Source organism: Cyrtonyx montezumae, unplaced genomic scaffold (assembly GCF_038088225.1).
Source record: "Cyrtonyx montezumae isolate F1298 unplaced genomic scaffold, pur_monq_1.0 scaffold_17, whole genome shotgun sequence".
In the NCBI taxonomy this organism is placed as follows: domain Eukaryota; kingdom Metazoa; phylum Chordata; class Aves; order Galliformes; family Odontophoridae; genus Cyrtonyx; species Cyrtonyx montezumae.
The window spans coordinates 1,664,480-1,949,180 of record NW_027071903.1 but is presented as its reverse complement, the minus strand read 5'-3'; the positions used below and the strand labels follow the sequence as shown (position 1 = coordinate 1,949,180).

Below are 284,701 nucleotides of genomic sequence, written 5' to 3'. Positions count from 1 at the left end.
TGCTTTGAGGCATAAGAAATCAAGGTTGCTTGAAGTACATGTGAAGATCATGTCACATATAGCACAGGAATTCAACATCTTGGATGATGCACCAATTTTCTCTTGTTTTTTTGTGGTTTTGGTTTTTTTTTCTAATGAATAGATGTATTGGGAATTCTGTGAGATCTGTAATGGTTTACTACGTAATTGAACTGGCTGCTTCTTCCACCAGAGAACTGCTTACCACATGGTGGCACCCTCTGATTTTATTAACAAAATATTCCTCCAACTAGAATCATGTTAAGGAATAAATAGTGATTCTTCTCCTAGCTATGGTTAGCCTGTTCTGAGTTAACTGGTCATTTCAGAGATAACAGTAGATCCAAAAATACCTATTTATGCTGAAACTTGGAGAACCAATTTTTATCACCAGGTTGGCTTCAATTCACTTTTGTACTTGAACAGTTTGAAGAAGGAATTGAAGTTAAATCATGGTTGTTTGAAAATACTTCAATGCTCAAAGCAATAGCTAGTTCCATTTTCAACTTCTATCAGCTAGAACATTTTTAGCTTAAACGTAAGTTAGTCATTGGGAAGTTTTTGTAAGTAAAATAGTATCTGTATTTATATGTGTGTATCTATACGTGCATGTATGAATGTCCACGTGTATGTATGTGTCTGTATTTCAGTGTACAGGGAGAAGCTGCACTTCTGGGTCTGCACTGTAATTTTGAAATGAAGTATTTAAATTCAAAGAATTTCAGTGATTGTAGCTGAAATGTCTTTATTTCTAATGTTAGGAAATGTGTTTCTAAAATTCACAGTATACTCACTAGTTGAGTTTTCCAGAATAATTTTCAATTGAAAGTGTATTTAGAGAGAATGTTGAGGACAATAACTCACTATGGAAATTAAATACAACTATTGCAACCCAACTGAAACATGACTTACAGTTCTGTAACTGTTGTCATCTCTCTAGAATCTATTTGGCATTTGACTGTCCAGTTTTTCTAGGTTGTATTTTGTCAGAGAGAAAATGCAATTTCTTTTCCAACCTAAATGATTCTATGGTTCTAAATATTAACGTGAATAATGAATACATCAAGTGCATGTATTGCTTATACTGCCTGCTTGTGTCTTAACAGCTTGAGACAATGTTTAAAAGTGATCCTAAATGGGACGTTTTGGAGAAGAAAGAGCCATTCAGATGTCTGGTCAAGTTTTCTAGTCCACATCTTTTAGAATCGCTGAAATCCTTGGCACCAGCAGGTAAGTGTTCCAACTCTGTAAAGAGAGAGCAAAAATCCACAGTGAAACATTTTAATCATTTTCCATTCTGCTGGATGTTGCATAAAGGAACCTGCATAGTTGAGAAGTATATAGAAATTAAATAGAATGAAAACGTTACCTCTAAAATGTCCAAGTGTGTACCTGTTTATTTTCAATGGTAGATACTCCAACTCTGTTTTCAGTTACATGGCAGTGTGAAAGATGAATACTGCCCAAGTTAAGCTGTGATTCCCTCTTTGTCCCTACAGGTTTGTCTGATGCACCGCTTTCACCACTGCTGACATGCATCCCACAGAAAGCTAGGAATTACTTCAAAATTAGAGAGAAGAAGTCTTTACTTCCAGGAAGCTTTGTGAGCCCTTAGTTTAAATAGAAATGTTTTCCTATCAAAATACGTGATTCGTTTATTACTGCTATTAATCCAATCCATAATCACCTTTAAAACAGATATAAAAGAAAAAGGCTGCTTTTAATAAACCCTTTTTCAGTTCTGGCTTTGGGTTAGCCCTTGGAAAAGAAAAAGTCATTGTTGGTGAATTTTAAACAGAAATCATGACTATTTCAAGTTTAAACAGGATGGCTGTTTCTGCCTGTATTTGCTACTGGATGCTAAAGCCTGGTACAGATGCAGGAACACATCTGTTCAGTTTACTGTCATAACTCCAGGAGGCCTCATTTCAGCTGAAGGACAGGAGTGAAACACAGCACGTGCCCATTCTGAACATGTGAATGGTGCCATTCAGATGAGTGGAACTGCTATTCTGCTTCAGCTTGGGTGTGTTTCTGTCTTTGTAGATGAAGATTATGTTCCAAGACTGTTTCAGGGTGTAGAGGAGAAGAGATTCTGACAGACATCAGTAAGAAACTTCCATGCAGCATTACTGGCTGTTCAGCCCCAGAGCTTTTATTCACCAATGGTGAAAGCCAGTAATAAATCTTTTAACTTTTAAAAATTCTATCTCCTGATAGTAATAACTTAGGAAATACTAACTCACAGGGATACAGTGAAACTGGCAATAATTTCCTTTGGAGGTAGTCCATGTTTTTGAATGTCTGTCATTCCACATGTGACCTCTGCAATCTTTGTACATTATCACTTATTTGTGCAGAAGCAAAACAGCAACGTGCACTTGTGCAAACAGCAGCTTTTAGTGGGGTTCTCTAGAGCTGCAGTTATGTAGATGCTTCCATGTAACTGGCTGTATTACTCCTATTTAAGAGATGAATTTGCACTGAGGAATCAAACAAATGCTTGTTCCTTAGTTCTGTTACCTGGAAGCACATTGTGAGTGTGTTCTGTGTATGATATGTTGGTAGGCAGAGAGTCTTTCCAAATAGCTTATGGCGAAGTATAACTCTTGGAGAGGTTGTATGGGTTTATGTTGTATGTTACAATCTTAATTGTTCTCAAACTGTAAATAAATGTGTAAATTAAGACCTCTTCTATAAGTTTGTTTGGCCTGATTTTCTGAAGCATGACTTAGCACGTAGATACCGTTTTTCCCAGCATCTCTATATAGCCACTACTAAGTAAGAAGTTACTGCTAATGGATTTTTCTTCAGTGCTTCCACCAGTTCAGCCGAGCACACAGCTTCATGCCAGCACGTTACTGGGAAGGCCATCTACATCCTCCCCGGTGACGAGTGACCAGCTTCCCCGCTGTTTCCTCCCTCATGTCAGCACTCGGTTCCCGTGCCCGCGGCACTGGGACGCGCTCCCTCCTTACTCCAAGCAGAACGAAGGCAGCGCGCTGAGCGCGCGGCCCCAGCACCACCTGCACGGCGGCGCAGACATGCGCAGTAACGCGCAATTGCACTGCGCCCGTGACGTCGCTGCCGCGGCCCCGCCCCCTCGCCCCGCCCCCGGAAGTGGGGCACGAGCACCTGACAGCGACATGGCGGCGGCGGCTGCGGGGCGGTGCGGCGGGGGCCTGGGGCGGCCACCCGCGGGGGACCCTCCGCCCGCCCGCGAGCTGGTGCGGCCCTCGGTGACGGAGCTGTCCCAAGTGAGGACCAACATCCTGTGCACCGTGCCCGGCTGCGGGAAGGTCCTGCCCAACAGCCCGGCACTCAACATGCACCTCAGCAAGGCCCACCGGCTCCAGGTACCGCCCGGCCCCGGTGATGGCGTCGTTCCTCGCTGGGACCCGCGGGGCTCCCGGCCTCGCTCCGCCGCCGGCCTGGGGTGGGCTGGGGGCCGCCTGGAGGAGCGGATGTCACGGGGCGTTCCGTTAAATCCCCCGAAGAAGCGTGCGCGGGTTCGCGTGTAAATGCATCGGCGTGTGCGCGGGGCGGGCGTGCTGCGTGGGATTGTTATGTTCCGCTGTAGCACGGTGTTTGGGACTCGGTTTCTATTATCCCTGAGCGTATCGCTTGTCTTTCTGTCACCGGCGAGGTGGGGCGGCACCCGCGGCATGGGCAGCAGCTGGCAGCACGCACAGGCTGAGCGCTCGGTGCCCGGCCTCTGCTGCTTCAATTCCTGCTAACACCGGTGAGCAGCGACAACAAAAAGCTGTGGGTGCCATTTTGGAGAGAGGCTCTCGTTATCACGACACTACAGAGAAAATGCAGTGTATGTGGGGAGGAGGGCGGGTGGAGCTGCAGCTGAGCAGTGTTGTGGTTGAGGGTGGCCTGTCAGCAGGTTGCCCTTACTTTTTCCCTAAGTCACCATGCAGGAGGTGTGAGGATACATGCCATTCCCAGAGAGCTCTGAGCGCAGCATTCCCGGCTGCATTTGGAAGAAGTGGCCATGGTGGGCAAACAATTAACTGTTGTTTATGAAAATGGACAAGGAAAGAATCAACAGCATGTTTCAGTTTGTGAGGAGGAAGAAATGGTCTCGAGGATACTTGCAATCTCTAGTTGTTTTATTTCCATATTCACATTAGTTGCACTCATTGGTGTTTGCTGAGAATTTCAGCATTTCAATTCCCATTTGAAAACAACAAAAAGTACAAAAACTGAATGAAAATGTAACTTTTGTCTTAGGTATGTATTACACTTTGCATGTATGTATGGGTAGAGGCATGAAAAGTTTGAAGTGGTAACTCAGGCTCAGCAGACAGTTTTGAACTTGCCCTGAGTATTTGCAGCAGCCCCCTGGTGCTAGGAGGACAGCAGCAGTGTGTTATACTGTTATGGTGAGTGAGGAAGTGCTTCTCTCTGGGCAGTGCTAACCTAGCTTCGTAGTGCCTTGCATGACTGCAATGGCTTTCGTGTACCTTTCTGCTAAATCTAGCTTGGGGAGGTACTGAAACGTGGTTGCATACAGCTTCTCAGAAACAGCTGGCTTATTCCAGTGTTGTAATTGAGAGTGAATATTACCAAGATTTAAGGGAGATCAAGTTTTCCACATTGTCTTGTAGGTAACGTATTCAATGTTAAGCATGTCTTCAGTATGCATCTTGTATGAGAGGATAGAGGTACTAAAGTGATGTTATTAATATGTAATTGTTACTCTGTGTCTCCAGAGGGGGATAGAGTTGAATAATAACAGGTATTTTTCCCTTTAAGAGAGATTTGATCCCCAAGACAAAAATAGTTCAGTAGACTGCATTTGTCAGCAAAACATGAAGAGTTAGTGAAAGTAAGGCTTAGCAAGTGAGAAAGTAAGGAGGTACTGGGAAATGTAGTAGTTCTGAAGAGGAGAGAGGCTGATTTGCTTAATTTGCATTAATAAAAGTAGTACCAGCAGGATCTTTTGATGACAAAAATGATGAGGTATTGTCACTGCAGAAAGTATTTACATTGAAAGCAAGATGAGCCCATAAGAACAGTTATGTGAAGTAGTGCCATTATTCTTTTGTGAACCTGTAGCTGAAAGTTGGTCAGTCTTGGTTTGTAACAGAAGTAGTTGAGATGGGGAACACTTGCAAAAGTTATTTGTGGACTTGTGAGAATGCCTGAAAAGTGTGATGAACCATTTAGAGCCAGGAGGGCTTTGAAGTCAAAACAAAGATAGTGTCTGGTGAGGATTGCTTGTATGCATACAGAATGTCTCAACTTGTCACAGCAGATCTGTTGTGGTCTGCGCCTGGAAAATCTGCTTTCCAGCTGTTACATCTTACTGATGTTTATATATTTTGATAATGTCTGGCGTTATTCCACACCTTAGTACTGAAGTCATTTCTGAAATCTGGCTGCAGTGTACCTGCTGGGTGCCTGAACACATTTCCTGTATTTCCATGTCATTTATTGAATTGTAATGTTAAACGTAGCACACTTTGAATAAATTCTCACGTATTCCTAAATAACTCAAAGTGCTGCTTGCTAAGCCTAGTGATTTCATCTGAGAGTACAAATGAAGCATTGATTAAAGGGATAAATCTTTTATTCCCCCTGAAGGCTTGAGGACTTGCATCTGGTGAAATTATTTCTTGGAAAATGTGGAGTTAAAGAGCATCATTGTGGGCAGTGGGGCTGAAGCAACCAGATTTCATGCTGGTTATTCAGCAGAGAGAAAACATGCCTGTTATTGAATAGCTTGTCCATGAGAAAGCCTGCTGCACACACAGGAAGATGCTTCAAGTGCTACTCAAGAAAACTACCTCTTCAGAGAATTATTCTCGTAGTGTGGGTTTTGTGAGAGAAATGACAGCTGTTTGCTTCACCTGAGTCTGTTGCACTTTGTGAGTCTTTGCATATGCTCTAACCTGTGCAAACATGACATGGCTGGAAGTCTGCCCAGAGGGAGTCACTGCGCAGCATTCACATCTCACCACTTCCCCTGCTTCCTCCCACTCTTATCATACTGAGGAAAAACAGGTACAGATCTCAAATGGGATCTGTGCTGGCAGTTCTCACCTGAGCAGTGAATATCAAGAGGCCATCGCAGACTGCTGGAATTGGCTCTGGGCTGGCATCCTGCTCATTCTCATGGTGTAAGGAGATGGTAAGGCAACCTGAGCATCAGATTTTGCTTGTAGTTTGCTTTATACAGTCGTTTGGTATTTCCACAGAGACCTTTGGTTAGATTATATCTAGAGGGACGTGTCTTGACTGGTTTCTATGGCTGTGTTTTCAGTAGCAGTAGGTTCTCTGTTGTTGAATGATTTGGATGTTCCCATCAGTGTGTCCTTTTTATAGATATTTTAAAGGTTGTCTTTGGGACTGTTAGTATTTCTTCCTTCTGTTGTGTGTGTGTAATAATACTAGTGAGGTAGAAATTATATATTTTTATGTATTTGTCACATTACTGGAACGCACAGTTAACTTCATGTTTGGAGTTTCAGAATTGGCATTCCAGTTGTTAGTTTCATAGACTAGCTGAATTTTGGTTTATGACCTAATTTCCTGTGGGAAAAGATTTTTGGCTCAAATAACGCAATAGGTACATACCTGGCAGCCTCAAGCAAGTATCTTGGAGGAGGTAAACAGCACACTCAGTAATTCTGATCAATTTGCAAGATAGCATCCAGAGAGATGGAAAATTCAGTTAGAACTTCCCTTAGCAAAGCGCTTTCAACTCACTGAGGTGTGTAAAATAACTCAGCCAAAGTTGAGGGGTATTCTGAATTGCAAACCTGTACAGCTGTTGTCAGCTTCTCAATTTATTGTTTTTTAGGATGGAAAATGTAATGCACCGATAAGGAAGGGTTTGAAAACTCCACAGAAGTTCTACTGCTGTCCTATTGAAGGCTGCCCCAGAGGACCAAACAGACCATTTTCCCAATTTTCTCTTGTAAAACAGGTATTCCTTTTTCCTACAGCATTTTTCTTATACCAGTTTGTTCCTGATTGCCTTTACTCTCAAGAGTGTGTGGTTTCTCATTCAGATAGGAGCAAGTCCTCAACGGGTACACAGGGCTGGGAGATGCATGTGCAGGAGCTCCATGTGGGCATATGGTTGGTGAATTTGCGTTTTGACATCAGAGGACTTGAAGCTTTTGATCAGGCAGATGGTGATATGTTCTGCTAAAATAGACAGCCGTGCTCCACAAATTAGTAAGACTGACACAGATCAGAGAGGGAAAAAATGGAGCAGCAACCAGTGCAAGTTAGAAATGCAGCTTTTAAATGCCTTTTTCACTGGTCAAGGTTTAACAGTTTTTCTGTTTTACTGTCAAAGTACATTTGCTTACAAGATATCTGATTGAGAAGACATGTAAGATGTGTTTCTTTGTGAAAGATCAATGAAACGTACTTCTGTTGGTCACTGTGGAAGCCTGGACCATTGGAGATGAATGCTACCTGGTGCCATAAATAAAAAGCAAAAGTTCTGCTGATTGCTCTGCAGTTGGCTTTGTTAGACTTGAAACTATTTGCTCAGTAGTTGCAACATAGACTTAGTACACTATCAGGCAAGATTCATCTCTAGCCAATATGACAAGGGCAGTAAGAAAATTCATATGGTATCAGGACACAAACTTGTATCTGCATTTCGAAGTGGTGGAAGCTGCTGATGTAGAGCTAACGTGATCAGGAGCCTCCCACTAGTTCGTTCTCTTAGCTTGAAGTGCTGAACGTGGCATGAATGTTGTGTACACACAAAGTATATGCAAACAAAAGCTCATTGTTACATTCCATGTCCTGCCTGCACTCCAACTTGGGCAGCTCTTCCTACTGAGACATTTCAAAAGATTCTTATCCTACCTTTCAGTGCTATTTTACAACAAAAAAATACACAGTTATTGTTTCCCTAAAAATAACTTATCTGAAGCCTGATGTTTGCTTTCCATTGTGTATTCTAGCACTTTATGAAGATGCATGCTGAGAAGAAGCACAAATGTGATAAATGTAGTAACTCGTATGGTACAGAATGGTATTTGAAACGGCATATAGAGGACTGTGGCAAGACTTTCCGGTGTACTTGTGGGTGCCCCTATGCCAGCAGACCAGCATTACTGTCTCATATTTATAGAACTGGACATGAAATTCCTGCAGAACACAGGTAAAATTGAAGCAATTAAGTACTGCTACTTGTATGCTTCCCCAAGTCCTCTGCCCCCATATATTGGCTTTGTGTTGATGACATTTGAGATTAGCTGACATTGTTTTAACTCTAAAGCAATTTGCCATTTCCTTGTTCTGTTGCTTTTAGCAGTTTCTGTTTCGTTTCAGGCAAAGACAGTTGTCTAATCAATAACATCAGTTTTCCCTGTATGTAAACCAAAAAGTTCCATCAGCAAGTTACTGGTGACACTTTGCTGCATGGCATAAATGTTTGTGGTTCTTGCTGGAACTGCTTTTACAGTTCTGTGAAGTAGAGATGGTTTGGAAACGCTTACAGCTGGTAATGGTGGTGTGGAATGCAGTTGAGTTTTTCTTGTGTAGCCTAGTCAACTTTGTGAGTATTAGTGGACTTTTTTAATATTATTTTTGAAATGCATGTCTTGATTAATAGTTGCCTTAAGGTGTACCTGTGTTTCATAAAGGGCAGTCTGTTTCCTGAGGCATAGCCTGTCTTCCTTGGAGGTTCAACTGCTGCAAAATTAGCACTCGTTCACACAAAACTTAATTGTGTCCTCAGTTTCTGTGAGACCTTAACCTGTCAGTAATTTTATAAACCTGTCTTGTCAGTGCTCAGTCTGAGCAAGAGTCAAAATCACAAAGTAAACAGCTTCAAATCATTGTTTAACATCCAAAGGGGAGAAAGCCTCTAGGCTTTAACCTCCATTTGGAACATAGATCTTCATAAAAGATGAAACCTTTTTATCTTTAAATGGGAGCAAGGAATGAAATTTTACAAAACCAAAGTTCATTGAGATTCTTATTTTAATCAGAATTAGTCCTATACAGCCTCATCTGGGACTTGAGTTTATATTTGCAATGCAGTGACTCAAAAAATGGAAGGCAGATGTATTGTGCTTGAAGGGAGCATAAATTATTGATCTCATATTCACAGGGATCCTCCTAGTAAGAAAAGGAAAATGGAAACCTCTGCACATAATCAGCAGTTGGCAGAGAAAGCAAATAAAGCATTCATCGATCCACACAATAATAACCCTGGGACTCGGGAGCTGGAGTCATCTGAAGTGAAACTAGTGGCATCTTTTGAAGGTTCCTGCAATTCTAACTTCACAAAGCAAGTGCACCCTAAGTGTACGCCGAAGATGCTTTTGCCAAAGCCCAAGGTGGCTTTGGTTAAGCTTCCGGTGATGCAGCTTGCTCACTTGCCTGTGTATGTATCTGCTACAGATTCTTCTGTCAAGCCTGTTGTAGTGGCTGTTGATAATCAAGGTTCAGTTGTAAGTACTGTTCATTTATTGCCTCAATCTGTGGGCATTCTGATTCCAGCACTGGAGGCGGAAACACTTGTATTTAAAGATACTATGCCAGTTTCAAAAGTGACAAATTCTGGTGATAACGAAGCAGTAAGTACTGGTGTACAAGTTGACCTGGATAAGGCTGCATCAAATAGCCCAGGACAAGAGCTGGGCAATGTTTGTCACAAGAATAAAATTTCTTCAATAAATGTACAGACTGACTTATCTTACATTTCTCAAAACTTCGTACCAGCTGCAGCCTGGACTCCTGATTCTTCTGTATCTTCCTGTTCTCAGACTGATCTGTCATTTAGCTCACAGGTTTCATTACCCATCAGTGTACAAACACAGACGTTCCTGCCTGCTTCCAAGCTGACTTCATCCATAGCTGCTCAGACTGATGACTTTAGTCAGGCTTGTTTTCCAACGAGTGGCATTTCTAGGGAGACTCAAACCAGTCGGACACAGGATTCAATCGATGGAAGAGTGCAAATGGACCAGGCTGTAATGTGCAGCGACATCTTTGAAAATGTTCATTCATCGTATAATGTTTCTACTCAAATTGAACTTCCTGAAAATAGCTTAATGACTACAAATATAGATCAATCCTTGCTGCAGAGGACTAATTGCAAAAGCCTCAATCAAGATACTGTGAAGTCTGAATCTCTGATTGGCTTCAGTACCCAGGCTAATATACTTCCACCTCAAAATACGATGGATAATCAAACCCAGACAATGGACTTGCTAAGTGATCTGGAAAATATCTTTTCAGGAAACATGTCTGGCCAGGCACTTGATAATCGTGGCCTTTTGTCTGAGACCAGTTCCAATGCTGACACGCATCTGCCATCTGGTCCATCACAAAGCACAGGAATAGACTTTGACATTGAAGAGTTCTTTTCAGCGTCCAATATCCAAACTCAGACTGAAGAGAGTGAGCTTGGTACCCTACATACCGAGCCAGTTTTGGAGTCCTTGGACATTGAAACTCAAACTGATTTCTTATTTTCAGATAGTGCCACTCAATCATATAACTGCAGAGGAAATTCTAACTTCTTAGGTTTGGAGATGTTTGATACGCAGACGCAGACAGACTTGAATTTCTTTTTGGACAGCAATACCCATCTGCCTTTAGGAAGTATTCTGAAGCAGTCTAGTTTCTCCATGAGCACTGATTCATCAGATACAGAAACCCAGACAGAAGTATATCCTGCCATTAAAAGTGTACCTAACCAGAGCATGGAGAGCAAAGTCCAGCTCAATAGTGCTGAAACACAGACTATGGATAGCTGCTTTGAGAATCTTGGCAATTTGTTCCTTACCAGCAATGAAACACAGACAGCAATGGATGACTTCCTTCTGGCTGACTTAGCCTGGAATACAATGGAGTCCCAGTTCAGTTCAGTAGAAACACAGACCTGTGAAGAGCTGTGCTCCTTGTTTCAGAGCTCTGACAAGCCCAGCCATTGAATACTGTGTAACAGAACTGTTTCCTGTGGTTTGAAACTAAGTTATTGGGGTGGGAGAGATGCATCGACCAAGATACCCATTTCACATTGTTGAATGTAGTTATTGTGTGCAGTTGGCCTAAAGACTTTTCATACTGAAGGTACTTCATTGAAAATGTAACTTTAACATAAGTTATACATGCGTTAAGGGGAGGGGGGCGTAACATGTTAATGTACATTTGAACCTTAAACAAACAGTTTGTGGTGCCTATGTTTTTTGTTCAATCTTCTTTACAAACTGCTTCATTTAAACCGAAGAACCTTTTGGAAGTGTCTCATATATAAGTATTTCTGGCTTATGTATATGGTTCCATTGTGCTAGACCAAAACCTAACCTGTCCAATTCAGATGCTTCCCTGAATTACAGGGGAGGATTCTCTTAGTGACAGCTACTTCTGTTTCCTTTTTTTAGTAGCTTGTATTTTAAATCTGGCATTAATATAATAAGCCGTATTGTCTTTTCCTTTATGCCTTCACAGCTCTTTCTCCTGTTTAAGTTGAAATTTTCCAAACACCTGTCCAACAACCATAGATACATGTAGACTTGAAATATGGAACACTATTCTTAAAAAAAAAAAAGTAGAAAGCCGTAGTTGTTCTTCCCAGGTGCCCTTTGAAAGGTAGGAAAAGAGCTTCAAATTCATAATCACTTGGAAAATTGTTGATTTTTAGCTCATGTAATAAATGGGACTGAAATAATCTAGAGTCCTTGGAAGGGATTTGTTTGAATTATTTCTGACTGTAAGACACAAATGTTATGGTGTTTGTGCCTCAGAAACTTTAGTTCTGAGTTCTACTCTATAGTTTGTTTTTGCTGAAATTCCCCTAGTTTCCACCAAGATGTAAGTTGGGAAATGCCACAGTGGTTTATTTTTCCACTACCTTAACAAAAATCATCAAAGGTGAGAAACTGAATTCTGTGAAATATTTCTTTACCTGCATTTGCATTTCTACTTGCAGAACTAAAGCAAACTCAGCTGCATACAACAGAGCTGGGAGGTTGTGCTCACAAACACCCTTTGTGAAAAGATGTATTTTGCTTTTGCACACTGATCTGTAGCAGGTGGTTCCTGCAGCTTTTGGAAAGTTTTCTGAGTGTAATCAGAAATTCGGACTGATCTGTCAGAGAGAAACATGTGACCTCTTGGATTTTTGTATGTTTATTTTACCCTTCATCCTGTGCTTGGAGCAGATGCATTTACATGGAAAAAAAAAAAACAAAGCAGGTTGTGAATGTATGCTGGAATTGGGCCTTAACCGATCTTATCTTGTTGTAATGCCTGCAAAAACGTAGGGCTCTGGTTTTGTCCTGGGCAGGTTTTAGTTTCTATTACACTAGTTGAAGAATGAAACATGTTTATGTCATGTTCCTGGGCTTTACCCCTCTGTTGTTAGAGGTACTGGCTGCATGTTTACTGGGCATCCCACCACTAATGTACACCCAAGCTGTAGTTTTGGAAGACTCACTATGCATTGTGCACAGCTTCATCTCTTCAGCTCAAGGATGTGGGAGTACTGTTACTCACCCAAAACAGCTAGCTTGTTTTCTTGAAAATGAGCAGTACATTTTGATTTCATTATCTCATGCTACTGCTCTTTAAATTGCCATACTTAAGTCAACACAGTAATCTGATAAGTATCTCAGCTTGTGCTGGAAATCGTCTGTATAGATTAACCTTGAAACACTCATTTTCCTCTTGAAAAATGAAAGGCCTGAACCTGCAGCCCTGTTGCCTTTCTAAATTTTCTAGGTGAATGTTCACACACTTCAGTCTTTGGCAGAAGAAACTGCTGAAAGAAATCCTGCAGTCCCCCCCAGGAGTACTGTCATTTTCCTTTTGGAGCGTCCCACCAGAATGCATGATATCTAGAGTAATAATCTCGAAGGCAGGGTGTATTTAAAAAAGACATGGCTTGTAATTATCTTTGGTTATGTTTTTTCCTTAAGGTATGACTATCCTACTTTGGAATTTAGAACATAAATAACAAAGTTCACAGAATCAGAATTGTAGGGGTTGGAAGGGGCCCCTAGAGATCATCTAATCCAACGCCCCTGCCAAAGCAGCTCCCTAGACCAGGTTGCCAGTTAATGTATTACAGTGCTTTTTAGTAAAGCTTCAGATTTTAAAAGCAGTTTTTCTCCTTTTTTCCTCATGGCTGGGATACTGAGGAACACTTCTGTGTGGATGTGCTTCAGTGTTTTCAGTATACAAGTTGTCTGTAGTGACACATTAAGAGAAATGGTTCCTTCAAATCCAATTCCTAGGGTAGGGTAGTATGGTTAGGTCATGGTTGGATTCGATGATCTTTAAGGTCTTTTCTAACATGAGTGATTCTGTGATTCCTATGTTATTATGCTGAAGAAAACTGACAGTTGGGGAAAACTATTTTCCACAGCTGTAAAAGGCAAAAGAGAGAAACTCTTTGTTGCTGCTGACTGCAGAATGTAGGACTTCTTCTGCAACTGACAGAAGTTAAGTGATGGGAACAGAATTGGAAAGGCTTTGAAGTTCTTCCTTCTGAGAGATCAGCTAGCATTTTGAGAAATTTGAAGCTAATTTACAAATCCAGATGAGAATCACCTTGATAAAGTGTAAGCCAAACCTCTTAACATCAGTGACTATCAGAAAAAAACAAGTCAGGAAGGTTTGTGTGGATGCAGTCTCACAGTATGACTGTTACTCGTGCATTGTACTTTATAACTAAAATTATTGATTAGTTCCTGTGTTGTTAGAATATGCAAATACCATTTGTTTCCCTCATCCTCCGGGTTTTAAATAGTTTGGACTTTAATTAATGGACACAGTACTACAACACGAAGTTATTTATTGTAAGTGCTGTATTATGATATCGTTAAAATACCTGCGTTGTCCTTTGTCAGAGCAAAATACTTACTTAAATTAATGTATTTTGTTCACAAATTTTGTTCTCCATGAAGAAACAAGTTTGGATCCTACATTGTGGCATATGTCCTTCATTTTGGATATATTAAATATTTTTGTGAAAATGCAAAGGCTGCAATCAGACTGCTGGTAGTTGCTCAGTCCCACAGTAAAACCCTTGAAACTTGGTCTGAAATACTGTTGGTCAATACTGCTTTTTCTTAAAAAGGAAACAATTTCTTTTAAATGGGTAATTGACAATTTTGACCATTGTTATCAAAATAAACTTCACTCCAAGCTGTTTCTTAGTAGTACTGAAATGATACTTATCTCCCTTTTTCTGCAGTTTGTCTCTGATTTGATTTTCAAGGCACTGACTCTATTGTAAGTATTGGTCAGTAGTGACTTACTATTCTGCTAATTCTCTTTTGTGTCTTCTGCTGCCATTTGAGCCACTCTATGAAAAGTAACATCAGATTGTCCACAGCCTCTTAGTGCAAGCTCTTATTTGGAAGTGATACTAATGCTACTTGTGCTTACTCTTTGCATTTCCTGCTCAATTAAGTTATGCTGCAATTGCATCTTGGTCTGGATGTCTGTGTAAATACTATTCTAAAACTGAATTAGTCATTTAATTAGTCTGATTAGTGGTAGACTCACACGTTTCTTTAGTACTTAAGGACAAAGTTAGTCTGAGATATGCCACTGTCTATTAACTGCTGCTTCAGCAAGTTCGGTCTCTGGGAAAGATAGTGCTCCAGCAAACAAGTCAAATGCCTGCAGAGCCTGAGGAGTTGCCACAGTTGTTTCCAAATACTTCATGGGACTTCTGGTTCATCGTGATGTCAGGAAAAAAACCCTTCCTCCTGCATTTAGTCTACTGCAGTTTCAACCTTGTTGAGACTACAGTGTTCTGAGAATTGGTCAGGAAGGGTGAATTTGTTTTGCTGTGCTATCCAATTTCTTCTACACAATCACAAAATGTTGGTGTCTTACTTTTCTCCAGGTAGCTGAAGATAATCATAAGTCACAGATATCTTAGCAGAACTTAGTTTTGTGCTGTGTAAGAGTAATGCCGTTGTGTATACATTAATTTCCATGCTTAAATTCTTCACTGCAGCTCCTGTGAAAAGAAAAAAAAAGATAAATTTTACACCTGTGTGTGGTCAGTTAGTACACTGATGGATGTAATCCTGCACTGGCTGTTAGCACACAAGGGTGGGCAAAATGGAGTAGATGTACTTGGAACTTTTGGCTGCTGAGAGAACACTGTTAGAAAAGTTAACTACGTTCCACTTGCCAGGTGTATGAAAACTTACACAAGCAAAACAAGCAAATTTAGGACACACGTTCTGTGAGAAGCACAAAAGGAGAGTTCTGTCTTACGTCATGTCTTGTTGCCTTACGCGTTTGTCACTTGATGCTAAAAGTTTGTATGAGACTAGGTAGAGTTTGTTCTATTTTTGGAGTTACGTTTGTGTATGTTCCCACTGCCGTGGCTGTAAATGCTTGTTTCTGCTTTGGGAAAGGAGGGAATCCTCCCTCTGGCTCTTCATGGCAGCCTGAGAGATGTTGCTAGTTTAAAGTCAATTTATTAATGCTTCAGAATCTTAGCTATGCAAAGCTGTTTGTATCTAGAAACTTCTCACTTCCAAAAGATGTGAAATCTTAAGGAGAAAGATATGTGCAGCTGTTAAACTTTAAAAGCTGTAAAAAAGCCTTGTGAGACCTAGTCCAGTTTTAAACAATTCAGTGTCTGTAACTTAATACATGTAACTAACACTCCTTTCAATATTTTATTCCAATACTCACTCTCACACGTTTTCTTTTGAAAACAAAAGGTTAAATTTCCCTGTGAGCCATATATCTTGAGAGTGTAGAGGCAACAGAACAAAGACAGGTGACTGCCTTCACTATTTTAAGTCTTCATCCTGGTAATACACGCTTGCATGCTGAGTCAGATGCAAACTGATCTTACTGTGTGGCTGGGTAAGAGATGTAAGCATGGGCAGGATTGGGATCTTAGGGTCCTCGGGGCTTTTGGGTTGTTTAATTTTGACTTTTTTTTGTTGGTTTTTTTTGTAATCTTTCCAATACAGGACAAGTAAATCAGTAGAAACATACTGAATCAACATAAGGTGCAGAACGTTACTGAAATGACAGTTCAGAGGTGAACTGAATTTACTTTTATTAGGTTGTACAGCTTCCTTTTGGCTCTTTTTGATTTCTTTTTTTTTTAACATCCATCATCTTAATGTACAATTTACAGTTCCAAATACATTCATACCAAAATGTTTTTAACGTTGCGAGCTTTTTCATTCCTGTTTGGTTGAAGCTGCTGCTATGCTTGTGTTTGCAGTACATGTACTGTAAACAGACCTCTGGAAGGACTTCACTATGAGGATCGGGTTGTCGTAGCTCACTGCTTCAGTGCGTGGTGCAAACCTGCATCTTCTGTTCCTTTTTGTTGGGGTGGGCTTTTGTTTTCTTCTGTTGTTTCTTTTTATGGTTCATGTGAATCAAAATGGGTGCTAAAAGATTTGCTGGTTAGAGCATGACTGCATTTTCTTGTTTGAAGTGCCATTGCTATGCAGCAAACAGCATCAGGGGACTGCACTGTTCAGTTCTGCATTGCCATCCACTCAGGTTGATGTTTTTCTTCACACGTGGGACTCTTCCACCAACTGAGCCCGAAACAATGGAAATTCCTGACAGAGCTGCAGATCTCTAGTTAAATAACAGAAGTCCTTCACTTCTTATATTGTTTTTTCAGGAGTATCTTCAACATAACTAGAAATGGGCTACGATAGATGGCTTGTGACAAAATAAGCCATGCTGCATCATTTCACAAGTCATGCTTTACATGCATGCTTCAGGTACTCAAATGCAGAACTAGATTGACAATACTCTATTTTACAGATGTTTGCAAGTGCGTCTATGGTAAAAACAAAGCTAGCTATGAAAGTAGCCATATTTTTTCAGCTTACAGAATTCAAAACTTGTTAATGATCTAGTTTAAACTCATAACTATTTAGAATGGTTGAGTAATACATCTCACGGGTGAGCCTTTCCCAAAGCATGTGTGAGTTAATAAAGCTGAGAAATGTCCTTAAAATATTCTTCTCATCGCTTGTGGGATTTTGATCTAGCAGACAAATCTAGTTTTCAAAGGATGTTCATGTTTGATTCTTGCTATTTAAGCCAGTAAACTTGCAATAACCAGAGAAAAGCAAGTATTTGTTTCTTGTACCTGTTTTACGAGTGACAATCCCAAAGAAGGAATGTTGTCCTAACAGATGTGAAACGTTGGAGTATATTAATGCATGCAGGAAAAAACAAAAACAAAAAAAAAACCTGTGCCAAAATACTGATTCCTATTTCCTTATGTTGGAAACTGAACTGTTACACAAAGCTACTAGTAAGTTATTCACACAAGTATTGAAACCTTGTGTTCACAAACGAAGCACTTATTTAGGCCTGTAAATTATACATATTTTGGAATAAAGTTAATTTCAATCATTTTTTGCCTTCTGTTTTCTGCTGTTATCTTTTATAGAGGCACGAGTGGGGCATGCAGTGCCTGTTAGTGGGTACCGCCCATTGCTCCGTGACATCTTCTTTTTTGGAAGGCTGGATATCTTTTGAGTTGGTGGAGTTTTTTGTCTCTTACAGCAATCTTAGTGTCAGTCCCTGATCTGCAGAGGCAGGAAGAACTTAAGTTTTCCTGTCCTTGCTGGAGTAATGGGCCATTCCTGTTGTAGGAATGAGATGCTGATGAGTTTAGCTGTGTTACTGCAGGGTTATTATTCAGACGGAGAAGATCTGGCCTACAGACAGCAGTTAGACACTTGAAACAGACAGATGACAAGATAGTTTTGGATAGTTTAGAAGACAGGACAGGTTCTTAAGCTTGAGAGGAAGATCATGGCTGTTGAGAAATGAGAGAAGTTCCACCCATTTCTAAAATGCTTTCTTGTTTGGCGTTGATGAGAATTTACTGTTATTGCTTCCGTTGGCAGTGAAAGCATCCCTGACCATTTTCCATTTAGATTCCGAATTTCCTTCACCTAAAGAAATTGTATCTTGGCAAGCTGACTGCATTCCATCAAAACAATTGATTTGAAGGGAGAGGCCAATTTTCGTTCTGGCTCCAGGATTTGATATGTCCTGTGGAATCAGTCCTTGAGAGGTTTGGACATGAAAATAAAGCGTTGATTTAACTTTCAGGTGTTGTCTCATTGTATTTTTACAGTTTTATCAACAGTTCCTTTTTGCTTGTTGGTTTGTTTTGGGGTGTTTTTTTGGCACCTTGAATACAGGAAACCCTTCCAGCTGATTTCACACTTAAGTTTGTTTCCTTTCCCTGCACAGGAATGGCTTTATTCCTAAGAGAATCTGATTGTAAACAAGAAGCTGCTGTCTTGTGGCAGAAGAGCTCTATGTCTTCAAGGTCACATAACTTAATTAGGCCTTATCACATGCTGTGAATTTATATTCTGGACCTTTACTTGGCGGCCTTCTGGGTGTCTTCTAGTACTCTCCTCCCTCCTTGGCAAATTCTTACATTTATTTTGTCCAGTATCCCTTTCTTTCAAGCCTTTCATGAAGGAAGCACAGAGGAAGGTTTGCTTTAGTGAGCTAGAAACGTTCCCCTCCTGGAAACAGTGTTTTTTGCAGACTTGCTGGAAATTCAATTGTAATTCATTTTCAACTGTTTTCCTGTAAACTTGGTTGAGTGGGCCGAGTCTCCATGAGCTACTACTGCCATGCTTACAGAAGGCATGTAAGCAACCAGTTTGCTCATCGGTGGTTCTTAGAAATATGAATCAAATTGTACTAAAAACACCCTCTAATTTGTCAGATAAATTTCAGCAAAATAATCTTATTTGGCAAGACACTGAAAAACAAGGAAATATATGTTTTAATTTCAATGTCAAAGTTTTTTTCCATTGTCTTGAATAATTTTTTGCCCATCTGCAGCCCTGCAAATTAAAATCACTGTAATGAACGTGATTGGCTTTACTAACCATTAACACCATTTATTTTCCATTTTTCTCACTGAAACAGTAATATTTTCTGCTCTCCAAATGGGAGACTGTTATTTTTCTTCTAGGCTATGTTATTAATGTTATTCCCTTTACAGATTTTGAATTTTCTATGTAGTGACAAAGAGAGGACACAAGTATAAATGGAGTGCAGGACTAGAAAAGGTACTACTGCCATGAGGGAAGTGAGAGGGAAGGGGACAAAGAAAGGAATAGTTTGTTGGAGGATGTCTCTGTTCTGTCAGAGTGAGTAATTGTACCACTTTAATTGAATATTGGGGAGAACAAGAGTTACTGCTAAGAAATTCCTTCTATTTTTCCTGGAAATTAACAGCTAAAGTAGCACTGGGCTGCAGATAATCATTGGCTGAGATTTTTGGATACAGAGAGTATTGAAAGAGATGAAAGATGCAGACAGATCGTAGAATCAGCTATAGTGAGCTGTTTCTTCTACACGAAAATACGAGTGGAAATTCCCACTTACCCTATTCTAAAACCAAATTGCTCCATTTCTTTAATATAATAAAAGCATTACATGGAAACAAAACCCTACTGATGCATTATTTTTTTCCTGAAATGATGCCTCCAGAAAGGGATTATTCTTCCGCTGTGCTGTTCAGATACCTGAACACAATTTGATGCCAGAAAACTGCTAAAGACATTTACATTTACACATTTTATTAGTAAAGATATGAATCTACAAAGATGTGGAATTCCTCATTCTAAAGCTCTGCTTTAAAGTTAAAACCATGTGCTGTTGGGAGTCTTGCACTCATGCCATCTTTCCCAATTCCAAATTTCCATCAGGAGAAGGGAAGGGAATCTCTGCCCTGGATGCTGGGAAACATGCTCTTTGTTCTGCAGGTGAAGAAGCTGGAATGATCAAATTGCAGTGACTGACATGTCTATGAAAAGACTGCTAAATTAATTTGCTTTTTGTTTAACACAGAACAGAACTTGATCTGAAAGTTTCTCTATTCAGTATGTTGAAAAAAAAATAACTACTTAAAACAAGGAAGAATTGTAAGTTGCTGTCAGGTCTCACCACTGTCTGCTTTCCAGATCATTTTCCCTTTCTTCTAGGAGCCAAATTAGCAAGGAATGTATGCAGATGTTTGTGAGGCTCACTAGGATCAAGCACCATTAAGGTAAGAGTATTTTTAAATGCCCCACAGAGTAGAATGTTCTTTCAGTTCAGCACTGATTCAGCGATCAGCAGGATCAAATACCTCATCCCCACAGTAGGTGACAGCAGTCATTTGATGTGGATCTGAATGAGGAGGCTGCACTTCATCCCCAGAATAAACTGTTTAAGGTTCTCTTAGATCTGTCTTATGATCAGGAAGAAACTAAACCTATGTGTAAGCAACACATTCAGCAGCTTATAATGCTATTAATAGTATTAAAAAAAACCAACAAGTATCCCAGTGACTGGCAAGAAACTTTTGTTCTTTTTTTCTTTTTCCCTCTACAGGTTAACAAGGAGAAAAAACAGACATGAAATTGCAATATAGAAATGTCCATTCAACCTGGATTGTAGTGCAGCTCTTGCAGTGCAGTGGACCTTTGAAGAAGGTAATATAGCCCAGGAGGCAGTGGAGCCACCAGAATTCTGATGTGTTTCCTTCCTTGACCTCAACACACCTGTTCCTGACATTGTAAACTAAAGAGCCTTGGATACCATGTTTTGTATGTGGAATCTGCATGCAGGCGTGGTGATGGCTTCTTTTTGAAGCAACGAGATTAGAAATGGCTACAATAATTCTGTGTGATGTAAGAGCACAGTCCCAGGATAGCTGCTCGGTATCTCTTTGCAGGAGTGCAACCTCTGTATGACTTGAGAAAAATTGTGATGGTTCATGAATTTCTGCATTTCCCCTCATTTATCATTCATGATGTCAGCTCCCTTTTTATCCTTCTGCTCTGTTCATTTAGCATCATGACTGCAGGAAGCCATCTCAACCAAAGTACCACTGAGAGCTAATGGCTTTTTTCTTCTTCCAAGAAGGTTCTGAAGTGTCCTTGGGAGTGGCATCTTTCACAGGTGGAAGTATTTGCGAAGATTTTCAAGTCAAGGATTCAAAGTCACGTGGATCAAGCACATCAAGTGCCTGGGGTCTTATTGCTGTATGCCTTGTGGCTTCTGGATTGTTCACAGCTCCTCAGTTCCACATACAGTTGGCTTTTTTTTTTTTTGTCAGGCTCTTCTTTTCACCTTGGTGTGTTTGAGCAGTGGTTTTGTTACACGTTTCTGATGTAACACCTTATGTTGTAGAACAGCAGTTAGACTTACTAGAATGGATCAGCATCACTTCCCTGATCAACATTACTCCCCTTCCTGAAGCGGTATCAGCGATGGGGGCATTACACTTAACTTGTTTTCTGGTTTCAGCTGATGCCTTGTGGTCTTGGCTTCTTGACCTGCACTTCTGTCAACAGCTGGCAACATGTCTAAGCAGAACAGGCACTTGGAAGATTTGTTTGCCTTAAAGTGCTTGACTTGTTTTTGCAGCTGAAAGCAGGCGAGTGGATCGGTTCTACCCCAGCCATGCACCTGCTCACAGACAAACGTTCAATCTAAGGCAGCCCAGAGCACTGCCAGGAGAAAAATGTAGAGGAGATAGTCTTTGCTGATGCAAATAAGCACTCCTGCTATTTGAGTTTTCTTGTGAGTACAAAATAGCAAGCAGATGTAATTCCTATCCAGTTACCTCGTGTTCTGAAAGAGCTCTGAACTGAAAAAGAGAGCAGAGAGTTATCACAAGCCTTCCATGTGTGTGTACAGCTGAGAGGGAACAGACTCATCTGATCTCTGATGTGTTTATTTGAGACAGGTCAACACTGCTGCCTGAGGGGTCACACAGCTTTTCTTCACTATGTGTAAAAGTGATCCACAAAATAAATGCCCACACCTCCACGAAATCGTTTCAAAGCAGATTTTCAAGGAGAAAAAAAAATGTTATCTCCTCTCCAGCCCTCTGAAAGGAGGGAACCTCCCCGAGCGATGAGGGGAGCACCGGTGCTGCTGTGGCAGAGCTTCCCCTTCCCTGTGTTCCCTGGTGCCAGGGGCTGGTGGTGGGGAGTGATCCCGAGGAGTGCTGCTCTGACAGTTCACAGAACCCACACCTCTGTGTGAGGAAACGAGGCGGTGCTGGCCTAGAACAGGGGGGATGGGAGGTGGGGGAGAAGATGCTGACAGCACCCAAAGGAAATGGAGAGCGTGGAGAGCATTAAGAATTGAATAAGAAGAGAATTGCCTATAAGAAAATAAATGGATGTGAAATGACCAGATAGGAAATGAAAGAAAAACTGTGAGGGGGATGAAGAAACGAATGCAGTGAGTGGATCTTGCAGTATAAGGAACCAACCTAATCTCGTACAACAGATAGCTGCCCAACCAACAGATATTTAAATAGAAGAAATATAAAAAACGAAAACCAAAATGAATGTATTCTAATTTCTAAAACCAAGAGCAAGCACTACCTGGTCCTCTGCTCCTTCACAGCACAGCACTAGGACAGAGCTGTGAGCACTCCTGCCAAAACATGGCACTTGCAGGCATCCCAAAGTGCCTTCACTCCCCCGTGTCCAGGACAAGCAGTTACAGGTTTCAGGGCTGCAGGAGTCCCACCCCCACCAGCTGCCACTTTGTCCGTGCTGGAAACAAGCAACCAGGTTGGATGTGAGGAAAAATTCTTCTCCAAATGAACAAGGTAGGTCTCCATTTATTTATTTCTTTATTGCTTTTCCACTGTGGTCTTAACTGGGGCTTTTTTTAGCTTCCCCACTTTCCCAAAACCTTAAGCCAATCATGGAGTCTGGAGAGGTGGTTAATGCTTACCTAATGAAATTGCGTTGAGCTCCATCAAGGCACACAGAAGGCAGACTCACAAGGTCATGAACTGAGGTAAACTCTTACAACTCCATTTTCTTGTTATGATCATAGGTCTTTTTGGATCCTGATTTTTAATATATATATATATTAAATCCAGACCCCTAACCACACAGTAACCCTTCAGGCTGTCACCTCTGTGTTCATCAGAACATGCAGTCCTATGGAAATCATTCACTAGCCCCTGAGATCAGACATCCTCAGTAAAAATCCCATGAATCATACAGCTTATGTCTTAGTAGGTAAAGACCACACATCCTGGTTAGGTGAGGATAAAAACTGATGTAAAGGATTGAGATTGTTGTTCTTCAACACAATACTTAACACTCTTTGTATACAGCATTGGCATACACCCTAACTCTGGTCTGGCATTTCTCTGATATTTCAGGTATTTTCTCAGGGAAAATGCATAATGCCTGAGTTAATCAGTAACATGAAGCAGTGTAGGGAGGTATTTTTAAATATCTGCTTACAGAACAAACATATCACGCGAGGCTTGCACACTGTCAATGCAGATATCAGTGTCAGATTCATGTAGTCATGTGAGATTACTGAACTCTTGGGTGATGCTGTAGCATAACATCTACACAGCTCATCGGCACCAGGAGAGCTGCATGGATGTGAATGAGAGCAGAAGCTGACCTTTTGAATGGACGTACTGAGTCACTGCTTCATCTCAAAAGCTGATGTAATCGTAATGCACTTTGTCTATACATCCAATTTATCTCACCACAGTCCTCTTCCCTAAAAATAAACCCGTTTTGGAAAGTTGAAGTGGGACATGTGACAGCGGCCACTTTGGATAAGCCCCAGCACACAGACGCTCCTCTCCCTGTTAATGGTCCCATCACAGTTCTGCTTAATGCTGCCCAGCACCAGCATCTGCTTTCTCCTAGATTACCTGGAGCCAAGACAACAAACAGATAAATGCAACAGAAGAGAGCTCCCAGTTCATTGCCCTCAGTGATTTGGATCAGTTCTGCCTTTTTTTTTTTCCCTCTGAATTGTTTAAATGATAACAAAAGAGAGGATGGGATGCAGCTAGGCTGGCTGGAAGCTCTCGGGCTTCAGGCTGACCTGAAATGCAGCTTGGCACTGCAGAAGTGTCAGGGTTGAGCAGGTCGTGCAGAACAGAGGCTGTCTTCAGCTGTTTGTGTCAGCTGGAAGGTCTGCACAGGACAGCGTTATTAGGAGGACATTTCAGTGCCCAGCAGAGGCGATGCTGAGCTGCTCATGAGAAACTGCAGGTGAAAATCTGAGCACCTGTAGGATCAGCTGCTGCATCCAAGTTTTCATCATTTAAGCTCCATTTAATTCCTGGTTTTTAAAAGCCTCCCTTCAGCTTTACTCCACAGGGATCATCTGTGACATTATTTACAGTGGCCGTGCATCTCCATACTCTCATTCTGCTCTTTCTTTTTGCAAAATAAAAAAAGAGATGGCAAAAAAACGGAGTAGGTTTCACGTGATGATGACACGAGCTAAACTGAACTGCAGTTTGTGATCAGAGTTGTCACGACACAACTCAGTTCATAGGAATGCCCCTCTGCAGCTTAATCTTACCACGTTGGGTTTTGGGTTTTTTTTTCTTCCTTTTCACAGGATTTCTTATTTTTTAAAATGTCTTCTCTTTACTAACTTTGAGGAACAGACATTTTCCAGCTCTATTACATAAGCTGTGTAGCTTACAGTCACCAGTGAAGAGAGGGGTTGGTGTTTCTTTTTTTTTTTTCCTTTCCTCGTGAAATATTATTAAATTGGGGAAGCAAACGAGGTTTGAACACGCCAAAAAAAGCAAGACTGTTTGGCTTCACTGGAATTGAGAACGGCCCAACAGCTCGCAGCGGGGCACAGCGGTGCGAGGCACGATTCCTCCTTGCCAACGCGTCATTGAAGACCTTCGGCACGTAACCTGGGAAGGAGTTGAAGCCGACGGTTGTAGCGTGAGACAGCCGGGAGCTTTCCCCGTGTTGCGGCGGCTTTCGGTGCCCATCATTAACCCCTTCGCTGCGCGCCCACCGCGCAGAGCGGCAGCGGCACACAGCGCAGCGGGATGGCGGAGGTGGAAGAGCTCGGGGCTTAAGCGGGAATTACACGTCGGCACAGTTCAGGCTCAGCCTCTGGCGGGATCACTGTTTTTAATGCAATTTACTCATTAAAAACGAGCACCAGATTACGGAAAGACGGTGCTTCGGCTCCCGGCGGCTCCCGCGCCAGCTCCGGTTCTCATGGGCTATCGGAGCAGCGCTCGGCCGTCATTAAATCAAACCGCGGCAGTGCCGGCCACGTCCGTTTTCCTCAGCAGATGCACCGTAACCGCATTAGCGCGGATTAGCTGGATTTCTTCCTTTAAACGTACACTGCGAGAAGCGAGCTGCCAGCCAGCCGTCCCCCATCGGCCCCTTTAATCTGCCCGAGCCCGGCTTTGCTCCTTCCTTTCGCAGCTATTTCTGTCCGCGCTCGGCGGGGCGCAGCGCCGCGCGATGCATCTCCGCGCTTCCACCGGGGAATCCCTGCTTGTGCCGCCTCCTCCTCCCCCTCCTCCTCCTCCTCCTCCTCCCGACCCAGCTCCTCGAGGAAAGACCCAGAAGGCGGCAGCGCGGGGCTGGCAGTGGGGCGGCGGCGGGGCGCGCGCCGTGCCCGCGGGGCGGAGGCGGGATGAGTCGGGGCGCGCCCCATCCCGGCCCCGCAGCGTCGCCGCACGGCCCGCGGGGCTGAGCGGCCGCGGCCGCAGGAGGACGGCCCCGCGCCGAGCATCGCAGCCGCCCGCATGGATAAGGCGGCCTCGCTGCACAGCGCGGTGCCCGCGCCGCCGCCCCGGCTCTACCTGCCGCGGAACTTCAGCTGCAGCGCCTGCCTCTATGGCAGCCTGGCCGAGCGCTGCAGGGGCGGCTGCAGCCCCGACGGCGACCCCGCTCCGCCGCCGCCGTCCGCCCCCGAGAAGCCGCCTCCGCCCCGCGGCCGGGAGCCGTCGCTGCCCTCCGTGCCGCCCAGCCCCGCTCAGCGCCGCCGCGCCAAGTCGCTCCCCACGCCCGGGGAGCGCGGCCTCCGCCCGGCCCCGCGACACAGCCCCTCCCGCCGCAAAACCGTGCGCTTCGCCGACTCGCTCGGCCTGGAGCTCATCTCCGTGCGGCACTTCTGCGAGGCCGACCTGCCGCAGGTGCCGCCGCCGCGCCACGCAGACCTCTTCAAGACCAGAAAGCCGCCGGCGCTGGGAGAGCTGGAGCCGCTGCGCTTCGGACCGCCGCCTCTGGAGCCGCTGTTCCCGCCGCAGCCCGGCGCCGGGCCCGGCTTCGCGGAGCGCGTGCGGCAGCACAAGGTGAGCTTGGAGTGGGTGCGCTCGGAGCCCGCGGGGCTGCGCGGCGCGGTGCGCGTCCTCAACGTGGCTTACGAGAAAGCCGTGTCCGTGCGCTACACGCTCGACCGCTGGGCCAGCTGCTCCGAGGTGCCCGCCGCTTACCAGCCCGCCGGGCCGGCCGACGGCATCACCGACCGCTTCGCCTTCCACCTGCCGCTGGGCCCCGCCGCCGCCGGCCCCGACGCCGCGCTGGAGTTCGCCGTCCGCTACCGCGTGGCCGGGGCCGAGTACTGGGACAACAACGGCGGAGCCAACTACCGCCTGCGGGGCCGGGCGCGCTCCCCCTCCTCGGGACCGCCGCAGGACCCCGACAGCACCGCCTGGATCCACTTCATCTGACGGACGGAGCGGGCCCGGCCTCGCCCCGCGCCGTAAGTCGGCTGAGGATGCTCGGATTGGCGTTGCCGGATAACCGAGGTGCGGCGGGGACGGCGGTCCGGCTGCAGGCGGAGGGAGCGGGCGGGGCGACGGCTGCGGCCGTCGGCGCTCCTGCGTCCGGAGCCGGCTTGGGATGAAGCGCTGGGAGAAGTGGTGCGTAGTGGCGGAAGGACGGAGCACCGAGGGGTGCCGCGAGGGAAGAGTTCTGCTTTGAAGTCCACGCGCGGCGCGGCTGCAGCACGGCGGATGGAGGTGGCAGGAGCTCGGCCGTGGCCGTGGCTCTCCCCTCCGCAGGTTGGTTTCCATTTCCCTTCTGAGCGAAGTTCCTGGGCTCAGGTGTCGGTGCAGGAGCGCGCTGCTTGGAAAACACGTTTTTCTCCCTAATTCTGGAGAAAAAAAAAAAGGCAGATTTCACAAAGCTGGATGAGATGTGACCGGTTGAAGAAAAGCCATATATATAAAAATAAGTGTATCAATAAAAGCGTTGGGGTGACGGAGTATGTCGACTTCTGCCTTCAAAGCTGTGCTTTAGATTGATATGAGCAGTGGAGGGTTTTGCTTTCCTAGCTTGCTTTTTGAGGCTGTGCTGCTGCCTGGTGCTGGCAGCCGGGAGCTCAGAGTGGCAAAACTCATATTGGTATCGTAGAGTCGTTTGGGTTGGAAAAGACTCTTAGAGGCCATCTGGTCCAGCTCCCCTGCAACCAGCAGGGACACACACAGCTCCACCAGTGCACAGAGCCCGTCCAGCCTGACCTTGGCTGTATCCAGGGATGGGGCATCCACCACCTCTCCAGGCACCCTGTGCCAGTGCCTCACTGCCCTTATCAAGGAAATTTCCTCCTTAGTCCAATCTGTATTTCCCCTCTTTTAGTTCGGACCCATTTCCCCTTGTCCTGTCATAGCTGACCTTACTACAGAGTCTGTCTCTTTCCTTCTTTCAGCTCCTTTAGGTACTGAAGGGCCGCTCTCAGGTCTCCCCAGAGCCTTTTCTTCCCCAGGCTGTCCCATCCTTTGGTGTGTTTTTCTGGCCCTTCTCTGGATCTGCTGCCATGATCTCCAGGAGGGCTGCAAGATGGAGTCTTGAACGTTTTGGATTTTCTTTGGGTTTTTCAGGAATGACATTAATTCTATTAATTCAATGTGATGTTCTTTTGGGTTTCTCGTGAGTATCTTGGACAGCTTACGTGGCATCAAGTTCTCATGGAACCTTTTGACTTGGATGGGAACTGGGAGCACTTTTGTGTCCTGAGGGTCTGGTTCTGTCAGAGTAATTGAACTGATGGATTCTGAAGAAAAAGTTTTGTCAATTTGATGGGAAAAGAGCATTTCCTTTAATTCTTCTGGACCTCTTTCTGGTCTCGTAGGAAATCACAATGACAGTAGCTGTTCTATAGCTTGGTTTTAGTTCCTCACCAAGTTTTCTCATCCCTGTGACCTTAACAGAAACAGAAACAGAATACAAAAGAAACGTATTGCCAGCACCTACTGAGTGTCTCACGTGTTAGAATATTACGGCCCTGATCTTGTACTGAAGTAACACTGCATATTTCGTACACCTCTATTAAGATAGACTGGCAGAACTAGGTCTTAGTTCATGATGGAAGCATATTGAGTGGTGTGTTTGCTAACGGAAGCCCAAGTGTCTTTCAGTTAAACCTAGCTTTTTGTAAGAGCCTTAATGCTGGAGAGAAGGAGAAGGTCTTATCTCCATTTGGAAGCACTTTGAGATACAGTGGGAACGCAGCCAAACATCTCTTTAGTTACGCTGTAGCTTTCCAAACCATTTTTTTCTTGACCTTCTTTACCCACCTACTAAACCAACAACTTACTCTGGAGCATCCCAGTGCTGTTGTGCTTGTAAAAAAACTTGGAAAAAGCAATTTCTGTGCACAGTGGGTCAGCCAGAGCTATAACTTTGTTTATGAAGCTTTAACCCCTTTGTCAAATGAACATCTGAATATTAAAGCTTTGTAGGATGCAGAGCACCAGAAGAGTGTTTTGCAAAGCAGACTCCTGAGCTTCAAAGCAGCTCAGCCTGTCTTCAGCTCCAAGTTTTGTGGGGTAGCATTATGGGCTTGAGCTCGAGCACAGATTGTCAGTGACACATGTGTGACCCCAGTAAAAGCCCAAGGCTCCTGGAGGCACTTAGGGACTTCTGAAGGCCTCGAAGGTGAGCTTGGCCCACTTGGCCCAGAGGATGCTACTGGCAAAGTCTGTGGAAGAGGGTTGAGCTGTTTTAATAGAAACTCCTCAGTGATATATGCCAAAGCTGCACTGCTTTGCTCACGCAAGTTCACTGCTATCGTATTAGTTTATTCTCAAGACAGACTTAAAAAAAATAAAATGACTTCAGGTGCACTGAGTGCGAGCACTTTTCCCACTGGCAGCGTCCATGTATGGCTCCCACCCCTCAGCCTTCAGTCTGGTGCTGTCTCTGCGTGGTTAGCCAGAAGCACTGTGATCAATGGAGGGGAAACAAATCCCAAAGAGACATTAGAACCTACATACATGGTAACTCTGAGGAGGAAAACCTGTGCTGAACAGGATGCTTCTCTACGATGTCAGTCATTTCAATGGGAGCAGGAGCAAGAGAACTAATTAAAACACATTTCTAAAGATCTAAGTTTCACAAAAGGAACTTTTGGAGGCAAAGTTAAATATTTTGAATTATTTTTCAGGAGAGTAAATTGTCTTCAAGCCAATCTTCTGGAACAAAAATATCAGCTCAGCTATTCTTATTTGCACGACTAAAGCCCGTGCCACTTTCCCCTCCAAGTGATGTAGAATGTTGCTGTTTTGGCAGAGCAATAATCCTTGGGTCGTGTGCTTCACTTGTAAGTGACTCATTCATTGCTTGTGTCTTGGGAGGTACAGAGATGTCTGTCATTTAATCATGGCTTTATGGGACGTGCCATCTTATTTTCTGTGCACTGCAGTAAGTCACGTTGTACTGTATGTCTATAGACATGAATGTCTGCAGTTGTGCAGTTAAGCTGCTTGATTCCTTGCATGCCTCTTACAGCAATGCTTCTGAAATGCTTTACCCAGTCAGTAGGAATCCTAACAAGAATCAAACCAATTAAGTGACTGTAGGCTGGATTTCAGCTCACTGGCCGTACTACTCTTCGATAGCCTAAAAACAAGAGTTGAAATGTCATCCTCACTGTCAATACATGTGTGTTTCTTCAGGTTAATTAACATTTCCTCCATTTACCATTTGCAGATAACTTCTTGATGCATGTGTGTGTGCCTCAGTGTGTCATTAAATAGCAGAGTAAGTGCACACTGTTATTCCTGTGTGTGGGGGGGGGGAAGATGGATCCCCTCTGTGAGCAGATGTCTGTTCATGCAGAAGCACGATCCCATTACACATACACGAAATGTTTCTGGGTAATGCCAGCAGGCAAACATCTGCTAATTCTGTGTTTTAACATCATCTACAGAAATGCTCCAAATCTGCTTTTTGAAGTATTATTTAATGTGTATATTGGAATCTTTATGTGCCTTTCAGTGTTTCCTAGGAAGAAATCTGATTTGTTCCTTAGCTCTCCCACCGAATGTCCAGCAATGGCTTCCTTATTGAAATGAGTGCTAAAAATATAGTAATCAATTCTAATTCCTGAAGCGTTTTCAGCTGTTCCAGAAATCCTGTTTCTGTGGCAGCCAGAAGAATTTGATGGTATTTTCCTATATTACCATGCAAGAAATTACTGTCAGAACCACATCTTCCTGGTATACCTCTAAAATTGTGTCATTGGGTAAAAAAAGCTGTGACTGTAGTTAGTGTAACAAAATATATTTATTGTATATATTCACCACTTGCACAGATATTCTAAATATATACTCTATGTGAGAGCAGAAGTTCTAGTTTTTTATGAAATGTTGTGGTGTAGATGTGATCATCCTTAGGGCTTTTCCTGTGATTCCTCTGATGCTGCGTAGTGCTTACAGCTGCAACTTGTAATGAAGTGAGGGTGACGGAGCACTGGAGCTGCACAGAGAGGTGGTGGGGTCTCCTTCTCTGGAGACATTCAGGACTCTCCTGGACTCCTATCTGTGCAACCTGGGCTGGGAGCTGCTTTTAGCACGGAGTTGGACTGGATGATCTCCAGAGGTCCCTTCCAACCCCTGCAGTTCTGTGATTCTGTGATTCTTTCTTTACCCAATTCTTGAATACCACTTTTAACTTTATTTTCCAGGTTTTTGGGTTTTTTTTTTGACCCAGGATTTTCCCATCTGGTATGAATGCCCTCATAGTTCAGCTGTTCAGAGCTGTGTTTGAGTTCTCTTTTTTTGAGAAAGATTGGATTTAATTTTATGCAACATGAAAAATTATTTTACATTCCATTCCGGGGGGAGGCAGGAAAAGAGCTTTCCTTCCAGTTTTACTCTTTTAATATACTCTTTTAATATTAAATAATAGCACGCAGAATCAAACAAGCTTGAAATAACATACACACTAGCAATTCCAAAGAGTATAGCCAAGAAAAATGTCAAACATGAGATACGCTTTTTCAAGTGTATGTGCTTTTGTTTAGCAGGGCAGGAGAAAACCCCTAGTCCCAATGCAAGTGTATTTCTACCAAGGAGATCTTTCTATGCAATATTACGGTGCACCTGTTTTATCAGGGGTCAACTTGGTTGGTATTGTTGCTGTGTCAGTGTGTTGTGTGTAGAATATTCTGTTAAAAGTGTCAGTAAGGAAAACTGGGTCTTAAGTAGTGCAAGCTTTTATTGTTCCCTTGATTTACACGGGCTTTGTCGACGAAGGAATTTGTTCCTGACTGTGAACGTTACTGCTCTGATCCCTTTGTTGCAGTTTCTTCTGCACCGTGGATACTTCACTGAGTAATGTTTGTTTCTGAGGTTTGTAAAAACAACGTCATATCACTGGAAGTTCAGAGCCACCTTTTCTAACAATGCCTTGTAACGTAGCCTTACACTATTTCCGATTATTTTCCACCGAAATGGCATCTAATCACTGGCTGTCACATATATTTATAAACCTGTAGCTTCTCGATGTCATTAAAGATGAACAAAACAAATGGTGAGCATGTGGTGAATAAACCTCAGGTTTTTTTACGGAGACTCGGACTTCCTTTGGCTGAGGGCCTGAGGCAGTTGTGTCCCATCCATGGTGCGTGTGGGAGAGCAGAGGTTCACACTGCCCACGCAGGGACAAGCAGCCATCTCTGAGGTCTCTGTTCAGAACACTGTGTGTGTGCAGTTGAGTTGGCATTGTGCTCTCCTGAAGTATAACTGCTTCTCAAGAAGATAAGATGAGATTATCAGTTGGCATAAGCGCGTGTAGCTATCTTTATAGTCTTGTATCTTTAGCACAGTTGCAGATAAAGACTGTATACCATTCTGTAGTCCAGAAAGGGATGCCTTTATTTTAACTGCTCTTGGCTTTAATCCTTCCAAGCTCAGCATTCTGCACTGCACAGAATGGTCACCAGCGCCGAACCATTCTGTGCAGTGGAGCATTTGGCTGCCAGAAGGCTGTGCTAGGTACCAGCAGGTATGGAAACAGCTGGCTTCCTTTCAGGAGAGCAGAGAGGGGCTTTTATAGCAGGAAAGTATGAGATACGTGAAGAGTGATTTTTTTATTTTATAAAAAATAATAGTTTTGGCTTTCTAGTGCTGAAGGGCCACTTGGTCTTGGAGGAGGGTTTCTAAGCCTTGTATTTACTGAGCACTAACTGTGGCAGAGCTGTTTCTGTAGTGAGCACACACTTTCCTCCAGTGGTGATGCAGAGTTGAGGCTTTCTAGGTATTAGTGAGGTGAAACTAAAGGAGGACCCTTCCTAATATGTTTTTTCTGACATCAGAACGACTGCCTGTTCTTCCTTACGGCCCTTTGCTTGTACAGGTATAGGTAAGAAGGAGGAACTGGCTGTGCCAACTGTGAAGTCTCTTTTCAAGACTGCATTCGATCTCTATCAGAAATATGACTTTAGATCACACAGGATCGCGTAGGGATGACATGCTACCAGAATATGGAGAGCAGGCAGATTCCTTCCAAGGCATTAAACATCCACATTCTCTTCCACATTGGCTAACACATTTACCAAGCAGCTTGATTTAAGAAATGCCCCTTAGCTTAATGGAAGGGTGACAACAGCGCTTTGGTTGTAGCTGAGCTGGCTTTGCCTTGGTAGGTGTGGCACAAGTGGGGCAGTTGGAACAGGCAGGAATGGCCAAGAATAACAAGTGAGTTCTCTGTCATCTTTGATCCAGCCCCCTGCAGCGAAGAAGGGAGGCTGAAAAGCAGAAGTTCTCATGGGTTCTAAGTGCAAACTCATCCTCCTAACTTGTGGATTGATTTTCAGGGCTAGAGAAAGGTAGAAGTGCTTCTCCATTTGTACCTCCATTAAAACACATTTCTGAGGGAAAGGCACTCCATAACATGAATAATTGAACACTATAAACAAATGACAAATAAAACAGCCTAATAGCTGGGGATGTAGGACATGTGTACTGCATTAAAATAGATCAGGTCTGAAGCGATTGCATTATGCTTTGTCAGGAAGAGAGGGATGTCAGTGTTGTAAGGGAAACCATGCAGTGCAGACAGCACAGGCTGCGTCCCCTGCCACGGAGCACTTCCCCAGGACTGCGTCCCACTCAGCCTAGGGAAAGTGGAGCAGAATCACACTGAGGGCACTCCTTGGCTGCTCTTGCAGCTCATCTCTGGTTTGTGCCACCTAGAGCACTTCCTGCCAGCTTATCAACGAGGCTCCCACTGGCCTAGCAGGTGCCATCACACTTGGAACTTGGTGTGAAGTTGCAGACTGCCCACACTCATCCCTCTCCCCAGCAGCCTGACAAAGGTGCCAGGATGATGGGTACGATAAAATGAGTGGTACGGTCCTGCGAGGAGTGATTGTAAACATTTTCAACGACCATTTTCAATATGCTTAGCATCTTTTTCAGATCTTGCAGCTGAGCTAGGGAACTCGCGGTCACTGCAGCTGAGTCACTGCGGTCCCTGTGTGACCTCACTTCCTTGCGTTGCCCCATCGCTATAACCTTCTGAGCGCCACCGTGTGGGTCAATTACACAATGACTTCTTTCAAAACGAAAAGATCCCACGTAACCATCCGACAACCTGGAACGCTTTCCTTCTCTCCTCCCGGGTTAGCCATGCAGGTGCTGACACTGCCATTGGCTCTCGCATCCCGACAGAAAAGCCTCACATTTTGGGTTGAAGAGCAGAGGGTGGTTCCGTGTCAGCTTGCTGGTGCAGTTCTGAAGATAGAGGTGATGTCATTTCCATGTCCATCCAACAAAGTAAAATTCTGTGATGGAGCCATTGCTACAGAAAGACCCCAATTCCTCCTCAATCAGTACAAGCAGCAGCAGAGACTCCTGACCCACAGGACATCATCTCTGGAGACCCCACTTGAGGGGAGCATTAGAAACAGATCTGCCACACTCCTAATCTAATCATGAGAGGCTTAGGTAATTGTCTTACTGCTAATTTAATGACAGTGAAGTTCACATTGTCCTTAATTTATATTCACAACAGGCTCCTGACAAATTAGAATGATATTTTCATCCAAACGTTTCCAATGCCTAGGTTAGATTAAACAGTATGCTAGGTATAACACTATTGTCTTTATTGCTAAAATCAGATGATGGCTCACAAGCACTGCATAATGGTACTTTGCTACACTGGTTTAACATTGCAAGATGAAAAGTCATGATTAACAGTCTACACAGACAGCAGTACCAGAATGTCACCACCCCAAAACACCAATTATTATTTATGTGGTTTTGTTCTCCTAGCTTGATACCACTGACTTGGCTTCTTCCCCTCCATTCAGAGTAGTGCTTCAGTAATTTGCACCTGTATGCACGATGGGTCACGATTCACAGGGAGAGGCAGCAGTTCACTGGTTGGAAAAAGGCAAGCTTTGGGATACACAGTCCTCTCAGATAAAAAAAAAACTTCAAAAGTAAATATGGATTGGAAAAAAAAGATCTAAGTTTAACTTACGTGATGTATTTAGATAACCTGAGACAAAGTGGTTGGTATTTGGGAAACAAAGTAAATGTGATGATGTAATTAACTGCTATTAGATAAAGAGACATAATTAGTGGTTGTGGGAGAAATGTGGAAATGATGATTTCCCATTTAAGTGAACTCTTCACTGGTCTGTAATGTTTAGTATCCAGTAATTATGAATGTTAAGTTCCCAAGCTGAGGATCAGGACATAAAAAGCCACAGATGAAGTGGTTATTTTGTAAAAGAATCCTCCCCTTTATTCATTTTCTGTAGGAATGCTGGTAAGCATGTTTAATTTTTTCCCTCAATTTACACAGCATTTAGAATCGTGTCATAGTCCAAGTATCTAAAATGCACTCACCCCATTTTATTTTGATGAAAGGCATTCATTACAGATTGATTCTGTCAAACTCCAAATTGATGCTGCTGCAGTCTGGCCCCAGCCAACACATGCTGGTACAGCTGAAGCTTCTTCCTGATGATGAACACAGCGAGGTCGTGGGATGACTTGAAAGCTTGGAGCTTTGCTTGAGTAGCACACATTGAACTTACAACAGAATTCACCTTGTATGGATTAACGTCCCCCTGCTTCCCATTAGAGCAGCTGGGGGGCACCTGCTTTTCTCTCCTGATTTGTGCTTGGCTTCTGATCGCTGTTATAAAATGTTATTTAAAGAAAGCTTCACTCCAAACCTCTGCCACGCTATTATGTCGTTGTAAGATATAGTCTGTGCCACTCACTTACCTTTAGATGTCACATCAACTTTGACTACACGTTTTTGGGTTCATTAGATGTTGAGTCTCATATAATTAGCTGCTTCAGTTCACTGGTTTGCAAAATGAAAGCTTTAGTCTCATGCAGTGTACATCCTCATTTAGAGCAGCGTGCCCACCTGATCTTAAAGGCACGCATGACTACATTATATGCTATAGGATTACTGACCACATGATTTTCAAAGAGAATCAACTCTTCTGCAGTCACCACAACTGCTAGGCACATGATGTAGAATTCCTTAATTACCTGTGCCACATGCAGCTTTTACTTAGCCCAGGCAAAAAGTAATACAGCCTCAACAATCCATTCAAGAACCTTGCTAAATGATCAGTGAATGAGTTCTGCATAGTAAGCAAGCAGTTGATCAGAAAACAAGGAGCATACCTCTGTAAAGGCAGAATTATTTGAGTTTATTAATTCTTTATGTCTTCCTTCTTCATTTTACTATGTAAAGAAGTAAAAAACCAACGTAATCACGCAAAGAGGTAGTTGATGTAGTTTCTCTTTTTTTGGTATCATCTTTGCAACTATTAACTAGGACAAAATATTAGGAGGTTAGGAAGGCACTGGTTGCTTTTATTCTAGACTGCCTGATTTATATAACTTTGGGGTTCAAAAAGTCCCTTGCAAGTATGCACATGTTAAACATATTATCACTGCAATTATTAATGGCCTGTGTATGTGAACATAAGTGTTATTTTTCAGCTTGCCAAAACTGGATTTCTCTACTTCAGAGATCGATGACAAACTACATTGAAATATTTTATATGGGTTTATTTTGCTATTCCAGCTCAGTCCTCGATGGATTTTATGTATTTCTCATAAGCATCTTCACTCATCAGTTCATCAAGCTCAGCAGGCTTTTCCACAGTCATCTTGATAAGCCAACCTGTAGTTTGGAAATTAAAAGGAAAAACAAACAGTTGTGAATGGCCTGCAACAAAGGCTCATTCATGTTACCTCCTCAGAACAGCACTCCCACTGCTCATACAGAGCACACTTAGCATCAAGGGCATTTCCTCTGCAGCAAAACAGCATTACAAATCTTCAAAAGCAAACACACAAGTAACAACAAAACCAAATGAATAACCTGAAGGGACCTTTTGTGTCAGATCAGTTAGTTTGTTTTAATCAGTTAGTTTCAAACAGTCTCTGACAGCTTTAGGAAAGGACTGTCTAGGAAAAGAGCCTGACCACCAGGATCATGAGTTGTTACAGAATCAAGAACCAAAAATATAATCAAGGGAAAGAGATTTTAACTCAACCTCAGTACATTTGAAAAGAACAGACTCCAATGAAGTTGTCAGCAAAGACAAGGCTACAACAGTATTTTTATGCTTTAAATGTTATTGGGCTTTAAGCGTACTCAATTTTAAGCCTCCATACCATGACATTGGAAGAACTAGGAATCACAGACCTATCTGTGATCACTAGCAACACTGCCAGCATCCAAGTGGTATTCTTTCTTGAAAGATAAAAACAACATCTTACCATCTTGATAACATGATTTATTGACGAGCCCAGGGTTGTCTGCAAGGGCAGCATTAATGTCAGTCACTTCTCCTGTGAGAGGAGAGTAGAGTTCACTAGCAGCTTTCACGCTTTCCAGAGCCCCAAACTCATCTGAAATACAGGACGTGATTTCACACTTAAAAGAGGAATCCACAAAGCACTCGAGTTGCAATTAGACATTCTGGTGATGACCTATCCATAAAGCAGTGCCTTTATGTTGACGGAGGAAAGCTATCACAGAGTGGAAGTCACCAACTCTGTCCCACAGTACTGAGTTACTGCAGGGAAGTGGTGTAGCACTGGCTGCTATTACAGGAGGAAGGGAAATGTCTTATGCTTGGCTAAGCCCTACAGCGTGATCTGACACAGGGTTAGAAGGAATCTCATTCAACTACTGCTGCAAGACTTCTAACTAAGCCTTCTATTTACAGTGTGCAACTTTTTAATGCCAATTTTGGTTACAAAATAGACAGAACTTGAGGAGCTCACTGGTTCAGAAACACTATCAGCTGTTACATTTGCACTGGCTAGAAAACACTCATTAGTATTCGGAAGCACCACACCGGAACCACCCAGCTGCTCTGCTCTCCTTTCTATTTCATATGCAGTTATGGAAACAGGGCCTGGAGCAACATTAGACAAGAGCAGCTCTAAACCATAAACAAGAAAGAGGCTGGGGAACGTGGAGCAGTCAGAAAAGCAGACAGGAGACAGAGAACAGCACGTTCTGGGAAAGCTTGGGATTAGAGTAATGCTGGAAGCGCTTTAAAAGAGAAGAAGAAAGTGAAAATGAAATTCCTTCAGATAAATCAAAACTACAAGGTTGGTTAATTAAAACCCTCAGCAGAAAACTTCTGTAAAGCATTCAGTGTGATGTAACAGCTGTGGCCTGAACAGTCTGATGCAGAAGAAGGATGGGAAAAGAAACTCCTGTTCCTCGACCTCGGTGCATTTACACTCTCATTCTACAGCATCTGAAGCTAATGACAATCTTTTCACACACTAGTGAGCAGAGCTCTGCACATATACATGGGCAGGTTTTTCCTTTCTACCTGTTGATTTCACACCTCTTTAACACAGAAAATTACTTACCTGAGTGATTAAGAAGGCAATAATAAATAAGTGCTGGCGGTACAGCTGATACACAGAAATTAGAGTGTATATTAGTGGATAAATTAGAGCTTGATATCAGTTAAATCTTAGTGTTCACAATATGTTGTTCATGAAATACATAACTGCAAGATCACAAGCTGGCCTTGACATTCACAGATCCAGTCCAAGCATAAGTGTGTTTTAGAGCAAAGTACAGATAGAAGGATTTTAAAAAAACATAACTGTTTGATTTTATATAAAGGTCTTGACAAGTAGATACTTTCTGCCACCATGCATGGTGTACCACACGTGCATTCAGAGACTCTGAAATGAAAGCTGTCATCTCTATCCATAGAAACACCTGCATTTGTTTTGCATCCAGGAGCTGTGTAATGGTGTTAACAAACAAAGATTACTTAATTAAATTCAACTTTACAAAGAAGCTAGAACTGAAGCTGAAACTTACCATTTTTATTCAATTTTGTCCCAATTTCTGGAAGGCTACAATAAACAACGTCTCCTAATGCTTCCTTGAAAGAAAAAACAAATGCATCAAAGCTTACACTAAATAAACTGTAGGTAGGAGATATCTGACACAGTAACTCTACAACCAACGTAACCAAGTCACCTCCCTCTGTAAATGCAGATGTTATTTAAAGATTGTGCATTTTTCACTTTTTAAACACTTAACTTGAAAAAGCATTAGGTTATCATGACCTAAATGCCACATTATTTGTTATCTATTACAATATTAAAAACCCTCAGGCTGAGCTGCAAGGCATACATCTATAGATTTATTCAGGCAGTATGAGAAAGAGCATCTTCTCAACACCAGCCAGCACAGCACCTGTTCTGATGGACAAAGTTCCCAAAAATGTTAGGGAATTACCCCTCTGGTACGAGGCACAGAAGTGTCACTGGAAATCAAATGCAGTGACTCCTCTCCAGTGACAGGGACAGCTCGAGAGCTGTAAGCATACAGCCTGACCTTACCACCAGAAGGATCAGCTCAACTGGAACAGGCTCGTGCCTCCTCACTGACAACATCCCCTTTCTCACAAGCACTCAGGATCAGATAGAGAGGTGGTATTTACAGAAAGCAGATTACAGGAAACACTTCACTGATGACTTCCCATAGTATTAGTTTTGTGTGTAGTAAATCTCTGTCCTGAATTTGACTGTGACCGCTCCAAATCACACGCTTGCACCCGACAAAAAAATCCACAGCGATCCCCTTACCTCCACTACTTAAAAATGAGAAATATATGCTGTGATGTTCACAGTCATTTTTTAGCCAGAGGAATTGCACCACATTCATGTTCAAGTGGAATCTGCCCTGCAAAGTGCCCCTTACCACAGCCACACGCTCCCGAGGCGTACAGAACTGCAGTACTAAATGCAGCTTCAAATTCAGCTGAACCATTAAGTTTCCATCACACTCAGCTCCCCATAGGCTTGATCTAAACCCATTAAGAATTGATCAGAATCCTGAAACAGCACACACTTTCCAAATAATGTGACGGTGCCAAGTCCAAAAACCTCATTCTGTGTGGGTAGCATATACAATATAAATAAACCCAGTGGTTATCCAAAGAGAAAGGACGAGCAGGTATGTAAATATTGCACACTTGGGTAGGAAAGGAGAAGGGTGATCAGTACCTGTGCAAAATTGCTGATTCCTACTGTTCCAATGCCATTTTCAACTGATATCCATTCATGCTTGTCTGTGAATTTGCGGGCTACAATGAAACAAACTTGATACTTCAGAAATAAGTGGCAAGTTGCTTGCTTAAATACAATACACTGAAGTTACCAACCCTGCTGGTTTGCTTTGCTTTCCCCTGAGGTTAGGTGCTTTGGTTCCCTGCACATCACCCCCCCCCCCCCCCAGAAAATATTCCAAACAGCAAATCCAATTTACAGAAGCGTTTTGATCTGACACAGCAGCAGCTCGCTGCAGGGTTCTGCCTGACAGCATTCCTGGCTCCTATGCAATCATCAGACACTGATCAACTACAGGGGTTAAAGGAATAGTTCTCATTCAGACATAACACATAAATCCAAAGCATCCACGTTTCCTTTGCTCACAGCAATAAGCTTTTCTGTGGTGCCTTAGGGACTTTTCAAGCATATTTAGTGCTTCTTTCCAAGGAATAATAAAACTACTGGCAGAAGAGCAGCACTAATAACACGTTAGGTAGTGTCAGCATTGCAGCCTCTCATTCAAAACATGAAACAGAGACACCAGGTGAAGCTGCAGCCTGCCTGCTCTGGACAATGAGTCCCTTCTCTCTCCTGATGCCTCCTCTACAGTTAACTTCTCCCATTTAACGTTGTCACAGATGTATGTAAAATCAGGCACAATAAGTACGGGTGAAATTAATAAGGCCATTCAACAGGCAACTGCTGTTAAGAGAATTTGCTGTTAATACTATTAGAACAACACAGTACTCATTCTGAATAGTTTTACAACGTGCATATGTAAGACCATTAAATCTTTTCCACAGCAATCTTACAATTCTGCATATAATGTAGGTCTGTAAGACTCAGGGCTGCTCATATTGTCTTTTCCTAGAAGCAGTTATTTTTATATTCAAAAGAAGAAACCAACAGAAAAGTTTTCTTCCTGACTTCTCACACCGAGAGCTTTCAGCCTGCTTCATTCTTCTCTGCAGGTGTGGATTCTCCCCAGCAATTCTTCGGGTTTTCTTCAGTTTTTAAATCTCTTTTCCACATTCCCTTCTCACACCCATCCAATCGCACATGGGATGTTTCATAGGCAGAGGAAGAACTTAAACGGAGGACATGAGTGGGACAAACCTGGGACATGAGTGCCAAAGCAGTGCATCTGGACCCTCTTTTTGGGTCCCAAATTCTCATCTTGTGCTCTCTGAACCCCCTAAATAAATCCAACTTCCACAGAGCCTTATTTTCTAGGTTTGCGTGTAACAGAAAGCAGAAATCCTCACTTCAGATCTGCTAAAATCCTTGCATTGTGTCAGTTGTAGTGATCCATACATGAGGTCTGAATGCACAGAAGAGGTAAAATGGTTTGTCTTTTATGGCAGCTCAAGTTTTATGTTTATGTTCACTGTGGCAGTATAACATACAGGAGTAGAGCATACAAAACAGACTGGGCAAAACGCAAATAAGGCAATTTTCCATGTGGCATCACTCAAATAATAATTAAAAGACCACAGAATTTCATCTAGCATTACAAACATCTACGTGAATCTCTCAGGACATGTTCTAATGAACAGAAGAAACCAAATCACTTTAGGTCAATGCATTAACCCCCCAGATAATAGGAATTTCATTGGAAATGAGTAATGAACCATGAACAGAGAGCAACGCAGGACCTCAAGCCCCAGCTGAACAGCACATCACAGAGGAGCCAGCCAATACCTTCCCATGTTGGGCAATAATACTGTTATGAGATTTGTTTAAAAGGCAACATTACAGGAAGAAGAAAAAGACAACTGAGAAACAGAAACGTCTATTTCAAACAAGGCAGTGAAGTGTTCTTAACAGTCACAGATGCACACATGCTTCTCATAGGATATATAGATACGTATATATATTTTTGTTAACAAAGAAAAAGGTTAAAATGAGAAATCCTAACCATGTAGCAAAACCCACAGTAAATAAAGTCCAGGTCAAATGAGAAAGAGTTAATAAGTAATCCCAAAATTTGAACTTTGAGCTTACATGATTGGCACATGAAAGAGATCAAAATAAATGAATATGAGATGTCACAGCCAATCTCTGCAAGTGTTCTTTGTCAAAGAGCAGCTACATTTACTCCAGCTTCATTCATTTCAGCACGGCTTTGGTATCAGCTTCACGAGCACATTCTAAATTCAGACCTTCGTTTAGTTCATCCTGCCTCCATTAAATATTTCATAAATATATACCTGAAGAGTGAAGGAAAACTCACACCTCCACAAACAGGCATACAAAACTTTTCCTCTCTGCCTAAAACAAAAGCACAATTCATGTTATTTCTTCAAGTTACATCTAGAGAAAGCAAAGGGTGTGTTAAACAATTAGAATAGCGGTGGAAGCTTAGCCCCTGCCTCGTCTGATATGTGAATAGTGACAGATGTTATCTCTAAGTCACAGCAGGCAGCGAACAGAACAGCTCGGTTATGGGGCTGGATGGGAGAAGGTGCTGTCAGCGGTGCCCATGACTCGCCCAGCATCTCCGGCTCGCTCTGCATTTCTGTTGCACCACGGAGGCCATCAGCTGTGACAGCAGCAGACACGCACCCGCGAGACATCGCCTGCTGCTCAGACCACGAGCACACAGCACACACCTTCACACCTCCGTGGCCGGACACGACCGGTCACACCGACCCCGGACGAGCACAAGCCCAGGGCCCCGGCACCTCGCACAGAACCCCAAGCGACGCCACCACGAGGCCCCCGCCGCCACTCCCGCACTCACCGGACAGCAGCAGCGAGCCGGTTCCCAGCCTCCGCAACGCGGGGACCTGCGGCGACAAGCGCGGGCAGCGCGGCGCCAGGGCCGGCCCGAGCCGCCTCAGCGCCAACCACGCCATCTTTGCCGGGGGGGCGGCGCCGCGCGGAGCTCCCGCCTCGCGGCAGAGGCGGCCATTGGAGCGCCGCGGGGCGGGGACGCTGTGTGGGGCCGCCCGCCTCGCCTCGCCGCCCGCCCGCCCGCCGTACTGCGGGGTCCCCGCGTGAGGAGGAACCGCGGCCCCGCCATCTTCCAGGGTTGAACGGCTGGCGCAAAGCGATCGTGTTTGCAGGCAGCGCGCGTCGGAGGCTTTATTTCATGTTTCGTGCGTGTTTCTAGCTACAATCAGCTACATACAGCATGCTACTCAGAAGCACAATAGCCCAAGCATGGCCGGTGCGGGTGGTGGTTAAAAAGTACAATATTTTGCTTGCAAACAACACAGCTTTTCGTTGTGGTTATCCATTAATCGCTGACAGGTTGCTTCGGCTGATCGTTACAGCCCATCTTTTCTTCCTTCTTGCATTTAATCCCAAAGAAACCGAAAAGTTTCATGAGCATTAAGTCCACTATTTCCTCCTCTTCCGAAGCCTGAAATAATGACACGAGATCAGTTAACAAGCCAGGAGCAGATGCAGGGGAAATCTCGGTGCCATATAGCTCAGATTTTACTCCAGGCAGAGCGTGGATCACTGCCAAAGCAAATATACTCACCAAACAGTCCCAGGTAGCCTGAGGGTACACATGCTACAGAAGAAATTTTGGCTCTGACAAAGCCCATGAAAATGTTGCCATTGGACCCTGGAGTTCACTTGCTCTGTGCAGCTCGTAGTCATAGGGTCACAGAGTCATTAAGGTCAGAAAAGACCACTAAGATCATCCAACCCCAACCCACCCCCTCCTGCCCATTGCCCACATCACTCAGTGCCATGTCCCCACGGTTCTGGAGCACCTCCAGGGACAGTGACTCCCCCACGTCCCTGGGCGGCTGTGCCACTGCATCACCACTCTTTCTAAGAAATGTTTCCTAATACCCAACCTGAGCCTCCCCTGGAGCAGCTTCAGGCCATTCCTGTCCCTGTAACCTGGGAGAAGAGGCCAATCCCCCACCTTTCCACAACCTTTCAGACAGCTGTGTGGAGCTGTAGGGAGCAATGAGGTCTCCCTTGAGCCTCCTTTTCTCCAGACTGAACCATCCCAGTTCCCTCAGCTGCTCTTCGTATGACCTGTGCTCCAGACTTCCCACCAGCTTTGCTGCTCATCTTTGGGCATGCTTCTTTGAACGTGTGCTATATGCATCTAGCCACCCACTGAATTAAGAACTAAATATATATTGCTTTTTTATAGCATATATTTTTGTTTTCTTCTCCACTGCGTTTATATAAAAGGTAGAGGAATTTGGGACTGCTGTAGTCCTCACCTGGATTTCACACAATGCTATCAATATGTGAACAGATCAGGCTCTTGATGACATTGTTAAAAGGAGCTGTAAAGTCCTCATCAGTTTTGTAGTCATTTTTGGTACTGATTTCAATGGAGCTTGGGCACTGGATTTAGTATGTGAATGCCAGGCTACAGATCTTAAAATCTGAGCAGAGACTCGTCAGAACAGGAATGAACAGTGTAATTTTGGAAAATTTGAAGCATGCTTTATGAGTTAGTGTTGACTTCTTAAAAACAGGACTGAGATTATATAGGTTTCATCAGATGATGGAATACCTAAGTCATGAGTAAGCACTGCACAGCAAAGTTATAGAACAGCAGGAGAGCTGAGATGAACACACCTGGTACTGCTTCTGCTCCTCACTGAAAGCAACCAGAATCACTGAAATGAAGAGATTCAGCACCACAAACGTCATGAAAATGATGCAGGATCCAATTAAGAAGGAGCCCAAAATTGGATTGTAGTCCAAGATCTGTAGGATTAATAAGGTAAAACATCACATTCTGATTTTTAAAAAAGAGCATATGTACAAGCAGCTAGCAGCTATCACACAATGAGTTTGCCCCTTTGAAAATCCTTGTGGGTAATAAATTATTCTGTATTTATATATCATTCATATATAAACAGATTTTCTCCTTTAATTACTTTTGGGCTTTGATATATATATATTGCTTTGAATACTGTACAAAGAAGATGAAATATTTTCTATATATGAAACATTAGCATGGGCAATCTCTGTGTCTTGATGTTGTTTTAAGTGTTTGCACTTGAATGCAATGGCGTGGAAGTTTGAGGTGATAGCTGACAAGCATGGAGGTTTGTTTACCCATGTCACTAACAGCTGCAGCTTGGTCATGTCCCAGCTATCAAAACAGAAATGAAACCTCTGTGTGCTTTTATTCAGGAGTGTCTTTACACAGTCCAGTCAGACTGTCAGGATCATTATCAAGGTTGTGCAGGAATTAAAAAACATAGGAGTATATTTTTGCCATTAACTACTTGAGTGGATGTTGAAAAACTTCATGCCCCGTTACTGATCTTCAAAGCTACCCACACCCTGCTGGATTCATGGCCTGAAAACGTCCACTAGAGAGTCATCCCAAGGATGAAAGAACCCAATTAAGAAGTCAGTAATAACAAAAATGAATGTAACAAAGATCCCTTGTGGAAGGCCTTGTCTTTCTTGAGAAGCTGACAGGTGTGTGTTCAGAGTAAATGCCAGGGCATCACTCACATATCTCTCCTCAGCATTTTAAGGGAAACTACTCCAAACTTTTTTCTGTAGTCAATAAGCAACGTATCTAGTTAAAATGTAGCAGCTTTCTGTTCATTGTGAGTCTATTGATGTTCAGAATGGGATGGGAGATATATTTCACTTTTTTATTGCTTCAACAAGTAAAGAGGGCTGCTTTAGGAGGCTGTGGCACTGGCAAAATGAGATTCCTGCCCAGCACTAGCTGAGAGTCCTTCTATTTGCTTGTTCAAAGTATATATGAAAGCTGAGATGTTAATTAAACTTCTCAAAATCAAGAGGGTGTACCTCCTCATAGTTGAAGATTCCCAGCTGAAGGCTGACCATGGTCTCTGCAGAATCAGAGAGAGTTTTGTAAGACCAGAGCTTCCAGCCAAATATCAAGTTTGTCTGCAAAGGAAAGAAGGCGTATACTGCATCATAATCAGAGTCCTTGCTGCAAATCAGCTGGTGGCTGATCATTCAGAGAAAGCCCCTCCAGTCTGTCATCAGCCATGAAGCTTTTCTGTGTTTCTGCTCTATTGGATTTTGGTGTTGTTTTGTCTGCTTTATCTACAGAGGTGCACATTAGCTGTAAGACATGTTATCCTGAGTTTAAGAATCATAAGATTATTTATGTTGGAAAAAAACCTTTAAAAAAGACCAATAACTGTTTAATCTCGTTAGAATGAAAATAACATTTTATATGCATCACATATAAGTATATATGGGCATAAAAAAAATATTTCCCACCTAAAAAGACAAACAAAATCGTACTTTGTGCACTCTTCTCAGTTTGAGCTTTATCCAAAAAGTGTTTTTCCCTGTACTATTCTCTGTATTTTACACCTGTTACACGTAAAAAAAATCCTTTTTTTTTTTTTTTGGTCTTCATCTTTTATTTTTCTACTAAATTTCAGAATTCCAGTTTGCAAAAAAAGAAGCAAATGGATATTTTAATTGCCTTCATGTACACGGAAAAATTGGAATCCAGTCTTCTAACCTAAGATTTAGGCAGGTAGCTCTGTTCAGTTTTACTTTGAGAGCCACACTGGCTTTCACCATTCAGTATCAATTCATTTAACCTGGCAGTACCACTATGCAGACTGAAGACAAGAGAAACCACGATTGTACTCACAGCAATGGAATAGGCAAGGAACATGATTGCAATAACAGTGATGAATCCAGAGATATCACCCCATGCTCTCCTTAGAGTGGAGGTGATCATGTTTAACTTAGGGTTGAGCCTGAGTAGATGCCACAGTTTCACTGTGGAGAGAAGCACGAGGAAAGCAATCAGGTAGCCGAGAACTGCATCAGCTCTCGCTGTTTCATTAAAGCTTACAGAGCTGTTAGAAAGAAAGAAAAGATGTATTAGACCATCACACAGGAGCCTGGGGATGCATGCATTCTGGAAAAGCCAGTCACTCTGAACTTGTTTTCAGTGGAGAGCTAGCTTGAGTTTTTGCTTGAACGTTTCTGTCTGTGCTTCCTGCTGTGTGCACGCAAAAAGCTCAGCTGTACTGAGTGTTTACCTCCATTATCCTGTGATTCTATGAGCTTGCTCTTGTGTGACCATTTTCTAGCAGATGCTATTATTTTCCATTCTGTCCTCTACTCTGTGTTTCTTGACAGTAAAGAACAAAGCAGATGATTTCCTAGCTTGGATGTCCTGTAGCAGCTGGGGAACTAGGAGCTCTGTCAGTCCTTCCTGGTGTTATTACTTACTCCTCTTTATGTTCCTGGTAGTAGCTGATGTCTCGTTTCCCCAGGATTGTCCTCTTCACAAACACTGACAGGGCACTCCAGCTAATCAGTATAATGGCCATCTCCAGGAGATTCCACTTGCTGTGGAAATATCTCCATTTCAGATTCTTCATCAGTTTTCCCTGTGGAAACAGGAGTGTTACTTTTTCAGACCAACACCATATCATACAATGAACTTCTAAAGATCAGGGCTATGTCCTCCACAATAAAGCACTTCTGCACATCATAATTTCTCATGGTCTTTGACCTTCCTGACAAACAGAATGTCACCTTCCTATTATTTCACGAAGACACACCATCTGATTCAGTCTTCCTCTGGTGCAAGTCAGCAGCAGCACTACTGAAATCAAGTACTGTCCTAAAGCTTTCACAAATGAAACAAAAGACAAAAGGTGATGCTGTCAGCAGAATTTTCCAATGTATCTCACCTGTACTATCATGTAGTACACAACAAAGAGGAAATAAATTACTTCTGCAGCAACAACAAAAATGTGAAGAGTGTTGGTGTACGGGTAGAGCCGGACACTCTGCAGCTCTGCACTTGGGAAGAAGGCCCCTGAAAAATAACAGTGTTCAACTCAGTGCTGTAGTAATTACATCCTCCTGTTTTCATTCAGACAGTTTAATTCACTGATAAGACCTCCATAGTGACATTCACACCAATGTCAGTCTGAATCCAGTTATCATACTGAGATTTAAACTTGGCTGGAGGAACAGTAAGCCTGTAAGCCTTCTTTGAAATTTTCTTATAATAGTAATTTTGGACAGACAATGGCTTTTGGGATGCTAATGCTCTTCTGTATGGCAGTGTGGTATTAATCCCAGCAAGACTGAGTTGGGATTAGACTATAAATGCTAAACTGAAACAGGAGGGTCTGGACATGTAGATCCGAATCTCATTCTAAAAAGAAAATGAACCCAATTTTGTCTTTTGATACGGACATAGGTTCTCACCCAAAGCGTTGGTTTCAAACATCAGGCATATAATGCAGAACAGGTTCACGTTGGCATTGTAGACTGTAAATTCAACGAACACTGCTCTTGTGAAGGTGTCCAGCCAAACATTGTTGAAAAGGTACTGGAGAACTCTGCCAAAAAAAATGTATAGCCAGTGAGCTAACTCATGCAGGAGGGAGACTGTACTGCATGGAGGATAGAAGTGCATTGTTTCATAGAGAAGGAGCACACCCAAGATAAGAGGTTTACTATTTTTTTTGCTTTATGTATTTCTGCAGCTATGTAAATATGGAATCCATGCATGGAAGTTAAAAAAAAAGCAGGTTATAATTTTTGATCCACTTGTTACCTAACATGGAGGAAGATTATAAGAATATAAAGTACACTGAAGGCACAGCAGTAATATCTGCAACATTCGTTGTAATCCACAGCAGCAACATTCAGAATGCAGTATGAGACGAGTCCTAAACAGAGCAGAGAAAAGAGCACCATTTGACACTACAGCACATTCACTAATATTTTACCAGGATGCAGGCTTTACCTGGAGGCATTCTGAGGATCAGTTCCCAGGTGAACCACATATCCCCCTCCCCCATAGGTGGCCAGTTTGCCCCAAATGGGCTGCCCTCTCAGTTTGGACTGGCTCTGATACTGCCAGGCTGAGCTAAAGTCAGAGGAGGTATCAAAGGCCGAAGTGTTCCAGTGTTCCCCATAGTCTGAAGTGTCCTCTGTTCGTAGGGAGTATGGAGCGTGGCATTCCTGAATCACACGCTGGAGTGTGGGTGAAATAGGACAGGTATCTCCTTTCACTCTCACTTGGCGAATTCGAGCACTGCCCACCAGCTTGGAGTTCCCATCTGTAATGAATCCTAAATGAGAAATGGAAAGATACAACCATGACTAATATTTCTTCATTTCATTTTTGATTCAGATACACGTTAATATTTTGCTGTAGATAAAACAAACGAACAAACAACACTAAGAAAAATAGTCTTAAGCGTTTGCATTGATTTAACCTGAATTCATGGGTAACATACATAGACAACAGTTTAGTATCATTACCTATCTGTAATTTATAGAAAAGGAAAAAGGAGAAAAAGAGGCAGAGTAACCATGTGCAGTGTTCACTTGAATACAGCTGGTTAGTGCCATGTCCAAGAAACAACTGTGCCACTGTACGCTCATAGTTACTCTAAAATGTGAGCTGGAACATGGCTCTTATTTGTTAATGGGTATGGCAGATAGAAGCTCAGTGATGTTGTACCATTATCCTTTCCTATGACCTGGGACAGGGTGCGGAGCTCTCCTGAGGGAAGGCTTTATAGTGCCATCTATCTGCCGGTCTGCCTTTTTCTTAGTGATGGAAGGAAGTTTAAGTGAAACTGAGAAGTACACCTGGAATGGGCAATGCCAAAAAGAACGCAGTGCAAAACTTGTGGATTGTATTGAAGATAATGGAAGTATCAGGCCATGTGGAACCTGGGCTCGGGCTGTGGGGCTTTTGTTATCCACTAGTATTCAGTTCATGAAAATTCACATTAACCTTGTGCACCCATGGTGTCTTCCTCCAGTCAAATGTACAAGCTGGAGATGTGTATAAAAGATAATATTTCAGAATCTAGCAAGCTGAAGTGAAGCAAGACGATATCAAAACAGTCTCTGCACCTTTATATGATCCATAAAGATTTTTGACTAAGGTAGTTTTTGCCCATGTGAAAAAATCCTCATAACTGTAGACATTGTGGAATCCATCTGTAAAACTGCTCTCAATATGTTTGTTTAAGTAGTAGGAATTGGGGTCTCTCTGCCCATAGGCAACCAGTAATAGCATCCATAAAAACCCCAGATAGGCTGGAAAAAAAAAGCACAAGAAGAGACAGCACATGTGAGTTCAGAATTAGCACTGCTGTTCAAAATAGATTGTGTGAATGATTACTGCTGTCATCACTTATTGGGTTAAGGAGATGCTTTGCAGGAATCTGACTGACCAGTGCTAATGAATTTACGCGAGCTACGTCAAACTGCTGCAGTTTAAGCACATCACATTTAGAATACTGAGAATCTGAGAAGTGACTGAGAAAATAAGCGAGGCTGGCTGAACATTAACAGTAATGATGGCTTTAATCAGAATTAGTAGCTTAATTTTGTGTTCAGTGTTTCCACTGATATGAAAGTACTGGTGAATACTACTGAATAAAAGAAGATAAACTACATATGAGTAATACCCAGGATCTCTCTGATTAGGGCAAATGCTTTCTGTTCCTTCATGCAGCTGATTTTCATTTTCTCAACATCAGCTGCAGGAGGTGGTTGGTAGATATTGCTTCCGCTGTCCCGTCGGGCTCCAAAGAGAGGATTTGCATCTCCTGTGGGTGAGAGCAGTGGAACCTGGAATCAGTCAGCAGATCATTTGCATCCTGCTTTTCACTTTGGCCATTGTAAGGAAATATTTCTACTTCATGCTTTCCCATAGTAATTCAGGTGATGTGACTTTAAGAAGCAGTATAGTAAAGAGGCCTTGGGGGATAATTGAGATCATGAGCAGCAGGTTAGATTCAGGTACATAAGTCTCCCTCTGCCCATTCAGGTGTATAAAGATAACCAGTGAACTCCTCACTGTGAATCACATAATGGTGCATGACACATTCAAAAACTTCAGAGTGCGCTTCACTTTTTTTAGTAATTTCTCACTTTACAGTTACCTGGTGCAGATAAGGGCCCATCAATGTCAGTGTTTTCTTCATCCTCATCTTCCACCTTCTTCAGAACCAGAGCAAAAAAAGCAGCAAATCCCAGCACCTGCAAGAATTAGCTGTAGACTCACTACATGCCAACTTCATAGGAAGAAGCTCAGGGTTTGACACAGACCACTTTGGATACAGCTACTACAGAAGAACAACTGTCCTTTGGCTTTGTGGAACTTGTGCTTCTGAAGCTTATTAACAGTGCACAAACCCCATCGAACTAAACTGCTTTTGCCATATGACATATCTTTGGTCACCTCATCAACTCTGAGAAAATGAGAGATGAAATTAATGTAGTTAATGACAACAAATGACAACAAAACTCTGTAGTATGTTAGCTTTCTTTTTAAGGGCAAAGACTTCAATTTTACATGTTAAATCCCATGGTTCTTTAAAATGTATTATTTTCCTGCAGTGATAGCAGAATGAATTCATATTGGCCAGTGGTTCCATTTTTGAGGATCTCACCTTCAAGGGCTGTGTGATGAAAAGACTTTCAAAGAAGGAGATGGCCATGGAGATCAGCCATTTGATGGAGTTCTCCTTACCATAATGCAGCCCGTACAGCATGGTAAAGAACCCAGATACACCACTGGTGGCTGCAACAAGGAACCAAGCAATGAACACAAACCACCAGGGCAGCCCTTTTGAAGAAGAACTTTTCTTTCCATCACCAGAGAAGCTTGGAGTAAGAGACCACCTTCAGAATAAACCAGAAGAGAAAAAAATCATTCAGCACTGGGATAGAAACCAAAATCACATTCTTTGGATTCTGTGACTATTGGCACCATCTTATGATTTAAATTCTTTTAGCCAATTTCTTCTTTTAGTAATCTAACTATACAGAATATATGGATAGCAAAAAGTACAGCAAGCAAAAATATGAGAAAGTGTACAGACACCGTTAAAAATACAAACAAATGTGATAGTCTTACTAGCTTCTCAGTTCATGCATTATTGAACCTCCAGTAGAAATGTTGACCAATAAAACCCAAAATCATGAATGCATTTTAGGTGCTGAAAACATCTCTTGTGATCACCATGAATGTCAGAGAGGTAATTAGTGGTATTGGTTTTCAATACTTTCAACTTAATCATCAGGTTTCCCAGAAAAAATTCTGTCTGCTTATCCGTTTTATTTTCTCCATGCATTATTAGAAACTAGGGAGACTTTGGAGCTCAGTGATTATCTTCAGCACTTTATGGCCATGTGGCACTGTACGGTAACATTCAGTTTTGGAAGCAGAGATGACAGAGAGTGAGGATCTGTCATAACTGCTTTTGTGTGTAGTTCACTGCACTGAAATTTCTTTGTTGCTCCTACAAAAGAATAATAGTAGGGCATGTTTCTACAGCTATTATAGTGATTATCTACAACATATAAAGTAGTAATTATTTTCAACTCTGTCATCCTCACTGCTTTTAAATTCATGACCTGAATTTACTTACACTGAAAATGGGATGAAAATTAGGTTACCTCTCACTGATGGATGCTGCTGAGCAAATCTGGTTCTGCAGGAGGTTCTTCATGTGCTGAACTTGCTGAACTGCTTGAGTATAACTCTGAGACATCTGAAATTTATGGGGCCCCACTAATTCGAGCTCCATCTCTACATGCTGGAGTTGCATGTACAAGCAACGGTTGTAATCACTGTACTTCAGCTGTTCACACATTCCCTTTTCTGGAGTTGGACTTCCTCGTTTTTCTGCGGTTAAAGAATTTATCTTTGAACTCTGCATCTTGGAACACTCATTGAAAAGACAAGAAGAAGTAGGTCTTCATGAGATCAGTGGGTCTGTTCACTCATATATGATTAATTAATTGAAATTGAATCAGTACCTAAGTTAAGAGTTGGACTGAAAGGAACAACAGTGCAAGGCCAAGAAGAAAATAGATGGGACAAAAAACCTGATATTTGTGTCTTGATAACAAATAGTTAATAATTAGATACTGATAAGGCTGTTAGGTATCATTTCATTCTAGAGCAAAAGAAATAGAGGTTTCAGTGTCTTTACTTTGTTGGATGGCAGACACTGCACAGTGAAAGGACAAGGAAATGGGTACAAATTAAAACTCGGGAAATTCCATCTGAATACAAGAATAAATTTTCTATTGCAAGAGTGATTGAACACCGTGGAAGGGTTGCTAGGAGAAGCTATGGAGTTCCCATCCTTGGAGATACTCAACATTCAACTGGATATGGTCTTGGGCAACTTGCTCCACCTGACTCTTCTGGAGGAAGAACCTTCTGAGGATGGAAACAGCCTCAACTATTCTGTACTTCTGTAACTGCCCTTGAGTCAGAATGTAAAAGAATGGTCATCCCCTCCAGCATTTCTATCAATTTCACTACAAAGATTTCAGTAGGCATGTCACATTAAGCTGTTTACCTTGCATATCCGTAGGACCTAGTGTGACAATTATAGGGTCATCCTTCTTTTTGTTTTCATCATAAAACTCTTGCCCAGCCCTGTTCTGCTGGCAAATGATATCTTCAACCAATGCCAAAAGCGTGTTGATGTTGGTTGATTTTCCGAGATCTGATACTGAGGTCAGAGATGGAGCCTTCCGGGCTTTAATGAGTGAGTTAGCAATTCTTCTTACGTCCTAAGAAAGACAGCAGCATTATGGCAGTGACTTGGATTGCAGTGACTTAAGCTGATGTGGTCAGGAGGTGCCGCTGGCTGGGAGCTGCATCTATTGCTAAAGCCCCCAGAATGGGTAGGTATAGCACGTCCTATAGGGCTAGATGTGACAGCTGGGTTTCAATCAGTTCAGCAATTCCGTTTTCAAGATTCAGTAATGCAGCTTATCTGTCTGTGGACCTAAGCTGGGGGAGACAGGGTCTATAATACCTTTTCACTGTCTTGCTTGATATTTGCTTTTAACTCATTGAACACAGTGATTTTAATCACTGTGCAAGGTACTGAAATGTACATAGGCTGACCTTGCTGAAGTTGAGGATTCCCTACATGTGGAGTATACTCTAAAAGTGGATGACCCTTTGTTCATCCCATGACCGTGTAAATGGGTAACTGATGGTGTTTTGCACCAAAGCGCATTTGGTTTGTAATATCAAATAGTTTGAAAGTCTTCTGACAGGGAAGATCTCTGTTCAACTGCAGGCGTCGAGTCGTGCGTGGCAGCAGAGGGCAGTGCAGGACCCACTGCGAAGCAGCAACAGGCACTTACCTTTATCACAGCCTCTGGAGTGAGCGAGATGGATGGGGTGACCTGTGGGGTGGGAGGTAGGCTCGGGGACACTCGGCCATTCTTTCCTGGCTTCTTCTCTCCGCCCTGCATGGCTGGCCGGGGTCGTGTATTCCTGAAGATCTGCACAATGAGCAGGTTGATGGGGAACATGAGGAGGGAGCTTTCAAAGCCAATCATCACTTCTTGCCATGTGAACTCAATCTTACCTGTCCAGATCAAACAGGGGAAAGGAATAAAAATAACCTCAGGAACCATCAGATGTCTCTTGTGAAAAAGCCCATTTGTTCAACTGTCCCACTTTCAGATTCTGCTCTGTCTCTGTTTTCCTGCCCAAGTAATGATAACAATTGTTACCCAAATCCATTTTCTGCTCAGCTGGATCCTTTGGCACTCCCCAGAACATGATGCTGGTCAGCATGGTGCAGAGCAGCAGGGAGAAGCAGCATGACACACGCTGGGCACGTGTGAAGGAGCTTCGTGGGGAGCGGCTGAAAACTGAGTACCAAATGTGCCCATCCTGGAAACCCTTGGAGGTCTTCATGAAAAACAGGTTGCTGGGAAAGAAGAGGGGAAGATCAAAGGGATACTTAGAAAGGAGAGGAAAGAATAAAGCTTTAGTTCAGGGTCCTGGCCTGTTCATGCTAGGTACTGTCAGAAGACATATTAAGTATAAAAAAAATCAAATATAATGGCTTGATTTATGTAGAATGTTCATAGCTTCTTATGTCCTTTCTTTCTGGCCACACCATAGTGATGAAAATAACCATGAGCAGTTTCTCTGTACATTTGTAAGGAAATTACACTGAAGACAAGATGCTTGGGTTTCCAGATGTCTCATCAGATTATTCTACTTTGACAACCAATATTTCCTGTCTGACATAACTGTTAGGGTAACAATCAGACTTTGTGAACTATCTACCCTCTATTCCTCATTCAGAGGCCTTTCAGAGCAATGGAAATACCCCACTGTTTTCTTTTTATCTAGAGAGCTGATCCTTGCATACTTGCCTTTCTAGACTGATTAAGAGCAAAAAGGCATAAAACAGAAGTTACCTGAACTGCTTCATGTCTTGTTCTGTAGCTACTGGAAACACTTTATCTAGGACACATTCTCCAATATCAACAGCTAGCCAGGAGTTACAGAGGAAGTACCATTTCTGGTCCCATGCAAGGTCATGTACCAATACTCGATTCACATACCTGGGGGGAACACATACAGTCATGTGTGACTGAGTAGTATGAAATTCAGGACTCATCAGAACTATGGAGGACAAACACTGGCCTCTGACTTCTTAGGCTGTGTGTGCACTTTGAGGCACAGAACACACATCAGTGTCCTAAAATGACGTTCTTCTGAGCACTTAGGTTGGTGACCTGATCCAGAGCATGTTACAGCTCCCATCTGATCACTGTGCCTTCATTTCATGTAGTATTTTCTATAGAGTGTTTGATGGAACACTAACTCAGAGTCAACATGTAGTGTGGGTATAAACTGGACACAGGATATGGGAAGGATTTCTTGTCCTACAGTTTGGATTATGATATGATCTATTCTTCTAGTCGGAAAAAAAAAAAAAGGTGAAACTAACCATCCCTTTCTAGAACTGCAGAAAGGATAATTTTAAGTGCTAGGAAAGTAAAGCAATCATCATTATAAAAATACTTTTGAATCTTTATTATTTCCTTGTATACACTTACCAGGATGGACTGTCCCCTGAATTATCATGCCACAGTCGAATACTCTGCAATTCCCCTAGAGGAAAGAGGGTACAGAGTAGGAAAACATCCACGCCTCCACGTTCGAAGACTGGTGTGTCAGGATCACTTAGATGATGTGGCTCACTCTCTCCTTCTAGTCCGTAGAGAGTGAGTGTCACCTGCACAGTAAGATAGCAAGATGAAGGCTCGCTCATCTCAGAATCCTATATGTCATTATTCCTCTGACACACTCTGCCCACTTTCTAGCTTAGAAGTTGCATCTGAGCTGTACTGTTTAATAGCTTTGGGTACTCCTTTACTGCTGCAGTTCTCTAAATGAGTGCAAAGCTCTTTTACTGCACAGTTCAGCTGATACCTTGGAGGTTGTTGCTGCCCCACGGCGATGTCCTGTGAAAACTGTCACGAGATAACGATACTGAGCAAAGGGGTCGTTGTCTTCCAGCACTGTGATTTTTGCCTGCAGAGTGACACGACACGAACAGTGTGTTAGCAGCTCTGTAAGTATAGATACCTTAAAGCCGTGGGTAGGAACTTATCATCTTATGAACAGTGCAAAGGGAAGGGATTAGGGTTAGCTGAAGACTTATGTTAAAAAAAGACAGTCAAAAAGGGAATTGGCCTAAATGCTTTCAGTCTTTATTAATTCAGGCTTACTTTGGCATCATCCTGGATGTCTTTCCTTCTAGCCCAAATAACTACAAGCACGTATATCAGAAAGATACATCCGACTGTGGTCACCACCACGGGGTTGTCCACAAATGTACCAAACAGCTGTGCAGTCTTGCTAACATCAACAGCATTAGGTATGACTAAGAAGGAGCTTCCAAAGAAGGTCAGATGGTTGCAGAGACACTGTGTACTTCTGGAATTTGTTTTTGGTCCTACCTGAAAACCAGAAAAAATTCTGGATGTAACATTTTCTTCTGAGTATTGGAGAACTTACCAAGCAAATGACTGGTCAGTGCTGAGATTGGTGAGTTAGTATGGAGAACTGCTATGCAGGAACAAATTATTATTGGGAATATTAATTCCAGTGTCTAGCCAGAAAAAGGCATTTACAATATGATGCAAACTTGTCTGAACAGTTCATTTTCTCCTTATGTAGGATTACATACCTAGTAGTATAATGGAAATGCAATTTGAAGTGGACTAAATTTCACTTCTTGATTTTACTAAAATATCTCAGAATGATTTTATTTAATGGTACGAATTCAATGGGGATCATAAGGGCTGGCTTTGATGTATCTAATATAAAGACTGCTTTATTTCTCTCTACTTACCTGACATCCAAAGCTGTTCCAGTTCCCCTGCTGCTCATCCCAAAAGAGACAGCGGGATGCAAAGCAAGTGACAGCTATAGCTAGACTGTCATAGACTGTGGAATCCACTCCCATATCTTGTGAAACCATGAAATAGTAAGTTCCCTCTCCAAAAATGAGTTCTTCAGGGCTAAGAACCCAGGTATTTGTTTCACCTCGAACAAAAATATTTATTTTCAATGTATATGTGGAAACGTTTATTCTGAAGACAGCTATGTTGCATATAATTGTCATGGTTTTATGGTTTTTGGCACTGGTATTCCACATCGTAACATCATGTAGTGCATTAAGAATTAATGACAATAATAAATACACTGAACAAAATAAAATTAACAGGTACCAAATAATCCTAGCAACTCATTGTTCAAAGCATCCCACTCTTAGTTCCTGAAGCATGATACACTGAAACTCTTTTGAAAGGTTTCTTTTCAATTAGATGTCAGTCTCACTTTGCATATTTGTGGCCATAATGACCCTGTAAATTTGTGGTTGAGCACTCTATGATGTCCATACTGAATGCCCTTATCTTCCCACGGGTAGTGAGCATGCAACAGGGCTAAGTCATTCGGCTACATAAGTCCAGAATGCATAAGTTAACTTGTCACTAACAGGCTGTCTTACCTCCAGTAGTTTTCTTACAGAACAGATGACTTTTCATGTCATAGTTAGTTTCATTTGGGCGATAACCATATCCTAAGTAGAGTATTAGTGGAATGTCTTGTTCACATTCCAGCTGGATCACTATCGATGTGTTTTCTGAGGTGATATTGACTTGGAAAATGCTAAAATTGCCCAGGTTCAACTGAATCCTGTCTTCCTGGGGTGCAGAATGCCTTGGTAATATTATCTGGTTTTAAACAGAAAGATACAGCTTCAAATACAGAAGAGCATCTTACTTATCTATAAGCACTGTAAGTGTCTACGAGTACAGCCACATGCTAGATAATCTTTTTTATAACATAAGGATGGTCATCAAAAATATATTCTTTGACATTATTTTCTTGATACTGTCAGCTAACTTCTGAGAAGTCCTTTTCCAACCTGTATAGATCCATCACAAAATCTGTGATCTTCTGAACATTTTTTAACTAAGAGCTGAGATTATTACTGAAATTCCGACTACGTGAAGTACTTAAATGAACTATCTAGATGTCAGTTTATACATGGGCTAGGAATCCCACATTCTGCATAGCACACAAATACCTCCATCACAAATGCAGACACCCATTATGTGTTGAAATGAATACAGTATCACCATTTGTAGTCACCTCAAAGAAGGCAGTAACAAGTGACAGTCAGTAAATTGAAGGAAGAGAAGAGAGAGGTAGAAAATAGTGAGTTTACCTCAATGTTTTCTTTGAGATTGCTGACTGGTATGACTGAGCCATCCAGACCAGTAAGACTTAGACCTCCCACTGTTCCACTGATGTCAAAACTGGTGTCACTGGAGAAAAAGGGATTCACGGCAAAGCTCACCATCTGTTAGCAAGACATTAATAATAATTTCTGAGCTATTGTTATTTCATTATCTTAAAAATTAAATTGGAGAATAGACCAAATAAATTGGTTGACCTCAGACCCAAACAGTACTTAACAGAAGCTCATGTCCATATTCAAATAGCTGCCTAATCTCTGTGGTAGACCAAGCAACCCTAGAAAGTGATCTTGATTCTGAAATGTGGTATGTGTACAACCTATGTTTGTGGGTTTTCATTCATTAGAACTGTTTTGTCTTTCAGATATCAGATATCAAAGTGCAATTGCACAAGCCTTTTTGAAACAAACCCCATCAAAGCTGTGTCACTCCTCTTGGAATTAGAAAGAAAAAGTCTGTTTTTACTATGATAGCAATGCATGAAAGTGTGTGTCAGATTCTTTTTTTCAATAAGAGGATTCAAAAGCCTCTCCTAACACCCAGTTGGATTTATTGCCATTGTTATGAGGAGGTTCTGGACATTTTTTGGCAAAACTGGAAAAGACACAATGAAAAAAAGATGTTTTACAGATATTGTAGGAGTTTTCTGGGAGCGTCAAATTAGTATGAGAAGACTTCAGAAAATTTGTTATAAAAACATTACAATAATATGTAATCTGTTGCTTTGAGGGTTAAAAACAAATCTCTTAACTCAGATCATAGTTGTGCTATAATCAGAACATTTGCAGACCTGTCTCGTGCAGGATCTGAGTGCCTCAGACTCATTTGTTTCTAGCTATGATGAAAGAGGTCGGCTGCCTATTAGTTTGAATGCTGGTAAGGACTCTGAGCTGTTAAGTTTCCTTTAGAGCATTGGATATAAACAAGCAGCAAACAGCTTTGTAGTACTGATTCCATCACCTTTTCTAACCGTGCAAGTAGAAAGCAAGAGCATATGTGAGGGGCTGAGGGGATGGGGAATTTAAGCTTGCTCAGCTAACTTCATGCAGTTAAGATAAATGAAGGCTTCACTGACCAAAAATGACTGGATGGATGACTTGTGTTCTTGTGTACTCATTATAAAAGGAGAAAGGACTCTAAAAGTGCTTGACCAAGAACATAAGTTGTAGATCAGACTGAGTCAGATAAAAGCCGTTTACTTGCCCTTATATCCACTGTTTCATCATCAACTCCTGAAATACCAAGAGAGGAAGCAGTTGGGAGAGTGAAGCTGGCAGAGCTGGAGCTGGAGATATTAATGGATGTTCCATCCATATTTTCTGTTTGTAATCTATCCAGTCCAGTTGGACACAAATGAAACAGAAAAAAAGAGAAAACAAATATACAAACCATCAACAGTATGAACTTCTAACATAAATTTTTCTCACTTTGTTAGTATAACTTCTCTGGAAAATTAAATCTGACTCTGCCAGTAACTACCTCCAGTACATTGTCCCCGATGCAGTACTCCACTAACACTACCATACAGTCATCAGGAAAAGGGGCAGAGCTGGCATACCTGGTGGTGAAGCTGTACCCAATTAGGTGTCCCTATGCAAAAGGTGCACCTGGTCTTTGTGTGAACGTGTTCTTGATTTCTACACACAGTTAAATGTGGATGAAAACCAGACTCTCAGGGAACAATTTGGGGATGACTGTTGGGAATGGAGAATCCTCATCATGCTCCTTATGATTCTATTTGCTCTTGTCATGCTAGTTACAGTTATGTATATTATGTCATTATTGGCAACTTGGCAACTTGGAAAATTAAAAAAAAAAAGCACGTACCTTTTAAAGGCAAGCAGCTACTAGTCAATTCTTTGGTTGAAGAAGCCACAACATGAGAATTTTAAGGTGATATTACTTCAGCTAATTGGGGTCCAAGCTGTTCATACAATTAGTTAGCAGCTTCATCACGCTGTTGAAATTGTCATTATGCTACAATACTGAGTAGTTGGGTGGTTTCAAAGATAATGTAATAAACATTTGGGGAAAGTCTGTGCCTATCAGGGCAGCTTTGGGGGGGGGGAGGGACACAACAGAAAGACAGACAGACATTTGTTGCTGTTACCTGTTTATATACATTGTGGCAGAATGAGTGGTAAGGACCATTGGTTCATGGTCTGGTTCCTTCCCAAACAGAAGGGCACTCTGCAGATTTTCGACTGTATTCAGGAGCTGGTGGGACACCAAACTCTGGACAAGGATTAGAGGAGGGAACATCAAACAAAGCTGCTTAGAAACAGTAAGTGGCTTGTTATTTGTCCTTAATTCCTTTTATTATGAAATACTGTTTTCACCGTGTCTTATGAAGCTGCCAAACTCAGTGACATGCTTGTTAATCTCAGAGAAAGCTATTCTTATCAGCAATTCAAGTTCTGATGAAAACATAACATACTGCAAATAAAAATGGTAAGTGGAATTCTAACATTTGGAACTTCTATGCATTGAAATTTGAAAGGCTACAAACATGATGTCAGTTTCATGTACGACGTTTATGTACTTGTGTATGTTAATGCCCCTTCACTGCACATTTTAGAGTTTAGTCACTTGAAAACCAAGATCTAATTACCTGCTGGTTATGTGTAACTGTTGTGTTGTCCTGGGGGAGTCTGAACAGTTCATAACCTTTTCTTTCAGGTTAGATTTATATCATATTCTACTCTTTTGCAGTGCTGAAAGCTAAAGTGTATTCAGTCCAGGAAGCACACAAAGGCAACTGTGGCTATTCACATATAAATAGGAAGGTTTAGGACAATATAAACACATTGCATAACTCTGAATAGAAAATTAGAGTGGGCTGCCTGAAAAAAATATAAGCAGCAACCTGAGCAGATTTCAGCTCTGAAGTAATGAAACAAGTCATGAATATTGAATACTTGAGTCTTCCTTGAAGTGAGGGGCAAAAGGAGGTGATAGAATCAAATCTGAAAAAAATCTCATTGTAATCTACTTGTCAGCCCTTAGAGGTTTGAACACTGATTCTGTCTTCTACAGTGAACTGTCCTGTGCCTGCCTTACCTGATGCCAATTCAAAAATGTGAAGCAGCAAAACTCTTCAAAATCTTCTAAAGCAAGTAAATGTTCACCTACAGTCCTCTACAAACTGGACCGAACCAAAATTACCTGTTCTGCCTCAGGCACTGTAGTGTTCACGGCTCTGTTTTGTATAGAGGCTTGAAGGACATTGCTCACTGCATTGAAGAGGTAGCTGGCTGCATCAGTTAGTTTCTGATCATCTCTGCTGTCCTCTGTGTTTACACTGAGCAAGGAAGCACTGACATCTTTTAGTGTATTGCTAGCTTCCACCTGCATGAGAAATAAGGGGAAAAGTTTCTGTTTTGTTACTACCACTGACACAAACAATACATTGTGCCAGTGAGTCTTTTACTGAGTATTGCAACATACATAATCCCAACATACGGACTATTTGTGGCTAAAGATATTTTACTGTAATTATTTGTGCTGGGGTAACACCTGAAACACCAATAAAGATGGTACACTACTAGATAACATGCTAATGTGTAATACAGACCTGTAAAGTGCAGCCTGCTTTCACAGATTCAATCCATAAAAAACAGGATGAATAATATCTGAAGAAGGCTTGTCTTTCAAACATTGGGCCAGGGTACAGTTTAGATGTACAGTAATGAGGTAAATCAGGTTATACTTCAGAGTGGTGAGTCCAAATATATAACCATAGTCGAAGACATGTGCATTCCAATCTTAATTTCCATATAGCCTGTTGGATTACCAGCAGTAATACCTTTGGTCCTGTGCTGTGCTAAATGCCAAAGGAGAATGGATCTCATGGTTTTTATTTTGTGCCGAACACAGCCAGTGATTGCTTTGTGATTGTGAAAGCACTGGCCAGAATAATAGCCTAGGGTGAGAGAGCCAAACAAATTCGTTGCAAGCTTGTACATGTCCATTCCCACAGTCTGCAAATGCATAGCAGCCTCACTGTACAGTGAGTGTTGAATCTGAGCTATGTTCTTGTCTTGCTGAAGTTAAACACATACTGCTGAAATGCTCCCAAGCCATTGTCTGGTTACAGCTGTATGACATATCAGAAATCAGGACAACTCTTCTCATTGACAGTATATTGGTGAAACCTCCCCAGTGAAAGCTTGTTCTGCCCTCCCATGTGCTCACTCTTTACTCCTTACACACAAATAGCATGATCTGCTGATGTCATATTGCATTCAAGATTCAAGAAACAATTCTGCAAGGCAAATGTGAACATCTGTGCTTGGTTCCTCTGGGTGTGCTGCCATGTTCCTGTCTCACTGCTTGCTCACTGAAAGTTAAGGTTTCTATCTTAAAAATGTATCGAGAATGTAACTGGCCTGGATATGAACATATGAACATAGCCTAGACTGCTGTGGCTGCTGAGTCAATGTTTGTGGTTATAGATTTGCTTCTCAGAAGAGTAAAATATGTTCTATTTTGCTCGAGACACACATGCTGTTACAGTTAAAAAAAGAAATGAGCAAAGAATAGATAACTGTAAGGCACTGACATTCTTCCAAGGTTACTGGGGTTCAAAAGAGTCTGTACTGCTAATGTAAGGAGGCAGATGATGAATTGCTTCCTACCTGTGCTGGGATAGACAGCTCTTCAGTCCTGTATGTGATTTCTTTCAGTACTTCTGACATCTTAAGAGCAGTTTGTACTGATGTCACATTAACAGCAGAGAGAGTTGTCAGCATCAGCCCTCGAAGCTTGGGATGGAAAGGAGTAATTAGGTGAAAGAATAAGATGCTGATTAAGACTGTGAAAATAGTGCTGTATATTGACAGCCAGGCTTGCTGTGAATTATGTAGTAGAATAAAACTCCACAAGATTCATGTGAACTGATGTTAGGTCTGCTGACAAGCTGCCACTTGCCTTAGTAGCCATGTAACCACACGAGCTGTGTGTTTCCTTCCAACATAGAATTTTTACACTTAAGATACATCAGAAGCAAGCAGGGTTATTTCTTAGACTCTATACTAATGCGTGTGAATTATTCCATAAATGCCACTTCCAGAGAAAGCAGAGCCATGTTCAAATAACAAATCATAATTGAAGGATATGTTGCATGTCTCTAGACTTGTTCACCTGAGCATGCAAAGCACAGTATAGATATAAGCTTATATCTGAAACATAAGCTTGTAGCTGACAGGAATAAACTAAAATTACTTGCTGTCCAGTACTTTCAGGGAAATTTTTATAGGGTATTTATTTGTCCTTCAGGAAAGGCAATTTTATTAATATTTAACTTAATTTAAAATCAAGTTAACTGTAATATTAAAAAGACCATCCAAATTAGTTTAAGTGATTGCAATAACAATTGAGAATGTGTTATTTTGCTGATGGATGATAAAACACATTTTTTGCTCAGGCAAGTAGAATAATGGCTGAAACCCGTGCCAAATGCTGAGATGGATACCAGAAACTTGAAACCTCCATTGACTTGAGGAGGTGATATATGAGCTTTTTGTTACTTAAGAGCTGCCAAAGAATATGAAGAGTCCATTATATTGCACTGTACTACAAGAAAACAAGTGTCTGGCTCACCTCTTTTCGTTTGTCTGTCTGTAAAGATAAGTTAAAGTTTTCCTCTTGGGTCTCATGATTAAGGACTGAAGTCACTGACTTAAACAGCTGGAAAAGACTCATGCTGTTGTTCCCATCTTTTAGGATGGTGTTCGTCTTCTCAGATACAATGGTCTGTAGGGTCAGGTTCCCATCAATCGGATCTGCTTGTATAACCTGATGAGGAAATCAGATATGCTCTTAACATTGCTAACACAGTTATAGTTGTCTTTGAACAGTTTCTACAATCATGTCATTGACAGCATAGCTAGAGTGGTACGGAAAATTTTGTTAACAGTTCTTTGTGTTTTATAGTTAAATTCTCCAGACAGCTCTGCTGTCTCTTGGGTCCCTTGACTAACTGCTGAAGGCATAGACTTGTACAGCTGGAACAGATTCATGCTGTTGTTACAACTCTAGAATGTTGTTTGCTTTCTGAAATACGACGGGACATCTTCAGAAATGTCCAAATGTTGGAAAGCACCCCAATTCCATCTCAATTTTTAAAAACCTTCTGTCATTTTAAGATGTCTGATCTCACCCTGTTGGCTGACAAATTCATGCAAAGCCCAGAGTTTTCTGAGCCTCAGTCTATGGATTTGCAACAAAAATCTGCAGTGGCAAGGAGCTTTGTTGTGTGTGAAGCATGGGGAAATGCACGGACTTTTAGTGGCCTGATAGAATCCCTGGGGAGGCAGAAGCAGGAGTTTTCTGGGTCCTACTGGAAAAAAGCTCCAGACTCTAAAATGCAGCTTTGGTTAGCCACTGTTCAAATAGGTCATCTTTTAAGATCCTGTCCTAGAAAAAGAACAGTGGAAGTGTCTCTTGACTACCTCGAGTTCACTGAGAATAGGCTCTGTTAGACAGGGAAATGGCGATTATTGTAGGTCACGGACATACAGTAAGTACAGAATGGGAAGGAGTTCCCAAAGAGGTTCTCAGGTTGATATCAACTTGGAACATCTTGAAATAAAGTATTTCTACAGTGTACCTTCACTGAAGCATTGGTTTGAACTGTATCACCAAAACTGTTGCTAACAGTAATTGTCACAGGTAACATGAAATTATTTTCCTCTTCTCCAAGTGGAAGATAAACTGGGAAGAGTTCAGGGTCTGGGCCACAGTGCAGGAGAGAATCTGAAATAAGGAAGATGTTATTACCTACCAGACATCACACAGATACCTCCTGCTATCTAAGAACAGGGCTTTGTGGATTTGCACAGTGCAGGCCTGACTGGCTCATACAGACAAAGAGCAGAAGCAGGCTGTGCCTTCGCTCTTACTAGGAGCAGTAACAATGCCTGCCAGAAATATGAGGAAACACTTAGTCAAACAGTTCACCTCAGGACTTACTTGAGTGCAGATAGAAGCAGTAGTTGAGCTGCGTGCTATGACTTGATTGACACGAATCCACTGAGCACGGAGTGCTGCAGGAGACTGTGAAAGTGGTAAGCACTGATCCCTGCTTGGGAGACACAGCACAGCTGGGGACCTGGGGCGGAGGCATGGTGCTGACAAGGTAGGTTTCTTCCCCGTAACCATGCTGAGTCAGTGCTGGGAGTGGAGGGAGCAGAACATCAGCAATAATCGTGCTGTGGCAGCACTGATCTGCAGACATCTTACCTACTCTGGCAACGATGTGGTTTGTTCAGGCACCACAAACCTAATCGTGGGCCTAATTAGAAGTGAAATCCTGCTACTGAATAAGCGTAAGAGGAGAAGAACTATTAAGAACACAACCGTTTTTAGTTTGTAAACCAAAATTGCGTTATTTGATCAAGCATTCAACATAATATTATATCCAGATGAGCCTTAACAAAATTATTAACAGCTTGGAGTAAGAGACCTGAATGTGTCCTGCCATGTGACAGCCCGGAACAAACTTAGTTCTTAATTATTTTAAGGAACTCACATGTAAAGTAACAGCTCTAAACTTGCAGAATTGCTTGTCAGCAAGGCTATGTGTACGTAACGTCTGTGTGATGTCAAGGTGGCAGAGACCATCTCAGAGCAGTCTAACGAACCCTGCTTGCCCCTACCTGTTACTTTAATCTGAAAAGCTGCTCCGTGTGCCTGCAAGAAGGAGCTGTTCATTATCAACGTGGATGTGTTGCTTTGAAGCAAATTCAAAGAGTTCTGCCGGAAACCAGTCAGGCTGCAGGCTGGAGGGAGGGGTGTAGACTGGAAAACCAGACAGAAAAGAAAACATGACAGCAGAGGCTCTTTGCTTTGCTGTGATTCTGTTGCAGTTGGGGTGCAGAAGTGGGGTGGCACTTCGAGGCTTTCTGTTACAATTGCTCCCAAACACAACACCCCCTTGCCTTGATTGTCCCTGCTATTTCCAAAGTTTCCCTGTGACAAAGCAGCACTCTGAAGCCATGTGGCTTTTCCTCATGATAGGTGTTTATTGGTAGTAAATCTGACAAATCTGTTGCTCTCACCTTGTTTTGGAATGTGTTATCTAAGTACCAGTTATAGTATACATCTTGAGAGTCCTTCAGTCCAGAGACACTCAAAACAACTTCCTCACTTGCATTCACTGGCTTGCAGTTTGCCTCACACCTGTAGGGAAATAAGACGATAGCAACAAATAGCAACTGGATGAGATGTCACAGCCCTCGATGTCAGTTGTTTTAATCTTGTTTAATGAACATCTGCAAAATCCCCATGATATATACACAAGTGAGCTGTGACTCACAAACAGTGAAATACTTCATTTTACAGCATTTTAGAAACCATCTTTATTCTCAGCACTGACTGAAGCACTCTTTATGTTCAAATACGCACTCAAGCTCTCTAGTAAATCCTACCTCTATTTAACCTCTTCAGTGAGGCTCTAGATTCCCAAAGACATTTTAAAGCATTATTATGTATCTGGGTGTCTAGTAGGCATTTCAGACCTATCATTTGATTTTTATTCCCATCATTTCAATTAAGTTTGCATATGGAAATCTCCAAAACTGAAAAAAAAAGTAGAGGGGGTTAAAATACCTAAGTGGTTTTGTGAAAAATATTATTCAGTTTATCATGGGAATCTGTTCAGAAATGCAGACTGTAAAAATGCAGCTAGGCCCATTGTCTTGAATTCCTTTGATGTTAATACATAAATTTACAATAATCAATAAATTATCATAATTATAATCAATAACGGTAAATGTGGCCCTGCACTAGATTTGTGTAGTGATATTAAGTAGTGAATGCTAGCATTTGAAAACAGACCTGATTTCTAGCTGTAGATCTTGTTTTGCAGTCACATAGAGACACTGTTCGTCCTGCTGCTCTTCATTCCCATGGCTTTGCACTGTCACCCTCACAGTCACTGCTGACTTCGGAGGAGGAAGGCAGGAAGGTGGGATTTGCACCTCTTGTTGGCTGGTGAGAATTATCTGCTGCTGCACACATTCATTCCACTCAGGCCAGCAAGCTCCTGCATGCAAATTTCTTTTATGGCTTGAATAGTTATAACATCTCATGTCACTGACAAAGGTCTTGCCTGATACCGGTTTCAAAGAGCTTTATAGAGCAACAGGTTTCCTTAACCCAGTTTGTAGAGTGGGTAACCAGAGTTTAGAGTGATTTCTTTCAAATAATATATGAGGTCAGGGAGAAATGTGAGAACACAGATGCTCTGAATCCAATTTTCAGCCATAAATATTTTTGCATCATGTCTGGTGCTAATTATTGCTGTTTTATTGAGACATATACCTTTCAAATGCCTAACTATGTGAGTCACTTGGAATTAGCTCTTGGCTGTGAGAGCAAAGGCTTAGGATGGGTAGATCTTGACAAACTGAAAACTAGGATCTCTCTTTGGGAAAAAAAACAACTGTGTACCATGCAGCATCATATACCATGATAAGTTGGGTGTTAAAACCAGAGTAAGGTTGAGGGGCATTCTTCATACACAGTGTGTGGCAAACTTTTAAAGCCAGAGACTAAACCATCCCGTGGTCAGGGTTTCACAGCTTCATCTGACCTGACAGTGAGCTTGTCAATCATGAAAGAAAAGCTGGTGGGAAAACTTCAGGTAATTCACATACCACAGGACCAGAGAAAACTGGAATTATCATTGTTATCTGTCCAGCCAAGAGTAACAGTTGTGAAAGGATCCACGTGGCGACTCGGTTTAATATGGATTTTGTTTTTCCTTTGGTGACCCTAAAAAATAAGTAAATACACAAGTTAGGACAGTAGCATGTATGAACACTTACATATGTTATTTCATAAGGACATGAAAAAGGCCTGAAGATGTAGACACTGGATCACTATGCACATCTGTAGTTTAAATGCTCTTTCTTTAACCTGTGGTAGCATGGGGTTATCAGCTATAGGTATAGAAACAGATGGCACAGAGAAATGATGTGTGGCTAAATATTCCCAAACTCACAAATGGTTTAGGAGCCCAGCTCCTGTTTTAAAAATTAATCTAAATACTTTTCTCTTATATTTTCTTGAACTGATTTTCTGTAACGCTCTAATTATTACTTGCACATTTTTACAAACTGTAGATTAAGTGCCTGTAAACACATTTGTCTTTGAGACATTTGGTGTGGATTTTATGTTAAACTATGTAGAACACATGAAAGCTAATCCAAAATCTAATACATAACAGATTCTTCTTTTCAGTTTTTACTAGCAAGAGGATCTACTAAGCATTTCAAATTTAAAGAAAGACGTGTAAATAATACTTACTTTGGTCATTTGAGCATTTGTTTTTGCTGTGCCTTTTTCCTTAGCAGAATCTATTCAATGCAAAAAATAACTGTGATAAGCAATTTAGTTTCAGTGGGTGAAATGCTAACTAGATAGTCACATCCTCTAAGATCATTGTTGTTCTTCAGTCATAATGGTGTAAATCAAATTTATACGAGGTGATGATATTTAATAGATGTTCAGAGAAAAAAGTGAGGGAAAGGACTGGAAAGGTTTCAATGGGATTAATTCTAAAGTCACTTTGTTCCTGGTACATTCTACTGTTGTAAATGTAAGGACTTGCCATCTAGCAGCATTTACTGACATCAATTTATGTAATTGCTGTGATGCAGATATTTCCTAGCTTCAGAACTATACCACAGGACATACACTTCACTAATTAAACTTGAGGACAAATAGCAAATGTGCAATGTGTAATATATAGAGAGTGATGCTAATTTATGAGCGCTTCAAAGCCCAGGAATCTGCTGTCATCAGGAAGAAGCCTCCACAAAAGTTTCGGCGTTGTTGCTGGAAGGAAAGCAATTACTAGATGCAAAACATAAACACTCCATGAAGCGCTCTGATTGCAAAAAGACGTGGTCAGAACCAGCACTGTCAGATTAATGCAATTACCTTCTGTATGAGAACTGTTTGCCAGCACACTGATGAACCCAATATCCACACTCGCATTTGAGAAGGCATTTCTGGCCACCACTTTCACTAGGAAAGTACCTAGAAGAGACCAAACTAGTATGTCAGTGGGCCAGTCCATCATGTTTGTGATATAACATTCATAAAGAAAATTCTTATTTTCTCTTTGTTATTTTGTTTATTTGTTTGTTGATGAGTTTTCCACTGCTGGAAGGCAGTGTTTTTTCCCCTTCTTCTCAGCTTTTAGTAACTCAGCTGCCCTTATTCTAGCACTTGCAGTACTTCTCTTTGTCAGATGGCTTTGATATTAATGCATGGGAGTCTAGAAATATGCTGCTACTGGAGTTCAAATGAGTTCAGGCATCTTAGGAGTGCAGCTGTCTTGTTTGAGATTTCCTACTTGAGGGGATGGGATGTTCGAATTGGTGTAGGGAGGCCCAATAAAGCTTCTAATATTGAAAATCTTAAGACATTAAACAAAATCTTAATTATCTCCTGGCATTCCAGCTTTTGCATGGGATTTGAATAATTCATTAAAAGAGAAAATTTTTTTGCCTTCTGTCACTGAATTAACTCTTAAGGACAGTCTCATTAATCCTACGTTTTAAAGGCTTTGATTGCTTAATAATGGAAAGAAAAAAGTGCTAAAAAGCTGGTTCCTAACTCCAACAAGAAACTATGTGCTGGAGACTGATTTGCAGATGAGGATGGAGCTCCACCTTCTTTGTCATCTGTACTGAGAACGGCTCAGATTTTCAATCATAATATTGTGAAATGGGGTGTCAGCGTGGAAAGTATTCATATGAACAGACAGGAGAAAAATATTCTCATTTATACTTGAATCAGGTACTGTCAGGAACAAATGAACTGGTTCATTATGTCCTTTTTATTGCAAAATGCACATGAAATGTTACTCTCAGTCTCCTTATAGATACCCATTTAGCAGCTCAAGTTTTTTAGCTCACTTAATGATCAGTAAGACTGTGCTGTTCATAGTGTTCTGCAGACCAAGTCTGAGCAGTTAAAGTTACCAAATTCAGCTTTAAGATACTGTTCCCCTACCCCAGGTTGCAGGGACTGTAAAAGTGAACTCCTGCACACAGTTGTGTCTTAGAAAAACAAAAGTCAGCATGCTGTACCTTCAGAGTGCATGGGAACGATGTATGTTTGAGGTTCCCCTTGAGGGCAGTCTTCCCAGAGAGAATGAGTTTCATTTGACCCAACCACTTCAAACATCATCTGAGCCGGGGCACCGTGAGACACAGAGACATTTATCTCCAAATTCTCCCCCACCTTCAGAGTGTGAGAAGTTAATACAGCCCACAGACCAGACACTGGCTCGATTAAGTGGACAGTGATGCTCTCTAAGATCTCTGATGCAGTTGTGTTGCTGGACACTCGGATTGCCAGCTGATGTACCCCAGGGCCTAGCAGCTTTTGAGCAGCACTGTCAAGTGTCAGGTTGTGAGGGGCAGCTCCTTCCTCTGCACGGGACTCAGTGAGTGTCACGTTGTCTGCTAGTACAGTGTAGGACACTCCACTACCTGTAAAAAGACAGTTCAGAATTTCTCACAGATTGCATAATAGATGGTCCAATTCTAGCAGTTTCAATCAGCACTTAAGTATTTATGGATTCATAAAAATACTTCAGCAATGCTGTTATTTTGAATAAAGTCACTTAAAGTGTTTTTGTGCCTAGCCTCCCTATGGAAGTCTGTCACAGGTTTTCTGCTGCAAGCATTAAGGCAGTCAAGGGTGAATTCAAATGTATGCTACTGAATTTAACTTGAACGTGCAGATTCCAGGAGCCTGAAGTGAGAACAAAGTATACAATAGCAAATATGACCTGCTTAGTGTGAAATCCTCTTACCCTCGGCTAGAGAGGCATTTCAGTGGATTCCTGACTTGAAATTCAGAAACGTTACTACTGGCTTCATGTAGATGCATGTGACTAAAGTTGTGGTCATGTTTTGTCAGATTTGTGGAGAGGGAAAAAAGGGTTTATGTTCATGTTCAAAGTGGTGTAATCCCTCTGACAAAGATCCCCTCCAATGGAGCTGAGAGCGTTCAGTTCCAGAAAGGCAACAATTAAAGGGAATTCATTCACTAAAAAGAGGAGTTGTTTTCTGTAATGAAAAGTTTACTTCTGTTCCATGGGTAGGATAATATTTAGCATGCTATTTAAACCACAGAGTAATTACCCTTACCTCCGTTGAGTTCAACTTGAATCCATAACAGCTCCCCATACAGTGCTTGGCAGTGAGAGCTGTCCCCAGATCCATGGTGGCTGTAGCACCCAGTAATGCTTAGTTCATCCATCTTGTCCTGAACCATCACCTGCTTCTGTGCTGTCACATGCCATTCACTGGTGCTGCATTCCACAAAAACAGTAAACTCCCCAGGAGATGAGTATCTGTGTGTGACATTGCTGAGCAGCCTAGAACAGAAAGAGGACAGCCACTTGTTGTGGAAAACTGTCCTGACAAGTCTCTGCCCTTATGTGATAACAGTAGTGATAACAGAAAGCTGTCAGCTTTCTGACCTGACTCAGCTCTCCTGCAGTCAGGGGGTGAACAGGGCTCTTCACACTAAAACACCTGTCAGTGCCCTGAATTTTTCTGTTCTGTACAGAGAATTTGTCTGGGGATGTATGAAGGATATTTCTTACGGGAGAGGGTAGTAAGGATCCACAGTGTGGCCATCTCCAGTGCTAATGATGCAGGAAAGGTTGCCAGAGTATGGAGAGAGCAGCCAGTTCAAAGTGATTGTGATGTTTTCAAAGATAAAACAGGTGTCTGTTACAACCAGCTGCAGACCTGTAAAACATAATGACACAATTCATTGCCATTTTGAATACATTTCTTGCATAAGTCAATTGATCATGTGTGTTTGAATTTCCTTGCTTTGTATCCTATCAGAAACCCTCTGGAGCTGTCAATAAGGACAGAGAAATTACACTGCTAAGTCTTCAATATTTTGGTCACCACTCTTCCAGGTTCTTCCTTGAGAATGGAGCAGGGATTTTTGAGAAAAACGTTACACTCACAGTGTCACAGCCAAGTGAAGTATGGGCTTTTCATATTGACAGCCCTCTCACACTTACCCTCCTTGCAGTGGTATTGAATGGACAAATAGCTTCCAGAAGCTGGACATGGATCTCCAAAGAAAGTGCCATCTGCTGCCACCTGGCAGGCCTGAAGACCATGGCACTGTCCTGGAAGGAAGTTTAGTATGGATTAATGTTTTTGTTTGTGGCTGTCATAACAGCTCAGGCAAGGGATAGTCACAGAAACAACAAGGGTTGAGAGGCAGCAGTGTCTTGCTCCTGACTTCTAGACAAAATCCCACAGCAAACTCCCATGCCATAAGACACTACCTGCCACTTCATCTTTGACACTGATCCAGCTACAGTCTTCCTCTGTGTCATTATGGGATGGAGTCTCCGATACGCAGTAGTGAGGGGTCTTCCGTCCATAGAACGACTCTCCAATCTGAATAACTTCACCTGATCCACACTGTACAGTGGCATTGTAATTATCACAAGCAATGCTCTGGCCATTTTCTAGTAGGGAAAAAATAATCTGATTTAACTTTTTGAATTTCTGAAAAAAACTTGTAGTGTTCTCCTGAATATTTTTGTTTTGTTGTTTCTCTTTCCTTTTCTCCCTCTTAAATTAAACAATACTGAAAATGGAAAAAAAGAAGAAAGCACCAAATACTTTTCCATTTTTTAAATCCAGAAGAACAGATTAATGCTTTATACAACCTTGAACAAAAATTTGATAACATATTTAATAAAAGAAAATATTTCAATTGAAAAAATAATACGTATATTTGTGAAAAACACATAGCATTTGTTCGACCTGCAGTACTGGCAGGTTTCTCATCACTTCTTACTTCAGAAAGCCTTGTGGCAGTGTGTGATTTGCATGATATTCAGGTAATTGTGCTGGAGAAGAGTTTGCATATAAAGTACAGGACCCAATCCCAGTTCTGTTACAAAGACACCTTTATTCCTTTGTGATATTCAATGGGCTTCATTCAGCAGGACTGCTCAAATAAGTAAGGTCATATTTCTAAAAGCAAACACCTCGTTCTTTGGTTAGTCTGAGGCAATTAATTATCTGCTAGATGTCTTGGTATCCTTTAGCAATCAGGATAGGTAGTACCTGAAGAGGAGAATGAAAAGCGCTCACATGAGAGTGTTGCAAAAGAATGTTTTTGTTTCAGCTGTCTCAGGCTGAAAGACATTGTCCTCCAATTGCTGTTTTGATCATTCCCCTTAAGCACCTTGATTAACAGAGCCAGTATTTGCACACTGCAGTAATTGTGTGCTACTGTTATTTAAAGCTAAATCTAAGCCTGGCTGTAGCTATAGCAACATGATCAGTTTACAGATTAGAGCTCTCTAAATAAGCTTGGAAAATAATTTACTGTTAAATTATAATACAGTCTATTATCTCTTCCATTTAGTTGTTCTTTACTTGGCATAGAAGGTTCCCATAGTATCTGCTGTCTTAATACCTTCACACATGAAAATGCACAGAGCCAAGTGTTTGTCCCTTTGTAGTGGTTCAACATGTATATTTTTACTACAACATACTTCTAATTTACAGTGCACCAAACAGTAGGATAAAATAATAAGAATAGTGAATTGAACTGAGGAAAACCTTTGCTTGAGCTGAGAAGCACAAATCATTATAGAATAGAGACAAAGAAAGGATGAAGGCGGAATGCTGTCTCTCTGGTCAGATGCTTTTAGAAACGTATCTCAGGTCATCAAGTGTGCATAGTTACGAGGAATCAGATTCAGTTCAGATCATGATATCATTTGGAGCTATCTATACATTTCATATGAATTTTCATGCTCAGTGTGAATCAAGCTTCACAGTACCTGATGTGAGGGAGTTAAATATCACTGTGCCCGTTTTACAGAGACAAACTGAAGCAATGAGGCTGCACAAACTTCCAAACGTTTAGCACCCAGAGGAACTAATGAAAATAACGCTGTCCCTGTTTCTTCTCTGGGTCAAATTCCTTGCATGCAAAGCTACTAAAAGAGGAGTCTACATTATTATTGAAACATGCATGTGTATTAATGGACATGGGCCATAGATACTGAAAGCAAGTCTATAATTACCTCAATCTGTTCTCAGTTTCCTGGGTAATGAAAAGATAGATGTAGGGTAGGGCACTGTTGCTCAATAATGCAAACTCTCATTGAATTTAATGGGCTTTAAGTCAGATCCTATGGAAACAGATGGTAGCTTCCTTAAAAACAGATAGGTGTATACCATGGTTGTAATGGAAAAAATAATTGTAATCTGTTTTGCAAGGAAAATCAGCTGAAGGGATCATACTGTCTGCCAATTTCCACTCTCCCATCGTGTTTAATGTTATTAATCTTCAGCCAAATTTGTTGTATAGATATAGACCTCAAAATACCCTAAAAATTCATGAGAATCAGTAGCTAAAGTGAAAGAGAAGGAACTACATCGGTGTCTCTATTAGGAGTAGAGATTGTACCCCAATTTGTGATGAGGATCAGCAGGTACAGCTGCTGCAGAGCCATGGGGACAGAAGGGAAAATATTTGGAGAAACAGAAAGTGCTGGGGACATGGGAGTGAGCAGAGGGGTTGGAGGAAACGGACAGAGAGGGGATATGGAACAGAAGATCAGGACAGGAAACAAAACATTATTAATTTTGCTGATTATGGAATGACTTGTTAAGTATGATAGACCATTGCAATAGCCCTGGCTTGTAGTAACCTGTACTTGCATATTGGATTTGAAGACTGCATTAATGAGTCTACAGCCAGACTTGCCATTAAGTGCTTGTGACCTTAGATCTAGTTACAGTTCAAAATGCTTGGTTTATGTACAAAATGCAAGGAACACAAATTCCCCTCTTATCTACATGTCAAAAGGGATAATACTGCCAGCATTCCTTTCCAGGACTGTTTGTTCCAAGCAGTTTAAGGGATGCAGTGACTGTACTTTTTCTGTCTGAGCACAAGGAAGAACAGGCTCCTGTCTATATCCTTGTCCTGGGGAAGCCCTTGAACTTCAACTGATGGAAGGATCTGAGAAGAAACAAGAAAAACTTGCTCTCACATTTGCTTACTCCAGACTGCTAGAACTAGTATCACTGGAAGCCTGGCTGTGTTTTTGCTTCCATGACAAATGGGAATTATTTTGATGGAATTGGTTTGTCCCATATTTACGATTAAGAATTTAAGGGCAGTCATATAGCTGGGTGTTATGGGAGTTCGTATTTCTAACCATTCTGCAACCAAGAGATTTTAGGATTCCTCTTTCTTTCAGATCACCAACAAAGTGAAAAAAGAGCACCTACTGAACTTGTATGTTTTTTTGTTTGTTCACTTCTAGTAAGCCTCGGGTTATTGGTCAGCCACTTTGAAAGAAGCAAGACAATATATGCACAGTTGTGAACACAGGAAGCTCACTTCTTAGTTCCATCTTACCAAACTCACAAATGAAGTCAAATTCCTGGCTGCAGTTTTCAGTCACACCCCACTGATACTTGGCATTCTTCAGGATGTATCCACATGTGGATGGGAAAGGAGATGGCTGATCCTTGTACCAGTTACTGTAGCTTGTATTTGAGGTGTCCAGCCAAATCATTGACCCTGTCAACAAAATACACATGTTCTGAGTGTTTATTTCCCACGGGAACACAACTAAAGAGCCAGAGCCTGCAGAGCAAGTCTATAGAAGATGTCCTATAGAAGGAAAAAGATCTTAAAATTAGGTTTACATGAAATCTGACATAACCACTAAAAAAATTCACTGCTGCTTCTCTCTGAGCCTCAAGATTCCACCGTTTCCCTTGCGTCAGATCTTGCAGCATTTCCCAGCGTGATGCTTAGCTTGTTTGTCCACTAGAGAACCAACCCAGCATATATTTTTCACTGGGTCAGCAAGCTGGTCTAGTTCACTGTGTGCTTACACAAGAACAAGATCAAATGGAAATGGTGACAACATGCAACCGAGAAGTGAAGCGGACAATTAAAATATCTTAATATAAATCTGAAGTTACAGCAACAAAAGACAGTGGCTTTACTGCAGATACCTATAGTGGGATAGGTTGCATTTGTTGTCGTAGGTAAGCATCACAGGCTGATAGTTCTAAAGAAGGCAAGATTTTAAAGTCACCTACCGTCATTAGTTTCATTCAGCAAGGAGTCTGAAATCAGTCCTATCCACCATTCCTGATCCTCAGCAATATGTTTCTGCAAGAATTCTTGAGTTTCCTCATTTTCAATGAAGACGAGATGCCCCCCTCCTCTCTCACACCACCTCTGGGCACTTGTGAATGTACGCTGGAGTCTAACAAACTCATAGCATGAGCGGTTGAAAGCTAGCTGATGCTTTGAGCAAGGAATTCCTTCCTCATCTGCTGCCTTCTCCGCAGACAAACATAAGGAGAGAGAAATTAGAACTGGGATCCCAAGCCACATTCTCAGCTTAGTGCCCAGCATGGCACTGGTGTTGCTTATCACATCACCACTCTTTTTGCTGCCTTCTTCAAAAGCTTGAGTTGTCACGTCATCACTAATCCTCTTTCCTCTTTTCTGCTTGCAACAATAGCAGCAGCAATAGTGCGTGGAACAAATGGCTTCTAATATCTAATGGTGATTGTGTCTGAGAACACACACAGCAAATGTTGATCCTAAATCACTGCAGTGGCCATTGTGAGGCCGTTGTATAAACATGTCATTCCATGTGAAGTCAGTTTGAAGAGAAGACATAGTATTGCTTTCCTCATGAGCAGAGAAGATAAAGTTGATGTATGCTGTTACTGGACACATTGGAAAGTGAGATAAAGCTCCTCCATCAAAGGCATCATTGTATGAGCATGAAAGCTGGAGGTCTTTACAATGACAACAAAGAGATACAATAGTAAGAATGAGGAAAATGAGAAACACAGAGAGTCACAAGATGGGAAAACACGCTGTGTTCCTCTAGATACATTTAATTGTTTTGAATTGGTTTGTTTTTAATAATTATTATTCTTCTAGTGTGTTTATTTGAGGTACTTCTTTTGGATTCTAATGTGATGCCTGTAATTATTGTATCATATTCATCCTGCCCACCTGATTACATATACCAGGGTTAATCTCAGCTCTTCCAAGTAGACCTAATTGTTGATCTTGTTTAGAATTCCACACCCATGTGAAATGCTGCCATCATCCCTTAAAAGCTAAGCTGCTTAACTATTGTAATATATGCACACTGTATCCAATAAACATTTAAGAATGATCTTCAGCCTCAAGACCTTTCTTGACCTCTACCCCGGTCACCTTTCTCAGCTGGATAAAGCAGGATTATTGTTAGGGTTTTCAAGAGAAAGTTTGTGGGAAAGTGTTTAATTGATAGGACAACTGGAGAGGAGAGGGAAAGAAAATGTCACGTGATGGAAATATAATCACTGAGCTGGATGGCCACTCTGTACTCCAATTGTCTGATGTATCTGACCCAGTCACTGTCCACATATCCACCCCTTTTCCTAGGAGAGAAGAGAAATATGCCAATGCATATTGTCATGACATTCCCTTTCAGAGTCCTTGCTTCTCCTTGGACCCTGCTGACTTGCCTGGCTTTGGAGAAGCTGACAGGTAGCCCTTCCTTCCATTTTGGTCTCATAGATGAGAAACGTAAGGATGAAGAAGGAGACTGTACTTAAATGCGTCTGACTCAGCGATACAGACTGCAATGCCAGTAAGTGCCACTGACTCACATGTGTGATGGATTAATTCTGTAGCACCATCCACTTTTCACTCTGCAACTGAAAATTTGAAGACATGAACATACTGCTAACATTGCCAGAGGTGCCACAGGCTGTCCTCTGTGGATATGCTCCAAAGTAATTGAAGTTAATGGAAATCTTGTCTCTGACTTTGATAGATTTTGAGAAAGGCCTCAGAAAGGATAAATAATGTTTGGAAGTATCTACAAATAAAGCCATGCTCTTTCAGTGAGCATACTGTTAGGAATTTCTACAGCAGGATGATTTTTTATTCCTAACCAACAGTTGCTGTAAATGTCTCCTCAACTGCCTGCAGCAGATGGGGAATGGAAGACAGATAGTTTTCCCTCTTTTGCTATTTCTTGGTTTCATACATTGTAGTGTAATTAAATCAGTCTGGACATTATTTTGCTTAACAAAAAGAAGAGAAAAGCATTTACAAAGAAGAAAAAATCTGTTTCAGAAGCACCAAAATTAGCAACTCGGATCCTTGGGAAAAAAATTCCTGAAAGCCTTTTTCACTCCTAACTGAAAAATGACTTAATTTCAAATGAACATTGCTCCTGGAATTCTGTGTTGTGTAGGAAACATGCTTTTTGCATTCTCCTTCAACTGAAGCATGTTTTTAAAAGCAGTTTTCTTAATGCCAAAAGTCCCCGTGGGAGTTTCCCGTACAGCTAAGATTTGTTCATCTCTGCTCAGTTGTAGCTGTCCACCCGAAAGGCTGTGCATCCTTATAGCACGTGCTATGTACCAGCAGCTTCAACTCAAACACTGTCCAGCAAAAATAAGGCTTACAAAACAGTTGTGTTTTGCAAGCTTTGACTAGCAATTAATGACAACGCTTTCTCAATATTTTCACACCCTCACTCCAAGCTGTGATAAAGCTATGAATAACTCCTTTGTTTGTGAGCCATGTTGCATATGTTGGAATAAGTCTTTCATTTTCCACGGAAATGTTACAGGGAGTCCTGCAGATCTCTTGGAGTCCTGACTTGCCCCTGGCCACCAGATGGTGGTCATGAAGGGAAAGTTTATTTGGCAAAGCATTGTGCTATATAAAACATCTCAAAAGACGATGATGAATGAGTTATTCCTGGTTTTCAAAGGACCACTCAAAGTTTGTTGACTTTTTGTTGCTGGAAGTAGAAGGTGAAAGAAAAAAGCATATTTTATTAATGGTACTCAAAAAAGCCAGTAGGTTGTAATAAAAAATAAACACGTTTCTTTGAGATTCTGTAAGGGAATATTCTGTGCAATCCTCACTACTTACATAAACTGAACCCCTTAAAATCATCGGTTTTAATCAAAGTTAGGAATGTAAACTGTAAGTCACTTAAAATGCTTAGCTTTATATGCCTGAATTCTTACAGATCAGGATGATGAGCATACAAAATGTTTTCCTAATGTGTGTAGCTGCACTAGATGGCAAGTTTGGGAAAAAAAAGTCAGAAATATTGTTCAACGTAATCGAGTTCTCTAGCTCAGGATACCCTGAATCTAACTGCAGGTTCTTCTATGTCCAGCTGCTGCTGTTAGGAGAATGAGGCTCATTCATAAGACATTTCTGTTTGAAAATTTCGGTCTCCCAGACCTGTGGACAATCAGTTCCAGAGTTTCACTGTGTTACTGGTGCACACACAAGGAGAGGCATGGTGTCCACACGGACTTTGTGGTGGTCCTGATTTGTACCCCAGTGCAGCCTCACCACATCCTGTACTTCTAAAGACCATGGCAGCACTGCAGGACAGCCTGACAATCCTTTCCCACAGGCCAGAAAGAATTAGAAGCGAAGAGTTAAGGAAGTGAAGAGCTGCCAGTAGCAAAGAATAAATCACACCCTTCTTCATTCTGGCTGTTGTTCATTTGCCTTAAGGAAGAGCAAGTAAATTACTCTCTATTGGATATTCCATCTTTACATTCTAGAATATTACTAAGTGAAATGTATAGATTTTATCTGGAGTAGAAATGTATCTCTGTTCTGTGAGCAGAACCATCATATACTTCGAAAATCATTTTACATTACTGTCCTTGAGGTAGAAAAGAAGTTGATTTTGAGGTATCACTAACTTGAGCTTAGGTTGTGAGTGTCCTTAGTATGTCACATGCACCTCCACTGTGTGCAGAACTGCTTCTTGAAAAGATCTCTTCCATTATTACCCAAGGAGGAAGTAATGAGCGTGGAGCAGACTGCCCGGAAAGGTATGGAGAAAAGCACCCATGTACACATAGCTCTTCCATATCTAAGAGTGCTTTTGAAAAGGCAATTTATCAACTGCTTTAAGAAAGTGGGTCACAATCAGCCCTCCTTCCTTGCAGCTCTCCTGGGCTGCATGTCCTGATAGCGAGACCCACTCGTTTGCTGAATCGAAGGGGTTTGTTTTTGTTGTTGTTCTAATGTCTAATTTTCCATGTGGCAACAGAGAACTTCCCAGTGAGGCCTGCCAAGCTGCAATTGTGATCTTATCTTGTTAAGAAAAACAAAGAAAATAATTCTTATCTTTATAGGGTGCAATAATTAATTTAGATACACATACCTGGAATTATAGGGTCAGAGTGCAGATAAGTAGGACTACATTCAGGAGCTGCTGAGTTGGACATAATTTCTGTTTATAGGGTGTGTATGGTTACCTTCTGGCATAGCTGTTGTCTGGATAAGTCCCTGGAGATCTTCTGAGAAGAAGTGTCCTTTCAGAAGCATGTACTGCTGCCTTAGGACAAGTATCTTGACTTTCCTAACTTGCCATACAGCTGATGCACGAATACCTCCCCCTCTTGCAGCTAACTCCTACGTTTTGTTGTTTTCTGCAGCAGAACCTTGACTATTGGGAAGAAGAGTGAATGCGTTCCACATAAAAAATTAATCAGGCTAGGGTTATTGATGGCTAAGGTTAGACCTGAATTCACATATAAAGCAGCAGAGCTATCTGAAACATCTGCTGACACCTCATGTGTTCTTACCATCATAAGTGGCACAATTTAGATGTGTATGTTAATTACAATTGGACTTGGACAGCACAAGATTATTCTTCAGTTGTGCTGGCCATATGATTTTTTGAAATGAGATAATGTCAATTAAGAGAATATTTAACAGAGATAAATGTTGGACCTTACATCTCCTGGTACGGTCAGAGAGCAGTCAGTATGATTTCAGCAAGAGCAGCTCTAAGTTTCTATCAGTTTTACTACTGGAGTCTTTATTTAGTAATAATAGATAACAGTTGTTAGTTGGAAGTTCTTAGCACAGCCTAAAGACGTAGTCAGGTAATTTGATCTTTGTTAATGGGCTTTAATTATAATCTCAATTTTATAATGGAAAGGTTGAGATTGAAGTAAATTAGATAAGTACTTCTATTTCAGTATTGAGATAAGGAATAGCATTGGTCTCTGATTTAAAAGGCACTGATCTTTTTCTTGTGTAAGTAAACCAAAAGTACAAAGGTATACACATGGCAATTACATTATTGTTATAAAAGAAGCTTAATTAACTAGCAGTTTGAGCTGCACAAAATGTTTAACTATTTATACAGCCAGAAAGTAAGCACAGCTCTCTTCTCATTTCTTTCCTTCATTGCTGACTGTTCCATTAATTGGCTCCAAAAACATGACAGAAAAGTAACACTACATAAAACCGTCTGTTCTTCATACAGACACCACAGTCTCCCTGAAGTTGTGATGTTCTGGAAAATACTGTATGTGTGAGTTATAATGTGTCTGATAAGACCAAGGTCAAAGATGGTCTGGTAGTCTCCCCAAAATCCAGGAGGGACTGTATTTCTGTAGGCCTGCTAAGGGCAGAGGCAGCAGCTCCCTTTTCTAACCTCTTTCTGTTGTTCTGTATAGGAGTTTTGAGCCAAAACCAAAAAGCAGACATGGAAATATTAATAGGAAGCAGCCTCAGACTCATCGTAAGGATACGCAGTTTTGTGCTGACAAAGAACTTCAGCTCTTAGGGAAGTTGATAGTTGAACTGAACTTCTTCATTGTCATTCAGAATAAATAAGAAGAATAAGGAGAAGTGGAAAAGGTTCCTGTGCTCTCTAGAACTTCTATAACCTCTTCCTTGCTTTCCCATCAAACACATTTCTGCAAAGGGAGAAGAAATGTTGTGAAAAAGTTTAAGAAGTCACCTAATCCACGTCTAATTCCTCTGACAGTTACACATTATATCTGCGAGTAAATACTTCGATATTCATCCATTTCAAGGTAAAAAGAGGGAAATAGCACAACTAGAAATTCTTCTGATTTTTTTTTTATTGCTTGTTTCCATCAGTGCTTTCCCAGTGGAGACAAAGGCATGCTGTCCTGATGATTTCTCAAGATGAAGAAAAGTCAACAGACACAGGGCAGGGATGAGGAGAGCGATACACACGTACAAGACTCTGAGCAGTCACCTGCAGCAGAAACAGTGTTTCCAGTGAGTGTGGATATTTATTATTTACATTTATTTATGTATTTATTTAAATGATGAATTAGATTTAGGAATGGATGTGAAAACATTTTGGGAACAACAGTGATTTAGCAGAAAAAAAAATCGGATTTTAGGGTAACCTCATATACAATTGCATAATATATGATTGTGCAAAGAATCTTTTTATCCTTCACGTTCAATGGAGCCTGTGATTTCCTCTGCAATCACATGCTTTATACTGAAGTAATTCTTTTCCTAGAGGATTTTAAAATTAACAACATTGACCTCAGTTAAGTACCTTATCTTGAAAGAAAAGCATGAAGTTAAAAATCCCACTTCTTAATACTTTTGCAGAGTTCCAGGAGCTGATAACGAGGTGGAATCGGGTCACATATGGGAGAACATGTAACAGTGTCTATCTGCAAAAAGGTGTTTAATTCAAAGGTGTGCTGCTCAGTTCACTCTGGAACTGCTTGCACCTATAGAAAAGAGCTCATCGGTGTTCAGTGGTGATATTTTGTGAGTTAATAGCCCAAAATGGAAAGAAACCAATGACACTCCAACCGTCACTCGCAACAACACACATTCAGAACGGTGGGTAGAGCTTTCTTCTATTTTTCTCTCTGCTCCTGCCGAATTGGGCAGGCACCCCTACGAACAGCTCAGATTTTCTCTCAGCTGAAGGTGATGTTTTGCTTTCATTTTACCTGACTCCTTCGGTGTGCCTGGCTGCTTGAGCTAGCTTCACACAGAGCAAAGAGGTGAGTTATGCTTTTCTTACTCTTCCATCGAATTAGTGAAAGAGTTAAAGTGAATGTGCAAGAATTATTATGTATGTGTTAGGGATTAAAGATCAACTGTTATAAGTTGTCGATCTATAAGCCAGCAGCCACTAGCTCGAGTTGCACTTTAACCTCATCCTTCTATGTAACAGGAAAGAGCTGTTCTTAGCCCGGAGAGGAGGGGACCGCTACGCCTGCAGGAGCAGCTGGGTACGGGACACAGCAACTGTTCGGTTACGTGAGCGATGGAGACAATATTTAACAGAAACAAAGAAGAACATCCAGAGCCCATAAAAGCCGAGGTGCAAGGTAAGTGACTGACAATCTCTTCTAATACTTGCGGTTACTTCGGTGCTTTCAAATGTAGAAAACATTGAAACACTTGCTCACTCAAAGCAAAGCAGAAAAGGGAAACGGAAACAGAAACGTCAGTGAGTTTTATTAAAAGGACTGAGCTCAGACCTTATTTGTGCCCCTGTCTGTGGGACTTTTCTCATTTTATGGGTATTTCTATGCACTTTTTCAGAAAGTCTGAAGGATTCGCTGCAGTCAGTGCTGAGGGATGAAATCTCAGAATTCAGTCTGGTGACACTTCCTCCCCCATGGCTCCAAACAGACTTTCATTTTCTCCTCTCTGTAACCCTTCACTACCCTCTCTAGGGTAGAGAAGGTACTTTTACTAGAAGGTATTCTAGTAAAAAATGCAGAGTGTAATCCAGTGAAATACCCTGAAATGGCTTTTTAGAGATGAGTGATCAATTTAACTTTTTTACTCCTTTTTTTATGTTGAAGAAGAGGGACACAAAGTGATTTTTGCTACAGCTACTGGAGTGGTTTGTTGTCAAGTACCTCCTTCTAGTAAATATACATAGTGCAATAAAAAGCAGGCACCTAACACCAGTTTTAAAGTCAGCTCCCAGGTACGTCATATCAAGTACATAATTACATGACTATGTTGTTGCTGTTCAGTTTGCTAGCTGAATAGAAAAGGATTTTGTTTCAACATGCTTTGTTTTAATTGGAGGTGATTTTATGCCTTTCAAGTGTTTGTCACTCAAAATAAAAGTATGCTATTGAAACATACGAATTTGTTTGCAAGCAGCAGCTTTTACTTTGTCCTATCTTTATTATGGAATGGTTTATTTAAACAAAAACCAAACAGTTGATTAAATATGATTAAATAAAGAAAATATTAATTCACTGGTAATAATCGTTTGGTATTTACCAGTGCTGAAAATTAAAGAGGACCCTGACCTCTTTAAATATTTAGCAATCCTGAGTTCTGCTGGTATTTTGTCTCCTTGTTACTCAATCTGTGCACTGTAAATATCACCTCGTAACACTAACGTCAGACATAATTTAACTCTTGCTCTCCTAAAGACTGTACAGCCACATCAACATCCCATCCTCCGTTGCTGACACTTAATACTCTTCCAAATATTTGGAGATTTTTTTGTGTCCTCATATAGTTCAGAAAAGTATTATTATTTCCACTTTAGATAAAAACATGAAGCAAAAAAGATATGCAGTCTGGATTTTTAAAGCTGTTGAAGCACTTTAGGATGCTGGCTGACACCTGGTGTGATTTACAGGCACTCTTAATTCCCACTAAAATAATTTTTTTTCTGAAAAGCTCAGTAGATGCCCATTTTCTGTATGACTTTTTAAACTGCAGTTGTGTCAGAAACCACACTGAATTACACCAGAAGGTTCAGAAGCTGCATCAAGTCTACAGTGCCTTAAACAAAAATATGTAGATAAAAAAAACAGTTAGCCCTGAAACTTCAACTAATGTAATAAAGACCAGTACAAGTCACGTATCCTATGAAATATGTTTATTTCTGAGAAGCTGTAGCTTTCCTGGCATGACTAAAAGGGATTAAACATATCACTTCAAAATCTGAGTGCAGGGCAGAGAGGGCCCAACTCTGTTTACTTCCCAGCTTTTAGCAAATTACACTCTGGCAATCTTTTGCTCATGTGATAACGTCATATTGCATTATTTATGCAGAATATTACTAGAAACATTTTTGAGCAGGTTATGCTTTAGTTATTCAAAACTGAAACATAATTATTTGCTATTACAGATTTGGACTTGCAGTCATAACCCATCTGCCTCTGAAGCCTTTGCTCTTAGGAAGATCGTCCTGTAGCATTCCCCTTCCCTAAAGGAATGAATACTGATGTGCTCCTTTTGTTCTCAGGTCAGCTGCCCACCTGGTTGGAAGGGGTACTTCTCCGAAATGGCCCAGGGATGCACACAATCGGAGACTCAAAGTATAACCACTGGTTTGATGGCTTGGCTCTGCTGCACAGCTTCACATTTAAAAATGGTAAGTTTTTTAAATTGCTAGTTGTTTTACTCCTCTGATTCAAACAGAACTCAGCTAGCTCAAGTATATCAGTCCATTAAATCAGTTAGTGCAGATGTTGGTTCCTTCAGGCAGTGTGTCACTGTCATAAACAGCAAAGCATAAGTTTTGCCAGTACAAGAGCTTTACCACCACCCATGCATTGCTGCATAATGAATCATTTTTACACCAATTCTTTTGGTTTACTGGAAGAGTTCATCCAAATCCATCCTTTCTTCACTGTTGCCCTTCAATATTGTCCAAGCTGGACGATAATTAATGAAGCTAGCACAATTGTTGCCAATCTCAGCAGCCATAAAACAGTCCTGGGCTCTTCGAAACTTAGTGTGAAATGTGACTGAAATCTGTTTGACCTTTGTCAGGTGAAGTTTACTACAGAAGTAAATATCTCCAAAGTGACACATACAACTGCAATATAGAAGCAAACCGAATCGTGGTGTCAGAGTTTGGAACCATGGCTTATCCGGATCCATGCAAAAACATATTTGCCAAGTAAGCAATGCTTCTCCCAGCAGGGTGCTGCTATCTGGCTCTCTCTCCAGCACGGATGTCTTTCTGTTTACTCTTGACATATGTATACAAATACTAATTTTGTTTTGTAAATTTACAATTGCCAAATACTGATAAGGTCAGGAGTGATACCCAGTACTGCATGCTCTATAGAGTCTAAGGAAAATACTTTAATTCCACCTTGCGAGTAATGTGTCTGTTTTATTCACTAGTGCAAGTAGATACTGTTGTAGTTTTGAACAGGCAACTACTTTCTTTTTTCGGATGTTTCCCATAATTTTATAAAAATTTTATCTAAGGAATAACTGAGAGGAATAAACAACAAAATGCTGCCAGCAGGACTGCACCTGGGTGTCCATTTGTGCATAGAAAGAACATTTCATCCATGCACATCCTTAATCCTGAAGAAGCCTTGTACCCTGCCCACCGGAGCAACGTCGGAGCAGCCAGAGAGGCACGGCAGGGCAGGGCAGAGCCAGCACACCCTGCTCTCTGCAGAGCCACTTCTGCTTTGCACGGGGGTCATGCATGCGTAGCTTCTGCTTCTCTAAAGTGCCAGCATGAAATTTCTGTCCCCGCAGGGCATTCTCATACTTATCTCACACCATTCCCGAGTTCACGGACAACTGCCTGATCAACATTATGAAAACTGGGGATGATTATTATGCTACCAGTGAGACTAACTTCATCAGAAAAATTAATCCACTGACTCTGGAGACACTAGAGAAGGTATAAATGTCTGTATGTCGTTCTGGTTCCCTGTCTGCCAAGGAAGACAGTTTCAGACCGACTCAGACAAATCCATTAAATCTGCAGTATGCAAAACTATAAAGATATGTATTTCCTCCCATTTCCTTGGCTAGCAGAATAGACTTTTTTGAAATCATGGTGAAATGAAATGGTGAAGATACCTGTTCATTTAAGGACTCTGGAGTTCAAAAGTAAATCCCAAGCAGTTTAGGGAAAAGTGGGGCTTTGAGCAATTGCACAACTGCACACAGTGCAGTGAGGTTGCAGGCATAATACCACATATCGTGCTTATGATGTGATTATTTTGGATGATTTCCATTATAATACATCTGTAGTTCTCAAGTGATTTACATAATTAATAGTTTAGCAGGTCATTTATATGATGACTTTTCAAGTGCCTTACGCAAGCTATTACTTAACTGTGAAAAGCAAATGTTGACATATTGGAAGTTGAGTTTTTCCTGTCATACACTATGGTTTGAATACAGTTCCCTTAAACTGAATAGAAATCTTTTTGTTCCATAAAACTGCTAGACTCATAGCCCTGTTAAATAACTGCTTTCAGAATGAAATGGGCATTTGCAGAGTAATGGCTTTAGCCAATCCCCCTGTTGTATTTTGTGGCTGCAGCAGAGAGGTAAATTCAGATTTGAGCACCTGCATGAGTTATGTGACTTAAATGCTGAATTTTCAAGACCTCTGGGGGCACCAGTAGAAGCCTACCAGTGCAGAAGGGCTGGTGGATTGTGGTGTTAGCTGTGATCAGTTTTAATGTACTTATGCATCTCTAAAGTCTCCTGTTGTATCATCTTCCAGGTAGACTACAGCAAATACGTAGCTGTAAACTTGGCAACGTCTCACCCACACTATGATAGTGCTGGAAATATTCTCAACATGGGTACTTCAATTGTTGATAAAGGGAGAACAAAATATGTTCTCTTTAAGATCCCTTCCTCTGTACCAGGTAAGATATGGTTTTTATCACTATTTCATAGAAACTTCTCAGCACTTTCTTTTCTTCTGAGGTTAAGGGGAGAAATCACAAGATTTTAATTTCCCATAAATGTAATTTTACTTCTTCTTACTTATGTTCAGAAAAGGAAAAGAAGAAATCTTGTTTTAAACACCTGGAAGTAGTATGCTCCATCCCTTCTCGCTCCCTGCTCCAACCAAGCTACTACCACAGCTTTGGAATCACAGAAAATTATATTGTGTTCATAGAACAGCCATTCAAACTGGATATTGTCAAATTGGCAACTGCTTACATCCGAGGAGTGAACTGGGCTTCCTGCCTCTCCTTTCATAAGGAGGATAAGGTATTCTATCTAGTGCTGAGCAATGGAGTCAGCCAGGCCTGTAACCTGTTGTTACTCTTGCTGCTCTGTCTTTCATCAAGTTCATTAATTTCAGCAATAACCCTTTTTTTAACGGCCCTCACTGTCATGTTGAATTTTATTTTTTATTAGTTTTATTTTTAAATATTATTTCTCATCTCCAGAAATTTCACAAATAAATACTGATGCAGAAGTGCTTAAGAAAGGGGACAGTCTGGGATGGCTGAAATGTTGTGTGCCAGAAGAGAAAATAAAAGCTGCCCTAGCATCCCAGACACACACATCTGCTCCTGCTCCATACAAAACACTGTATAGTTGTGATGAAATCTGTTCTAGATGCACTGCATCATTAAGTAGGGACAGGTTAGTGGAAAAGCCTGAATCCAACAAAGGAGAGTCTCTTTCATTGAGGCGATTGAGGGGAAAAAAAAACTGTTTTCTGAGAACTTTATTTCCATGTTTTGTGGCCTTCAAAATGGGGAGAGTGCTGGAGTAGAGGGCACTGACAGAGAAGATGACTGAGGCTCTAGACTAGGGCTGACTTATTTAAATTAAAATCAGGCCAGTGGATTTTCCGGGTCTACTGGAAAACATCTATCTTTGGCTTGGCCCAAGCAGCAATTTGCAACAGTGAAATGAGTTTGGAGCACTTCCACACTCATTTTCTACTGCACTTTTTTTGATGTCAGGGTTGGAATCTCTCATCTCCTAGCAGCAAATCCTGAATTTGTAATATGCTTCAGCAGAAACAGGTAGTGCTTTAGAATGAAGACAGATTTCTGTAGAGAAACAGCTTCCTATGTAACTGTTTGCTGATATTAAACATAACATCTGCTGTCTTTCAGACGTGGTTTCACTTTGTGGACAGAAAGACAAAAAAAGAAGTATCCACCAAGTTTTACACTGATGCAATGGTGCTCTATCACCACATAAATGCTTATGAAGAAGACGGCCACATTGTTTTTGATATTGTTGCCTACAGAGACAATAGCTTATATGATATGTTTTACCTAAAAAAACTGACCAAGGACTTTGAAGAGAACAACAAGCTTACCTCCATCCCAACCTGCAAGAGATTTGTTGTTCCTCTGCAGTATGACAAGGTAGGAAGAAAAGGGCTTTATTAAACTATTCTTTTAAAATACATCAATTAGAAATGTGGGTGGATGAAGAGTTGCCAGCCCTTTTCTGCAAATCTTTGATTCTTTAAAAATAATGTATTCACAAAGTGTTCAGGAATTTTGTTTACTGTATATGCTGTGAGAAACGGCAATGAGCAGTTGGATGTACTGTTACATGGGTTGAGGTTCTGATGCCAGCATTTATGGAGATTTATGGAGGGTTACTGAGCATATATTAATTCCTTAACAGTGCAGTTATTTGTAAGATGCTCTAAAATATGAGCAGATATATCATCATGATGTTGATTAGAAAAGTCTTTGTGAGTTTTTGCACAATCTGATTTTTCCACTTTACTGGAAGCCTATATAAAATATATTCACACGCCCCATGTTGCAATAGTTTTATTAAAATGAGAAGAATTCAGTTAAGTGCAAGATTTACTGGCAAGAGGAGTGATCTTATCTTTCAATATAATTTAAAACATCATTTTAAATCATTGTTTGCAGCAGTGACTATATAATGGGCAGCAACTTGGGCAAGTTTCTGCCTGATACAATTGGAATGGATAATACTTTTTCCTACTACATCCCAGAATCTCGGTGGCTTTTCATGTCTCAGAAACAGTTACGGAGCAAGGGTAAAGGATGTGCTGGATCTCAACTATCCTACCTATGCTGCAATCTTAAGAATTATAGCTACAGTATATTAAAAACAAGAATGCATCACACCTAACCCATGGTGATTTTTAGTTCTGGATTTCATACCTAGCACTTTTGAGCCTGTCTCCATTAATTAAATTCACAAACTGTATTATATTGTGCTTCCAGAACATAGCCATATCTCTCTAAACCTTTCTAAATGCTCAGTGTGATTCAAAGCAGTTATACAATGACATATTCAAGTCCTCAGAGTATAATGAGATTTGTAAGGAGAAGGTCAGAATCTAATATTACAGGATAAATGCCATTATGAAGGAACTTTGTGAACCTGGAATATCTGCCTGATCTGAAATGTGTCCATGTTAATACAAACCCGATGAAAGCTGTGAATTAGGAACACATTACATTTTCAGCATGTCTCTTTCAGGATGCAGAAGTAGGTTCTAATTTAGTCAAACTTCCAACTTCTGCAACTGCTCTAAAAGAAAAAGATGGCAGCATCTATTGCCAACCTGAAGTATTATGTGAAGGTAAGAAATATCTGTTATACAGATCAAAAATACTACACAGCTACACTTGGATGTATTCTAACAGTGCCTAGCAGCCGTTCGTGTATGTCAGCTCTTTATAAAGCTGAAAATAATGAAAGCTTTAATTCATGCTTTGCGTAGATATGTCCAATGTCTTTCTCTTTCTTATTGCACCCCTTCAAGTCCATCCATTTAGACCCTGTACAGCAGTTCAGGAATGACTGAAAGGCAGTATTTAGAAGCTGAGTTGTTCAGCTAGGAAATAAATGAATAAATGAATCATTATCAGTTACTTACACTGATAATGGTACCCTACTTCTAGAAACATTTGTGTCTAGAAGGTGCAGCATATTGCTGAGTCAAAGACAGAGATCTTCACTTTGCAAGTGTTACATCTCTGCGTGCTTACTGGAGACCTGCAAAGCTTATTAAAAGGATTGCAAAAGATCTCCTAGCTCAGGCAAACCCTGGTTCCCAAACTTCATCTCTCAGAAAGGTGATCATCCTAGCAGTCTGGGGAATGGGTTGCTGCACCTGGATACATAGCAAGAGTGAAATCTTTTCAATGTCTGAAGTTATATCAGTTTTGTATTGCTCCAGAGTCCCAAGCCTGATCTTACAGATATTAATGTGGCTTGCAGACCTACCTGTTGTGAGGTATAAAATTGGTAACTCCAGTTATGTACTGGAGTAATGAAATAAGACTTATAATTTCCAGTACAATTAATCCCTAAGAATGAAAAATTCTCTTTTTAGGTCCAACTGCCTTGGCTTAATTGTGCTCTGTTAATACCTACTGTCAGCTTTTCAGAAATTCAAACATATAAAATATGTTTTAAATACTGTCAGAATTTTTTTGTAGGGTGACATTAGTTGGCCTGTGGAAATTTATACTTAGAACTATATTTCTTCTTTTGTTCCTAAGTCTTGGGCTTTATTATACCTAGGGATAGAACTGCCTCGTGTCAACTATGACTATAATGGCAAAAAATACAAATACGTCTATGCAACAGAAGTCCAATGGAGTCCAGTTCCTACAAAGGTATCACCAACATTTACAAAGTCAGAAACTGTATTTATATAACACAGATCAGATGTGATCAGTTATAAGCAGACCATGCTTCAGTCTGTCCTCAGGTATTGTCTCATCTGCAGTCATCAATCCGAATTGAAAGGGGCTGGTTCTGAGGCCAGAACTGGAACTGATGAAGCTTCTAAAAGACAACTCTGCAGCTGTGTACTATGTTCATAAACTTCAGCACTTGAAAGCACTGAGATTAAAAGTTGGGCTTGTGTGTTAGCTTACTTGTATAGCTGAAACTGCCCCACTGGGCCAACTATGGAAAAAATACATCCTAATGTTGCTAGTTGAAAGTCTGGAACTTGGTTGCCAGCTGTTAAAGACACGTAGTTCTGTAAAGAGCAAACAAGTGCTTGCTTAGGGACCTGACTTGAGATTGGATGCTGTATTATTCAATAGAGGATCCATTTCTGTTAAAACTTTTCCCCTTTGTGGATCAGTCATGTGCAAAGAAGGAGGAAATGGCTGAATTCTCATAAAGGTAAGCTCAGTTTGTATCATTTCCCTTGTAAAGTATTGATAAAGACAGGCTTCTTTATCCAGTTCATTCCCAGTCTTCTGAATACAGCAGTTACAGAGGTCCTCACTTTTCAGTTCAGTTTGACTGAGCTTCTGTCACGTGCCAAAACCTTCAGAGGAGAGAGCAGCAGAAAGGAAGAGCATAAGCACACACATATCTGTAAGAATTATGTTTTTAGGTTTTTTTTCCCCCCAGGAAACTCAACTAAAACAAGAAGTTATTAAAACAACATGTAATTCTTCTGAAAGCTTTATCTTTTGCTAGAGAGTTTTGTGTAAGAAGATAGCGAATGCATCTTTGGTGTATGTGTGATGGCAGCTTCTCAGGAGACAGCCTATGATTACCAATAGATTAAGATGAAAAGTACAACTAGTGAAGGAGTATTGCACACACAGACCCACACTTTATAATTACTGTACTGGGAGCAAATTGGGCCTGTTTAATTACCACCATGGATTACAAAATAAAGCTGGATTTCTTCATGATGCAAGAAAATTTATTGCAGAACATTTGACAGTAGCTCAAGCAAATAAGCACATTTGTGATTTGCAGTGCAGATAATTTCTGCCTGACTTAAAACATAACCTGACAGCAATTTGTATTTATATTGCTGCTTTTTCACATCAGTTTTTCTTTAACTGTATGATCCTTAGGTCAGTGAAACTGCTGTCATCTCGGGTAGAAGGGAAAACTCTTCCTCCAGTTTGAAGTTTGTTTGAAGTTATTTTTCTGACTGAACATCAAAGGGGAAAAGAATGAAACTGCATCTGGATGGGTAGAAAAGTGGAAATGTGTCCCTGGTGGAAGCTGGTTTGGGCAGGAACTTGACCCATTAATGAGATGAAAAGCTGTACCCTGTTCCTTTGGTTAATACACAAAGTGTCTGTGTGGAATTCTTGCCCCATTGGTTTAACCTTTACATCACTATTAATAGCCCTTGTTCTGGCATATATACCCTAGTTAACAATAGAAGGCCTTGAGGAATATTGAGGTCACAACAAAAGGAAAATAATTCACAGGATTAGAAATTGGAAGGTTTAAATCCTGCTTCCTGCTTTACAGCAGAACTGCAGTAATTTGGGGCAAGTCACTTAGAAGTGCTGTGCCATGCACTCTTTGCATAGGGAGGACATCATTTACCCGTGGCACAGCGTAAACAAATCTTACCACCTGTTAGTATTTGGCAAACACTTCAAGCCCATCAAGGAGAGATGTAATTGTAATGTAAAGAAATGGTATCTGTGCCTTTTTTAACACTACTAAAATAGTCTCTGTAAAATGGAAGAGGTTATGCAGCCTCTAAATGTGACTCCTAGCTTTAATGTTTTCTTTTTTGTGATGCCACGTGCCTCGTTGCTCCTTTACCTCTCAGCACTGGTCCCCCACAGCAATCTGTTCATGTTGTACCTTTGGAATCGACCACTGTCTGAGTCACTGACACTTTTCTGTTCTGTTCACAACGACTTAGATTGCAAAACTGAATGTCCAAACAAAGGAAATACTGCACTGGGGAGAAGACCACTGCTGGCCTTCAGAGCCCATCTTTGTTCCCAGCCCTGATGCAAGAGAAGAGGATGAAGGTAAAGCAGTGACAACATTCTGAAAGCTGGGTTTTGCATTACATCTTAAAAGTTTTGTTGTTGTCAGTCAGAACAAGGAAGACAGGAGAGTGCTTCTGCAGATCAATAAAAATTAGTGCTGACCATTTTACTCCTGCAGACAAAAGACAAATCAACAACAGAGCAAAATGAGCATGCATAAAGTCCCACGCTATTCATAAACAATAAACCCACACTTAGGACTTTTCAGAGAGCCACTGGGAACTAGATTTATCAATAAAAGAAACTGAAGCTGTGAAGTCAGTGTCGTTAGAAATGAGAACACAAAGGGGCATTACATTATCCCTGTAACCTGGATCCAATTCTGTTCTGAGGCTGCTCCTTGCAAAGACAGATGACAAGGAGCTGGAAGGACGTGTCCCAAGCTTCCCTACTCAGTTGCCCAACAAGACTGTCAGGGATGCAGATCAGTGTTTGCTTGCTGCAGGCAGGCCAGGTAAAAGAATGGAAGAGAACCATTCATTAGTTCTTCAGCTCCCCCGGTCAGGCTTCATCTAGTAAGCACTTCCAGTTTGTGTCCTCAGATTCCAAGCAAACAAGACTCACTTCCTGACAGTGCTATACTTCCAGCTTGGTGTGAGCAGGATGTGCTTCTCATTCTCCTCATGTATGTCACAGGCGTTGTTTTGACCTGTATTGTGACATCTGAGCCAAGTAAAGCACCCTTCCTACTCATCTTGGATGCTAAAACATTCAGAGAATTGGGCCGAGCCACAGTTAATGTGGAAATGCATCTGGACCTGCATGGAATGTTTATACCACAGAACAGCTTGGAGGCTGAGACCGACTAAAATGCTCTTCATCCGATTACACAAACGGAGACAACTTTCTGCTGAACGTGGGATAATATCCTTTTTATCATTCAAGAACAACCACGTTATGACACCACATGACTACACATAATCTCTTAAATAATATATGTAATCCTTTTAAGACACAGCAATGACTTTTACTACGAATAACAATATGCACAACTGGCATGTAACTACTCCAAAAGAAGAATGATCAGTATTTTAAAAGTGCTAATGCTGTACATAACTGTGGTAGGGGGAACAGGAGAGAAAGGTAATGAGAATATTTAAGTAGAATATAGATTTCTGGGCAAATGAAGTACCGTATTTATAGTGTGATGCATGGCATGAGTCACATATGTCTGCAGCTCATGTAACTTTCATAGATCATTTCAAGATTGCAGCAAGTGATGCAAGTTTTCTCCAGCCAGAAAACCTCATTTTAAACTCTCTGCTACTGGTAATTCCTACCAATGGATTTTCTTGGTGCTTGATTTCTTAAACTCCACTGTAACCAAAGTGAAGTATTACATTCAGGTGCTACAACTTTATAACTTAGAACCTAAACAAACAAGCAAACAAAACTTGCTTTGCTAATAATCCCATGGTGTCCTTTTCCTTTTTATGGTGACAAAACCATGTAACTTGAACATATGGTTTTATGTAGCATTCAATCAGTGCTATTCTATCCTAATGCTATACGCAGTTTGTATTTAAGTTGGTTTTCCTTGAGACAATCTGACATTTCATGTAATTAGATGATTCCATTGTCAAAGAAATGAACAGAACTGTATCATTTATTAATACTGTTAATTGTGTTACTAATACTGTGTGCACGAATGAGAGCAATACATTTCCAGGAGAACTCAGATATACATTCAACAATTTCTTCAGGTGAAAGTACATTTTCTGATGGAAGTTGTATCTTTAGTGAGGGAGAAAACTAGGTGCCCATCCATCCGTGGTGGGTGTTCACCCAGGCTGTACGTGTCACCACTCTGTTGGGGTATCTCTCACTTTCACATACCTGTTCTCACAGTGTCTCTGCTATTTGCTGTATTTTGCAGGAGAGAAACAGCACAAAATCTGTCATTTACCATCTCCCCACCACATGAGGACAGCTGGGCTTTGGTGACTTGATCATGGTTATGTAAGATGTTTACCTCAGAGCAGCACTAGAACCAACACCATCCACAGTTCTTGCTTGCTCTGTTATGAATCCCTTTGCTGTCTTCACAGCTTATGTGTATGAAGGATACACAGCCTAATTTTAATGTTAAAAAGTCACTGGGGTCAGGTCTAGAGCTTAAGTAAGCAGTTTGGGGTTTTCAAATGTTTATATGTTCCACAGAATGGAAATGAACAACTCTGTAATACACATCTGCAGAAACAGTCATCATCAGTGCTCTCGAGGCATAATACCACCACCCTATGTGAAAATTTTATCATCTGAAGAAGAAACTAAACTGCCACTAAAATGGCAGACCGACAAAGGCTGCTCCAAAAGTAATGCCTCCAATATTATTATGTTGGCCCATGGCATCAGAGGTGAGTAGAAGTTGAACCTTCCCACCAATGCTCCATTGCATTCTGTTGCCGTGTGACAGATGGCAGCAGAGGGGCAGTCTGACAAAATGGCATCTGACATGGAAGTGAGTATGAAGCAAAGGTGCATCACTGAATCCCTCCGAGCAGAAAAATATGGCACCCTCTGACATTCCTCACTTGCTGAACATTTATGTAGACCAAACAGGATGTGAGCACAGTGAGGCGGTGGGGACAGCGACAGTGGGTCACCTCTGCTGGTGCAGATTTTCACAAGTGTGGCATGCAGCTCTTGTTCATCACTGGCAAAAATGCATAATGGTGGTGACTGCACTGCAAAATAGTGTTTTGCAGCCGAGAATTTGCTCTATCAAATAGCATTATTGTGCTCTTTGTATCTCCTGTCGGTTCCAAGAAAATAAACAGGAGGCATTACTTTCAGAGTTTGGACACAGGAGTTACAGAGATTATGACTGGGGATCCTGGGGAGCTAATTCATACTGCAGAGAAGACATAAAAGGGGAATATTCAATCATAAAAACAAACCAGATTGGTTATCTACAGTCTAAATCTGGATTTGCTAATCTCAGTATTAGATCCAGGTCATCCCACACCACAGACAATACAGATCAGGCCACACAGCTAATCACAAACTTCTGAGACTATTTTTAGTGGCTGCAATAGTAATCTGATGAAATGTTTACCACAAGAGCGGTGACATACAGTATAATTTTGAGGCTGACAGTACCAAGGGGGAATGCTTGTGTGCTTTGCCAAGTGGCTGCAAGGCTTGTGGGTTTTTTGTTGTGGTAGCACAGCACATGGTAGGGGAGTCTGTCAATTGGTTTGCTTCCCTGACATCCTTCATTGCCAATGAGCTCCTGAGGGTCATAAGGGCCGGATTCTTCTTCTGCACCAGAATCAGTCTTAAGTTAGACCACTGAGGCTAGTGGGGTTATGGTAATGGCATAACAAGAACCTACGCTCAGGGGCTGCAAATAAAAGCAGTGAAGGGAGACTGCTCCCTCCGAGGAGAGGAACAGCTGAGCAGAAGAGCTGAGCTGCCGGGAGGGAACGTCCCATCACATCAGAGGTGCTGAGAACGGCCCTCTAAGTGGTACAGCAGTTTGGTGCTGTGTTGTTTTTTTATCTGCGAGTTTCATGAAATGGAACGAATAACAAAACGTAATCATTAATTTGTTCTCTGGAAGTGGATATTATCTGTCACGTCCCAATGCCCCACATACACAGGCGCTGTTTACCAGGACGAGCTAAAACCACTAACGCAGCTGTGCCTTCCTACCTCAAAGCCCAAGCAGGAGGCACAGAAACAAACCCGTGTTTGCCCTTTCAAATAACCAAGCCACTCAATGACGGCTTTCGCAATAATCCGAACCGCTGCTCTCTCGGGTGTGCAATTACCAAACAACGTGCAAAAACACACCTTCCCCAGCAGCCCAAGGGGCGGAGCACGCGGGGACGAGCAGGCGTGCTTCCCCCGGAGCCCTCCTGCATCCTGCCGCACCGACGGCACCGGAGCCCTCTGTCGTACCCAGCGCCAGAAGCGGCCTTCATCACAGCAGCGACGGAAGGCGATCCCCCCGCGCTCCGCAGCGCCGCTCCGCACCGCGCGGGGGCGCTGTCGGGGCCGCTCCCGCCCTGAGGGGCGGCGCGGGGTGATGACGTCACCGCGGTGCGAGGCACTGATTGAGGCGGCGGGGCCCGGCCGGGCAGCATGTCGGGGCCGGGCAGCGTGTCGGGACCGGGCAGCATGTCGGGACCGAGCGCCGTGTCGGATCCCCAGCACCCGGCGCGGCTGCTGCGGGCCCTCAGCTCCTTCCGAGAGGAGAGCCGCTTCTGCGACGCGCACCTGGTGCTGGAGGGCGAGGAGATCCCGGTGCAGAAGAACATCCTGGCGGCCGCCAGCCCCTACATCAGGTGCGGCGGGGCCGGGAGCGGCGCTTATGTAACGGGGGAGCGCGTGTGGGCTCCGAGCTGCCGCGGTCGGGCCCGGCGGGGTGCGGGGGTACGGCCCCATGTCCGTGCCCGCCCGCAGGGTTGGTGCGGGAGCCGGGCTGGGCGGTGGGTGGGGGGGGAGGGCTGAGTGTTTCGGCGTTTTCGAGCGTGGGAGCGTGGAGTTGGTGCTTAACTTTTTTTCTCCCCGCCCGTAGCGACGGTGCCGTGGAATTGACGGAGGTGGAAGAGCGGAGCGCTCAGAGGAGGCACTGAGTGCGTTACTTTGTCGGTGCCAGCCTTGAGAAGCAGCTGTGGGAGGCTGTGCTGAAAGGCAGAGCAAAGGGGTGAGCGGGCAGTCAGGTGCCTGAATCCTTTTTGTGGTTGTCCGTCGCTTTGTGGATGGCCCAATCCCGTATCCTCCTTCCAGGCTGGAAGGCTTGCTTTAAGTGGATGCTGTTCAACTGTAGCAGCAGTACAGCCGTGCACAAAGTGCACAGTCTTTTGTTGCAAAAGCTCTGCAGTTCAGAGATGCTGTAAACTATGCTACAGAAGGGCACCGTTTCACAGATGCTCTTCTCAGTGTATTGCATTTTGTTCTTGATCTCTGGGAGACATGGGTTGGGTGTCTGTGGGGAGTCCTGCAGTCAGACAGAGCTCCATTAGCACCAACAAAACCTGCACTCGTTGGAGTTGTGGGTATTTCTGTAGCTCGGGATTGCTCAGGTTCATGTCCATGAAAGGACTCATTAACTGTGTGTGAAAGTAGGTTACCTGCATTAATATATAAATACAACACAGTGTGGCTCACTTTGTTTGGTTTGGTTTTTTTTTGAGCTTACTCATCTTTTCTCCTTGCGTTTACATGATGCAAGAATGCATGTACTCTCTGTAGCACATTAAGAAACACGTTTGCCTTACCTTACCTATTTTGCCCATGGTGCTTGTCTCTCCTCATTACTGTGGGATCCCTTTCTTACTCCTGTTCCTCATTTTGGGTGGAATGGGTTAGGTAGGGCACTAGTACTAAAGAACTGTTTCCAGCTAAATGATGGTCTCAGTGGTTCTTTGTGGAGATAAAATGCAGCTCTAGTCGTACCTGATTTCTGCAAGTCCTGTTTATTTTGAGTGTTCTCAAAACAATTGATTTATGACTCTATATAAAGAGTTACCAGGAGATGCAAGAATTCAGTGTCATGTTATTTTAAAGCTAGCTTATTTCAAAGCGTGCCCTGCTACCAGAGTCTGAAAGTCTCCAACTGTCGATTGATTTGAGTTGCTTCTATTCCAGTACGAAGCTCCAAAAATCCAATAACTAATTTCAGAAGAACGTCTGGAAGAAAAAATGAGTGGATATGGGGAACGTAGCAGTGGAAGTATTAGCTGGGGCTGCCTTTCCTGTATCTAGCTCTGTCATTATGTGTTGTGGCTGTGGGCAAGTTCAGAGACTTGGTATGGTTTGCATGAATGCTGAATTTAGGGTGTGAGCAGGAAAATAAGTAGGCATGGATGTTCTGAGGGGGTGGTTGGGTGTGAGCAGAGTCTGCGTGCTGAAGGATTTGTGTAGCCACAGAGAGAGGAGCGGTACCTGTTTTTGAGTTTTGCATGGAAGCTGCTTGGCTGAGTGGCTATGAGTAGGAAACGTATGTTGCAGTGATGTGGTTTCCTTGTAGTTACTTGGCAGCTTGACTCTCCGTGCAGCTCAGAAATGGCAGCTGGGAAGAGGCAAAAGGACGTGAAGGCAAATCAGCAATGCATGGGAGATCTGGTGTTGCAGGTCCCATCTGTCCTTGTCCATTTGCTGGCTTCTGCTGGGGCAGGAAGAAGCCTTGGCTTCAAGGATCAGCTGTCAGCCTCTAGGGCTGTGTGGTACCTGAGGTCTTGCCCCTGCTGCTCAGTGCTGGGCTGCTCTAGAGCAGCGGGGCTGTGTGAATCCCTGCAGGATGGCTGTGTTTGTGTGGCTTTATTTCATCCCTTAGCCTGCCCCTGCAGCAAATCTTAACATTTTAAAAACCAACCAACCAGAGTCTTCCTGCATATCTCTACCATCTCGTGGTATGTTCCTGAGCCTGAGAAAAGGAGCAGTCCTAATGAAGAGTCTTCCATAGGGCAAAGCGTGGCCTGGCTCAGGTACTGCTCTGCGCCCTGGAGAAGTTTGGTTTGAGCTGGGTTGGCTCTGCTGTGACAAACCAGGCACAACTCTGTGCTTCTGTGTTTTTGTGTTATGCTTCCAGGACAGCTTTGTTTGATTTGAGAACGCAGAGTAAATTACTCTAACGTAAGGGAACTTCTGACAGAACGAACCGCTTACAGTAGTGTGGTGTGAGTTGCTTTTATTGGATAGGTTTGGTCCGAGTATTCCTGGTATCCTCAGCAGCAGTTTTCTCACCCAAGCAGGTCTGCTGCTGTCTGCCATGAGCACTTGGAGGCTGGCTGGAGCGTGCAGCTGTCAGCACCCAGCTCGCTGCCTGCTGCCCCGTGTGGCAGAGCACAGAGGGGATGCAGGAGCCCAGGTCTGTGGATAAGCTTTGTGCTGTTAGGTGGTGATTGTTCTGCTGTCTCCATTGAGAGCTGTATGTAACAGATCAGGGTTTTGTTGTTATCTTGGCATGTCTCGTCTTTAATTTTCACGCATCTTTGTGAACAGATTGTAGATGGGTGTATGTACACTGTGCTGTTCCCCAACATTTGTCTGTGTTGGTAACAGACCAGTAACCATACTTGTGTCTTTTTCCAGACACAGATAGTGTAACCAAACCACAATAAAGCTGTGATGTAAAGCTCCTGGTGTTTCACCTGTAGATTGATTTTGATCGGAAATAACACAGCAGCATTTCCACCTTCTGACCTGTGCTGGTCAGCCTTCTGATGTCCCTAAAACAAGTGGACTTTGTCAGACCCTCCTACAGCCCCCGAACCTCTGCGGGCTGCAGCAGAGCTGTGCTGTGGCACATCCTCCATCACCCACCTGTGCTGCTGCTGGTCTGTTGGGGTTACCAGGAGGTCTGTGAGCAGGCAGCCACTAAAACTTCTTCCTTTGCAGAACAGCACTAAGTGGGTGCCAGCACTTGGCAGTTCCTCCTGCTTATTTCTTCATCCTCATTCGGTTTTAACTGACGTTTATGGAGCGTTTTAACACTCTGTTCAGGACTAAGATGACTGACAGCTGAAGCTGGGTGCTACATTGGTGATGTGGACACTGTTTTCTTAAGCCATGCTTTAGCTGAGCTGCTCTGTGCTTGTTGCAGGTTGAAGGCATACGTCTGCCTGTCCCTCTCCATCAGTCTGCTCCTCAGTGCGTGCAGAATGCTGCTGTAGGAAGTGCTTCTACGAGCAGGAGTTTCAAGCCATGCCATAGCCAAGCTTTCTTAGGACAGATTTGTTTCTGTCAGTCTCCTGCAGATCTCGGGCTGCCCTGGCAGCATGAACTCTTGCAGTAAGGTAGGAGTGGATTGTGACAGGTTTTCTTCCGGACTTTTAAAGCTGTTCTGCAGATTATGCAATGCTTCTTTCCTAATGATACTAAAATGTTACCGGTGATGCTTTAGTGATACTTTGGTTGTAAAGTCTCTGCAACCTTGAGGAGCAATAAATCAAAATTGTGGCTGCATCCAGAAATTCTTTATCTGGCACAGCCCAGAAGTGTCTAAACAAGGGCTGTGCTTGGATAAGGAGTTGAGGGGCAACAATGATAAAGGTATATTAAGAACATATGGTTAAAGAAAGGATTGTGCCAGGCTTGAGCGGGGAGTTACTAATTATGTTCCTGCTCCGAGCCCTTAAAGACAGCCTGGAGGGAGGAAGCAGTTAGGCTTCTGCCCAGCTCGGCGCAGGCAAGCAGTGCTGCTGGGCTGCTGCTCCGTGTCAGGTGCAGGGGGAGCATGAAATCAAAGTGTCTTTTTTACGGAGGAGATCTTGAGTGGTCTCTCTCCATTGAAGAAGCATATGTGCTCAGATTGAGGGAAGGAGGTGTGGCAGAATGCAGCAGTTCAGGATGTCTGGGTCACATCCACTGCAGGTTGCGTGCACCTGTGTTAGCTGCTGTTTGCCAAAAGTTTAGTTGTTACCAGGGCATTTTGTTTAATTAGTAGTTCTTCTTTAACGTGTGCTGTGTGGAGCAAGGCTGTTCTGATGGTGCTCCTGTGTCTGAGGGAAAATCTGGAGCTGAGTCTGAGCTTCACTCCTTGTGTTCTGTTGGCATTGGTCTCAGCTACAAAGAGAGAAGGAACTTTTTCCTCATGTGGACTGACAGATAATTAAATGAGAAAGAACTAATGATCTTAGAGAGTTTTTTCTCTGTTCTGTGCAGACCTTTTATGCCACTTGTGTTCAAAGCTTTCCCTCTTGATCGTGCTCCAGAGTGCAGTGCCACCTGTGTGTTTCCATGCTGGAATCTCCCCTGCTCATCTCCCAGTATTTCCAAGTAAACAACAAAATTGCTGCTGTGGACAGCTCTGAAACGACCTATCAAGGAAATAGCTTTGTAGTACCATGTAGTTAGTGGCTGGCTTATGTCCTTAGGCAAGTTGCTTTTACATCTCCTGAACAACATTAAGCTGCTGACTACAAGTCTTGCTCTTCTTTGTGAATCAAGTCCTTTGAGTTGTAGTCTCCTGACTCCTTGTGCTGGTGAAGTCTATACTTCAGTTTCCTTTTTCCTCTTGGCTGTTGTTGCTTTTCATTGCAGCCTTGCAGTGTGGTTTTCCAGCTGCTGGTGTGCCTTTTAGGCTCTGGCGATGCTCTGTTCTCCAGTGCTCCACAAGGATTAAGGGTTAAAAAGGGTTGAAAAGGTTAAGGGTTAAAAAACCCACCTGAATAAATCAAGCTTTCTCAGCAGGTTCACTGGTGTTTTCCAGGTAAGATTGCATTAAGTCACAGATGAGTTTAGTTTATAAGAGATTTGTATTACACAGTGTTATATGAAAACAAAAGACATTTTTAACAAGTTTAAAAGTAGAGTTAATTTAAATGAAAGCCTTTTTTTTTTTTTCCTTCAACTAAGATACAGTTTGGTTCTTGGTTTGAAGCTGCAGAAATGCCTTCCTTTGCTCTTCCAAGGAAGCCCTGGCTCCAGGCTGCTTCCTGTTTGGTGGAAGCTCGGTTCTCGAGCTCAGCTGATGCTGAATGGAAATCTCATGAGTCATCTGTTTAGTGGGTGGACTGGAACATGCTCTGGAGTGCAGGGATGGTATAGGTGTGACACTAAAGTAGCTGAGGAAAAGCCCTGGTGGGTGCTGCCTGTTGAAGAATGGCAGTTAAGTATTTCTTCCCACCCTTTAATAAGAAACAAATGACCTATCTAAAACAACTGGCACAGAAATACTGCATTTTAAAGCTATTTCTCTTACAAGAGAGTATGTGGTAGTTGTCTTCCTCTGAGGAGGAGTGGCCAGGCCCACTCTCCTCAGCTGTATGTCCCTGTGAGGTGCTGGGGTAAGCCCTCAGTGCCTGGTGGCCAGCTGTGCTGTTTTGCTTCTGGTTGGCTTGTTTGAGGGCTAGCTCAGCTGCTTTGCTCATTTCCCAAGCTGACAGACACCCCAGCAGTAGCTGAGAAGCACCGAGTCCCTGCTCGGGGACTGCACTACTCAGGTGTGTGTTCTGTCTGCACAGGGCTAACCCGCGTGTTCGGGCAGGCTGTGCTGGCTGAGGGGAGGCTGCCAGCTGAGATTGCAGCCTCGCTCAGCATCGTCACACTGAGGGGCAAACAGGCACTTCATTGAGGGAAGCTCACCAGCCGTGTGTACAGGCCCCGTGCTGCTGTCGGAGGAATCGCTTTGTTTTGCTTCCCCTTATGGAGCAGGAGAGAAGAAAGCCTTAAGTTTTTTGCCTGATTTAATTTTTGTTTCCGTGGGAAAGTTCAGGTTATTCCTCATTGTTCCCCTTTAAAACCAAAGGAGGCAGCTTGCACGGGTCTGTATGCTGAGCTGTTGGGCAAACTGTTCTGCCTTGGGACCAGAAGTTGCAGTTACAGATGATCTTTAAAAGAAAGACACAGCAAAGGCACAGCCAAAACGCACTGAGAGCTGGCACCATTTCCAGGGTGTGGTGAAGACAGTCGGTCTTTTATGTGCACTGCTGAAGGCCAGGGTGCAACCTCCAGGAGAGCCTTCATTTGGCTGTAAAGTGCCGTGGTAGAGGAGGGCGGTGGGAGGAGTGAACTGCTGCATCATGTTGTTGTGTATGACCTAGTTAACGGTGTAATTAAGGTTCTCTGCATGCAGGAAGATCGGCCTCGATGGGAGGAACATGTTGCAGGTAGCAGGGCAGATGTGGGAGAAAGAGTTGGCCGATGTAATGGTGAAGTTGAGCAGGGGTTGGTTGCCTTTAACCCTGTAAGCTTGAAGTCTGAAAACACTTCCTGCATAAGGAAGAAACAAAATGATGTTTGCTTGACCTCATGTTTGCACTGAAACCAGAATTTGAAAGTGTTTTCCTTACTGATGAGAAGCACTGTCATACTGAACGTGGCATTTTTGGTGCCCTCTGGTGTCCCATGGTGATCTCCTCCTGGCCTGGGATGCTTCTGTGTTTTGGCTTTGGTGCATGACTTTGCCAGAAATTTTTGTTGGTGACACAGCTCCATTTGAAAATGCTTTCTTGAGAAGGTCACAGTGCTGGTGCAGATAAAGGATGTGTCAGCAGAAACGGATTTTTTTATGCCTCAATTTGGAAGGCTAGCCTTGTTGCTTCGGGTGCTTGAGATCGTGTCCGTTGGCAGAGGCTGTGCAGCATGGGCTGACCCCTGTGGTTAATCCAGAGCTGAAGCAGTACCTTGGAAAGACAGCTGCTTTCAAAGAGAAGTTTCCCTCTTTCCTCCTGGAATCTGCTCACAGCTGTGTGAGCATGGAGCCATAGAGCTGCACTGCTAGCAGTGTGTGATGTCCAAGTAGGCAAAGGTTTGGTTTTGTTTTGTTTTAACCTCTGGTCTTCTCTCATTGCAAAACACCGTAACCAAAGCAGCCATCTATATATCTATTATACAGCTATTCTCTCTACCATTTGTTCTGCTGTTGAATCTATTGCTTTTCCTAGCAGTTCACAGATAAAGCAGATCCCTGTGGAGTTATGGCAGGCTTTACTGGTGGCAGCTGAACTCTTCGCTTAGCTTTTCTATCAGTGATTATTATTATTATTGTTTTTTTTTTACTATTTACAGTTTTCAAAAGCAAGGGCAGCTGGAAAAGGGGGAGCCGAGTTGGCAGACACATGGACCCTTTCTGAATGTTGCTGTCATTTATCTTAAGTGCTTTGTCGCACTGTGGCAATCAGAGCTTGGCTGGGAGGTTCAAAGTGTGACAGTGTCGTTTTCCTCCTCAAGTTTTGTTATGTTGGGAGATCCCTCTTAATTTTACTGAGAACTGTGGCTGATTTTCTATTTACCTGTTAGTTTTTTTTTAATGATGATTTGAATCTGTGTTATGTTGTCAGATGTGAGCTGTGATTCCTGCCAATATCAGAATTTGTTTTTGAGCCCTTGCTTTCATCAGTTCACCTTGCTTGTGTTGTTGCTCACATCTCAAGAAGAGGTTTTGGAATGTTTTCCCTTACTCTGCGTTATGTGGTGACATCTGAGATGACTCGTTAGGATTGTGCTCCTTCAGTGATGTGAAGGAGCAGGTTCTAAATGTGTCTGTGATAGGCACTCAGCATTGAGCCCAGCATAGTAGCACTTGTTTGTATGCACGAAGTCAAGCTGTTCAAAACTGAATTAGGTGAGAAAATAGGGCTGAGAAGTTCCCCTGCTTTGTTTTCCCCCAGCTCTGCGAGCATCTGGGCTGTGCTCTGCCCCTGCGTGATGGGTTTTCTGCTGGGCTGCAGGGCTGTATTTCCTTCCAAATCTGGATGCTCTGCTCTTTCATCAGAGCTGAAGAAGACTGAGGTGGCTCTTTATGCAATGGTTTGGCAAATGAGAGTGCTGTTGAACTCATCAGAAATGTTGTCCTTGGAAGAAGCTCTCACATGTATGTGTTAGACGCAGCCGTAGTGCGTCGCTGTCCCTGATGGTTGGTTGCCGTTTCCAGGCTTCAGCCATGCAGATCATAGGAAGAATGAATCACAGTGGAAAAGAGTGCTGGCAGGGAAAACAAACATCCCCCTTCCTGGCGTCCTGACAGACTGGAAAGCTTTGCTCAAGTGTGGTTTGAGACTTTTCTTCTAGACTGAAATTGAGTGGAGAACCGGGGTTAAATGTTTTGTGTGCTGCTGCCCGCCCTCCCCCTGAGCTGGGAACGAACGTGGTTGGAGACCTTCTGGTTCTGAGTTGGGTGTGCTATGACCAGGGTACCCAGGCTTTGTTTTGCTGGTGAGGAGCGGGTGCAGGAGGAGGAACGTCCCCGTTCCTTCCTCTTACATTCCTGTTTCTGTCTCCTCTTTCAGCTTTCTCCAAATTGCTAGACCTAGTTTCCTCTTTTAGCCTTCTCCAGCCCTAAGCCCAGTTGTAAGCCATCCAGCTGCTGTTTGGGAGTGGTTCCTGTGTCATGGCTCAGACACCTTTGTGCCAGAATAGGTAGCTTAGTAGTTTATTAGCTAGCAAATTAAGGCTCTGGCATGGATGGATAAGTACTGCTCCTCAGATGATAGGAACAGAGCATCGGCTGAAACTGAGTGGGATGCATTTGCATACTGTGTTTGCATACAAGAGTCTGTAACTGTACAATTTCTGTGTGCTCTCAAGTTTATTTTCTCTGTTCTGAGTTTGTGTTTTGGGCAAGCACCTGTGATTGGTTTGTTTGTTTTCAGGTTAACAACTGTTGTGCCCCGAAGAAGTACACAGGAAATAGAACAGTGAGCCTGATAAGACCCCAGAGCTTTGGGCAATACCTCTGTGTTGCTAGGAGGTGTCAGTGTAAAGTCCATGCAATGAGGTGTTTTAGCTTGGGTGTGGGCTGGTGATGCCGAGATGAAAGTTGGTGATAAGCAGCACTAGTCCTTTCCCTAATCTCCCCATTAGTGCTGCTATGCAATGTGTTTATTAGGTGCTTGCACTCGGTTTAAAACCCGGCTGCCCCAGTTCGGTGCGGGCCCAGAGCTGATAGCCATAGGTGAGTGGTGCCAAACGGATCCCATGTGGCTGCTGTTCCTGGAAGGAAGCCAGACACTGCAAATGTAGATCTGTTTGGTGTTGATGGACAGAAAATGCCATTTCATCCCAGGAAGTAAGATACAGCTTTCATTATCAGACGAGAAACCCTGAGCTCAGGAGTAACCAACAGACATAAGGTTGAGGTAATTTGGATAGACTTGAAAATCTGTGAGCAGAAACCTAACCCTAGCACTGGAAGTGGATGTTTGTGCATGTGCACATGTCCTTTCCTTCATTTGGAGCTTATAAGCATGGGAGATGCCTGCTCCCCATGGGCAGGATGGCGCAGGCTGGGATAGAAGTTGTATGGCATTGTTTGAGCCATTTGCTATGGAAGCTTTTAGCTGTCAGATCGCAGATCAGTGTCTGTTCTTTCAGCATTATCAGGACTCACGTGGGCCGTTTAGAGAAGGTGTTTGGTTTTCCTCATCTCATTCCAAGAGTTAGGAAACAAGCAATTTGCTAATCCAAATTGTGTTGTTGTCCTGTTACTTGTGCGAGGTGCTGCACCAACACAGAACGAAGCAGCTTAGTGTCAGTGCTGCTGCAGTGATGGGTGTGAATCGGAGCAGCTGTTTCTGACAGAGTTCTGCTCACAGCTTAGAAGAGCTGTGTGAAGGCAAGACAGCAGATGTGGTTAACTGGAGGGCTGAAATTGCTGTCCTTATTTGCACTTCAGAATAACTCTTTGTAGAGTTGCATTTTATTTGATGTGAGTTGTATCTTGTGAGAAGCTGATTTATTGTGAGTATAAGTGAAGCAGAATCTGGCCCTTAGCTAGGTGGTATTTATTTAGCATGAGTGTGGCTAACAGGAGACAGTGACAATTTAAGGTATTCAGGTGACATTGGGCTGATAACATCATAGACCAGACAAAATGGTCATGTTGTGCTGCCAGGGTATGTTCTGGTCACATGTGCTCATTCCAGTGTGTTTTTTGGGGTAAGTGATTGGGGATGTTTGGTACTTTGTTTTACCTTTACCAAAGGGAATGGTTTCATCTGTCAGCAGAACTGCCCTTCTGTTTGAAGCTTTGGGTGATGTTTATGAGTGCGAATTGAGCCAGGAGGAAATTGCTTTGGCTCTCTGATGCCATAAGTAGTTTCCAAGGCTATCCTGCTTGTTCCATCTGCACATGTGAACTGAAGAATATGCATATATTCTCTTCTTTCCAGTCTTCAGATTATATTGTAAGGTTTTACCATTTCTGTTTGAGCGAATCTCCAGCTTGCCTGCTGTCACTTCTCTTTAGGAAGAAATGCTGTACCCAGCTTGTGATTGCTTCTTATTTATTGATTCATCTTTCCTTCTTCTCTTAGAACGAAGTTGAATTATAATCCTCCAAAAGATGATGGCTCAACGTACAAGATTGAACTTGAAGGGATATCTGTTGATATCATGAAAGAGATACTAGATTACATCTTCAGTGGGCAGGTATGGTATTAAAAAGAACTAGAAGGAAATTGAATGATTAAAACCCGAGTTATTTTGTCAAACATTACTGTACTGAAAGATAAATCCATCAGGAATCACACTTTAGAGATTAATGGTGAAGCAACTGTGGAGTGGTACATCTCACGTGGGCTCTGCCTGTGGGCTAGAGGCAGCAGGCCCTGCAAGGAGTTCCCTCTTGTCACACTGTGGAGGAGGACTCTGAAAAATTCCATTTTAAATACTTGTATTAAGCTGTTCACTATCCCCAGTAACCTGCTTTAAAACAGGAATGCTTTCACTACCAGAAAAGAAAACTGATTGACAGCAGTGGAGGCCGAGGCCCCTCGGTGACCTCATGTATTGAAGCACTGCAGGCATTTCATGTCCAGGTCTCTGGTCTCCTGCTGGCTGCGTGCCCCCTCCCGTCCTTATTCCAGTGGCCTTAGCAGGGATCGATGTGTGCAGTTCATTCAGAACTAGACTGGGACTGCTGAACTACTTAAGCTTTTGGCAAGAGCCAAGAAGCAGATATGTGCTGAGATTCTTTTTTGGATGTGCTTTTTTTTTAAAAATTATTTTTTAAGTTTATTAATTTATTGCAGAGAAATTAATTGTAGGCTCTCGGATGAGAGAAGCAATGTCATGGTTCCCTGAGGTGCAAAATCCCACTTTGATACCTTCTGTCAAGCTAGTCCCTTCCACTCCTTTGTTAATTTATTAGTGTGAAGCAATCGTATTGATTTCTCACAATTTTTGCAATGCTGTTAATATTCCATTTCCCCGCCATGAGAATGACTGTAGTGCATTTGGACATGTCATGAAGCAAATGGGTGATAGTAGCGATAACTTCTAAATTAATTCTTGCAGATCAGGCTAAATGAAGAAACTATCCAAGATGTGGTACAGGCAGCTGATCTCCTGCTGCTTACAGACTTAAAAACTCTCTGCTGTGAGTTTTTAGAAGGTTGCATAGCTGCTGAGAACTGTATTGGTATTCGGGACTTTGCACTGCACTATTGTTTGCATCATGTTCACTACCTTGCCTCAGAGTATCTGGAAACTCATTTTCGAGATGTCAGCAGCACAGAGGAATTCTTGGAACTGACTCCTCAAAAACTGAAAGAAGTGCTGTCGATGGAAAAGCTCAATGTTGGAAATGAAAGATACGTCTTTGAAGCAGTGATTAGGTGGATTTCTCATGATTCAGAATCGAGAAAGGTCAGGATCCTAAAAGGTTTATTTTTTGAATGTGGCTTAAATCAGTATGCTTATTCTAACTGGTGGGAGCTTCAAATAGAATCGTGGAATCGCTGAGGCTGGAAAAATCTCATGCAGTGCTTGAGTTCAGCCATCACGTAACACAACCAACTCCTGCTTGAACCATGTCCCCAGCTTGATGTCCACATGACTCTGAAATACCTCCAGGGGTGGGGATGCCACCTTCTCCTGGGGCAGCCTGCTGCAATGCCTAACCACTCCCTTCATAAGGAATTCCTCCTAACACCCAATCTAAACCTCTCTTTGCACAACCTCAGGCGGTGTCCTGTCGCTCGGCTCCTCCTTGCTGCAGCCTCCTTTTGGGTAGTTGTAGAGCAACGAGCTCTCCCCTCAGCCTCCTTCAGACTAAACAATCCCTGCTCCCTCAGCTGCTCCTTTTATATCCTGTTTTCTAGAAACGTTATTTTCAGGGCTAATCTGATTTTTGTAGAGTTGAATTTTGCCAGAAATGCAAACCGTGTGATTGCTGTAAAAAAGTGAAAGAAAGCTGTGTTGATACGTTATTTCCTGACTTTATTATTTAATAGGCATTAGAAGAAGAAGAAAAAAGGAAACCCTTTGACACTTAATGATCTAATCCTATCCTCAGAGAGAGAAAGCAAGTAGCACATTTGTAGTGAAACTTCAGAGAATTTGTACCGACCCTGCAGTAGATTTTGTTACCACTTCCAAATATCAAAAACGCTCTCTGAAGTTTTTTGGTAATCTGTATGAGTGAACGTCTTGGTATCGTTCCACAGAGCCTGGGGGATGTTGAGTTGGTCTCTTTCTCTAGGTTCACATGAAGGATGTCATGTCAGCAGTGTGGGTTTCAGGCTTAGACGCGGCGTATTTACGTGAGCAGATGATGAGCGAGCCGCTGGTACGGGAGATCGTTAAGGAGTGCAACAACATCCCACTCACACCCCCCCAGCAGGGAGAGGCCATGCTGGCCTCCTTCAAACCCCGCGGCTACTCGGAGTGCATCGTGACTGTTGGTGGGGAAGAAAGAGTGTAAGTACTGAGTGGTGGTAGACTGCAGCAAGGTTTTGTCTGGTTTAAGTACTTACAGCACTCCGAAAGGTGGCTCTTCGTTGCAGACATTCCAGTAACGTTTTGCTCAGCAGTTTGTAGATCACTTTGCTGAGAGGTTACTGATAATCTCAGTTATCGGTTCTTTTGTTCTTATTTCTTAATAAGACTGGGGAATGCAATATGAATGAGGTGTGCCTGCTTTTTATGTCTCAAGTGTGTAGAAAACTCAACTTACATTTGGTTTGGAGGTTTTCTCCTTATCAGGGAAATGGTGCACGTTATAAATGTACACTGTCGTGAACAACATAGCTTTAGATACAAGTAGTTAATGGTGAACTTGTAAAACTTTTGGCTTTGTTTGTTCCCCCCCTTGTGTTCAGATCCCGGAAACCAACCTCAGTGATGCGCTGTATGTGTCCTCTTTATGATCCCAATAGACAGCTCTGGATTGAACTTGCTCCTATGAGTATTCCAAGGATCAATCATGGAGTATTGTCAGCAGGTAAAGGGGAACTTTGTTTTTGCAAAGGCAATATTATGGAAACTTACCAGTGCCTCAAAACACGAGATAGTTTAGATTTTTTTTCTTTAAGATTACATTGCACTGGACTTATTTCATGCTTTGTCTGCCCAAAAATCACTTGATTCTGTGAAAATCCCTGTCATGTGAGTGTATTACAGTCACTCTTCCCACAGTACCTGTGGGAGTCTGCTCACCTCTTTCTCCAGGAGTGTTTAAGCAAATCCTAGCTGCTTCAACACTGACTATGTTGAAGAGTATCAGCAGTGATAGGCTTCAGTATGGGTATCAACATGTGCTTTACTTCTTCCAGTCCTGAGTGTGACCTGTGACTGCTCTGAAGCTCTTAGCAGAGTGCAGGATGCAGCTCGCCAGTCTTGTTGCCTTGCTCAGCGTACATGTATGAGTCCTGTTTTTAAGACCACGTTGCATTTTGTTTTACAGAAGGATTTTTGTTTGTGCTTGGTGGTCAGGATGAAAACAAGGGAACACTGAGCTCTGGAGAGAAATACGACCCAGACACCAATTCCTGGAGTTCCTTGCCACCGATGAATGAGGCAAGATCATTGTTTAACTGTTGGAGTTGATGTTTTGTTTTTTACTTCTGTGAAACGTTCAGTTGCTTCTGCCAAATTTTGTTCCGAATCTCCATTTATTTGCATCGTGTGCATTCAGAGTCATGTTAGGGTTTGCTTTCTGCTCGTGCCCTGTTACTGTCACCTGGTAATGACTGCAGGCTGGCAAACATGAACTGTAGTAATTGATACCAGAATCGCTTTGCTGACAGACTCAAGAAAAGATTGCACTGACAGTTCACAGTTAGCAGTTGTGTTTTACAGTGTTAACCTCACTGGTGTTCCTTAGGCACGACATAATTTTGGTGTGGTAGAGATTGATGGAATTCTGTACATCCTGGGAGGTGAGGATGGTGAAAGGGAACTCATCTCTATGGAGAGTTACGATATTTATAACCGCACCTGGACCAAGCAGCCCGACTTGACCATGGTTAGAAAGGTGAGAACTGCGTTGTGTATTTCTACCTTGCTTGCTGTTAAGCAGTTGCAACCAACCTATGTATCTTAATGCTTTGCTTCATCTAGAAACTCTAACAAAGTGGTGTGGAAATAAGGGAGAGCACCTTCCTTGCTTATGTACGTTTTAGAGCCATAGCTGAAAGCTTTTGTGCGCAGCACACTTAAGTGTACGTAAATGTGTGTGTAGGTAGTTTTGAGCTCTTGATGTGTGGTTTGTGTGTGGTCTTAGGTGTACTTTTTTTTCTTCAAGATTGGCTGCTATGCAGCTATGAAGAAGAAAATCTATGCAATGGGTGGAGGCTCCTATGGAAAGCTCTTTGAGTCTGTTGAGTGTTACGACCCGAGGACCCAACAGTGGACGGCCATCTGTCCTCTGAAAGAGAGAAGGTGGGTGAAGGTGGAGCCTGGGGGGAAGGGAGTGGTTAGATTGCTGGAGTGTGTTCGGTCAGAGCCCTCCAAAGTAGTCACAGAAGCATCATTAATGTTTTTAGTTTGTTTGCTTGTACTTTTAAGTAAAGGAAGAGTTAATTAATTGATCACTGTGGCCTGTAATTGTAATGCTGAGATGTGGCTGAGTACAGAGAAGTACTCAAACAATCAAAATGTTTCTGTAGAGATGTGCTTAGCATGTTACAAGCAATGCTATCCTGAAGCAAAATTAAAAGTAGAAATCATAGTACAACTGGAACTTCAGAATTTTCTCCAGAGATAAACACATTACTGTATTGTTAAATATACACTTTTATTTTTTTATCAGTGTATATTATATCTAATGATACATGTTAAAAAATGCTCAGAAGGATGGAATGTTTTATTTCATCTTTTGATTGTGTGTGTGTTTTTCATCTTAGTTTTTTTTTCTCCTGATTTGGATTCTCAGGTTTGGGGCAGTGGCCTGTGGCGTTGCCTCTGAGCTTTATGTGTTTGGTGGGGTCAGGAGTCGTGACGACAGCCAAGCCAGCGAGATGGTGACGTGTAAATCTGAGTTTTATCATGATGAATTTAAAAGGTAACTACAGCTGTAAGCCTGGGGAACACACACAAATCAGCATCCACAGTTGTCTGGCTTTTTGAAACCACGTAGGCTTCTGTCACAGGGAAGATGCTGTGGGTGCTGTTCAGTCCACAGTTACCTCCACTCACTGTGTGACTCATTTTCTCTTGTTTGCTTTGAGTCTGCTTCTGATGACTTCATTTGTTATCTCTTGGCTCTTGTGTTAGAATACACTTCACTGCATGTGGTAACAGCTTACGTTACACTCAATTTTATGGCTGGTTACCTCATGCTCCAGGTGTAACTGACAAGCCTTTGTACCTCCACTGTTTTCTTTTTGCATTTAACTGGAAATGGGATTTCTTTGCTTTTCTGTAATCAACTGAACTGAGGTAAGAGTCTGCTGTCACATCTCTCAAAGACAGTAGACTGGTAGAGGTTACTAAATTTGTGTTACAAGATCAGGACCTTGAATGTGACCTGTATAAAAGCACTCAAAAATCATACAGTGGTGGGGAACTTAGATAATTTTCTTCCACGATGTGGAAGTAAAGAGACTTTAATCTTTGAATGGAATGGACTTTTTAGTTCTAAGTTATGTCCAAATGAGCTCTAACCAAAAGAAACTGGAGAGCAAACGTAATTCAAAGGTGGTTATGGTAAGCAGGCAGATAAGAGGAGTTATTGCTGCTGATTCTCCCTTCCTTTCAGAGTATGGGGAAACATTGAAAACAAAAGAGCTTTGGGGCAGGAGGGTTTGCAGGGGAGAGAAATTCTGGAAATAAGTGCTTTCCAACAAACTGCCTCCTATTTTTAGTTGGTAGGCAGAAATGTTTCCAGCCTGATGCAGTTCAGAAGGTGCTTGTGGCTCACAGTTCCTTACAGGTGACTGTAAACCTGTTTCACTGGTGGACACAGTCTGAGAAATCATGCAGTTTCCAGCTGATCTCACATGAGTTGGTGCCACCTGCTGTCTGCAGCACAGGTACCTGCCAGGCAGTGTTTTTAATGCCTGCATTTCTCTCTTTTTGCTTAGTGACATCCCAAGGGTGCTGCAGGATGCAAGTGAAAGTATAATACAGACCCAGGCAGTTCAGCTTTTGATCTAGCACCCCGACTGCTGTGTGAGTGCTCCAAGGGCTGTGCTGACACAGGTGAGGTAGCAGCAGTGTGACTGTCCAGCCACAGGTGGAGGTGCCTGTGGGGAGCTGCTTCGTCCTCCTGCCTTGCCAGTGCATATCCTTTAGTTTGGGAATTCAGTGTGGACTTGAGTTAGGGCTCTGGGCAGCTCACAGGTGACCAGGACAGTCACCAGCAGTTTCCTTTGCACTGAGCACTTGTCAGCTCTCTGGCTTTGGGGGAGCCCATTTTCAGCCACTGGAGCAAGAAGTGATGTTACTTGCCAGGAGAGGGTGCTGTCATCCCACGCTGTTACAGCATCAGCCGGCAGGGACTGGCAGTTATCCCCCGGTCCAGATGCAGCCCTGCTCTGCAGGGTGAGCTTCACCTGTCAGAGCAGGGCAGGGTCCGAGGAGCCTGAGGTGGCCCTGCTCAGGGATGAGAGGAGGCAGTTTCCCCTGTTCCTTAGAGCATAGTTCATGTGATACATACAGAGACTGATTTGTCATCTTAAATTAAGGTATTGCAGTTACTGCAAAATTAATTTCTTATTGAAAAGCACATTTATTTCTGCAGTAATAGTTTCTAAAACAAATAATGGTAATTGGTCTCCTTCAGACATCAGTGTTAGAGTCAGGAGGATTGAAGCAAGCACCTCTGGACTCCCAAATACTCATTCATTTTCTGGTCACAATGAACTAATGCTGGAACTGTCAAATTAAACCTGGAATACCACATTGGCTGTATGTATGTGACTGACAAAAACCTAAAAGCACTGGGTTAAAAGAGAAGGCTTATGGAAAGGAGGAATATGTTTGTAAGGCTGTTTGGTAACACTGAGCCTAAAGCACGGTGTGTAAATTCCAGCTGTGTTATCCAGAAGGGTTCTCAATCCAGAATTTGACTTCTCAATAGTTGCATATTGTTATCTCTTTCTTTCTCGTGAACCGCAGACTTTTGTAGCTGGGTTTAATTAACTTCAGAGCTCCATCATGTTTGCTTTCTTTCTGAGCGTAAAGTACTTCTGGTGCTGTGATTTCAGCCCTCAGATATTGGTTCACAGCTACAGGCAGCGATGGATACATCTCATACATCTCACAGCTCTCGTTACCTGAGAGCAGAGGATGTAGCATCATCCCAGGGGCCCTGGAGTCTGCCGAGTTCAAGTCTTGCTTACTGCCTATGAACAAGCATATGCAATTACATCAGTGATTGCATATTTGTTCTGAATTGGATTAAAGGACCGAGGCTTAACTTTATTCTGACAGTAACTTAGTCCAAAATAATTCACTGTGCGTGGTCTTTCACAACTGTAAACAACTGTAATTTTGAACTGCAATACTGACTTCTCTGAGGACTGCAAATAGGCTGAGTACCAAAAGAAACAAACACTGAGTCGTGCTACACTGCGCTACATAAACAAGTTGTGAAATAAATAAAGTGAGATGGAGTAGTAACACAAGCATGAAATGTAAACAGAGCACCGTAGTAATTTGCATTGTGTTTGAAACATCTCTGTACCTGTAATGTCTCAGTAAATGTTTTGTCAGTTTATCTTTGACTTCCCTTGAGTGAATGTGGGCAGTTAGAATGCAGTTGGAGTGCAGTTTTCTTGAGGCTGCAGATGATGCAGGTTTTAAATGCTGTGGGTTGAGCTTTGTGTATATTGTGTCCACTTTCTTAAAGTATTCCTCAAGGTAAGAATAGGTTTGTAAAGTGGGAGATGTGCAGTGTTTGTGGCAGGGCTGCTGGGGGAGCCCTGTCCCCGGCTGTAGCTGCTGGTGGGCTGTGTGTGGGGAATGGTTTTCTGAACCATTTTGTTTCCACCGGCTCCTCGTTGAAAAAACACTATCCAAGTTTGCAACTGTCTGAGGGAATAATGGTGAGGGGTGCTTGCTCTGAAGCAACAGGCAATTAAGACCTACTTAAAATGAAACATCGTGGAAATGAGAAAATAGTTTCAGTGGGACATGAAGGATGAACAAACGACTTTTGTAATGTAGCACCTGGAAGGGTCTCCCCTGCAGTGTCTGGGGATCTCATTACAAAGAAATGCAGATGGAATGAGAAACCTGACAGCACTGTCAGTCAGCCAGGTAAGAGGAACACAGAGGAGGTCTTCATTCATTTGCAGGCTTCCTTTCACAGTGGGTACGGGCTTATGGTGACGTGTATGGAATACATGGGCTCTGTTTTGTGCCTCTACATGCTTCCCGTTTGGAAGTAAGAGTTACCATCCTGCTTACTACTTCCAGTAGTACAGATGAATTTATTTGTCTGTATCACTTTAAGACAAAAAAAAACCAACACAGATTCCTTCCCTTTTTAAAACATTTCAGTGGAAGCATACTTCAGTTTGATAGTAATTGTTTCTGTCTCTCGTTAGGCGCCGTCTCCTCCGCTGCTCTCAGGTTCAGTTTGAGGAGCACCGTCCTGGAGGAGCACATGAGAGTTTCGTTCCAGAGAGTGTTCTCCCATTCCTGGTTCACAGTGTTTTTTCCACACTGTTCCAGCAGTAGGCACGGCCCATGTTGAGCTGGAGCTTCGTCAAGTGCTGATGAAGTGTGACCCCTTGCCCTTCCTGTCTTTGTTCCATCCTAGTTCTCACTGTGAAAACTGCTGCAAGCGTTCCTGAAAAGTTGTGGCTGCTCTTTTAAGAGTCGTGCTGGGAAAGGCTGAGAGTGAACTTTCAAAAGTGACTACAGATACTTTAATTTCTTTATTCTGAAGTTCAGTAGCAGTTAAATGCTTGGGTCCCACGCTTTTGTAATTTAAAGCAGAACCTTGGGTTTCTAGTAAAGCCAACCCCAGAGTTCATGTGATTTCTGAACTTGATCAATAGCAAAACTCACCCATCTAGTGCCAGGAAGGAGAATTCCTTCTGAATCATGAGTTCAGACATACAGAACTTTCAAAGGTCAGTGGTATCTGTGAGAGTACTTCTGAACTTTCCCCTCAGATTAACCAGGTGTGGCATTCACGACGACTCCATCTATTTTCAAAGGCTTATCAAACTTTCCTGTTCTCTGTACATTATGTAATAAAAGGTCCAGGAGCAGTCACCTGATGCATCATTGATCTGTACATCTTCAGGGCCTGCAGGTAGTAACTGACAACATCTGCTCAGCTGCAGTGCAGACACTTTTCACAGTCATAGAGAGGGGCTGACACATCCAGACAGGAGGGCCATTCTTACTGGGTGTGTGTGATGAGTATTTCAGTGTGGTGATGAGCATTTCACTTGGTAGGGAGGTCAGGCTGGCGTAGTGTTGAAATGTGATGTCTTTAATGCGAACACAGGAGAGCTGTGAGATTATAGGAGGAGCTAGGAAGCAATTGGAGGAGCGTGGTATGTGATGGAGAAGTTCTGTTTAAACTCCAAGGAGAGGGCGTTTTCTTCCCTGCATCCCTTACAATTCTGAGTTCCAATCTTCTGTGCCTTGTTTGAAATGAAGCACTGCTGCATTCCTCTCAGTGGGCAGGGGGGTCTTGTTGCTGATAAAGTGCAATTGGAGAAGTTGAGGAAACGTGTACAGGAAGGCATTGCTTCATAACAAGCCCTTGCTATAGCAGCACATTATTTTCCATGCTGTAGACTATTACAATTAGGATTTTAGTGTTGTTTTTTTTTTAAGAGGAAGTTGCTTGAAGTTGTAATTGTAGGGAAAACTGATTGTGTCACTGTTATAGAAGTTATAGAACAGTCTCTTGTAGGATTTCTGTCTTTTATGAGATCACTGGGTGTCTGTAGGAATTTCTTTCAGCTTGGGTTAACGGAGTGAAGCAGTTCTGGAGTTAAGTAACTTCAAATGTCTGAAGCTCACACATAGCAGCACTGCTTGGTTTTCCCAGCTAGGAGGAGCCAGGGCTGCCTTCAACAAGGCAACGTTGCCAGCAGTTCTTTAACTACAGGAGTCGCTCGAGCACTCTGCTTGTGACTCAGTGATGGCGGTTGGAAAGAGATCCTGGGTTTTTCATCATGTGCCCAATAAAAATCACATAGCGGTTCCTTGTTGCTGTTTTCTTACAGGTGGATTTATCTAAATGACCAGAACCTGTGTATCCCAACTAGTTCTTCTTTCGTCTATGGAGCTGTGCCTATTGGAGCTAGCATTTATGTGATTGGAGATCTTGATACAGGTCAGAATTAGAACTAATCACTTCTTATTTTCTTCTTGTCTGATTTTTTTAATAGATATTTAAAATAAAACCTAGAGCTTCAGTTCTCTGCCATTTTAGATCACATTACATAGTTACTGTTGTCTTCATGGAGTTAGATGTTGAGAAATTTATAGTGGTTTGTTGTTGCTGCTGGACCTCCTCAAAAAGAAATGGAGCACTGTAAACATTTGGCTGACCAGCTGCCTGAAGATTAGAAGAAATCAAGACTAAGAGATCATTAATGCATTCATTTAAATATGAGAACAGAGGTTCACGCTGGGGTTGCTCGTCCCATCCTTGCAGCAGTAAGCAGATGGTTCTGTTTTGGGCCATCATCCCGAGCTTCCCCTGCTCTTACCCCCGAATCTGAACTGTACACAGATGTACTGACAGACGCATTCCGTCCTGCTCCCTCACAGCTGCTGGCATCAGGCCCTGCTGTAAAAGCCGTGCAGGGCAGTGTGTTTTCACGTGCAAAGCAGGGCTCTCTGCAAAGTGTGGAACAGGGAACGTCCAAGCGTTGTGTGTTACAGTAGAAGAAATACCACAGTTTCCTTTTGAGAATGAATGCAGCAGCGCATCCAGCAGCCAGCCGCAGTCCCGTGTGTGCTCTCGTTCCCACGCCTGCCTTTCTGGAGGTGAGATGTGCCGCTAGGTGCAGTACGCCTCACACACTTTTCTCTCCCTCCCCGTGGGTGTAGGTACGAATTATGACTACGTCAGAGAGTTCAAGAGGAGCACGGGGACGTGGCAGCGCACGAAGCCGCTGTTCCCGTCGGACCTTCGGCGCACCGGCTGCGCGGCCTTGCGCATTGCCAACTGCAAGCTGTTCCGCCTGCAGCTGCAGCAGGGCTTGTTCCGCATCCGCGTCCCTTCCCCGTGATCCGTAGGCCGACAGTGGAGGAGACTGGAAGAGTTCTGCGCAGTCCACCATATGTAGCTCTATATAAAGGAAAAGCTGAGACATTACAGCTGAAACTTACACTGTATGCTGTGCTTTGGTATGGTAACTGTTTTTGTTTTAAATGCTTAAAAAGCTTGAGTCTCAGTTCTTGTTTCGGGAACAAATAACTTAACGTAAACATTAAAAAGAAGAGAGGGGGAAAACGAGGGGGGATTGAGGAAACACCTTCAGACGTAACCATTTGTACTTTACAGTGTGTTATTGAAGGGGATGTGCTGTGTCTGGATCTGGTGGGAATTGGTAGTCCTTTGGTGAAGCTAATTGGAAAGCGAGAAGGGTTTAAGGTGCGTTTCCTTTGGGGGGAACTGATGAGAACAAACGTATCTCGGACCGGATAGCTGTGACATGCAGGAGCTGTACACAGACCAACCTCCCGGCTGTACTGCGAGGGCTGTTCCGCGCCGCAGGACACGTTGGTTGTTGCACCTTTCACTTCTAGTCCTTCCTCAAAAGCTAAGGTCTGTGCCAAAAAAAAAAAAAAAAAAAAAAAAAAAAAAAGTGGTGGTGGTGTGTACATAATGTTTTTCATTCATTTGCAACGTTTTCATTCCTAAAAAATATTTTTAATATATTTCAAATGGACTAATCTGAAATGGATGCAGTATACTACAGAGAAGTAAACTGTGTTTTTTTACGCTGACGTTTGGACGGCCTGGTGATCTGGTGTAGGGGTGGGCAGCACGCGCTTCTGCACGCGGTTGGAGCCTCTTCCTCCAGGTGAAGGAAGTGCATTTTGGGACGGTTCATGGCAACTGCTGCTCTTGGTAGGAGGCAGCAGAACTCGAGCAGTTGAGGATGGGTTGTGCTCCTTCTTACGTAAGGCACTTGAAAACTAGGAGATGTTTGTTGGTTTGTTATTTTAAGACTGAGAAACCTTTTATCTCTGGAGCAAAGGTGACGTATGACAAGGATACATTTGTTTCACAGAAATCAGATTTTTGGATGATCACTTATGGGAAATCTGTACAGTTATTTTAAATAGGGATCAAAAGTTGGTTTGCTGATGATTTCCATGCTAGGGCAGAGTCCTGTTTACTGCTGTTTGACTTTGGAAGCTGGGCTTTATGGTGTGCTTACAGTGAGGAATTCAGTACCTTGCATTTATTTCCTGACGAGTCGTGTTCACTAATGATGTTGGACTGACTCCTGCTCCTGGTAAGGATGGGCTGGCAGAACACTTTACCTCACTTCTTAATTTCACTGTTGCTTGTGATGGGTGGGATGTAACCTATAGTTATTGAAAAGGGATAAAATGAGAGAGGTAGAACTAGAAACAAGGCTCCTGCCCTTCAGAAAAAGAGACTGTGTATGACCAGTATTATAACCAAGTTCAGTACTTTCCACGCTGCAACTTCATGGACCTCAGACAAGCCAGTCTGCCCTCAGTTGTGTTGGTGTCAACCTTTGTTATTTTTATCAAGTCCTCTCAGATCTGCTGAAATACAATCCTGAGCTCGTGCAGGAGTTGCATTCAACTAATTATTCCTTGAAGAGATGCTCTGAAACTTGCTTTTGCGCAGTCCTTCCACAGTGCTGGTGTGTAATGGGAATTACTTCAATTCTGAGAAAAGGTGGGGGGGGGAGGGAAAGGCAACAAAAGAGGGCAGCAGTCCATCAGTCTGTTGGCCTTTATTTATTTATTTTTATTTTTCACAGTGCTGAAGTGCTGCAAAACTTGAACTACAGACATCAATCCTCTGACCTCTATTAGTTGGCACATTAAAAAATTTCTATATTTATGCATTACGGTAAACTTGATATGTGTATATATATATGTGTGTGTGTGTTTAGATTTTAAATTTATATATAATGCTTTACTACAGAAATGTGAACCACTATTTCCATCTTCAGCCATCTCGTGACATAAATCAAGTGCTGTTGGCTGAGCTATGAAACTTCCCCTTTTCAAAAATCTCACGTTATTTGTACTTAGACAAAGTGCTGGGATCCTGTATTCAGAAGTGATGAGATGGGATGTTTCTATTTCACTCCTGAACTTAGTCCTGAACTTAGTTTTCTAAGTGCTTTGAGGAAGGCTGTGTTTAGACTATTGCAGGCTGCTGTGTGCTGAGCCCTTGTAGCTCCCAGTGCACTTTGAGGGCATTTAGTGTCTGGAAGGCCTGAGTAATAAATGCACATAATAAGTTTAAGTCATGTAGACATTAGCAGTGTTTTGCAGCTAAAGTTATTGAACAAATGTTTACAGTTAAAGCAGGATTAACAGTAGGTATTCTTATTATTTTTTTAAGGGTAAATAAAGCAAGCAGTTGTGCTGTAACCAGAGTGTATTGCAGATGTGCTCAGTTAGATTTGACCAAGAAGCTTAAGTCTCTTCACCTGGAACAGTTACAAACTCAAATTTCCTAGTGTGTGGCTGGAGGTCAGGGACCTGAAGCAGCTCCTGTGTCTTCTCAGCTTGCAACCCATGAGTTTTCAAATGATGGGACAGTTTGGTAACTATTTAAGTTGTCCTTGCTTGGCATGGTGCTCTTGATAGCCAGTCCAGCTCAACTCCTTAAATCAACCTTCATAAGTCCAGCCGGTTTCCCTACAGATAACTTGTTGAGCCATCCTCCTGGTGAGCAGCCTGCGTGCTGTGCTGGGCATCAGGGTGGCAGGCAGCTGCTGTGCTGGGATTCTTGGGGCTGGGATCTGCATCCAGAAATGCTGCTGACAGTACTCACCACTGCAGCTTTGGGGTGGCTGAATCCTGGCCTGAGCCCGGCACAGTCCCGCACAACAGCCGGGCCCTCACTGTGATAGAGCCAGATGAACTCTGGTAATTGTAATCTGAAAGCCATCAGTTATGGGGTGGAGGCTGTGGAGGTTTTTTTTTTTCCCCCCTCGCTCCAATTCCTACCACAGTCACCCCCCCTTCCCCCCCCAACAGACTTTTGTTCTTTTCCTCCATGTATGAAAGATTGGTTTTGGGATGTAGAACTCCTGGTGCAGTTGCTGTTCCTGCCCTGTCCCGTGTGGGCTGCTGTCCGGAGTCAGCCCTGAGATTCCCACTCTCATCCTCTTTCTGTGCTGAAAAAGGGACATCCTGTGGAGGGCCTTGTGTTCAGTGGTACTGCAGCAAGCTCTGCCCATCTATAGGTGGTTCATCAGCTATTCCTCAAGTTTTTGTTGTTGTAGAAATGCTGTATGAACTCGGCTGTTGGGGGTCAGGTGGCTTTCAGTAGCTTTGACAGTGCCTCATCTTTAAGTTAAACTCAAATTAACGTGAGATTACACGATAAGCTTACCCAGTCAGCTCCGTGGTGAGTGCAGGCAGGCTTACGTCTCTTTTGGGTCTGACAGCACAGATCTGTGTGCTGCACTGTCTGCCTTCAGAGTCAGACTTCTCCCTGAAGGTATGAGCGTTTCCATCAGAGCTCCCCAAGTGCCTGGCTTTCATAGCAGCCCTCCTTCCAGAGGACATCAGGCAGCTTCCTTATGTATGTTCGTGTGCAGTATTTTCTGTGCCTGCATCACTTGGTAAATGCAGACCAACGTGCAGTGAGGGGCTGAGGCGATGCTTCCCATCCGTGGCTGCAGTGCTGAGCTCAGTGACTGCACTGTCTGCAGCCAGCCTGGGTTTTGGTGATGTGTGTGCCATGCCAAGTGCAGGATGCAATAACAACCAGTAGTTGTTACAAGTGCCAAACTTCTGTTTCCTCTGCCTGTAGCAGTAATTCAGCACTTCTGTTCTTTGCAGAGGTGCTGAAAACTCACTGTGCTCCAAAAAAGAGTAGCAATTCTTTTTTTTTTTTTTTGTAATGAATGTTACTTGAAGCACTGTAAATCTTTTTTTTTTTTCTTAGTGCTGTTCTGCAGTTTTGTTCCTCCTCATAGCTGCCTTCAGCCATCACTCCGTGTGGCGCACACGGATGCTCTGCTCCCTATTAGAGCACTGGTGCCATGCTGGTGTATAACAAATGGCAGCTGACTACAGGCTCTAGTATTTAAGGTTATAAGTACTTGGACAAAGTAGAATTAATTACAGTTAATGTTATCTGCAGAAGGAAGGCTGTCTCTGGGGTGACGTGGCTGGGGACGTGGGTGTGCTTAACATTTTAACTGAGGAGTGATTCTGTGCCACTCAGTGATGCTTTCCAAGGACATGGATTTGATGTAGGGTATGGATCCTTTCTGTACACGAGCATCATGGTTTTAGGGTTTGTGTTCTCTTTACTCCTTGGAGTAATTGAACAGCTTTTCCAGAGGGTGGTGTTAATTATTACGTGCTTGTTTTTCGAGGCAGAAGTGGCTTGTTCTGTGTGAACTTGGACTGCTTTCCTGTTGAGGACAGAGTTGGGGCCTGGCTGTGGTCACTGGTTCTGTGGCCTTCTGACATTTGCCATCTGCTGTTCTTGTTTGTTATTGGAGCCCAGAGCTGGGCCTGTTGGGAGTGCTGTTCTGTGGCACGCTGCACTGGAAAGAAAAAGGAGAGTTGTGTGAGGGTGGAGAAGCTGGGCCAGTAATGCTAACTGGGAGATAGCAGTGGAAAGCTGGTAAGATGTGGGTGAAGCACTGCTGTGAAGGTGACATCCGAGTGCTCTGAAATTTATTGGTAGGTCGTCTTTGGGTTTGGTTCTGTTTTCTGTAAGATTATTGCAACCAGGCTTTAAAGCAACAACTCCAGTCAGCTTTGTCCTGTGGGACCCTGCAGCCTGACTGCTGCTGTGCTGCACTAACCAGCTCTCAGTTCCTCGTTAACAGGTAACCTGAAACAATACACTGAAACCATTCTAAGTGCCTAATGAATTAGATGGACACCTGCAAGGGTACTGATGGCCACGGGGCACTGAGCAATAACCTGCTACCAGCAGCTGATGGTGCTGTAAATCTGTTGGTGATATGAAATCTGTTTTTAAGCAGCTTCTGGACAGCGGCTTAGTCGTTCTGTCAGATGTGTTTAGGAGCAGCATTCGAAGGTTGTTTGAAACAATGTCTTGAAAAACAAGCTGGGAGCCTGAACCTCTCAGGGTAAACGGTTACACCTCGCTGCCCGGTGTCTGTGCAGGATGTGTGTGTGAGTGAACGTGCTCAGTGCTGCTGCCTACCTGTGCCCTTCAATTTGTGTAATGAAATGGGACTGCACCACGCACTCGTAAAGCTGATGGATCTGATTACAGCAGCATAGCAAGAAGCATCCGTGCTGTAGGCAGCTTCTGTTACGCTGTTGATAAAACACAATGATGTGATTTTTTTCAGTGCTGGGTGCTTCTGAATCACCACGTATTGCCCTTCGTTTTCCTTTGCCTTTCTTTCTTTACAATTGATGCCAGGATGTCCTCTGGTTTTGTCAAGGGTGAGTTTCTCCCATCTGTGCTTCTAGGGCCTGGGGGATGTTGTGGAGGTGGGCTGTACCTGCTGCCTTTATGTGTGTCATTTCTGCCTCTCGGGGTCCCATCAGTGCGCTGCCACCTGCGTGCATTTCAGAGCAGAAAACAAAAACACTGTGGAACAATATTGCACTCAATTAAAGAGCAAAAGCCGCTTTGGAAAGGGCAGATTTTTACATGGGATGGGTGGGGAGCTGACAGGACTTATCACTGTGACTCTTAAGTTTCTCAGTGTGCTACAGCTTCAGCCAGGCAGCACCTGCTCTATTTGTGTATGAAAGAGGGGAAGCATTATCATCTGTCACATGTTTCGCCATCTCTTAAAAACCAAAGTCTGTTTTGACCTTGGAGTAAAGGAAGCAGTGCACTGGAGGGTACTGCAAGGTGGTTGTGTTGAGCTGACGTTCCCTGGAGCTGTGTGAAATCTGTTCAGATGTGAGGCCGCCCCGTGGCTTCCTAAGTGGTGCTTTCTCATCAACTCTTTGAGAACTGATCTTAAATTACTCCGTGGGACTCTTTAGGATTGCTTGCAGGGGCTGAGATCTGTTGTAGTGTTCGTTTGGTGGGGAAACAGTTGCGACCCAACTTGGGGCGTTTCTTCCCCTCCCTGGCTTCCCAAACCTGATGTTTTGCTTCTCACAATTGAAGCTTTCTGTATCTAAGGGTTGGAGGTGATGTTTGTGATTTCTGTTACGATGTCAGTACCTTAATTTAATTGATTTAAACAGCAAGCTGTGTTCTCCTAGACTTGTAGGAAGTTGGTCAGGGTCAGCCTGGCCAAAGCCTTGACCCAAAACATGTGGGCTCCTGCACGTGCCCAGCGGTGCAGCGCTGCTTTCTAGCCTCGGTTGTTTTGTCTTTCAGTCTTTCTAACACATCTTTGATTTCACCCTTGTCCCAAATGTACATCTGAATCGCTCAGAAATGCTTCTGTGGGTCAGAGGAAGTCCACACAAACTCGGTGTTCCTGCGCTGTGTGGCATCCTGCGTGGTCTGTTCCTTCAGCCTTTGCTCTGTGGGGGGAAGCCCCTGTTCCCAGCTACCTCATTTAATTTTTTTTTCCCTGCACTTTGTCATATCTTTTTTATTTTTTCATTTTCTTGCATTGCATTTTGTCCTTCAATGAAAACCTGTATCCAAACACGGAGCAGGGCAGAATGATGCTGTTGTCCAAGGACAGTTTACTTTAATTTCACTTTAAATGCATGTTTCTGTACGGAAAGACCAAGGTTGACCTGCAGCTGCTGTAAAAGTAAATAAAAATCATATTACTTGAAAGTGACTATTGTACTTGTAGATGAGAGAAGCAATTGAAAGACTGACCTGGTGATATTTAAAAAGAGAAAACTCTAAAATAGAGATGTCAGCTTTTTTTTTTTTTTTAAGGCAGAGTGGGTTTTTGCTCTGCCTCAGCTCTGCGCTGGTTTCCCTGGGAGCTGCAGCTGTTTTCTTAACAGAGATTCATGGATTTTTGTCATGTCAGATGTAGGCTCACATGGAGGTTCCCATTTCCTGATCTGCAGATGAAAGCTGCCCAAATGAGCGCCGGCCTGCTGTACCCAAGACTGTGCTGTTGTCTATTTCTTTGGGACTTTCAGGTATGCAGGTTTTTGCTCAGCTTGAAGGACTGTAGAAAAAGAAGGCTTTTTTCCTTCCCCCTTCTGCCTCTGAAGGTGCTGTTCTGACATGGTTTTTCCTTACACTGTGCTTGACTTCATGAGGCAACAACGTAAGCTGATTTCAGCTTCCATTTGTGCTCTCCTTTTTTTTTGTGTGTAGTTGGTACTTTCTTAAACAGTAATCCGTTTTCATAAAGTCACCTTCCAAACAGTAAAAGACCTTATGAATACAAGATGGGAAAATGCCATCTCTTCCCTTTCTCTTGAGGAAAAAGGAAGAAATGCTAGATAGAAAGGCTTTTGGGCTGTGTTAGCAGAGATCCATTGGGTCATCTTAGAGTAGTGAAATCTGAAAGCTTGGAGGCTGTGGAACCATTTCTGCAGGGAGGGTGAGTACAGGTCTCAGTGCCCAGGAAGGCCTGGCTCCCTGGTTTTTCCTTGTGGTTTTTTTTTTTAATTAAGTAAACAAATGTATAATTGCTTCCCACTTTATATGCTTAGTGCTTAATGGCTTGAAGCAGGAGCCTGACAGTTTGAGATTTTTCTTTTGAAGGCGAAATTAAAACTAAGTAATATTATTCAGATTAGTGCTCTGCCTTCAGAGTTTTGCCTCTGTGCACCTCATGGAGTCCAGGGGCTCTTGCAGGATCAGGCTCATGAATTAAAATGCACAGGTGAATGCTGACTAATGCATTCAGGATAATTTTGTACTGTAAAAATATTCTTATTTTAGCATAGGAGAATGAAACAACTGCCTTCATTAACAACTGGTGACACCTGTACTCCATGAGCCAGGTGACAGGAGGCTGTTGGGGTGCAATGCTGCTCGGGAGGGCTCAGCCTTCTGTCAGACAGATGATGTTAGTGGCTGGCAGGATGTTGTCAGGATTTGTTGTTGCCTTTTCTACAGAGATGTCTGTTGTGGTAGGAATGCTCACCTGGTGGTGTTTGCCATGGCTGGCATGCAGTGGGACAGCTCACTTTGCTGCCTTCATCCAGCTGTCATGCTTCCACTTCAGTATTGCAGATATTTACTATTATAGGCTTTCTATGTGTGTGCTTTCTGTGTGTTTTTCTGTTCTGCGTGGGAATTGAGCTTTTGCTTTTGTGTTTTTGGGTTTTTTTTATGTGCCTATCCCCAAATCTTTGTGTTACCTCAAAAGCAAACCCTTGAATTGCTGAGGGCCAGGCCTTGGGATGCTCTGACCTGAGCACACAGTGTCTCTTCTGTGAGAAAGTAGGGAGAAACAAGAAGTGCTCTTTGGCTTCAGTCAAACTATGCAATGTAGGGCACCAGAGAGCGGGATTCCTTATGGTACAGAAGAAGCACAGCTCTTGTGTCCTTCCTAATCCAGTCCTTGGTCCAAGGTTAGAAGAACTTGTACTAAATGTCTGCCCAAGAATCTTTTGTTGCAATCGACTCGTGTTTTCCTCCTCCTCCCCTGCCTCCTGTGTCCGGTTTGTTGGATGTTCTGAGTGTCAGAGTGTACCCCCCTGTCAGTCTCATGTTGTTGCCAGTTGGAGCTTGTCTTGTGAATCCCCCAGTGCAGTGTAGCCACTGGGTCAGTGGGGCCACTTCACAATGTTTGCATCTCTTTGCTCTCGGATTTGGTGTGCTGTACCCCTCCAGATAGGTCTGACTCGCTCATGTCCCCGTGTTGTGTTGCAGCTCTGCTGCTCATAGTGACAAATACCTGTCATGCCTCAAATCCGGTTTAAGCTTCTGTTTCCACTGCTTGTGCACGTGCGTTTGATTTTGCTGCTTCCATCGCTGTTCAGGGATAAGTGCCCACGTGGTCAGGACTGTTGAAGATTCTTTGTTCTCCTGTTGCATCCATTTTCCAGCGAAGACTGTTCCTTGTGTTCCTCTTCTTGCCCACTTAAATCCATACGCTGTTCCCCCAGTTCTACAAGCCATGAGTTGCTCCTCTCTCTCGGTTCATCATGTCTTCTGACCTTTACATGCCTTCTTCTGAATAGTTTGCTTACACTTGTCATTTATTCACCCCACAGGGTACCTCGTACGGCTTCTCCTTCCTAACTCACTCACTGTTTTCTCTCTTTAATTCGGGTTAACCTTTATTTATTTACATAATTTCCATTTCTCCCAGTGCATAACTTGGGAGAGAAACAGCAAATCTCCCTTCAGACATCTGTGTGTATTCCCTCCCGGATGCAAACGGTACGAGGAGTCCAGGCTTCTCCATCCCTGAGCCCAGGGAAGTGCCAGGTCTGAAGGTGGTGTTTTATTTCTTTGGGTAACTGAGAATATCTGGAGATTTTCTGCTTTAGAAGTAGCCAATGCAGTGAGCAGTTGATCAGCAAGAAGTTTGTTATGCTTCCATACTCAGTATTCTTAATTGAGAAACAAATTATTTATTTTGGGGGAAAATGTAAATTTTTTTGTATTTGTATGTCAAAGTGGCCTTTATAGGAAAAGCACATAAAATACTTAGATTAAAATTGCTTAGTTGTGTAATTTTCGTGGGGATTTTTATATTGACAGGGTTTCTATGCATTTTTCAAACTCTATTTGCTGTTCTGTGTTAAAATGATTGGAGATATTTTTTAAATGGTGTATTACTGCATTTCCCATGGTCGATCCCTTTGCAACCATTCCTTTCTGAATACTGCAGAAGTTTTAATTAACCCTGTAAATTAATTTTTGCCCCATAACTGTTTGCATTAAGTCAGTGTAAGGAGTTACAGCACGAGTGCGTCGCTGTAAGGGAGTCATCCCAGTAATGTAGCTTAATTAGAGAGACTTTTTGAGAAGGGCAGTATGCAGTGTTTCAATTGCACTTAAAAGACCAAGTTAGAAGTGGAGTCCTTGCTGTACCTCACTCGTTCTTTTGTTGTTGTTATTATTTTTTCCATCCCGTGGTGTTTACACAAGCATTATTTAATATATGCTATTTTATGCAGTATGCAATTCTTCATTTTGTTGGGATAAAAGTAGATAGGAATAAGTTCTGAATGTGTATGGTGTCCTAATGGATACGGTGTGAGCTTTGGGGGAGGGAGGAGACAAAAATGAGATCCATTAGTATGGTTTTTTTCCATCTAATCGCGTACACATTTTCACTGAGACTAAAAGAGATAACTTGCAGTGGTGTTGTAAGTAATGTCTGTTTTAAGGTGGGGGAGGGTAGGGGACAAATGAGGGGCTTGCGGGTCTGTGGGCAAAAGTACTGTTGAGTTGCACTATGGTGTTTGTGCAATGCCTTGGCTGCCTGTGTGAATGTGGCCCGAGTTGGACAGGTCGCAGCCCCTGCTGGCGCTCCGATTTCCTTTCTTTCTCGAGGTGTAAGGTTTGCTAAGGAGAAACTTCCCGGGAACGTCCGTCATCTGACGCCTCCCTGCTGTCATTCTCGGTACGCGTTTTGATTTTTGCTCATTTCAGTTTAATAAGAGTTGAAGGTTAATCCCACACTGCTCACAGATGAGCATAAGCGCAAGCTCCTGGGCAGATCGCAAACTGACACTGCATGCTACTGTTATGTTTTCATAATTGGAAAAAAAAATGTGCAATTTTAATGGCACTTTGACCTATTGCTGAAACACTGGGTCTTGCAGTGGAACAAACTCAGCAGTTGAAAACACTCTGTGTCTATATTAGATGTCATGAAAATGAAGAAGGCAGTTCCTCAGATTGTACCCACAGATAATTTGGTATTGATTTTATTTCTGAAGAGATTTGATTTATTCTTAGGAAAACAAAAAACAAAAAAACGTGTTTATTGGTTTACTTTAGTTGCCATTAATTCCCAGTGCTGGTCCACCTCCACCCCTTCATGTTCGTGGAGTGGTCGCACACGAAGCTGTAACAGCAGAGCTGAAAGCTGTTTGGTTCCACGCCCGTAACACCACTTGTGGAGCTGCTTAGTGGCTCAAACAGATACAGAAAGGGACGTGAGAATATTCCTGGATTAAGTAGCTCACATTGTTTACGTGTTCGCTCTGATGTTGGGTGACTGAAGGGAGGTTCCCTTTTTAAAGTGTTTGAATTGTGCTTCGGAGACTTAGTGGCCACTGTGCAAATTGTGCTGTAATATTGTACCAAGGATCAGTGGAAGTGTTTTATCTTTTTTAATGTCGTTTGTATTTGACCGGGTTTTATAAATGTAAGACAACAGAGTGCTGTATTTTGACCTGAAATTTGCGTATGGTAAAGTAACTTTGCTTTATGTATTGGAGGTTTGTTCAGAACTTGAATTATTTTATAGAAGGGTACAGACCAAAATTAATTGTCTTAAAGGTGTTTAATAAACTAACCAAATAAAACATTGATGGTTTGAAAACTTGTCACCTGCTGCTATGGTTTTTTTTTCTATTTCTGAAAGAAAGGAGAAGCGTAATTCAGGATTGTCTCTCAAGGTCTTACGAAGATTGGAAGAAATGCCGGAGCTGTTATAAATATCATCCATCTCCCATGAGTTATCTGTTCCCTTATTAAGCGTACCTACATACCAGAAATTTAATCAAAGAGGAAAACCCACAGGAAATAAAGGGAGGAGGAAATAAAGGGAGGTGGGAGCAGTCTCTGTGTGGGCAGTGAGTGCTCATGGCCGCAGGTCCTGATGGCCATGTCAGGGGGAATGCCTGTGGGAAGCGGCTTCTGCTCACCTGTAGAAGCTCGGACAGTTGGAAGGTCTCCATCCTCCCCCGCCGTCCCCCGTTGGTCTTCTTCAAGCACTGCTGCTTTCACGAGACCTTTAAAAACAGGAGAAGAATATTTGAAGCAGGACTGCTCCCGAGGGCAGACACAGAGCGCTCATTGCAGGGCTGCCGCGGTCCGATGCACTGCGCTGTGCATATGTAACCCTGCCTGCCCAGAGACGCGGGCCTGGTGAGATGGCGAGCGGTGTCCTGGAAGAGCAGGGCCAGAGCAAAGGCTTGGGGCTGTGTAAGGGGGCACAGCTGTGGGTTGGGAGCACTATGGGAGCAGTGAACTCGGCAGCGCAAACACATTTGTCTTCAGGAAAATTCATGACTTCGGAAGAGCTCCTCCTGCTTCTTGTGAGGGGATGTTGAGGTAAGGCCAAACAGGAGGAAGGTACGATGCAAGAGCTGAGGTGTGGGGCTGGCTGAGGGGAGTGGGAAGGCAGTTTCTTGGCTCCAAAACACTGCAAAAAAAGGGTGTTCTGCACACTAAAAGATGACGGTAGGCAACAGGAAGGAAAGGTGGATATGTTTGCTCATTAGAAACCTTCTGTTCCAAGCAGGAGCCATACCAAAGTGAAGCACAGGTCCTGATCTGCCAGACACATTGGTGCAGAGAGCCCAAGGCCTCCACTACAACAGTGATAGGGAACCTGGTGCTGATGTACTTTTGCTGGTATTCCCACAGTCATGACTGCGTAGATGGGCTCTGCCATACCTCCTCTGTCTTACTGATTTGTGGAAACTGAGGAGAGCGAGCTCAAATTCCACAGCCTGGAATCCTATCAGAGGGAAGAAGGCCACTGCTTGGTTTCCTTTCATTTCTGTGCACAGTGGAAATACAAGATGAGATTTCTCTTTATCCCCTTGAACTTTTTTTCTTGAAATAACACCGAAGGAATCCAGAAAAACTTCCTTTATCAAAATATTCTCCACATATTTAGATGAAGCTGCCAGTGCAGGGGAGTGAGGCCTCTCTGTACTTCCTCACCTACAAAACATGTTGCAACAGGGCCTGGGACTCAGTGATGCTACCCCTCAGGAAAGGTTTGTTGCACACAGTTGAGAGTAGCTGGCAGAAAGGAGTGTTTTCCCTGACCTGGGAAGGATGCATCTCATTGGCTTTCTCATGGCAGGAGCATGCTAGGGGATGTGGCACAGCCTGCGGTCTGAGCTGCTGGGGAGACACTGGGGAGGGGAAGGAAGCAGGCTTGGGGTTGCAGAACCAGGCTCTGTGTTTGAAGAGGTGCCATCTGTGTCCCCCACAGAGCCCAGGTGTCAGAGCAGGCTTCCATCTCCCTTACCTCGTCTGGAAGCTGCTGTAAAGTCAGTCAAAACTAATGCAGAGACTGCAGGGAAGGGAGCAGGTAACTTGGCAAGAGAGTTGTTGACAGATTCTGGCTGCTGCTCCGGGTGAAGGCAGTGGCCACTGGATCAGAGCTATGATCTTTGCTTTTTTTCTCCAGTGTGTTTGGTCTCACGTGAGCTGGGCTCTGTCACATGTGGCCTCAAAGGATCTGTGAACCCCAACACTGTGGGCTGGGCTGAAGGAGTTGGCTGATGGAGAATTTACGGTAAGAGCAAATGTATTTTTAACCACCAGGATATGCTTATCGTCAGGAAAGGGCAAGCAGTGCTCCTGTCTCTCCAGGGAAGGGGAAGTGTTGAACATGGCTTTAGTTTTTTCCAACTCCTTCCAAGCTCTGAAAGGCTTTTTCTTCCTGAGACACACTGTCGGATTAAATCAGGGAGTTAAACAGACATCAGTCTCGGGTCACAGGTGAAAAATGCTGAATGCCAGGCATGCGTTGTTTTTCCATTGTGTGTCATGTGTCTTTATCCCTTCTGTGTTCAGGAAAGACCTTCAGAAAGGCTGTTTTGGAACTGATCTTTCTGTGTTGTTTTAAAACACACTGTCCATCCAGAAGCTTTTCATGTTTTAGAGTAACTTTGATGTTTTCTGTCCTGGAGAGGAAAGCAGACTTCTCTCCTTGCAGCCCTCCTCCCTGCCCCGCTGCCTCTGCAGCCAGCAGTGCCACAGGCAGCCATGATTTTAAGCTGCTTTTTGGCTTGGTTGCTTGACCTGATGGGGCTGGGCACGCTCCCCTTGCTCCTGCTGGGTGTGCCCTGTCCCGTGGGGCTCTGTCCTGGTGTCTGATCTTTGCCACACGGGAAAGCAGCAGCTGTGTGCAGGTGGCTGTGCTTGGTGCCCTTCCTAGCTGTGGATGCGTGGCCCAGCTCAGAGCTCATCTCCCAGCAGTGGGGCCCTGACATTTTCCACTGCTGGTGCTGCCCTCACCAGCCCTAATCCCGCCTTGGGAGTAGGAAAGCCTTTAACACGTGGTGTAATTTACTGGCAAGAAAGATGACAATAGTGATCCCTTGCAGGGCACCTGGGCAGGATGGGTTTTGCTGATGCTATAAATGCATCAGTTTGGGGTAGGAGTGACAAAAGGAAGACAGACTTGGACCGGTTAAACGCTGCCTGCCTGCCAGGTGCCTTGTGCTGCTACTGCCCGTGCTGAGCACTGCTGCTCACCTCTGTGGGGGAGAAATCTGATCTCATCCCTCCTCCTGCAATCTGCAGCCTTCATCAGCTGCAAGTCCTCTTCTCATCCCACCCTCCATTCATTCGTCTTTGGCCTCCATCTCCTGCCAGTCATCCACTCGTGCTGCAGGATCCCTTCAGCAGGGAAAGGAACTGGGCACCAGGCGGGGCTGTTCTCTTCGTGCAAGTTTCACTGGTCTGCAGTTACATCTTTCTCATTGCTTTAATCGCCCTTTCAGTTCCCCATCCCACTGAATAATGCTGCAGAATCCATTTTCTGTCTCTCAGTCCATTTCTTTGTTTCAGCTATTCCTGTGCTGTTGTCCTTACTGCTGCAGTATGAAATATTCAGGGAGAAATGTGAAATTCCCTCATCTGAAAGTCTCATACCACATCTTAGAGCTTGCCATGAGGCACAGAGCATTCCTGGCTCTACCTGCTTTGAAGAGGAAAGGAAAGCTGCAAGCACAACGCTGCCTGGTCTCAGCAGAAGCTTTGGAGACCAGCCCATTTTCATGGAAATTGGGTTGCTGCTATTAGTTTGGTTTTATGTCAGGGCTTGAGCGATTCCTAAATCATTCTTCTATTTTCATAAGGTGGTTTGTGACTCACGCATGTGAAGTGACGGAGTTAGCAAATCCTGCTTCCCTTTGATGAATGCTCACCTAACCTTCTCATTTTGGTAACTGTTCCCTGGAATTTTCTGGCTTGTTATTAATATTTTGATGAAAGTTGTTAAAAAAAACAACAACACAACAACCTTGTTTTCTTGTTTAAAGAGAACAAGAAAGTTGTGTAAGCTAAAATGAAAACAAAACTGGTTTGCAGCTGAATAATTGTGTAACCTACACGTTAAGAAATGAGATGAGGAAAGTGCTGCGGAGAAAGAGTCTGAAATGAACCCTGCAGGAACGGGGCACTGGCTGGGGTTAAACAGCTGCTGCTCACTGCTCTATCAGTACAGCTTGGTTTGGTGACAACGTTATGCCATCGCAGTAGGTCTCCTAAGTTAGACAGGAGGCTCTAAGTGCAGAAATGTTCCATCTGTCTCCACTCAGACACGTAGTGGCAGAACCGAGTTCCCCACGACTCCGCGTGTTTACAGTGTCTCTCAGCTTTCCTTTCCTTGAAGAACGATGCTTTACGTCCTGCAGATATTGGTCTGGTGATCGACACAGAAGGAAATCATTACATCTCTCTTTACCCACTTTACCCAGCTCTTTCAGGGCTCTCTTCTTTTCCCCCTAAGCTAACCTGTCCAGTGGAGCTGATATAATTGCAATGGCACTGGACCTTGCTTTCAGATGAGAGATACTCTTTAAATTTGCTCTTTGTTGTACAAATGTATTGTTCTAAAGGCCATAAAGATTAATGTTTTCTTGCCTTATTAGCTGCTGTGAACAGTCTGGGGTAGCACAACTGTAGCCTGCTTGAACTTGGTGTTCAAAGAGGAAGGTATGACATTATCCTGAACGTTCTGCTATCTGTACAAGCATCTTGAGCTGAAGTCTTTGCTTTTCCATTTTTTTTTCTCCATCATTAGCAGCATGTTGAGACAACATCTCACAGGATTTCTCTGGGACATTCAGTTCTGTGGGTATGATCTGGATTTGGGATTAAGAAAGCAAACGTTCCTTCTTTGTGACTGAATTCAACTCGGTTATCTGAGTTGAGGAACATCAGAATAGTGTGTTTTAACTGAGACAGCTGCCATCATCACAGCTGCAGGCATCTGTACCCCTGTGCTGCTTTCTAGAGAAGCGTGGACAGAAGGACTCTTCCCTTGAAGTTCACACTCTGATTCCAGCACACAATGCAAGCATTGCTCATGGGTCTGACCCTGGGTTTGACGTGTGGAAGTAGCCTTAAATTTGCAGAGCAAAGAAAGGTTCCAGCCCAGCAAATACTTGGGGCCGTGGTTAGGTTTTGTATTTGCAGAACCTTTGGTCTGACTTGCAAAGGTCCCTGTGAATGTAGTGGGCTGGTAGACAAGAAAGTGTTGTGTAGACCTGGAATGGTGCTCAGTTAAAAGAAGAGATCGGGAAGTCTGAAAATGTGGAGAACAAAGTCTTATCAGCAGAATTTCTCACAGACTTTACCACCACGCTCCCACTGCACCAGTTTACTACAGAGACCTGAAAGAAACCTTGCCAGCCTGGGTGACTCCTATTGCAGTTATGACAGGTTTATTCCATTTGCAAGTCAAAACAAGTTTCTGCTCTCTCTTGGAGGTACATAAGAATCAAGATAATCCTTATTGCTACACCAGCTACCAGTGCCTATAATATTTGGTCTTTGCACTTTCCTGGCACCATCCTGATTGGCAAAACAAAGCTTGCTTGGGTGATAAGTTCAGCGTAAGAATCTCTCCTCATTAGCTCTGGGTGCCATGAATCAGAATGATTAAGTGATTTGTCCAAAGCAGAAAACAGATTTAGTGTTTCTGTACTGCAGTCTGAATAAATCACGAATGTCACCAAAAAATCATGTGTCAACAAATTCACAAATATTACCTAAAAATATTGCATCCTATCCCATAAATATGATCTGTTTCTATTTATACTATGGGCATCAGACCTTTACCATTTATTTTTTCCTACAGAATGCCTAGAAACTTGAAATTATGGTAGTTTAAATCTTCTCCATGTTGAGCAAATGTCACTGGTGGCCCGAGCTCCGGTCCTTGCTCTTGTCTGCAGCGAGTGACCTGCAGGACAGAGAAGGACAGATCCTCTGAGGTGCCAGACCATCACTGGAGGTTGTCACCTGTCCTCCTGACTTCAAAGTCAGTTCATGCCTTGGAGGACGTTCCTCTCGTTCCCTGCTTCTAGGCAGGAGAAACTGCCATACCACAGGCTGCTGATCTGAGGCACTAATCCTCCTGGCTGAGACTCTCCCTCTCCTTGGCAGTTTGTGTGGGAGCTCCAAGAGTCGTTTGGGGAGCAGAGCCCTGGGATGGAGCGTGGAGCAGGGGAAACAGGGAAGGCTGTCCACGTCGGTGGGTTGGAAGGACGCTGTTCAGAGCTTCTTGTATACAGAAGTGCTTGCTGTCAGCTGACTTCTTCAGCGAGGTGAGCATAACTTTTGCTCTTCTGCTGTTCAGAAACTCTCCCCTAGCTGCAGGAGCAGCCAGATACCTCCTTTAGCCACAGGGCTCAGCAAGATGCAAACAGATCTCACCTTTAATGCCTCAGTGCACAGTGATGCTGCTGGAAGGAGGAAGTATGAACAAGGCAAAACCGCTCCAGTACCTTAGCCCTGCTCCCTCTCTTTGCTCTTCTGGTTAAATTAATGCACTTCTGCTCAGCAGAAGTGTTGTGCAATGCTCTGCAGGAGATGAGTCCTGGTTGTACACTCCTGTGCTTCTGCTCAGAGGGAAGGCTGCATCCCTTCCCGTACAAACTTAGGAGGAGCCGCATCAGCATATTCACACCCTAGAATCTGCTTTCACAAGGCTAATTGGTGACAAAAGGCACCAGAATTTCTCCTGCCAGAATCTCTTCAGAGACTTTTCACTCAAGTATTATGCAAATTATATGTAAACTTCCTCTCACCGTGTGAGATGAGCCATGCCTGAGTGCCATTTTAGTTGATGAGTTTGGTGCTGGGGCTTAGAGTTGTCCTATCCTAGCATCCCTGAAGCATGCCCCAGGGCAGCCCACTGATGAGCTCTGGGGCTCCCAGAGTTTGCTGGGCTCAGGCTGACACTGAAATCCCTCCAGCTGGGTTTCCCAGCGGTTGGGGTCAGGGTGACTCCTTTCTGGACAGAGCCACAACTCTAATGTGGCAGAACCAATCTGTGTGGTTGCTGGCAGAAGTGGCCCCACTCCCACAGCTTCTGGTAGGCAGCGCAGGCAAGTGGTGCTGGCCAGAGCTCTGCCAGGACCAGAGGGTCCTGGGGAGGCAGCAGAGTTGCAAACAAGCATCGTCTTGGTCGTGTACCACAGACCAAGCTCATCAGGCTCCCTGCTGCTTGCACACTGCCAAATCCTACTTCCTCCGACGCTCTTTCAGTATTAGCACACCGGGTCATATGTCTGATGGGTGCAGGGACAGGGAAGTGTCACCAGAACGTTAAGGTTTGTGGGCATCTGGCTGGGGCCAGCTCTGTTTCTGTCTCTCCTGGACCCTATGCTATTCTTTTCTCCTCTTTTTAAAACGGCTCAGCAGAGCCATACCTCCAAATCCAATGTTTACACTGCATTTGAACAGATTTACACTCTGTGCATTCACACCTCAGTTTACTTTGCTCCAACCTCCCTGGACAGGCAATCCCCAGTAACTATCGCCCAAGGCAACTTGCCCACTTGAACTGGGATGTACGTGCTTCCCAGCTGGGCCATTGTTCTCCTGCTAAATACTGCTCAGTTACCCTAGCATGCCAAGCCTGATTTTTATCTGTGGATTCTGCAAGGCAAGCTGTGGAATGCAAATTATTCTGGTGTATTTGCAGGTCTTCGCTGAGGAAGAGCTCGATCCTTCTATTTCTCAACACCTCGTTACTGTTATGTAAGTGTGTTGTCCCACCAATTCGAGATACATTGCTGGGGTTTTGCAGGTCACTATTCTTTTGTAAGACAGCCCAGGATCGCAAAAATGGTGTGCATATCTAGCAGGGAACTGGCATTCCAGTGGTGATCGCACTACTTGTATGCAAACCTTTCTTTCAAGATCTCACCCAGAATCTCTCTCCAGGCAAAGGTGGTGTCTCCTCAAGCACTTCACAGTGCTCAATTGCTTACAGAGGGAACTCTGACAGGAGATAATGCTGTTAGCATAGCAAAGCCAAATGTAAGGCAGGCTGCTTTCCACAAGTTCTTTTATCTCAGGTAAGCAATATAATTTTTTGCTTTCACTTAGTAACCTCAACAAGCGAGAAGTAGAGGAATAATTTGATAATTATATGTTCATTTGATGGAGTGCACATAAGTGGCTTCAAATGCTTGCAGATTTTAATAACTCTACAAAGTTACATTCCAGTCGTTCTGGTTAGGTGTCCCTTCTGCTCTACTTCTGAACAAAAGAAGTAATTTTATCAGCTGCCCAAGAGAGCTTTGGGGGCTTTCTTACACAGAACAAGGCAAGAGTAGGTTAAACAACCTCCCCCTCACACCCACATTTGCTCCCTCTCAATCAGCTATCCCTGCTCTCGCGGGCAGGCTGGGTGGATTTAGCTGAGGTGCCAGGAAAGAATGATGATCCCACTCAGCACTAAATCGCCCTGTGGGGAGGGATGACCTAGAAGGGAGCTGCGAGGAGGGCTGGGAGAGTGGTGAGAGGAGGCACTCCAGCCTTATGTGTGAATTAAAGTGTGTTTGATTACTGGATGGATCTAGGGCATCAGCACGGCGGAGTCCTGGCCGCCGTGTCTCACAGATGAAAGGCCTGTCTGGATGCAGGGATCCCAGCGCTTGTGGCGACCTCATCCTTGCTTGGAGTTTGCTCCTGGGCTAATGCACCAAGCTGACACCACTGCTCTGACATCCAGGCCAGTTTTGCCACAGCCTTTGGTTTCTGAAGGAAACTCACCTCCAAGCTTTCTCCCTTAGCAAGGCTCCCTCCCACCTGCCCTCCAGCTGCTGCATGGGGCATAATGGCTGCGCTTTCCTGTGAATATCCAGCTCAGGTTGTTTAGGTGTCCTCTGCACACAGGCAGGACCTGACTGGGGATGTCTCTGCTTGCATTCGGAGCTGGTTTTAAAAAACGCTGGCACTACACAACTAAATGCTGTCCGCTTTAGCAAAGCCAGGACTCATCTCAAATACGTGCTTTTTCTTGTGCTTTCGTGCTGAGTGCTCTCTGACTGACTTCCAGTAAGGCAATGGTCAAGCTGGCTAGTGTTTGTCACCTCCTATCAGCTAAATATAATTGGGATTTTATTAATCTTGTGTCTTTAACGAGCTCTCTGATGTGACTTCTTCTTGGAAAAAAAAAAGTCCACATGTTGCTGTCCTTACACAAAATAAATAAAATCTGTCTGTGTTCTCGCCACGTTTAGCTCTATATATATCCCTGGTACACAGAGGAGATATCAGCTTGGGAATTGGCATGCTGAGAGTAAATAAATGAATTTACAGTAAAGCCTGCTTATTGTTTTTAAAGACCTATTGAAAGGAGAAGACTGTTCTTAATTTTCTCTCGTAATCTCATTTCAAGATGTGCAGCCTCCAATGGTCTGTCGGGCTGGGCCTGTGCTGTTATCTTTGCTCTCCAGTTGGAAACCCAAAGGACGCTGCGGTGCTGGCTCCTGGCTGTGCTCACCAGCAGGAGCCCTTTTCATCACTGGACGGGATCCTGAGGGCCGGCGAAAAGAGCTGTTAATCCTGTGCTGTTTGCTTTGCACACCACACCCCTGCTTATTGCCCACAATCTAAATTACAGGGGCGGCCAAACTTGCTTCCTGTTAAAAACAATAGCCCTGGCTGACACATCACGTCGTAATGTGCAGAGAGCAGGGGGAATGGTGGGTGGGTTTTATGGGCTGATGGATCCTGGCCCTGCTGGGGTCGGTCAGCGGGGTCACCGTGGTGCTGCACAGATAGATGGCAGCTGGGGAACTATGTAGGGGCTGCTGGTGGTGGCCTGCCACAATAGGAAGTTGCTTGGAGGATGTTAATCAGGGGAAACCTAGCTGGGGATGTGGGGGAAGCTTCCTGAAAAGGATCATCCAAAGTTTATGAATTCAGTGAGAATTTCTGTAGGAAAGCTAGTGAGTGTCCAGCTGCCTTTAAATCTCAGACGAGCTCTTCTCTGTAAGAAGAAGGGTATTATTTTATTGCAGGAAATATTTTCATTAGGCAGCTTTCATCTGAAGCATGTTACATGGGGATATTAGACCTAATTTCCTCTGTTTCTTTTACCTCTTCTAGGAAATGTATGTAACAGTCAGAGCTGATGTTGTTTGTGTCTACTAGCACGATGGGAAAGAGCTGGACCAGGCAGGAGAGTCGGTCCCTCAGCAAACAGGAGATTTACACACAGCACACGTCCCAAGTGCTTCCAGGTACTGTGCTGAATCACAGCCAAAATGTCACAGAGGACACAGGTAACATACCCAGCTCTTCGTATGCAAACATCTTTGCTCACAGTATTTGGCTCACAAAGGCCAGGACGGGCTGGGTGTGAGCAGGACTGCTGTCCTTTGAACACTTGGCCACCAGTGCCAAAAAACTGTTATTTTTTTCTTGTTTTTCCTGACATTTCAAGACTCTTGTAGTGAATGTGCAGAAAACCCTTCCACTTCATACAATCTTAAGGCGTACAGCACTTTCTGAAATAGGAACTGCCTTTCTCTGCAACGAGGAATGTCAGTGTCTTGCACACAGGGCCGGGTCACTGCTGCTGCCCCATGTTTACTCTGGTGAGGTGCCACCGAGGTTGGCTGTTTCTGCTGCAGCTGAGCTGGCCCAGCAGTGCAGCAAAGGGGCGGTGAGTCAGGCCCACGATTGTTTAAGTGCAGGAAAACGAGCTGTATGTGCAATGTGATCTGGGCACTGGAGCTGGAAAATCCGTAGGAGCCCTTTTGCTGTTGGTTGGAGGAGACTTATGTTATGAAAGTGTTCCTGGGCCATTACTGAGGCTTATTTTTCAAGGGATGCTGGCATGTTGGGAAACTGCACTTACTTCGATTTTAATGTTCTGCATTCTGACTCAGAATAATACCTCTCCCCTGTGAGCCAGAATTACAGCTGGAACCAGGTTAGGGGTTCAAAACAAATCCAGTTTTCCAGAGATCTGCCTCACTTATAGGAGTTACAAGTAATTTTCCTTATCTCTACCCAGTTTCCAAGGGAAAATCCCAGGTATACTTTGGGAATCCGGGGTGCACTTTGGGAAGGTTCTCTCTCCCTGCTTTTATTCTTGCTGTGGGATCAGATGACATCTCGCTCCATTGCTTTGTCAGCCTTTAGGTAATTTACTCTTTCTATCTCTCATCTAGTGTGATCTATATGATCCTCCCTTGAGACATTTTAATGTCTGGAACGAACTCCCCCTTCTTCTCTGGTGAACACTGAGGCAGATGATTAACTGTACCCAAGTCTACCCCTTTTTCTCTGTGAATTATCCTTCACTGTCTTCCTCCTTCCTTTCCTTGGCTTTCACTAACAACCTCATGAAACGTCTGACTCCTTGTTTTTTTTCTAGGGAAAAAAATTAAACAAAACCACATTCAGGCACACAGACATACACACGCAGAATAGGAACAATGAGCATTCACAGACAGCTAACAGCATGCTCACAGAGATGTGCTTATATTGAGATACGATGACGTAAATCAACACCCAGCAGCATTTATTAAATTACCCAGTTATATACACAGAGGCGCAGGCAGATGGGTGAAGGCTGCATTTTTACTGGTGGATGAATGGAAACATTGCTTCGGTGCCCACAGGAGGATATTTTGGAAAGCAGTGGCAGCACCACATACTCAAGGTGATATCTCTTTATGCACTCTTTTGGACTAATTGGCTTATCCTAAGACATGGCAACGACAGCTGCATACCAAGTGTGAACCCATACGGTTTCATAATCAGTCAGCGTGAAAACAGGGCAGCACTTTCCTGAAATCCTCCCCTCTTCCCAGGCAATGACTGATTTTCAGTGACTTCATCCCAAATTCCCTCCTTCGATTGCTCTGGGCAGCCTGTGTCTTCCTTTTTTCTTTCTGAAGAACTGTGAAAGGAAAGGAACGAGCCTGCCATGATTTCCATAACTCTCATTTGGATATTCACTTACAGGTGCTAGTAACAGAGAGTTAGTTCTTTGACCCTAAAATGGCTCCCTTCCCAGCTGCTTGTGTGTTGGTGCTTTAGGGAGCAGGGTTGCTGTAGGCCCTGTGTACAGGCAGGGGAAGGTTTATTCCCCGAACACAGCTGCACACTTCCAAATAGGCTTCTTCCTGCATGCCTGCTGTCCTCAGAGTGCTGGGCACTGGAAATGCTGAGGTTCATTAATGGCTTGTACCAGGGTAACCCCACAACTGCTTAAAGAGAGACGTTAATTCAAACAGCTGCCTGGAGTAAGCTGGCTCTCCAGCTGACTTTTTTTTCTTTGTGTCTCACATGCAGATTTCTTTTTTTTTCATTTAAAAATGCTGCTAAGCTGGCTGTAATCTTCTTCAATGTCCTTGAGCCATGAGATCCACCTGCATCCTCAGTCTGCTTACATTGAGCTATCATTTATATAGCGTGATACTCCAAACATTTCATTAAACCAACCCTATGATCCTTATTCACATTTTCCTGTGCAGTACACCTCTTGCTAACTTCACACATTTTCTTCATTTCTTGTTTCACTGTCAAAATTCAGATAGCGTTTAGAACTGCTCCAATTCTCTTTACTTCCGACAGCAGAACAAAAAAGAAGCCAAACTCACATTGCCCATGTTCACAAACAAGACCTGCTACACACAGTGCCTTTATTCTGCTGGTGTTGATGACAACCTAGCTCAGCTGTGCAGTTCTATGGACTACCTCATGCAGTTCCTCCCTCTCCTCCCATCACCTGTGTGGATGTGATACACAGATGTAAATTGACAGCTACGTTGGTGCAGTGCTGATGGACTTAACCAATTTGCAAGCTGTTTTTCAGCTGTGCCATCCATGGTGCTCCCAAGGTCCTACCGAAGGGTTCAAGAGCTGGTGCTAGATAGATAGGTGCTTCTTTCCACAAAGCCCTTTCCTACATGTCTCTTAAAGTTTGTTACAGCACTAACGAAAGCCTCAGACAACGTGTGTTCCCTTTAGCCTTTTTCTTATGTTATAAAAAATAGCCATATGCACTGACAGTACATTGAAAGTGCCTCCCTTTTGCAATAGGGTGTTTTCTCTGAATCTCTTAATTTCTGTGGTCAGCACTACAAAATCTACACACATCGTTATTCTTTTTCATGCTCTTTTTTTCCCCCTAAGCACGATACCTGATGCATTTCCTCTAGGTATATAGTACAGTTAGTCTGCGTGGGTGAAACCTACCATTATTGACCATCTGTTCTTTTCATATAAATCTCTGGATTTGTCATCATCTTACTCTGCTGCATGTCAGCCGGGAACTGACCTGGGCAAATCATACTGATTCTCTTTTATTTTCCCCTTAGATTACCAAGACTGCAATGATATTATGCTTTCAAGAAACCAGCTATGCTTCGCTGGTAAAAATAAAAAGGTGTCTAATTACCAATGCACGCCCCAACAGCTGATTTTGTTAGTTGTATCTGGGAGCCTGTAAATCATGAAAAATAGAAGTGTATTAAACTGATGCTTCTCTCTGACCTTTGTATTTGTTTTCTTAGACTTTGTGGAGCAAGGACTGACTTTATATGGATTTACAACGTGCTCAGCACAACAAAACCATTAGCACTACATGTGCACCTTCATCAGGTGAGAGTTCATACTTCACATCAGAACTGTGTTCATATAAATGTAATGTTAGGAAAGGACTGAGCACCAGAGAGTTTCAGCTGCATTTTGTGTATGATTGCATTTAATCAGATGGAACCCACAATTCCGTCATGAGAAGATAATAAAAAGAACAATTAAGGATGTTATTTAATCCTTTCTTCCTCCAAGACACCTCTTCACCAGAGAATGTGTGGGTACTAATCCTGCTAACACTCTCGATACTTTTATGTTCTGCTTTTTTTTTTTTTTCATGTCTTTTGAAAGCATCCAAGACTTTCAGCATTTCTTCCACTTCTCATTTCACTTCCCCAGAGTGTTGGTTCAGTGACTGAAGATACACTTCCCTAATCTCTGGACTACCTTTTTCTTTCTTAGTTGTTCTTCCTTTGTTTTGAGGAAACTTCACCTTACTGTGACAATCCCACAGCTCTGCATCATATCCCATTTCCCTTTGACCTTTAATGCCTATTCTGTGTTAAAGCGATGTTTTATGAGCGTTAATACCTAACTGTGCGTTTTGGGCTGACACAAGCTGAGCCCTCACAGCTTGGAATAGCTGCTAGGATGTGGCTTATTGATGGAATAGGAAGTATTAGCTGGGGGTGGGAAGATGAGGTAACAATAATGCAGACAGCTGAACGGAAATGGTGACTTCTCACAAAGTCCTGCCAAATGAAAGTGTACGTCTTAAAGGAAAAAGAGGCAGCAGCCTGATAGAATTTTGTTGGAAGCTTTTCTTTCTTTCCAGGGCTTCTTCCATGCCAAGATATGTGAGTGACCCTGAAAGAATGGAGAAAGAAACTTGTGAGGGAGAAGCTGACCACTTAGGGCTGCTGTCACTTAGAAGGGTGATGTGGGAGAACGACAGCTGGTGCCTTATCTGCACTGTCTAATTGGGTGCAGCAAAACAGAGAAGAAATTTTAGGTTCTTCTCTCTCCCTCTGTACCTTCTGCTGATTTCCTCCCTATCTACTCATCAGTTCATTTTAGTAGCCTCTTTCTTTCTGTTCGTCCCGTTCAGACTTAGACTTGTGAATATAGACTTGAGACTTCCTCTTTCCACTTAAATAAGTTCCTCACCACACCAAGTCTGTTGTTAATGCTGGTTCAGCTCAGGTATTTTTTAACCTTCCCCTTATATAGTGCTCTGTCCTACTAATATCAGGTAGAATTCAGACTGGAACACTATTCAGATCAGCAGATGGCAGGCTCCTTCTAGCAATTGATATCACCAGCTTCATCCTACATACTCCTGCATCAGAACATCTGATGATGACAGGCAGTAAAAAAGTAATGATTTCTGCATCATGCACTCAAAAGCGTGCCTTTGTGTCAGAGAGGAATCAGAGAGATATTTGTCACCAGAGTCTGCGTGGCACGCAGTTAGCCCCTTGCTGTTACTGGCATCAGCTGGGAAAACAAGAACACAGTGACAGAATAAATTTGAGAGGAGTAGAAATCTGAATGTCAGAGATGTCACACTGGAGTTTGCTTTCCCTCTTATGACTTCACCCATGGAGGTGTCCCACAAAATCAATGTTAAGCTTAGAAGTGGGTAGTGAGAAATTTGGGGAAGAGACGCTTGTAAATACAATCTTATTTGATTGTGATTGATGGTGCCCTAATCGAGTCCATCCTTCCCTCAAAGGCAAATACAGAACTGCCCCTTACAGGGTGGGTTTCTTTCATCTTTATCTAGACAGGTTTTAAATGTCCATCACTCCTTTTGGGAAACAATTCTGTTTTATGACTTGCTGTACCTTCCTAAGGAGCCACTACAGTGATTAACTCAAACTTCAAATGCAGGACTTCTAGCGTTATTGATACAGCATCTCTTTTATGTTTTATATGTTTGCTTGAATGTATTGTATTCCCCAGTTTCACTGAAGAGTGGTTTAAAAGTATTTTTAACAATACAGCATTGTTATGAAAATGAGCTGACTACCGGGTCTGATCGCAGGAATTTGCTCTGAGTCAACAGTGGCAATTTACAAGCATTGACTAACGAATTCATAATCCACACAGCACCTCTGTGAATAAGGGAAGAAAGCTCCATTATCTCTAGTATGCATCAAGGATTAAAATATGAGAGGGACAGCTGCTGTGTAAGAGTCTAAATGGATACTGAATACAAGTTGGGAATTCCTGGTGCTCGCTTCTCTATTTGGCAAAACCACCTCACATTTCTGTACTGATATCTCTCAGGGAATTGTTGAGCCTACAGTAGCAGTGGGGTTCCTTTTGTTTTGTTTGACTGTGGTTTTTGTTTTTCTATAGCAAGTATGAATGTAGTAGGCCCTTACAGCCCCTGACAGAAAATTTCAGTGAGACAACAGCAGCAAATTTGTTTTCTACCCTCACTGATTGGTCTGGAGAAAGAATTTGCTAAAACTGTTAATATCATAATATTCTGTAAAATGAATCAAGAATGATGCAAAGGAGGAGTAAAGTGTTGTTATTCCTCTTTCTTGCTTTCCTTTTGAAAGCATACCACAAATCCAGCTAATCCTCTTTGGGGAGAGAGCTCTGTCCATTGTTGAGGGCATCCCCCATTAAGGCATCTCAGTATTTACATCTGACCCTTCTTGCAACTGCTTCCTGACTCCCCTCATTTAGCTTTGTCATACAAGTACTGCATGGATATACTCTCATACAAGGTGCCTTTAGGCAACAGCTTTTTTTCCCTGTGTATATTTTGGCATCTCAAGTGTTTTCTCATGGGTTTTCCAAGCCCCCCACTGCTCTACAGCCTATGTTATTGGCACTGAGCAGTATTCACAAATTGCCCATCATCTTTTACTTCAGAATGTCACACTGTTTTTGTTCTAACACACTGATGTATCTGCTAAAAACTAGATTCCTGAAAGAGAATAAAAACAACACAGTGACCCCAAAACTTTGTTTTGCAATCCTGTGGTGCATGTGTAGCTGAGATATCTGCTGGGCTGCATGGAGCTGAAATCGTAGAATTGCCAGGGCTGGCAAGGACCTCCAGGATCATCCAGTCCAACCTCCTGCCATCTCTTCACTAATCCATGTCCCTCAGTACCACATCCAAATGCTTACTGAACACCTTTCATGGATGGTGACTCCACCACCTCCCTGAGCAGCCTGTCCCAGTATCTGACCACTCTTTCAGAGAATACATTTTTCCTAATATCCAACTTGAACCTCTCCTGGCACTACTTGGGACCATTTTCTCTTGTCCTGACACTGGTTATACGGGAGAAGAGGCTGATACCCCTGGCCACAACCTCCTTTAATGTCTTTTGTGTAGTGAGGGGCCCAAAACTGAACACAGCGCTTGAAGTGTGGCCTCACCAGATCTGAGTACAGGCAGACAATCACCTGCCTGGTCCTGTTGGTTACTCTAGTTCTTATTTAAGACAGGATGCCATCGGCCTTCTTGGCTACCTGGGCACACTGCCAGCTCATGTCCAGCTGAGTGTTGACCAACACTCCCAGGTCTATTTCCTCCACACAGGGAAGGCAAGACATCCAGCTCCTGCTGAGTATAATTTATATGGAGTATGAGAAGGGGTTTTAGTTTTAATGTGCTCAGCCTCAGGTCACATTTGCTGCAGGTTGGATGGCTGAAGCACATTTCAGCAAGCAGCGTTTCACTATCACTCGTGAGATAGGGCTTTTGGTTGCCCCACTCTGAGAGGCAATGTGAGATTTCATACCTTGGTCTTACTGTTCTGTGCTGAATTTCCTTCGGAGATCACCTGCAGCCTAGAAGCATGGATTCAGTGAGCTGCAGACATGTAGCACCACTGAGGATCAGAGCTGCGTCCTTGACTTGCTAGCAGTGGTGCTGCCTGATGTGCTGTCCTTTTGCAATATCTCAGTGAATTTCAACATCAAGCTGCAGATTTCCAGCAGGGGCCTGGATCCTGCCAGCTAGCTCATGTGCTGGCTGCTGGAGGCCACTGCTTTTTTTTGTTTCCTTCTGTGAAACATGAGTTGAAACCTCTGCTTTGGTTTGCAAGGAAATTCACTTAAAACCACCAGATTCTTTACATACTGTCCTTCCACTGACAGCTGTCAGGATGACAGTTCAGGAAAGCAGTGGTTTGAGCAGGTGGCTTGCACTGAAATAGTCATGCTGGTTATAGTTCTGACCAATGGAAGTGTTGCTGTAGGTGAGTGTGTGCAAATAGTCCTACCATTGACACCATTATTGTGTGTACCAGAACAGTGCAGCGGTTCAGACAAGAACAGTTCTCCCTTGTACCAGGCATCACAGGAACTCCTAGAAACAGACAGTTCCTGCAGTGAAAAGCTCACATCTAAACAAAGCTGTCCTTTCAAAACTTGGTTTGGAGGTCTTCTTTCTTTCTCTCCTCCTTTCCTTCTCTCCTTCTTCCTTTCTAAATAGCAGATCCGCACATATTTACAGGTGTGGGTAGATGTGATTTGTGTCTCCGTGTGTGCCATTCACCCCTCACAGTGTACGGTATACAAAGTGCTGTGGGAACTGCTCGTAATGGTCAGCGCACAATGAATGGTTGGTTTGTTAAAGTTCAGGAGGAAACCAGGCCTGTTAGATACGGACAAACTGAACCTCTATAAAAGAGATTTTGGTCTTCCTGTTGGTTGTATCATTCCCATCATTAAATGACAGTTCTGCTAGCTTTAGCCAGGTTGTGTAATTCCATGCATTGTTCTAGAAACTGGTACTCAGAAGTGCTCTGGCAACTTCAGAGCCTTTTCTAGGCAATTTTGATGCTGACATTCAACAGACGTATTCATAAAGTTTGCTAGTATTGATAAGTTACAAAACCCTTCCCTGCTGAAAGTGTTTAACCAGCAATTCTGCCATCAGACGCCAGCCTATTTCAACACAAGGGCTTTATAACAACACACCATGATGGATGCGCTCAGAATTGTGCACCGTGCAGTCCAGAATTGGCTCTGACAGCGGCCAGCACAAAAGGCTTGGTGGAAAAAGCTGCCAACCCTTCCAGCCGCAGCTCTCCTCTCTGGCGCTAACTGTGTGACTGATGTGAGCGTGAGCTTCAGATGTGAGTTTCCTTCGGGGTGGGCGACGATGGCTCCGCTGGAACCCCCCATGCCCTCCTCTTGGGAGAGCTACTGCCAGCGGCCCAGCGGCACGGACGCGCCGTGCAGTCCTCCCGCCACAGCACACCTCTCCCTCCATCAGCTTTGAGTTTCGACGTTTGCTGCTCACATTTCCTCCAGCTGTTGTGCCGGAGCAGCCCAGCCCGCTCCTCCTCAAGGTGCGAGCCCACACACCTCCGCCCTCCCCGACCCCGAGCGGGGGGAGGGGCGGCCGCGCGAGTTGCGCGGGAAGCGGCCGCCAACGCCGCCGCTCCCGCTGCCCTCGGCGGCACCGCGGCCATTGACGTCAGGGAGAGCGGCACGTGACCCCGCCGGAACCAATCGGCTGCGCCCGGAGCGGCTTCGGCGAGAGAGGCGGTGGGCAGCGCTCTCTCCTATCGCCGCCTCCTCCCGCGGTGGCGGCGCGCGCGGGGACACCACACACACAGACACACACACACACGGAGGCACACATATACACACATACACACACACAGAAACCTGCCCGCCCGCACCACACACGCGCCCGCGCCCCGGCCACGCGCGGGCACCCACGCACCCACCTACATGCACACGCGCGCCCGCCGCCGCCCGCTGTCGCGCACACGCCCCGGGGGGAAGGAAGGAGCCGCGGCCGGCCGCCCCGCAGCCCCGCGCCGAGCCCCCGCCGCCGCCTTTTGTCTGCAGCCCCCGCCGGGAGCCGGGCGTGGATGTGGCGCTGCGGGAGCGGCGCGGGGCTCCGCCGCGGGGCGGAGGGGGAAGTTTGAATTCGGCTTCTGATCGCTTCCCCCTGAAGCCCGCAGCCTCCCCGGCGGTTTTTGTGTTTCTTTTGTTTCTTCTTCTTTTATTATTATTATTTTTTTAATTTTTTTTTTCTCCTCCTCCTCCTCCTCGGTTTAAATCGTTGAGCCCGCCGCGTGGGGTCGGATCTCCTTTTCTTTTCCTCTCTTCCCTCCCCGCCTCCGCCCGCCGCCATCCCCTGAGCCGCGATGGATCGCAGCGGCGGCGGCGGCGGCTCCGGCGACCGCGGGCAGCGCGCGGAGGACGGCAGAGCGCTCCCATCGGAACCGCCGCCGGGGCCCGAGGGCACCCGCCCCGCAGCCGCCCCGTGCCGCCGGGCCCTGCTGCACTGCAACGGCATGAGGTACAAGCTGCTGCAGGAGGGGGACATCCAGGTGTGCGTCATCCGGCACCCCCGGACGTTTCTCAGCAAGATCCTCACCTCCAAGTTCCTGCGGCGGTGGGAGCCGCACCACTTGACCCTGGCGGACAGCGCCGTCGCTTCGGCCACGGTGAGTGGGTTGAGGGGGAGCGGGGGTGGGGATGGGGGGGTGAGAAAGCGAGGTTTCGGCACGACCCCGCTGCCGGTCTTTTTGTCGTTAATTCGGGCTCCCGGAGCCGATCTCCCCGCTCCGCTGTGCCCCCGCGCCCCCGGGAATCAATGGGCCGAGGGCGGCGCGCGGGCGCGGCGCGGGTGCGCGCTCCGGGGCTCCGCGTGCGGCTCTGAGCTCCGCGTCGGTGGGCGGCGGGCAGCCCGGGTTGGGCTGCTGGGGGCTGCACGCAGGGTCTGACCAGCTCTGACCAGGCAGCGCCTCCATCGTGTCCCCCCCCCCCCTCCGCCCCCTTTTTTTTTTCTTTCTCTGTTTTTCTTTTCTTGCATTACATGCGAACGCCTCATGTTTTTTCTCAGTGGTTTCCGTCTGGCCTTCCTATAGGACACTCATGATATCAGTGTGCATTGGCTTTTGTGTGGGTTCCCAGGAAGGGTGAATGGAGATGGGCTTCATCTAGTGTGCGGAGGTCGGATTTTTTCACATCCGTGAACGGTCCCTTCTGCGTCGCTCTGCAAATTCCATGTCCCTTCTGCATCGCTTTGCAAACGCAGATCCCTTCTGCATCGCTCTGTAAACGCGTGTTCCTTCTGCATCACCCTGCACATAGTGCTTCCCCTCCTGCATTGCACTTCCCATGAACGTGCCTTCTGCATTGCCCTACAGATAACGTGTCCTCCCACATCTCCCTGCAAATAAACGGCCCTTCTGCATCGCCCTGCAAATGCACGTCCCTCCTTCATCACCCTACAGATACACGTCCCTCCGGCATTACTGTAGTGCTCGTCCCTCCTGCGTGGCCCTGCCGTGCTGTGCCTGCAGGTAGGCCAGCTGCCCGTTCTCACGGCGCTCCTCGTGCCACACTGACACCTCCACACCGCTTGCTCTGCACTGCTGAGCGTGTTTGCAAGGGAATGCGGTTCTTTGCTCGGTAGAAGTGCTGAAGGAGAAGGAAGCCTTGGGAGTGTTGCAGGAGGAAGGGCCCAGAAGACGTGGGCATGAGTAGTTTCTGCAGTTCCTTGTTTTAAGGAGATTCCATCAGCGCGAGGGGAAGTTGGAAGTGGTGGGGATGAGGTGGTTTCCCAGCAGCATCCTCAGCTGCTGGTTGTTTCTGAGCAGAGAAGGGCACCGGTGGAGAAGTGTGATGGTGCTCCAGCCACAAATCTCTGCAGTGTGGCAATACTTAGGCATGAAGTTGTGTTTGTGCAGGAGACGCCAAGCTCTGCTCCCTGTCAGAGCTGCCACCCAAGAAATCACCTCAAGATTTCTCAAGTCCTGCAGGGTGGTGCTTTAATTAACGCCATGGCATTCCTAATTGTTGTAGGCACAGAAGGAGCAAGTAGATAGCAAAGCCTTGCGTGCACCATTGCAGGCTCCATTTTGTTGAGCAGGGCTCTCTGTGCTTGGTGTTAAGCCTTATCAATTTCTTTTTTCCAGTGCTAGGTCTCTGAGTAAGTGCTGTGGTTCACAGGGATATCCGTGCTTGGATATTTGAAATGCTGTCTGTGTTTTGTAGGAAGGGGACTGGGACGTGATTTGTGTTCACTTGTTACCTGAACGTGTGCGTGGTGTGCTCAGCAGGTGTCCTGGTTCCACGATATCTGCATCTTCTTCTTTGGAGATGAAGAGATGTGACTTACACAAAACGTGTGGTCCCCCTGCGGAAATGGGGGATGGGCACAAGGCCAGAACCTCCTGGAGCCGTAGGTAGATACTGAGATGCATCTGATTTGATTTTAGAGGGCTGTAGAAAAATAGCCATCCCTTCCATTGACAGTGAGCACTGCTCAGCAGCTCTGATAACAAGGTCATTTTTATACATAGGGCTTTCTGTAGCCAGGCTGCTTTATGAGCAGCTGCTAATTAATCTTCACATCGTCTCTCTGCAAATCCTCTGGCACGACGAGTTTTACTACATTCTCTATAACATGAATAAAATTGAACAGGAAAATAACATCACTTTGTTTTGCGTTTGAAAGCTAAAGTTGTGATGACACCTAAATCCAGATCTGGGAGGTGATGTCTGTGAGCATGGTGGATGGGTGATTGCAGGCACTTTCTGCCCTTTTCAGTGTCACCTTCTCTGTGTCTGATTGGAGGTCTTCTCCACGCAGGGGCTGTGGAGTGGGAGCTGCCACTCATTTGTATGTCAGCTTTTTCTGGTGGACAGAGTATGTGCCCACATTTCAGTATGAACAATGAGACCCTACGTACGGGTTTTTTTTGTTTTTTTTGTTTTTTGCAAGAGGTGGCTGCTTCCCGTCCTTGATCTGGCAGTGACATGTTTTGTGCCTGGCAGAGTAGTGTTCTTCAAAGGAAGCACTGTGCAAGAATGCAGTGGAACGAGTGTTTGGGCCATCGCATTTGAGCAAAACGTGGGAAGGAAAAATGAATTTTCTTTACAGAATGTTTTTTCTGACATTATCGCAGGTGTCCTTCAATTAAAATAAGCCCATGCTCATCAAAAAGCAATCCTGACAGCTCAGTTCTGAATTGGTAGGGGGCTCGGGTACATGGAAGCAGATAAGCTCATGGAGGTCCACAGTGTGTAGCTCTTGGTACTCGATCTGATTTACATCATTTCCTTTGGGTTTCACATTTCTCTAAGAACTGATTATTTAAAACCAGTACAGTTGCACCAGCAGCCTTCCATCCTGCCCAGGTTTTCATTCCTGCCCTGGTTAAGGGTATTTCTCAGTGTAAATACAAATCTGCACTGCTTTCTTTTATTATTATTATTTCCTTAATTAAATGCCAAAGGCTGGTAGGAAATTTTGATACTTAGGAACTTTGCTTGCTTAGGGATACATCTGACTTTCTTCCCCATGGGAGGAATAACGTTTATTTTATAAACGCTTCCCAAACTCAAAAGTGTTGCCCTTGCTAATTTTTTTTTTTAACAAAGATCTGTCCTTGCACAGCTTGAAGGGCAACGATAATAAAAACAAAGGAATAAAATCCAATTTAATATTCTTTCTATGATTGTGTTGTTGTTGAAGAACAAACTATTGCTATCTTCAGCAGAAATGTTAAAATTTAATTTTTAGTAGTTTAAAGGTGGCAGGTGAACCTGAACTTGTGATATCCTTCTGCCCTGTCCCTTTCATGCCTCACTTCTGCTCTTTCATGCTTTTTTCTTGCCCCAGCAGGGCAAGGTGTTGAGAACAGGTGTTGAGGACGGTGGGTTTTAAGGTATTGGATTTCCAGGAGGCCTTGTGGTATGTAGGTACGTGCAGCAGATGAGGAGGGAATAAATAAGCAATTCACTTTTGTTGGCTAGGGATGACCTCTCTAATTCCCATCTGGGAAGATAAGACATAATTAAAACCATGAAGTTACTCATTAATGTCCCTCAAGGAGATGGAAACTTTGGCTTTTCATGCTCATTTCAGATTTCCAGGTTTCCCCTTGGCGAGTAAGCGCAGTGTTATGTTCAAAGCTGGTGGCAAACCTGAAAAGATTGGAGTGCCTCTTACATTATTTCCAGGGCAAAGATGATCTGTGAGAACACAATAGTTTATTGACAAGACAGCTAATGGGAAATGTACTTGACACAAGAACGTGAGTTGGGGAGCTGCATTTAATGTTTTCTTTTAGAGAAAAGAACATAGACAATTAATATTAAATGAGGCAGGGCAGGATGATCTGTTTCAAATAGGAGAAGTGGAGTAGAAAATCATCTTCTAATTGTTTTTTAAAATTCAACGATTTTGCTGCTGCGTGTGTTTCAGCGTGCTGCTACATGGCTTTCCTTCCTTCTGCTATATAGAGCAAAAATTCCTATCAGGCCAGACTCATTGTTTACTTTAGAGCAGGTTCCCATTAGTTAGAAAAACACGTTTTTTCAAATTAAATTTCCCTTGAAAAACAATTAGCTCAAGTGGGAAGCATTATGCAGAACTCTGAAGTTTCAAAACAATCTTATAAGGAGAATTCTTTTAAATCTTTCCTGGAAAAGGAATATCGTACTGAAAACAGAATGATAATGAATTAGCTGGAGTAATAATAAAAGAAGTATGCGTTCTGTTCAAGTGCTGACCTCAATCACGAGCTATTGATGAGGCTCTGCAAACCTGACTTAAAAGGAGCTTGATGGGCCTGCCATCCTTACGCACGGAGCAAATAAGAGTGCATAAATAATGAAGCAGTTTAAAACACTTCTTTTTTGCAGTCCAGCATGGCAGTGGAATGTTAATTTGTGTTCTGAGATGATATTCATCATTGCTTTATACCGACAGTGATTGTTTGTGTTCGACATGAAGCGGTACCGGTAGGTTTGGGGTGTACGTGCTTCTGCCCATTGAGGTTTACTGTGTTGCCAGTGACCAGGTATTTTCTCCAGGCTTATCAGGGACAGCACTAATTGTCATTTGCATGCCACAGTGATAATTAAGAGTTCTCTAAGTATTGAGGACAAATTGCTCCCTGTTATCTGTGCCGTTGTAAGCGAGAATCTGTTTGTGTGGTAAAGGCAGGCGTGTTGGGGTTGGACTGGATGATCTCTGGAGGTCTCTTCCAACCCCTACAGTTCTGTGATGTGTCTCCATTACCAAACCCCACATTTCTCTGAAGCCTTGGTAGCTCAATGGGGTCGTACTCTGCTGTGAGAAAATCGCTTCACTCAGTCCACAGCTGGGCATAAGCAAACCTGAAATGGTATTTCTTCAAAGTTGTTTAATGCCTATCAAACACACTTCTGAATATCTAGTTCCTATAGTGGTTAAAAAGCGTATTTACATGTCAGTAGTGTTAAGGTATGCATTTATATGTCACAGAGCTTATATAAAATATTAAAACAGAGGCTATATTCATGGATAGAGTGAGAGCTCTCGAGGCTGTTAGTGTTAATATGCAGCCAGTGAATTTTATGTGTTTAGGAGTGTAAATAGAAGCGATACTCAGAAACACTTCTACCTCACTTTTCTTTTTGGCCAGAGAGCAAAGATGTGGTGCTCAGCTCCATGTGGGGTCACGGTGTCCCAGGAGAGCTGCCTCTGGTGCTCACCAGGCACCTTGTCCTGCATCTGCAGGGACTGGAGGAGCTCAGCATCCCTTTGTGGGCCGGTGAGATCCGCCTTGTTTGTTTTGTGGTAGCTGGAGGTGGAAAGAGCCTGCGGGATCATCAAAGCCTGGGAGCAGTCCTTCTAGGAAAGGATGTGCAAAGCACAAAAAGGATGTGTAGCTTTTCAGAGGTAATAGGCTCAGCCCAGTGCCTGCTCTGTACCAGTCTCCCATTCTCAGGTTTGTGTTGTTACAGAGGTCCCCACCAAAACTATGGGTCGAACTGTGTATGTTGAGGGAGGTTTGGAGGAAAAGGACAGCAGGCTTGGTACGTAGGGAGGAGTGATTCCTGGAACCGTTTATTGTATATGCTTTGTTTATACATTTGAGTTTCCTAAATAGCAGGTGAGTGTTAACGTGGTACAGTAAAATGGCTTCTCTCATTTCCTTGTCTTCTGTGTTAGAGCATATCTGGATGAATAGGGTTTACTCAAGTCCCAACATAGGATTTATGGAAGACGTGATCTACCTCAAATAGTTCAAGTGTTTTGGATTCTTTAGAAGTAATTAGGTTGTGGGTTGCATGGGTAGGCTGTGGCTTGTTTGTTAGTGTGTTGAGCATTGCTAGTTGCATCGGTTTTGTTCTGTGTCTGCCTGTGTTTATAGGTATGTGTTTTTAGTTCCATAAACAACTGCGTATCAGAGGATGGTTGATACCTTAGTGTGTATAATCCATATGGAGCACTTGTGTACATGTACACCCTCAGTAAAAAAAACTTTTGAGTTGAGGAAGACTGTGTGAACTGGGTTGGGGAACACTGCTCTATTGCAACTTCGTGCAGATTTTTTGTCTTTTTTTTTTTTAACTGGACTGGGGAACCGATCTGTTTCAATGCAGAGTTCCACCAAACTGCTGAGGAAGAAGAGAGGGAAACATGGCAGCCTGCAGTTGCTGCCAGAAACAATGTATTATTAAATCATTGCGTAAAATTTTCCTGTTTTGCACAATATTTAAGAATGCAGGGGCAATACCAGGAAAAGGAAAAGACAATTGAAAAGCATACATTATAATTGAGCACGTCAATGGCGAGTGAAGTTTAGCTTTTGTGGTTGCAGAGAAAAACATGAAGTCAGAACCAGATGCTAGACTGAAAGCCTTCACTTCGTGGGCTTAAAAAATAAAGAGAATTAAAAAATACTCTCCACACTTGGAAAAAAGTGGGTCCTGTTTCAAGATCTGGGGACACCTGGAGTTACCAGTGCTGATATTTCCCATACGTACAGTCATATTTTGAATTTGCCCTTGGGCTGTCCTGTGACTGATGGGACGGAGCCATAGAGTATGAAATGCAAAAGCAGATGAGATGCCAGATGGCAGATGGAAGTGTGGATTTAAGTGTGTCTACTAGATGTGTACCTGTTTTTAATGGAACTTAAGAAGCCAGTCAAGTTGTGGTGACTCAAATCTGAACTGGAAGTATGCTCAGTCATGTACATTCTTGTCTTGCTTGGTTGACTTTGATGGGGTAATGTGAGGAAGGGGATTACCACTCACTGTTTGTAGCATCCATAGTAGGACGTAGGGTCCAGGCGTCCTGAGGGGCTCGATGAGGTCTGCGTGTGGCTGTCACATTGGGCTGGCTGGGCCAGTACAGCTCTACAAAATGGAGCTCCAGTTCTTTGGCTGATGGATCTGTAGATCTGAGCAACCTGTGCTAGGGTGGATAGCTCTTTTGCAGGATTGAGGCTTACTGGAAATACCCTTGTGAGACAAAACCATATGGAAACTGTTGCTGTATGACCCGTTTTGTGCCACCACCACTGTCCTGGAGGGAAGGCAGTAACATGACTCCCTTCTATGGGGAAAAAATGTGGCTGAGGACATGAGGACTGCTCAACACAATCTAATAGCTGTGGCAAGAGCACCTCCTTCATAGTGTGGTGGGTCACATATTTCTTCTGGACCTTCATATCCTGCAAAGCTGGGGAAAAGCGTGGGATCTCCTGCAGGGTATTAGCATTTAGTTATCCAGTATGACTCTGGTACAGTAAACGTTGCCTGAAGAAAGTTGAATTTAAGATTATTATTTTTTTAAGAATACATAATTGCCCAGAGGATTCTAAATCTTCAAACATTTCAAAACACTAAGGGCGTGTAAGTTTTATTTCCCAAAAATATGAATGTTTGACCTTCTGTGAACAGCAAAAATAAAAAGTAAGGATTCTTTTTGGCCCTTGAACCAATCAGAATATGTGACTTTGGGATGTTTCATAGTGCTTTGATTTTACAAATCCTTGGATTTTGACTTTGTCATGGTTCAACTGCCTCAAAAGGCTTTCTGGTTGATGTTCTTATACCTGGGAAAACAAAGGAGTCAAAAGCCACACTTCTCAGATGCATCTGCTGCAGCCTGGTCACACTTAATGCGCAGCTCTTTGGGAGAGGTGCACCTATGTTTGCCCCTGTAGTATCCCAGGTGGGACACCAGGAACCTGTAGTGTCTCCTGTTAGCTTTGATTCAAGAGCCTCGACATAACATTTATGATACATTGGGTGGGGTTGGAGCAGAAATGAAGAGTCTTTGGCAACCAGGTCATGTTGTCTCTTCTGATGTTGATAGCCACTCATATTCTCACTGGCTGTAAATGTCATCAAAAATCTGTGGAGGTGTAGGAGAGTGACAGCAGAACGTGGCCCAGGGGGTTCTGCTTTTCTTGGTGCCTTTCAGTCTTCCTGCAGAGAATTTACCTGCTGGGGAGCCAGGAGCAGACTTGCTGCATGTATGCTGAGTACATTATTGTAGCAGTGTCCTTCTGGAAACCTACCACTGTACTTTAGGGGCTGTTAGGGTTGGTTTCAGAAGTGTAAAGAGGGAAACCTCGACTATGCTGACATTTTCATTGTGAGAATGATCTTGTGAGGTTACTGTAGGATCAGTGTCATGATCTGTTTTTGATAAAAGATCAGCAGTTCTCCATCCTTCTCGTGCATTTAATATACAAGCATCCTGAGATTGAGCTCTTACATTTGGGAATTGAGAAGTAAATGATTGCAGAGGCATCTCAAAACGTATCTCCCTCTACTACACTGTAAGCTGTTACCAGATTGGAAACTGAAAGTAGAAAGTTGTACGGCCTCTTACCTACTGAATCTGTGCTCTGGGCTCAGATGGTGCAAACTGGTGCAAGTCTGTAGGCTTTTCCCCTCGAGCTATGTGGTTATTGCAGTTGGAGATCTGAGCGTTGAGTTGTTCCTGGCAGCTTGGAGAGACAGTTGGACAAGGAAAGCTTTCTTTGCCCTGGTTGTTCGGATGCCAAACCGGGCATTGGGTGTTGGTGACAGAGAGCTGTGAGCGTGTGGCTCCATAGGATGCTGCAGCTCCAGGATGCCCCGGTGTTCTGCTATTGGAGCAGTTCCTTCAGTGTTCCAGCTCTGAGAGACAGGGGGAGGAGGGGACTGACAGTGCTTTCAAGAACAGCAGCGTTTGCTTTTGCAGCATAGATTTCCTTCTGCTTCGATGGACTATTGAATGAGGTCCACCATTGTCTTTGCTGTGCTGCTCAGTAGCCAAATGTCTGTATTTTGGGTACGAGCTGACTGTTGATGGCTTTTGGAAGATGTAGCAAGCACAGTGTTCCTTATCTGAGAATAACATAGACCAGGGAGAGTTATTTGTATGTCTGGGGAAAGAGAAAGAAACGTCGTGATACAGACATAATTCTGTCATTGTTTAAACTGGAAGAAAATCCATGCAGTTGCTGTAAACTGCTGCTTTTAGTAAAGATGTTATGGTGGCATGATTATAGGATTGGAGAGGGAGCTACAGCTCGTTTCTTCAGTGCAGGAGGACTGATGTTTCTTCACATCTTTCTTACAAAAAGGGACAGCAGCTCCAGCTGTGTACTAAGGGCTCCAGGTACAATTCCTAGTCCTTTCTGTTTCCAAATGCAAGCAGAAAATTTGCCTTCCCAGCGTATGGAACTGAGGAGCATTGATGAAAGATGTTAGAAAAGAGCAAATCGTAGTCATTACTTCGTTTGGTTCTTCTTTCAGCTCTTCATCATTATCTCAGATGTGTAATTACTTTTTTTGTCACCGCTATCACGGTGACTTTTGAGGAAAGTTTTAACATTTTCAGCGAAGGAGTACCTGACGTCCTTGGGCACAGAAGGGGCTCTTTTTCCTCTCCCAAGGAGCAGGAGGCTTGAGTGGAGCCCTGGAGCTGAAAATTACTTCTACTTCGCAACCAAATGATGTGGACGTTGAAAGAAGCATAGAGCTTGTGCTGGCACAGAACTTTGTTACTGAAGGTGAAAGTACGGACACAGTCAGCATGTCTCGTCTGACTGAAAACACATTTTCTAAGGTTAGATAATTCATCTTTTGTGATTGCTGTGAATGGAGCAGGAAATAAAGCTGGAAAAGCTTGAAATGAGGTGAAGTGTGCAGGACCAGACTTGCACTGTGGTATTAAATATTGACATACCCCTTCTAGGTAACTGCTTTTCCTTTGGTCTGAAGACCACAATGCCTTCTTGTCACACGTTTATAGAGAAAAAGTTCCTGGCATTTAGAAATATTCCTAATGTCTTCTCCCCTAATGCTAACGTCTGCTTCTTCCAGTGCTGCGTCACTGCCTCCCTTGAAATTAATCTTGTCTGATTTATTGCAAGTTATTTCGAATGTCCCCAGTGACTTGGATTGACTAATGTACTTTAAATCTGGTGAAATCAAATCTGCCGTGGGAGTTGACCGTGTATGAAACTGCTCGCTCATGGAGACGGAAGGTATGGGAAAGTACCAAGCCCTCCCTGGTACTTGCCTGAATTTAGGGCCATCCTCTCTTGGTTTGAACCCAAGCTGTTTCTTGGACGAGGCCTGGGTTGGTGGGTTTTATACGTGAGCTGAGCTGGGATTGGGGCAGTGCTAGGTCTTGTGTATTACCTGCACGTTTGGTATGTCCAAGTGAGTTGAAGGTGGCAGGGAACGCAAGGCAAGGTCTATTTGAAGTAAGGCTGGGATGTGTGTGCTCCTGCTGGGAAGTCTCCGCGGTGGTGGCTGTGTGTGCCTTTGCCCAGGCCATGCTGGTGTTGGTGGTGACTCACTGCATGCGGCTGAAGTCCGTAGCCCAGCTCCTTCCCCTGCTGCCTGCCAGCCCTTCTGAATGCAGTTGGAAAAATGATGGAAATGCCTAAATGAGGTGGATTATGTGTTTCCTAGTGCCTCTTCACTTATCGTACTCACTCTGACTGAGATAAAGATGCAATGTTGTGTTACATTATCTAGCTTTAACGTCAAGCGTTTGGGAGGTTGTGTCTCTTTACTTGTCAGACTTTCTTAGCAGAAATAGGAAAAATAAAGCACCCTGTGCATCTTTCTGCCTGTACAGTCTGTACCTGCAGATCTTGTGAGAGCTGCTGTCTTGAGACCCTTGTGTCTGATCTGAGGCACTTGCTGTGCTCAGATTTCACATTGCCAGATTTTTTTTTTTGCATTGGTAAGAAAAGCCTGTACAAACAATGCTCTGCTGTTTCCAAACACTGCAAAGTTTCCCCTTTGCTTCCTGTTTTTGTAGCGTGTTTGTGAAAAGACTTTGTCTTTGCATTGGAGTTAGCATTAATGTAGATGCATTCAGCATTAGCTACTGTGTTCCAGCACACAGGGGCCCAAGCTTCTCTTCAGCAAATGTTATTACTTTTTATTTATGGTAAGACTAGATTAAGAAAGACTTGTGCATGTAAAAGTGAAAGCACAGGCAGTGTTAAATTGTGCAGTCATGAGCTTGTTATTTCCCCTCCCCCGAGCGTGCAAGCCAGTTAGTAACCTAGTGATCTATACATGAGGCTTTAATTGGATATATGCCCAGAGTGCAGATTAATATGGAAAAGCTATAAAGGCATGGGTTCACAAACTTTATTTGACCACATGAGGACCGTCTGCATGATCCCATGTGGAATGTGCGAGGGATTCTCAAAACAAAGAAATACCTTCATGTACTTGGGCAGAGCTGCGTGCACACCACAGGGTACAGAGGTGATGTCTTTGCGTGGAAGTGAATAGGTTGTTGATGAAACAGCACTTCATCAGCACAGTGTGCACTGTGTGCTTTGTAGCAGTGCTTTAAGCAGGGCAGAGTGCGTCCGGGGCCTCTGTGTTGCTTACCTGCCTTCGTTTTTGAGACTGTTTAAGTTTTCTTTTTATGATTTTATATAATCTTGGCCTCCTTTGGAAGTGAGGGGGAAGAATCTCCCTGCAGTGAACTGAAAGCAAGCAGATGTCTTGACTACAGCTGGCTAGAGATGAATCATTTTGTGTAAACTTGCCTGGAGAACATGATCTTTTTCCTCTATAAACCTACACTCCAGAGGGAAGGGAGAATCCTCATTACTCAGTGACAGCCTCCTGGCCTAAAATTCCAGTGATTCTGGTTTGCAGATCGCATGCACAGACTACAGGCCGTATTCAGCAAGGGCTTTCTTCAAGTTGTAACGCAGATTTTGTGCCTTTTCTGCCAGAATACTTCTTAGGTAAAAATTATGGTATCCCTAAGTGTGTGAAAGTGGTGACAGTCCACCTCGTGGCCCCTAGAGCAGTTCAGGAGTGATGAAACCTGTTCTAATCTGGCATAGCATTGCAGTGAGGACTGGAGTTGCGTGGCAAAGCCCTATCACATGAGTCGCTGATGTTCTGCCCTTTTGTGTGATGGATCAGTAGGATGCATATTGCGTATCTCAAAGCTCTCCCCCTCCCATTTTCCATTTCCCCATGACTTTCTGGAAAGGGCTGACGTGTTTGGAAACAGCAGTGGTGCCCATGGTCTTACTGCAGGATGGTGCTGAGCTTGATTGTGCACTGGGGTCCCACGGTGAACTACTGATGTTGTCGTCTTCAGCCTTTGCTGTTCTGCTTCTCCTTCAAGGATTCATTCTGTGTCCTAATCTGGGCTAGGACAGCTTTGCTGCTGGTTTGAAATGTAGTTGGGTGCTGGGGGTGTGCTGCTTGCAAGCCTCCTGCCATTCAGGAGCCACAGTTTATCTCAGAACTGTTTGTTATTCTCTTCGCCGTACTCCCATGCGAAGGACGGCCTGCTCTCAGTTGCTCCCTGAAGAAGGTGGGATGGGAGCGTTATCTCCTGCTGCATAAGCCCTAGTCAACATGAGGAGTGGAGAGCTGAAGATAACTGTGCTTAGATAGCTGCAGAAAATAAAGTTAACTCTACTTTGTGTGTAAGCAGTTTCAGCCTTTGATTCCAGCCATTGCCTGACTAGCCAAGATGGGGAAGAGTCCTTTGCTCTCTGCCCGCAGCACCAATATGGGAATTGGAGTGACTCATTCTCAAGGACTTGGCAGAGTGAATGAGGCACTGCAGTGGTTGCAGATAATTCCCTGGAAGTCTCTGTTATGCATAACATATTAATTGAAGAGATTGTTTCTTAATGTCACATCGCTTCATTTTCTCATCCTTATAGGTAGAAATGGCTTTGTGGAAGTCAACCTATGTGAAAAGGAGTTCTATAGATTGTCCAGCAAGTGATTCCATGCTGAACCTGTTGCCCTGCAGCCTGAGCTATTTCTTGCAGAGGCAGCAGCACAAAGACATGCACGTCTGAGTGCACATAAGTGAGCAGTGGAGATGAGGAGGGAACTGTTTGCTGCCGGTTGCTTCAGTGACGAGCATCAGAAGGATGGGCGCTTCCTGTTTATAGCTGATAACCATCTGCGATGATTACACTGGTCCCACAAGTGACATATCTCTATATTCATGAGAGCCAACGTGGCACAGGATACCCCTGCAGAGAGCTGGGAATGCAACGTGATACTGTGTGGTCCTTGCCTGTTCCGGAGTGGATAGCAGCATATGCATCACTGGGAAACACACTCCTGAAGATAGAAACGTGTTCCTAGCAGGCAGATGTGATGCGTTGTGTAGGCAGCAGAAAACAAACAGTGCAGCCCAGTGCCTGCAGGTTTTCACTGGAGAGGGGGAAGTGGTGCACTTACAGATATCAGCCTTACTGTGCATGATAGTCGGGGTCAAGTGTACCCTCATGCTGGCTTTCCCCAAGAGCTTGTGGTTCTGGCTGTGCTGCCCATCCCAGGTGAGAGGCAGACTGTCATGAATCCTCTGGCATTTGCCAGAGTTTATCACGTAGCTCCCGAAGGCGCTGCTTCAAGCTGACGTTTTTATCACTGTATTATTTTTATGACATGGGAAACATTGCACAGAAGAGCGTAGTTTAATGCTATAATAGCTGCTCGTCAAAAAAGTTGTACTTTTTTTTTTTAAACTAGAAAATGAGTCAAAGACTGGGTTTCCCACATGGTGATTGAATTTTCCACGTGTATCACTCTGAAGCTGATTGCATCTTATGTCTGTTGATCTGAATCTTGAGCTGGCTGGGAAGAGGAGATGCCTTTTTCAGCAGCTCTGTGCTTTGAGGCAATGGGAGTACCAGGACCTTAGGGCTGGACTTGGACACCCTCTGGCTTGCTGGTGCCTGATTTCACCAGGAGCTCGTGGTGGTCCCAGTTGTGTGTGGCTCAATGCTGCCCTTAGCAGTACTGCCCTAGCTACATTCTTTGTCTGTGGCATGCTCCTTAAGTGATGAGGAGTACCTTTCATATCCACTAATAAATGAGTTTTCCTTCATCTGTGCCTTTGGGAACATTTCAGTACTTTCTCTGGCAGTGTATCACTGCACTGAATCGCGTGTGGAAAAATATCTGAAGCAAATGAAGCAGAATGACTTGTGAGTAAAAGATCAAGTCAAAACACTGTCAAGACGGAGGCCTGGAGATGATGGCTGTAGTCTGTATGTGACTGGGAAACCCTTAATGATGCCAGAGGGAAAAAGCTGACCATTGCACACACAGTTGTGCTTGAGGCTTCTGTGAGTTTAAAAAACCCCTCTTTATTCCTGTGATTTATTATTTCTGTGGTCACGTGGCACATTGTGAACACGAAGAGGCTTAGTGGACAGTCCAACGAGTTACCATGTGCAGCAGAGCCTGTTTTAAGACCAGATCTAAAAAAGAGCGAAGGTGGAGAGAATGGGGGTTGAAAGAAAGAGAATTATTTTTCTGGCATTGTTTGTGGGCTGGCACATGGACACTGTGGGAGTCTGTTCTGCTATTATTAGTCATAGCATCCTTCTCTTTGTTGGGAATCACCAAGAGTGATGTGGTATCCGTATCCTGCTAGTAAAAACAGTCATAACTACTTATAATTAATGAACTGTGTAAGCTGATTTGAGGGGATGGAATCACAGGTCCGATGTGAATTCTGCATTGACAGGCAGTGCGTGTCAGAGAAAGAGCCGCTTTATTTATCTGATGCTGAATTGCTTAAATGTGTGGACTGAGAAATATTCAATGCTTTAAGAAAGTGTATTCATGTTGAGCTGAAGCCTAGATCTTCACTGAAAATTGGGCGTGATTTTATACCATTAGTGTATTGAGATGTGAAATCCTCATTTCATATCATGCTCTCATTTTTGCCCTGGTGATTTTAATCTGGGTTTCCTTGGAAGGAAGATAAACCATTGGCCCCAACTGCCTATGCTGGAATAACCTTCCTTGGCCCTTTTTTTCTCCCCCAGATTGGGGTGTTTTTGTGTAAAAACTTCAGATTGAGATCCAGCAAATGAAAGAGTGATGGTTGTCAAGAGTGGCCACTTGGTTTTGCGGTTTTGTTGCTCTTGATGGTGAGAAAACAATACTTCTGCAGTTCCTTATCAGTAGTTAACCCACGGCAAAGCTTATAAACACAACCAGAAAAGGCTGCTTGGATTCATTTTTGAGAAAAGGATGTTTGTATTTGAAGACTTGGTTTATTCATTTTCTTTTGGCTTGCTCATCTCTGAACTGCCTCTTCAGGATGCATGTGTACGCTTTCTTCAGTCAAGAATTAGGACAATATTCCCTTTGATACTTCCATGTTGTGTCTTGTTTTCCTTTTTGAGGGCAGTACTCCCTGCATCATGATCTTAGAAAATACCTCTTCCTCTGCAGAGAGAGGAGCCTTTCGTGGCGAGCTGATGTTCTGGGCAGTGCAGTTGGGATGACTGGGGATGTTAGAGAGGGAAAGAGCAGCCTTGGGAACAATGGGGAGGCTTTAAAAAGCTGTTTCATTTGTGCCAAGCTGCTACTTTTTTTTTTATTTTTTTGGTTGTCATAGAAATGTGCCAGCCCGTGTCTCTCACAGATGAGCTCACTAAATGAATGGCTGTGCAGGATGAGTCTGGTTTCAATGAAGATGTTTATACTTGAGGAGCACAGATGGACTTAAACCACAGCCCAGAATCTAAACACCCCTGAGCTCCTGGGGGAGGGGAGCAATAGGAAATGAAATCTGGGTTTTAGGGCTTGGGCCTGCATCTGTTGGGCCTGCATCAGTTTGGCTTTTTCACTTTCCTAGGATAAATCAAAAAGTCTGCAGTGAGGATGCATTGTTGGCTGGGGGAGTGATTTTCTAGTGGGCCCAGGTCCCCTGGGTTGGAAGAACTTTACCACCTAGATCTGTTTGCAGGACTCGGATGCAGAGGTGTTCCCCTAGTGTGCAATCTTTAGCAGGTATATATCAGATATTGGTCATATCTGTACTCTTAGCACTCTGCCTTTTACAATAAGATCTTTAGAACGAGAGCTGACAATTTTATTTCCTGCACCACATGTAAAATGCTGTGATAAGGTTGGGAGGAAATTTACGTTTAAGTTTCACTGTTGCAAATGACTGCAAATGGTAGAAGCAGCATCAGACCTATAAAGTACTGGAGAATTGTTAGATGACACAACTAATAGTGTTCAGTGGGATGTGTCACCACGCGATAAACAAATGTAATGTCGTCACCACATGGTGCTGTGTTGGATGGGGTGGTGCTCTGTGGAGGCAAGAATGTCCTTAGCAGGATTTATTCTTGTGTATGAGCATAATTCTGTGATTTATCCTTACTTCCAAGAAGCCCATTAATTCTTGGTTTTAATCTGCATTTGGCATCAGAATGCCTCAAAGGAGCTTGGGTGTGAAGCAACAATAGCTGCAGTATCTCCGGGGTTTCCAGGTATCCCAGTGATCTGTTTATGTGGCTGCCTTGCCTTCCTTGGTTTTCTGTTCCTGGAGCCGGGCTGCCGGATGTGATGCACACTGCTGAATGCAATGCCAAGGCATGTGTTGGAAGAATGGGAGACACTGTCCTGTTAATTGGTATAAATAATCAAGAGTACGGAGCACATTAAATACTGTCTGGCTAAAACAAAAATGTACCCCCCAACAAGTGGCAGGCAGTAGCGAAACCACCCTTAGCAGAAGTTTTCACGGTGGGAGATTCCTGTGAGGGTTTTACACTCCAACCTGGTGTGAGCTGCCCTGCAGGTGGGGAGCTGCAGGTGTGCACACCTGCATTGTGATGCATAAAGCCAAAGGAGCCCGTTCGCACAAGGTAAGGAAAAGGCCAGAATGGCAGTGTCCACTTCTGCAGTCTGCAGAGCTGTACTTAGAGAGCTCGGAAATGATCAGCAGAACTCCTGCCAAATGCATGGAATTTAGATGGAAATAATGAAATGACCATTCTGCAGTGAGGTTTTTCATTTATGTCCTGGGACTAATACTGTGATGTGTCAGCCAGAAGGAAGCCTTTCAGGTAGCACCACTGTTTTTGATATTTTCTGGGTAGGTCAAGCATCAGTGTCAGAAGGAGAGAATACCAATGATCAGAGGCCATGCTTTGCAGCACGCTTGCTGTCCTGGCAGAAGAAGCTTGCAGTGGTGCATTATTAGTGGAAATTACCACTTTCACTGTAGGATTTCATCTGAGATCATTACAACCTTGTTTTTACTTTACTAATTGGCTTAGGTCACCCTTGTTGGGGGATGGAGACTTTGAGGGTTTTGTTAGTTTTATTTTTTAACTTTTAATTTGAAACAGTTTTAGCATTTGGATTGTTTGAAACAAAAACAAGAGAAGTCCCAACACGAACAGAATATTTTTAAAGGTCTTTATGGCTCTAAGTTCCTAACGCAGTCCAGATGTCTCCTATCTCTGCTCTTTCTGTAGCATTTTCTGGCTCAGTGTCATTGCATGTTGAACTCAGTCCAAGCTGTGTGCCAAGTTCTGAAATAAAGTAAATCAGTGAATTGTTCTTGGACGTTTCTCCTTAATCCAAACCAACCCAAATCAAACTTTAGCTCTGACCTCAGGACTGCACATTCAAATATTTTCCTTTGCCTCCTCAGTTTCAAAGTAGCAAAAGCAGGAGATTACCACTTTGCAATATTTAAACAGAGGGCTTGTGCGACATCTGTGCAGCTGAAGCAACTGTGTTACTTGGGACCTGGTGCCTCTTAAACACCAGTGATGTTTGCCAGCACTGTGATTCTTTGCTGTGATTCCTATTGTGGGTCAGGATGCACTCGATGGCCACACTGGAAAAGCATTTCTTTGGAGGCATGCATCATGTCAACAGATAGTAACCAAAGGAACTGTTTTGTAGTGCTCTTCTGTGAATGTTTCTGCCTACATGTCTTAGAAATTATTAATAGGAAAAGAAACATCAGAAGTAAGTTTTAAGATAACTGACTGTCATTTATCTTCCTTTATGCAAGCAAGCATCTCCATTGTAATTAAACACTCCACTGAAGTTGGCCTGTCGTGCACATAAACTGAATTGGTCACCTATTGTTGTTCTAGTGATTACAGGGCAGCTTGTGCAGAAAGAAAGTAATGGGCAGTAATGTTATCTGTAACAGCAGCTCAGTTGCTGGGCATAGGGAGATAAAAATATGTGACACATTTGTGGCAGAAGTTTGAGATTTCCTAGTTTAATTCTTAGCAGGTTTGAGGTTTGCAAGTTTAATTCTTAGCTTTTGTCTTCTGGTTGGCCAGGTTCAGGTAAGTTAAATTAAACCATCGAAGCTTTTGCTAAACCCAACTTCAGCTGAAGGAAATGTGAAGCTTTCCTTTGATGTAATAGGCTTTGCACTGAGTCCTCAAATGTGTGTGATCTACCAGGTCTCCTGGTGCAGCAGGTACCCTCAGTGCAGGCATCCCAGGCAGGATGCTGGAGCTGGAGGTGTTTAGATGCTGCTGCCTTGCAGCAGGGAAGGAGCTTCCAGCATGCTCTGTGTGGGCCCCTGTTGTTTCCCACTCTCTGGGAAGATGCTTTAGGAAGTCTGTCCTGGGCAGTGCGATTGTCTGCACACAATTCAGCCACCAAAACATATGTTGGAATCATCACAATTACTTAATTACTTCTTGCTCCCAGCCATTAGTGGATCAGAGCTTGTGGTGTGGGAGTAGAATACGTGTTCTTGGCCTTCCTGCTGGAGTTGTCCATCGTATTTGACTACGAAGGAAATAATAACATAAAGCTTTTCTGCAAAGTAAAATAAAGCTCTTTTTAACAAGGGAGTAGCAGCGACTTTATTTGATAGAAATACAGTTAGGAATGTTTGCTTGCCTGATTGCATTGCATATTATCTGGGCTACTGTGATCACTTCCTTTGTTTTTATTAATCAGCTTTGTTCCCTCTGGTCTTCAAGCCTGTATGTGTCTTTCTGGCCAGATTCTGTATAAACATGAACTGGGTAAGTAACAGAACCCGCCTTGGGAGCAGGCAGCACAGAATTGACCTCTCAGGAGTAGCCAGGACAGCCATGTGCATAAAAATAATCCATGATTTTTGTGATGAACTCTCTAATCCAGGATAAATGTTCACCAGTGCTTTCACTTGCTCTGTGGCAGTAATTGGGCACGCAATTATGAAGTTATTATGCAGCAATGAATACCAGGGATGGTAGTAAATGAGATCTTTTACAGAGAAATGACATAAAAAAGATGGATCTCTGTCCTGGTGTGTCTTGTAATTCTTTCATCACTTAGCAGAGCTTTTGTAGACACACGACTTTATGTTTCCTGTGCACTGCCTTGTTTGGTGCTCATCTCTTGATGCTCAGGACTGTTTTGCTCCATGTCTGGAATATCAGGCATGCAGTGACTGGTCACTCTGAGTTTCCTTTGTTTGTGCACCGAGCAAAGGCTTTTCCCCCCTGAGCATGGACCTCATCTGAACTCCATGTCAGAGCCTCTCTGCTCTGCTTGTTGACTTCTTGTGCAAGGTCTGGACCTGGAGTTTTGAAGAGTGACTTTTCTGTAAGGGCTGACCACGCAAGCTCACCTGGTGCAGGACCAGAAAACTGATTCTTGACTCCATCCAACCTTCTGCTGCTGGTAAATTCTTGTAGCAACCTCAGCTTATAACACTGGGAGCTCATAACTGACCCTATGTCAGAGATGGCAAAGTGGGTTGCTGTCTGTCACATCAGGACGAATGTGAAGGTGGGTTTCATGCTCTCTGGGGCCAGGGAGCAGTCTGCAGGAGCAGGAGCTGCATACCATGCTCACCAAAGGCTTCTGTCCTTGCTTGGAGCTTCTCACTGCAGACAACTGAGAAGATGCTGGGAGAAAGGCTGCAGTGGATGCAACCTTTGTGTGTTTGCAGATAGATAAAAACTGCTTAGGAGAACTTAAGGGCCTCAAAAAAGGGGTGGTTGGAGATAAAGCTTTGTCAAGGGACAACGATGAAAGAGCTGAGACTGAAAATGAAAGAGCTGCTGGGTGATAAGAGGAAGCTCCTGTGTTTTGAGAGCTGGACTTCAGCTAGATAAAAATCTTAAAAGCCCTGTGCAGATCGGCAGAATAATGGACTGGCCGAGGCCTTGCTTCATTTTCCTTCTGCCACCCAGGCTGTAGGAAGCAGTTTTTGAGCGTCCCTGGCAGTGAGATTTTTGAATGTGGGAAACCTGATAGTGTGTCTGCTTAACTACCAGACGTTGGCCTGGTGCCCTTTCTGGTTTCCTTATGGAGTAAGTGCAGTGATGGGAAGAATGTGCTTCTTACACATGTAGTCATCTCGGTGATAGTAAACTGTAACAGATACCCTGCTTAGCCTACCTCTGCCGTGGTGCCTGGGGTACTGACGCGGCAGCGAGGATCTGCTCCAGGCTTTGAGTGTGAGAGAGGAACCAAAAGGGAAAGAAATTAATGGCCTTTTGTTTGTTCTTTTCTTCTTTTTTCTGTCTGCTTTTTTGGAGAAGTTGTAGATGTTTGACCTAACCTCTCGACCCAAATACACGTCAAGCTGATCTACTGCACTAGCAATTTTGTGGTGACTATGTACGATTTGCTCAATTGGATGCAACATAAATGAGTGAATGTCTTGCTTGTTGGGAAGGCACCAGCAGAAAGCCTCGTGCTAGCAGTGCTTTTCAGAAATCTTAACGTGACCAACTTGTCTGCAGAAAATAAAGAGAATGTACTGGAATGTCTAAAAAGCTGTGCTACAACCGTATGAATGACTTGTAGTAGACAAGTAGACAGAAGAACACAGCAATCTTGGAGGGTTTCACTTGCAGCTTTACTAATGCAATATTGTTTCAGTATCATTTTGAATGATTTTCAAGTCAAATAGAAAGGAACTTAAATAATACAGTAAGGACAGTAACCCACTAGGAAGCCCCCGCCTGTGTATGTGACTGCTGGCGTACCAAATTGAATTTGTAAAGCCTGCCAAGCAAAAGCAAAATGTTTTGAATTACAGAAATGTAAACTGAAAATAGGAAGGCGATGAGTTTACAAGGGAGACAAAGAATCTCCTGAAATTATAAGAAAATGGTTTTATTTTGTTTGAATTTTAATGTTTTTGTATTTATTTTATATGTATATTTTTTCCAGTTGGGGTATGTGTTTAGAGAATCAACTCGCTGTAGATGCGTGCTAATTTCAGCCTTGGCTTCCCAGCAGTCCCAAATGGAAACAAAACTGCAGGTATCAAGCATTCTAAAAATGAGTTTAAGATCCTTAGGAACCTACAGCTGGGACACGCAGGTTCTTGCTAGTGCAGAGTAGAGCGTACTCTGAAATCCTGTTGGAAATGGAATGCTCTGCAGTGTGCAGAAGTGGAGCCAAGGAGCTTTCAAGCCCGGTAGATGTGCACTAAGAAGTGATTTGGCAAACGTGCTTTTCTGTATGGGTGATGTTGTTCTGCCAGGAATTGGAAGCGTCCTCTGGAAGTGCTCTTCTTCCATTCTGGAAGGACTTCACTGGCCTTGGAGTTCAGTCCTCCAGCAAAACGCCTCAAATGAGATAGCACTGAGCTAGGAGTGCTTCACAACGATTCTCTTTTCCTCACAGCACGCTTTTTTTGTGTGATTGGGCAGAAATACCCATGTAACTCTGGGGGAAATTAAACTGTTCTTGTCTAAAAACAAATCCAAATCTGTGGCAAAATGAGATGTGGAAGAATGCTGAGGTCCAAGTTAAACGTGTTAACTGAGGGAATATGAGCAGGATAAGCCATTTGTCTTTCTTACAGGCACCTTTGGTGATGAAGAGTTTTCAAGTTGAATTATGTTTTAATTGTACAAAGATTAGAAAAAGCTGATGAGCTGTTCTGAAAGAATATAAAGGATATTCCATCCTGGAAATGCTCAAGGAGTTTTCCTCAATTGTTCCAAATCTTTCCCCATGGTCCTGAGGTCTTTTTTCTGAAGTTACATTTCTAATATTTAGTGACAGTTTTATAACTTCAGATCTGTGAGCAAACATGAACTACACACTGGTGGAAAATAAGGGCTGGTGTTTAACTGTAGTTAACTAACTAGTTCAGCCTTTTCTCTTTTCAGTTTCATTGACCAAAACGTTCTAACAACAGCATATTTCTCAGCTGTTGGTGACTGTTCTGCAGTGGTGAGGGTATTCTGTGATCCTGCTTGTGTCTTATGTGGCGTTATTGTTTTCCCACGGTAAAGGTCAGAAAAGTAGTTCTGCATCAGTCAGCATCTCTGTCTGACAGCTGCTAGCACACCTTGCTCATTGGTCACCAAGTTGTGTAACTTTCTTGTCGCTGCCTGTTCCTTCTTTCTTGATCTCTGCAGATCAGAGATGAATTTCAGAAAGTGGGTTTTAGCTTACCTGATGAACACGTTGCCACTAGTTTCCATGTGGTACCAGACAAGCGTTGCTTTCATTAACATCACCATTGACTTTCCTGAAGAGATGTTCTGCTAAGTCTGCATTTCTGTCCTTCTGGGGATGAATAAAAACACCCCTCATAACAGCTAAGTGGAACTGAATAGCATCCAGCACTGAAGGGAGAGCAAGTGTTGTGTGTCTACCTGAAATTGCCCAGCTAGGAGCAGCCACTGCAAGCGATGTGAGAGGTTGGAGCCGTTCTTCGTCTGGTCGGATAAACATCATGTTGGTTGTGATGTTGTCTCCATTTCAGTGAGTCAGATTTTAGCTCTGTTTGTCTGGGTCTTTCAAACAGATGCAGAGGAATGATAAACATCAGGACTGGGACTTTCTGAAAATGAATCCACTTTTAATTTGGGAGGAATTGCACTGCACGTGGGTAACTGGCTCTGCCCAGAACTGCAGGCACGCAGTGGCACTGCGTTATTTAAAGAATTGAGGGCATTCATTCTCTTCCACCCTGCACAGGGTTTTGCTGTACTTGAGGTCATCCTGAGCCTATCCTTGTGCCTTTATTTGTGTCGTGCGTGTGCGTTTTTCTGTTTTACTCCATTAGACTAGTAGCATTCTAATAAACAATGTTAACTTCATGTAGCTGTTAAATACACTGACCTTTAGTATTGGTTTGCACAAACTGTACACAATGTGAGTCTCACTGAAATATTGAGACTGATTTAAGCAAGTCTCTCTGCTGCAATCCAAATAGGACATTTATATTACTGAACAGATGCTGCGTCAGCTCCAGCTCTAGTATTTCCCAGAACTAGTTCTGTCTTTCCATCTTTTGATGCTTTGATGCAGTACAGTTTCCCTTTCAGTCTCTGTTTCCTCACCTGAAAAACAGAAATAAAAATTCTGTGTCCTCGGGAATAACCAGGTTAATATTTGCTGAATGCTTTGAAGCAGTATGGTCCCATGATACGCTGTACAGGGTCAACGTGACTATTGCTAAATCACACTCTAGTCAGAATTACAGTCATTAATAGCTCTGAGTCTGGGGAAAGAGTCACTGCAAATACTGTAACAGCTACTTTAACTGTTTCCTTTTAAGCAAACAAAACCTCTTGACATTTCTGCTGAGCAAGTTATAATGGCTTAACTTATTAAAATGCTGCAGAGCGTTGCTCCTTACTGGCCATGGTAGCCTCTCTTTTATTTCACTGAACAAACTGATTAATGAAATTCCACCAAAAATGACGGCAGATCTTCAGCTCAGTGGATTTGGAGAAGGTCTTTCACACTGTTACTCAAGTTTTTGCCCTGAAAACTTGCAAGCTGCAGTAATTGAACAACAGGAGAAAAGGGGAACCTAAACTCAGTGACGCACGTTTGGTAATTCCACTTCTCACTCTGAGTGTCTTGGCTTTGGGTTTTCAGCACATTAATCAGCTTTATGGGGGGGGGAATGTCCTGTTTCCACAGAATTTAACTCTGCAGTTACCAGTGGCTTGATGCTGCTGCACGTGGTATCCTTTAGGGATAAGGAGTGCTTCCCTGTGGGACCACCGAGAGCTGTGTGAAGGTCCCACAGTTCCACTGTGACAGATACGGCAGAAGAGGTATTTCTGGATTTTGGATGTTTTGCACTCCCTCTGCTATGCACTGTGCCTCCTTGGGGTGAGGAAGGTGAGAAAAGTAGGAGAGACAGCAGCAGAGCAACCTGGCAGCTCGTAGGTCCAAGTTCTTGGCTATAAAATGACTTAACATAAATTATTGGTATCTTGATTTTGCCTTCTGTAAAATGGAGGCATTTTCTCCTTGACTAATTAGTAATAATTAATAGAAAAACAAAACAAAGCCACCCCCAAAACAAACAGCAGAGGAAAATGAGGTTGGAGAGGCCTTGAAGCTTCTTCAGACTGGTTCAGAGTTCCTCAGTCATCCTTTTCCTTGGTTTTTGTTTTTGCAAAACAGAAAGTATTTCTGTAGGGTAAGTGAATGAAAATACTACAAATAAAAAATACAGCAGTACAGAAGAGAACTGAAATTTTCGAGTCAGAAACTGCAGAAGTGTGGGATTCTGTTCTCAGCAGATGACAAAAAACCATTGAGTGGTGATGAGCTGAAGGGATGTTTGTTTGGTGAGTGTGTTTTGCAAACTGAGAGCTGTTGGGACAGGGGGAAGTGGGTTAGCCCTGCTGGCCAGTTCTCATTTTGCAGGTCCCTGCTTTCTGTTCTGTGAGCTGCTCTGTGAGATTTGCAAGGTGAAAGGTTTGGTGGGCAGGAGCCAGGAAGCAGATTCAAACCGAGAGGCAAATGCTGCTCTCTTTTCCACAAGCTTTACTGTCGCCAGGGTTGAGGCAGCTCCATTTTGGTATGCCTGTCCTCACATCTGGAAGCCTGGTACTGCTCAGGACCTTAATCAGACTTTTCTCACAAATTGGTTGGGACTGCAGTGAGCTTGGAGATAGCAGGCTGAATTATACCCCATTTAGTCATTCCACGAGGTGGTCAGAACCAGGCCCAAACACTCGGTTTCTACGGCTAATCCATCTTCTTTTCCACCCCATTATGATGAATCTGAGACAGCAGATGAATAAAAGCTGGTGCTGGCACAAACCTTTTCACCTAAGCTTCCAGACTGAGCTGGGTGTTGTCACACTGTAAGGGGTGAGCAGTAGGAGTTGTAAGGATGCACCTCCATGGTCTGGGCCCACGTCCCCCCACCTCCCTGCATTCCCACCCCTCTCTGTACCTGCTTAGCTTGTGTAGCTGCTTAGCTGCACAAAGGACATGGCCAATCCAAGGGACTCTTATTACTTTGTGAACTATAGGGTTAATTCTTACCCAAATCTGTTCTTGATTTAAACTGCAAAATGTAAGTCTCTCAAATTCCTTGGTGAGTGGGAAGGAGCTGAGGGTATGCAGCCCTTACAAGAAGCCCTCGGTGTTCTGCAGGATGAGACCACAAAGTGCTGTGGTGATTCGCATCGTGTTCATATTTAGATCAGTCTGAGATATTTTGGATTGAAGTTTATTTGGGGAAAAGTGGGGGAGTTCCTGCTTTTCTGGTACATTTCTCAGAACTCCAGGCTGCATAGGTTTTGTTTTAGCAGCGTGCATGTGATGGGCGTACCCAGTGAGGAAAGAAATGGTGTTTGTCTACAATGCAAGGCAGTGAATGACAGGACAAAGGTTAGGCGTGTGCTGAAAGGCTGGGCATCGATTTCCTAAAGAGGATTTTTGAAAGCTTTAGCTACCTGAGAGCGTGAGATCTCAGTCTACACAGCAAGGCATGTTTTGATGGAAAAAATTACTGAAAAGGATGCGTCAGTCTCACTCCTGATCTCTTTTGCAGAGATGACAGTACTGTCAGATTTCTGATACTTTGCTGAAATGAAGTGTTGTGTTAAAGTCTGGCTCAGTGATTTTGCATGGACTTCACCCCATATTTAAGATAATTGCCGCAATACATTTCTTCCTGAGACTAAATTGATTTCTGAATGGCATAATTATTTCTTCACTGCTTATCAGGCTGGTCTCTCCAGGCAGTCTGTTTAAAGATCAGATCCTGTACGCTTGTGAGGGCACTGCGGGGAGCTTTGTTGATGGACTGGTAGACAATTAAAAAATGCAAGATCAGAAAACACCGGGCTTTTTCAAGTAGAGCCTGATAGGAATTTATTTTGAGTGTCAGGTTTAACTAAGCTTTGAGTTCCCTCTATTCTCGAGAGCAGTGCGTTGTTAAGTGGAACCTTCAGAGCATTTAACATGCCTACAGCAGTCCTGCCCGCAGCATCTGCCTGAGCTGCTCACTGCAGCAAAAAGAGTGCTCAGTTCCTGCAGAAAAAGCCACCGTATCCCTCTGCTTTGTGTGTGCCTGTTCCACTCCAGGCATACTGTGCTGCCTTTGAGAAAAACAAAAGCAAGGGAGAAGCGAGAAGTGGATCCATTGACAGCGATGACAGAGATCAAATTCCGAGCCAGGCCATGGGATTCCTGAGAAGGGGCTACTTAAACAGGACTCTCCTTTGATTAATTGGAGATAGGGTGACACCTTGGACGTCAGAACTGTATTTGAGCTTGGAATCAGATGCAGAGGGTCAATGAGATGAGATGGTTAAGGGCAGAAATGTGATCCCTACCACTTCCCTCCCTCCCTCTCTCCTTTCTGGCTGTTGTAGAGACCTGCAGGTCCTGCTCCTGTGGCTTCGGTTTATGTTTGGTGCTAGTTCTGCTAATGATGAGTTCATAAGTCTGCAGCAGAATCGGTTGCTTTTCTCTGCTACCTGGCGTTTCCTAGCATTGTCAGTCTGGAAATCAAGCTTCCTTGCAGCCTCTTTGGTTCAGGCTTTGGAAGCTTCCACCTGTTGCCCAGCTCTCCATTAAAGGCTGGCTTATTTTGCCCTAAGCAAATTTCTCACGGAAGGCAATGTTTTTTTGAGTGGTTGGTGACTTCTGCTTATCTGCCCCAGCAGCATGTTCCTTTTTTCGAGTGGTGATTGCCAGTATTAAAGAGAAAAAAGGAAGGAAGGAAGGTTGATGGAAATCAAGATTTACTGTGTTCAGTGCATTGTTAGTAGATATTGCAGGGTGGTGCAAGAAAACAACCTACAGTGTAAATCTCAGAGTGTACTCTTGCTATCTCTTCTGGAATGATATTTGGTCTTTTCTTTTTGCCCTCATTCTTTCCTTGAGCTGCGGACTTCAGCCAGACTGGTGGTCCAACATGAAAAATGTGGATTGGTGTTCAGCTTACTTGACTTGAGTAAAGCTCAGCATCTCATTAAACTGGTCTGCTCAAGTGCTGTTGTTGTTAGCTGACTTCAGTGACTGCTGAAAGTAATTCATACTCCTCAGGTTTAATTGTTTCGTGTCCAAAGGGCAGCCAGCCATTTCATAGGGACTGAAGTCAGTTCTCTATGGAGCAATGGTACTCTGAGGCAGTACTGATTACAGCCTTCCTACCTAAGTATTTAGAGGCTAGCTGATGGGGAGCAGAAATTACTGCGTATTCCTCGAGCTGTTATGGAGCAGTGTCTTAGGAGCCTTGTCTATATTTTTGTTAATCGAAGAGGTACAAATCCAGTTCTACCCTAAACTTAGTCAGAAGGACAGTGAGTGATTTAATGCTGTGAGTAGTTCTGTTGGTGTCAGTAAATGATGGACTGCTCTCCATAAATTTGCCTGCCCTTGCTTTTAAAGCAAGTGAATTAATTGAAGTGATCCTGGTGGATGACCTGCATTGAAAACTGTTTAAGATGAAAACTCTTTTGGAAAAAAAGAGGCAAACAACACTTTGTTATGGCCTGAAGGGCTCTGTGTGGAGGTGTACCCTTCACAGAAGAAATAATTATGCAAAGACACATGCCAAAAACAACATGGTTTAGGAATTTGATTCATTACCTTACTCTAATGACCAAAGTTTGAACCCAATGTGCAACCAAGAGGCCATTTAAAATAATTTCGTATTTTAAATGAGGAGACATAAAAGGCAGCAGAAATGTAACTTCTCTTCTGGTTACCTGTGTCCAAAGGCTGTTTCACCTTTCTGCATGCCACAAGTGAAACATCGTGGAAGTTGCTCAGGGTTCACCCAGTTGCCTCCTGTCTTGAAAAGTGCACTGCAAGACCCCAGACATTTACTAGCCACCGTGCAGCCTTCATTAGGGTTGGATTCAAACCTCAGGGGTGACAGGGTGAAGTCCTGTGCATTATGTGGCATAACTGTCTTGCTGCTGTCCTCCTACACGTGGTAGGTGACCTAGGACCTTAGCAGCAGGCTGCATTTGTACGTATTGACTGTTGGAAGGGAAGAGATAATTAACTCCATAAGCCTGTTTACAGTTGTTTTGAGCATTACAGATTCAGCTGACAACGCTGAACAATGTAAAGACAGTGTTAAGTTGCCTGGTTCATAGCTTTTGAGTCTGGCCTTGGACTTAAGCTTCAAGTGGCTGCGCTTTTTGTGGCTGGATCATTGTATCTGGAAATGAGCAGTACTGCAGAGTTACCATGGAAGCTCTGCGGATGGGATTTGTAGCACAGGAGTTGCAGTGAGAAGGAGACAGGACTGTTAAAATAAACCCCTCTTTTTAGCTGTAAGCGGCATATGTTGTTGTTTTCATAAATGATCCATGTATATAATAATTAATGTTTGTTCTGTACGTTGGGCAGTCTCTTCTACAGTTAAAAATCCAAATGTTTGTTAAAGGGTTTTGAGGTCGTTGGGAAGATCTCAAAACTGGAATTGTTTCATAATCCCTCAGCCTCCCACAAATGGATTTGGCTGAGACTTGGGCTTTCTCTAGTGTGTGTTTCTCAGATTTGGCAGCACTGTAGTGCTGTTGTTCAACTAATGCAACAATAGATTAATGTGAGGCAGACGTGCATGCTAGAAATAACTAATTTAGTTGTCTCTGAAGCCCTTGAGATTTCCATACACTTCTGAGACATGGCTGCTTGTCTTCAGCACAAGTCAGTGGGAATGTTTCATGGGCTCACGTTTGTGTCCCCTGTGTCACGGTGTGCTGTGAGCCCCATCCTGGAGTGATTCGCTTGCACCCCAGTGGTTGTGCAGCACAGCACGAGGGTGTCCTTGCTCAGAAGCTTTGTGGTCAGTGTAAGGGCTCACCTGGTCAGTTTAGCCAGGGCCACAGGGAAGTTTTTTCCCTAGCCCTGTGTGATGGATCAAGCCAGTACGATGGCAGCGTGTAGTATTTTCACTGTTATTTTACCTGGTTCTCCTCCAAAGCGCACTTTTTTGGTGCTGTCAGCTATAGCTTTTCTTTCACATTCACTTCTGAACCGTGAGTGCTTGCCATTTGCTTGAGTCATTATATTTATGGTAAGTCATGATAAAGCCATGAGGATGGTAGTGGCGTTGGATGAGTGCCTGCCCTTTTCTTGGCTTCATCTTGGAACAGCAGTAGACCTTGGGTGGGCGTCTTCCCATTTTTAGGTGAGATATTGCGGTCATTACACAATTTAGGTATCCTGGATGAAAATAACACGTTACCTAATATAGAACAGTCCAGGAAACAATATGATGCTGATGCTGCAGTTTCCCAGTTGTGTTTTGAGGTTGGTTGTTTCCTTGTAGATGAATATGTGTCCTTGGATAAGGTTGTTTGTGCCACGTAAATAACCGAGCATTTCAACTTCTAGGATAATTCTCTGATCAGAACAGATAGTCCTGGTTATTCCTATTTTAACAGGAAGAGCCACACCGTCTCATGCTGCTCCAGGGTACAGGCAGCAAACCAACCTTCGAAGTAAAACAGAACTTATTTTTTATTTTTATTTTTTTAATGAGGAGTAAACATGAGATTGCTAAACCGTTTTCAGGGGTAACCTATTCCTGTGTAGTATTGATTACTGAGCAGGTCTTCTGTGTCATCTCAGAATGTGATTCATACATATTGACCCACGCAGTAACTTGGCAGGCAGTTGTTAAACAAACAAACATTGCTGCCCTACCCCTCCGCCCCTGCAATCCCAGTTTGTCCCGCTGCCATCCTAATCCTGACTCCTTGGAGCTGCTGCTTGCTGAGTGCTGCGTTCTCCTCCTAAATGATCTGCTGTACAGGCAGTGCTCGGGCAGAGTGGAGTCTGCTCCCCAAGTCTTCAGCCGTGCTGGTTGCTTCCGACTCCAGCTCGTACACCTCAGGCACTGAAGGGTCTATAATGGACACACATGTTCATTATTTTCTGTTTGATTTAATTTCAGATGAACCAGAAATTGGGTATGAATTCAATGCAAAACAGTGCCGGAGGGATAAAGAAATAGTTGTTGAGATGTACGAGGAAGAATAATTCTGTATCAGAATCCTCAGTGCGTAAGAAGAACTAATCATAGCTCCTCAAAAAGGGGCAGGACACTGTTCACCTTTCTAATTAGTCGCTTTTCGGTTAATCAGTTATCAGTTCTGCTCAAACACGAACCCTTCGGGTGTGTGTTTACTTTTGGGCACTTGCAGCAGACCTGTTGTGACACAAGTAATGTTCAGATGTCGTATGATGGCGCGTTTCTGTTCAGCTGAGTGATACATGAGGAATTTGCTTTGCAGCCTACCCTATGAGTAGTCTTAAACATTTCTCTTTTCTACCTTTGTTTCTTTCCTTATAAAACACGATTAATCTTTAACACTTTGCACAATAGCTTATGAAAGTATTAATCATCTGACGCTGTCGCAGTGCCTTTTTGGGCTTGTCTTCGGCGCAGTCGTCACTGGGTGAGTGTGTGATGCCGTAGTGCTGGAGCTGAGCAGTGAGTGAGCGCCGTGTGAAGCATGGGGAGCGGGCAGGGAGCTGGCTGAGCGGAGCAGCTGGCTCAGCAGGAAGTGGTTGATGAGTTACCAGCATTACGGGCTTAGGATGAAACTGGAGTTACGTCTTGAGCTCGCAAGTATGACAAAGAAAAGCCTTCACAGGTGGAACTGGGGCTTTATTTCTGTTTGCTTTAGAGAACGTGGCTTGTTCCTGTGCTCAGAAAACAGAGTCCTTGCCTACATGCAATAATGTAGTCAGCTGTTCCTAAGTTAATTTCAGGAAGGAAAAAGCAATTAAAGAAACAAAAAAGCAGCAATAAATAATAATTTGTATTAAAAACAGCTTCTTTTGGTCAACATTGCTATATTCATTTGAAACCTGCCGTTTTTCCAAACGAAAACTCCATGCTGGGAGTAGAAATATAAAAACAAAATGATATGTTTTCATTTACTGCCTGAACTCTTTCAGTAGCTGCTGAAAGCTGCAGACTGCTTCTCTGCCTCCATGGTGCACAGTTTCCAGGTTATGCCAGGGGAATTGTAATTCCAGCCTTGAAGAAGGATCTGCAGCCAAAGGAGGAATAAGGACCTTACAAATAGAGCGCGATACTGAAAGTACCTATTTGTACCTTGATTTTTATTGTCACTTTATTTTTTTTTATTTAGTTGGAGGAATTTTGTTGTGGAACTGATCTACGTGGTTTTTCTTTCCAGAAAAGCTGGAAAATATTATAGGAAAGGTCACTGTGTTGCCCTGTTCTTACTTGCTTCACCATTGGTGGGCAGAGCTGGAGGCAGAGGCTGACTAAATGGACACTAGAGCTCATCAGTAGGACTTCTTTACATTACGGTGAGTAGTGGAGGGCAGTTCTAACAGTGGATGCTTGGAAGGATGAGGGTGTAGTCTGGTCAGGGTACTTTGCTGACGGAGAGAACCTGGGCTTTGATCCTCTTTCTTAGAACATTTCTACATAGGTAAGTTTCTGCAGGGAGGGTGGTGCTGGAAAAGTACATTTGAATAGCTCCTTCTGCATGACCTCATTCATGCACTATTAAGACGTTTATCAAAGAGAGAGCAACCCTTGAACCTGGTTCTCCGCATTTACACCTGGAAGCTCTGATTTTAAACGTGTGCATGGCTTGCCTCTGTACTTTTTGCCAGGGTCCGAGAGAAGGAAGCCAAGATTACATTTGTTTGCTTTTTCATAGATTACTCCAAAAGTAATGCTTTCTATTTATTTCCACGGAAACTAGAACAGATACAAAGAGCACAGTAACACTATTTGATAGAGCAAATTCTCACCTACAAAACGCTATTTTCCAACATAGTCACCACCATTAGCTGTGGATTTTTGCCAGCGATGAGAAAGCGCCTGCACGCTGAGCACATAAAAATCAGCGTCAGCAGAGGTGACCCACTGTTTTGCAACTGTTACGATGGTGTCATTGCTACAAAAATGTTGCCCCCACACAGTCTATCTTTCATGGGTCTGAACAGATGGAGGTCAGAAGGTGCCAAATCTGGGCGATATGATGGATGTCATAGGACAGTCCAGACAAGATTGGCAGTGTGCTCTACAGTCTTCAGACTGGCATGGGGCCTGGTGTTATCACGTTGCAAGAGGAAGGTTTGTCTTCTGCTCTGGCCTGGCTCTGGAAGTTTGAGCCTTCGGTTCATTCAGCATTGTGATGTAGTAGTCAGAGCTGATGGTTTCTCTGGGTTCCAGGCAGTCTGCAAGGACCACCTCTTTCCTATCCCAGCATAATAGAATAGGAGACAGTACTTTTGGAGCAGCATCATATTTTGGTTGTATGTTACACCTATCGTGGACGCAAGACTACTGCAGAGCAGTTCAGGACTGAAAAGTGGGATTGTGTAAAAAGGAATGCTGTTTGCACCTCTGAATTAAACGTTCTTGGATCAGTCAGAATTCTGAATGAGGACAAGGAACCAAACAGATGTCCTTACACCAGTGCTGCGGTTGTATAGGAAGGAGAATTTCAGGGAGGTACTGGCTCAGAACTCACAATTCAGTTTTAACTTGGAGATTCTGCTGGTAAACAGTCGCCAAACTCCTGATCCAGATGGAGTCCTGACAGTAATTACTTGTACGTATGGTGCAGTCTTTGCTGCTACTCACACAGCTATTCTTACAGAGTTGGGTGGTTTTGTGTTAAATGTCTCTTAACTGCTCCCTCTGCTTTCTAGGCATTGCATAACACTGTTTTGTGGGAGTATTGATCTCTACTGGCATTGATATTGCCTGTCTGGCTTCTGGCGCAGCTCAGGATCCAGCAGAATTGCTTGTTGTTTTTGATGACAGAATTACACATTTTTTATATTTTTTTTCCCCCTGTTTAAAACTCTTTCTCTGTAGCTACCCAGAAAACTGTAAAGGATCAGGGTTGCAAAGTGAATGGATTTCACAGGTGGAATACTGTTGTCTTCCCACATCTGTGCACGTCAGATCACACTGATGGAGGATTTATTCTCTCCAGGAGTGCACACAGTTGCTTCTTGGTTAGAGATTTCTGAACCTCTGCCATCCTATGCCAGGTAAAGGCCTGAACCATTACATTGAGTAGGGTTGAAGGGGCCCCATGGTGCATCTGCCCCCAAGTATTTGTGCCATCTAAAAATTCAAACAAAGTGTCACATAACCATGCTTCCACAGCAACTATCAGTGTGCTCGTTGGAGGACTTAGATCGGAGGCCAAAGAGCAAAACATGACTGATCCTTGGAAACAAGACTTGGTCCTGCCTTGGCTGAAGGCCGTGAGCTGTTCTTTTGGATCTTGTGTGGTGAAATAGGGTGGTGACATCATCGTGATGCCTTTCACCTGCTCATATCTGCTGCTCAGGTTCACCTTTGGAACCAAGCCTCTAGTCTGAGTTTTGCTGTGACAACCAGAGTGCAATCAGCCCTTGTTAATCTCTGTTCAACAGTGATGCTGGGTGGCTCTTTTATATCAAAAGTGATGATTTAAGAGCCTCTTTCTTTTTAAAGTGTAGCACAACAAAGATCATAAGTAGTTCAACAGTTGCAGGGGCCAGAGGAAGAGCCTACGTGACAAGAGTTTCAGGTGCCTTCCCAGTGCAGGGTTGCTGGTGGAGCCTGTCCCATGGAGAGAACAGGAGGTGTGGAAATGGAAAGTTTCTTGAGATGTCAGTGAACATTGTGATGAAGTTCTGTGAGGATTTGGCTGTTGAAACTGCTGTGCTTCTTTTACCCATATTCTGCCTCTTGTTCTTCACCTCCTCTTGTGAACAAGCATGTGGGTTATAGGGTCTTTTACCACCTTGAACCCAAAACGTTATATTCCAGTAATTTTGCAGCTAGAGCCCAAATAAGCAGAACTCTACATCCATTGCCAGTTTATCTTGATCATCATAAACAGTAAAGCACATCTGCACTCTGCCAGCCCTTATGTGTGCATGTGCATGCTGCCACTGAAGTCAGTAAGAATATACCAAATATATCCAAAGTTTCTTTAATTATTTGGATCCCTTGTTTCCTCAAGCTCAACTTCCAGCATTTTCTCTAATGATCTATTATTTCTTTTTTTCCAAGCATGACTAGTAGGAAGTTTAGCTCTTGAGTTTCTTGACGTTGCAGGCTTGTGGTGCAATAAGATTTCTGGTTGTCTGGGCGTCATTGTGGAGACACAGTATTCTTCTGTCTCCACTCATTTAATCTTTTGCTGTTGGATATAAAAATGCAAAACTGATAAAAGCAATTGATCTTATGGTTGGGATTTTAAATTACACATCATAAAATACTCCTGGTCTCTTCCTTCCCTCCGCCTCCCGGCTTATCTTACTGTTGGATAAGGAAAGTACCAGTATCATTTATGCAGTGGAGAGGTTATTGCTTTAAATCCAAACACTAAAACGGGTTTATAGAGTTATGTGCCAGCAGAAATTGAAACAGTGATTTGCTGCTGGTGTGGTATTTGCAGCTAATTGAATTGTGGATACAAAGAAATGAGTGGCTCAGTTTGACTTCTTGGCACTTGAGAGTTTTTACTCTGGTTAGTAATTTTGAAGACCTGCTTGCAAGCAGTGGTTCCATGGGCACGCTCACAGAATTGTGTGGGTAGCAATGTCAAAAAAAAAAAGAAATTGACCAGTTGCATGTTACCCAGAGGCCTAAACCTTCTGCCTCAGAAATGTAGGGAGAATGGGAGCGAGAGCTGATCAGTTAGCCTTGTGAGAATGCCAGTTAGGAGCGGCTGAAGGAGCTGCTCATTTGATTTTTTGCTAACAGAAAGCTAGTGGTAGAAAGCTGAGTGATTGGATGTATTTTTAATAGTTCTCTAAATCTTGCCCAGTACATTATATTCAATGAAAGGTACATTCGAAATGATTTGGCTTGCCATTATGTTCTATAAATTTGAGTAAGTACATTAGCAGTTAGCTAACACAAATGAAATAGATAACATGGGAGTCCAGGCTAGTGAAAGCATTGCCAGCATGAGGAACGTGAGGAAAAAGGAAAAACGTGAACATGGAGGCAGATACCCTTAAAGCTGTACTAGGAGCTGTTTTCTTCTGTCTTACTGACTGCTTTGCTTTTCCCCCTATTTGGAAATGTCTTTTACCTCAAAGGTAATTTGTTTCATGCTCATCCAACATTAATGGTATTCATTTTTAATTAATTTAACAGTAGCGTTGTCCATCTGTCAGTGCAAACCTAATCTGTTAAACAGATAAAATCTACATGTCTGTGAGTTCATTGCAGGTCGAGGGGCAGCAGTTGTGTATATGCATTCAGGGTTTTCTGCTTAATAATGCAAAAACTTCTATACAAATATACGAGTGAAGAGACTTTTGAAGCCAAATGTGCCTCAATATGCTAATATAGAATGGCAGATAAAGTGTCCTAGGTTGTGGTTTGAACATCCATAAAGCTAGTTCATCTTCTTGGCCAAAATCTGAGGTTGATCTCTACAGATGTCTGCTTTTTAAGCAGCCTGGAGCCCTTTGGAGATGCTGATGAAGTACTACTGAGTGCTCAGTGTTTCTTAAATGTGGGCTCTAGTTAAGCATCCATATTTGGAAACCCCATGTACTCTGTCCTGCCCCCCCCCCCCACCATTTTGGATCACAAAAGGCATTTTGAATGGAAACAATTGCTGGATGTGCTTTTATTTTGCACTTTTTGACGATGGCTGTCAGGTTGTGAACAGGGGAGCGTGTGCATGGGTCTGCGAGAGCACTCAGCTTCTGTGGAAGTATAACTTGTGCTGCTCTCTGTAAGATAGTTTGAAGTAAGACAAGCATTTTAAAGCTATTCCAGTTTCCTGTTTGGATGCTAAAATGTGCTTTTGAGCAACAGTTAAATATAACAGTGTGTTTTTGGTTTGGACAGAGATAAGCATTAGCAGAGTGAGGAGAGCTGTTTCATTTGTTACACTTGAAGCTGTCCTTATGAAACACCAGCTAGCCTGCTGCTGTGCACACAGGTACTGGTGGGGCTGCCTCTGAAAGTGGGCAGGGATTATATTCCTCAGGAGCTCTAGCTTGTGCAAGAACCCACTCCAGCAGCCACTGAAGTGGGGCCTTGCACCTTGATATGCTGTCGGAGGTTTGTACTGTGTTGACTGACCCAGAGAGCCTCGGGCAGAGTTTTCACTTGTCTTCATTGCTGGTGTAGCACAAGTCCTGTGCTCTTGGCTTTTGCTGGGTTTAGGAAGGATGAAACACAGATCATTGCTACTTGAAATTCTTTCACAGCCAGGCTTGGCCGTAGAGGAAAACAGCTGCTTTCCTGTGTGGCTTCCACAGCCTCCTCACAAAGATCATTTTGCATGAACTCTGGGCTCTTACTGTGGCTTTGACTCGCTCTAAATCATTTGCCTAAGCAGAGCTCTTCAAAGCTGTGAGCAGGTTGCTGCTGCTGAGTGGTGTGGGGTGCCCTGGTGCTCATTTCCTGCCTCTGCTTCTGCACGGAGCTGGGCTCAGTGCGTTTGCATTTCTTCCCAGTTTTTAGATCATCTTGATAGAAGACAAAATGGAGGGAGAGGGGAATTGGTAGCATTGGAGAATTATTCCGCGTTTGGAAAGTGTGGAAGTGAAGCTGAAATGACTCGTTGGACTTAGTGCACTGCATCAGTCGGTTTGAGGAAGGGTGAAAACTGTATTTAACTTTAAACCAGCCTTGGTAGAAGCTGTAAAATATGAAAAGTATGTAACAAATCTTGCCCCAAAGTGCTTGTTTCAATTTGGGTCAGAGTAGCTGAGTAATTAATTGAAACCGGTGTCCATAACGCTGCCATTGCTAACCAGCTGAGTATGTCTTGTGAAGGCAAATCAGTGCTTGAAAGTCTTTTGTGAGAGAGTACTAGACTACAAACAGAAATAGATCTTCTCTAGTGTAAGTATGTGCAAAGAAATGAGATTGAGTTTGAAGCAGAATAAATCTTCTGAAGAGTACATGCGTGAATGCAGCAGATCTGCTCCTCCCGAGCAGAGGGCACTGCAGCAGGAGCTGGGTGCTGCTGAGCTGGTGCAGAGAAAAAACTGTGCTTGTGCTGGTAAAAGCTAATTAGCTGTCCCTTTAAGTGCGGGCTGCAGCTCTTGGTGCGTCCTGTCCAGTCATTCCTGCCCCCACCCCTCCTTTGCTTGTTGGGTGGTCCAGCTGTTTGCAGGCAGCCTGGTGAATGTGATCAAGAAATTCATCAGAGCTGAAAAAAAGCCGAGGGAGATTATTTTTGGCCTGGATCAGTTCCCTGATCCCATTTACCTTCCAGGCCTGCAAAGGATTGAACTAGCCCAGCTGAGCGGGTTGTGGTAAGTCAGAAACGGGATGGAGGAGGAGGGAAGGAGTTGGGTTACGACTCTGCCTGGGAGAACCAGCCCATTTTCACTGGTTGTAGGTTAAATAAAGAACCTCAAGGTTGGCTTCTCAGCCAGGGGTTTATTTTATGTTGTGCTGGCTCATGTAATCCAGAGGAGCAGCTCTATCACATTCATTTTCCGAGCACCAAATTCTCTTTCAAAATAAAACCCATTTAATCAGCCCAGTGAATTTCAGCCCTAAGCTGTTCAGCAGGGACGAGGCTTTGATTACCCTCACATTCATCCTGTTCTGGCTGTGTTAGGACAAATTCAACCTTAGGCACTTCAGTCTGTGTATATCTTCTTGCCATGCCGATCCCGTAAAGATTACAGATTATCTAGAGTTCTGTAATAACTACCATTTTATTTTATTATTGAGGATTTTTAGAATGAAAACTTGAATTCTTACTCAAAAAGAAAAAAAGAACAAGTCTAACAAAGAAAGGGGTTTCTGCTCTTTTTTGCTCTGTCACTTCTACCACCATTTGCCAACGGGACACACATAACAAGGAAGGGGGTGGAACTGGCAGGTTACCTACAAGTCTGCTGCAGAGAGACATGCTTCTTCCATTGCATGCTGAAATTCCAGGTATGTTAAAATGTACGTCTCCTCCCAGCACCCTGCTGCTGGGAAAGGTGTGGTGCAATCTTGAGCGTGTGTGAGAAGGATTTATTTTTTTTCCTTCGTCAGGTAATATACTAATTTTGAAGGCAACACTGCAATTATGGAAGATTAAATTTGTGATGTCAGTTTGGCTTTCTGGGTTGCCATTTTGCCAAGTCTTGAGTTATGAAAATAAAACATCAAGGTGGGTCAGTGACCCTGTGTCTTAGGGAAACCCTCCCTGCCTACAGCTGAGCTCCTGTCAGGCCAAGAGCTCAGGTCTGCAGAGAAGATCAGATTCTGCCTGCTTCTGTAGTTATGAATCGCAGCACCGGTTGTAGATTCATCCTAAAATACCCTGTGTTATGCCTAAGAGCATCTGGCATGTGGTGCTAGCCTTTGAGATCAAGAGCTGAAATTTTGGTTTTAAAATCTCAAATTTCCTTAACAAGTGTATTTCCAGACGCTGCTAACCAGCTCTATTTCTTTGTCCAGAGAGATGGCACTTCTTTTACAAATGGCACTTCCAGTTCCATTACAGAACCAGGAGCCATTACTTTTATCAGGAGGAATTGCTTTCCACCATGCATCGTTTGAAATGAATTGCTTGTCATCACAAACTCCACTGCGAGTACCTCCACTGAGACCAGCAAAGTTTCACTGCTACGGGAGTCTCACACAGGCAAGATGATACTTGAGCTCCCTCGCTTGCTAACACAGATATTGCGTTACGTTTCTAAGCCTAGGGTCATGTTCTACACAAGGGTTTGGGAGGTTTTACTGTAAACAGGTAGATGGTTGCCCAGTAAGCACGTGCTGAGAAGGAAGATTTCTCTTCTGGCTTTTCCAAAATCATTGTTCTGTCTTGTCCTGTCGCTATCAAACCGTGTAAAAAGCTGGTCTCTGTGCTGATTATGAGCTCCCTGTAAGTAGGAAGGCCACAGGGATGTCTTCCTAGAGCCTTCTCCAAGCTGGACAAGCTCAGCTCCCTCAGCGTTCTTTCATAGCAGAGGTGCTTCAGCCCTCTGAAAATCTTTGTGCCTTCTCTGGACCTCATCCACCATCTCGGCATCCTTCCTGTGCTGGGGGCCCCAAACTTAGATGCAGGGGGAGAGCGATGCTTCTGGTAGCTGAAGCAAGAAGGCCTCATCTGGAGGCTTCCCCTGGGCAGGAGGCCTGCAGGATGCCCTGATTACAGGGTGTTCTTTATCAGTCCACACAATAAGAGAATAAATGGTAGATCTCAGTCCTTCGTCCAGAGTCTGTGATGTGGCAGTGTTGTGAAGTTGGGTCCCCAGTGAAGTGATTTTACTTATTTTCTGGAAGTACTTTGCTCAGGCTTGCCTGGTGGCTGTAAGAGGCCTCACACTGGAGCACTGCAGGAGAGACAGCTCAATTTATCTGGCTTTACTCATCCTGTCTTTCACTGAGCTGAGAAAATGGCATCTGTACTTTTGCTTTTGGTGCCAGCATCAGCTGCCAGGAACTGCTGCCTCACTGGGCAGGGCCCTGTGATGAGTGGAAAACCAAAGGAGCGGAGAAGAGCTGTTAATTGCTGCAGATAGACAGATCAGCTTCTGAAGGACCACCCATCGCCTAAGCACAGCAGTAAAGATAAACATGGGCATGGAGTATTTTATGGTGTCTTTGACCCTACCTAGGCAAGAGAATAATTTCTCAGTCTTCTTTGACACAGTGCTGTGTTTGTCTGATTCCTCTCTTGGAAACTCTGGGGAATCTTTTCATTGAAATATGAGCATAACATTTGTTTTCCATTTTTCAGTATCTGCTACACTCTACAAGTATTCACAGTCTTAGAATCATAAAATATCCTGAGTTGGAAGGGACCCGTAAGGATTGAATCTTTACAGCAGTGTATGAAGTTTTCTGGTGTATTGAGAGAAAGAAGCAAAGAGAAACGACGTGAATGCTGCAGTGTGGTGTGGCATTCTGTCATTCGTATAAATTGTTTTTTCATGGGAGTCTGGGCCAAGGAAGGTCACAACCTGCGTAACTGATCTGCCAGCAAACTCAAGTACCAGGACTGTGAAACTCCTCCAGCAGTTACATTCAGAATACCACTCTGCATCACTGTCGATATGATTAACTTTTCCTGCTCTACTTTCTTAGTCATATGCCATTAACCAGTCCATGGCAAGAGGAGATGAATTTGACCACTGCATTGTGCCTCCACCCATGTGTAGGGAAGGTTCTTTGATTTTCACAGTGGTTGTTTGTGGACAGTGAACTATGTTTTTTAGGGAATGGTGCTTCTGTTTTAACATATGGACTACGTTCTACTCCAGCCTAACACTGATGTGAACCACTCTGCCTCTTAGTGGAAGAAGTAGCAAAGGTTGCATGTTCTTGGTACATAGCTGAGGGTACGTGCATGCACTTAAAGTGAAAAAGCTTGTAGCTGTGCTGTGTGTACAAGTACAGATGTTCTTATTATCTGGCTGATACTTTGTTCCAGCAGTGACTAAGGTTTCAAAAGAAAATCTATTTAATGATGACTTTACTTCTGGGTTACCCATTGAAAGGAACAAGAAAATACCTTAGAAAATTTAGAGGGAGGGCCAGTGTTCTCTGCCTTCGTGATATGAACTACTCAACGACTGAATGCGTTGTCCTTTCTCTACAGAGTGCCCTTGGAAGTGTTGCAGGGTCCTAGCCTGTTTTTTCTTGATCATCAGTGTATTTCTCCTGTAGTGTGTTATTAGGCCTGCCAGCTCCTTGACGTGTGATCTCTGTTCAGACAGCTGTGTTTAATGGAGAGCATTTACTGAGAGTGACAGCATGGCGTGAATAAATCCCTGGAGCTGGAGGGTAAAATAAATAATAAAAAAAAGCTTTTTGCCAGGGCCATCAACCCTTTGGAGCAGATTGCCATTCTCATATAGGCTGTGAGTTCAGAGCCCAACCAATTGCGGAGAGCAGGCAAAGAATAAAGAATGTGGAAGCGAGTGAACAGGAATACTCTTTGATTGCTGAAGATGTCATCAGCTCAGATTCTCAGGAAATTTGATGGTAGAATACATCATAATATAAGTCGCACTTGGTAACGTGCACTTGTTCCCACCAACGTCTGTCCCATTTCCTTTAACTTTTTTCAGTCACCATGTTGACTCTGGACAAAGTATGTTAGAAATAAGTTTAGGAAGAATCAGTATTCTACGCACACTCAGGGTGTGTGGCCTCTGTTATGACATGTGTTCCTGGTGAAGGAGATGGGTGGGGATGTTATCATCGTTTCGCTGCTTGACATACAAATAGTAATTACAAGCAGAACTTGAACAAATAATCATTTCTAATAGTATTGTCAGAGTGCTCTGCTTTCATGACTGTAAGGGTGAAAGATTTCTCTCCCAGAATCTTTGGTGTATGTGCATGTCTATATGCATGAACACTTGGCCTGTATAAGTAGGAGAGAAAACTGCTTGCTGAGATCTAATCTTGTGTTCTTGGTGTAAATATTCTTGGACTCTGGTTTCCCTCATGGTTTTTGCTAACAGCTGCCATCTTCTGCACGGGGAGCACTGGAGCATGAAGAGAGGCAGGAGGAGAGGGAATCTCCCATGCAATGTGCAAATGTATCCTAATTGTTTACATTCATGTTCAGTGTGGTTGTGAGTGCAAATCTTGTAATTCCACGCATCTGCTTTGGGCATTTTTCATCCAAGGTTGTGACAAAACTTTAATGAATAGCTCCTTTCACAGTTTAGATTTAATAGCCTGGCTTAATTGAGGGGAAACTGATATGCTGAAAGATAAGCTTTTAAAGTAGCTGGTTGGTTGGGTGCCTCCAGTTTTGGGTGACTGGGTTAAGATAACTCGAGCCTTTTTCAGACAGGCTGTTTCTGCTGCTGAACTGATTGTGATAGGGACTGCAGGCATCTGGATCGTATATGTCTGGTTCTGTAGGCTGCAATGAGCACAGATGTCACCAAGAATTAATGGGAAATTCCAGAAATGTTTGATTGTAAGAAACTTGGTCATATCTAAAATATTTGGTAGATCGGAGAGTGGAGCACAGCTTTGTGCATGAAATACAAATGAGTCTTTCTGCACTTTCTGTTGGGGTTTTTACTGTTTGTTTTACAGGGTTGAATGAACAAAGTAACCAGCTGTTTACCCTGAGTATTCTAGCTTCTTCTTCATATGCACACATGCTATGCTATTTCTTTTCCTCCTCCTCTCTCTCTTTTCCTCTTTCTTTTTGTTTCCTTGGAAGATAACAGTTGTAGTCTAATTGAAGCCAATTCTAAGAGTTGAGCTGAGGTTTTAGTTAATTGCAGGCCTAGAAAGCTGATGTCCTGAGATGTCTAATCTCTCTCTGTCACACTTGTTACTCACTTGATTGTTCTTCGTCCACATCTTGCGTTCCTACTGGGATTTTTAACACATGGAATTTGAACCTGTTTATTTTTCACACAGAAAAGTTAGTTAACATTTTGCTAGAGGTTGACAGCAAGGATGACAACAAAAATAATCTCCAATCAACAACTTCTATGACGAGTTGAACAGGAAGCAACACCCATGCTGTGCATTTACTGTCTAGCCCTCCAATTAGAGACGTAGCCATTTCCCATCACAGAGCAATCGATTGTGCTTAGAGGCAGTGGGTGTGTGTGAGTAGGAATCCTCCTGTGTGTCCCTGCCTGTGGTGAGGGTCTCTCTTCTGTTGTTTGTTTATGGGAAGCACTGACCTTCAGGTAAATTCTCCCTTCTTGAATTCTTAGGATGGCCACATTTCATGATAGAAACATCCCAAAAACGTCAAGCTCGACCCAAATGCATATCACTGATGTGTTGGGCCCGAGCTCTTGCAGGAAGTGTGTCATTTCTCAGAATGGATGGGAGGGATGTGGGGCATGGTCAGACCCACAGGCCTGGCTCTTCTCATTCTGCGGGGCCTACCCTCCTTTTGTGGGCAGGAGCTGTTGTTCACAAGCTTTACGTTGGGTTTCTATTTATTTGTTTAATCTGTCTTTCCTGTAGTGCTCCTACCTCTGGGTACTTTGTACTTTTTAAAACCGAGGCAAACACACCTTGTTAACTACAGTAGATAAAGCAACTGTGTAAATACACAGTGGCCACACTTTTGAGGCCCTTTATTGGAACAGCCACATTTACAAATGATGCCTGTGTTCCTCAGCAACCAGCTGGGGATGTCCACCTGTGGGTCTGCTTGTGGGCTCCCCTCTGCCTCTCCCATTCTTCTTTCTGGCAGTGCGTAGGGGAGGGCAGAAGCCAGCCCTCACGTTCTAGTTATTATTATTATTATTTTTTTAATTGACTCTTCATTTCGATAGTCATGTGCCTGGGACAGACTGATGATGGCTGGTCTTTGTACACCTGAGTTGAGTGGTGGGAAGTGCCCATCCATGTGGGGTGCACCGTGGAATCCAGCAGCTGAGGTGTGCGTGGAGCCGATCAGATTGGGTTTCTTGCTGGTCCTCACCAGTTCTGCTCTGGGGACAGATCTTGGTGGAGAAGTAGAGCTCTTAAGAAGCTGAGTCCTGGAGGCTCTGCTGTGAGGATTTGCGTCAGTGCAAGTAGCTCTTTCTGATGTTTCTTTTTTACTTGAACTGAAATCAGTGCTTATGACTTCGGGTAATTTTCCTGAGTAACTCATCAGGGTGTGACAACAGCGTTCCTGTGAACTTCCCTGATGTGATATACTGAAGCCCTGCCTCCATCTTAACCAGCCAGTCACTGGCCTAAGTACAAGAGATCAAGGTAGCTGTCCCAAGTCCAGCCAGGAGACACTCACCAGTTTTTGGGCAGCATACAAGTCAGAGATCACCTTTATTGCCCACTGTCTCCTGGGAGCAGCAGTGAGCTGTGCCATGGGTGGAAGCTCCTGTGGGGCAGCAGAGATGTCCTGACGTCTGAGTGCTGCGTGGCAGCCGGCCATGCATGGTGCTGCTGGGTTGCTGCCGGCTGCCTTTTCATCTCCTCCGCAAAGAATGTATAAGTTGACCACAGTCACACAGATGATAATGTCTTGGTTACCCATGTTTGCAAGAGCTGCAAATTTTTTGTTGTTGTTTCTTGTCTAAACACTAACAGATGTAACCAGTGGACTCCACGAAAGATCAACATAAGTAAGGGAGCATTTGCGTTTAAAACTCATCTAAATATATCAATGCAAATAAACATTAAACAAGAGGCACTCCATAAACAGTACAGGGAGAGTGCTCTGCCCTTTAAAGTGTCTGCTTTTCTATTTTCCCTATTTTGTTCTCTGACAGAAGCCAAATGTACAAAAGGAAGATTGCACTGGTGGTTTGTGCAGCTGGTGGATATTGCTGTGTCTCTAACAGGTTATTTTTCATTTCCCTTTGGCCAACCCTTTGAGGAAAGCCTTTTCTGTCAGCTTCATTTTGGTTGAAGGTCCATTAGATTTTAACAGAATTCAGATATGGGGGAGAAAAGAGGGCAGAAGTTTTACGTAGTTGTATAACCTCTTGTGTAGTTAAAGGATGTGATTTGGTTACATGCATGTAATGTGTAGGCCCGTCTATATACTTTAAGGAATGTAGGACATACAGAATGGGCTGGCAAGTGGGGCAGCCTGCTGCAGACCTGCACCCTTCCAGATTCTGCTGTGTTTTTGGGAAAACAGTTTGGGAAAAGTTTAGTGGTAGAAATCACAGCATCTTTACGCAAAGCATTCTTTTCTGTCTCCTGGCTTGCTGTATAAGAACAGAGAGGACTGGTTTGTGCCTTAGTTTCCCAGGCAGGTTTGTGTCAAACAGAAGTGAGACAGACCTTTTCTGTTTGTTAGGCATTTATAGACTCTCCATCCTTTCAGTGAAGGGAAATTAGGTTTGCTCTGATAGTTTAAAGTGGTTGGCAGGATTTGCACCTCATTGCAAATCATAACATAAATTCACTTGTGGTTATGTTGCTCTTTTTTACAGAACAGTCTTCTGCTGCCATTTAACCAATAAATTCCAGTAACAGCTGACATGTTTGAGATAGAGGAGGAAAAAAACCTTTAACATTTAGGGCTTCAACAGAGACTTTTCATTTTGAGTGTATCATCTTGATGCGATTGGAGATCATCCAGGCTAGCCTTAACCCTTCGGGTAGAAGGGAAGGTTGGGCAGTTATCTGCATCCACTTTCCCACATTTTCAGTATAAAATGTCCTTCTTTATGATTTTGGCTGTGGAACAGACAAGAAACAGAGCTCTGGATGTTGTCATTGTTCTCTGCTCCATTTGTTGAATATTGTCCTCCTGCAGTATTGGGAGCAGAAGAAGAGGAGCAGCAGGAGGGGACTGCCTCCTCATAGGTGACAGTAGCTCTGAGAGCATCTGCAGTTTTCAGTCTCTTAAAGAAGTTACCGCTCTCCATCCTGAGTCCCTTGAGCAGCCAGAGCCCTCTGCAAACCGGCTCTGTCCTGCACAGAGGTATGCAAGCAGGAGGGACCGAGCGCCCAGATGAATCAGATGCCATCCGTGTGCTGCTTCCCGCACTCCTTCCCCTGTTCCAGGAGCCAGGGCTCCCTGTGTTTACCCGCACTGTACTTACACAGTGAAAAAGCTCTGGGCTTCGGTTTCCACTTCAAAGGCAGCGTTGGCTGCCGCGTTGGAGATGGAGCCTGATAATTTTGGTTACGAGTGGCTGGTATGTTCCTGAGGCTGAAATTACTGCTGATGGAGGAGCTGCACGGACGGCCTCGTGGGGTGATGTCATCTGCACAGACAGGGAGAAACCTGAGCTGTGGCTGGACCACCTCTAAGCAGTCCCGTGCCAGGCGTTCTGGGCTCCTCCACCGATGTTCTTTGAGAAGCTGCCAGCTGCTGCCAAGCGGGATGGCGGTTTGTGTGCTGCGTCGGCTGCTCTTTGAAAAGGGGAAAAAATGTGGGATGTGGTTCCGTGAGAAGAAAAAGGAAGAAATGTGCACGTCACGTTATCGTTGCATTCCACTCCAAAGCCAGCAGATTGCTTGTGCCGTTTGAGGGTGGCCCTTGGGAGTGACTGACTGGGACGTGTGGCCCTGTCTTTGGAGTTATGGTGAGGCAGCACCGGAAGAAACCCACAACTTGGTTTTGGTTTGGGTGCTGAATGCAGTGGCTTGAGCAATAGCGCAGCTCCATAGAGGATCTCTTGAAATGTAACTGTGCTTGCTCATGCAGTGGTTAGAGTACAGGAAGTTTGTGTCGGTGTTGTGTTGTTTTTTTTTGGTCACTGTTTTTTTAAAGGGTTTTGGTAAAGCAGTGGGTCATAGGAAATGACGCCGCTGCTAGCTAATCCCTAGATTTGTCCTCTGCTTTCTTCTAAACTGCGGTGTTTACTCTGAAAGTTGTTGCGTGACTGCAAGTCAAAGTATAAATACCACCCTGTCTGATTTTGAACAGAATCTTTGAGAAAAGCGATCTAGATTTTTAATTACACTTTCCAGTCATGTAAATTGCAGAGATAATTGTATACATCACTGTCTGACCTAGTTCTGCTGTCATGCCTTTCATCTACGGATCTCTAAGTGCCTCACAAAGAAAATTCCTTCACATTTGAAGATGAGGAACCTGGGGCATTGAGCAGCAAAGCAAATATCCAGCCCAACAGGGAGCACACCTGGAGGGGAAGCAAGTCCCAGTGCACCGAGGGCCCTTGCTCCTTGCACAAGTGCCCACTGCTGGGGATCGCTCACCCACTCACATGCTTCTGTGTTTTTCTGGAAGATTTGCCTTGTGTTTTTTCTCCTAACTGAATGGATGCTGCATGTAATTTCCTTCTGAGTTTCCAGGAAATAGTTCATAGTTCTGGAGATGGCTGCTTTATGTAAACTGCAGATTTTCCGTAGGGTTCTTCTGTTTCCTTCCCGACTTGCTCTGGAGCTGGCAGTAGCATAGTTAGGGGAGCAAAGGCAGTCAAGTTGCATTGAATCTTTTGCAGCAGTGGCTTTCTGTCGCCTTTTTTTCAGCAGAGAGCTGGAGGAACTGTGGCTTTGCTGCCCTACAGCTGTGTGACGTAGGTAGATAATCCCACATATGGTTAGGCAAGGCTTTGCTTGTCTAACAGGAGAGTGGTTTTTAGCTGCAATGCAATTTTGCAGCATCTAAGCCGATCTTTTTCCAAAATTGAAATCAGAAGGGGGCTTTCAGATAGGGATCAGTGCCATTTGCACACTGCACTGTAATGTGTCTGGTTCAGTCCTGATGAAAGATGTTTGTTTATCTGCTTCCAGAAGCAAATATTTTGTTTATCTACAGAACTGGAGTATCAACAGCAACATCTCCCACTGCAGTGCATCCCATCCCTTGCTCCCTGGGGACAGCGGGTGAGGTCAGAGGTGCTTCAACACTCCCAACCCAATTTATTTTTGCCTTTGTTCCCACTTTGCTCATCACTGACAGCCCATGCCAAGTGCAGTTGTGGACAGTAATTATTACCAACCTCTTTCCTACAAAGGCAGACCGACGTTGGCTTTGTGTTTGCTGCTTTCCACGCCTTTAGCACAGAGAAATTAAGTGGGATAGACAAAGAGATTTTGAGGCTGGATGACGTTGCTTCCCTTGTGTTTGCTGACAGCCAGCTGTCACCTCGCAAAGCCTCAGTGCTGTGTTGCAGCAGGCGTGCTCAGCTCAGGAGCAGGAGTGGTACTCCATCCCATGCAATTTGTTTCTCCCTTCTTCCTGCAGCTCTCTGTGTAATAGGGAAACGTCCTTTGTGCTCTTGTGTGTGCCTGGGCAATTTTAGCCCAGGAGCTTCAGGTCAGCTGCTGGGTTGGAGGAGCCCAGTAGGTTGACTGCTGCTTTCTGAGTCAGACCTCTAGCATAACCTTGTACTGTGCCGTGTGGGAATGGTGCTGGCTGGGCTGTGCCAAGTCAATCGGGAGGTTTTAGAAAGCAAACTGAACTCAGCTGTTGTGAGCTGCTTTGTGATAAAGCATCTTCTGGGTGAATAATTCTACTTGGACAGACTCTTTGGGTTTAAGGCTGTGCTCTTCCACTGTTTCATGCAAAGTAAAGGCAAACGAATGTCTCCGTGTGACAGCACATGGGTTTGGGTTGTCTATTTTTATTCATTGCGTTTGACATACTTGGTTTCCTTTGGCCAAGAACGAAGGAAACACTGAAGAAAGAAGACAAGTTCTGTGTCTGAGATGTCTCAATGTGAGCTAAGCTGGAACTGTGGGCCTGGGAGAAGGTGGTGGAACATGGAAACCATCAAGAGCCTCAAAGGTCAGAGCAACCTGTTCACAGGAGGGGTCGCTGGAAGCTGGGCAGAGCTACCAGAAGAGCAGAACCATGCTGTCCAGCTTTGCTGACCAGCTCCTCTCAGTTACCATGCAATTAAAGAGCTACTATTTTCTGGGTTTGCTGGTTCACAAGGCCTGCCTTTCCCCACCCCAGCCAGGAAACGTCTTGCTGCATGCAAGGTCAACCCTTATCTCAGTCAGTTGCACGGCTGGCAGAGATGGAGCTGCATTTAACACAGAACCTGCAACAGGGCACTTACTCTTAGCAGATTTTCTTGGCTTTCCGAAGCAGCAGAAAGTCCTGTTGCTGACATCTGTCAGCCCCTGCTGAAGCAGTCAGGGAGTGCTTGCTGCAAGGGCTTGTGCTGCCCTGAACCTGGAAGGCCACATGAGGGAGGAAGCCACCGGGCTGCCAGCGGTTTCTTAATCTTTGATGGGAAGGCAGACGGCGTCACGGCCGAGAAACGGCTCCTGGAGCCAGCATCACCCTGCTGATACCACGTAGTAAACACGGCCTCTGCCCATGCTGCTGGCACACGGGGCCGATACTGCAAGAATGTGGTGGGGGAAACCTCACTTCTGCCCGGGGTTGGCACGTGCTGATGGGTGCAGCTGCCCCACATCCATTGCAGAGCTGCACCAGAGCACCCACCTGATAGGCTTCATCTGATACAGAGTGCTTAAAGGACAGAGATCTGCACTGTCTTTGGGAAAGCCATGTAGGGAAATTAGAGACTTGTTCTCTTGTAAACATAAAAATTTTGCCAAAGAGTGGTATTCAATGTTCTTTATTTCAGCTTATGTCTTTGCTGTTTGGAATGTCCAAAAGAAAATACGTCTAATTTCAAAGCTAGCTGTCCAACACTGAAATCCTGCTACCTACTCTCATTGCTTCTGTTGAACGCCGAGCAGAAAATTGTGGGAGAAGACAACTGAGAACTGGTAAATCAGAACAGCAGGGGCAGAAGGCTGCTTCTGAAAGTGATGGGTGTCAGCTGTAATTTTGTTCCTCGTGCAAAAAAAGAGAAAAGTCAGAATTCAGAAAAAAAAAGCTTTTATTTAACAAAATTAAAGCTACTGTTTAAGTGTTAGTTTTAAATGGGAAGCAAAGCATGAAACCACAGGCCATTTGTGTGTGTGCAGTGCTGCAAAAGACACAAAAGAGACTGCCAAGCACAGCAAACTCCAGCTTAAGGAGTGAGTGTTCAGAAAAACTGTCCAAAACAGTACAGTGAAATCTGACGAGCATGCCGCGTTTCTTTTCCTATTCTTTTTAAGCATATAGAGAGTGGATGTTAATCTGTTGTGTATTTAAGGTCACCGTCTCAGGCTCCCGGCCCTGTGTACAGGCATGTCCTGGTTTGAAGCAGGATCACTTACTGGAGTGTGTTCAGACCCTGCCTGAGTGTTGCTGAAGTTTTCCTTGCTGGTTTGAAGCATTTGTTCCTCTGCACAAATTAAGTTCTGCAGTTACTTGTCTTCTGACACGGTAGACATCAGGCTTCAAAGGCTTTTCTGAGTGCCAGATAAAATACTGGCATCCTTTTATTTCTACTAGAACCTGAAATGAAAGAGTGTTAGATGTTCTGAGCTGGAAGGAGTGAGTTTTGTTCACGCTGGACCACGACTGAAATGAAAAATCTCATTTGCTCTTTGAGAATAATTTATAAAGAAGTTTAGTGGAGCTGGAAAGGCGACTCGGTTTTCTGTTTTGCAGTATTGAAATAATGAGGTGGTAATTGAAAAGGGAGCCCGATTGTGCAGACACAGCGTCCATAGCATAATACGAACACACGGTTTTAACAGAAGAGGACTCAAAAGAAGAAGCAGGGGCTGTGTGCAGTTCTGCTCAGTTCAGCATACAATGACTTTTCAAGTCTGCAGGTATGAGTGAGGACCTTCGGTGCAGCGCTGGAGAGAGAGAGCACAAAGACCTGCTGTTACCTTTGCCAGATCAGTGATTGGAGTTTTTTGGTGTTCTTGCCCTGCTCAGGAATTTAAGGCTTGTGTTTGAACAGCGTCTGGAGAGAGCTGTCCTAGATTACCTTCCTCTGCAAGTTTCTGATGAATTCCTGCCAACATCTAGGAAGGTGTAATTTCTGATCAGTCCCACCGGATTTTCAATTTCACTTGTCTGTTTGCTGGTGATGCATGTTGCTAGGAAGGAAAAACAGCAGGGAGATATTTTAATTTGATTCTTTATTTGATTCTTTTGGTTTGCTTGTTTGTTTTGATCTCTTACCATTTCTGTTGGGTGGTGCTGAACTTGTCTCTCAGTATTGTTCCATATAAATGCAGTGAAAAAAGAAACCTGTACCAACTGACAGGTTCAGCTGGCAAGGTTTTGTACTTTATGAGCTGCAGAGCCTTAATGAGAGCTGCTGAGTGACCTCAGCTGTGGCTACCTTTAGCTTTGGGTCTCCAGTGCATTGCACAGTACTAATTAATATTAAATAATAATAATAATCTCTAACATTTCATAGAGTTTTTCAGTTAGGACGAGAACACAAGCACAGAGGGAGGCTTAGGCCAGCAGGCTGTGTGCAGGCCTGGCCAGCTGGGCAGGTTGGGTCAGAAGGACAGCTTTCCCACCTGGGTGTTAGTTTTCTGGACACTGGTCTTGCTGGGTTTGGCTTCTGGGTGACAGGGTGCAGCATGGACTGGGACATCCTGCAAAACAAGGGCACTTGATTGAAGCAACTGGTTCACTGTGGCTGTGCTTCCCTGGGCGTGGTGGGATTGCTCATGGGAACTGGGGAAAGAGGGCTCACTTCATTGTACTGAATTCTCAGGTTTTGTGTGTGGTTTAAATGATACTCCTAGAGCACTTTGGGGCCATTCAGGAGAAAAAGGGAAGGTGCAGGATAATGTGCTTCTTGTTTTCCACAGTGCAGTTGGCGTGTGGCTGTGCTGGATTTACTCTACATGTATGTTTACATAGGGACGTCTTTTAGCCACTTGAGTTGTGCCTGCTGTCTGAACTCATACCTCTGCTGCTTTGCTTTGTGGAGGGCATTAGATCTGGTAGCAGCTCAGAGCAAAAGTGGTGGCCTCACTGGATCAGAATACTCAAAACCGATGTCAGTGCTGTTAAGAGGTGCAACCAAGTCAAGGGCAGCACTTGTCCTGCAGCTAGTGATGATTCCTTTTTGATGTGTGTGGCTGAAACAGTTTCTGGCAGTAGCAGCGTCATCTTCAGCTCTTCTCACTCATCACTGTAGAGGACTGATACGGCTATTTTTGCTTTTGTGTCTCAGAAGGCTGACGGACAGTTCTAACGTGCCTTGTCCATGGCTGTGTGTGAGTGTTGTGGCTGTGGTTGGTGCTTAGGAGGGGCGATGCAGCTGCCATTCTTCTTCATCCTGCTGTGATGTTCTTACAGCCAGGAAAACTGAATGGAAGCAGGAACACTGCGGTTGTGTGCTCTCAGGTCTTCAGAACCTCATCCTGTGAGTTTTGCGTTGACTTGGAGCTGACAGTTTGCTACCTTTCCTTTCTGTGTAAGACAGTTTGAAGGAGCAGATGACAGCAACAACCTTTGATGAAGGTTGTTGCAACCACCAGTCGCTCGACTCAGAATGCGTCTGCAAAATCTGGGCCTCAAAACAAAGTGCACCAGCAATTTGCCTGATGACTTAGTGAGGCTGTTGAAGGGCAGAGTCGAGTCTCACTTCATTGACATCAGTAAAGGCAAAGAAATAACCAATCTGGTGCTTCACAGTGCAGTCTGTTGTTGAAAGTACATAGGCTGGTATTCATCGTGAAGACAGAACTCTATGTGCAATGCTATTTAATATTGTGTGCGTATCCAACTGTATATTTAGAGGCCTATAATACTTCTCGACTGACAACAATGCATTTAATCTAGCACTAGATTACTGCCAGGATTACACGGCAGGCTGTGTTTCAAGAAGTGCCGTTAGAATTCAGTGACATCTACAGTACATGTGCTGCCACTGAGGCATGACCGCTGCGTCGCGGGCTCTTGCAGAGGTCACAGCAGCAGACTGGAACATTGTGTTTCCAGCTCCCTGTAAGAACCTCCCGAATGAAGGATGTGCTGGAAAGCAACTGAAAATATTGATGAAAATATTGCTACAAATAAAAGTGGCTTTATTTGAAGCCAGGGCTCTGTGACTAGGTATTTCTCCTTTGTAAGCGGGCATGTAAAGACAGCGTGCTCAGAGAGATGAGATAAACATGAAAATGGGAGACAGGACAAGAATTTCAGAGGTGTGGTATGTCTGGCACTGGCGGTTGTGGCTGTGCTTGTAATGCTGTGATATGCATAAGATATGCTTATAGGCAGTTGCACCTTTGAAAATCTGATGCTCTCTTTCTCCATGCCTAATCCTTGCATCACGGGAGGGACTCCGAACGTACAGTAAAGCCTTTGATCTGCTTTGAGAGAGGTATTGGCAGAAACATTTTAGGACTGCCTGCAGAGCTGTTAGGATGTGGGTCACAGCGAAATGCTCTATTGATACCCTGGAGGAGAGTTTGAACTTTATAATTTTGCACAGAACAGAACCTGAGGTTAAGGGTCTGCCTCACATCTGGATCAGAAAAGCATATTCCCCAGTTGCTCTCTGAATTTCTGAGTTGAATTCGGTGATCCAACATCTTGCAAAACCTTGCAGTATTTGGAGATATTGTGCTGCACCGCTTTTACTCCAAATGTTAAATTTGATTTTGGTTTCTGTTTTATGCATTTCCTGTAGGAGTTGGTGATTTTTTTTTGCAAGGAAACAAAAAGGTTAGTTTTGGAATTCAGAGGTATATGTGTGTAAGATTAAATATGTTTCAGAACCAGAAAGCAAAAAGCTCTTTCTCAACATGATGAAGGCTAGAGAAAAAGGCGAAGTTCATTACGCAAGCTTTATGTTTTCCTTCTATTAACGGTACTTCTTAAAATGCCTCGATAACTTCTAGTTGGAGCTTGCCAGTCATTGGGACCTTTTTCAAAGGGTAACACGGGTGCTGTACCTTATTTTCTGATGCTTTATATTTAACCTGTTTATCTCTGAGGAAACAATTGATAAACAATCTCTATGTTAAGCATTCTTCTGTAAATGTCACCGAGGAAAGTGTAGGTAGGAAAATGAAGCTAATGCATTCTCAGTGCTCTACCCTTCCTACTAATTCTGCCCTGGTGGTTTTTCTGATAAGCCAGCTTTTTTGCCGTAGCTGGAAACATAACAGTGCTGTGACATTGTGTTAATGCCGTAGTAAAGTGTAGCCAAAGCAATTAGAAGGAGGAAAGCTGATATCAACAGTGAGTTCACATCTACTTTTTGTTCATACACGTTTAGCTGGAGTTGAGTTTATCAAATGAAATGTTAAGAAAGTGAGAAATAATCCCTTGTGCGGTTCAGTGCAGGTGGCTGGCTGTCCCCTAGGGCCAGTCTGTCGTGTCGTTGGTCCTCTGCTTAACACAAAGCTGCTCTTGTCTGGAGAGAGCCCAACCTGTGGAGTGCACATGTGCAGGATGCTCCCTGTCACTGTAATGCTGTGTCTGCAGCGGTGATGACGTACAGTGATGCAGTGGCATTTGTGGATTTTAATTACAGAGGGGAAGGCAGGAATGGTTATCCTTGTTTCCATTCCTGCTGTGGGTAGAGCTGATGCAAGCAGAAGTGGTCAGAATACTTCATGTGTGTTCAGGTACGGAGTTCAAACATACCTCTAATCTGGAAGCTTTTGTATTCTGCTGAACCCAGAATGCCATAGAGGAGAAACAAGTCATGTTTTCATCAAGGTTTGGAGCCCAAGCCATAACACTCAGTGGTAGCTCCAAGTCCATGGTGGTTTGGCTTCAGATTCACCAGTATGTACTAAAGCACTTTGGCAGAACTGGCTTTTTGAGAGCTTTCTGCTGGAAAATCTGCAGCTAGTTTAATTCTGGGCACACGGTTTGCTGAAAACCATTCAGATTTTCTTGGTAGAAATTTCTTGGACTAATAATCGTAACTCTTTGGTTGTTGAGGTCAAAGCTCAGAAGCGGTACACTTAACTTGCCCGTTCCTCCTGGGGTGGAAAACTCAGTGTACAAAGCTGTGGTTGCAGTATTGAAGGATTTATAAAAATGAGCTATTTCCTTTGGAGACAACAAATAAATTAATAAAGTAATCTTGACAGAGGGCAAGGAGATTGCTTCAGAAATGTGTACAGGAAAGCTTACTTGACGGCATATTTGAACGTGGAAAACCAAAACGTGATTTCCAAGGGTGGGGGTGAGATCTGCAGCTGTAGTGCCAGCACAGCCTGGCCTAGCTTGTTAAAAAGGTTGGAATTATTTTAAAGCTGTTTTTTTTTAATGTGAAATGGGAAGGGGGAGTATCAGGGGAGAAAATTAACCTATCTTCGTATGCCAGCCTGATGGAAGTATATTTCTTTCATGGATCACTTAACACACTTCAGTGGTATTGTTTAAGCTCTGTGCTGATACATAGGGTGCTGCATAATGTTTCCCTTTTAAGTGGTAGCGTTGCGGTCTGAGGATATAAGTAAGGCCGAGTAAATAGAGAGAGGAAATCAAGAAAGCCATGTGATTTTTCCTGCAGCCGTAATGCCTCTGTGTGGCATCTCACCTTCAGATGTGCAGCAGCAGCTGCTGGCTGGGCATGGAGCTATTCCTTCCAAATGTGCGTCACGCAGAGGAGCGGAGGGGGAAGCCCTGCTGGTGTCCTGAAGCAGCAGTGTGGAGCATGTGATCCTCATTGCCTGTGTGTGAACCATCTATCAGGGAGTGCAGAGGAAATGAGTGAGTGCATTTAGTTGAGGGCTGAAGCATTTAGTTCAAAGAGCAAATCATGTTGGAGGACTAAGGCAGCTTCCAAAAAACAGCGTAAGAGAGAATGTGATGGATTAGTTTCTAGTAAACAAGGCTTCTCTGGAAACATGTCTCATTGGAGCTGTGGTCATCGCCGTCCCTGGGGGAGGCTATTGCAGTTCCTTGGAATTCTTCTCTGGCCTTCAGAGAGCTGCCTGGATGAGAGAAGGTTTGCCAATTTCACAGACGATGATGGCAGCGTTGCTCTGTGTTTCTCCTTTCCAAGTGTGTCTGCTGAGATGACGATAGCAGGTGGTCTCGCTTCATTTTAGGCACTCTTAATTATCTTGAGAAATAATGTGCTAGGCTAAGTGTTGCATCAAAACAGAACAATTGCCAGTTGAGTATGCAGCTTCATACTGCTGCATCCTTCACGGGCACCATGTCTTTATGATCTTAGTTAAATATTTGATTCATTTATTTACTTTATATAAAGAGAAAGTGTCACTTTAAATTCCTCAGTGTATCCTTCAGAGTCAGTGAGCTTGTGGAGGTAGTTTAGGTTCTCATCAGTGCACTGCGTCCTCTCCATTGCATGTTTACCAGTCAACTGACACTTTTCTCAAATATTTGCTCTTCTGTTTCACTGCAGTTGCCCTCTCCTTCTCCATTCCTTCACCATCTTTTTTCCATGGAGGTATCGCGCATATTTCAGTCACCCTGTATTTAAATAGCAGCACTCCCTCGCAGTGCAAACAGGCAGTCTTTAAAACAGTGGAGGAGGCTATGGGTGAGGCCAGGAGTGTGCAAGCACAGTTTTGCAAGAGGTTTCCTTCTGAAGAAAAGAAACTTTCCGTTAGTGCCAGAGTGTCAGTCTGTAATGCTGGGAGAGCCAAAACAAAGGGAAAATCACTGCTGCAGAGAGCTGGGCATCACTTAAACTTATGGAGAATTGTCCGAATTATCTCTAAAGGTGAGACATAAAGCAAAACACTGGGACTACTATGGTTTCCTACCTCTGCCTGGAGCAGAAGGGAAGGAGGAGAAAAAGGGGAGGAGAAAGAGATGTCAGGCAGCCCTTGCTTGCCCTCAGGAGGTCCCTGCTTCTTTCCCTTGAACAGTAGAGAGCCTAGTGAGGCTGTAACAGAGTACCGTGGCTTTGTTGAGGGATCCAGTATGTGTTGATTCTCTTCTGTAATCCAGAGCAGACAATTGTACTCATACTTCGCTGCAATCTCTAGACCTTATCCTTTCCCTGAACAGGGAATCCCCTGTTGAGAATTAAGGTGTACAATTGGGTTACTCCAATCCCTGTCTGATACTCAACCATTGAGTTGAGATTGGATGTGGAGTCCTGGGAGTGGTGGGGCGAGAAGTATGTTAAAAATAAAGGAAAAAAACAGAATTGAAACTATTTCATTTTCAGCTGTTCTGGTGTTTAATGGTTTTGTGGCTCTACAGATGAAAAGCATGGATGTAAGAAGTAGTGTTGGAGAGTGCTTGTTTAAGCAAAAGAACGTCAAGTTAATATATGGCCCATTTATGCTTTGTTTAGCTTTGCCGCTGTTCAATCTGTAAATCAGTGAGAAAGGAGCTAAGGTGTCCATGATGAAGGCAATGTGAGCTGGCAGGATTGCACTCTCTGAGTCAAGTCCTACACTTCTGACGGGTAACTTAGCTTCTCTTCAAGTGCAGTGTTTTGTACTTGGAGCACCTTCCAGATTAGTCTTTGTTCTGGCAGGCGTTGGAGATGGATGCCTCGCTTCCCTTGCAGCTGCCCTAGGCCTGTTGAGTTTTCAGCTAAAATTTTCCATGGGAGGTGCAGATCCTTGTGCAGCGGATGTGACCTTACTGATAACAGATGTGGTTTCCTTCTTCACCTTCTACTGACCTGCTAGAGGTAATGAACAGCAGGCTCTGGGAGATCTGTGAACCAAAAGTAAAAAACCAGTGTGTGCAAGCACAGTATGCAACAAAAACCGTGCTGTAGTGCTGTTACCTACACCAGTGGTTTCTGATTGTTGAGACCAGTCCTGAAAAACTCAGCTGAGCAGAGGTTTTCCTTTAGTAGCACAGATCAATAAGGTTACTTAACAGACTGACTCTTTACCAGGTGCCAACTTTGTGTTTGAAACCAGCTGATAGTCTTTCATTTCCGGCTCTCAGGGCTGTCCCTGGTTAAAGCTGTCATCAAAAGGTGACATTTTGCTTTAGTGTGAATCACGCCTACTTTGGTCCTTTCTCCTCTGTCTGGTTTCTCAGCGTTTGTTGCTTCTCATAGCATGCAATGAGGCTGATACATTGAAAGAGGATTGAAAATAGAGAGCGGCCTCGTCTCGAGACAGTCTGTGGATGCAGTGTTGTTTTCTGTCACATCATAGTTGCTATGGTGACTTAGCAAAGATCTGCTTAGCAGTCACTGGATGCTTCGTATTCTGGGCAGAAGTCAGGGTTTTCCCTGTATTTTCCAGTGTTCTTCTAACAGTTGTCCTGCAGAAGAATGCGTGCATATAGACCTATGCAATAGGTCTGTACAACTCCCATTGCTTATTCCTGCTGCTGTGGAAGGGTATGTACCTGCTGTGCTGTGCCCATTCTTGAAGTAATTTCAAGGAAGGCAGAAAAACAACCTATCCATCTTGTCAAAATCATTGAGTATTTCTTCCACAGAAGGGCAAAACAGCTTTAAGTGGCATATGGAAGGGAACATGAGCCCTGATAGAGAAGGGTCCTTCTCACGAGCGGGTTGTGCAATTTTGTAGGAGGAGGATGCATTCGAGGCTGATTCACATGGTTAGATTCAGGAAGTCTGAGCTCTGTTCCCACATCTCCCCAAATTCCCTTGTCACCTAGGGCATGATCAAGAGCATGATGCAGCTGCAGTCTTAACCGTGATTTTTTTCTAGGTTGGTAGGTGTGGGGATAGTAATTGCTCTTTCGGTTTTTCTAGGTGGGGGATAATAATTCATCTTTTCAATTTTTCTAAGTTCACTGGGAGGCTAAGATTTGGTGTTATTAGTGCTTCGCTCTCCTTTGGTGATGGATACTGTGCAATTACAGAATACTTCAGAAATAAGGTCTGTGCAATATAGGAGAACATTCCTAGGTGATGAGCAATCTGTTTTTGTCACTGTGCCCTTCTGAGCTGCAAAATGCTCTGCCCCCAGCACTGAAATCAGCAAGGACTGCAACAGATGCTCTCAGAGCAGAGGTGGTGCCTATGAAAGTCGTGCTGTGCCAATAGATCACATCAATGAGCTCTATCCTCTTCTTGCCCTGCTCAGGTGCAGCTCACAGCAGTCCTCATCCCTGTTAGCAGGGGGCTGGAAGCAGGAGATGGAACTTTTTGGACTCCAGCACGGCTACAGCTGAGCATCCAGCATTGCTGTGAGTCTTGTTCCCTTTGACACACGTGTGTCTTTGTGTGGAGAGCCATTCTTTCTCCCAACCCTTCGATGCATGGTTTTGTCTTGTCCATTTCTTGTAGCTCCACAGAACTGATCAGCCTGCTGCAGATCACTTCTTTTCTTTTTCTGCACAACCTGGCATAATCTACTTCTTCCTGGCAGCAGTTACATTTTTATCAGTTTTGTAAGGTTAATTAATGTAACAGCCTTCAGTCTCAGTCCTCTAAAAGGAAAGGAGCTGCAAAAAGCAAGCTGCAAAGCCTGACTTGGTTGAATTCCTCTTGAAGTTCTGAGTTACGTTCCCAGCTTGGATAAATCAGTTTTTCTTCATTGTGTTCCTACTTCCCATGCTCAGGACAAGTGAACTCTCTTCTTATTGTGGAACATGTTCTCCAGCTCACCAGTAGGAGCAGGAGGCTGATGGTGACGATGTGCAGGCCGGGGGCTGGACAGTGTTTAGATATGGGAATGTTGCTGCAAGGGAGCTCAGAAATTCCTTTATGCAGCTCTGGGACGGAGCTCGTGTCTCACTGCTGTTAGTCTTTCTGTCTGTTTTCTTATCACATGAATCTCCATGGGATTAACATTGACTTTAAACTCTTTCAAGTCATTATGACAAGTGCACACAGCAGTAAATTCTTCCATATCAAGAGTGAAACAAATTGCCCTGCACTGCATATTATGGCACAGTGCTGCTAATTGCTTAACTTGATAAATGCCTTCTGATAGGTTATGTAGTTAATGAACAAAGATGTTAATTGCTCTTATCAGAAACAGCTACGTTTGCAGGGGCATTCTCTGGGTCCACAGACGTCTCCTAGGAGAGATTTATTTCAAATTGTCCATTGTTTCCAGCAGTTTCAGAGTCCAGGCTGAATAGTCTCAAAGTTTCGAGGGTAATTGGCTCTTCCTACACATTATTCAGCAAGACTAAGTCTTAGCTGGGTATGGCAAACTTATTCCTAATACAGCACGCTCGTGGTTCCCACTGCACAGCAGCATGCCTGTTAAGAGCAGCCAAGGGAGAACGAAGCACCTGAGAGTGGAAGAACAAGGGTCTGGAACAACCCTATTTCCTCCCATCAGCTGGAGTGTTTTAATTGGGAAAATCGTTCTTTATTGTTGTGTTGGTGGAAGTTGTCAGTCCAAATATACTTCCATGCAAATAACCATCTATATTTGTAGAATTCATATTTTCTAGATGCTCTTTTTGGAAAATATGTAGCTAAAGGTTTAGTACATGATTATATGAGTAAGTGCCTACAAACATCATATTAACAATGGACGTCATGTTTATTCTTTCTCTTTTAGAATTTCCCATGGAAACAAGTGGGCAGATTTTTGCATTATTGAGTAGTCTGCTGCTGCTGACTTTTCCCAGAAATGCTAAGAGAAAACTAGCCTTACATGTGAGCCTGAATGTTCTTCCAATTTTGGGAGCACTGATTCCCCCAAGATTTGATTTATAGTGGGTTTTGGTGTGTGGCTATTCTGGAACCAAGTTGTTTCAAAGCTGTATGATTAATAAATCTTTGCAGAACTGAAAAAATAAAATAGAAAAAAAGAGCAAAGTTCTCACTGAGTTTAAAACATACCTGATTTCCCAATGGAAAAAGTTGCATATTTTGTTAGGAGGTTAAAGGCTAATGCGAAGGGAAAAATGATTCCTTGACTTGGGGTTTTTGTTGGTCTAATAAATTTCTTTCTCGTTTATGAGTCTCTTAATGTTCTTCAGAACTTGTTCAGCAGCAAGTAGTTAGCCAGCAGTTAGTGCTGTAACTGTAAATCTGGAAATGGACAGATACAGATTCTCTGGGCAGTTTTCTAAGTCGGGATTAATTTTGTAGAGTGAAGGAGAAAAGTGCATTATGTTGCTTCCCTGACAGATTTCAGGCTATGCCAAGATACATAAATCCCCTCTTCAAAAGTGACAGCTATAAAAATAAGAATTATGATTTTCTTAAATGAAAACATTTTGATTTATTGCCCTTTACAGATGCTGTGGTTTTGGAACATGAAGTGTCTTACACTGCTCATCAGGGGTCCCGTATTGTGGTCATTGCCTCATGACATGCTGCCCTGTACCTTAATGTACACATTTCTCTTTCATGTTACAAATCAGACTGAACCAGCTAAAATATACGTTGGCAAGTGACTGAATTGTATTTTCAAGTGTTTCCTGTGCAGTGAGCTGTGGGTGGGGATGCAGCTCCTGGGTTCATGTGAGTGAGACCTGCTGATAAATGGGAAGGTTCAGGACTTGAGCTGCTTCTTCATCAGCTGCAGTGATTCAGTGATTGACATGCACATACCTGAGTGTCAAAATAGCCTGTGTTTTAAGATGAACCGATGACTCAGGCTGTGGTTTTACCTCAGGCCATTTCCTGATAAATGGCTGAACTGTGCTTGGTCTTGTGAAAGCACAAGGAACACCACTCTGTCCTCACTTCTGAGTGTGCCTGAGGCTCCAGGAAGGGACACTGCTGTGTGGCTGCCCTTTGGCCTCTGCACCCAGCATCTCCTTGAGCTGCTGGGGCTCCTCGTGCTCCAGGGCAGCTCCTTTCTGGGTTCCTTTAGAGCATTTCTGCATGGCCCTAGTGTGGTAGCGTGATCTTCAGTATTTGTTGTACCTACAAGCACCATTCTGGAAGCTCTGCACAGTAACAAGTCACTTTGCATTGGGCTCTTTCTAGTGCAAAATAGAGGTGAAGATGTCTGTAGGGTGTTTTAACTCTGGAAACACCAGTTCAGGAAGTACTTGATTTTTTAGAACATGATGTTTTTAATGTCAACAGAAACTATGCATGTGACATCTCTTAATGGGATTAAAATAGGTTTGGGCTATTCAGTTTTTGAGAGTAGGATAGCAAACAATTGTAGTAAGGTTTTCTGTGAGATGTAGCTGGATACAGAGGATGGGGATCATAGAATCATCCTGGTTGGTAAAGATCTCCAAGATCATCCAGTCCAACTGTCCAACTACCACCAGTATTTCCCTCTAAATCATGCCCCTCAGCACCACATCCAGGTGTTTCTTGAACACCTCCAGGGACAGTGACTCCAGTACCTCCCTGGGCAGATGGGATCACCCAGGCCTTGTACAAATGACTCCATTGGCACGTGCTTCCATCTGGAGGAAGGAGCCATCTGTATAGTTCCTACTTACAGCTCAAATTCTGTGAGAATTCAAATCTTCTTCAAAGTTAATGGAGGATATTAAGGGCAGTCTGCACCTTCTTAAGAGAGAAATTTAAGTTGCCTTGATTCATTTCATTTTATGTTCGCATTGGTCGGTTTGGGAGTTCTCCTTTTTCCAGTCTTTCAGAGCGTGTTTTTGATATCTTTGCCTCCTGAGCATACTAGATTTTCTGCTGGCTGTTTTCATATTTTTCCCTGAGTGTTGTAATGCTGATTACCAAAGGATCTTGGGCCTTTGGCTTCCTGTGAGAACAAGATAATTACTCTCCAGTAGACGACGCGTGACGTACAGTATCAGCATTAAGCCACTGGGATTCCAGTCACTAGTGTAGAACAGTATTGCGGGTAATGAATAAGCAGGAGTTTATCATACTTCCTGCATAACAAGGTTTTTGTTAAAGAGGCAGTGAAAATTGTTTTCAGCGAGAGCTAATGCCAGATGAGCCCTCCTGTAGCAAGTGCTGTTCAAAATGATATTGAAGTCCAGTTCCTAGCCTTGCTGACTGACTTTGTGGCAGTGCAGTTGTGTGCTGAGGTCACCAGGTATGTTTTGACCAATGCAGTTTACAGACTAATGGCCACGTATGAAGTGAACTTATGGGTGATGCCACTGGACATCAGACTCTTATAATGTACAGAAGAAAGCCGTACCAGCAAAATGCAGGGACCTTCCAAATGCAGCTTGCTGATTTCACGCTCGCCCCCAGAATCCCGTGTTGTGATGCTCAGAGTTGACCCCATTTGCCCCCAAAGATGTGGGTTTTTTTCCTTCTTATTTTGAAACCATCAATTAAAAATAATCTGTGTATTGGGCACAGTGGGAGTAAGTTGAAGTAGTTTCAGTTAGATGTAAAGCAGCTGTAGTAAGGACATAATTCACAAGTGTAATCAGCTCCATTCACTTGCAAGATGTGACCAACACAAGGACTTATTCACATGGGGGGATTAATTGGCATTTCTGCGGAGGAGCAGTTAACTCTGCCATAGCAGTGTTGATCCGTTAGCTTACATTATAGCACAGTGAAATGAATGTCATCTTTGAGGACCTCCGTTAAATACTGAAACTACATAAACAACATAAAGTGCAGTGTATGTATGTGTACCCAGTACATACACACCTACATCTCTGTGTATTTACTCATGTGTAGGACATAATTTTATGTGGGCTTGTGTATATACATTATTTCAGCTTATCTCTATTTCAGATATAATTGTACTTCTGCTGTGCTGAAGAGCTACCAAGATGCTAATGAGGAGTTTCATTATTTCCTTGCTGCTGTCAATATATGTTGTATATGTAATTGCAACGTGTAGTTATTTATGTTTTAACTGTGACTTTTGCTTGAAATTGGGCATCAGCAGTATCTGCAGTTTGAAACTGGTACTTGCATATAAGTGAAGATGAGTTGGTTGGTTGCTTTGCTTTTACTTGTGAGTTTAAGAGGTGAGGACAGCCAGAGAGAACAAAAGTGTTTGGAATAGACCCACCTAGAGTATACTCCTGTCTGTGATTGAGATGCTTCTTGCATTGAATGCACAAGTGTGGCCAGACACCTTCACAGTTCAAGTTCCATTGGTTTGAGATCCAAATTAGATTTAATGTGAGATTTTAGTATTTCATGCTTCTGTTTGGTGTTTGTTTGTTTTTGTGGGTAATCTTACTTGAACAAGTTGGATGAAGGTGGTTAGACTGCTGAATGGCCAGTGTGGGTATTTTATTTTACAGTTTTACAATGTACTACAGCTATTTTAATCATAAGAAATAATTTTGATAGTACTGTTTGTACTTCAAAATTGTGGAACTTCTGATGGCTAAGTAAACTTTTTTTTTTCCCTCTCTTTTCCTTGCAGCCAACTGGGTACATGGAAAACTCCATTTCCTACAGTGCTATTGAAGATGTTCAACTGCTGTCCTGGGAGAATGCCCCTAAGTACTGTTTACAGCTCACGATCCCGGGGGGTACTGTCTTACTTCAGGTACAGTAAACACAGTACAGTTCTGTTTCTTTAACTCTGAATCTCCTTGATTTTTTATTTGCTGTTCATGAAATCTAGTCCTAATTAGCTGGGCTCAGAAAAGGCAGAGAACTCCGTGCTGTCATTATCTTCCTACCAGCAGATGAGCTCAGTGGTAGCTCTGGGATGGTCCATGCTGGTTGGCAGTCAGAGTGTATTCTGTGGGGCACTGGTGGGGCCTTATAGGGCTCCTTAGGTCACTCCAAGTTCTAGGGACAGAAGGGCATTCCACAGCTCTGACCTTTGGAATTACTTTAGATTAAGAAATGGAAAGTAACTGAGGGCCCAGCTGATTGGCCCCCAAAGAATTACAGGCAGGCATAACTTGAAAAAGACTGAAGTGACTCCAGCTTAGCTCACAGAGCAGTTCTCAGCATTGTTGCAAAGACAAATTGTTCTCTGTTGCCCTTTGTTTTTTCAGTAGAACATGCAGTCATGATTGTGCATATGCATTTCTTGTGGCTAGGATTGTAAGCAGACTGGTTGAGTGATTTCTGCAGAAATTGTGAAGAAAAGATCAGTTTAAACTGTGGGAAACCAACACGAGTAAGACGTGGTAGTGCTTAGATGAGTCCAGCTCTCGTCTGCCTTTGTTTTGGATGGCTGGGGGGGCCCATTCATACACTGAACCATTTCCCAGTGGCTCAAGGGAGCACAGCGCTTGACCTCAGCCCTCCGGGGGGTGGGGGGGGTTGGGATTGTTTTGGGTTGTCATAAAAAATATCATCAGGTTGTGAGGATTTTCAACATGGCAAACGCACGGTCACTTAGAAATAGTTAGACACACATGTAGAAACATCCGTGGCCACATCCTTTGTGGAGCATGTTTCTGGAGCTCCTTTTCCTTTACCTCACTGTCATAATCATAGAATTGTTTGAGTTGGAAGGGATCTTTAAAGGTCATCTCGTCCAACACCCCTGCAATGTACAGGGGCATCTACAACTCTTATCAGGTTGCTCAGAACCCTGTTCAGCCTGACCTTGAATGTCTCCAAGGATGGGGCATCCACCTCCTCTCTGGGCAACATGTGCCAGTGCCTCACCACTCTCACTGTAAATAACTTCTTCCTTATATCCAGTCTAAATCTCCCCTCTTTTAGTTGGAAGCCATTTCCCCTTGTCCTGTCGGAGCAGACCTTGCTAAAGAGTCTGTCTCCTTCTTTCTTATAGCCCCCTATAATCCTGGGGCTCTGCAGCCCTGCAAATGGGCAGGCAGACAAACCATGGTTTCTCAACAGCTAGATTAGGGTCCTCATTACTGACAAAATCTTCCTTGCTTAATCTGTTAATTGAATTAATTAGAGAGAAACCCGTTTGTCTAGGTGGACAATTTTGACTTTTTCTTGAGATAATTCTGGCTCTGCTTTTCCATAAATTTGCTTACTGATGCTAGTATTTGTGTTTATATCCATTTCAGCAGGTGGAATAGTTAAATTTGCCTTTCAAAGTTCTGTTTTTAAGTTAGCTCATGGTGGCAGCCCTTACTGGCCTGCTGAATAGGAAAGAAGATGAGAGCACACAGCTCCCTGCTGACTTTGAAGGGGTTGTGTTAGGGCATACAGTATTGGATCTGGAGCGGCCTGCCGTGTATTTCTTTACAACAAATATACAAACAAACTCCACAAAAAATTATAGTTTCTTAAGAAATTAACATCTTAGTGTGGATGTTTTTATATTCTCTTCATAAAGATCGATGCCTTTATGTAACTTCCTAGGAACTAATATAGGAATGCAGTGAACTCTTCCCCTGTTAGGTTTTTTTGTGGACTGTCCATGCAGAATGGATCATGTTACAGCATAACTCTGTGGGAATTTCAGCAGGACTGAAAATGCAAGCTTTGAAAATGTTTTTAGTACGATTTAGTCCCTGGTAGTGTCTGGGTTCATCAACCACAATCAGATCACAGGGAATGTCAAAAATGATTTCTCATGTACAGCTGTAACGTGTATTCACAAAATTAAAATATTATTGAAAGTTAGACAAAGTATACTTCAGAAATCGAAATGTAAAAATGGATTTAGCTGGTAGTTAGGTTCAGCAGATGTACTCTGGTATATGTGGCAGATACTCTTGAGTATCCAAAGGAATTGTTCAGTGAGGCACTGAGAAATTGAGATGCTGAGAAATTAGCTCTTGCATGCTTTGGTTATTTTCAAATTTCTGAGGCACTTCAATATATTTAAGGGAAATTCTGACTTCAGATCTTTTATAAAATCATTCAGCGCTGCTAGTCTGAGCAGCAGCGCTCTGATGTAACGTCAGGCACTGCTGTCAGGAAGTGTCTGATGGTGGAACAAGTCAGACTAGTCCAAAGCATGTTCCCAAGGTTTCTTCTGAAGTGCACTTGCAGTGAAATCTGTTTGCAGGTTTCGTTTTTGTTTCCCCTCAAAGACTTGATCCAAGTGAGATTTATATGTAAGAAAATGTTTAAGTGAATTCTTTTGACTTCTACTCTGTGATTTACTCCATATTTCTGATTAATTTTAATTCTAGGTTACGTCTTTGCATGTGCTCTGTTTTCTTAATCTGTTAATACCATATGATACTGCTGATCTAATGACATAAAATGAAGCACTTCAGTAGTTAGGGATCACAGGATTTCCAGATTTTTTTGTATTGTGCAGAGAAGTCTAGAATTTTACCTTATGTTTCACTGGTTTGAAGCAGAAGCATTCTTTGGGTAGCTGGAAATTCCCTCAGAATGGAAATTCATTCCCAGCAGATCTCGTGGGAGGATGTCAGTGTTGGGACATCCTCTGCGTGTGTCTGCAGTAGGCATGAGAAATGCCATCAGAGAGCTCGAGTCCGTGCTGGAGCTCTCATCTCTCCATCTGCTATCACCAGGGCCTATTTCTGGCTTATTACTGCACAGCAGTGAGTCAGAGAAGGAAGAGTGCCATTACCTTTCCTTACATCATCCTGAGGTCCTCCGTGAGCAGTACTGACCCATCCCAACCCACATAAACACGTGAGATCTGACAAGTAGTGCTGGAGGTGATGCAGCTCTTGGGAAATCAGATGGTGATAATGGGACATGTCTGCCTCAGTTTCAGGAGAGGATTTGTTTCTCAGGCAGCCCGTGGCTTCATCTGGGCTGGGCTGGTGTTGGAATGTCACTGTGGTGGGTGTGCTTTCTTTTTGGGGTTGCCTGAGCATCCATGTATGCCATGGGTTGGTAACGGCCCATCCATTGTGGGTGCTGGGATGGCAGGGACAAGCTGGGATGGCCAGGGACAATTTCTTCACCAGTGTGTCTTGCTCTCCTTCCTCTGGCCAGCTGGTTTGCTCCCTAGTCCTCCCAACACAAAACTTTGTGGGTTTTTTTGGACTTTTTATTTTTATTTTTTGCTTTCCTGCAGATAGGATAGTAGGTGTGACAGGGTGTTCCTGGAGCTGGCTCATAGGACAAAAGCTCGTTAGGCCAAGAAATAAAAACTAAACAAGTGTGAGCTCTTCAGTATCAGTAACGGAGCATCCTCTTTGTGCTGTTGTCTACCTGCTTTCTGTTTGTAAGGCACAACATGCTTTGTGGTGCCATGTGGATGCTGATGAAGGAGATGCTGCTATTGACAGTGAAATAGCTGTAACAACCTATTGAAAGTGACTGTTTAAATGTGATGAGGAAAGCATGATGAAAACTCATCCTGTGATTAAAAAAAACACAAAACCAGGACATCCTGCTGACCAGAGAGCAAGCAAGGGAGAGAAACAGAATACAGAGTAAACCCAGGGAGAATAAAAACCAGAATCCGGATCCTCAAAGCCCACTTATTGCAACATCTCTTCAGATGGCAGAATCCCATAGGAGATTATGTGTGAAGGGTGCTGTTGTAAGGAGAAACACAGGGACTTTCTGTTATGTGGGCAAGCCTGTTCTTGTATTCTGAGTGACACACACGTCCATAACGAATGATGCCATAGTGCTGACTTACTGTTAGAGAGCCTTGGTAGCATGGCACATGTGGTGTGATGGAAGTGATGTTTTCTGCTGTTGCTGGTTGCTGCAGGCACGTTGGTGTCAACAGAGCTGTGAATGTCTATACTGGCTGCAGGTCTTCACCACTGTTCCTGGAGTGCTTGCTTTCTTGCACAGGTTCAGGTGCTCTGTTTCTCAGCAGAGCACAAGTTCCTGCTTTGTCTGCTCTCTCCTGGGTAGATGTTGCTGCAGGGGCTTTAATACTGGCATGCAACAAGAGATGGATTTTCTGTATTTCTTAGAAAAAAAACAAAACTCTACTTTTTAAAAGTTCACTGCTTTTTAATGACAAAACGCATTCTTACTCACTGGCTAAGAAATGAGGTAGTTTAGGTGCAGAAAAAAACACTTCCCCTTTTGAACAGAGGTGCACGTTTGTTCATGTTGGCCGAAGCTCAGTACATGCAGGCATTTAATCTCCTGTGCAACCTTCCTCCTGTGAGCAATCCTTTCAAACTGTTGAAATGATTCCTGCAAGTGAAGCTGGTACTGCAGCTGGTCCCCAGTGGATTTTCCTCTCTGACTGAACGTGTGCACCCCAAAGATGTGAACATAAAACCCTTCAGGACACAGTTCCAGGATCAACTCATCTTTGAAAACAAAAAACAATAACAAAAAAGCTCCCCGTACAGAACTGCTGCTTGCAGCAGGCTTTCTTCAAGCACCCAAGACTCTTCCAGTAAGAAAGAGCTATTTCTGAATGCTCCTTTTCTTGGTGCAAACCTGGAAAAGAGGGAGTAATGCGGGATGCTGTGCTGGAACGTGTTCTTGGCTGAGCCCTGCCGAGGTGCTCCCTGCAGCCAGCTGTGGTTCTGTGGCTGGCCAGGAGGAAGGGTGTGCAGCAGGATTAGTGCTTGTGGGGGAAGCTGCCGCCAGGCTGCTCCATCCTGATAATGCTGCTGAGGTTAAAGGAGCTCTGCCTATCTGGGCTGAACACTGTGGAAAGAGCTGCCGAAAGGACAGCTGGCATTCAAGGTTCCTCTTGCTGTTGAATCCTGATCATTAATAGAAGTGGGAATTCCCTGAAGGTTTGTTTTTACCTGCTTCTGTGTTCACTTTGTCCTCTTTGTCTTAGTTTTCCTTGGAAGTGATCTTGAAAAGCTCGAATTCTGTCAGGTTCTAGTTTGAGAGTTGAGTTGTTAACCTGTATCCAGATGCAAACTTCCTTAATCACTTCTCCTTTCCAATGTGTAGTCTGCCTGTAAACAATGCATTGTTTCTTTCCTAATTTTCCTTTTTAAGTGCTATTTGAAGATCAGTGCTTTCAAGTATCGACTCCTTTCTGGTTTGTTTTTGTCCTTTAGGTTGTGTTTGCTTTGTTTTCTCTGTATTTGCATTCCACTGATGTCTCTACCTCTGCCTGATGCTGTTGTCCCCTGTAACAGTTTCTGACATCCAATCTAAGGCTCCAGTTGGTTCCAAAATCTATCTGCACGTATCTACGCCATCTATTTATTTATAGCATTCTTACAATCTGCAGTTAATGACATCCCAAAAGTAGGAGGGTATCTAACAGTTCTCAGCAGTTCCCATTATAGGGCTTTAGCGTTTGCTCTTTCTTTAGACTCGAGTGGCTGTTGGCTCAAGGCACGTAATGGTCAGACCAGGGATTAAGGCAGGGTGGCATTTGGTCTGATTGAGGGAAGCTCTTCATTTCCCTAGAATGTTTTGAGTCTTTTTTGAGTCTTACAACTTAAATAAGTGGGTCTTACTAAGTTAGCATAACTCCTGTATGCTCCTAGCTCCTGTAATGCTCAATCTGCATTTGATGTTTTTTTAAAGAAAGTAATGGACGTGTGGCTTGCAATATTATTGGTGCTGTTGCTCAAGCCTGCAAAATTTTTCATTTTTACTTGTTCTTTAAAGTGTTTTTAATAAAAATGAAATCTTCACAGCATGATAGACAAACACAGAAGCAGGAAGGCACCTGCTAGGTCTGAAAACGCAGCCCTTGTCCTGCTGCAGCACCAAGCTTGGTGTAGGAGTGGGGTCCAGGAAAGCGCTGGGGGAGGTTGTTTCTTAGCTTCACCTTGGCCAAAAAGATGAGAATTTCTTTCAGAACAGGACGTTTCCAGCTTCCTGGACAGGGTGGCTTAGTCTGGTGGCAGGAGCAAGTCACTGGAAGTCACCTGCCAGCTGGCTTGTGGGCTTCTGGCCTCGCTTTGGTTACTGTGCTTAAAAATACACATATATATCCTGACAAAGTTGTTAATGAACTTGAAGTCCTGGACAGAGCACTGCAAATACCAGCTGTTGCAGTTCTTGAGAGTTTTACTGGCAGTGACGATGGCTCCAGCTGACAGTCTGTACTTCAGCTGTGCCCACTTCTGTTTCTCCTCTTCTCCCTGTGGGCTGACAGGTTTTTCCCATGGTTAACAATATACGAAACTCGAATTAGAATCTTCATCAGCACTCACTTGGGCAGGGATGTTTGTCCAGAAAGCACTCCTGGAGTTTTTGTTCCCCTCCAAGAAAGGTGTTTTTTTTTGAGAGAGAGAATGAGAGTATGAGCTGGATAAGGAAAGTGCCTAAGCATAATTACTTCTTCATGATGTACAAAAATAATCTTCATATCCTGTTGTGTCAAATTGTTTTGGACCTTTTTATTCTATTAAAAAAAGAGTAAGAGCTGCATTAAATGAAATTCAGTTCTATAAGGTATAGGTAAAAGATCTGTCTTGTATATGTATATATATGAGTGTATTAAAATGTATAAAATACCGTGTAAGTAGCAGAAAGAGAACCTTTAAATATTGGCAAAATATTAAAATAACCTGAAGATCTCCATGTAAAACTTTAAATATTTTTACAGTTTTCCACTGTGTACAAAAAGAAAAAGAGAAAAAGAAAGGAGGAAGTCATGCTTTCTGTTTCAGTTTGTAGCACGTTCATATTCTAAAGTGTAAGCATCCTACACAAGATGGAGATTCTGTGTTTGATAAGTGCTGTGACCAGCCCGGACCGTGGTAGCTTTATTTTGCTGTACTGCCTAGAGATCTACTGGGGGAGCAATTGATTCTCATCTCTATATAAAAATAAATAATGTGTAATGCAGATGTAAAAAGAGTGTTACTCCATTTAGTTCAGAGAAATCGGTCCAAATCTGTGTCACTGTGAGATCAGTATCTGACCTTGGGATTAAACACAGGTTTGGTAACCACGCAACGTTTTTACTTGTAGTATTCTTGACGTTATCAGTGAACTTTGTCAGGAAGTGAAATCCGTTCTGCAGCGAATACCTTATCTAAAAAGGTGTTGGAGAGTAAACTCGTTGAAGGATGCTTTAAATTGCTGGAAGCATGTGGTTTTTCTCTAGCAAAGAAACCGTGCCCTTTTAGTCCAGACAGACTGGGCTGTTCTTTCTTTCTCACTGATTGTGTAAAGCGCTTTGATTTGCAAGTAAAACTTGCCCACTGGCAGGGACAAGATAGAGCTGGAAAAGCCAAAGGGCATCTCTACCCACTCAAATATTTCAAACTTATGTCACCTTGTTAAGGCATGTGTATGTACGTCACTGCGGACGCTTTTATATTTTTTGATACCGAGCCTTCTGACCTTTGGGAGTGCTGAACTGTTCCTTCGTTGGCTACGAACACTGGGAATTTCTGGCAGCTCTGCTTAATACGGACAAAAAAACGGGTGATCCCTGGGAGCCGTTGTTGCAACATTTGTGCAGTTGCTGTGAGCAGCCCATGCGTGTATGTGCATGTCTGCACGTGTGTGCTGTGCTTTCCTCTCTGTTCTGGTAGTGCTGAAAGGGCCGAGGTGTGATGGAAGCGTGGCCAGCTGGGGAGCAGGACGAGCAGGGGGGCTGCGAATGGCAAAAAGCAATACCTCCCCGGGAAAATGTCAGCCTGTCTTCTTCCTCTGCTCACAGTGATTCACGGGGAAGGCAGATGTCCTGCAGTTATTAAAGAGCCGATCACAAGCTGATTGAAATCAGTGAGCTTTTTTCACATCCTTTGGGCTGGACACCATTTCAAGGAGGTTAATGTTTTATAGGGTTTTGGTTCAGTGTTTTATATTTGCAGCAAGGTCTTTGTGTCATTGCTTTCTCTGAGAATAAATTGGTTATAATGTAAAGCTGGAGCTCTGAGCAGAGTTTCCCTCACTCCAATTAGGCAGGGTTGGAGTTGGCCAAGGTCATAAAGTTCAGAAGAACACAGTGAGCACAACCTTGCTGCTTTTAGGGCACACATGGGTGCCTTGCTAAGCTTTGGCTCAGTGATCTGAAACACTGATAGAAACTAATGATTCTATTTGTAACTTCTGTTATTGCAGGCTGCAAACAGTTACCTGAGGGATCAGTGGTTCCATTCTTTGCAGTGGAAGGTAAGTTCTGCACTTTACTTTTTACAAGTTTTCCTTGTAAATCTTTTAAGAATGCATTTTAACATTTCCTATTCCTGGATTGTAAGAGCAACGAGTGTCTGCTTTGCTCCACAAACTCGAAATCAGAATGTCTGTGAGTTTTCTTGGATGAGGTGGACACATTCACCTGTTACACAGCTTGATGTTACCAAGATGTGATCTCACAGAGAGTGATTCATGTAGAAGCACAACAGCGATCCAATAGGTTTGGATTTGCACTTTGAAATCATGCATTACAGAATGCCTGCAGCCCCGGCATATGTTTGGGGTGCTTGGGTTTATATTATGGGTTTTTTTTTGTTTGTTTGTTTTGAGAAATTTTGAAGAATGTCTCTTAGAGCTGCTTGTAAGTAGCCTCGGTCTGTTACACTGCAGTCTGTGTCCACGCTTTGGAATTATTTAGTTCTCAAGGCAGTTTCCATTGCAGAGGTCTCAGCCCTTTCTTGCACTCCACCAGAACAATGAGCTGCTTGCTTTGAGCAGGGGCAGCGGGTCACAGTGACAGCGTTGTGTCTCAAAGCAGAACATTCCTCATCACAGGCTGAAGCTGCTGACCTTTGGGTGGAATCTGTATGGATCTGAGATGCAGCTGGAAATCAGCTGTGGCCAGATGCTGAGCACAGCTTTCCGCTGTCCTGCAGCGCAAAGTCAAAGTACAGCTCTGCAGCTCAGGTCTTCTCCTCTCAGTGTTTCAGCAAAGTCAGGTTGGCTGTGCAGTTCATCAAGATTTTAGCCTGCTGACAGCAACCACATGTGAAAATAGAAGGAAGTCCCTCCCACCAAACTGGTTTTGCTGTGGGTGTTTCTGTTACTCCTGCTGTTGAAAAATAGTTGGGTGACAAAAGTGCAGTGTTTGTGTGCTTTGCATAGCCATCAGTGTCTGGCAGAATTGTGTTCTGAGTGGGTCCAGGTTCTTATCAGCAGGAGCCAAGCGTTGACAACTCCTTTTCCAGACCACTGGCAAATTCTCCAGTGTGTTTCCCCAGCTGCTGAAATGAACACGGGACAGTGGTGCTGATAGCAGAAGGCTGGGCTGCAGTGTGGCGCTGGATTTTGGCCTCTTGACAGTATCATTGACACAATGCTGTTCTGGTCTTGCTTTCTTTGCAACTCCTGAGGATAACGAAGAGTCAGTGAAGCTTAAAGTGTGCAGGCAGTGTCTCCATTAATTCCCTACTCACTTGGCAGACAGAGATGATCAAGGAAAGGCAGAATTTCTTATTCTACATGGTCATGAAGCAGGACGTGCGAGGCACTGATGTGCTGCCAGCACGTGCTTCCCCCTTGTAACAAGGCAGAAACGAGGCTTGGAAGCACAGCTCTGAAAAACATGAGGAGTGTCTAAAAGATGCAGCTTGAGCACCCCACCCCACTCCCCCCATCAATGTCATGATGAAGAAAACGTCTGGGCAGTGACCTGGCTTGCTCACATGCCTGTTGGTTGTGGAGAGGGAACGTTGCTCTGTGGGAGTTGTTTTTAAAAGAATATTTCTTAAACTTTCCAATGCTTCTGACCAAGCCTCTAATTTTGGGAAACTCTGAGTGATTTGACTTGTTGCAAAGTAGATTTTATTTTTGCTTCCTTGCTTTCCTCCCCACCCCCAGTAAGTTCACTTTTGAAAAACAAGTGAAACATTATCTTGATTTGAAAGACCTTCCCTTTACCAAGAATAGCAAGTAGCTTTTTCCCATAAGAACAAGAACAGGGTTTAGTCACTGCTCAGGTACCTTACACGAACAAACTCCTCTTTGCTAACACAGAGGTAGTTTTGATGGGATTTGTTGCTTAGCACTTGAGAGAAGGGACACCTGATAACTTTCTGCTCTGTACTTTTGAGGATATTTGGCAGCTTTAAGTGAAACTACAGCAGAACTAAGAGGCCCAGGGAGAGACCGGAGCACCGCAGTTGCATGAGCTGCCCTGGAGAAGCTTTGAGCCTGTGGCTTAAGAGCCAGGTGCCCATGAAATTTGCATGTTTTGATGATTAAGCAGGTAGTGAGGGAACCCACACAACACTACGAAGCCTATTCTGCTGGAATGAGTCTATTTACACAAAGCACCAGCTGGCACGGAGATCGCCGCAGCTGTATTATAATTGGGCGGTTGTGCTGATGAATGATATATTTGTCCAGCGGTCTTGCAAATAATAGGTCAAAACATTTCTGTGGGGATGTAGAACACAGATGCAGAATGGTGCAGATAACTGTAGTGTAGTTACTTGGGGGAAAACATAGTCAGCGGAGACGAGCTTGCTGTTGTTTGTATGCCAGGGGTGAAAGCATCTAGTGGGTCTGGCTGAGCCCAGCATCACTCCCTGTGCCATGGGTAAACAAAGCTGGAGGAACCCACTTCACAGCTGGCAAACCCATATCCAGAGTTCCCAGCAGTGGGGACTAGCCTCAAGCATAACCCTCTGACCTCACAGCAGGAGTGCTTGTGTTACAGCTGTGGGAGCAGACTGGCGTTCTGTCAATATCTTTCCACCTCCTTTTCCTATGTATCAAGCCTTTGGAGTTGGTTGTGGTTTGCACATTGTCTGAGCTACCAGGAAAATGGCTGGGCCTAGTGAGTAGCTGTATTGTTTTGTGTTCAGGGAAGCTCCTTACATTCAGGCATTTTCTGGGCATCCTTTGGTCTTCTATGAAGGTGTCAGGGACTGTGAGAGCTTTCTTGTGGCAGTCTTAAGGACTGTAGGACTCTGTGGGAATTCAATTTGCCAGCCAGCACCCTGGAAATCATTTTTGTTCCAGAAACAAACATTGAAATAAAAATCCAGAACAATTTCTTTCTGCAGCCTAGGGAATAATAAAAGAGATGCTTCAGATAAACAGAACCAAAAGAAAACCAAACATGTAATTATCCATGTTTTAGATCCAGTTCCAGAAGGTTTTGTGTGTCATCCAGCTAACTAGCTGTCAGGATGCTTACACAGCTTTTTAGGTGTGACTCTCTTTGCATGCTGTGCTCCTTAAGGAGAATCTTGGTGTCAGGGCAGTCTGTTCCTCATCTGCTCATCGTCTCGTTGGATTTTTCATTTCAAACCCCCCCACCAAGGTCCATGTGTAATTCCTTGTTTAATCTGAGTATCAACAACTCCTAGAAGATTTTTGGCCACCTCAGCCTATTTTTAGAAGTACCGATTTCCTTTGGGTCATAGCTAAGGCAAACTGTCTTTGTCTTCCAGAGAATAAACAGAGCATGTTAGCAACTGTCCAGATTCTCAAACACAAGCAAATCGTTAATCCATTGTGCCAGAAGTGTTCCTTTCAACCAGGGAGGTTGGTTTGAAACCATGATAAGTAATCTTTGATACTTGGAAGCTGATAAGTCGTAACAGAGTATCAATAAAGATAACAGCATTTTCTGTGGATATACAGCAGAGAGCAACACATGCACTTCACTGCCCATTGTGGATCTGGGCTTAGATACGGCCATTTCTGTATGGCCAAGCTTGGCTTTGATGGGTGCTGTTGTAATTCTGTGACGCACACAGATACCCAAGTATGTACCCTGGCATTTTCCCAGACAGCATCCGTCTTATTTGTTGGCCATTTATATTTTGCTGTCTTTGGGGTAAGGCCTGTTTCTATGTACTTGTATAACGTGTAGCACACAGAGGTCCTGAAACATTGAGCCTTACTACAAAGTGCGTCAAGTTCTGATCATGGAAAGACCCACCTTACTAATTTAGTACCACACTGTGCTTGAGTTCAGAAAACAATCTTGAAGTCTTCTCGTGGACCATTGTGTTTGGTCTTTTGGTAGGCAGCACAAGTCTAGATTTACGTTTGTTGGAAATACACCTCAAGGTTACGTGGGGTGTTTTTAGCATGCTGGGTAGTGAACTCTGAACACCACCTGTGCTGTGGGATGCGGGTTGCTGGTGTTTCCTAGTTAGCTGAATGATGCAGCAGTGAAACATGTCAGTAGGAGGCCTTGGGGGAATGTTCTGAGCTGACACAACACACAGAGCCTAGACCTGGGGCTGAAGTATGACTCAAGCTGGGAGCTCTGTGTGCCTGTGACCTGGATCTTCTAGAAAGGCTTGCCTGTGTCGTCTTTCATACTGATGCTATTAAACCAGTCCTCAGTCCTCTCTTGCTGCTTTGTCAGGGATTTTACCTGGCTGTTTGCACGACAGTGAGCATGCGCCAACTGCAGAACAGTTCAGGCTGGAAGGAACCACTGAACATCACCTGATCCTCTCATCACCCTCATCTCCTTTCATCCCATTGCAGGGTGAGCTCAGGAGTTGTGTGAGGTTACTCAGGGCATGGACGGCCCAGCTATGAAGCCCCAGACAGAACATGGGGTCCACGTGTGGTCTCAACTGCTAAGCAGAGGGGAGCAGCTTCCTCCCTCACCTGCTGCCCTTGCTCCTGCAGCCCACTGTGCCATCAGCAAGCACGTTCCCTTTGTTTTAAAATGAATTTTCTGCTGAGACTCCATGTTTTGATTCCCATGAATTAGGAAGTGGAACAATTCTGTCATCTGGGATTTGCAAACATTTAGCATCGAATGCTAAAACAAGAATTGTTGGCCCTCATTCAAAAACTTTAATTTTGATTTAATATTTCTCTGGTTCCCTTAGGTATTGTTTGATCTGTGTCTTCAGGAAATAGATACTTCAATGCACAAGCGGCCCTATTAATTGCAAAGGGATTGCTTGTCATGTAAAATCATACTTGACCTGAATAACGATACCCTCTCTGGTTTTTACTGTGTGCGGGTTATGAATTCCCTATCCATTAACACAGAATATTTTTATACAGTAGGTGATTTACTCAACTATGTGTGAGTATCAGTGTCTGTATCTAACGGGGAAGGTTCAGAGGGGGTATTTTTCTGTGCTTTAAACCTACAGAAAATTAAGAGAAACTGTTTCTGAAGTGTGGCGAAGCTTTACTTGTGGAGAAGCACCTTTACGGTTTTGTCTCCATGGTAATGATTAAAAATAGTGCTGATACAGGAGTGGGGCTTATATAGAATTTAAATTATGACATTAAAGAAATTTATAGCCTTAAATCTCAGTAAATCATGCCTTAAAACTATGAAATCGGGAAAAAAATCACATCAGTTACGGCTAAAAATGCCCACATCTGTCATTTGTATTTAATCACCTGATTTACGATCTGAGAGAGGAAGCCTTGATACACTGCAACAACTCAATAGCTCTGTGCTGTACTTCATACTGAAAATATTATTCATCAGCACGCACTCGGAGCAGTGGCTGCTGCACTTTAGACCCTCTCTGTGGTGGTTGCACAGCATACACAACTCCTGGTGTCTTGACCGTAGCATTCCTTTCTTTAGCCAGCAACCTGAGGTATTGCAGTAGAGCACCAAATTTCACATTTTCTGTTATTGGGAGGTGAAACAGTAAATAGTTCTTACTCAATTAGGCTGATGACTGCATTTTTGCTTCCCACAGTCTCCCCCCTTTCCCCCCCCCCCCCGTGTATGTGTAAGATTCAATAACAAATTGGTGGGAACCTGAGCTCTGGAATTCAGTTTTGCCTCTCAAAGCCTCGGGGCATTAGAGAGATAAAAGCAGGCCACAGGTGTGTGCTGGTGGTTTTTGTGCTCCCCGTGGAAGGGCAGCGTGAAGTGCCATCGTATGTGCAGCCTTCTGTTTATGTCATGGTTGGGTTTTGCTGTTAGGTGCTCTCCCCCACTGCTTTTGGCTTGAGGCGTGAGCAAGTGAAGCCCGCTGGCTCCTTTACTTCCCATGCAGGTTTGGCCAGTCTCAGGCCAATGTGTTATCAGGTGTCACTCGAAAAATCTTGGCCTGGCTTCTCATTGCTGAGATCTTGCTTTGCTAGAGGTAACCGTGCTGTCAGCAGCTCAAGAGCATCACTCTCACTTTGGGATGTGAGAATTATAGAATCATCAAGGTTGGAAAAGACCTGTAACATCACCTAGTCCAACCATCAGCCTGTGCCCACCATGCCCACTAATCATGTCCCTCAGTGCCACGTTCACCCTCTTCTCAAACACCAGGCTGTTTTTTGAGGAGGCAGAGCTCAGGGCAGTTCATCAGCTAGTGGTGAAACTAATTTAGAAACTAGATAGTTATTTTCTATCTTGCTTTTGCAAAGTCAGGACCAGCTCTAAGTGTTCACCACCAGACTTGGGTGCTATCCCATTCAAAGCGATATTAGATCTGAAGATAGAAGAGTGTCAAAAACAGCTGAATAAACAGGCCAGGTTGTTATTGTGTACTTAAGTCTCAGCTCTGAAGAGAAGTAAATACAATTGAAGGAGTATGTTGCTTCTCAGGAATGCTGAACTACTGGCCAAGGGGATTCTCATTTGTTGTCCTGACAAGTCACTCCTCAGCATTATTGCAGGGCTGCCCATATGGATAATTATTTGCAATTCGTGACTTCCAGATCTGGTTGACCACTAGTAAGCACAGCTTCTCCTCTGTAGCTGCCATAATGCAGCGCTGCACCAATATTAATCTCTTGCTCAGGTTCCTAGCTGTAGAGGGAAGGTAAAAATTGGGTGTTTAGCAGGTCTCTTACGAACACAGCACTGGCAGCCTTTCCCAAGAGTGTAATTATCCTTCTCGCACGATGCACTGGGTGTGAAAGCCTGACTCTGGGAGCTGGCATGCACTAAGTACCTTGTTAAGCTGCTGTATTGGGACCCAGTTCTGCATTATTGATGTTTTGAGGACTCTTGCCAATTACTTCATGGGTATCTGGAGAAGAATTAAAGGAGCCTGAAGCGGCAAAGGAGATCTAGGTGTTGTTTTAGATTTCTGTTTCTGTCTTGCACATTTGTTTCTTGTATCCAGTGCATATGCATATATGTCTCTTTACTGTAGTATTTGAGATGGGAAGCCTCCATTGTTAAGCTGTGGCCAGAGGCAAGGTGCATCAAGGGCAGCAGATGGTTGTGTGACTTGTTTGCATCAGCCCTGTTCTAAAGTGGGGGGCACCTCACAACCCAGGTTCCCCAGTGAGGTTGCTGGCCTTAGGGTCGAGTAACCACACACTGCAGGACTTGATTGGGTCTCTCACATCACACAGAGTTTGTACAAAGTATAAGTAAGAATGCAAATTGTAGATCTGGTGGCACTTCAGTAGGCTTAAAGGACTGCAGTAGATTTGGTGTTTTGTGCTGATGTGGTGCAGTGAGATGGGATATAAAAGTGTGGAATGAGGTGTTGGGAGTGTGTCCGATGCAGATGCTGCTCTGAAATCTGGTATTTCCCTGTGAGAAAGTGGGAAATTCAGAGCTCAGAAGCCTAGGGATCTGAAGCCAGAAATACCCTGTTTTTTCAAGGTCCTTTTAAGATGCTTGCAAGCATCAAATCAGTATCCAGTATCCGTGCACTCCCTAAGGCTCTGCAGCAGCTCTCTGACACAAACACGCTCCTCGAGCCGTGCACATCTCTCTTGCTGACGACATTGATGATGCAGGTGCACATGAGAGAGAAGCCAATCTCAAAGCCATTTATGGTGCTGGAGTGCTAGAAACTCAGCAAAATAATGCATTTGCCAAGGAGGAGAGAGTGAAAAAGGTGGGTAAGCGTCCATCTGGAAGGCTTTGCTGAGTGGTGAGCGGGGAGGAGGGCAGGAAAAGGTGAGGGTGCCCACTGCTAGCAGCAGAGAGTAATAATGAAAGGGGATGACGTGGCTTTTTAATCTGGTTTGCATATCTGGGAAGAAATAATTTCTCCGTGTGCTCCTCGGCTGGCATTTCCCGGAAAACAGAACTGGAATGGATTCTCTTCCAGAGCTGATCTTTTGTTAACAGCTCCTACCACATGTAGCGTTAGCAGCTGCTTAATCCTAATTTGAGGTGGTTTCTCAGGTGGCAGGTTCCCCTGATCAGGGTCTCTGTGTGTCTAGGACTGGCATACACTCTGCGGCCGTGCAGTAAGGCAGTGCTGTGCTTTCCTGGTCAGCTCTCGTGCTGCATGGGATGGGAAGGGTGCCGGTCAGCGGGGTGGTTCTGCACAGCAGGTATGTGCCTGGCTGTTCTCCACGGTGGCCTTGTGCACAGCTTTTTCTCTGGCAGACCTGGTCAAAGTGCAACGATAAGATTGTGCACGTTCGTTTTTTTCCTACGCACTATCTCTTCTGTGCAGTGGCAAAGTCGTTTATTCCCACCACAGCCTGGGTGCTGGTGGATGTCAAGGACCAGGCTCCACAGACACCGCCGTCATGAGTGGGATATAAAGCACATGAATAGATAGGTATTAGAAACCCAGAGCAGTTGTGTTTGGTGTCAGGGGCATTCTGTAACGCAGCTGGTTGCGTTAGGTCTGTGCACAGCAAGTGCTGCACCTGTGTGGCAGTCCTAATGTCACAGCGCTTTGTGACTTCTGCTTGCTTTGATTCACGCTAAGCTCCTCAGCCTGCTGTAGTTCAGTGCTGTTTGTTTTCCACACGCACTGCATTGCAGTTAGTCCACTGCAGGTCTGGGGAAGCGTATATGGTACACACACAGTCCTGCTTTTCATCCAGTGGCTTATTTTATTCTTTCTGGTTTTTTGGTGGAGCGTGATTTCGCTGACTCCAGCTTGTGCTGCAGAATCTCAAATGCAGACTCACCCCCTCTGCAAGCTGTGGGTTGTGCCCACAGCGATCCCGATGCCCAGACAGGGTACAAGCCAAGCAGTTGCTGCTCTGGAAAAAAAAAGGGCCAAAAATGCCGCAGCAGAGAGAGCATGGGGTCCCACAAGAGGAGGGAGAAGATAGCTGTGCCTCAGTGCAATTGAACCTTCCCCCTGGTGATGAGTCAGAGGCTGTTGAGAGCTGCAGATGTTGTAGTGGGGTGTCTGGCTCCTGCCCTAATTGTGTGACTCCCGCAACCTCTGCCTGGGGGATTTTCTCACTCTTTCTCCACAGGAGCTTAAAGCAGCTCAGGAGGGGTTTGTGAACCCCACCAGCCTGCAGCAGGGCAGAGCTCTCCAGTACGTGAAGGTGGTCAATTACAATGAAGTTTTTTGTCCTGCCCAAGATCAGGAGGAAAAAGCACCATGCAACATAAGCTTAAAAACAAAAGAACAACCACTCTAAACCTCATATTTTAAAACACTTTTTCTTTTGGGGAGACATGACATGAGGTTTGCAACCCAAGACCACGGCTCTGTCTCTACTAATGTTTTTCTGCAAGGGAGGAGCAGCTTGTGCTTCTGCTAGAAACCTATCTGCAGTCATAGTGAAATTCTGCATAGCCAAAGCAACATGAAAAACAAGCCCTAGCTTGGCTCCAGTATGAAAATACGGAACAGCAGTTGCTGTGTGCAGGATGAAAGCTGATGTTTTGCCAACCTGAAGTGTAAATCTGATGCTGGAACCGGGGCCTGAAGAATGGGAGTGTTTGCCAAAAGGAAATGGAAGCAGGGATGGAGGGTTTCGGGGAATGCATCAAAGTGGGCCCTGCCAAAAGCGTCTCCCATGTGGACAGGTCTGGTTACGAGAGTAACTGTATTTGCCCATGCAAAGTGCAGCTAGAGCTGCTCTTGGCCTTTTGCATTTCCTAGCTGGGGAATAGCATCTCAAATACACAGCTACAGGACCTGCTTTGGGATCTGCTAGCGGTGCTCCTGCATCTTTGTGACCAAAAGGCTGCAGGCAGGGATTTGAGAGAAAGGCAGGAGAGCAGTGAAAGGAAAGCCAGGGCTGTGTGCTTTCTGTGCCATCACTGGCATGCTCTTCCTTCCCCTGGTGGGGCTAGAAGAAGCCACAATTTTTGGGTTGCCTTCAGTTTTTGGAGGCACATAAGCTATATTCACATGCGAGCTTGTTTTTGGTGGAGTGCATAAATTTGAGATCTGCTATCCCTTTGGTAGGATATCTTTTCATTCCCCTTTGCTGCTGAAGGGTATCTTTGCAATAGTGTTTAACGCATCAGAGAGCACAAACCCAGAAGGATGGTCAAGCAGGGGACGGTTCTGATCAAAGGAGGTGGGTGTGTATGTAATAGAAACATAATACACTTTGGGAACAAGTTCTTCAGTACACAAACATCACATTTGCAGTGGGGAGCTGTCCTGTGAGACCCTCGGTCCTGCTGTCCCTTTCCCCCAAGCAGGAGCAGGATCTTTGTTTCATCCTTTTAAAATTCTGTTTATCTCAGCATTCTTTTTACTCCTGTGGTGTATTGTCCCGGTGGTATCTGAGCAAAGGACAAGCTCTGTGCCTGTGGCAAGTGCTCATTCAGTTGTTCCAGCCTGTGTATTAGTAACAACTTGACCCACGTCACCGCTTGCTGAACCCACTGAACTCTGGTAGCTTTGAAGCAGTGCTGATTCGGGTGTCCTGGGTTTATTGCCTGGGTTAGCTGAGGTCTGGAGAGAGGTGGTATGGGAGGGGAAAAAAAAAAAAGGTTAATGAATATAGGCTGAAAAGGGGGTTGTGGGGAGATGATGGGAGACACAGCAAGGGGATGTCAGCTTTCAGCTTGCTCCCTGCAGCCCAGTGCTTGTTGATGGTGCTTTTGTTTAGATGTGGTCACTAGCAGGGAGGCCTGAGGGCCAGAAGACTTCAGTCTCACTCTGGTACCTACTTGTCACATAACCTCAAGGAAGCCATCTCAGTGTTCTTGCTCTGCTTTTCCTTCCTGCCTTTAATCATCTAGACCATGAGCTGCTCAGGGCAGAGGCTGCCACTTGATGTATTTATTCAGGGTCTAGATTCATGGGTGCCAATCTCAGTACCATAAATAATGTCACTTTCTTCAAGAATTTTTAGTGTGAATTGGCAGAAACTGAAGAGTTATGTAGACCTTCACTGAGTGAAGATCAGGAAATGTCCAGCTTAGAAAATTTCAGCTATGGTAGGGAGCAGTACGTAAGTGTTTCTGTGCAAAACCTTCAGAGGGTCAGGAGTTTGATTGCTGCAATGTGAGCAGTCCGAGCTCCCTGATTTGTGAGGCTTTATGTAAACAGCCTCAGTCCTTTGCATGGAATGGAACTTCTTGTGGACTTAGTCAAATAAGTTACTTTTCTTCATCTTGATAGATCCACCTGCTGATTTGAGCCTATCCCTGGATAATGAGAAATCACAAGTTAGCAACAGATTGTTCTTACATAGTGTCAGAATGTGGATCTGAGTTCTGGGGAGGCCATCCTTGCTTGTCCTCAAGGTATTGGGTTAATAGCCAAGATGCCAGCAGGTGGTGCTCAAGAATACATGGTATAGCTCCTGGCTTTTGTAGGACCTGCCAGAATGTGCATTGAACACTGCAAGCAACTTTTCCCATTTCTTATTATATAGCATTTTAACAGAGCATTCTGCTGCAGTGGGGAAAACAGTTCCAGTTCTCTATGCCTTTTGTTCCTCTTTACACTTCTGTCCAGCAAGAGACACCTGCATTTCACATAAACACCATCCAAATTGAGCTAGAGCACTGGCTTGGCTCTGCCACCCCTCACTGCGCTGGGGGACCTCCGTGCAGGAGAGTGACCTTTTCCCTTCTGCTGGAACTGCCCTCGTTGCTCAGCAAGAAATAAACAATTGCTGGCACACGTGGCCCTCAGAGCCATGTACGTCCCTGCTGTAGCTCCTGCTTGGCCATAAAATAAGTGATTAGTTGAGTGCTGTTGTATGGAAAAGGACCGAAGAGCAGAGAACTAAAACTTAACTGACTCTTAAGGATCAGGGTTAGTTTTTCTAATATAATGTGTTAGCTGACAGGAAGACTGGATTTCAAGAATACAGAATGTGGCAAAGCACAGATGAAGTTTAGTCATCGAGAAGGCCAACTTCATCTTGTCCTTCTGTGTGCTGGCTGCTTTAGGGTATTCTTTACATGAAAGGTTGTGTTGGGGTCAAGAAAGGCAACTGTGCCATGCCTTACATTTCTGTGCATTAGAGTTCATATTTCTTAGTTCTTAAAGATACCAGCATTATCATGCTTGTCCTGGGAAGTGGTGAATGAGTAGAGGCTATAGATGAGGCCATTATGGGATAGAATAACGTATGAAGATGTCATTTAAAAAAGCTGAAAGTTTCCTGTACCATAAACTCTGCTGAGCTTTCTGTTCACAGCAATGTTCAAATCTTTTGAACACTGATGGCAAAAGCCACTGCCTACAGATTTTTGTCACATGCTTGCTTAATAACACTGGAAAAGTAATTTTTCTCATGTGGGCTTCAACTCCTCCTCCTCTAAAAGAGGATTGAGAGTTAGATCCTTGGGTTTCTGCAAGACTTAATTAATTAGAGTGATTTGAGAATGAAGGATGCCCTGTCAGTGTCACTTATTCCCTGTGCTGCTTCTTCTGGATCCTTATTAAATTCAGTGGTTTTGTTTTAAGAGTCGGCTTAGCAAGGTTTTTGGAATGACGTTAGCTGTGTGGTTCTGGCTGGTCAGTAACTAGAAGGGTCAAATTCCAAGCTGGCATGTGTTATTTTTACTCACATAAATGGTCTCAGGAGCTGCTGCTTTTAGCAAAATCTGTGTGAAGCTGGATTCCCAGCCCAGGATTTTTCTTGTACACATTAATCTTGTGATGAATGCCATGTGAGCAAGTGAAGGCATCTTTCACAACATGTTCAGGGGAACAAGCTCCCTGTGCATGTCCACATGCCCGTTCTCCGCCACAGGTCTTTGCCCGACAGCTTTGTTTTTATGCTCATGAAGGACTGTTTCTCCTCGCTGTAGAATCAGTGCAGGTAGAATAGAGCAGATGGCTCGGTGTTAGCCAAGTGCTTGCTGATACAAAGCAAATTGCTTCTGTATCTGACTGATAGGGTTCAAGCTTTAATTGAGGCTTTCAGCGAAGCACTCAACGGTGAAAAGCATTCTGCTGAGAAAAGGTGGTGTAACCATGGGCAGAGGTTCAGGGCAGCAGAGTTCAACCCTCCTCAGGCCGGCATCCCTATTTATTTATTAATTTCCAGCTGCTTTCACACCATCACTCGAAACTCCTGCAGTGTCCCCTCAAGGCTGCAGCTTGGTGATGCACTCCGATGTGCTGAGACCTGGAAGCAGAGGCTCAAAGTGTGTGGTGCTTCTTGCTGGTGTGCGCACAAAGGTAGTTTTCCCCATGTATTGTCTGTGAGTGGCTGTCTGCTTTTGTAGGTCTCCCCGTCACAGCAGGGAGCACAGCTCCTTCTGTCATTCTCTCTTACGTGCGTCAGCGTCAGCAGAGCTTTAATTTTTCATGGCTGTCTCTAAAAAGGAAAGGAAGCCTTCCTTGCCTTGGATGCTTGGCTTTCTTTTGTGTTGGAGTGGGTCCAACAGAAAGACCCTAAAAAGAGACACTGTGAATAAGCAAAATTCATGAGCTCTCTGTGATTCAGGTTTCCTAAAGGAAATCTGTGATGATACAGAGGTAGTGCTGGCAGCTTAAAACCATCAGCACATCCTCCCTGCCCCGAAGAGCTTGGAAGTACAAAGCTACAGTGCTCTGTTCCGAAGTCTAAAATGCAGTCAGTAGTGTCCACAGCATGTTTTGCTGTTCCTCTGCTTTGTCAGTGGCTCAAAACGCTCTGGAAGTGTGAACTGCTGCCAGCGTGCTTTTGTACTTGCCTGAATTCAATTAAAAAGATAATTGGATTGCTTTATCAGCCTTTACATGTCAGCCCAGTGCCACCCTCTTCTCCCCCCTCCAACAGTGCAGAAAAACCCAGAGCATCTGAAATCTGTTTTTCTGCACTGTTCTCTTTTCTTGTGTTTCAGATAGGGCACAGAGGTGGCTGTGCTTTGTGCCGAGCATTCTTAGAGCTGCAGCTGTGGTGGGGAAGGAGCGAGTGGCCTGCTGGAACAGGCCCAGAAAATACATGTAGCAAAGCCCCAAACCAGAATTAAACAAAGCAGGCCAGCCCTTTGCAAAGTCCACTTTATCACATAGATGATTCAGGCTGGGTAGTGCAGCCGAATCTTCAAGCTGCATGAAATGGGCAGGTTTTGTGACCTGGGGTTCAGGCAGCTGACGCAGCCCTGCAGGCCTCGAGGCCTGTGCCTTGGCAAGCCCTCCTCCGCGTGCTTCGTGCTGTCATCAGGAGCAGTGTTCAGACTCCTGTCATTGCTTCCTTGAACTTCTAGAGTTTCATCAAGTCACCTCTGGGGATTTGGGTGGGTGGACTTTTCTTTGGGCAGCACTATTTATAAGAGCCAGCATTACAGTCGTGTGGCATCATGGCTGGTGGGAGCTGCCTGGAGCTCCTCCGGATGTGCTGGGCAAAGCAGCCAGCAAGGAGTGAGGATGGTGTCACTGGGCAGCCTGAGCATGGAGATGCCAAAATGCAGCTGCAGGGAGGGCTTAAAGACGTGGCCAGTGCGTTCTTGTCACCACTGGAGAGTCACGACACAGCTTCTCAGGAGCCTTGAAGGAAAGGGAGAAAAAACTACCTGTGGATCAGTAGGAAAGTTTCACCATGATGAAGCTCATTTTTATTTGTTCTGAATGCAAATTCATCAATGAGCCACACAGAATAAAGCATCTCTGGAATGATGTTTTGACCTCCTCACCCCGTGACTTACTCCCTTAAAAAAGTCTTACACCTTTGGAACCAGTGCAGTAGCAAGTACCTGTGGTTAGCCTGAAGAGTAATGTGTTTTCAAGAGAAAATGGTGGAAAGAAATGCTGTGGAGTTTAAAAACGTGTTTCAAAATAAAAGGGAACCATGGTTTTTCATTGCTTTTGCAGAGTTAGTTGGTTTATGCATGCAGGGTTCTCGTTTCCATTCAGACGTGTTTAAGTGCAGCCTTTTAGCAAACAGGAAAAGGCAAAACTCAAAATACGAAGCAGTCCACTTGAAGGCTGGATGTAAGTATACATCTAAATCAGCTTTTCCAGATGCTGTTAACGCGACCCTTTCCTTGCAGAAGAAGATATACAAGTACAAGAAGGTGCTCAGCAACCCCAGCCGCTGGGAGGTGGTGCTGAAGGAGATCAGGACGCTGGTGGACATGGCGCTGACGTCTCCACTCCAGGACGATTCTATTCACCAAGCACCACTGGAGATTGTCTCAAAACTGCTCTCAGAGGTATGACCATACTCCTGCAAGACATTGTCACTGTTAGATGAGGGACAAATAGTTAAAAGTTCGTGTGTGGGTTTTATTTTAACTTGGGCTTTCAAAATTGTTCTGCTCATGTTTTGAGTGGAATTTGTACTGGTTGGAGAAAAAGAGAATTTGATCCTTGTTAGGTAGGTAGATTTCCAGAAGCAAAACGTGTTTTCTCTTGAGGCTATGGGGTTTTGTTTTGTTATTCATGGTAAATTTGTTATGGATCTGATTCAGGCCTTATTTCATGCCCGTGATAAAACTCCCCGTGACTTCTATTCCACTGGCTTTGCTTGCTTGACTGATCATCCTTGTACAAGGCCAACAATATGTATTTGCTAATAAATTCATAGTGCAGCCTTCTATTATTACCAGTTATCTCAAAGAGAAGTATCCTCCTTCAGAGACATTTCTCCTCCTTATTTACATCTGTTTCAAACAATTAACTTTTTATGGATAGGAAGTACAATGCCAGGCAGGTTTTTGATGTCCCAGTTCTGATGCACAGAGATTTGTGATAACCATAAAAGCTGCTAGCTGTTGTTCTTGCAGTCAGCTAAGATCTTAATAGCTTAAATCTTTGTAACCTCTGAGTGGATCATGCTGCTCAGAGTGCCAAAACCACTGCATTAGTCAAAACCAATGACTTCCAGTGGGTTTATTGCCTTGTACTGGGTCTGTTTTAGAAGAAGGAGCTTCAGGAAAACTGTAGCAGTTATTTTACTACCAAAAATGGTATGTAACAATTCTTTTACTAATTTTCTTAGAAAAGTACAGCCTGGTGGCAGAAAACAGTTTTAAGAAGTTTATCACTGGCTTTAGTTTTCCATTTAATTGAATCCTGCTCTGGCATCCTGGTGCTTGCTCAGCTTTCATGGCTGGCGTGCCTTGAATCTGATGGTAGAAGCTTGTACTGGATGGTATAAGACCTTCTTTAAGAGAATGATTTTAATAAGATTAATTCTATTCTAAAATAAACAATTGCAGTCTTGAGCCTTTCTTCTGATGCCTGATGGTAGCTGAGTACAGTGTATGCTGTGTACCAGCTCAGTACTGCTTGCTCACTCATTTCTTCTGTTTAACCCTTTCAGAACAACAGCTTAACCACTCAAGACCATGAGAGCATTATTGTGGTGAGTAACTTTTGTCCAGATCTGGGGCCAAGTCTGTACTGATAGATAACATTTCTCTTACTGCTTAAGCCTCTGTCCTAGAGAAGCAGGGGAGATATGAAAGAACTTCTAACCATGTTGGTGAATTTAGGGTGGATCAAACCCACTTGGACTATGTTTTCATGTGGGTTGTTGTTCCTTTTTTCATGTTTCATTGTAGTTTCCTCGTATGAAACAGAACAGCATGTGTTGGGTTAATCTCTCAAAACTGTCTTCTTACTGGGCTACAGAGTGCTATGTTTGGGTCTGTATATGTACTTTAAATAGTCGAAAAAACATCATTTCCAGATGTGCCCTATAAAACCCTTAGGCTTAGTAGTTTCCTGAGGGGCTAGTGCTGCCATATACAGAATGTCTCAATTTCTGATGGTATGTGAGCAAGTGATTGATTGTTTTTTGCAAGTATGGTCATGTGTATGTGCCACTGCAGTTTAACCCCCTGTTCACTTGGTTTATAGTAATACCCTCCTCAACTTTTATCTCTTGTGTAAGTTGCATTTGTTTAGGCATAGAAATAAGTGAATCAAATGGCGATCTCGGTGTAACAAAATACAAAATCTCAACAATTTATCAGAGAGGTGGAAATTGCTTCCCCATCACTATAATTTAATTTCAGTCACTGGCAATTTCCAGGAGATTTTCCCAGTAATCAAATCTAGAACTTCACCGCCTGATGGTATCACATCTCCTTGGATCTTTCTGCAAAGCGACAAGGCAGCATGTCGCTGCCAGTAGGTGTGAATTGTGTTTAGCTGCTGCTTAAGATAGCATTTTAGCTGGGTTCAGTCACTGAGATAAGTTTCTGAAGTGGCATTTACTCTTCTTTGTGATCTGCTGTAGCTTTCATTTTCCTCTAGTTCAGACTTCCAGTTAGAACAGTCTTGAGGGGAGGATTTTTTTAACAAAAGATGTTAGGTAACCCTGCTGTGACAGGAGGCTGCGACAGGAGGCTTCGACTGGGTGGCTTCTGAAGGTCCTTACAGCCAACATTAATCAGTGGTTCTGAGGGCTGGCTGCTTCATTCAGTCATGCCCTGCTGCAGGTTGTGCCCAGCCATGAAGGAGTTAGTGTTTTCTGCCCGTTCAGAGCTCACTGCCGTCGTGCAGCTAAACTGTGCTGTTATTAGGAAGTACTGCTGTTATTGGTATATGTCATAGAAGTACACAGTGACTTGCTGTGCAGATGAAACCATCTTTCCTTCTCTTGATGATGCTAGAACAGGTCACTACTTATCCCTTCTTGGTAAAGGATATTGCCCACAGCTGGGTGATGTGAGACAGCAGGGTTCTGCCTTTTTAACCACAGTGCACAGAGGGAAAGAACAGACTTATCTCATATTGTCCCTCTTCACAGTGACTGTACAGGCAGAGTGGGGACCCACTTGATGGAGGCTGTTACCTACATCCAGTAGGGACTGAGCTGAACAAAACAGCTCTTTTTTCATAGGCTGACAGCCATCTCTGAGGCAGTGATCCTCTGATAGGGGCCACACAGACACAAAGATATGGGGCTTTTGCATTTCCTGGCTGCTGGGGGTTGGCAGGTGCTATGGCTGACACTGCAGGAGATGGATTGACGGATGTTCTTCAGCTTGGGTGTTGGATGGGCAGCAAAGATGCTTTAGTCTCACTGCATAGTGTTGCCTTCTCCATCAGCCCACTGTTGCTGGGCCACCAGTGGAGGAAGTGACTAGTTACAGATGGCTGGCACACCACAATGAACAGAAGCTTCACAAATATTACGTGTAGCCCAGACAGGTCTTTGCAGGTGCATTTGGGTTTCATTGTTGAAATTCACATTAATCTTAACCTGTTTGCTTGTGAAAGTGGCTGTTGTGAAACACGTTTTGAGCAAACTCACTGGTGCAGAAACAGTGAAGGAGATGAGGGGGAGAACACAAAGCAAAATAGGCTACCTTAGTAAAACTCCAGATGCCATCCAGTTAAAATATCTTGTGTTTGGTTGCTCAGTGCAAAATCTCCTAGCTGCCATGTTTAGAGTCTTTTAAATGGGTACTGGGAATCCCTTTAGCTCAAGACTGGAAAAACCCAAAGGCACCATCATGTAGAGATAATACATTGTTCTAGTACTGCTTCATAATTTACAAAGGAAGTAACAACAATGTGAGTTCATTACTCTCCAGTGCCAGGTATGACCTCTGATGTATTTGCTGAGCATAACCACATTGGTTTGCATAGCACAAAGAAGGAATAGTTGGTGCTTCATTGAACCCTTGCATAAGAGACGTGTGTTTGTTTGTTTTTCTGCTGTATCTTTTAGAGAGATGTTATTACTGTAACAGTGAGGCAGAGTTGTTCTTGCTGTATTATATACTGAGACAGTGGATCTGCTCTTGTTTCCATTTAAACAGTTAAAAAAAAAAAGTGTTGTGGGTTTACACTGATGTATTTAAAAGCAAAGATTTCCTGAGGGTGCATGGTAAGCTTACACATAAAATACACAGCCCATCTCTAATTTCTATGCAGATGCTTTTGTCCTTTTCTAAAAGTAAAATCACCTCTCTTTTTTGGGAGGGAAAAAAAAATCCCTTTCAAAAACTTACTACTGTTGCAGTCTTCTAATTAATTAATTTTTCTCTCTCTTTCTAAAGGCAATTGCACCTTTGCTGGAAAACAACCATCCTCCTCCTGACCTCTGTGAATTCTTCTGCAAGGTATCAGAACAGCTTTCTGAAATCTACTTGTAATTGAGTGTAGTTCTTAGAGGGTGTTTTGGTTTCTTCTGGAAATCCTTACCTCGTGCCCAAATCTTTTGGTCAACAAGCAGTGATACTGAAATAGTTGACAGCACCATTCTGACAAACAGATACCCATATTCTTACTACATCAGCCTGCATAGTAGTGCCGATTTAAGGGAGCTAAGATCTTCAGACTCTCCCACTCCCATCTGGATTCATGAGTTGTCCTACTGTGTGTTCTGTTCAGCTAATGCAAAGATCGTTGGGAGTCAGTGGGTTGGTGATGTGATGTGTAACTCAGGCATAGTGGTGTTATGTCACTGGGTGATGTCAGTAGAAAGATCCTAAGGACTCATCCTCTTTCCTGGTGAATCCATGCTTCAGCTTGCATCTTTACAGTTTGGAGTATTTGGGATTGCAAAGCTTTGGGGTTTGTATACATTACTTTTCTTCTAGGTCCCTTTCTGTTTCCGTTTTAAAGTCTGCTTTAGTCTGCTTGCTGATGAGTGGATGTACATTAGCCAGAGATACTTGTCAGCAGTCACACCTGTGGAAATTAGGTCAAATTTCAAAAAACAACACGGACTTTGTTTCACTTCTGTAAGTCAGCCTTAGGGCTATTTCTGGCCTCAAACTCAGTACCTCTAAAACTCTATGTTGCCCACCGGTCATCCTCCAACCTACACGGGCACTTGCGTTTTTTTTTCGTGCCTTTGGTCTCCCTTCAGAGATGGGAACTTAATTACTGTTAACGATGTGGGACAGGCTTTGTATAGTTGCAGAAAGGGAAATTTTGATTACAGGCTCTGAACTCTCCTTTCTCAGAGACAGTCAGAACTTGAGTGGGCAACTTTAATGAGCAGGCCAGTGTATCTTCAGAACCGGTCCTGCCTTGAGCAGAAGTTTGGAGCAGATGACCTCCAAGAATCCTTTCCAGCCCAGATTTTATGGACTGAGAGAGACCCATGTTGCTAATTCTGCAGCTCACGAATTGACTTGTTGCTCCTTACAGCACTGCCGAGAGCGCCCGCGGTCGATGGTTGTGATAGAAGTGTTCACACCAGTGGTACAGCGGATTCTCAAACACAACATGGTGAGTGCATGCTTTACGGGAACCTGGTCAGCTCGGAGAAGTCTTACTGTGACATCTTGTGTAATGAGCAACTGCTGTTTTGTCCGTAATGCACAAAGCAATGTGACACCAAAAATGAAAACCCCCCATTGTGAATGTGGCATGTAGTCACGTACTGCTTTGTAATACCCAACTAATAAGCATGCAGTGGCATTCAAACAAAGCCATGATTTGATGGATGTTTCTCTGGGCAGCAGTGCCAGCTCGTTCAGCTCCAGCTTCCTCCTGCCTGGCTCCTTGTTTATGCTCTGCATGCTATCCTTGGTGTTACACTGGTTTAAAATCAGTTATTAAGTAATATCAGAATAGGGACTTTTTTTTTGACTTTTGAACTGAGACCCTGAACATTTTGTCTTTAAGACAGAACAAACTCTCTGCAGTTCCATTTTTCTTTGGACCCATGTCCAGTATGTTCTTATGTAGATTTCCTGAGTTTCCTTATGTTTTCCTACTTGTTCTCCATACTTCTCCTTCCAGGTGTTACGAAATCCTGTCATGTAAGATTGTTCTTTCCTAGGCTGCTTTCCTTCTTCATATTGCCAATCAATTCCATGGTAGTGATTGGAATAAACGCTAGGGGACTGCCCTACCTGCCTCTCTTTTACCCTGTATACCAAATTTTCTCCGTTCATTGACAATATATTCTTGCATGATCTGTATTCCTTTCCAAAGGGAGGTCAGAGTGTTTACTGGTCCTCCATCCATTGAGGCATATTAAATTTCCTGCCTTGGTTTTTAAGTTATGCAAACAAATTTTACTTTGCAATGCTGTGGCAAAAAACAAAACAAATAAATAAAATATTTAAGGCAGTCAGCTTAGCTGTGATGTCAAGGATGGGACTCATCCCTCTGTAAGTACAGAAACAATTTCTTTTCACTAACTGGTGTAATTTTAGAAACCATCCCATCTTCCTGTGTACAGCATGGATCCAGCAGAAAACAGTTCTTATTTTTATTACGGTATTATTTAACTCCTTGAGTTTACAGAACAAGCTGGGAAGCCTAAGATGGCGAAAAGGTCATATTCCTGGCTCTGTGCCTGTGCTCTCCAGACATGTAAACATTTTTGAATATTCTGTAGTGTTCAATGAAATATTCTGTAAATGTTATTCTTGGATTTCAGGCTGATTTTTTTTAAAGAATCCTGAACTCTTGAGGGGTCTCAAATAAAATCTAAACGCATAGTGTAATGCTTGTATTTGGTTTGCTTCAGAGAATTGGGTATATTTACTGTACTTAACATTTGCAGATTGAAAATCAACATGTCTGTACCGCAGTGTGTAGTCAGAGAATTTACGGTGTCATATATTAATTGGAGTGGATTTGGGCACTTTACTACTCTCTGGGGATTTCTGTACTGAATAGTCTTTTAAAGAATATGTGTGTGTGCATGTAAATAAAGTAATCCTTCAGGGAGACAGTGCTGTTGGCAGTAAACTTCATTACCTTAGGAGGCCACGTGCAATTTAGTGTGCTTAGGGCAGGAAACCTAGCTGTCTGCTCCAACCTTTGCCACTACTTTCCTCTGTGATCTTTGGTAAGTTCACGGCAAATTCTGTTCCACATTTTCACACTGAACAAAACAGGGAAAGAGCGCTCCATTTCTCTATCAATTTGAAGTCCTGAAAGAGTAAGGATAGCTTTTTGTCACGATGATGCCCATTAGTAGGTATGGACTGGGGATGTGCTGAGTTGTCCTGGGAGTGCTTGGAGCCTCTCTGCCTTTTGATTTCAGCTGTTTGAGGGCTCAGCCCAGGTGTCTGAATACAACCACTATTGCTTTTTATCTTAAGAGTGAACAACATTGATAATGCACATCGTTCACCACCTGATGTGGTGACAGAGCATCACATTGTTGGAGGTATTTTATTTTAGAGCTGCCAGCAATGACGTCCTCTTTGTGATCTCTTGGGCTTTTGTTCTAATTTCATTTATAGGGCACTTATGGGGTTGAAAATATTCATAAATAGTAACTGCACGAGCTATCGTGTAAGGAGTTTCCATGAAGTTAAATGGCACCAGGGGAGGTATGAAGTCTGTGTGGTCTCGTGCTGTGGAACTAAATCTATTTGCAGTGCCAGGAGGAGCTGTTAGATGTTCAGTGGATTTAATTGTAATACCAACTGTGAAATCACTGGCAGTCCTTTTCTTGTATGAAGTTACCACGTATCCATTCAACACTGGCAAAGAGCGACACGTGGACTTGAACAGAACATTGTTCTGTCTGCAAGCTTCACATTTTTGGTAATTTTCTCTACTTGTAAAGCCTATCAGATGTTAAGCTCTAGAAGTGCCTGAAACCAAGATAAGTAACAGAAGGTGTCAGTGCTTTGGGAGCATGTCTTCTCTTTCACTGTGCCCTGGTTTGTTACCACAGGTGCCATTTAGTTTTTCATGCTGACTCCTCCTCCCCGTCCAGGTGCTGGAGGGATGACTAGAAGGTGCCCAGTGCTTAGAAATTTAGTTCTGCAGCTCTGTAAAACCTCTATCATAAGGTTACACCTGCGTAAATGTGAAGAAATGTGCTGAGGAATAACACTTAGCAGGCAGCAGACTGTACTCCTTTCACATCTCAAAATAGCAAGGAAGGTGAGGAGACGTGGGATTTCAGTTAGCAGGTGCCTTGCTGACTGCAGGACTGGAAGCAAGCAACTGCTGAGCTCACCTGTCAAATTCATGTTGTACCTGAGGTACAGATCCCTAGAGAGAGAACTGATCTGTGTTTTATAGTTGATCACTTAAAGGTCATGTGTCAGGCAAGATTCTCTCTTAAAACAGAATAGACAGGATGTCAAATGTTGAAGTAAAAATTCATACGTGAGTTGTCTTTCTAAGAAACTGAAGCTACAAGTGGAAGTGAAAATGCAAAACAATTGAAATACATTGAAATACATAAAAAAAGATTTGGAAGAGAAATAAGTGCAGGCAGGAATTTGATCAATTAATTGACTGATTTATTTTTGCTTATAGAGACGCCTTTTGTTTTGAGTTAGACCATAGAGTCACGGGATGGGTCGGGTTTGAGGGGGCCTAAGGATCATCCAGTTCCAAGCCCCATGCTGTGAGCTGGTTGCCCCCCACCAGATGAGGATGCCCAGGCCCCCATCCAGCCTGGCCTTGAGTGCCTCCAGAGATGGGGCATCCACAACCTCTCTGGGCAGTCTGTGCCAGCACCTCAATTTCCTCCCAACCTAAATATCCCCTCTTGTATTTTAAGGCCATTCCCCCTTGTCCTATCACTGTAGGCTGTGTAAAACGTTGGTCCCCCTCTTGTAATCTCCTTTCAAGTACTGGAACACTGCAGTGAAGTCTCCCTGCAGCCTTCTCTTCTTCAGGCTGAACAAGCTCAGCTCCCTCAATCTTTCTTCGCAGGAGAGGAGCTCCAGTCCTTTTAATCATCTTTGTAGTGCTTCTCTGGACCCGCTCCAGCAGGTCCACATCCCTCCTGTGCCAGTGGCCTTGGGCTTGGACACAGTACTCCAATAGATCTGGGTGGAAAGAGAATTGCAAGGCATACCATGATTAGTGAGCAACGCATGACTTCAGCACGCAGTGATACTGTGCTCCTGAAGCTGTCAGCTTAACAACAGAGTGAACTGAGTTGTGTTTGAATGGATTTCTTTGGAAAACCCACCATTTCAGTGTGCATTGCAGGCATGTTTCACCGTCTTCACTGAGTCTCTCCTTTCTGGACAGGATTTTGGGAAATGCCCTCGGTTGCGACTGTTTACTCAGGAGTACATTCTGGCTTTGAATGAGCTGAATGCTGGAATGGAGGTGGTGAAGAAGTTTATTCACAGGTTGGTTAATTTAATGTTATAGTGTATTTCCCAGGCTTGTGTGCATGCTTATTTCCATTACTTCTCCCAACCCTGCTCATCTCTGTGCTTAGCTGTGAGTTGCTGGCAAACAGCAAATAAGTGAGAAGTGTCCATGAGGGAATATTGCTGAAAACTTTTTTTAGCTTCTTGTCAAATATATGGCTGGTGTTTTCTGTCTGTAAACACACTGGAGGTGAATGGACACTACTGTGTGTACATTCCCACTGTACACTGAGGCCCAGAGCCTTTACAGAGAGATTCCCCTCAACATTAGACCCCATAATGCTCCATCACGTGTAAGCTTTCAGAGGAGCTGTAGAGATATCACACTGAATAAACTGAAGAGGCAAGTTAGCCTTCTTCTGAAGTAGACTATTTGGTGGTGATTTACAGTGTTAAAATAACTCTGTTATGACCTTTCTGAAGATTCCCCAAGGCTGCCCAGTGCAGTTCTGGCACATCTGTCTGACTCTTTTTTGCTCACAGAAATCTTCACTGCAGTGATGTCATCTTGGCTTTTGTTTTTCAGCATGCACGGTCCAACTGGACAGTGCCCCCATCCCAGGGTTCTGCCAAATCTTGTAGCTGTCTGCTTAGCAGCCATTTATTCATGTTACGAGGAGTTTATCAACAGGTCAGTATGGATTCTCAGCTCACCCTGTGTTGCTCACTCCCAAACCTGTGGTGTCAAAGAGTTTTCATTCAGGCTGTAAACAAGATTGCTGTGAACATGGGTGTGGGTGTGCAGGAGTGTGTGTTCATTCTCACTCCACCCATTGCTAGAAGGGGCTGTGTGTAAATCCCCGTGTATCCATAGCTTTGAACCTGAGCCGGTTTCATGATACTGTCTCCATTATTGTGGAAAATCTGATTCCTGACTTACAAGATAGGTGCTGCAGCTTCTGACACACGAGCCAGTTTCCAGTAGACACGAAGGGTTCCTGTCTGCTATGTTTCCTGTTTGTTTATGGCTATCTGACTTTCCTCATGGTAGAGCACGGACAGGGGCTGCGTAGTGTCCAACAGAAATTCCAGACACGAGGGCTGCAGACAAGTGTCTGGGCATGTACTGTAGCCAGATACATACTTGGGCATGGATCCTGTTACAGCTTTGCACAACTTGGATGGGAAAGTTCACCTTTATGCTAAACTGGCATGTCCACCCGACTAATGAAAAGCTGAAATCTTCCTAGAGTAGGGGCTGCAGAAAAGTCCTGTTGCAGCATTTTGATATTTTTAGCTGATTTCAATCATTCAGCCACAAAGGAGATCGCAGTACGGTGGGCTAGGGTGAGAAGCAGTGGGAAACTGTAGCAGATCTTGGCTTCTCCATGGTTCTCTGTCTGTCCCGCTCTCTGCTGTTATGTCTGGCTGTTGAAATTATTTGTTGATTTTTAAAATTCAGTCGAGACAATTCGCCAAGCCTGAAGGAAATTCGGAATGGCTGCCAGCAGCAGTGTGACCGGAAGCCTAATCTCCCCCTCCGCCTTCTTCACACGAGTCCTGACCTGGTCTCTCAGGAGGCCACCTTGACTGAATCCCGGCTCAAGCCTGTCATTGTCACTTCAAACGAGATCCACGTGGAGGTGGAGCGCAACAACACGGCTAATCAGAAGATGACGGCCAACGTGGGCAATGACAGCGAGCCCAACCTGATTGACTGCTTGATGGTCAGTCCCACCTGCAGCACCATGAGCATCGAGCTGAGCGCCCAGGCAGACAGGATCCTTGGCTGCTATGTGGAAATACTCAAGATGCTGTGAGTAACTATTTTAAAACAGCTTTTTGAACAGTGTCATCTTAGCAGTGGGGGGAGCTTTTCCCAAAGGCCTCTCATCTTCAACATCTGTGGCCAGCAAGCACACGGTTATAAATCTGACTCCAGCACTGGAGTCTAGCCTCTGAAACAGACATCTGGCACTGCCAATACCTTCTAAAAATAGCATTAGGAAGATGAAAAGGGAAAGCTTATTTGTACAGTGAGCCTCACGCGTGTTACAGAAGACAGGACATTGTTGCCAGTGGTTTCTGTTTTGTTCTTAGCCACCAAAATAAAAGATCCATTTATCTCCTCCAGGGCTCTTGGGATTGCCCGTGACAGAGCTCAGAAATACTGACCCATGCTAGGCTTGCAGCTTGTGCAGAGCTATGCAGCTCTGCTGCCTTGGCTTCTAAGGGAGCTGGAGGAGGCCAGTGTTTTTCATTTGGATATTCCCCCCGAATGTTTGCAGAAGATTGATGGCTTGCTCAGATTTACTTCTGTTATAAGAGATCGTCTGTTTGTTGATCAATTGCTTTGGTGTATATTGAACCTGTATAATGAACAAGTGCTCAAATAACCTTCACTATACGATGGCTTCGTAGTTTCCTGGGAGGTAAATTCTCTAAATGTGCTGAAGAGGAATGTAAAATACGAAGTTCTCTGGGAAAAGCTTGTTTGTCTCCTGGATAAATAAATAAGTGAAATGAAGGAGTAACACAGAAGGTGGACTGCAGAATAGAAGCTTGTAATAGAACATATGTTCATACAGGAAAACAACCAAACACAGTTTTGTTGGCTTTGACATACAGCTTTCCTACTGAGTTGCAGTATGTCTATAGGCAAACCTTAATGATTTTTAAACAATGTGAGTTTTAATGAAGTAATAGTTGATTTTTTTTTTGTATTACACAACAGTGGGTGAAATTCAGACTCCTCTGTAAATTGTGAGCATTTGGCTACACTTAAGTCAAGTGCTAGCTTGGGTGTACATTCTCTAGGAGCTGCATGAAGTCCAAATGCCACAATGAAGGATTTTGTGAAAGTTTTTCCCCACATTTTCAGTATTTTCAAAATATTTAATGCTGATTTTAACATAATCACTTCACTCGCAGCGAGCTGTCTTGCAAATACATTCGTAAGCACACACACAGAGTTGGAGACAGGAGAAGTGAATCCAAGATACTGTTCCCATTAGATTCTTGAGCAGGAAGCTGCTGAAGGATCGTTTTTGTTTTCTTACCCTATCCCCTACCTTTAAAAATGTTAGCATTTAGAATTCCACAGCGTCTGTTTTTCTTCTATCTAATGGTTTCTAAGTCTTCATGCACCCAGGCCCAGGTGCTGCATTAAGCATGTTGTGTATTTATTCCTGTCCCCATGACTCTCGATGTTTTCCATAAACACTACGAACTCTCTCAGTGCTGATGCTGGCTTGGATGCTGACTCATTAAGCATCGACGGTTTTGGTTTCATCACGCAGCTGACACACTCTTACAAACAAATTCACAAATGGGCACGTTCATCCTCACAGCCTCTCTTAAGTTTTCTAAAGTTTGACATGCTAGGTCTCCATTCCCATATTACTTCCTCCACAAAGAACTCTTATTTCATTCCGTACCTTAAGACAATTTTTAATGTGTTGTTATTTTATTTTTCTCAACCACAATTGATGCAACTTCCCTTAGACTGCCTTGCCAGAGCTCACACCCTGCTTAAGAAATCACAACGTGTGAAAATACGGGGCAGTTTCTCAGACAGAGCCATGGCTGGTAAACATTGCCACAGTTCCACTGTTTTAGATTCCCTTCCGTTCCTGTTCATCCCTTGATTTTTTTTTTTTAATTTTTTTTTCAGTTTCATTATTTATAACATAAAGGTAAACCAAATATGACATTGGACAGTGTGTAAGGGTTAGTACTTCCTGGCAGAAATGCCAGACAGTCCTGTTACGATGCTGATTTTTTTGCATGCCCAAGCTCTTCTTGAACAAAGCCTTTCTGATGTACTGAATACTGTTACTGTACTTTGAAAAATGGAGAATTTGAAGAAAGAGCTGGAGATCATGCCAATAGGAAGAAAACATTCATTATGGAAACAACAGCTATCCAAGAGCTGAGCTCTCAGCAGGCAGCCACTAAAATAATGTTCTTATTAATAACAGTGGTAAGCCAAACATAAATAAGTTGCTTAGCATTGAATTTAATTGTTCTTTTAGGTGTCTGACTCAATATCATCATTAAAACAAGAGAGTCACCAACGATATCTTTTTTGCATAATTAACTTAGGGCAGCAGGGAGTAATTTATTTAGGCAGATTTTAATTATTGGAAGTCTAGCAAATGAAAATTCTTAACAGTTTTCTTCATCAGAGGACTTTTTATTGTTCACCTAACTCCTACGCAATACATACTTTTGAATAAAAAGCCTCTAACAGTGATTAAAAAGTAACAGCAATTATTTAATAGCCACTGTAGGACCTCACTTTTTGCATAGAATTCTCAGTGTGCAGATGAGGGAGTTGAGCTGTTTGGCCATTTTTTGTAGCACTGAAATATCTGTAAACTTTTGTAACGTGGTTGAGTAACAGTACACAACTATTGCATACTGCAGGAAAACATGAAATCATGGATTGAAAGATGTTGGCAGAGGAGGGACAGTCTTTAGTGGAACACAGTATTTTTGTCCTGCACTCAGAGGTGGATCAAACTCCTGTGTCAATATCCCCTAATGCATCCTGGATTCTGATAAGGTTATTGATGCCAGCTTGAATGCTACGCTCTTAAATTGGTGCTTAGAAAATGCACTAAATTAATTGAAATCTTTCTGTTCATCATATTGAATCTGAGGATCTGAGCGCTGCTTAGCATTGCCCAGCTCCTTCCTTGAATGTTAATGTTTCTGTGCGTTAGGGAGTTTCTTATACTGTCGAACCGAGGCTTGAACATCACATCTGTGGTTAGAGAAGTTTATGGTAAACGAGGCTGTGTGTCCTCTTCTGTGGAGTGGTTAGCATCAAAATCTGCGTGTGTTCTGAAGAGCTGCACAGGTGGTGGAGTACCTGTCAGGGGCTCTGAGGGGCTGTTGGCCTGCCCCGGGCCCTGAGCTCCGCCTCGTGCAGTGTGATTCAGAGGAGCTGGACCCAGGGGCACACCTGGCGGAGGACTTGGCCATCTTTTTATTATCCTGTAAAAACAAAGAGGATTTGGGGCTTGCCGTCTCTGGGTGAGAAGACCGAGGGCTTTCCAAATGCAAGTGTCTGCCGGAGCTTCCCCTGCCTTCTCCGCATTCCCCAATAGGTCAGGGGCATGCTCTGCATATCCCAAGTGGATTCTCTTATGTCATGTTTATCAGGGTTGCCCTGGGCTGCTAATATGTTTTGGATTGTTTGTGCCGCACATGACATACGGGCAGGTTTTCATTTTGGTGAAAGGTGATCCCTGGCAAAGAAAATGCATGATGTCGACAGGCCGACGGCAGCGGTGGCCCAAAGGCGAACTCACTGCGGAGGGGGATTAGGCCGTGACAAGTTGGCCAAGGCTGCAGCTCGTCCCTTCAGACGGCTGTTTGTAGGACGGCTGTGGGGTTTGGGCTGTCAGCATGCAGCATGGCACCCACTGGGGAGCTGTAAACTTTGTTCTCCGTGCCCTCCCCATATCTCTGTGCCCCATCCCGTCCTGCGCTGCCTTTGGGACGGGCTCCTCAGCTGGGGCAAACCCACGGCCTTCCCCTCGCTGCTCCAACACCTCTGCCTCGTGCTGGAGCTCTGAATGGGCCTGAAAAGAAGACAAAAAGAGGCAGCCGTCTGAAATGAAAGGAGAAGTCAGATGAGATGAGCACAGACAGAGAGAAAGTGTTTTTGAAAAGGGAATAGGTGGGAGGAGGAGAAACACCGTAGGCTTTTAATAAGTAGTTTAGTTTTATTCTTGTGCTGTGTTTGTTTCATGTTTCCTAGCAGAGATTGAAGGGATTACAGGTTGTGTAGATTTTTTTGTTCAGGTCCCACTCATGTGACCAAGTTCTGCATTTTTCACAAGAGACAGTTTTCTTCCTTTCTTCTCCTAGGAAGATACGCCGTGGTTGGTTCTCCCAGGCTTTGCTCTGCAGATGGATGCAGCACGTAACTCCCAGCGCTCATCAGGGTGATGCTTTCCAGTTCTGTCAGCAGCGTTTCACTCAGCATTGGTCTATTACAGAGCAGCTTTTTTTTCTGCTCCTTGCAATTTCCTTTGAAGAGCAGTCAGGATTGGTCCCCATTATTACTAATCACACTTCTTCACGTTGCTCAGGGAGGAATTTTAGTGGTGCAGCACTTAAACTGAGATGTCGCAGGAGCTAAGTCTCCAAGTGCACCTCAGGAGAGGTTTGTGGATGCTTTATTTCACGTGATGTGAAACACCTTTGAGCACCTTTGGATTTGCTCACACAGCCTTTTGACAGTGCTCAAAATTCTGCCCTACAGGTGCTATTCTGAGAGGAATATCCCAGTCATAGTGATAATAATACAATAGGTTCGTTGGATTTGTCAGTTCTTTGAGGAAACGAACACCAGTGCTGAAGTCCAGGCCTAGAGAGCTCATCTTGGAGGTGCTGGCTCAGCTTCTCAGTAGGTGTTTTATGACACTCACTTTACACCAGCAAAGTGGAAAAATGGTCCCGTGTCATGACGTCCTGCCTTGTGTCCTGCTGCTTGGAGGCACCAAACAAAACCGGTCATCTTCAGTGTTTGTTTAGCATCCACTGGTGGTTGGACCAGATGATCTTAGTGGTCTTTTCCAAGCATGCTGATTCCTTGATTTAAGCAGGTAATGGGGGGTTTTGCCTCTGGAAAGAACCATGTGATTGGGAGAGCAGAGCTCACTGTAGGTTAGTGTAGTGAGTTACTCCAAGTTTAAACCAGAGGACAAAACTCTGGATGAAGGAGAAAATTAGGCTCAAATGGCTTTTAAAGCAACTGGCGTGGGCATAAAGTTTCTTTTTTTGGATTACTGTAGCTTGACATGCAATATGCTTTGGCCCTTCCAATGCTAAAGATAACGAGAGGAAAATAAACAAGTTTTATTTATCAGGGGACATAGCCAAGACTCTCAGATGTTATTTGTTTAGTGTTTTGAGGAGAACCAGCACTGAGAATTGTGCCTGGCCCGTGTCTCCTCATCTGCTGGTCTGACTGCCTCAAAGCTCCAGCCTTGTCCCTGGACTCTTTTCTGTTCATTTAACCAGTGCAGGTTGGGAGAGGGACGTCCCTTCAGCTCAGCACAATGTTGTGGTTCTTGGCCTGTTGACAGAGGAGTTTCAGGAGGAGCATGGGCAGCGACATGCTAGGATTGCCTGAGAAAGCACCTGTGAAAAGGACAGAGCTGTTTGCTGCAGATCCCTACCAAAAGGCAATCATTTGCAAATGGCATGGGAAATAAAAGTGCTTGCATCGAAGTTAGAACTTCTGCAGAGTAGTAAGGAGGAAGAGCTAATTCATTCCACAGCATTTTTGTACAGCATTCATCTCCTTTTTGATGTAATAAGTCAGATCCTCATTGCTTTTGTGAACTGGTTACTTGTATGAGATATTATGTATTTTTGTAACACACAGTCATAACCACTCTTGGGCATGTGATAATTGCTTCTCTGACTGACTTTTTTTAAGTAAAATTTCTATGTTGCTTCATAAGAATACAATGCTCAGGTGCATAAATTTATGCCCATGAACGTGCCTTGGTGAGCTGTCACACAGCACGTCTATTAACCTGTCTTTGTTTATGGAAATCACTGTTTCACGTGGTTCAAAAAGTGGATGAGAATTCTGGAATTGCATCCTTCTAGAACCTTCTCTTTGCAAAAAATGCATCATTTTGGAACAGTTCCTGTGCATATGTTGTCTGTTTCTAATGCTATCAGTTGTACCGTCCATTTGAGAACATTACGCTTCGTTCCTTCCTAAAGAAACATCATAGTTCTGTGCCAACTTTGCAGCAAGCTGCAGCCAATAAGCTGGCTTCTGAAACTGAAATCCAGAGGGTAGCAGCAGAGAGAGGAGACCGTAGGATCTTCTGAACTACCTTCTCCAGCCATTCCAAAGTATTTCACCCTGTGAGATGACATGCTGCCAGGTCGCTCCACGCTGGCCAGTGTGTGCTGTGAAACAGGATGTTCTGTTTGCCCTTTGTCAGGCAAGCATCCCCTTAGGGACAGCTCCTCCTAGAAGGGCAATCCTGTATATTGAAAGCAGAGAATAACACACAGTGCGTCAGCTGGCAGCTATGGTGCTAACACACCAGAGACATCCCTTCTGGGGTCCTTTGGCCTGAGCCCTCTGCTGTGGTTATCCCCATCTGTCCTCTTTCACTCTTAATTTTGGCAGTGCTTCCTTCTCTGATATCCTCCCAACTAAGCTAAGAGCTCTGTCCTGTTTAAACTGACATGTTGTGCCACCTTCTATCCTCTCTGCTCTCCCTTACGTCATGCTCTGGTTCCTGTAGTAGGGATGCTGCCCATTTTTCTCTTGTGTTTTGCTGTACGTGCAGGAGTATAGTAACAGTGTTTTTGAAGCAGGAGGAGAAGAAGGCTGATGAGTTGTGAATGTACACAGCAACCTTTAGGAAAGTCCTGAGTAGAAGCATACAAAAAAAAGAAAATAGTGCCAGGTGTATGTCACACAATTATTTTATAAACCAGGCTGTAAAATTGGTTTTGATGTGTTTAGGTCAAAAATGAGGGATTATCTTTGTTTCCACAACTGGACTTACGCCTTCTAGCAAAAGAAAATAAGTTCCAATTAAATGCGGAGCAGAGCTGTAAATAGCAATGGCCTGGTAATTGCTGCACCAACTTAGATGAAAGTATTAGTGATTAAATGTCAACAGGTTTCATAAACAGCAAATGTCTTTAAGTTGACATAAAGAGGACCTCTCTGGAGGTCGTTGCAAATACCAGATTTATTGTGCCTCAGTGGAGAATGTGCTGAAAATGGGAAAGGAAATGTCACCACAGATCTCTGGAGTGTCTCAATAAAGCAGGAGCATTTGTTAGTGCCTGCAGTGGGATGCTTTTAACTCCTCAAACGAGCTGCTGACAAACCATATTCCATACATGCTATCTTATTAAGAAAAATGTTCCTTTTTCAGATCAGACTACGATGACTGGAGACCAGCCCTGGCCAGCTTGCTTCAACCTATCCCATTTCCCAAGGAGTAAGTTTGTTCTGGCTTAGCATTTACTGGGTTATTCTCATTCCTGTTGTTTTATAGTGAAACACATGTAAAACATGACAGTAGCATGAAATTTGTGCCCAAAGTGTCAGTTTAGTATATAGGGTTGAATTTGCTGACGTAGAGACACTAAACATCTTCCCCATCCTCATTTCTCTAAGAGGATCCTGAAAAAAAAGGTCAGTAGACAAGGAAGGAAGGAGAGCTGGTGAAAAGGTGAGGTGTAGTGGAAGAAGACACTTCACTGGTGTCACAGAGGCGTGTATCATTTATACTTTGCATTATATGAAGAAGCTGCCCTGTGGATCAGCCTGGCTCCCTCGGAAACCTATTAATGAGCAGTAGTGTTCATAAAATGCAGACCTCCACGGACAAACATTACAACCTATAATTGTACAATTTGCTGGCTTATCACATCCCCTAATGACCTAATGTCTTGAATCAGAGAGGTCTAATCCTCTGTGCCAGGTTACCTGGGCTACAGTGAGAGCTTGGAAATCGGCAACAGAGGCATGATTTACCTAAGTTAAATTTGAGCCCTGGAAGTGCTGTGTGCCGCGCCGTGATGCAAGGCACTTCACAGAATGACCATTAATTGCTTTCCTGATGTATGATGTTAATTAGGTGTGACCATACCTTAATTGCATTGCAGTTAAAGAATTCACCTGGTTGTTAGAGGTAGCCAAAGTTCTGTTTATAATTATACAGCTGTTTCCTTAGTCTTGTTTGATTCCTTCTGACCCTGAGGTCCCACTGATGTTAGTGGCAGGACTCAGGAAGAACCACAGGGTTCATTCCAAGTGATACTTTTTCTTTATCCACCTCCCTACGTTTATGAAGGGGGCTTCTTTTGGAAAGATTATTCTTTTTGCCTTTTGTGTTGTGGTTGCTTAGTAAATCCTTTCGTTATCCGCAATGAAATGAAGAAGTGTGTTGTGTTTTGTTTTGCTTTGCTTTGCTTTGTTTTTTTCCCCTTCCTCTTCCCAAATCCTCATACCTTTCTGTTTTAAATTGCAGGGCACTTGCACATGAGAAATTCACAAAGTAAGTTGGTGCTTGTTTGTTTTGTTAAGGGGAGCCATTATTTAAAAGCCCTGCTCTAGTCAATAACAGTAGTGATGTGTTATTCAATATTGTATCTCTGAAGTTCCTTTTATCCTTGTGGGGCTGTGAGCATGTTCTGTTAGCAATAAAAAGATGTACTTTTCTTTATAATTTACTGTGACAGCAGGAGCCCAAGGACTGAAGACATTGGATGCTGATAGAATTTACAAACCAGTTTGTCACTGTGCATCTCTCAAAGCTTTTCTAGACTATTTTCGATAGACTCTTTTCTTGGTAATCACTTTCAGACTTAGTATTTCCTTCCTGTGGAAGCAGTTTGACTTTTATCTCTCTAAAGTACATGAATACATATCGTGTAAAACATAATCCAAGAGAGCTGTGACACTTGTGTGAGCGCTGCAAGCAGCAGCTGCCTGTACTTGTCCTTTTACGTTTCTTCTTTTTTTTTCCTCTTTTGTAGAGAGCTGAAATATGTGATTCAGAGATTTGCAGAAGACCCAAGACAAGAAGTAAGTTTACTGCCCATTTACACAGAGCATTAATTGGAGGGATTGCAAGCGTGCTTGTTCAGAAGTTCTTCTCCTAAGTAGTTTTTTTCTAAACGTGTGGTTTTGCTCTGCTTGAGACTCCTAGGGAGAAATACCCACTCAGGAGATACTGTTTTACTATGAATGGTTTCTTGTCTTATGTATAAACATATGTTGTGACCTTGTCTGATCTGTTAAGGTGCTTGCTGCACAGTAAACTGCAACCAGTCTCTTGATTCTCTCCCAGTTTTTCATCTTCCATATGAAAAAAGGGCAGCAAAATGCAACTCAAAAAATGACAGGTTCTGCTTAGCTGTGTTTCAGTTACGTTGTGTGCAAGTGGCCATAATTCTCATAAGTCAGCAGGAGAAAGAGGGTAGGAGGCATGTTCCTGGGATGAGTGTGTAGCTGTAGCCTCTTGGTGGCTGACTGCTTCCAGCTACATGTGTAACTTGTTTAACGTGAGCAGCTTTGGGTGAATCAGAGAGGACCTCTCATCTGCATTAATTTTTGGTGTCCGCACAAAGGAAATAAAGCTCCTGTGAACTGTGAGTGAGGAGCCTGCATTGTCATCATGGCCCAGACTCAACGTGTTGAGTGTTTCAGCTTTTGTGGGCAATAGTCACCTGTGTTGGATAAGAAAGACCTTTTTGTTTTAGAACGGCATCAGGATTTCATCTCTCACTGTCATTACTTACCAAGTAAGGGGAAGAAAACCTCATGGTGACACCTCTGTAGATACAGACACCTCTGTAGATACAGAAGTCTCTCTAGTGGGCCGAATTTAGACAAGTGATTGTACACACCAGTGTATGTGTGCCATTTCTTCTGTGCAACTTCCACCTTACATATCCCCATTGAATTTTCTGTGTTGACTTCCTTCATCCCAACTGTGATCGAGTCTTTTTACAACAGCAATAGTAACTTTTCATGAGAATGAACAAGCCATCAGCTACTGCATTTGGTGTTTGTATCATGTCACAAATATAGACACACGTGCTGGGAGAGGAGGGGGAAAAGAGCAGAAGCTCAGAAATCTGGGTTGTTTCTTTTTTCTTGCTTTTTTTTTTCCCAAGTAAAAGGAGCCATTCTAGATTGGAGCCATTTTGTGTTTGACTTCTGTGCTGTGAATGGAAAAGGGCATGCAATTAACAATGACACAGCTTCCTTCCTTCTTTATAGTGGAAAAAAAGGGTTTCAGTGAGTGAAGACTTCCTAATGTGTGAATTGTGGTATTAACCATGAAACTGCCAGGAGACCCCAGGCTGGCAGAGTTACCTCTGTTGGTTCAGTGTAGGAGACACTTGTGATTACTGGCAGGATCTGTAACCTTCCCAATGTCTTTGCTTTTTGGCAGGTTCACTCATGTTTGCTGAGCGTGCGGGCTGGCAAAGATGGCTGGTTCCAGCTCTACAGCCCTGGAGGAGTGGCATGTGATGATGATGGAGAGCTGTTTGCCAGTATGGTACGTGTCTGCAGTAACGTGGGTTCAGTAGGTAATGTCTAGCTGGCAATAAAAAGTTCTACTTGCATTTAGGAAAAAAAGTATAAGTCATACTGAGCATTTTGGAACATGCCTGTCCTCATAAATTCACATGGATCAGTTACCTATGAAATACAATGGGCAAAGAGTGTTCACAAAAAGGTTTCATCTGTTTTCACTGATTCTGTCTTATGTTTGAAAAAAAAAATCTCTCCAGATCTAAACCCATTTCTCCTGAGAGCTTTGTGGTCCATGATATTTATAAGCATCAGGAGGTGGTGTGCATGAGAAAGCACAATGCTAACATACATTAATATGCAGTATTCTGTGCCCTTTGCAGAGATGCTGATAAATACTTAAAGAGCTGCTAATGACTAACCATAAAATTTGAAAAACATCCTGTTCTGAGACGGGCCTTACATTGATCTTAGCATCAGTATTTCCATCACTTAAGAAAGCCCCCAAAAAGCTTAACGATGACGACTGCATGAAATAAAATCTTTTTTAGCTTGAAGCTCACCTTCTTAAAGGTGTTCTTCTAAAGGCCTTCTTGGTAATGCTGCCAACGAATGAAGCCATAAGGAAGAAGAATTGCATGATAGCACTTGATCTTCTTTAGAGTTGACCTCATCATGGAATGACTGTGGTATTTTCAGTAGTACTGAGGCAGTGGACCAAGGAACATAATTTACAAGCTTTTTGTAGAGGGGTACTGGTATGTAGTCTGCATGATGCACCTCTCAGTGCCCAAGCCACTGGAAATTACACACTGTGGGCCATGAAATAAAACTTCCAGCTGAGAAACAAAAATCTTCTGAAATTAATTTTTGAATGGGAAAGGACATTGCCATCCTCTTGTGAGGTGAGGCTTCGATTTGTGTGAGTAGCTTTGCATTTCAGCCATAGGTGTCACTGTGCAATATCTGCCAGTGCTTTCTGGTGCTGGGAGAGTGTCTGCAGAGCACTTCTGTCTGCTTGTGGACTCAAAGAAGTCTTACTCAGGAGGTTTTCTCAGCATGTCTTTCCTTAGGCAACAAAAAAAGGCAAACAAAAGCAAAAGGACAGCAAGATAATATGCCCAGGAAAAGTAAATGAAGTTGCCCCTTACAGGATGTCCCTTAATGTTACAGCTCTTACAGGGCTGAGGTTTGCTGCATTTTCACTGAGGACTCCCTTTCCTCACCAGCTTTTTTTGTACACTTTGAGATGATTTTATCCACCACCACTCCTTACCCAAGGCTACTGCTCAGCCTGCAGATTGCCAGCACATTTTTTACCTAGACGTGTAGCCCATACAATCCTTGCTTTTCAGCTGGCATTTCCAGAGAAACTGAGCTGCTAACAACTAGGAAAACAAATTCTCCTGTAGTTCCCCTGGAGCCGGGGTCATTGTGTTGCTAGGGATGGGATGGGGACAGTTGCACAGCTGTTCCATGTTTCCTGCAGAGATTTTATCAAGCTGTCAGCTGGGCTGCTTTGCAGAGGAAAGCTACCCACTCCCTCCCATCATTCCAGGCATTACCTTGCTCAAAAACTGACTTCCAATCAGCTATAAAGCACTGAGAATCTGCAGCACTGAGATATCCTTTTCTTTAGGTTTGTCACAAATACATGTGTTTGTTTGAGTACTAACTGTGTCCTTTCTAAATGTTCGTGTGTTTCTTAGGCTTACACCTCTAATTTTAGCTATTTGTTTCCCAAATAGGTTCACATTTTAATGGGATCCTGCTATAAAACAAAGAAGTTTCTGCTTTCACTGGCTGAAAATAAATTAGGACCTTGCATGCTGCTGGCCTTGAGGGGTAACCAGACAATGGTAGAGGTAAGCCCGTAACATGTGTGGTCATAAGGTTGATGAGCAGCATTCAGATTCAGTTTCACACTGCTTTCCCCAGAATTAGATCCCATGGAATGAGAGGAGCTGAGTTCAAGTCTGTCACATCAAACACCAGCAGCAGGCAGTTGTGTTGTGAAATATTGCTGCTCTACAGATATGTGTGAATTACTGGAGAGGTGGTGCAGGAATTTTTGGACGGAGGGATTGTTTGCTGTAGTTCAGTTGAAGAGGCAGTGATGGGAAATAAATAGCAATGAATGCGCAGGCTGGAGCAAGGGATCAGAATTCAGAGTGCTGAGACTTTTCTGTGACTTAAATGCTCAACGCTTATCCTGCCACCTGCAGAATGAGCACTGAAAGAAAATGCATTTATCAAAACTATTTACTTGTATTTTTGTGTTTAGGATATGTTGTTTTTCTTGCATTAGTAGCAAATACTATTTTTTGCATTCCTTCATAGAAGTTTAAGTGCCAAAGGGAAATAGAAATTGATTAACTAGGTGGAAGAAGTTGCAGTTTTTTTTGCTGTTTAGTGTTACTTACCTTCATTTAAAAACAAACAGAAAAAAAGCAATTAAAATGGAAAGTTTTTATTCCCTCCATAGCTTCAGTGACATAAGGGGCTAAAAATGAAGGGCAGCATGGAGAGTGCAGGCTGTGTCCCACTGCAGTCACCTGCAGGGGTCTGCCTTGCTTCTGGGGCATCAGGCATGTTCCCTATGATGGAGGGTGTCTGTCTGCAGCAGCCAGCTCCCTGTGTTCACTCATCCTCTCAGACCTCTCCCCATTGTAGATTGGGTGCACTTCACATTCACTCTGTGGGTACAGAAGGTCCACCACTTGAGGACAGAAAATCCAGCACTTGGCTGGCTGCTTGGCTCTACTGCTCATGCATAATATCCTGAATCTGCCACTCAGCAGTCAAGCCAGTGTACCTGGGAAGTACTGAATCGATTGTACCTGTTTGATGGGGGCTGTGGCATGAAGCCATCTTCCAGCACTGATGCAAAGTAATTGCACCTCTTGGTCAGAAGGAATGAGCACTAATGGAAGCTGGGATGGATAGGGTGACTTTCAGAGTCTGGAAGTCATTCTATACAACAACAAAAAAATAGTTTCTTGTGTTGGGAAGTCAGCAAACGTTGCTAAGATCCTCCAGATCTGGCCTGTATAATGCATACTCCAAAAACTTAACAGATATTTAAACTAGCATGCCCAGGGAGATGAGAATATTTGGAAAAAAAATGAATGCAAGCCCTGCAGTGACCAATGTTCTTTCATTCTGCTGCTAGATTTTGTGTCTGATGCTGGAATACAACATCATCGATAACAATGACACCCAGCTCCAGATCATCTCTACTCTGGAAAGCACAGACGTGGGGAAGAGAATGTATGAACAGCTGTGTGACAGGCAGAGGGAGTTAAAGGAGCTGGTATGTCACCCTGCATGCAGGATTGCCATAGCACATTGTGGTCTGTACTCTCCAGAAATGGAGGTACAAAAGAAAGACAAGCAGGGTGTGAAATTCCTGGTTAACAACAGGATGGGAGCAGTATTCAGGGGATCCTGCTGTGAATGTATATGCTGTGTGAGATTTGCTGAAGTGTCTGATCCCACGCTGTGTTTCTGAATGATATTCAGTAAGCTGCTTGGAATCTGCATGAAAGAAAAGAGGTGAAATCCTGCTGTCTTAAAATCTAGTAAGTCCGTTTGTCAGGTTCTGCCACCCCTTGATGTGTGAGCAGCAGATGGCTCTATGCTGGCCAGCGTTTCTGAATGCTTCAACATTCAGAACATTTCACTGAGGTCTAGTTCACATCACAGATTTTTCCTAATTTTAAAGGTGGGCTCTACAGACAGAAGATAAATCTGCTCTCATTCACACTTCATCCGCGAACGTACCCACGGTCTTCCTCTTCCTTTTGTCTGATTTGTTCTTCTCCTCTTCGACCCCCTGCTTTCAGCCTGTAAAGAATATGCTTTTTAAAGTCGAGGAGATGATTTTGTCAGCATCACAGTCACAGGCTGAAGTGGAGATGCTGACCCATGGCATGAAGACCACTGGCTGTGGTTAGTGGCAGTCCCCTGGGTGGCATCTGGCACGCTCAGGAAAAGTCTGTCAGTGCAGAAAATGCAGTGGAGGGGCTGGCAGGGAGCTTCAAAATCAGAGCAGGGTTCATTCTTGGGAAAAGCTCACTCTGCTTCACTTGGTCTGAATGGTCTGTAATGCAGTTTGGCAGTCTCTTTGACCAAAATATCTTCTCTCTTACAGCAAAGAAAAGGTGGTCCCACGAGGTTGACACTGCCATCCAAGTCCACAGTAAGTTAATCTTGCCAGTAAAAAGAAACGAGCTTTGTCTTTCCATATTTAAACACTTGATTTATGTTTGCCATGTGGCACAGTGGTTTTGGTCAGTCAAGAGAGGAGCCCTTCCACTCGTCCTATCAACATGACTGGGGTTTACACAAGCAAGGGCACATGGCTGCTCTTGCAGCAGAGTGCAAGACCAGTACAGGTGGCAGGTGGTCACATTTACACTGGTGCACGGGTTTGGAATGTTCAGTTCCATTAAAATAATAGATCTGAGGACCACATTTTGCACTAAAGGAAAGCAGACTTGATAATGTGCAGTTCTGCATTTATGCACTGACTTCTGAGAGAGATTCATCTCTGGTGCAGCTCAGGGCATTGTAAACCCAGAGCAGCATCACTGAAACCCAGGTAGCACGTCAGAGCACAGTGTGGGTCTGGGATGTGCAGTGACATCTGCATTGAGCTTAAGAAGCTCATCTTTGGCATTAGCTCTCAAACTAATGCCTGGTGTAAGGATACACACTCCAAGAAGATTTCTGTCCTAATGTCTGGATGCGTTTTTCCCAGGGGGTGTGGAGCAGAGCTGCCATAAGAGCCCAGCTGCTTGCCAGCAGACAGAAACTTCTGTGTGGTTCTCTGTTGCTGTAAACAAGTGGGGGAACTGTGCAGCCCGTGCTGCTTAGCAGGAGCAGTGACACCAGTGCAGATGGTTGCAGGCTGAGGAGTTGACAATCTTGCTTATGAATGTGATGTCTGCTTTCAGGATGCAGACCTGGCCCGCCTGCTGAGCTCGGGATCTTTTGGAAATTTGGAAAATCTCAGCCTGGCCTTTACCAATGTAACGAGTGCTTGTGCTGAGCACCTCATTAAACTGCCTTCACTCAAGCAGCTGAACCTGTGGTCAACCCAGGTAAGTGCTTTGCAGGCTGAAACTCAGAGCAGGAACCCGTGCTGATTCATTCTGAAATTACATCAGTGTGAGACGAACGTGTGAGGAGGTTTGCTTAGGATGAGTTTGCCTTTATGCTGCTTTTACAGGGCCTGCAAAAAATGGTCTGTCTTATCTCTGAGACTCAAGCTATTTTTTTGTCATTTTTCTTTTACAGTTTAGTTTCGTTTTAATTATTCAGGGATTGCATTTTGTCCTGGATTTGAAGCTCTGGTTAGACGTTGTTGGTACTGTGTTCTTTACAGTACATCTGCTGCTGTTTGTGTGCTTGAGAAGAGCTTATGCTTTCACCCATTTAAGGCACAAAAACCAGCACAAAAAGTCACTGTGCAGCTGAATTGGTCAAGCAAAGCAGGCAGTCCATGTGTTGCAGGTAGTGAATGGCCCTGAGTGCTGATCAGCTCACATTTCTTGAAGCACAGAAAGAAAATAAACTCAAATAATGACTAAATATAAGGAAATGATAACGAGAACATAATTATCCTGTAAGCAAAAACAGGGTGACTTCACTGAGTAAAGCATTCAGCGCTTAATGGAAGAGGTTTTAAAGTAAATTTGTTCTGCTGCAATCCCCTGCTGGCTTTGGTCTCTGAGATTCTCCCCTCAAGAGTTTCTTCCCCATTTTCTGTTAGCACCTCTTTGTAGTGCTTACTGAAAATGTGAATGTTCCCAGCGCAGCCACAACAGGCAGGGCTTTTTTTTTTTTTTTCACTGAAATGTCATGTAAATAATCTTGCCTTGTTTTCCTAACTATTTTTGAATCTCAGAAATTTCCTCTTTTTTTTTTTGTCTGGGCAGTAAGAAGTAGAATCTGATTCCCGGCAAGGTTTCAAAGTGTCTTGTATCTGTCTCCTCTGGATTTGTCCTAACAGTGTAACTTCTGCATCTGAAAACTGAGTTTGATGTCACTGGACAAAGAGCTGCTTTTTGTATGATTAAAAAAAAAAAGAGTTGAGATTCCATTCTATTTTGTGATATCCTGGTTTCCATTAATCAGCAATTCAGAAACAGCAGAAACGAAGTGGGTCAATAGAACAATTACTAATCAATAGGACATTGTTCTTGAGACCAAAATAGCTAATTAATACCACTTGCCTTTTGTGCCTTTTGTGATGTGGTTGGGAACTGGCTGGGACTGCCATAGCCGTCTTGTATAGCCTGGGTGGGAGCCCTCTCATGCAAAGTCCAGACTTCAAAGGCACTGCTCTCATTAAATGGTGTCTTGTGGTTAAGCACTGGGTACTAAGTAGACCTGTATTCAAAGCCACAGCAATTATTTACAACCGTGCACAAGTTAATTTTTCTACTCCCCATCAGCAGAATACGAATAGAACTATTTGCTTTCTCTCCTGTTGCTGGAGGTTCAGGTGAACAACCTGAGCTCCACCCTGAGTGTGCCCTGTTGGTCTGAACACAGCTTTGCTTGCTCCTGCAGTTCGGAGACGCGGGGCTGCGGCTCCTGTCTGAACACCTCACCATGCTGCAGGTGCTCAACCTGTGTGAGACGCCTGTGACGGACGCCGGGCTGCTGGCCCTCAGCTGTAAGTGTGCTGTGCAGGGAGGCCACGTGGGTGTGGGGGAGTTCACGTGGCTCAGACTGCAGCTTCAGTTCTTGGCTGCTGGCAGGGGAAGGAGCGCTGCTGTCTGAGCCCGCCGTGGTGCTTTGTGGTTTTCTTTTTTGAGTCCCAGAGTGTACTCTCCCTCTTGCCTCCAGCTGTATTGATGTCATTTGTCTCGATCTCACGTCGTGACCTGGTGCTCTGGGACTTCCCAGGCATTTTCATGCTCCCTGCTCTGGGCAGGAGCCACAGACCATGTTTTTAGTGAGTTCAGTGACGGTGTGCAGCAGGTTCCCGATTCTCTGGCATGTTTTGCTCCTTTTTGAGGAGGTAAAGCTCAGGCTGTCCTCATGTGGTTTAATATCAGAGCTAAGTAGGGCAAGGCAGAGTGGGGCCATCTAAGTAATGTTCAGGATTCCCCTCTGCACCAAGTGCTGCGTGGTGTGCCAGACTAAGACTCTTCCTGCATCCAGCAGTGAATTCTAGACCTCTCCTACTGGGTTTAAAGGGCTCCTTTAATAGGCTTGGTCTTACACAGACATGCCAGCCAGGCCAGTAGTTACAGCTCCTCTTAGGAAACTATTCTGCTAAGCGTTGGAGCCCAAAATGGAAGTAGGGTGGGGGGAGAAGGGCTGCCAAACTAGCGTGCCCCCTGTGCACAACAAGCAGAGCTCTGAGAACGGGTACTGCCTGGAATAATGCGCAGGAAACTGATGATGAGAAGTTCCTTGAACTCCTTTGAAGTCAGCAGACTTAAGCATATGCTTAATAGCCCTTCCTAAGTAGGGACTTTTTCCTGGATCATGGCCCAAGCAGCTGCTTATCCATTTGTACTTCTATATTTTACACTATTCAGCATTTTTCCTGAGGCTGCTGCACATAGGCTTGTTTTGTTTATGCTTTGGCCTACTGTAAACCTGATGCATTAAGAAAACGCAGCGCGATCCTAAATATGGATTCTCTCTTTTTAGCCATGAAGAGCCTGTGTAGTTTAAACATGAACAGCACCAAACTTTCAGCAGATACCTATGAAGATCTCAAGGTATTTCTGACTTCTGTCTGCTTAATTTGAGTGGTGGCTTTGCCCAGGAGTGTTGGCAAGTGCGTGTTGGTGGTGCCTGGCACAGAGGGCAGTGTTCTGGTGGCATGGGCTGTGTGGCTGCCGTCTGAAGAGGATGGGGTGGATTATTTTGGGGGGCACAACAACTGAAAGCTGTGTCCTGAGGTTTCTGGCTTTGATGGACTCAGGGGGTGTTCAGTCTGTAGAGTCAGTGAGTATTATGTAGAGTCAATGAGTATGATGTAGGATCGGGAGCAAAAGCCAAGTTCTTTTTTGCCAGAGCTATAAATTTTAATAAGGAAAAGCACAGTGGTTGTTTCCAGTGGGGATGCATAAAGAGGGAAATCTGGTGCATGCCTCCCAAGCCACGCCCTGCACTATTAGTGGGAGCAGAAGCAATGCAAAGAGGGAATGAAAGGCATCAGGGAAGGTGCAAGTTAATGTCGACACCTCTTGGACTAGAACTGTGCTTTAAACAGAAACTCCTGCACAAATGCCTGGTTCCTCTGGGTTTGACATGTAAAAAAAGTCTGGTGTTATCATTTGCACTGTGAAATTACTGCTTCAGTGAAGAATGAGAACGTAGCTGTGGGAGGGGAACGGCCCCAGGTTGTTTCAGGCAAAGACTGACTGAGATGTGTTGGCTTTCGTGACTTCCCATGGACTTTTTCTTCACTCTGGTGTTGCACGAATCACATCCCCCAGAGCCTTACCTTAGCAACCTGAGTGCTCAGGATGAAACTCGAAATTATATTGTCTTGTGCACTGAAACCTGAGATTGTGCCGGATTTACTCAAAAAGGGCACAGCCTTGGGTCGAGCCTCAGACCTGTGGCAAGTCCTGAAACGGCTCTGCTTTCCAAATCCACTGCAAATGTGTGTGTTCAGTTCTGGCTGTGCAGCCCGGTCTCCCCCAGAGACTCAGTTGTTAGCACAGATTTTACAAGATGAAGTTTTCAAAACTCGAGTCACAATTGTATATGCAAAGAAATCCTTGGAATTAGCAGCTGGCGTGCAGATGGGCTCACACAATGGAGCTTGTATCGGGCGCCAGGCTTCTGCAGACAATGGGGGTCAACGCTGCGTTTGGCGCAGGGCTCTGAGGAGGGGGGGGCTGTGGGAAGGCTGCCCCAGCCCCAGCCTGCTTCTCAGCCCCTCTGGTTCTGTGGGATGCAGCAGTGCAGGAGAAGGACTGCCAGCAGAACTGGCAGGGTGCAAAGCCCTGCTGATGGCACGGATTGAACGAAGCTGGGAGAAAAGGCGCGTGCCACGTTTTGCCCCCTCCACCTCACGTCAGTGGACCCTGGGAGCGTTACGTATGCTCGGAGGGAGGGGAGTAGCTTTTCTTCCTGGGCCGTGTGGTTACAGGGCTGTTGAGAACTACTTGGTCTTCAAAGAAGGCATTTTCAATACAGATCTTCCCTTCTTCTCCCCTCGGTCCATGGGGCATGAGCTGGGGTTGCCATTTCCTCCCCACCCCACCGCACACGGTGTGCTCACACAGACACCCCCGTGTGTAGCAGGCAGGCTGGGACAGACAATAAATAAACACCCACCACTGAAGTCATTATTGCCTAACTGAAAAATTATTTGCTGGCAGTGTCTGTAGCATCCACGACTAGCTCTTATCAAAATATGCGCGCACATAAATCAAGGAGTGAGGTAATAACGACTCCTAGAAACTTCCAACTCCTCAATTATGCCCTAGCCTAATTAAACGTGTTTGTTTGGCTTTGGAGATTTGGCTGTGCTGTTGTGGACAGGGAGCAAGGAAGCGGCACCAGCACGTGGGAGAGCAGGCAGCTGATTGCCACCCAGCAGCAAAGCCCGGTGCAGTGCGGGTGTGGAAGGGACGCCACGGTCTGCTGGTGATGGGACAAGGGGGATCGGCTCTGAGGGGAGAGTTAGGTGGGATGTTGGGAAGGAATTCTTGGCTCAGGACGGTGGGGCACCAGAGGTGCCCAGGGCTGTGGATGGGCCCTGGGGCCGGTGGATATCGGTCAGCCCATGGAGGCGGTTGGAACCGGGTGATCTTCAAGGTCCCTTCTTCTGACATAAGCCACTCTGCGCCAAAGATCGTTGTAGTAAAGAGAGGGAGGGATCAGGCAGTGATGTAGCACGGGGGCTGTGTGCCTGAGCCCGCTGCCCTCACTGCTGCTCGTGGAAGAAACGCGGGCCGGGCTCTGCCCTGTGCTGACAGAGCTGGAATCCTCGTGGCACGGCGCTCACTGACTTTCTCCTCCTGCCCCGCACAGGCCAAACTGCCCAACCTGAAGGAAGTGGACGTTCGCTACACCGAAGCCTGGTGAACTCTGCCCGCCTCCGAATCTCTTTTGCTTCTGATGGGAAGGAAAAGATTTTTTTAAAAAACGAACCGGAGAAAGAACTTTTTTTTTTCTTTTGGCTAATTCCTGTAGAGCAGTGAGCGCTGGGATGTGGTGGGAAGGTCGCGGTGCGAGGAGGAGGAGTTGTGTGTGTCGGGACAGAGCAGGCCTGGACCCGGCCGAATCCTTGCAGCTTTGTGATTTCAGAATCAACGTTATTTAAATCGAAAAGGAGGAAAAAAAAAAAGAAAAAAAGGAAAAAAAAAAGAAATTTAAACAAAAAAAAAGAAAGAAAAATAAAAGGACTTTGTAGCAGCAAAGAGGATTATAAAGAGGAAAAAAAAAAACACCTTTGTGGATTTTATTTGCCTTTGTGTTTTATGCCGTGTGGAGAAAAAATATATATATTCATTTGTCATTATTTACCCGGGTTTCCTTGGCTGGCGCCCGCCCGGCCCTAACTCCTCTTTGACCAATTTTGCTTCAGAAAATCAAACTTCACAAATATCTCGAGAAGAAAAACCAAAAGTGATCTGATTGTCACCCCCAGCTCCATGTCCTCGCAGTTGTTATGCAAAGTAATTTTGTTGTACATAAGATTTACATAATGCACCTATTTAAGAAAATGGTTCACAAATAACAGGTCTGGGACCTGTCTTTTATTTATGAATTGTTAATTCTTTTACCCTTTTTTTGCGTATAGTACTGTATAAACTAGTTTGCTGTCTTGTTGTTGTTATTTTTTTTAAAGGAAGCGCCCTCGTTAAGCATTGCCTTTCAGTAACGCAGACTGTACCATAGTCCCTCTGTCTCCACATCCATCACTTGTCTCTTTGATTTCCAAATGCCTCCGCTGTTATCAAACAGGAAGGAAGACTCCCACCTGGGGGATGCTGTCGGGAGGGGGCACAGGGGTTAATAAAGTCAGATTTCCTTCCGACGCTCCGGACCGCGTTCTTTAAACCCGGGTGAGGGGATCCCATCGTTGGCTGTGCCGTGGGCCCTCACAGTGCTGCGCCGCTTTCTGTCCGCGTCCGATATTTCAGAGCGAGGTGGGGGGGACAGCTCTCCCCCACGCTGTGCAGAAGCCCTTAAGTTCACTGTTTGCCGCTCTCCTCTGTGCGTCCCCATGCACGCAGCTCTGACCCCGTGCTCACGTTTCCTCCCGGTTGCTTCAGGAGATGATGGGTTTTGGGTTTGTTTGGGTTTTTTTTTACAACCTTTCCTTTTGTAACTGCGCTGTTGGGGTTGGGGTTGGGTTTTCTTTTTTTATGCGTTGGTTTCTTTGGGTTTGTTTCAGCCCCGGTTGGACAGAGCTGCTCATGGAGAAAACAAAAAAAAAAAAACACAGCTCGTTTTTTTTCCTCGGTTGAACTCTGTTTTATTCTTCAGCGCCTCGAGGTCTCACATACAGCCGATGTCATTTTTTATATATAAATATATATATATTTAATCTTATTCAATGGAAGCCAAGCTTTTCTGATTTTAACTTCGTTGCTACGTAGACAACGACTCCAACCCGAAATGTATGGTGGTTTTTTTTTTCCCTTTTTCAGTTTTAAAATCAATGAAGCAGAAGTTGGGTCCTAACTCACACACTGTGCCAGGTTCAGCTTTTTTTCCCCCTTAAATCCCAAACTGTACACGGATACAGTACGGGGAGAAAGAAGAAACAAAACATACAGAAAAAAAGGAAGAAACATGACGCCGTTTTCCTTAGCACTGTCGCTTTGACCAATGGTTTACTACTACTGTTCTGTAGCTGTGTACAAAGAGATGTGAAATAATTTCAGGCGAAAATAAACTGTAAGCGACTGTCTTTTAGCTGCGTGCTTCGTGCTTTCTTTGAAGGGAGCTCTCCAGCTCGGCGCCGCGGGGATGCTGCGGGACGCAGAGGAGGACAGCACCTCTCACTCACAGATGCCCCATCCCTGGAGGTGCTGAAGGCCGGGCCGGGTGGGCCCTGGGCAGCCTGACGTGGGGGACAGCCAGCCCCAGGCACGGGGCTGGAAACTGGATGGGCTTGCCCAAACCACTGTGTGGTTCTGTGATGCCTGTGTCTGTCTCGCTTTGCAAGTGATCATCTCTGTTCCCTGCCAGGTGCCTTTGGCATCCAGCCAGCACCAATTACTGAGCGACGTCGTTAGAAATTCCTAATGAGTGCATCGGATGAGGGATTCTCCCATCAGTTACAAAATGGGAGTATTAGAAGTGGTACAATAGGAGATGCTGCGTTTCAGCTCGTGCTCAGAAAGGTTTTCCTGAGCTCTGTAGTACAGTGCCGGGGCTTGTAGGGCACCCTGGCAGTTCCTGGTGGATAATGATCCCCTTCTGCCTTCCTTTCAGCTGTAGCTTGTTGAACATAGGAGCCATTAAAAACTGCCCAGTTTCATTTGGGCGGTTACTGCAGCGCATCTTCCCGAGGACTGCGGGTCCCGGGGCTTCCACTTTCAACCCAAACTGCTGCGGTGGCTTTGATGCAAGTCCAAAGAGCACAAAGCAGCAGCACTGCTTTGTTTCAGGGGCAGTTTTCTCATGTCCTCATTAAAAACCTGCAGCTGTGCTACCTTCCTATGGCTTCCCCCACTGCTCTCAGCTACGTGCGGAGTTCTGGAAGGCCAAAGATAGAGAGGCGTTTCACAGAGCACTCTTTGTTTCCAGTTTCCTAGCTGGGTGGGTATTTGGCACTCAGAAGCCTAAAATCTTGATAATCTGTGGCTGATTTCTTGGTGGGAATTGCAGGAATCCCAACAGCTGGTGACTTGGAGAGCTGCCTCGTGTGTTTACCAGGTAAGAGCTTGGTTCGTGTGGTTCTCTTATGCCAGGCTGAGTCCGGCCCTCCCAACCCTGAGCACCTGAGCTCTGCCCGATGCTGTGAGCCCCCATGGGGACAAACAAACAGCACTGCAGTTTGTCTTTGGGATTGCCACTCCCCTGGTGACCCACATCTCACATCTATACACATCTCATCTGGAACCGAGCTCTGTGAAACCTTCCGTACGTCCGTGTGCAGTGGAGGCCGTGGAGCATCCACCGTTCTCACGCTGCGGGCAGTGCTGACCTCTGCCAGGCTCAGTGAAGCTGGCCAGCTGTACCCATTGGGACTCATCAGTCAGATACACTGCCGGCCTGAATTCTTCATCATTTTTCCCCACTAAGTATAGTACTTGCTTCAAAACAGTTGCTTTAAGTGGATGTTAACCTCCAGGTTTTTTCCATTCTCTTTCCTATGGACTGGGGAATATCTGAAGTAAATATTTGAGATGAACCATTTTTATTAAGAATAGATCTTGGGATATCCCTCTTTGCCAGCAGAATTGAATGTGTTTCCTGCTGATCCAGTACCTGTTTTGTTGTTTAGGTGATCTCCACGCTTTTCACCTGTCATGTATTTGTCCTTAGAAGAATAGACTCAATCTTTACAAAGATGGAAACAAAGCTCTGTATATTGGGCTATAGCTACAGCTCATTTCCAGTTCATACCACCATTCACTGTCATAGGATCGCCAAGGTTGGAAAAGACCTCCCAGGTCATCCAGTCCAACCGTCCTCCTCCTGCCAGCATTCCCCTGCTGAACCACGTCCCTGACTTAGTTTGCTTCACACATCTGACAGTTGGAACAGTAAGCAGCTTCTCCTTAATTCCTGTTCCGAGTGGAAAGCAATAATCCTTTATTTGTATCACAGTACACACTTAGAAGTTGAATTTTTTGACATAGCGAAATGGGCTGCTTTAAAATCTCAACCAGTCTCTCCCCCCAGTGCTTGTGTGTTGCTACATGGAGTTATTGGGAGACAAAAAGAAACTAAAACACCAAAGAAGAGTTTGCTTTGAATGTGGGTCAGGAACCTGCTAGCGGCCTCGCTTTGGTTCCCTGTGTCCTTGGTATGCAGCGTGTCTCGTATTTAACGTACAAAAGCCTCAGCTTTGGGATACTTTTATTCCCTCATTTTGCCAGTTCCAAAGACATGAAGGATAACTGGTGTTACTGGCTCATTCACGGGGTGCGCCGAGATCTCAGAGCTAGGTTTTGTTGTTCAGTGCTGCTCTAAGGGTCATTGTGAACCTCAGGGGCCGTATGAGTTCATTTATCCGTGGAATGCTTTGAATTTGGGTTTAAGCATCGTAATGCTGGGAGGATGCAAGTACCACTTCAGTGCTATTTACTTACAAGAGAGAAGAAACATTGCAAAACTGGTCTGTTTATTGGGACCTCATGTGGTTCTCTGATCCTATTTTCCCATCCACCTCCCCCCCGTGGGGTGCTTTGTCCACTCGGGCTGTATGGGATGGACAGCAGTAAGATTGGGTGGGATGGACAGTGATGGGTTGGGTGGGGTTGGCAGAGCATCCCCAGAGCTATGCAAGGGCAAAGACAACTTGGAAGATGGCTTTCTTACACCAGCATATGTTGAGGGGATAATCTCCCTGCTGCTTAGCATGGACGTTGGGTGTCCGCTGTTGGCAATGGAGCAGATCAAACCTTGGTGCAAGTCCCACTGACAGCTGAAGCAGCACCCACCGTGGTGCAGGTATGAGGGCTGCGTATGAGAGCGGTCAGAAAAATTCGGGAGCGCTCCCTGAGTCCCTCCTGAATTAAATAAACTGCAAGCTGGGAAGAAAAAAAAAGAAGAGAAGAAAAAATAAAAGTTGTGCTTGAGGTTAGTGCTGCTCTCCACTGCAAAGCCGATGACATCAATGTTGCCATGGTGACAAAATCTTCACTTAGGTATGGTGAGCGCCCCGAGCCTGCGGCTGCCAAGGAAACCCGCGAGCACCAGGCAGCCCCGCGCTCCCGCACTTGGCCCTGCTGCCTTCCTCCTCCTCCTCCTCGTCCTGCCCCATGCCAGCAGTGCTGCAGCCTTCTGCCACCTGGAGATGGCCCCAAAACCCGCTGCCCTCAGCCAGGAGCAGTCAGTAGGCACCAGAGTGAACCCATGGGCCGAAGGGAACTGCCCCGTGCTCAGCCATGGCCATGGCCTGGCCGAGCATCACCATCCCCACCAGGTCCCCTGCTCCCAGAGCTCGGGCACAGCGCTCCAGGAGGATCCCAAAGGCCGATCCATCCCCAGGGCACATTGGGCAGAGGCTGCAGGCCGGGGCAATGTCCTGCTGTGCCTTCACATCCAACAAACAGAAGCCAAAGCCACCTAAATGCTCTTTGTTAGCCTATTTTAAGTGGTCACTAAGCACCTGAGGATCTGTGTTTCTTCGTTTTTTAAGTGGCCGCTGAACAGTGGAGGTGCTTCGCTGTGGCCCACGGTGCCCTGCATCACTTCAGCACTGGCTTAAAACTGACTGCTTTGTGGGAGAAAGGGCACGATCCACTCAGAGCAGATCCAGGTTAAGCCAACCCTCGCCTTGAATTCCAAAATTAATGTCCAATGGTTCTGCAGTGAAATTATTCGCTCTTATTTTAGAGCTGTGGTGGGGGAAGGGCGATCAACGGACAGCAGATCTTCATAGAACAAAAAAAGAGGTTGAATTTTTGAGGCTAATTATCGATATCCTCTAAAATCAGGAATTTTGCACAGGACCAAATCTCCACTGCATGATTTCTGGTCACAAGAGATGAGCATAGCCAAGGGGAAGTGAGTCACGGCTGCCTGTGGTTGAAATTAATGAGATTTTTATCTGGAAATATCCCTGTGAGTGCCTTTTTCTTCGTAGTGTGAGTCAGGACAATAGCATGGAAATCATCCTCGAGGAAAACGGCGACCTCAGTGCGACGGCTGCGGCTGCTCCGCCACCATCAGAGCTGGCACAGCTCAGCTGTGGGTTTTGAGGCTAGGAAGCCCCATCCCCAGCAGTCGGTGCAGGAATGCCTGCATTATTCATTGCAGGTAGGAAATGGTTAGCTGCAGGTTTCCCTGGCAAACCGAATGACTCCAGAAGCACTTTCATGTTGTCATTGTCATCTCTGTGGGTCTTACTGGGCTCTGGGCGCCTTGTGGAGCCCTCATTGCAGGGCAGTTGGACCAGATGGCCTCTAAGGGTCCCTTCCAACTCCCCTCTGTGATTAGAGGAGGGCTCATTTTAAATAGGAACAGAGGGAAATCCTTCCCGACCTGTGCTGGCTGCTGCCATCCCAGGGAGGAACAGCAGCAAGGAGGAGCCACGTGGCTGTGCAGCGCTCAGAGCCCAGCCCTGCCACTTCGATTATTGATCACGAGCGGGTGGTGGTGCTTCAGGAGCTCCCCAGGAAGGTGTCACTGCACCTGTTTTTATCCGTGGATTTTCCAGCATGCTGAGCAATGTGGGGTCGCCCCAGAGGGGCCCTGGTGGGATCTCCCCGCTGTGTGAGTCACGCTCGCGCCGTGGGAGCGCTCCGGCACGCTGCACTCTTCAACTCTGATTCATGGCACTCACAGAGAGTAAATATGACAGCGCTGCACGCAGCGTGGAAAGGTGTCAGGGCGATGGCACTGCCAGCAAACAGCAGCAGCTGTAATGCAGCAGACTCCTAAATAGGGCAGGGATGCGGTTGCTGCTCAGTCCTGCATGTGCCTAGCAAAGACGCTGGGCTGATGTCACTGCGCTTTGGAGCAGGTTTGCTGGAGCCTGAGGATGTCTGCTAGCAGTGCGGGGCTGGTGCTTCTCAGGCTGTATCTGCAGGGTGATCCCAACAGCAATGAGCCTCGTTTCCCTGGATGGCTCCCAAAAGCAGGGTAACCCGGGTCACTGCTGCAGAAGGCGGTGCTTGGTACTGGGATCCTAAGCACCAGAGAACGAAAATGGAGAGTGGATTTTTTTTTTTTTTTTGACAGGATTCAAACGAATTACGTCTCTAAAATCGGTTGTTTGGGGGGAAAAAACTTCAGCTGTCACTGCTGGTACCTGAGTGCTGGTGAGTCATCAAATTACATCCCGAGTCTGGGAAATGGAGAGCGGGAGGGCTCGCTGCCTGCTCAGCAGTGAAGCGGTGCTGCTACAAAGCCTCACGCGTGGCTCACAAGGTTGAGGCTGTGCAAGTCCTGGAGGTCACTGGTGGTGGGCTGGAGGAGTGATGGTACATAGAGCAGTTTGGATCTGTGGCTTCACACCACCACTTGGTCCTTTACGCTTTTCTTTAGTCGTGTAAAGCTGCAGAGGCACTAAATGTTGTGTTTTTCATTGCCTGTACCAACCTAGCTCTGCCTCGGGGCTGATGTGGACGCCGTTGGGGCTGCCACTGTGGTTCTGGAAGTCGGTGCTGGGCCACAGTGCTCATGTGGGAGAGCTTCAAAAAGGGTGAGGGGTTTCAGCTGAGGTTTGATGCTCGAATTTTGTGGGCTTCGGGCATCCTCACCTACAACTGTGGGGGATGGAGTCTCTGCTCTCCTCTGCTTTCACTTCATTTTGTTTGCTTTATTTGGACCCCATCACAGCCTTCCTCAGGCCCAGCACTTAACAGCAGTAGCACAGGAATTGATTTCGGCAGAAGTAGGCAATTCCCTAAATTATTCATGCTAATAGTGGACAAACCGCAGGGCGCAGGAAAAAGACATACAATAGAAAGAGCTGGAGAAAAAAGCAAGAGGAACGAGCACCTCACACATGGAAATCTGCACTGTGAAGATGTGCTTACACATATCCCAGAAGCCTGCTGGGGTGGGATGCCATGGTGCTGTCCCTGTCCCCAAGGCTGCCCGGTCCGTCCGGGTGCAGCTCAGTGCCAGCTGCCTGCCGTGTCCTACTTGTGCTTCTCAGAAACCCTCTGTGTTTTCAGCTGATTTGCTTTGACATCGGCAGCCGGCAAGAAGTTCTCTGTGTCGGGGTGCGTGGGAGTGCTATGTGACACCTTAATCATGCTAAACAGGAACACACATTCAGATTTCCTCGGTGTTTCAAAGAAATGTGATTTCCTTTGTGCTGCTAAGAGCGAGCTGATTCGATTGCGACTCGCAGTGCAGATGGGCTCTGTGTGAGTTTGGGTGCCAGGCTCTAATTCGGGGAGAAGAAGGGAGATAAAGGACCCTTGGCTCTCTAGCTGCAGCTCTCGGGGTCAGTTTTCTTGCTGATAACCAGGGTTGTTTTGTGATGCTTGATTCACTGAGTTGGCCAAAGTACCAAGAAACCGAATTCCTTGCTAAAAGAATAAAAAACCCTGCACAGAATCGAGCCACGCATAGCAGCTGTAGTGCAGCGTTGCCCATGAGGCTCTGCCATGGCACAGGGCTTCACCACCACGCGGCAGCTGTTGCTGCAATCCCTGCCCGACCGTTGGAGTACTCAGCATCAAACCAAGAGCTGCCCAAAGCAGGGTGCAAGAAGTGGAGCCAGCAAGGAAAGCACTGCTGCAGTCTGGCTGCGTGCCCAGGGTCCGGCCCCGCTCCTCCTGGGCACAGCCAGGTGTCCATTCCTCAGCCTGGGGGACTGATGATGGCCCAGAGCGGTGGGTGAGCGCTCACACAGAATCACCTGTGTGAAAATGCAGTGTGGGGAATGCCAGCTGAGCTGCGCTTGGATCACGGCAGACGTGTTATTTTGGGATGGCATTCATACTGTGTGCTCCTGATTCAGACAAAATGGCGATGGACGTAATTTTTTCCACAACGCTGCTTTTATTTGAAGTCATATCTATACATCTTGTACAAATCAACCTAACGACAAGCACTCACGGCTGATCCTACTTCTGGATTGATTTTGGAATTCAGTTTATAGACATGATTTGACTTCAGTGGGATTTACATCCATAAAAGGGCTGTGACAACAGAGGACAAATGTGAGAAAATAGGATTTTGTCTATAATTGCACATACTTGTTTGCGGGGCTCTTAATGATGTTCTGATCTCCCACGTGAGAACTGCCTCATCAGCATTACAGCATTTTCCTGCCCCTTTACTCCGTGCCTGCTCCGCTGCTGTTTCTTACCAGGCAGGTATTGTCAAATCTCTTCCTTCAAACATATAATAACCACCTCTCGTATTGAACAGGCGTATAAATTACTCAGCTTATATGACAGAACAGAAAATAAAGAGCTGAGTATCTGGCAGAGATGCCAAAGAGCGCTGTTATTATAACCTTCCTGTGAAAGATTTGCCAACAGCAAGTTACACATGGGTGAGGCAACCAATGGCAGTATCTGCAGGAGAAGGCTTTATTACACCAAATATTAACAACATCTCTGGATGCTGTACTTACAGTCAGACCTCGCCTCTCTTATCAGAGTGTTCAGTAGCCACCCTTGCTCATAACAGATGGGATTTATGGCTTAAGTAGACCACAGGTGTGGAAAGACACAAGCTCGCGGGGTTTTGCTTGCCATTGCTACAGCCTTCTTGCTCAGACCTTCGTGGGAATTTTCCTAGGTCGCTTTTTTTTTTGTTGCTTTTCAAGTGGAAAACGTTCCAAAATTGAAAACGTGCAGTTCATCACTTTGGATCAGAGCAGTTTCAAGGCGGGAAGATCCAAAGGAAACCAAACCACAGCGCTCCTCGTTGACCAGTTTAAAACATCCGCCCACCTTTGCCTGCTGCTGCCCTCCGACGTACGGGCTTCGTGCTCTGCCCCTAGAGTTTCTGCACTTCCCAAACAAGCTGGAGCCAGCAGAGCCCTCCCGCAGCTCCACCTGCTCGCACGGCAGCAGTGAGCAGCGGCAGCAGCGCCTTCTGCTCCATTTGCTGCTGGCTGGCAGCAGGCAGCCGGCCCCGGCTGCTGGAGGCTCACAGCCCGGGGGCAGAGGGAAGGGTTGCTGGAAGCTCTCGGGGGTGATGTGCAGCGGATGCAGTGCTCCATCTCCCGGCAGCCGCTCCGATGTGCAGGGGAAGAGCTCCAGCTGCGGTGTGGCCCGGTGACACGCCGCGTGACAACGTCTCCTTCTTTGTAAAATAATCGCCGGGTGCCACCGCGTCCACCCGGCTGAAAATCGGGGTCAGGTGCAGCCGAAATCTCAGCTCTGCGCTCTCTCTGACCGAGGCACGGAAGCCGTATGTGGGAATTGACTGCTCGGTATCACTGCCCCACGGGACAGCCCCCTCCCACCACCCCCCTCCTGTTTGCTTATCGTTTGCACGTGTGTATAAATATCTGTCCGTCCCTCCTAGGGAGGATGGAAACGCGAGGTTCGTTCTTTGCTCTGGAGAAAGCTGCTACAAATCAACCGGTGCGTGGGAACAGGGTGAGAGGGAAGGCAGCGGGCAGCCACCCCCCGACCGCGGGGTAGCCCGACCTTACCACGTTCCCGTTCAGCCGCTGATGTTCAGTGCGGGACCGCGATCCCGGCGGCCGTGCTCGGGCTGCCAGCGCGTAGCAAGCGCGATCTCTGCTGCCATCACACGGCACGAGCAGGGAAGGAGAGAAACATGCTGCTTGGCCAGACCTCTTAAGAGCCCATTCCTAAGGAAACACCTCATCCTAAAGGTAAGACACGGCCTTGAGAGCTGCTTTGAACTCACACCTGGTAAGAGCAACAGCTTTGTCTGCATTAGTGCTGTTACCACCAGGTGCTGCATTTCATAAACATGCCACACTATAGATGTGGCGGTTGGGAAAGCCTCCATCCAGCCTGCTCTCACCTAGGAGAAGCTCTGATTTTCTAAATGGACTACGTACGTTCCTTGGTACCCTGCATCCATTTCTACTGGTGAGTTACCAGTGCTCTGCTTTCCTTACTCCATCTGTATCTTAGCACAGAGCTGTCCTTGCTGCCCACCTCCTGTAGCTAAATCTGAGGGGAATTGCAGTGGGATGTGTGCACTGCTGCAGAACTGCAGAAAGCAGAGAATGAGGGGATTGTTAAGGTTGGAAAAGACCACTAAGGTCATCCAGTCCAACTGCTGACCTACCCCCAGCACGCCCAGTAACCACGGCCCTCAGCGCCATATCTCTGCGGTTCCTGAATAGCTGCAGGGATGGTGACTCCACCACTTCCCTGGGAAACCCCTTCCAAGCTTCTTGTACAAGGGTCAGCAGTGTAAAGCACGCAAATGCCAAACCACCAGATCATGGGATATGGGCCAAGCTCACATATAGGTCACATATGCAAGAGCAGATTTGAGGAGATAAGCTGCTAACCCGGCCTATCACAGAGAAAACTGAGCTGGCAGATTGGAGCAGCTGAGCTAATAGCTGAGTTGATCTTTAATCCATCTTTGCTGTAAACTGTCTTGAAGGATCGCCAAGCACTACACAGCCTGTGTGGATGAGTTACACGAGAAACACCGAATCACTGGGAAACATAGGAAGGCAAGATTTTGAAGCCCAAACAGCACTGGCACTCTGAATCAAGTGCAAGGCAGAAGGAAGGCAGCCCTTGCTTCTTGGTGCCAGGCAAGCAAAAAACTGGCTGTTAATCTGGATTAGTTCCTGATCCAGTGCACTGTGCAAATGCTGTGTCAGCACAAAGGGAAGGCTGCTTCTTTCTCTGTGGTTTTTTTTTTTTCCTTTTTCCAGCTTCAGCTCAGCTATTTTGTGCAAGGAGACACCTCGGTGTCTCTTCGGGCGCTCTGAGGTTTCCAGTTTTTCCCCAGAAGATCTCATTTTAAACAGAGCTACTAAAGGTGATGCAGACACGTCTGTGATCCTGAACTGGCTCCGGAGGAGGCTTATCCACCTGCAGGTGTTGGCTTTTGCTGGCTGCTGTGAGGTTTTCCAGCTGCTGGAGGGCTGGACTGACCCTGTGCTGGTGGCTGTTGGCTATCTGGAGGTGGAAGCCCTGATGCAGTTACACTTAGCTGCTAAACGATGTAAGCAACTAGTCTGAAAGCATGAATAAGGGTGCTTAGAAGACGAGCCAGCGACTTGCAAACTTCTGCTGAGGCAGCAACATTCACACTAGAGGAATTCCACGCAGAGTCTGCTAGTGCTGGATGCAGGCAGCAAGTGGCACCGTGGTACTGCGGGTGGAGCAGCACAGCAGGGAGATGGCACACAACAGAGGCAGAGCACAACAGCAACTGTGTCTTCCCCTACGAACTGAGCTCTGTGCCTTCTTTGTTGCTCTTAGAAATGGACTGCAGAGGTCATGAGCGTGTCCGAAGAAGTGTGGATTCTGGTGCGTGAACAAAAAAAGTGCTGGGGTGTGTGCAGATAGCACTCGTGATCCTTTAGCCACCTTGGAGAGTTCTGTATGATCTGAATCATGCAAAGTGTTGGTGAAGGTAGCGATGGCACAAGGAAGGAGAGCCACACTGCTCACAGACAGCTGGGGACTTTGGCCCAGAGCACACAGCAGTGTCTCAGGTAGTGTTTATCTGTGCATCTCGGTTTACTGCCTTGGTTGCAGAATACTTGCGCAGTGACATTTTTCAATGATTTTTTTTTTTGCCCTACATTCCTCTCCTGCGTTCAAAAGCCAAACTCATACCAGTGTAACAAAGCAAACACTGCTCCTCTAGGAAGGGAATGTGTTAAGAGATGGTCCTGGGAGCTGTACCTGAGAGGTGGGGGCAGGAGGGGCCGGGCTGGAGCATGTCTGGGGTGGACAGGACACAGCCCAGGTCTTCTCATCCCTGGAAAAGCAATAGCAGGGACGTAGAAATGTAATGGGAAGTAGATGAATAGGAGCTATTTGGGCAGCCTCCTTTTGTGTTGTATTCTCAATGGCAGCACAGCAAATCATCCCCTCTGATATGTTTTATTATCTGTAAGTACATGATAAGGCCAGTATTGCTTTAAAATTCAATTTATCGCAATAATTTCAATCCCCACTGCTTAATATTGACTTTATTTTTATTACATAATCCTTTGCCTTCAGGAAACTAGTGAAAATAACATTAAAGTTAGTATAAACAAGTAATGTTTTTAAACATATTTCTTTCTTTTTCTTTTTTTTTTGTTGCCAACATGATTCCATCGTATGGTGGCTGAGAGACCAGAAATGTAGCTAAGCATGCTGGCATATTCGCCACAGAACTATAAAGGGTTTCTTCAGTGCTGTACTCTCTCAGATTTAGTTTGAAGTGAGGAAAAAAAATGAACCTAATGATGACTGCCCCTCAGCAGGAGCAAGTGCATGAGGCAGCACTGCTCTCCCAAGACAGCTGTGGCCTTCAAGGACCCCTACAAAGATGGAGTGCTTGTGGTTGAGATTTGAGGGTATGTTTTTAGAACAACAAATCAACTGCTAAAACGTGTCAAAATTTCTACAAAAGCTTCCTCTGTGAGTAAACGAGTGCTGTGGCCTTGGCAAATCTCTTTTCTCCCACTGTAGCAGCCCGGCACTTCTGCACAAGAAGCATGGGCCTTTTGTCCTTGCCTTTCCTTGACTAAAACACATGCAGGAGGATTTTGTGATCCTACGACTCCACCTCGAGGGAAGACTGATGAGAGAACATCCTCATTGTGCCCTGCTAGAACAGGTCTGTCCCCACAGCATTTGTCTTTGCTTCAAACAGTAAAAATGAAAAGAAGGAAAGGTTGAAGCAGCACGACACGGGAGCTCTGCACCGAGGAGCAATTGCATTTTGTTTTATCTTCAGCTGATGCAACTTCTTCTATAGAGCCTGACTTTTGTGATTAATTACCCCCTTTTTTTCCAAATCACTTGTGATGTGGCTTAATTTATTTTCAGGTATTCGTAGCTGTCTTGGCAGCATGGATTTTGTTTCCCTCCAGCCTCCTGCTAACCGGGTAGATTTGTTACGGTCAGATTTGAAAACACACATTGCTTTGGTTAATGACCGAGTCAATTCTGCAGCTTCCTCATCAGAAGTGAGACATAACCAACTTGTGCAGGTTGAGTTACACGTATTTCAGCCAACTGTGCTGCTCAAGGACTATCGCTGGGCTCTTCTGTGTGTTTTTAGTGCATTCATTTTTCACAAGCACCCACAGCAGTAAAGATTATCGTCTCGTTTACAGTTAACAGGTAATAACCATGAAAGGCCAGATTAAAAGTGGTTTCGTAATTTAAAGTCATACAGCCCATTCTCTTTTCCATTCCTTGCAGTGTTCTTAATGCCAGTTATCAGTGTGTGTTTTCAGATACCTTCACCCTCTTCTTATCTACACTGGCCAAACCTGAACTGCTTCCCTCTTTGCTTCATGTTTGTGTTGAGGGAGATCAGGATGGGTTTGTGGCACACACTTCTGCCAGCACCGGGCACTGTGGCGGAGCTGCAGACAGGGGCAGCAGGAGGAGGAACTGCCCGTTTCCATTATGAGTGCTGGATGAACGTTCTCCTCCAAGCTGTATTCATAGAATCATAGTATGGTTCAGACTGAAAGGCAAATTCTAATTCTCCATGGTATTTCAGCTGAGAAAAGGGTTTTCTTGCATACATTTATTTTCTGAGAACAACATATAATAAAAATATCTGTCTTTTAAACACCCAGCCCCAGACTTCCTGACTGACCCACTATGAACCACTGCAGCTCTGCACACATTATTTCCTCTCTCTGAAAAATAGCAGAGACAAAATTACCCACAATCTGGCAACACCTCGCTCTCCCATTCTGCTCACCTCTCATTTTCAAGCTGCTCCTAACAAGTTGGAAAGCTAAAGAACATCCACTTCTCCGGTCTGGGTCTGTCCTGATCTCCCCATCAAATTGCTCTCTGATGTTCCCTGCAGGAGGAGACTGAAAAGCTTTTGTTTTTCATTTCCTGCTAACAGGAATTTCCTTCTGCTGTATCTTTTGCTTGGCTATTTTCTTATCAAAGTCCATCCTTTCTGCAGTAATGCTGCTCTTACAATGCTAGGAGTGATGGTGGATTTCATTTTTGATCTGATTAAAAGCTGTTATTTATTTAAAAATATGTATATTTGTTTCTTTATAAATCTATAACACCTGATTGCTATTTGAGTATGAATCCCTAGAAAACTAGCATTATTCAGCTTAAGCATTTTCATTATATTCCGTGGGAACAAATTTTGGTCAAAATTATCAGGCTTCCTTCTTCTTTAGGTCAATTTCCAGCTGAGCCAACAAGCCAGGAGTTGTCCTCTGGTACAGCCTTACATCCCGATTTCCACGTGTAAGCCACTTGTTTCCATACAGCATGAGGCTGAACACTGGCTATGTTTGCCAAACACATACCTCAAACCAGGAATAAGTGCTTTCAATTTTCATGTGTTCCTCTGTGGATGAAAGCTATGAAATGTTTTACCTAAAGCTCAGCTGCTGGCACTGGCAGAGCCCGTCAAGCTCTCAGCATTTGTCAGAAAAGTAAGTTATGATCCCTTTTGGTTACAGACAACTCTTAAAAACAGGAAGAATGGCATTCCAAGGACTTGCAAAGCAGAAAGCAAAGAGCTGAAAGTTTGCCCAGGACAACCTGAAACCTGCTACAATTGCTGCATCTATCTCAGGTTGAGCATTATTAATGAGTTATTAATATGTGATTATAGTGACACATCATGAAAGAGCTCAGCCCATGAAGGTGGTAATAGAGGAGAGAGTCCTGCTGGTTGAAAGTGACATTCTTCATGTGTTCCACTTTCCTTCCTATAACTTCCTTTTTTTTTTTCTATTAGTGACAGCCATAGCAAAATCTGTCCTCCTGAAGGAGGAGAGAGCGTCATAAAAGGTGACAGGTTTATTTAAATATTGTATTAGCAAAAGGCTCAGGCTAGTGAAAACACAATTAGAAATTCTGTGTGCTTAAGGCCTCTTAACAGTATGCTTTTACCCAGGTAGAATCAGAGTACAAAGAGGAAGAAGCCTCCATTTGACACTGCCTAGCTAATCTCAGCAGTACATCGCTCATTACTCCACGCAGGATTAAAGGTGAGCTCTGTAGTGCTGCCTTTGAGACTCAGCAGGGCGGCTCTGCTCCGCAGCAATGGGGTCAAACAATTCCTGGTGTGTGGCAGGAAGGCTCTGGAGCAAAGACTGGTGGGTTTAAATTACCCAGCAGAGCCCTCTGTGTTCTAGCTTTTGTGTTCAAATGTAATGTTTGCTCTTACACGACGTATAAATTTAGATTTTTCAGTCAGATGTTGCTGATGGAGGTGCTGATACAGTCGGTTCTTATGAATGTAGTGCAAAGTATATGAATTTGTAGCACAAATAAGATCTGCTGGGAGATGTGGGAAGCTTCTTGCCCACAGTTCTTAATGTAAGTGAAAAAATATGACTCTACCAACGTATGAAAACATGGATTTGAGAAATGGAGCATGTCATGTAATGGGTGATACGTATCTGAATTTCTGAAAAACGGGCCCTTTGCAGAGGTGTTCCTGAAGAAGTAAATTTGAATCGAGTCAGCATGCAGGAGCCCACTGAAACAGGGCATGAGCCACAGCGGAGCTGCACAGGTTGCAGTGCTTGTAGTGCCAGCAAACAGAGCACACTGCAGGCACTGACAAGCTAGAATATCTGATTTATTCAGGTTTTCAGTCATTAGTAGATATATTATCTATTTTTTCTCCTTCATTTATTCCCCTTTTTAAATTGTTACTGACAGTAAGTCTGATAAGTCTGAGCTCCCATGCCGGGGTCTGTCATACCTCACTCAGCACCAACTCCCACCTTGATCTGTTGACGTACAGATTTCTAACACTGTATGTTAAGAAGATGCTTATCATCACAAGTAGAACAGAAGGTTTTGACCCTTTTATGTGACTCACTCAGCTATAACTACAGTGCATAAAGATAACAGCAGTTGCAATAATGATTTGCATTCTACACAGCCATGCTGATCCTGGAGATACACCAGATGGATGCTCTTCTGAGGCAGAGGCACCTGCAATGCATATCCCAGCAGAGCCTCTCTCATCCTACCCCTATTCAGAAAAAAAAATCACTCAAGTACCTCATGAATTTTTCAATCCTGTTTTCATTTCAGTGAGATTTTGACGT

At 44.0% G+C, this 284,701-nt stretch overlaps 8 protein-coding genes across 11 annotated transcripts in view; 6 read left to right on the top strand and 2 right to left on the bottom strand.

Annotated features, from left to right (window-relative positions):
* The window catches only part of CENPN (centromere protein N), a 6,233-nt gene extending 4,515 nt beyond the window's left edge, over nt 1–1,718 (top strand). Inside the window, exons 9-10 of the mRNA XM_065734237.1 lie at nt 1,125–1,248; nt 1,518–1,718. Coding sequence (XP_065590309.1) covers nt 1,125–1,248; nt 1,518–1,633 — 240 coding nt within the window. The 3' untranslated portion in view covers nt 1,634–1,718. The remainder of the gene's footprint in view (nt 1–1,124; nt 1,249–1,517) is intronic.
* Nucleotides 1,719–3,224: 1,506 nt separating this feature from the next.
* ATMIN (ATM interactor) lies at nt 3,225–16,712 on the top strand. Of its 4 annotated transcripts, XR_010621993.1 has the most exons (7): nt 3,225–3,374; nt 6,833–6,958; nt 7,959–8,158; nt 9,113–11,082; nt 14,210–14,247; nt 15,963–16,033; nt 16,442–16,712. XR_010621993.1 is itself a non-coding variant. In XM_065733123.1 (4 exons), exons 1-4 carry the CDS (start codon nt 3,345–3,347, stop codon nt 10,941–10,943), a joined length of 2,187 nt encoding a protein of 728 aa, XP_065589195.1. In that variant the 5' UTR covers nt 3,225–3,344; the 3' UTR covers nt 10,944–12,036. The 4 variants fall into 4 exon arrangements, 2 of the variants coding, with proteins under 2 accessions (XP_065589195.1, XP_065589196.1); XR_010621992.1 differs by lacking the exons at nt 15,963–16,033; nt 16,442–16,712 and having other exon boundaries at nt 14,210–14,685; XM_065733123.1 differs by lacking the exons at nt 14,210–14,247; nt 15,963–16,033; nt 16,442–16,712 and having other exon boundaries at nt 9,113–12,036.
* Nucleotides 16,713–25,570: 8,858 nt separating this feature from the next.
* PPP1R3E (protein phosphatase 1 regulatory subunit 3E) lies at nt 25,571–26,497 on the top strand. The gene has a single exon (XM_065734235.1). It carries the CDS (start codon nt 25,571–25,573, stop codon nt 26,495–26,497), a length of 927 nt encoding a protein of 308 aa, XP_065590307.1.
* A 9,585-nt stretch (nt 26,498–36,082) lies between these two features.
* GCSH (glycine cleavage system protein H) lies at nt 36,083–42,502 on the bottom strand. The gene is made up of 5 exons (XM_065733126.1): nt 42,375–42,502; nt 39,587–39,666; nt 38,394–38,457; nt 36,815–36,946; nt 36,083–36,212 (listed from the first exon to the last, which is right to left on the bottom strand). The coding sequence occupies exons 1-5, from the start codon at nt 42,487–42,489 to the stop codon at nt 36,115–36,117; spliced, it is 489 nt and encodes a 162-aa protein (XP_065589198.1). The 5' UTR covers nt 42,490–42,502; the 3' UTR covers nt 36,083–36,114.
* A 310-nt stretch (nt 42,503–42,812) lies between these two features.
* On the bottom strand, nt 42,813–78,645 carry LOC136047148 (polycystin-1-like protein 2). Its single transcript, XM_065734197.1, has 44 exons — nt 78,589–78,645; nt 76,324–76,792; nt 75,629–75,793; nt 72,519–72,704; nt 72,246–72,356; nt 71,811–71,958; nt 71,350–71,579; nt 70,282–70,686; nt 69,125–69,223; nt 68,489–68,538; nt 67,837–67,954; nt 67,016–67,223; nt 66,238–66,358; nt 65,836–65,977; nt 65,150–65,350; nt 64,788–64,933; nt 63,779–63,973; nt 62,815–62,940; nt 61,343–61,525; nt 60,288–60,412; nt 59,381–59,507; nt 58,147–58,281; nt 57,424–57,649; nt 56,764–56,957; nt 56,138–56,368; nt 55,839–55,940; nt 55,463–55,641; nt 54,818–54,964; nt 54,119–54,318; nt 53,744–53,970; nt 52,942–53,158; nt 52,028–52,256; nt 51,019–51,250; nt 50,509–50,605; nt 50,032–50,172; nt 49,472–49,657; nt 48,348–48,675; nt 47,804–47,937; nt 47,278–47,405; nt 46,811–46,971; nt 46,221–46,431; nt 45,392–45,493; nt 44,192–44,323; nt 42,813–42,998 (listed from the first exon to the last, which is right to left on the bottom strand). Exons 1-44 carry the CDS (start codon nt 78,643–78,645, stop codon nt 42,873–42,875), a joined length of 7,677 nt encoding a protein of 2,558 aa, XP_065590269.1. The 3' UTR covers nt 42,813–42,872.
* Nucleotides 78,646–83,232: 4,587 nt separating this feature from the next.
* Nucleotides 83,233–95,265, top strand: BCO1 (beta-carotene oxygenase 1). The gene is made up of 11 exons (XM_065733121.1): nt 83,233–83,415; nt 85,311–85,439; nt 85,841–85,970; nt 86,570–86,717; nt 87,555–87,702; nt 87,834–88,054; nt 88,918–89,175; nt 90,281–90,383; nt 91,331–91,425; nt 93,453–93,564; nt 94,222–95,265. Exons 1-11 carry the CDS (start codon nt 83,352–83,354, stop codon nt 94,392–94,394), a joined length of 1,581 nt encoding a protein of 526 aa, XP_065589193.1. The 5' UTR covers nt 83,233–83,351; the 3' UTR covers nt 94,395–95,265.
* Nucleotides 95,266–97,668: 2,403 nt separating this feature from the next.
* Nucleotides 97,669–119,807, top strand: GAN (gigaxonin). The gene is made up of 11 exons (XM_065734234.1): nt 97,669–97,877; nt 108,294–108,408; nt 109,276–109,626; nt 110,462–110,679; nt 111,081–111,202; nt 111,665–111,777; nt 112,085–112,234; nt 112,505–112,641; nt 113,135–113,263; nt 118,398–118,507; nt 119,230–119,807. The coding sequence occupies exons 1-11, from the start codon at nt 97,675–97,677 to the stop codon at nt 119,409–119,411; spliced, it is 1,830 nt and encodes a 609-aa protein (XP_065590306.1). The 5' UTR covers nt 97,669–97,674; the 3' UTR covers nt 119,412–119,807.
* A 29,733-nt stretch (nt 119,808–149,540) lies between these two features.
* CMIP (c-Maf inducing protein) lies at nt 149,541–268,047 on the top strand. The gene is made up of 21 exons (XM_065733106.1): nt 149,541–150,408; nt 213,579–213,704; nt 222,002–222,052; nt 236,889–237,050; nt 238,163–238,204; nt 240,855–240,917; nt 241,954–242,034; nt 245,770–245,873; nt 246,424–246,528; nt 247,300–247,653; nt 254,774–254,839; nt 255,875–255,901; nt 256,383–256,431; nt 257,807–257,914; nt 259,638–259,754; nt 261,062–261,202; nt 262,043–262,090; nt 262,848–262,994; nt 264,469–264,574; nt 265,564–265,634; nt 267,907–268,047. The coding sequence occupies exons 1-21, from the start codon at nt 150,106–150,108 to the stop codon at nt 267,958–267,960; spliced, it is 2,325 nt and encodes a 774-aa protein (XP_065589178.1). The 5' UTR covers nt 149,541–150,105; the 3' UTR covers nt 267,961–268,047.
* The last annotated feature ends 16,654 nt before the right edge of the window (nt 268,048–284,701 follow it).

Bases quoted from the DNA above. Each gene is read 5' to 3' on its own strand.
- ATMIN (XM_065733123.1), top strand. From the start codon at position 3,345: ATGCACCTCAGCAAGGCCCACCGGCTCCAG. The intron at 6,959-7,958 runs GTATTCCTTTTT...TGTGTATTCTAG, and splicing joins AATTTTCTCTTGTAAAACAG to CACTTTATGAAGATGCATGC. The intron at 8,159-9,112 runs GTAAAATTGAAG...TCATATTCACAG, and splicing joins GAAATTCCTGCAGAACACAG to GGATCCTCCTAGTAAGAAAA.
- PPP1R3E (XM_065734235.1), top strand. From the start codon at position 25,571: ATGGATAAGGCGGCCTCGCTGCACAGCGCGGTGCCCGCGCCGCCGCCC.
- GCSH (XM_065733126.1), bottom strand. From the start codon at position 42,489: ATGGCGTGGTTGGCGCTGAGGCGGCTCGGGCCGGCCCTGGCGCCGCGC. The intron at 39,667-42,374 runs GTGAGTGCGGGA...GTTTCATTGTAG, and splicing joins CGGCTCGCTGCTGCTGTCCG to CCCGCAAATTCACAGACAAG. The intron at 36,947-38,393 runs GTAAGTTTCAGC...CCTGTATTTCAG, and splicing joins GACAAAATTGAATAAAAATG to ATGAGTTTGGGGCTCTGGAA.
- LOC136047148 (XM_065734197.1), bottom strand. From the start codon at position 78,645: ATGCACAGCCTTTCGGGTGGACAGCTACAACTGAGCAGAGATGAACAA. The intron at 47,938-48,347 runs GTAAAGCCTGCA...TTTTTTTGGCAG, and splicing joins GATCCTCAGAATGCCTCCAG to AGTTCTCCAGTACCTTTTCA. The intron at 42,999-44,191 runs GTGTGTTCATCT...TCATTATTTCAG, and splicing joins AGGAGCAGAAGCAGTACCAG to GCTTCGGAAGAGGAGGAAAT.
- BCO1 (XM_065733121.1), top strand. From the start codon at position 83,352: ATGGAGACAATATTTAACAGAAACAAAGAAGAACATCCAGAGCCCATA. The intron at 86,718-87,554 runs GTATAAATGTCT...ATCATCTTCCAG, and splicing joins CTCTGGAGACACTAGAGAAG to GTAGACTACAGCAAATACGT. The intron at 87,703-87,833 runs GTAAGATATGGT...ACTTATGTTCAG, and splicing joins GATCCCTTCCTCTGTACCAG to AAAAGGAAAAGAAGAAATCT.
- GAN (XM_065734234.1), top strand. From the start codon at position 97,675: ATGTCGGGGCCGGGCAGCGTGTCGGGACCGGGCAGCATGTCGGGACCG. The intron at 112,235-112,504 runs GTGAGAACTGCG...TTTTTCTTCAAG, and splicing joins ACTTGACCATGGTTAGAAAG to ATTGGCTGCTATGCAGCTAT. The intron at 112,642-113,134 runs GTGGGTGAAGGT...TTGGATTCTCAG, and splicing joins TGTCCTCTGAAAGAGAGAAG to GTTTGGGGCAGTGGCCTGTG.
- CMIP (XM_065733106.1), top strand. From the start codon at position 150,106: ATGGATCGCAGCGGCGGCGGCGGCGGCTCCGGCGACCGCGGGCAGCGC. The intron at 246,529-247,299 runs GTCAGTATGGAT...TTTAAAATTCAG, and splicing joins TACGAGGAGTTTATCAACAG to TCGAGACAATTCGCCAAGCC. The intron at 254,840-255,874 runs GTAAGTTTGTTC...TTTAAATTGCAG, and splicing joins CCTATCCCATTTCCCAAGGA to GGCACTTGCACATGAGAAAT.